General features: G+C 42.0%; 1 protein-coding gene across 11 annotated transcripts; it reads right to left on the bottom strand.

Annotated features, from left to right (window-relative positions):
- Positions 1-78,647: 78,647 nt before the first annotated feature.
- On the bottom strand, positions 78,648-269,993 carry PDLIM5 (PDZ and LIM domain 5). Of its 11 annotated transcripts, none has more exons than XM_019488079.2 (14): positions 269,886-269,993; positions 265,390-265,527; positions 210,638-210,789; positions 169,045-169,087; positions 166,728-167,173; positions 160,781-160,798; positions 160,308-160,480; positions 159,278-159,314; positions 116,475-116,656; positions 96,282-96,450; positions 89,843-90,023; positions 88,408-88,528; positions 82,827-82,942; positions 78,648-82,192 (listed from the first exon to the last, which is right to left on the bottom strand). In XM_019488079.2, exons 2-14 carry the CDS (start codon positions 265,483-265,485, stop codon positions 82,103-82,105), a joined length of 1,824 nt encoding a protein of 607 aa, XP_019343624.1. In that variant the 5' UTR covers positions 265,486-265,527; positions 269,886-269,993; the 3' UTR covers positions 78,648-82,102. The 11 variants fall into 11 exon arrangements, with proteins under 11 accessions (XP_019343624.1, XP_019343626.1, XP_014455814.1 ...); XM_019488081.2 differs by having other exon boundaries at positions 166,728-166,843; positions 269,886-269,992; XM_014600328.3 differs by lacking the exon at positions 166,728-167,173 and adding an exon at positions 163,345-163,361 and having other exon boundaries at positions 269,886-269,992.
- Positions 269,994-288,358: the final 18,365 nt, after the last annotated feature.

The raw sequence follows: 288,358 nt of genomic DNA, 5'->3' as shown, positions 1-288,358 counted from the left end.
AGCAGCAGATAGCAATTATCTAAATCTTCTATCACTGCTAGGGTAAACAGACAAAACCACAAACATGTTCTAGACTCATGGCAAAGTTCTCAGCATGCTCTCACCTCCATGACCTCAGAGTGTTGAGGTCCACACTGATCCTCCTTCAGTTCCTTCAGATACTGTGTATGTTAGTGTAGGAGTTTCCAGTAATCACCAGGGATCCTAGTTTTCCATGAGAAAAAAGCAAAAAAAACTGTTTAAACCCCCCCCACAAAAATCTGTGGTTTTTTGCAACCTACTAAAAATGCAGCGACATCCCACGGATTGTGCCACCATTCCTGCTTTCTTATTTTTGCTGCAGTATTTGCATCTTGCTCACTGTAGAATGCCTCCATGCTTTTCGGTAAGTTACAGAAAGAGGTGGATTCTGCATTTTTCTATGGTGAACAAAAAGCTAGGATCCTTAGTAATCACATATGAATAAACCTTCCATAGGGGACAAAAATATTGTGGAATCTCTTCCTTTTTAGCCCATGCTTACAAATGTCAACATAATAATCATTTTTGCAGAAGCTAATGATAGTATTTTTCCCATTCTTTCAACTGAAGAGGTAAATGTTTTGAGGTGCCTGGAAGATTTTAAAATAATGGCGTGATGGCATCTGAACCCCTATCAGGAGTTGAGCAAGGCAAGCACCATGCTGGCTTAGTGGATGGGCTCCCTGAAAACCGGTGTAGGGCTGTACCACCCAGCTAACAGGCTGATGGCTCCTGGTCTAAATTCACAAGGTGCAGGACCATGGAGTACTATGCCACATCGCAGTTAACAAGGCCCCACCATGCAGCCAGCTTTAGGTTGCAAAGCAGGGCTACCCTGCTACACTTTCAATTTAAGGTAGGATGGAAACATATTTTGTATAACATTTTTGTAGCGGGTTTCTTGTTTTGTCATGCTATTAATTCCCTGAACATGCTATTCATTCCCTGAAGGGTTACTATTTATGACTTGATTAACAGGTTCATCACATCCTAAGCATAACATCTGCCAAGGCCCTGAGACTTGCACATTTCATACAAATATGCTTGTTCTTCTGTAGCCTTACTTACTTCATAATAGGAAGTAAGGCTGTACAGCCAATTTATTCATTTATTCTCAGCTCCGAAATGGGGATGTTGCTTTTATCTTGCTTTGCTAGCAAAGTAGAATTTAATTCTGCTGTGAATTAAAAAAAAATCATCATAATACGCTCTGGTTTTTCTTTTGTAGGGCAGGACCATGCTCTATTACAATGTTACAAAACATGTTTCATGGCTGTCTTAATGATTCTAAAACATGGTTTCATCCCATCTTTAACAGTCAATACCAAGTTGTATTTGCTTCTTTTAACCATACTGAAATGAACACCAAAATGTGTTCTTTAGCCACCCTACCCTGCCTTCTATCTGCAAAACAGATTTGGAGTACTGCCATAGCAAAGTTATCTGAAACAGTGCATTTTGCTGTTTAGACCAGCTGTCAGTTCACAGTGAGCAGAAAATAAAGATGCATGGCACGAGCCAGTTAGTATAACTTCCCTGCTTGGAGAAATGACAGTTATGATGCACACTTTGTCAAATGTTCTTTGGTTTAGTAAAAATACTGATCACCTCCTTACTTAACATCTATTAAATCAGCTAATTAAAAAGTCTTACTAAAATATTTTAACATCAAAAGGGGCTATGAAATCAAAGTTCTTGCTTATAGACTATGTTTGGGACTGCAAGTTATTGCTCAGGACATAATTACTGAAGTATCTTCTGCACAATTCCACAGTTCCAAGATCAAACTTCCCATCTTGTAACTCTTGTTTCCATATTATGCCATATGTTGCACATCTGTATGCCTGCCTGAGTATATGTGTAACATGTTAATACTTTATTTAAAAAATATAAAACCCTGACACACTCTCATTAGGCGGGAGGGAAAAGGAGGGAGTAGATTGTATGCTTTGACCTTTGAATTAGCACAATGACTGTGAAATGGACAGATAAAACAATATGTGATACTATAGTAAACCAGAATTATTTAAGTCAAGGTTTCCCAAATTGAAGTCCAGAGACTCACTTCTCTTCTGGGTATAGCAGCTGGCTGGCTGCCCAAGCCACTTCTAGCAGCCAGAGAAGTCGGCAGGCAGCCATGACATCTTCTTCAGGCTTTAATGCACCAGGGTCCTCTCCTTGTAAATTTCTGGCACACTCAATTCCAGTTGATTTCAGTGAAAATTGAAAGCACTCAGAATTGGGCCATATAAATACTTCATCACATAAGAAAGTTTACTGTTCAGAAATCTTTAAATACAAGTCCAAAAATATAAATAAAAAATAAGTGACTGTCTCCATGACAATAATAGCAGCAACTGTAACATCCTTGGATAAAAAAGTAGCTTTTTCATTGTCTACAATAGTGATGTTCAACCTCTAGCCTGCAGGCTAAAAATCCATCCCATGGAGCATTTCATCTGGCCCTGTGGCTGCTGCCACCTCTCCCCTGCCAACAGATTTCCAGATCCATGGCAAACCCTTTAAGGTGGATGATTTAGCCCTGCATGCCATGGTCATTCTGTGGCCAGATCAGTTGCATGGAGTCAGGTCCTCTTGAGCCAACAGGTGGGTCACTTCATGGCTAGGTCTAGTTGCACAGGGCTTGGCCGACATACCCATGCATCCACCCTGCCTGTAGGATCTAGCCCACAGACTGGACCCACACCACTCATCCAGCCCATGGGACTAAAAGTTTGAGCACCACTGGTTTACAGCATTCTCAGTCTTTGGCTCCAGGCACCATGCCACACACATAGGACACCCTAGGCTTTTGCATATGATTAGCCCTACTGAAAAGAGCAGCACATTTGAGTACCCTGTGATTGCTCACATGAGTAATATTATGTTGCTTATACCATGAGTCAGATGATTGCTCACATGAGTAATAATATTAGTAAAAACCTGCCTAACTGTTCAATACAATTTGGCCCTTAGAAACTATTTTAACCTCAGAGCAACATTCAAGTCCTTTTGACCTCTGAGCTGCTCACTATTTGTAGAATGTGAACTAATCCCTTTTTCAGTTTAAGGGAACAGCTGAGGTATCAAACTTTAGCAATTTCATATTCTGATCTCCAATTAGCTTAATGTAATTTTATTTGTTCAGGAGTGCTGGTTCTTTAGTCAGGTTTCAATATAATCCAAAACATAATCCCCAATGTTTTTTTCCCGTTCAGAATTCATACTTCTCTGAAACATTTTAAATGTTTTGATCTAGTGTATAAACACTTACAATGCTATTTTCTTTGATCATTTATTTGTAATTCAACCCAACAGATGTGATTTTAATTAAAAATAAAGCTATCGTCATTACACCACTATATATAAATTGTTACTAAGCATAATTTGTGGTATGCAAAGTATTTTCTATCTCCCATCATTCTTTAATTTAGGATTGAAATAGAAAGTGCAATTGTTATTTCCCTATACAGTGGCCATAGAAATATAACACTTCCTTCCCAGCACCTGAACCCCTTTCATATTGAAATGTTATTTAATATAAATGGAACTGAGCTATAGCTCAAAAGATATAGCTCAAAAGATACAGCTTTTGAGCAGTGGTTCACTTTTGGAATTGAATCATTAATGCAATTAAAATAAATTCAGCTATATATTTACTATTGGTGAAATTCACTCCTTTGAGGGCCAGGAGTCCTAGTCCTACCTTAGCTATCAAAATGAAGTGTATAGAAGGGGAGTACTAGAGGGAGATGATGAGGGACAGCAAGGAAAGAGGAGCTCCAGAAACAGCTGTCTTTGGGACCCTGCTTGAGCTTCAGCGGTGCGCAGATCAGTGCACGGGGAGCTGGCCCTGGAAGCAGCTCTCAGCTGCTTGGGCCTCTCACCCCATGTGCAGGTCAGCTCATGGAGAAACCACCTTGGAAGCAGCTTGTGGTTGCTCCCGTTAGCCCCAGCCCTAGGCCAAGTGACCGGAGCCCCTCAGTACGGCTCCACCTCTAACTAAAAGAGCCCCAGTGCCCAGAGCAGGGCCTGGGCAAGGGGAGAACCCCTGGTGTGAGACCAGGGATTCAGAACCTGCAAGGGCTTGGCTCTCACAAGAGAGAGAGAGAGAGAGAGAGAGCAAGCCCTGGGTGCCCAGTGTGGGGCGCTGGGCCATTGAGGAGAGCCAAAGGTGCCGCTGGGGAGAGGCTCTTGCAGGATTGGCCATCGGGGGACAAGCCTTGACTTCTCCAGAGAGGAAGCACGAGTTACTGAGGAAGCGGGCCCTGCAGGGGAGGTGGGCACGGGTGAGGAGAGTCTGCCGCCTCCACCCTCCATTGCGGGAGGGGCGTGTCCACATCCCAGGGCCCTAAAGGGGAGGGGCTCCAGGGAAACCCCTTGGGGAGGTGCTGAGTGCACTCCCTTATTTGAGGTTGTCGTTGAGTTAAGGACCACCTAGCTAGGGGTATTCTTTAAAGGGGGTTTATATGGTTTGTGTGTTTTAATGCCTCCGTGTGTATATTGGTATTTTTATAGGGGAAAGTTTAAAGAAATATTGTTGTTAATTTACTTGGGTTATATAGGTCATTATCCCTATGTGTTAACTGTGTTGTATAGGTTGTAAGTTATTTGGTATTCTATGTGAATTGTGGAATATTATATATAGTATTAAAATATTTACAAGGCTTAACATATATGTTTTATATTAAGTATCTGTATTTATTCTTGTAATAAATTGTATATATTTAAGCATTTGGTTTCAGCCTAGCTCTCTATAGAGGGGAAGAAGCCACTCTAGTAGCTGACCCCTTCCTCGGCACCCTGCCTGACCACCACCACCATTACTGTCATCAGAGGACAGGCCACACACCCCCAGGTGTACCCAGGCTACATGTAGATAAGTTATTTTTAAATCTTTTAAATTTTCATTTCCCACTCTGAAACAACCCTGCATAGGTTTGCTATTGGACTCATTTTGAAGACCCATAATGAGAAAGAAAAGACTTAGTTTCTATTCCAGTGAACTTGCCAGAATGAAGAAGCCCCATTCTAGGAGGCAGAAATGTCAAATACGAAGTGGCCTATTTTATTTTGGCAGTTTTTCCTTATTTTGGGACATGCCCTAACTTGGGCCACTTGTACAATTTATTTTTCTTTTAACTAGAATGGAATAAGAAATATTTCTTATAAAAGGTTTGTTTACATTTCTTCAGTTCTGTATGTTGGAGCAAAGCATAGGGGGAGGGGGGAAGAAACAAGCTACAGGAAACAAAAGAAAGATGACACATAACACAGTATGTCAGACAGAAGACATACAACAGAAAGCCAGGGAACTGTCATCACAAAGCAGTGACATCAGCCCATACTGTTTCTAGCACTGTATCTCTCCATGCACATCACTGCTCCACAGATATCTGTCAATCATGCAACACTAAAAATAAAAATCTAAATGTCATTGTATTTATGGAGTTCTTCTCTTCCTTTATACACTCCTCTCTTAAGGGCTGCCATGTCACAATTCACTGGATGGTTGTGCACTAAATTTCTAGTGTTTTAGAATAAATTAGTTTGCTCCCATTTATGCTTCTAGGAGTCAGCCTTCTTGTGAATTAAGCAAAGAGCTTTGTGTCAGGTGATCCCCAGTGTAAACAATTAAGTCCCAAAAAAGTAAAAGGTTCTTAGCATAAGAGACACCCTGACATAAGTTATCAGGAGTCCTGCATAGACCTGCTACCTCCACTCTAGCTGCCAGAGTACGTGTATCATTCACTGCTGCCAGAACACTGGCAAGACCTGGCATTCTGGCAGTCATGGCAGCACTGTAGGAGTTCTAACCACAGCCATGGAGAGCACGTGACTGGCCACTGCCACTGCAAGTGGCTTGTGAGCAACTGGACTGAGCAAGCCTCTTAATAAGCCTGTCCCACTGAAAGTCAGACTCTTTTGGGGGTGGAAAGAGCTAAGAAGCAGCCCCCTATAACCTTCTGGACATGATTTTGTGGTGACTTTTGTCACACTCCAGCCAGGGTGGAGTTTTTAAGACATTTGCAAAAATACACATTTTCTTCATCAGTCTAGCAGAGTCAATCTTGAAGCAATTCTACTTCATATGGAACACTTAAAGCGAAGTGAATGAAAATGTCCTCATCCAAGAATACCTCATAGTCTGTTGACTCATACACTCTAAGAATACGGGTTTGAACTCCCTGATACAGAATAGGAAATTAAATGTGGGTCTCCCACATCCTGAAAGACATTAGTAATGCAGAGCTGGCTATTCTTTCCCCTCAGCTCTTGAAAATGGCTGCTAATTCCTTCTACCACCTCTCCGGTCAGCAGGTTTCTCTCTCAAAGCCTTTACTCCTCCATAGAGAAGGGAGGAGTCGAACTCAAAGTATAAGGAGAAGTATGTTTCCTTCCTTCCTTCCCTCACAAAAGGCCAGCTTCTCCCTAAACATTTTCTAAGAACATTGCAATAAACCAGGAAGGCTAAGAGTGTTAATTCACTATGTAGTCATAATGCAACACACTTGCATGTAACCTAGGGATGAACTTAAGAAACTGTATGCATGTTGGGGATCTTAGCAACAGAGAACTGTAAAAATATGAATGCAGAGCTACCTCTCCTTCCACTAATAAGCCAAGCAAAAAAGCTGCTTCAGTGATCCACCCAGAATGAACTGGATGACAGTTTCAGAACAGATGGGTCAAGAATAACATTTTGTACATACTGGCACAGATGAAAGATGGCAGAAGAATAGCAGAGATTGTGAAGCTAAGATATTCCATATGGCCACCAGCAGCACATCCCTATGGCACATCTCCAGCACTGTCAAGGACTATTCTCCCTATAAACCTCTGATCCTTTTGTTTTGGCTGTCTGACACCAAATTACCCATATGCTTTTCTCTCCTTGCTCAGCCCTCACAAGTAGAAGCAATCTTATGCCAGTCCATTGCATGAAGAGATCAAGATAGAAAGCGGCACAGGTTACCAACAAAGACAGGTTTAACAGAAAAATGCGAGCCAAATAGTTTTTATGTTATATTCATCTTTTGGAAACACCTAGAAATACATGTCTCTGATTTTCTGAATCACTGTTACTATGTCCCTGTGCCCAGGTCTTCATACTATATTGATTATGTAATTGGCTGTAAGTCAGCTGATTTTTCCCTCCTACATATTTAGCTGTAAAGCTGTTCATAATGGCTGATTATTGCTTCACAATAACAATAATTGTTTATGGTGAAGCTGAAAGGGCTCTTCTATCCCTGCCAAAAATATGTTAGGAATGACAGCTTTCCCAAGGATTCCCAATTTCTCTGAATCCTTTCAACTGAATTGGAGAAACACGTCTTTATGCATAGTGGCCCACAAAGATTTATGACATGCCCCAAGTTTCCCTCTCACTTTGGATCTAATCCTATTTTGCATGTTTTTACAGACAAGCTGGACATCTATAGCACATAGCCTATAGCAGAGGTGGCCCATTGCTACAATGCCCTAGGACCAAAGCAGAGAAGAAACAGTGGCTTCAAGACTCGCTTGTGTCTCAACTTTCTTCCGAAAAAGAGCGGTTTGCTTCTGACCCATGTCAGCAGTAAATCACTGCCTTCCCCATGTCAGCTTATCTCTAGCTATACACACCCTTTGCTCTCATTCATTCTGCCCACTTCCTCTCAAGACCTGGATTCTCCTGAGTTCCTACTGCTCATGATACCCTTGCGTAGCTCACAATGAAATCTAGCATCTTTCTCTTTACTATATTATGCAATACCAGAGAAACAACTCTCTCTCTTTCCTTGCATCTGTCACTGCTTCTATTATCATAATGGCAACTTCTGCCCTTGGTAGTTACTGACTTCGAGTAGATGGAAAGTTTAAGGTGACTTTATTACGATTCTGTGATATACATACATGAAATAATAGAGAACCTATTATCAGCAGAGATCCTGGTTTTCTCTGTTTAAAAATAAATAAAAAAAAAAAATCACAAATTCTCTGATTTAAAAAACCTACAAATTATCCAATTAAAACCTCCAAAATCCAATTAAAACCCTCAAATTCCATGATTAAAATAAAGCACTGCTCTCTATATGGGTAGCAGTTGAACACAATGTTTTATTGATATATTTACCATTTTAAAGCAATTTGGAAGCCTACTAGTGCTTCAGTCATGATAATAAAATAAATTCTAAATACCTATAGATTTTGACATTTGATTTTGAGTTTATCATAGAAAAAAATCAGAGCTCCCCCTGCCTCTTTGCTTACCAGGACACAGGTCCAGGTCCAGCTCTCCCCACCCCCCACTGCTTTGTGGCGCTGAGCAGCCCCGATATGCCGGTGCCCTGCCCATGCCATTGCCCCTCACTCCTGCCTCACAGCCCCCCAGCCCTACTGGAGCCCCTCACTCCCCACCCACAGTCCCCCTGGTCGTTCCAGTGCTCCTCACAACCCACCCACAGCCATGCTGCCACAGCTATGGGGTCAGGGACCTAGATCCACAGCCCTCTGCTCTCCCCCACCCTGCAGCAGTGCCTAAGTCCTGGCTGCTGCACGTGGGAGGTAGCTGCTGTGGTACAGCAGGACATGGAGCCCGGCTCCTCCTCCCCAGCAATCAGTACAGCCCAAGCAGAGCCCAAGGGGGAGAGGGCAGATGTGGGCTACCCACTGCAAGCTCAGGCTCCCCACCCTGCTGCCCTCCCTCCAGGGCCTCTACATCCCAAAGGGTGAGACCCGGTGTGGTAGGACAGAGCAAGGAAGCTCGATGCTGCCACTGTGAGCCCCGCACCACCATACAGAAGCACCCCCTGCCCATCTGGCAGCAGTGGGAGTGGCAGTGTGGAGTTGTGCCTCTCAGTGCTGCCAGGTGGTCAGGGGGTGCTTTGCCATGATGGTGCAGGGCTCTCAGCAGCAGCATCAAACTTCCCCACCCCTGTCTGTGCCTCCCATACTGCCCCCAGGAGTGCATGCAACAGCAGGGAGCCAGCACCCCTCTGCCCCCTGGACAAGCTACCTATGGCCCCATCCCACTCCCTGCCTGGGCTGTGGCCATGCTTTCTGGCCCTAGGCCCCAAGCACCGCTCGTGTTGGGCAGCACCCCCAGCCCTGCCCAACTCACTTCCTACCTCACTATGGGGGCCTCAATCCCCATCCTGGCCAGACTTACCTGCAGCGAACTGCTCTCCAGGCTGCCTGGCGACCATGTGCATGTGTATATATGCACATGCACATGATGACCCCTGTCTGACCTCCCTCCTCCCACTCCCGCCAGCCCCTTGCACACTGGAACTCTGCCAGCCTCCTCTGCAAGGGGAAACCCACTGTTTTTCTCCTTAAAATGAGAAAATCTAGGTTTTACCACATTTTTCTGTCATGGATGGAAAACCCGGATCTCTGATTATCATGTAGCTGACATTTTCCATGCAAAAGATTACGGTATGGAGATAAATTACTTGTCACTGAAACAATCACCTCTATAGCGGAATAGAGACAAGAGCTTTTATCTTTCTATCCTTTTTTTGGTTGTTGTTCCTTAGATTTTTCTGTTACTTTTGCTACAGTAACATAAACAACAGGACCTGAGAGGGCTCTCCATGTCATCCATCATAAAAGAAAAAAAGTAGAAAAGATTTGCTTATCTTACCTCCAGCTCTGAAACAAAATAGCTGTTTTATGAAAGAATAAATGACTTGCCAAATTTAGTTGGTGTTTTGCTGTATTACTAGCTATGTTTTCCTCACTACCAATCCAGCTAACAAACCCCATTTTCTCAGAATTTGTGTGGCTGAAATTCAGCCTGATGGAGACTAGCCAATACAAAGCCTAGGCACCATTTAAGTCCTACTGAAAACCCTGTTTGGAGGACTGCAGTAGGACTTAAATGGTGCAAAGGACATTGTGCACTATTTAAGTTATCTTAGAAAAGGTGAGTTTTGTTTCATGCGAGTTATCTTCAAAAGAGCAAATTTCACTTTGTTTGAACAGGATTGATCACAACTGGTAAAACTCAGCAAATAAAAAATGCTAAAACAAGCAAAATCTCTCTGCTGACCTAGCTGTGCCCTTCACTGAGACCCACAAGCTTCAATTTCACTGTTGAAAACTGATACACTTTTGGTGAAAACATAAATTTTGCGGGGAAAATATTTCTTCTCCTTCAAACCTCACACCAGTTGTCCTTTATGTAGAAAACGTTTTTTGCATAGCTCTTTTGGAAATAAATTTCCAATGTTCCACCCAGGTCTATGAATAAAACACTTAATGTCCTAGAGAATACAAGTACATTGGGACTGTAAATCCCGAAAGAACAAACTTTGTGCCAGATTTATTTCATTTTTAAAAAACTTGTCATCAATTGGCAAAATTATGTATGTGCCTTCCATTTTCATATTGAGATTTCTTTGAAGAGTGGCAACACATCACAGAGAATACAATCTTAAAACCTGGACTTATTTGTCCAAAAAAAAAAAAAAAGGGGGGGGGGGGAGCTCTTTTTGTTTTGGTTGGCTGTTTTGTTTTGTTTTTTGGCGGTGGTGGCAACTCACTTTTGTCTTGTCAGACTAATAAAAGACACAAATGCTTTCTGGTCTGTAGTACTTCCCAGAACAATTATAACACCTAGTAATAAGAGAAAAAAACCATCCTAACTTTAATATGCAAATATTCTAGCCATACACTAAAATAGAATAGCAATTATTGGTATAAGCTGTATCATCCGGATGCAGTCAGCTATGGATAAATACTCTATTTCTATAACCCTTTGATTGCAACCTCTTACATTCTTTTTGAATGAGGTGATGTGCTATTGGGATAGCTACTTTATTTTCCAATTGTTATTTTCCGAATAAGGGTATTCACTGAGCTTTTGACTGTAGATGTATTATTTAAAACGATGTTTATCTGACACCTGGAAAATCATTCTCTCTCTCTCGCTTCTTTAAATTTTGCAATGGAAAAGCAATTACCTTTTACACAGTGTTTAAGAGTCACTTCTCAAGAATCCTTTGGAAGCAAACCTGAGCTTTCCCTGCTGTTTAACAACCATCACCAAACCATAATTTTCTTTTTTTAAGGGTTTAAACAACATCTGATTATGAAAAAAATGTTTTGAACAATCTGCTTTGTGATGGAAACCCCAAAACAGATTAAGATGTGGTTAGTATCAGATTTATATTGTCAAGATTAATAATGCATGGTATAGACAAGTACGGAACCAGATGTTATGCCTTTCCATACTCAAATGCAAAAAAAGAGAAACATTCAGATAAAATGAACTTGAAATATTTAGATGGAAGGAACAAAAGTGAGGTTTTCAATTAAAACAAACAAAAAAAACCTGTCTGAAGCAGCTTCCACGCCCAACGCAGGGTTGCCAACCTACCACAAATTTACAGACAATCCATGAAAGTACTGGTTAAAAACCCTTGTCCATAAATTATATGGACATTGAAGTATTTTTATGGACACTTGCCAACCCTGATCCCCCCAGGACCTTTGGAAAGTGGAAATCCTTGGGTATTGCATGTGTGTCAGGCAGGATTCCTCCTCACTTGCTCTCAGGGGATCGGTGGCAAGCAAGGCCGGGTCTGGCTGGCAGACAGCATGTCTGAGCACAGGGGACGGGGCTTTCAGTGACCCCATCCTGTACTCAATTTCCCCCGCTTCCTGTTCACCTTGTGGCACACACATTCCCTATATATCCCCTGGAGTGACACCAGTAACATGAAGCTGACTGGATGGAGGTCTCCTTGGTTTATTTCATATCAGCCTCCTCAGGGACTCAGTGCAGTACATCCCCTCGAGGGAGACAGGGGGCAAACCCCTCCACAAAGTGCGGGCAGTGCACACTTACTGACTGGATTACATTATGTAAAAAAAAATCTCAGTAATTATTTTTTGTTATCTGTCAAAAGTTTTCAGATTGTCAGTTAAAAAAAAAAAAATATTCTGGGGTTGACAAACCCGGCCTGATGACAGAAGAACAGCTTTGACAGCTCGTAGTTCCCTTTCTTCTAACAGTAGACCTATTCCTCTATGCCTTCTACTCTCCAGCATATTTATTTTCCTTCTGCAATACAGTCCCATCCCAGGGGTGGTCATGGCACCCCTGCCCTCCCTTATCACCTTTACTTTCTTTAAGCTATCTCCCCTTCAACTTTCCTTCCACACCTTGATATAATTATGGTTTTAGGAAAATGGGAACCTGCCCCAGGTCTTCCCAAGTGAGATCTCATTCATAAACACAGGTTTCACTGGTCATCACCTTAAGGGCTAATTACTTGGCCTCCTCATCTCCCCTTAAAGCCATGCTCAAGCCTCCCAGGTGTTACTAATCATTGGACATTAAGCCCCATCATCCAATCCATTCAATCCTTCATCCATGGGCTTTCAGCCCCAATATCAACTCCAATCAATGCAGGCCCCTAAACCTGGAATGGTCTCTACCACTGTTGGGAACTCCAGCCCTGGTGTAGTTAAACCTCCCAGCCCTGTCTGGGCTTGGGCTTCTGTACCTTGAACAACCTCTGGCCCTCTCGGGCTTAGGCATGCATTTTCTACCCCTCCTGGCCTTAGGGTTCAGTCTCTTCCAACTTACTCTGCTGCTCCTGAGGTATGGGCTCCCTGGCCCTACTTGTTCTTGCCCCTCTCGAGTTATGGGTCCCTGACCCTGCTTCTTGCCCCTTGTGGGCTACAGGTCCCTGACCCCACCTGCTCTCCTTGCTTTGTGGCTGTGACCTTGTTCCTTGGCTTGGCCCCTATCCCTTGGTCCCTGGCCCCACTCCTGGGCCAGCTGAGACCTCCACTGTCCCTAGTCTCAAACCCTAAACCACCAGTGCTTCCCCAGCCCTAAAGTTGCCTTACCCCAAGCAGTTGGGATGCTTTACTAGAGGCTCCCTGCTATCATCAGCTCAGGAGCAATTCCCTCCATGGCCCCCAGGGCTAGACTGCCTGTCCACCACAAGCCCCGGGCTTATATCCTGCATGCTCAGTCCCTTTTCGGTCATTTGCCCTTGCCCACCATGCAGCCTGCTTCTTCTGCATCCTGAATTTCCTTAAAGTAGCAGGAGCACCAAACTCCCTGCAATACCCTTTAAAGAAAGAGAAAAACAAAATGAGGGAAAAGGAAAAGAAAATCCCCATCAAATGCTCCTCTCATCTAAATTTGATTTTCCATTTCACTTCTCTTTAAAAAAATGTCCTAAAATGCCAGAAACTGTATCAGCCTTTCAACATTTTCAGGGGAAAGAATCTCTGGACCATTTCTTTGTTGTTATAAAAACCAACACAACCACCACAGATTCTCCAGACTTGCAAATATGAGGGCAGAAGCACAGAGGATGTGCCAATACTTAGATTCACAACTGTGCACAGAATTGCTTGGCTAGGAAGCAGCCTCTTTGGGAATATGAATTGCTTTCAGATGCACTTCTCTGGTCCCTATTCTTTTCCCCTTATTGCATCCCATCAGCACAAAATAATTGTGTTGCATTACCATAACATAGGAAGATATGGATACAGCCATCAACATTTTTGTGAGAAAAGATTAATGTTAAAGAAAGAGTTAAGGTACTGGGCACTAAAACTGTATAAAATACAAATAACACAAAGTTAAGTAAATAAGTACCTCACTTCCCCCCTTATGGACACAATGTTATGGTTCATCTGGTGAAAGGTTAGATTATCTTAGACCAATAGCATAATTAGGGGTGGGTGACAGGGGCATTGATTCCAGGTGCCAGTTTTGAGTAGGCACAAGAATGGTGGCAACTAGGGCTATGAGAAATGGCACTATTCCGTTTCGATGGAACAGTGTTTCGTTTTGATTTGAAACCGCTGTTCCATTTCATCGAAACAGTTTTGCTGTTTCGACGCTGTTTCAACGTTTCACCCATAGGCTATAATGGGGAAGCTTGAAACAGCCTATAACTTTGTCATTTCTAGCCTGATTTGGATGAAACTTGTACGTATACTAGCCACTTCTGAGCACATGAAGCCTGCCAAGTTTCAAGGAGATGAGGTGCAGTTTCCCCAAAACCCCTGCACCTAAGCTGTGGATAAGCCAAACTCATGACATGGGTGAGACTGTGTGTGTGTTAAGGCACAGCAGGATGAAAGCTGCAGGCTTGCTAGCCCCTGCTGAGGCCACAATGCCTGCCAGCTTTCCAGGAGATAGGTGCAGGGGCTTCTGGGTTCTGGGGCCCTGCACCTCTAGCTGTTGATAGGCAAAAACTGGAACACACAGCTCAGTAACTGACACCAAGGCAGAAAGCAGGGCAGTTCAAACAATGCTGCCTCTTATGCAGTTTTTCCATCCTTCCCCCAGAGCACTGGGATTGGAAGGGACCTCAGGGAAGGATCACAGTCACTGGCCAGCTCCACAGTCAAGAATGAGAGCACTCCTTCCCGCCCTTCCCCCTCCTGCTCCTTACTTTAGTTCCTGTTTCCCTGCAGGCAAGCCCATCTTGAGCTTCAAAACATTTTGAAAATTTTGAAATGTTTCAACCTGCCTTGTTTCGTTTCAAGGCCATTTTGAAGCTCTTTGTTTCATTTCGATTTTGCTGTTTTGAGCTTGAAATGAGTCGAAACAGCGGCTAAATGAAACTGCCAGCAAAATTTCACACAGCCCTAGTGGCCACTGCCACTAATCTGGCCACTGCTGCTGACCAGGATACAGAAACTGCTTGTTACACCTGGGCCTATAGCACAGTCTTTAGATGCAGCTATTATATAATCAACTGTCTGCAAGGAGATACTTTCATTTTCTTCTTGTGAAAATGAAAGCAACACCTATCAAGAAACTGATCTTTGAAAATCTATGTCAGGCTGTCCAACCGGTGGCCTGCGGACTGAATATGGCTCCTAATGGGTTAGCATACTTCCCACGGGCTCCCACCCAGCTGCCACCTCACACCCTTCTCCCTCCCTCCCTCCCACCATTGCTTATATCTTCAGGCTCCCCTTCCCTCTTCCAGTTTCCACTTCCTGACCTTACTCCTGGGAGCAGGGCAGCACAGTGGGAGGGGGTACCCATGCTGTGTGCATGGTGGAGAAGAAGCTTGAGTTGCTCACAACAAGGGAAAAAACCAGGGTGCCCACACTGCAGGTGTGCAACACACATGACTGGAAGGGGAGGAGTAGTGCACTCTGGGCAGGAGGGAACTGGGCTCTGGGCTGCCCACACTGTATACACAGCGGGGGCCGGGGGCTGCCCATGCAACCTGTGGCTCAGGGTAGCTCAGAAATTGAACAGCCCTGATCTATGTCAAGGGGAAGCAAACCTTGGAATGGCTTTCTGAAAGCAAATGGACACATTGCACTGGAGCAGTAGAAAGAACGGAGTGTACTATGTGGACTGGTAAAAATACACTTGGGTATTTTACAAAAGACATAAGACAAATTCCAAATGGTAAGTTATAGCAGGTGCAGAATTCATAGCCAATTTCTGTGGTTTATCAAATCTCTTTTACAGGGATTAAAGAAATAAAACTAAAAGCTGTGATTTAATCAAGGTTAAATACTTTTGTAGTACATTTTAGAACTGTTTAGCATTCTAATTCAGAGTTACTTCATGAATAAACCACAAAATTACCTTCGGGATAAGCCAGTTAGCCAAAATAATTTTTACTCTGTGCCAGTGTCATTTAGCAAACCTAAGAGCATATATCCATTAGAGATTACTGTTAATAATAATAAAAAAGCTGAGGACTGTGTTAGTCTACTGGGATGCTCTTTTTGCAGACCTATGTGTTTTCTGTCAAAGTCCTATTGATCCCTAAGAGGAGTAGGAATTAAACAGATCAAAACATTTCTACAAAAATTACCAAAGATATTTGCAGTAATGGTCCAAAATTCTACAGTTTACAATAGTAATAACGTAAAAGTTTAAAGTCTCCAAGACGCCTGTTATCTCTTCCTATTGAGAACAGTTTTTTGGACAAGTTGCAGTGCCATCTATTATATGCTATCACACTGGCACCCTATGGGACCTTGATACATCTTCAGTGCTTGTAGGCTCTATGCAACGACGGAACAAAAACAAAGGGGACAGGCTCATTCAGTGGAATTCAAGATTTTGTAAGTTATAAAACCTGGCTGCAGGGTATTATATTGTTTCCAGCCATAGTTCTGCTTGTAAATGATGTTATTTTAAGTAAATGCATTTTTTGATCCAGCACAGTTCTATAGGAAAAGGGGCTTGGTATTTGTCAGTAAAGGTCATAAATGAGTCATGTGCACTTGAGATATTTATTAGTAATCCATTTGCTCAGAACTAACGCACTGAATACATCTGTGACTAAATCCTGCCTCACATATGTAAGGAACATTAATCTTTAGAAACACTAATAAATTAAATAAGCTATTTAGTAAGCAAACAGGATTCTTAGGTAGCAGAAACAGTGTTTGGGAAATAACGTACTGAATCTGATAAGGAGACTCTCATGTCTCAGAGTCCTAGATCAGAAGCAGGAAGGGTGAGGAGCAAAACCAAAAAGGGGACAATCAACCTAGACAGAAGCCCTATGAAGGGATCCAGCTTCAGAATATCTTGAGAACTTGCCATCAATTGAATCAGGGAAACAGCCTCTTTTAAAGGCTGAGATCCATGAGATCAGAGGATCTGCAAGGGAATTGCCATGATAGAGATCACCTAAAAGCATGCAGATGATAAACTTCCAGGAAAAGGCTGATGCCACACAGTATACATAACAGGGAAGAGAAGTAGCTAATGGTAGAGAAGCTCTCCAGACAAGAGTGCTCAGACACTTTGGTTATGGGCTCTCTAAAGAAACCAAAAAGTAAATTTACAGTTTACTTGGATCTATTTCACAGGTTGGAAAAGAGCTTTAGCCACATATTGGCACAACTGAAAAACAATGGACTAGTCAGGATATATGCAAAGGGGGCAAGTGAAAAAAGTCAAACTTGAAGCAGGTGAAACAGAAGAGAGAAGACAACAGAGAGATGCCTTACAGAGGGGCTCAGTGGGAATACAGAAAAGGTTCATAAGATTACAAGCCTAAGACACAACAGGAGATCTGGCCACACAATATTTATAAAAACAAAAACAAGACAGTTACAAACTTCCTTTTTTACTCCATAAAGGCGTTCAGCAAGCTGTTCTGAATCTGCAGTCACATTAGTCTGCCATAGCACTCCATGTACTGCCACCAGGCCGGCAAAAAAGTTGTCTGGCAATTTTAAGAGTCTGAGGCCTTCACTCAGTACGCTGAGGAATTCTACATCCATTCTCCAAGATCGATGCAACTATACCAGTTCCAGAATGAATGTAAGCACAAGTATGAATAGGCTCAACTCTGTGCCACAGTGTAAAGAGAACATGCTTAGAGTAGGGACAGATTTTCAACACTGGGAATGTGCAATTACAGTATTTGTGCTCTCTAATTTATACCTATAAATATCTAATGTGTATGTACAAAGCTCTTAGTAGTGGGTCATGCAGAGCTTGTAGCCAGAGGGGTAAAACTAATTATAACGTATCACAGGTTTAGATTAGTCTTTATTGTATTGCTAACAGTAGCCAAACTATTCTGATACTGAAAAGTGAATACAAAATCCTGTGGTATAGAAATAACCAAGAAGAGTTTCTTGGCCACATAAGTTATTAGGTTCACAAGGGCATTTTCTAGGCTTGAATACCATGAAAATGACACCTTTTATCATGGGTAGCAAGAGAGAGGAGCATCAGGAATACTACAGTCCTGCCAAGTTTCACTCATCTGGAAGGAGACTCCCTCACACTGGATTAAGTTTTAAGGCTATTTTGGAATGTTCTTGCTTTTATGAGGAAGGATATGGGTGTGTTTCAAGGTAACATTTTTTCAAATCTCCCTATAATTGTCACAGATTCAAAGCCCTGTGCATATCTGTGATAAAAAGAAGGATAAACTCAAAGACAGATTGCCTCATCCTCAGTACTATAGATCAGATCATTCATATAACATATTGCAACAAATGCACAGATACACAATCAACAATTCCAGCTGCCTAGACAAAACTCACACCTCTGCAAGTTAGGAAATATTCTTCTGTTGCCCCAACAATAACCCTCTCCCCCTACCAAAACCACCCTCCATCCCCCAAATGACATCAGTCTCTATCACATAAAATAAATAAGATCCTCTATTAATTGTCATAAATGAAAATTCTGTGCATTTCACCTATTCAGTAGATATTTTCACATGCATTAATACAACCCTGACCTTATTAGAAAATACACAGATGCTTGCCAATACATTAAAATAATGTCCTAAAACTCTACCAAGTTGTTTGAAATCCCTTTCTCAGACTTTGAAAAAAATCTCAGTGGCTTACTTTTGTCACCCTGTCTATCACTGGTCTTTCTAACATAACTGTAGTTTCAAACCTACTCTACTTCCTTCAGTGACTGTGCACCTGGGCCTACATTATTTTTAATCTACTCCCAATTCCTCCAAATAGAATCTCATTTACTCCCCTCTGTACCAGAAAGTTATCAACTACTTCATTGTATGGAATTGTACTATACTCTTAGTAATGATATTTCTAATTTTTGTAACAAAAAGCACCTGAGAAGCCATGAAAAACATGTAATATTAATTTCTCAAATATGTTTTTCAGTCTAATATTTTACTGTCCAGACAAAAACTGTGTTCATTAAAGTGCTTTGAAAGCAGCTGCTTGCCTGCATGTAAGCAGCTGGCCTCTTTCCTCTGTCCAGAAAGGACTTACTGACACACCCAGAGTTTTCCAGGGCACAATTTTATCCTTCAATCATAACAAAACAGTAAAATGTCAAACAGTTCTACTCACTCCAGACAACTACTCCCAAAGGCTCCTTCCTTTTGGTCATTCTGCCCCAGGAGATCATCTCCTCCCTGCCTCTTTCTATAACTTTTTCCTAGTCCTTGGTAGGGGCCACCAGGCAACAATCAGCTAGGCACAAGGACAGCTATCACCAGACCCACTTCACCTTTAAAAAGGACAGTCCACCATGTTATATGCTCTTTGGCAAGAACAACCTCATGAAAAAGTCTAAATTTAATATGAAAAAATATTTTCTTTAGACTTGACTATAATCAATTTTCATGCTTTGGGGCAACAGGGGTCAGGAAGGATTTTTCTCTGGTCTTTTTTTCCTCTTGTCTTCCTCTGATGGATCTATGCTTAGCCACTGCAGCACACTAAAGTCCACACCGTTTCTTGCTTCTAGGTGCTTTGCTGATTAATCTTGCTCAGTACCAAAGGATTAGATCTGAGGAAGGGAAGGGATTTTCACCCAGTCTTGTTTGCCATGCCTTCCTCTGCAGTATGGAGTTGATCCCCAGGCAGGCTTATTTGGGTATACCTTACCTAATCAAGTTCCTGCCATGTCAGGGACCTCAAGGATTCAAGGCATCCTTAGTCTACCCTGTTCTCTGCCCTGTACCACACAACAATTATATTTGTCAAGAACTAAAGTTCTTTACTTTTCCCCAAATTATTGGGTTCAGTATAGAGAATGAGATGAAATCTGAAGACCTCAAAAATATAGTAGGACTAACTAGTGGTCCCCTTCTCATTCTCAAATATATGAAACTATGACATTTTTTAACCATTCTATAGGATTTAATAGAGAACCTCTAACCTTCTTTAAGCTGGTAAATGCAACTAGAAAACATTCAACTTATTCTCAGTTAAATTCTACTTATTTTAAAGCACCCTTGTTAGAATGAAGAACACCTCTCTGTCCTCACATACCCTTCAGAGGGAGCTGACATGTATTTCCCCAAATTCAGCATTTTCTGACTGTCTAAGCATTACATCTAACCAAAATCAGATAACCCCTTTGGGGTAGGCACATAGCAAAATGGGTTAATATCACATTTGGGGCTGACACCTACTCAACGTCAAGTAGGATGGTACAATCACCTCCCTTGTTTTCCATACACACCTTCTCTTATTGCAGTCCAAATTGCATTTCCTTTCTTCACAACTGTCTCATACAGCTTGTATTGTAGCTGTGATCTACCAAAAGCTCATCAGCTTCCTAGGAATGCTACTGCCTTGCCCAAGGGTTGGCAACCTTTTGCCACTACAGGACACAGCTTGAGAACCAGGCCATTGGGTCTTCACTTCTAGAACACCCAAGCCGCCTGCACTTTGTTTTACCACTGATGCAAGCAGCCAATGGTCATGGAAGGGTTGCAATTTGGTGGTGCTGCAGGAATACATCAGGAACAGCTGGGCAATCAGGGAGGGAACAGGGAGGGAACAGACAGAAAGCAGCAATTGGTAGGACCTTAGGGATACCCACTCTGCCACCCTGGTTCCGAGCTGCTATGGGCTAGATCCAATCTGTTTGTGGGCTGAATCTGGCCCACACGTCCTAGAGTTGTCAACTCCTGGCCTAGCCAATTATCTCCCATTCTGTATTTGTGTATTTGATTTTTCTGCCATAGATGTAGCATTTTACATTTACCTTTGTTGAATTCCACTGTGTTGTCTATAGAGCCGTTCTTAAATTAATCAGTATCCTTTTGAATTCTACTCAGGTCCTCCAAACTGTTTACAGCCTCTCAGTTGTGTTTCAATAAGCTCTTTATTCTGCTATGAACATCATTAATAAAAAGGTTAAAACAGAAGTCAATTCAGAACATCTCCTGTAAGACACCATTGGAAACTTCTTACCATCTGACATCAATCCATTTATAGTTACTCTTTGCTTGTGGTTAACTCAACCAATTATGTATCCACCTAACAGTAATTCTATCCAGACCTCATTTCTCCAATTTACTTATGAGAATGCCATGTGGGATGTACCAAAAGTCTCACTAAATTCCAAGTATAGTATTTCCACTGCATTCCCTTCATCCACCAAGCTAGTCAACCTGTCTAAGAAGGATATCAAGTTGCTTGGTATGATTTGTTCTTAAATTCATTTCAATTGCCAGTGAGCACCCTTTCCTCTTCCAGATGTTTACAAATTGATTGTTTTACTGAAGCAAATTATAAAATTCTTCTGGGCCTTCTTTTTCCTCAGGCACTACATTCACTCATCTCCAGTCATCTGAAGTCTACCGTCATCTCCTATTTTACACGTATTACTATCAATGGCCAAGACGTTTCTTTATCCAGTTCCTTCAGCACTCTAGAATGGATTTAAATTCATTTCAATTTGCCAAAAGCTCTGGCCTGCTCTTTAGTCAACATCATACCTCAACCTTTTGCCTATTTTAATTTTTCAGGCTATTGATTGCAGTCTATATGTTTATTTTGTGGAGACTGAGGCAAAGTTGTCATTGAGCTGTTCTGTTTCCTTGGTATTTTCCATTACTAGTTCCCCCCTGGTTATTGAGAAATGGATCCACAGTTTCCTTGGTCTTCCTGTTTTGTCAAAACACATGTATATAACCTCTTCCTTTTGTTTTTAATAGCCTTTGCCAGTTTTTGCCTTACCTTCCCTGATTTTTTCCCTTCAAGTTCTTACTATTCCTTGATATACTTAGTGACTTTCCCTTTCTTCCACTAATGGTACATTTCTTTTGATTTTGGAGAAGCTTAGAAGCACCTTGTGAAGCCAAATCAGTCTCCCATTAGGTCTTTTATGAAATGCCAGCCCTCCTGGACCACTTTCTTCTCCACTCTATCGTTTGACCAGCACTGTGTGCTCCCAGCTTTCTGTTCCCAGCATAGCACAAAATGGGACAGATATAAATTATTATTTCCTACCCAGTGAAATCCCTCAATCCAGTAGTGTAGGGTGCAGTAAACTGGACACTAACTCCAGGTGCTGACCTGGAAGGGTTGCCAGTATGGCCTCCTCCCTACCAGGAGCCTTTTCTATGACAGAGGAAGGCACTGTGGTGTATCTGTAGGGAGTGAAAGGAGTGGAGAACAAGGAGTAGCCCCCATGGCATCCCCATTGGCTGGGCTGCTGCAACAGCATGCAGTGGGCTTGTTCCTCAGCTACAGCGGGAGTCATAGCAGCTGCTGCCTGAGCACAGAGAGCAGGGTCAGGTGAGATTCTGCTCCTCTCTCCCCTCACCCTGCTCTCCAGTGGTCAACATAGCATATTTACTCAAACAAAAGACAATGTTTTCCCCCCCAGTTAGCATAGGAAAAAAAAAAGCTGCTCACTTTATAATTGCATCCTAGAAAATCTCACTAAATACACTGCCCATCCCCCATTTCCAATGATTCCTGTGTCTTCACTAGCCTTAAATATCTGGCAAACATCACCAAATGGGGCCCCAAACAGTTCATCCGGAATCCCTCTGTCACCCCCTCTCTCAGTCTGGTGCATATGCTTAGTGTGACCCTGCCCTCCATGAGGTGAAGCTGGACCAGGTTGCCCTGTGCTTCATCTATATATAATTTTTTTGAGGATCTAAAGACTCATGACAAGAACACTCAGTTCCAGTCATGAGTGGGGGACTAATTAACATGTGGATCCTTTGGTGGGAGTGGGGGAGGGTCTGAGTACACACATATACAGAACATGGCTTGAAATGCTGTCATCTCTTCTGTAGCTCAGCCCAATGAACTCTATGGTAAATCATGAGCCTTTTGGTTTTGGACTAATATCATGCATAGTTGTATTACATATAAGTAGGTGCCAAAGTGCTGCACAAATTTGTGTTTATGGAGTACCTGTGATAAATCAAGTTGCAGCAGTTTTAAAATAAGGTGGTTTATCCAGAATTGATGTATGCCAAGCATATGCTACTATATGCAAATTGCTACAGCTGTGTTTCATTTTAAGGTTATTGTTTGCAAATTTGCTCTTCATTTCCATGTGCTCACAGAGCAGGGTCTGACAGTACAGAGAAGAGGACAGGGCTATCAGGGGGGAGGGGGAAGTTGGGGAGAAAGCAGAGAGCAAAGGGGCTACTTGACCCCCCGAAATTTATTTTCCCTGCTGTAGCAGTGAGAAGGGGACAAATTCATGGAAAACCTCCAATAGTTAAGATTCCATACCTGGAAAACTATAACACAATTATAAATTGTCCATGTATAGAAACTAATTATTGGGGAGTCGTCGTATAACGAGGGTCATCTTCTAGTCAAATAAATATGATAACCTCCCCACTGCTCCCCCAGCGTTGAAATATCTCATGCCTCTGGCTCAACCCCAACAGGATTCACTGTAATGGAGATCAAACACTTTCTACCAGTGACTTTCTGGAGGTGTACTACTACTACTGAAGTGCAGCTTCAGCTTTTGCTGTGGGCCCAATAGGAATTTGCCAGCAGAAAAATTTTGTTTCCTGGCCGACATCCCTTTCTTAGTCCCCATTCTATCCCAGAGACAGGAAGTAACAGCTAGTTTATGCCACTGAAGCTTCCTCCTGTGGCAGATTTTTCACAGCACAGAATTGCCCTGGATTGCATACTAGAAGATGCAATGGTAAAGGCAGAAGAGTCAGACTCAAAGGTTATGTATATATTATACTGAGTTTCTCACAAAGCTTTAACTGCTTCAACTTCTATCAAGCAGCAGCACTTTTACAGAATAAGAGGGAAACCTGTATTTGGTTGAAATATTCCCAATATTTCCAGCTGGCAAAACTAAGAGAAAAATGTTTATATTAAACCTGCTTATAGTTATGGGGTACAATGGTAGTATGCGTGACTCTTGAATTCAGCCTAGATAATGTGGGAAGACTCCTCAGGCTAGCCCTGCACTACTCCAGCAGGCCACAAGAAGCGTTGGTGCCATTTTCCATTTCATAGTTTGGCAGTGCTATGCATCTCCAAAGCAGTTGGAAAAGTATGTCCACAGAGAGACTTTTAATTTCCAGTCCACAAGGACATTTTTAGGGTTTAAGGAATGGTACTATATTTCACTTCATAAGAACTGAAGCATTCATGTAAAATTGTGCCATAAAACCTGCATGTGGACTTTCCCAGTTCAGTCAAAATACCAGGAGGCGGCAGGCTCTTACAGGCCTTATCAGGAAATGTAAATGCTGGAACAGCTGAGCTTTTGTTGGATATTTCATCTTGATAAATCCACAATGATATTTATGATGTAGACAATTCTTTTTCTAAATGGACAAACCATGAAAGATGTGCATGCCAAATTGGAAAATAATACCCTAGCCATTCCCATTTAAAAAGAGGCATCCATCCAAAGTGATAAAAGGGAGGCAATTCAACATGAGAATTTCGATGGGTCTAAGAAATAAGATGGCATGAAAAAAGGGCAGCGTCTTAGCACTTAAATAGTCTCTTCAGAATCCACCAAAGTGATGAAGGATGCCTGCACTTCCTGTGTCACACACCATTTCCACACCTAAACACTGGACTGTAGTAGTCTCAGGGGTCCAAACCCAGCATCTGATGCCCCCTGGCAGTTAGCTCTGCCTGTCACACTCTCTGGCCTCCCTAACCTCCTGTCGCTCATCTGTCATGCACTGATGTTAATTGGATTACCTTGGCAAGCTGCCTCTAGAGGCTTGTGTAGTTCCTTTGAGGCCTTCTCCACCCCCAAGCTCAGTTCTTGGGGAATCTTCCTAGCACTGCTTCTCTAGGCTGGACTTCCCCTTTAGTCCTCAAGGCTTTTCTACCTTACCAACACCAGTTGTGGCCCTACGCACCCTAACCGTGCATTAGGGGCTATAACCCCTAATTATAGGGCCTCTAACAACCCCCCTGCCTCATGCATATTGTTTTAATTTCTTTTATTGGCCCTCCCTGCCCCTGTATGCCATCTTATCTAGCCCATCGGCCCTTCTCCCTTGCAAGGCTGCTCCTCCACCATCTCTGTCCCTTGCAGAGCTCAAAGCACAGAATGCCTTCCCACCTTCTCCATGTGGCCTCCAATCAATCCCCATAAGAGGACTAACCCACTCTTCTCATCAGCAAAAACCCAAAAAGAAATCAATTCCATACCATAACTTTATTATCTCTGTGAAGGCTCTCAGTTGAGCTCCTTCCACTTTTGGGGATCTGGGATAGTTTGGGGCTCTCACCCCAGGCTCAGGTTTATGTAGCCCCTTTCTCCTCCTCAGGATCCTCCGACCTGGCTCTCTGTTAACAGTGCCCAGGTACCACCAACTCCCTATTCAAGAACCCAGCCCATTTCACCTTATTGCTCACATCTCCTGTCCCTTACAGCTAGGTTCCCTGGAAGCTGCACATGCTTTGCTGGCTTTATCCTGCTCTTCTCTCTTTCTTCTCAGTCTGGCATGATTCACTAGCATTGTTTTTTTTTTTTAAGTTAGCAAATATTACTCAGCCATTCATCTTTTACATAATATGCATGAACAAATACAAGATTAACTGCATAAGGTAAAAGTGAAATGTCAGCACTTCCTTCAGTTTGTCTCACCAAAAACCCAGCATTTTATGCAATTTTTCTTCCTTTTTTTTTTTGGTTATCTGTTTTAAAGATATAACAAATTATATAAAGGAGTTTTAGGTAGTTTAATAGACTTCTATAAAATGATGGCGTGTTGCACCAGTTATGTCACCTAGCTGTAGGACATGCTCAAAGTAATAATAATAATAATAATAAAAAATAAAAACCAAGATGTTTTTGTGGTAACATTTTTAGATACAGTCATCCAAAAGTTAAAAGCAGATGTCGCTACTGCCAACTTCTGGCTCATGTATATGTGCATATTATCTGAATGGAGATGTTTTTGTCCAGTAACAGAGTTCTGATGAGTTCATCGTTAAACAATGGGTAAGTCTAATTAAGATGCAGTTGAACAAAAGAACCTTAACCATATATTCTGCCTTTTCATGCCCAGTTCTGCTCATCATAGTGAATACTCATCCTCTGGGACAGTTTATTACTGTAAAAAATAAGATATGCCACCTGGCATAGCAATAAATTTAAATCAAACAGTGTAGCCATAAATGAAAAGTTTGGGACCACAGAAGTGTCATGTTCTCAGGTTGTTCTCTGAATTCTTAGGTATCAAATGGAGTCCCTCCCAAGAAAGCTGTGGTAATTTTACCCAGCTGCTTCTTTTTTAACTGGAGGTGCTGGGTTAGGGATGTCCCAGAGACCTGTACCTTGATATCAGTCCAGCATCAGTATAACTGATAAGGAAAGGAGCTCATAAAACCCCATGTCTTGATATCACTCCAGCAAGCTACTGAGGCACTGACTTTACAAACTGGAAAATTAATAACATATGACCAGGAGTGCTGAGACAAAGATCCAGCATGCCTGAGTTGCAAAACCACTGATCTCGCAGGAAATAAAATATGAGGGATGGGGAGAGACTAGAGGTTGGACATTAGGGCTGTGTGGAGCTTCAGTGGCTGATTCAATTTGGAGGAGATTTGGCCCTATTTGGCAGCCGAATCTCCAAATCCTAATTGAATCAGGAGACCCATTAAAAGGTCTGAATTGAATCCAAAGCCTCTGAATCTATTTGGAAAAGATTCGGAGAGATTTGGAGATTCAGGCTGGCCAGAGAGAGGCAGGCCAGGGGGCTGCAGGTTCACTCGCAGCTTCTCCAGCTGTGTCTGCCTCTCCCCGGGTAGGGGGAGCCACAGGAGAAGCCCCCATGGCTGCCTTGCCTAGCCCCATCCCCCACCCAGCCCCAGCATCCCAGCACTTAAAAACAAACAAACAAAAAAAGCCCTGCACTCCCCAGCTGTAGCAGCAGTGACCAGGGCCTCTGGGGGTTCATGGCAGAGGCCCCTGTGCAGCACAGGGCAATGTGGGGCAGTGGGAATCATCCCTCCCCCCCACATCTGGCTGTCTGGGAGCTGGGGCCACTGGGGCTGAGTGGTGCCAGGCTCTAGCTGACAAGTGAAGCTGCCCCAGCTCTCAGACAGCACGTGGCGCTCTGCCGAGCCGCATTACACCCGTGCGAAGTGATACCTGCTGCATGATTGCCAAGCAGGGGAAGTGATCCCTGCTGCCCCCCACTGCCTTGCGCTGCACAGGGGGGCTCTGCCATGAGCCCCCAGAGGCCCTGATCACCACTGCTACAGCCGCTGGGTGCGGGGCTTTTTTTTTTTTTTTTTAAAGCGCTGGGAGTCTGGGGCTGGGTGGGGGATGGGACTGGGCACAGCAACCATGAGGGCTTCTCCCGCAGCTCCCCCCACCCAGGGAGATGCGGGCACAGCTGGAGGAGCTGTGGAAGAATGTGCAGCCACCTAGTTGTGCCTGCCTCTTCCCAGCTGATCCGAATCTCTGAATCAGCATCAAAATAGCATCAAAACTCCGAAACAGATTCAACTGAATTGAAATGGAACAGTGATCCGATACACCAAAATGAATCACTTGCCCTCCGAAATGGCCGAATCCGAAATGGAAATGAAACAGCCATTTTGCACAGACCTATCACCACTAGGTAGCTGTATGTGTCTTTGGTAATTTCACATCCCTATACTATATGGCCAATTCCCTCCACAATGTGAGTGCTTTTTTAAGAGAGTAGCATAAGTGTAGTTGTAATGGAGAAGCCCTAGTAGCAGGGCTTCAATGTAGTCATATGGCAAAAAATGGGCAGAGTGGTTCCTCAGAGATGTAGGTATGGCAGGAAAACCTCAATTAATACATTCTGGAGAGATCTATTACATCCCCTCTTCATTCTTTATTTGTCTAGACTAAATCATCCCAATTTTCCAACATTTCTTCAAATGACATATTTCACCTCCCACAGTGGAAGAATACAGAAAGAGTCACAAGGAAAATTTTCATGTGTGGCTTGCCTCAGGTTGTTAACATAGAAATGTTAACCACCATGGGCTCAACAAATATTTTCAGTGGTTACAAGAGAAAACCCTTACCTGCATATAGACAACTAACAATAATGTACTTATTACTGGGAATGCAAACTTAATCTATGAACTGATTGCTTGTCCCAAAACATTATAGCCTATGGCAGGGACTTAGACACATTGCATGAAGAATGGCATACTTGCCTTTTCTTACATATGATAAGAAAATAATACTGTATGTTGTTTTTCTTTCTTAAATTTTGCAGGAATTGGTCCCTTACCTAGAAGATGAGTCTGAAATGATTAAAAAAATTATGGATAAACATGAAGCAATTCAAAGTTCTGGTGCTTTAAGAAGTAAATGATGTCCCAGGCAACTGCAAAAGCACAAATTTCTTAGTCTTTTGCATCTATGATGAGCTAGTTCTGTGTACTTTATATCTTGTGCAATATTAATTCCTTGATTGTTGTTAATAAACCCACACTTATTCAACTTGCTCATGGCACTCCTCATTATAGGCACTGTCTGAAGTACAGACTCAGATTGCCAGAGTGGTCATCAGAAGTTAGGAAAGCCATAAAATCCTGTTGCACTTAATAGATGCATGATAAATAAGCTACACATCTAGTTGCCATAACACTAGTTATTCATAGAAAAAAATCAGAGATTGTGACACATTGTAAAAGCACCAGTATTACAGTATTTAATTATTTTATCTAATAACCAGAAGAAACCCTGACTTCCCCAGCCACTTCCAAGTAGTCATCAGGTTGTTAACTTTTTCAGTTGCTTAAGAAATCAGAAAACACAAGTCTCTTATAATGTACCTCATTTCATACCTGTGGAATGTGAATAATTTCTGAAGGGAAAAATATTAAAAACAGATGTTCTTTCATTTATTATCCTTGAGACAATGAGTCAAAAATACTAATCAAGTTTTTAAAAACTTCTTAAAAACTGCTGACATACAACAAAAGCAAATACTGTGCATAGATTTGTTATAGCAGTGGTTTTCAAGCTTTCTGAAGTCATGGAACCCTATCATATCACTTCTTCTGCCCTATCCTAAAGACTGATGCAAAGCCAAGTGACCTGGCCCAACAACGGCATTGCACTGCCTCCTAGCCAACTCCACCATTACCCCCAAACTCCTTGTGGGACCCCTGACAAGCTATTTTGGAACCCCCGGGTTCCTCGGAGCACAGTTTGAAAAACACTGCGTTATAGAGCTACTAATCAATTTGACATCCATCTTTTGCAGAATAGTTACTTGGCAGGCACAAGTAGATCTAAAGGCTAACCTATGTCTGGTGGGAACAGGAAAAGAAGTTGCCCAGAGCCATATGGTTCAGAGAGGTTACACAAGAAGGTGTAATGTTTGGGCCCTGGGCAAGAAACGTGCCTGGGAGCTCCAAGTGCAAAACACAAATCACTATCCCTTGAACTGAAGTAAGGTCCAGGTCCAATAAAGCATTTAGGCCCAGCCACATGGCCCAGACTGAAATGCAGAATCCTGTGTCAAGCACCGCTGTTCCTATACTGTGAGTAGGTTAGGTACCTTAGCATGGGATCAAAAGGAGCCTTTATGCAACAGCTCTAGGATAGCCAATAAAGAAGGTCCAGGCTGCAGGGGGAGAGTTCAGTCCTGCATCTTACTCAGGCACCTTACTCAATGGTGTAGGGAAATGCCTCAATTTACTCTGAATACATAGGCTTGATTCTTCTCCTAAAGGGAGGTACATACTTCTCTTTCTTTCAAGGAACTGAGCAGGGCATGGTGGTCAGGTTGCTGCCCTTTTGGTTTACAGAGAAGTAGGTAGAGCTCTAACCTAGGAGAAGGCAGGGTAGATTTGCACCTTATGGATTACCAAAGAGCTTCATCTTCATTCAAGACTTGGGTGCTTCAGTTCATGAAAGCTTGTGCTGTATATATATTTACTTTGGTTAGCCTATAAGGTGAAAGTCTACCCTGCCTTCTACTGGATTTCAGACTAACATGGCTTACTATATCTTACTAGTCCAGGAAACAGGAGGCTTTCCTCCACTTTATCAATTGACTGTTTTGTGAAACCAGGAACAGTTCTGGCAACACGGAGTGGAATCCTCCCTCCCAGATGAGCACCCTACACTTCAGTGCCCCACACATATAGTCATGCTTTCTTTTGCGATAACTCTGGTCCTATTGACCCTTAATTATTTTTTGTACAGTAGCAGAGATTCAACCAGTAAAGCAGAGAATACTGCCATGGAGCCAAACATATAGCCTCCTTCTTAAAAAAGGACGCATATTGTGGAGGTGATGAGAACAATCTCCTAGGAGTTAAATTGTGGTGATTTTAAACCCCGTCAGGAGAAGAAGTATTTGAACCTGGGTATCCGACTTTCTGAGTGATCAATCTAACAATCATTCCATTGTACAAATGGGGCACCATCCCTCTTTGGCTGGAAAGGTAAAGGAAAGTAGCAGCAGCCAGTTGAGGAGCCAGCTTCTATGGATGTGTTTGGTGTGCTCTGAGAAAGTCTAATGAATTCAGCTCCTTAGAAGACTTTGATGGAGAAACAGAATGCCTACCTTCAGGATTGTAGTCAGACTTATGAATGTAGGCTGGGTGCCAAGTTGACTGAGTATTGCATTCTGAGTACGCATACTGCTGCAACTCCATGCACCTTGGGAATTTTAAAGTCCAACACTTAGGTGTCTCAGGATGTTAGGAACCTCAAGGTGTAGGTAGCAGCTGAGTGGGGTTTCAGAATCTCACTGTTGGACTTGGGTGCCCAAATCACACCTGTGTCACACTTTTGGCACATAAGTTCTTTTGGATCTGGTCCGAGATCAACATGCTCAGAGCAGTAGCAAACAGCTGTCCATTCTGAATTATCCCACAAAAAACATAAAACATGTTGCCAGTTTCCCTAGATCATTCCAATTTTTTGAATGCACTGCATTTTGTACCTCAGTATGTGTTAACACTTGTAAATTACTTTTAGTTGTGTCATCAATGGGAATAGAACCCAGGACTTCTTCAAAACTCATATTCTACTACTGGGACTAAAAGACCAAGTCCATTAGCTTGGGTTAGTAGCAGGTGGTTAGCCTTTGTGGATTAGCCAAAGAGGGGCATGGACATACTTTAGCAGTGTGTAAGATAGACATAATTAATCTTACAACTCTTCAATGTACAAATGGTAATATTGCTAATATTAACAATACAATACATATGGCTGGGTTCAGAGAGGAGACTGAATGAGGCTTCTGCTTGCTAAGATGGTTCACTGGGAAGAGTGCTTGCTACATCATTATTAAAACATGAGAATGCCAGTTTTGCATTATACTCCATTAGGGGTTCAGGGGGTATTATGTTTGAGGGGGGGTTTTGTTTAGTTGTGGGGTTTTTTGCTTGGTTGGGGTTTTTAAAAATTTTACATGTATAATTCCCTTGGCACTGTTTCTCTGAACTACATCAGTGATCACTACCAAGCTTTCTGCAATAAAGTTCAGACTGCTGCAAAGAAATCCATGTCTCTGGGGGTTTGTCTACATTCAATCCTGGATGGTCATCTGATGCTGCCAGACTATAGACTGGATTTAAGTCTGCCAAAAATGATCCAGGGTCTAAAAACAAAAATTGAGATCTTTTTTACATGCTAGATCAAACAAGACAAGAATGATGGAAACAAACTATTTCTAAACTGAACATCACACATTCCAGGCGGAGAACTTGGCAGACTACCAAGAGACTGAATGAAGACTCTAGTCTGGGAAAGAGGGAGTACCCAGTCACAGCAAGCTCCATAGCATCACAGCTGGCAGACTATGACAGAGCCCCTAATTGAGATAAAGCTTTCAGTTATGCAGTTATAGTGATGGTTTCTGAGAGGTGTCAGATACTAAACTTACACAAGAAGCTGATGGCTCCCTTTAACTCATCTATTGCTTGACCTGATTATATAGCAGCTGCAGCCTGAGAAGGTTCCTGGTCTAGGTAATATCAACAATGGGTTCATCTCTTGCCTTAGAGCAGTCATCAGAGGCTGGTTGCTTTGATTTCTGAATCTTTGTATTCACAACTGCCACATCTCAAGGAATTAACACAGAACAACAAATGCTTATTTTGCAGGCAGGAAAATCATGGACAGACCCAAACAGCTACTAACCTAGTACTCTGCTAGGTTAGAAGAATTAACTACAAGTTGACGGAGAAAGTAATACTTACATGAATTAATGAGGAAACTCATCTTCAGCTGCTTTGGATTTAGGATGAATTCAGCAGGGAACACTGCACCCAAGATCAGGTACCTTGCCCAATGATATGGACAGTATACATAGTCAGAGAATAAGGTTGGTGTAGTCCATACTGATCTGACAGCAGCCACTGATATAACACAGCATGTTGGATTGGCTTCTAAGATAATGTGCATTATTTCTTGCAGTGCTGTGGTGCAGTTTATCCCAGAAGTAGTATGCAACCAGTGCTTTATTTTACAAGTTCTTGGTGGTGGGGTGGGGCAGGGAGCAGTCTTGAGTGTCTATGCTAGGTGTGGGCAAAATAGGGCTACCCGCCTAGGGCTGCACTCAGGGTGGGCGGCAGTGGTGCTGGGAGGAGACTATGGGGGGGGGTGCAGCCACCCTAAATTTCTCCATAGCTCCCACCATAGCCCCCTCCCAGCACCGCCCACCCAAAAGCAGCGCAGCACAGTGCATCCCTCATCCCCAGCCCACAGCTGCAGCCCGCCCTGCCCTGCCCTGTCCCATGCAGATTTGGGGGCATTCGCCCCTCCGTGCCCTCCCAGACGAGAGGCAGAAGCAGTGCCGGGAGCCACCGGATGAGTTACCAGATGAGCGGCACACAGCAGTGAGAGCCACACCCCACAGACGAGCCATGCCTCCATCCCATGCCCGCTCCACCCAGGCAGTACCTACCCCAGCCTCAGTCCCACTCCCTTCTTTACCACAGGGCCCCCAAGCCCCTTCCCTCTCTCCTCCCCTTCCAGCACAACAGACTACCAGCTGCACACAGCTCTCCACACTGCTGGGCTGTGCTCCTTGCTGTCTGCATGCTGCGTTGCAGCTGCACACAGGCATGAGAATTTATCAGCCAAATTATCAGCCACTTCAGGCTGATTTCCAACATAGTCAATTTTCTTTATAGCTGTGCCAATCCAATATCAGACCAATGTATTGGTGCACCCCTAAGGTAAGTCAGGACAAAAACATTAATTTGATTTTAAAATATATATGTTGTATAGATGTTTGATTGTTTAAATATAATTTGGGGGTTTTTTTGGTTCCAAGATGGCAACCCCATTGCTGAAAGGAGTACTTCTGGGGGCAAGGGGAGGGACTTCTGGTGGCAAAGGTCAGGGGCTCAGGGGCAGGACTTCTGATCCCAAAATGGCAACCAGGGGGAGGGGCACTTGTCAAGGGGTGGGGCTACCCATGTGGCCCTTGACAGCTCATCAAAACTCGTTAAGAGGCCCTCCAGCCAAAATAATTCCTAAATAATTAGTTCTGTGTGTACATATACCTATAGCCTTCATGAAACATTGATCTAGAAACACATTGCTGATATATGCATTGTTGACCCTCAAAACAACTTTCACATTATCAAGGGGAATTTCATCCAGGACCTGCAATTTTGATTACATACTCCAGCTTTGGAGACTAATTCTTGGTACAACCAAAGCAAAACATATTTTACCTAACAATTTTCTTGCCAGTAAACCAATCTCAATTCACATCCAAGATTAGCTGCTCCCATTCCAACCAGTATCTTCCCTGGGAGTGAAACTCCAACCATGGTCAAACATACTGGCCTCACTTGGAACACCTGAAAAATAGAAGTCTGTCCTATTTATCCTTATTACAAAAAATCTTGGAAAACTCCAGGGGAGAAGATCCTTCATTTCCTTGCTCATCTTTGTTGGATCTGGTCTTTATACCTGCTGAATGCAGTTCTGTGGTCTGGTACCACAGCCATCACTGATATGTTGAATTTAGGCACTTAACTTATTAGTGGCTGCTTGAACTATATGCCAACCTTTAAGCTATGTCCTATCATACAGCTCCTGCAAAACTTTGACAAGATGCCATCACTCATAAATCTTCCCGGGCAAACTTAACAGATGAGATCAGCCTATTACCTCTTTGGTTGATCAGTGCTTCAGTTTCAGACACTACTCAACACGTAGTGCCAATTCAAAGGTTTTTTCATATTCAGGAAAGGAACCTTACTTCTGTGGGCTTGGATGCATCACAGCTGACCTTTTGCCATCCCTTTGCAAAAGGCAACTCAGGCATTACTGAACAGAAATATTACAGATCTTTTGTCATGCACAGATAACCAGCTCTGCCAATAAGCCCAAAATCAAATCAAATCATTGTCATGGAAGAGAAGTATTAGTGGAAAGGAGTCTCTTACACACTAACTCATTTCAGGGATTTGCATTGTCTCTGCCTCTTTGCCCATGTGACAAGATGTGGGTTAGGCACAACAGGTTGCTTTCTCATTCAATTAGAATTGCCTCAGGCATATGGAAACTTGCATGAAACAGTCCAGCTGGGCCATGTTTCTTTCCCTTATTGTGGCTGTGGAGCAGTGTCCCCGACTATCTCATATGATGGAAAGGTACCTGATTACACATTTGGAAGAAGATCTAAAATACCTGGACAATCTTCTGAGATATAAGAGTCATTCATTACACACAGAACTTAGGTAGAGCTTTGACTTCTGCATAAGTTCATTGCTGTGTGAACATGCTTCATCCTTGTAGGAAACAATGAAATACTAAATAATGATGTTGTTCAAAAGCCTATTGTTGACTAAAGATAGTTTAAGTAAAAAAATATGCAAGCCACATGGTACAAATAGGCATGCAATCTATCTGAATGCTTCATTAGATTAAATTTAGAGGACAAATTATAGTTTAATTTTTAAGTGACTGAAAATGTTTTCTAGCTATAGAATAGATTGTAGCATGTAAGCAAAAATATCTAATTATCAAAAATATCAAATTGGTTTGAGTAGCAATTGCAGTATATGTGGAGCAAGCACTTTTAATATTCTGTCAATTAACACATTTTTTGACAAGATACCAAAGGTAATTAAAGCTATAGAACTCATGAACATGAGGAATGTTGAGTTTGGGACTTACTCCTGCACTCCTTATTCAGCCAAAACTTCCACTACTAAACAGATGACTGCATTAGTAACAACAGAATAGAAAGGAGGTAGCAAGGCTCTAAAGCATCCTCTGCCTTGAGGACTTCATCAATTCCATGCTGGATGAAACCTCTAGGACCGTGGAGGAAAGACTGTCAGAAGCTGTTCTACAAAAGGAAGAGGGGATGGACTCCTAGGAAAGTGGAAGCTGGAAACTTGTGATGTCTGGCAGCAAAAGGAAGTCATCACCCTGACCTACAGTGGTTTGCTTGGAGAACAGATATGAAGTGCAAGCATCAAAGGAGGAAAAGCACATACCATTGGTGGAAGAGGCCAGACCAGGACTCCCCAGGGTGAGGAGGATCAAGACCACTGCCACAAAGAGGAAGTGATGAGTGCTGGTGGTTGGAGACTCCCTTCTGTCGGGGACAGAGGTATCCATCTAGCAGCCTGACCTGTTGTCCTGGGAAGTCTGTTGCTTGCCTGGAGCCTGGATCTGAGATGTCAAGGAAGGATTACTGAGACTTGTTCAGATCTCTGACTACTACCCCATGCTGCTCATCCATGTGGGTACCAAGGACATTACCAGAGGTAACCCTGAGAAGATCAAGAGTGAATACAGGGCTTTGGGTGCAAGGTTGAAGGGGAAGGAGGCATAGGTGGTATTTTCCTCTATTCTTCCAGTCAAAGGGAAGGGCTCTGGCAGGAGTATGCAGATCAATGCATGGCTGTGCAGGTGGTGTTGCCAGCAGGGATTTGGCTTCTTTGACCTTGGGGTATTGTTCTAAGAAGTTGGATTGCTAGGAAGAGATGGAATCTACCTAACAAGGAGAGGGAAGAGCATCTTTGCAGACAGGCTCACCAACCTAGTGAGGAGGGCTTTAAACTAGGTTCACTGGGGGATGGAGACCAAAGCCCAGAGGCAAGTGGGGAAGTGAGAGACCTGGAGGATGCACAAAGAGAAGAGGGCAATAGGGAAGGCCTTCTCATTTTTCCTGAAAAAGTAGGGCAATGGGATAGTTACCTCAGGTGTCTGTACACAAATGTAGGGAGCCTGGGAAACAAGCGGAAAGACTTGGCATTTCTCACAGTCAAGGAATTTGGACATGATTGGAATAACAGAGACTTGGTGGGATAGCTTGCATGACTGGAGCATGGTCATGGATGGGTATAAACTGTTCAGGAAGCACAGGCAGGGGAGAAGAGGAAGAGGAGATGTGCTGTGTGTAAAAGAGCTATATAATTTTTCAGAGCTCCAGTATGAAACTGGAGATAGGCTTGTTGAAAGTCTGTGGGTTAAGGTTAGAGGGGAGGGCAACAAGGGTGATGTCATGGTGGGTGTCTTCTATAGATCACCAGACCAGGAGGATGAGGTAGATGAACCTTTCTTCAGACAACTACCTGAAGTTTCCAGATCTCAGGTCCTTGGTTCTCATGGGGGACTGCAATCTACTGGGAGGGCAATACAGCAGTGCACAGGCAATCCAGGAAGTTTTTGGAATGTGTTGAAAGCAACTTCCTGATACAAGTGAACTAGGAGCCATGGTATTCTTGACCTGCTGCTCACAAGCAGGGAAGAATTGGTGGGAGATGTAGAAGTGGAGGGCAACTTGGGCAGCACTGACCACAAGATGATCAAATAATCGATCCTGATAACAGGAAGGAACAAGAGCAGCAGAGTATGGACTTCAGAAAAGCAGACTTTGCCTGCAGGAACTAATGGGCAGGATCCCCTGGGAGGCCAGTCTGAGGGGGAAAGGAGTTCAGGAGAGCTGGTTGTATTTTAAACAAACCTTACTGAAGGAGCAGGAAGAAGCCATCCCGATGTGTAGGAAGAATAGCAAATATGGCAGGTGACCATCTTGGCTTAGCAAAGAACTGTTTGGTGAATTTAAACACAAAAAGGAAGCTTACAAGAAGTGGAAGCTTGGACAGATAGCTAGGGAGGAGTATAAGAATATTGTTTGGGCATGTAGGGATAAAAGAAGCCTTAGAGCCAGAGCAGTCCTCACCTCCTTGTAACTTCCAACAAAAAGAAAGAATGCTGCAACCAAAGTCCTGGTCCCTCAAGGAAGCCTCAGACCTTCATGGGGTAGGCTGTGTCTTCTCCAGGCCCGAAGTCCCCCCTGCATCCATGCAATGGAAAAATCAGGAAGCAAAAGGAAAAAAAACAAACCACTGCTTCTTTTGCGGTTCTCTGACTCACCCCTTGCTCAGGCTGAATTGTTCCTCAGTCAGGCTGAGTCAGTTCAGGTTCTCTAAAACTCGATGAACCTCTACCAGCTGCCTGTTGAGCCTTCTGATCCTGCCATGAGTTGGCTTATTGCTGCTGAATGGTGGTTCTCTGATCACTTATGCTCTGCAGGCTCTTCTCCCCTGCCCTCTGGAGAACTGATACTTCCGGCATCCACAGAACCTGGGAGTGTTCCCTGGCTCTGTCTGCTGGCATCTTCCCCTAGCTTCCCCTCCCCAGGGCCTGTAGTAGCTGGTCCTGAGCTCTTCCCTCCAATCCAGAGCAAGTACTGGTTTTTAGCGGTATGCAAAACGGGCCATATTTGATTCGGGTTTGGATTCAGCCCGAGTCGGGGACAGTGATTTGATTTGTAGATTTGGATCACTGTCCCCAATTCGATTCAGCTGAATCCAAATCTGAAGATTCGATGCTGATTCAGAGAATCAGTGATTCGGCCATAGACACAGCTTTAAATTGTTTTTCTATGTACCTTGAGGTACCAGGTGCAGCTTATGAATGCTGCGATGGTGGGGCGAATTGAGCATTCCCACAGGAGTGCAGGGATTTGAAGATTCGGCCATTGAATCGGGCCGAATCTCCACCAAGTCAAATCAGCAACCGAAGCTTCACACAGCCCTGCTGGCTTTCAAACTGTTGCTGCTGCTGTGTGGCACAATTTGAGGAGATGATGGAGCTAGACTGTTCTCAGTGGTGACAGATGACGGAACAAGGAGCAACGGTCTCAAGTGGCAGTAAGGGAGGTTTAGGTTGGCCATTAGGAAAAACCTTCTCACTAGAAGCATGGTGAAGGACTGAAATAGATTACCTAGAGAGCTGGTGGAATCTATCCTTGGAGATTTTTGAGGCCCTCTGCAAAGCCCTGGCTGGAATGATCTAGTTAGGGATGGTCCTGCTTTGAGCAGGGGGTTGGGCTAGATGACCTCCTGAGGTCCCTTCAAACCTAATTTTCTATGATTCTATGGATAATTAGACCTTTAAATTGCTTAAATAAAATGTGTTTTTCCCAATTATACTTGCAAAAAGTGCATACAAATATTCATAGTCAGGTCACATGCCATTTAGAATTAGCCAAACTGATTTCTTTTAAATTTAATTAAAGCAAATATTAATCCACATTTAACTAGAGAATATGTATAAGGAGATTCAGTTGAGAATTAAGTTTCATGTGCAGGTCATAAACCTCTAAAATAGGGACATATTATGGAATTACTGACACATCTATAACTGTAGGGATATGACAGTGTCAAAGTATAATATCCAACGCTGAAAGTTACAACTTTAAATAAAAAATATATATAAAAAAAGAACAAATTGAGAAATTATGCAGAAACTGTTAAACAATTTAAAGCATAATAAAAATGCTTTTTGCCCATTAAATATACACTACTAACTGTAAGAGCCAGTGCTAAATAGTATGGAAGCTTTACAATAAAAACATATTTTTTGTAAAAAGTAAATAAAATAAAGAACTACATTGCATAGATTCCTGTTGAATAATTAACAAAATACTTTGGGCAAAGTTCAGGAAAAATTATCTGTATAGTTTCATCTCATACATAGCACATTATGGAAGTCCGGGTGATAATCTTGTGGTAATTTGGGAGGAAGAATTTATGGTTATTTATACCTCTTCTAGAATCTGCTCAATAATGTACTTTCCTGGGAATTGAAAACTTTCAAGTAAACACAACTCCTTAAAAACTCAATCTGCCTTATTCTTCCTTGAATTTCTATCCCTAAGTTACACCTATGGCACTTGGGCAATTACCAGACCTCAGACACTGAGAGTTTTACCAGAGATCACTGAATAGCCAGCATCTCACAGCTATATAAGGCTGCAAATGGAAACACTTAGGATCATAGGAAAGGTTGACATACAAGGTCATCTAGCCCAGCCTCCTGCTCAAGGCAGGATCATCTCTGACTAAACTATTTCAGCCATATGTCTGCCTAGCCTGCTCTTGAAACGTTCCAACAATGAAGACTCCACAACTTCCCTACTGCAACCAAGCCAGTCATCTCCCAGTCTATATTTGTTCACATTTTTCTAATTTATCCAGGTCATTCTGGATCCTAGCCCTGCCCTCAGAGCCTCCCCACCCTAGTCAGGAGGAGCAGGCCCAGCCCACCACACCTTCCTGGCCTCTAGCTGCTGTAAAAGCTTCCATACTATTTAGCACTGGCTTTTACAGTTAGTAGGGTATATTTAATGGGCAAAAAGCATTTTTTTTTATGCTTTAAATTGTGTAACAGTTTCTGCTTAATTTCTCAATTTGTTCTTTTTTTAGATACAAAGCTGAGCTGGGTACATGAGCGCAGGGTGGTGCCTGCTCCAGTCTGCCCATCTTGCTCCCACATAGCAGCAGCAGTGCCTGTCCACCTGCCTGCCTGACACACCATGCTGCTTTGCCTCCCCACCAGACTGGACCTTGTGCCCCTCCCTGCCTGCCTGCCTCTGCCTCTGCCTGCAGCAGTGCCACTGACTTTGGAGGGAAAGGGGGGCATTAAAATACAAGTTCACCCAGGGCACCATTTTCCCTAAGACCAGCTCTGGTCTGCATCCAACTTTGTATCATCTGTAAATTAGTTAACCATACGCTCAATCCTATTGTCCAAATCATTAATGAAGATATTGGACCCAGGACAGACCCTTGGGGAACCCTACATAATACCTCCTTTCAGCTAGACATTGAGCCATTGATGACTGCTCATTGAGCATGATGATCCAACCAGTTATGTATTTACATTACAGTACTTTCATCTAGTCAGCATTTTCTTAACTTATTAATGAGAATGTTTGGGGAGTCTGTGTCAGAAGCTTTGCTAAAGTCAAAGTACATCATTATCCACTGCTGTCCCAGCAATCCACAGAGCCTGTTACCTTCTCAGAGAAGGAAGTCAGGTTGGTCATATATGACTTACTCATGATGAATCCTTGCTACCTGTTCCTAAGTAAGGTGCTTGATCAATGAATCAAAATGCAGTATTGTTATTTCCTGAGTCACTCTATGGTCATATCATGTGGGGACTTACTACTGTATTTACTTGAATATAGGATGATCCTGATTATAAGGTGAGTACCAATAATTAGATTCTACATATGGAAAGCATATACATTTGTTATAATATTCTAGGTATAGAAGCTAATTATTTGAGTTTTGCCTTGATTTGTCCCCCTCCCACTGCAAGGAAAATAAATCTCCCCTGTCACAACACGGAAAATAAATCTAGGGGGTCAGATAGCTATCTTGCCCTCTGCCCCCACTCTCTACTGGCTCACCATGACTTGAAAGAGTCATCACCAAGGGGAACTGAGCACAATGGGCACTACCATATATCTCATTCAGATGGGTTATACTAACCTATCCTTGTGGTAGGTTCCCATCAGTATGTTTGTCTCATATAGGCCACGTGTTTTATAGTCATGCTCAGTGTTGGCTGTATTTAATAATTTTCATTGTTGGTTTCTATGACTGAGCACATGCTACTTTTGGCAGCAGTTTAATGATAGACAATGTATTTAGTGAGGTTTGCTTGAATGTAAGATGAGGGACTTCCCCCCCCCCCCCCAATGTTGATGGCGGGGGTGGACCTTGTCTTATTTTCAATTAAATACAGTATTAGTTTGTTTCTCTCTCTGAAGCTGAGGGGGAGGTAGTATCCTACTAAGAAAAGCCATGCTTAAAAACAAGAAAAAAAAGCAGTTGACTTGAGGTTTGTGTTCCATTGTTATTTTAAGTTATAGAAAAAAACTAGGCCTAGGAAATAAGTAAATTTGGCTCTTCTCCCAATATAATTCTCTTTATAGCAGTGGCCTATAACTTGTAGTGGCCCATATTGTAATCAGTAGCATAACAGAGGCGGAGGGTGACTGGCACCAGACCCAGGTGCCGATTCTGAGGAGTGGGGTGGGCGGAGGACAAAAATAGCAGGAGCTTCACTGCTGGCTGGGTTACTACTATACTGCCAGCAGCACAGCCACTGACACTGCTTCTTGCAAAGCTTCTGTCCAGGTTATTCAAGCACCCAGTTATGCCTCTGATTGTGATCTCAGAGTATGAATGATACTTCATAATGAACTCACAAAGGATCTATGAAAATCTCTTTTGAAAAATTAGCTGCTATCCAAATGGCTAAAAGTTTGGCTTCCTGTTTTGATGAAATCTTCTCCAGCTGGAAGAGATTTTACATGAAACTTATCACATTTCATTTTCTGAATTTAAATCAGAAACAGCTGAATTCTGAGGCAGTTGGGTCAAAAACACTGCCTGCTCAGTTTTCTTTTTTAACCTAACCACATGCTTCCCCACAGTATTAAGCATGCGCACCTTTTGATTGTTAAGAGATGTATTAGTTCTATCATGGAAGGACTTTAATAGAAAACCAGACAATGTTAGTATGCATTGCTGAGTTTAAGAGAAGCAAAATATGTACATGAAGGCAAGAATATAAAACTTTTCTACTTATGGTAACGAGCTTGGTTTAGATGAACACTATTTTGTGGAGGACTTTGAAATGTTATGAATGAAATAAATAAACTTAATATTATCTCTAGGATATTTTAATTAGTTATATTCTCAGAGCTTTGTATCAATAATAGTACCACATAAAGTCATTGATAGCAAACATCCCGCAGTGGGCTTTCAAACTATGTGGAATTAGTCTCCTAAGCTAAACCAAAGATAAAAGGAAAATAAGAAAAAAATGGGAATTTAGGAGGGAACATCTGGTAACAAGCTTAAGTCCTTGGCAGAATGAATTAAGTGTTCCTATGACCGGTCCACATCGAACTTATATCCCTTGCTATAATCCCAGAGTCCTTGATGATTATCCTACATAGAATTTTATCAATGATACACATACTCATAGTTTAACTAAAATTGTCCAAACTGATCTGTTACTACATTTGCCAAGCTACTCAGTCATTAAAGGTTCTTATGTCTTCATCATTTATTTAATTTCCATTTTGCATAATATTTTCATTCACACCTAAAGCCATAGATATTTATTAATAAAATTAAAAGTGGTTTAATATGCTATTTACAATATTTCCTGGAAAAGTGTGTATGTTATCTAGATGACACCACTGATGCTCTTGCTTTTCATAGAAAAAAAAATTACCCAGATTTGACTAAAAATATTTTACTATAATCTTATTTATACATGTGGAGGAAAAAATGAGACTTGATTATATGCAAAATAAATATATAAAAAATTTTTATCACACAAAAGAAAACTTAGAATTGAGAAGAAAAATAAAAGATAGCACATCTTTTAACTGTCCCTAGGTGTTACAATTTCTGCGTTATTCATCGGGCAAAACAAAGGATATATAGACCTACAATCTGTGGAAACAGAAGATGAAATTTGCCTGCCAGTCCAAATTCCTATTATATTCCCTCGAAGGTCAGGAAAATGCTGGAAACTAACATTTTTCATCTCAGAACTTTGGTCATTGCTTGAATTAGCACATAGTTAACTTGTGAAATTCATTGTCACAGGAGGCTGTAAGGACAGATGGTATAGCCAAGTTCAAAAAAGAGACAAATTCATGGATTATTTAATAACCATTAAAATGAACAGTTGGGGTGCTTCTTCTGGCACCTATAAACCACTGATGGTGGATGCCAGAGATTGTATGACAGGGATATATCTCTCTAGAGAGTGAGTGTTCACACACTCTTCCTCTAAAGGCATCCACTGCTGCTGCTATGGGAGCCAGGATACTAGATTAGATGGACTATTGGTCTGACCCAGTATTGCACTTCTTATGCTCAGCTACTGAACCTGAATTACAAAATTTTTATCTAACAGAAAAAAAACACTAATTGATTTTTAATCTGTTTGCCACTCCAGTATGTTCAAAACTAGCCAATATTGTTCCTTAGCAGATCTGAGCTCTAGGATTGAGTGGCAAAAGTTTATGGTTCTAAGAGACTCAGAGCATTTCTGGGTACCCGTGCTTCTGAGTGCTGACCAAGTACAAAGTACTCCAAGCACCAAGGTCCCTATTCATAGACACTATGGCTAAATACAGACATTCTAAAAGCCTATGGTGGAAGCACTCTATAGCACTTTACTTAATGTGCTATAACTTAGAGTGGGAATGAGCTGAACAGACGTTTGCTATAGGGTGGGGGGAGAGGTTAGAGCCTGCTTGCACCAGCTGAGGCCAGTAGGTAGGGGGTGCTCTCATGCACCTCCCAGGATGTCCTACAAGCTCCCTAGGCTGCTGAAGACTGCTGAGGACCAGAGCTGAACAGACGAGTCACCCCTGGTTGGCTGCTGGCCACAGGCACGCTGCCATATCACCACAGTCCCATACCCAGTCCTAGGTCTCAAGAAATGCCCTAAGGTAAATGCGAGCACCCGCCAATGTGACTTGCATATGCCTCTGTGTCCCGCCTTTCCCACATCCCACCATCGTCTCCCCCCACTCATGCACAAGCAGGGAGACCCAGGAGCTGTTCTGGGTTCTGCTGATTGCCCTGTGTGGCTCTTGCCAGAGGCTATGGGACATTATGTGTGCCTATTTGGACCTGATGCAGCAGTGGCTCATCATGGCACATGTCCTCATGCCCACAATCCACCCACCAGCCATTCCATACATGCCTGCAATGTATCTTGCACCTGCCAAGTGTCCTGGACTGGGCCACTGACTTTCATGTAGCCAATGAGGATGAGGCCATCCAGGATGCCATGGATGCTGAGGTGCTCTGGCACCACCATCACTGAGCACAAGTTATGTGTCTGCAACACCAGCACCAACTGCTGGGAGAAGATCAGCCTGGACACCTGAGATGATGAACAGTGGCTCCACACCTTCCACATGTGCTGGGAAACCTTCATGGACATTATCGCCCAGGTGACCACCACATTGCATGCCAGGACTTCAACATGCAGCCACCCCTCATTCTGGAGAAGCAGGTCACTATTGTCATCATGAAACTACCTGCCCCAGGCAGTTACTGCTATGTCACCAAACAGTTCAGCATGGGCAAGACCACAGTTGGAGAGGTTGTCTGGGAGGTGTGCCTGGGCACCCAGGAGGTGGTTGTCAGCTCCTGCAGTGTGGACTTCCCCAACTGTGTGGGGGCCATGGATAGCACCCACATCCCCATCCTCCACCCATCTTAGGTATTCATTAACTGCAAGGGATACTTCTCTGTTGTCTTGCAGGACATCATCAACCACCAGGGCCACTTCACATACATCTTTGCCAGTTGGGCGGGCAGCACCCATGATACCTGTGTCTTTGCAACTTCCCACTCCTTGGGCTAATGCGAAGTGGGCAATACACTCCCAGGATCCCTGATTTCATCAGAGGCAATGTTATCATCCCTCCACTCCTCATTGGGGACCCAGTAGAGCTGTGTGAAGCTTTGATAGTTGACTTGATTTGGAGGAGATCCAAATCCGAGTTGAATCAGGAGGCCAATTAAAAGGTCCGAATCCAATCAGAAGCCTCCAAATTGATTCAGAAAGATTCAGAGATTCGGAAGGCTTGCAGCAAACAGAAACTGAAAAGATGGAGGGGGATGGGGTGATCTGCCATATATAGAAAAGGCTGGGCCGGGGTGGGGGGGAAGACTGCTCTGATATTGACATCTGTAGATGGCCAGTGACTGATCTTTCTCTGAATTCCCTTCCAATCACTGCTCTGGGGGAAGGATGTAGAAACAACATATCAAGCAGTGTCTGAAGTGATCTGTGCCTTTTGTGAGCTCTCTCTTTGAGCAGCAGTGTCTGAAAGGCTCTGGCTTGCTAGCTAGTCTCTTGCTAGCTAGTTTCTCTTATTGTAACTTGTATCCAATCCTTTCCTACTTATCCTTGCCTACAATCCCTCTTGTTATCCCTATCTATTCCTTTCAACTTATTATTCTCCCAAAATCCTCTTATGTGTTCTTGTTAGTCTGTTGTGATTCTTTCCACCCACAAAAATAAATCTGTGTTTTCCCTGACAGTGTGTCATCACTTTGCAGGAAAGCACAACATATATCTCTCTCACACACACACACACACACACACTTTGCAGCACAGCAAACATTATGAAGTTTGCTGGAAAGGCAGGTGCCAGGTCTTCTGCCAGGAGAGGGGACAGAGGGAGAGCTGCAAGTTCCCCCCACCCCAAACATAGATGCACCCTCTTTCCTGGCAGCGATGAGTCTTCTGCTCCCAGAGGGAGCAAGGAGGTGGGAGCAGTGCCTGCACTTGCACCACCTCCATTAACACCACTAACCAGCAGCAGCATGACAGTCTCCACCCCAATTTCAGTTCCCAGCGTGAGCCTTCCAGTGCCAGAGGAGAACCTGGATCTGGAAGCAGAGGAGCTGAGGGCCATAGCAAAGGAAATTCTGGGGAAGGAGCGGGAATCTGAGTTTGTGCTCCACACCTCTCAAAGTTCCCCAAGAGGCAGGTCTCCTTCTCTGGAAGGCACTTCAGAGGAGGTTGTGGGGGCAGGTGACTCAGCTCCTCCTGTTGTTGTGCCTCTGCCTGGTGGGGAGGGGATAAGGCAGGATCCCCACCTTCAACCCAGAAACAGGTGGGTAGTGTAGTCTGGGATCATTCTGAGGTGGCAGATGATCCTAAGTATGCTACCTGCCAGCACTGCCAAAAGCAGATCAGCTAGAGCAAGGACGTGAAACACTTCGCCACCACGGAAATGCTGCTACATCTTAGGAGGTAGCACCCCCTTGCCCTTGTTCCTCCTTAGCCTGGCACCAATGGGAGCATGCCCAAAAATAAGTCCCCCTCTTGCTCCAAAGCCCCAGTCCCCAAGAAGCAGTCAGGCCACCCTGGATCAGTGGGGGAAAGGCGGAGACAAAGGGGGGACATGTTCCCAAGATGAGTGAGGCTACCCAGAGCATTGGAGAGATGTTTGCTCTGCATGGCCAATACTTCTCCTTCATTGAGCACCCAGGGTTCAGGCAGCTCATGGCGCTCGTGGACCCATCATACTGAGTGCCCACATGCACCATCTTTAGCAGGACAGTGGTGCCCTCCCTGTATGAAGCATGCAGGGAGTACTTGAGGTAGGAGCTGTGGAAGGCAGGGCTGCAGGTAGCCTTGCACTTCACCTCGGACATCTGGAGTATCTGGGGTGGAGATCATAACTACTTTTCTCTCACAGGGCACTGGTGTGATCAGTCAGGGCCTTAGGGGGCGATCCTTCAAGCAGAGGTGATGGATAATTGTCATATGGCAAGGGAGATCATGGTGGCCATGAACCACATGGTGCAGGGGTGGCTCATTGGGCAGGGTGAACTCACCCGCAGGTTCATGGTCACTGAAAACAGGGCTAATATGGTCAAAGTGGTGTGTGATGCCAACTTTGTTGGCATCTGCTGTATGGCACACAAGTTCCACCTCGTAGTGAGGGATGCGCTAGAGGGGGACAGGGATCCCGGTAACAGCACCATCACTACAACTATCAGCCAGCTCATTTTGAAATGTAGGAATGTGTTGGGCTTCTTCCACCAGAGCATCAAGGGGGGCAAGATGCTGCAAGACAAACAGGCAGAGCTGAGCATCCTGCAGCACAAAATCATGCAGGATGTGGACACCCAGTGGAATGCCACAGACCTGATGCTTGAAAGGCTGGTTGAGCAACAGAAGGCCATGCAAGGCCTTGGTCAGGGAGATTGGGATCAGCTGCCCCCTTAACCAAATGGAGTGGGATACCTTCTCCCAGATCTTTGTGGTCCTCAAGCTGTTCCTGAAGGCCACAGAGAGCCTCAGCACTGGCAGTGCTCTACTTAGCTAGGTGATCCCCATAGTGGAGATGGAGTGGGTGCTACTCTCCTTACTCTATACTGTAGAAGAAGGGAAAAATGGAGTTGAATCTCCATTATGTATAAAAGTGCAAAACATATATTCAGCTTAGGCTATGAAACAGTCAAAAGGACATGACCCAAAACTGCCAGACTAACACAGACAGACCATCCTGTCCTAGTCTAGTAAAAAACAAAAACTTAGCACAAAAGTAACCACAAATCAGCCTGCTGAGTCAGCCCAAAAAGGGAAGTGACCCCTGAGGTTACAAGTCAGAAGACCCTTAAAATCTGCTAACAAAGATAAATTAATGCTAACAAAAATAAATTGAAGACATGCGCATTACTAACAAAGTCATGGCAAATGCTGATTGGTATATGTCGTTGCTATACTTATGGTGTCATATTTTCTATATGAACTCACCTCATCTGTTGTACGGGGTCAAACCTCTTCACAATTCTCCAATTGTGTATGAGTCTGTCCAGAATGCATTCTCTAATAAACCAAGCTTCTGCTGACCTGACCTAAAGTTTGCTGCGTGTGTTTACCAAGACAATACCTATTAGCTTTTTTTATTTGCTTTCAGAAACTTGAGGTGCACTTTCACAGAAACCCCTGCACCACTCTACCTGAAACCTGGCAGGCCTCATGCCCACATGAGGGTCTACTGTTCCTGCTGTTTTCATCCCTCTCTGCTTTAATACACACAAGTGATATGAGTTTTGCTATCAACAGTTTGAGGTGCACTCTCAGAGAAACTGCTGCACCTATCTCCTTGAAACCTGGAAAGCTTCATGCCCTCAGAAGTAGCTACTATCCCTGCTGTTTTCATCCAAATCTGCAAAAGAATGACAAAGACATAGGTATTTTACTGATTCCCCATTGTAGTCTATGGCCAAATCTCCAAATCAGTGCTGAATCTCCAAATCTGAACTGGCCAAATCAAATTGGGACAGTGATTAGAATCACCAAATTGAATTGCTGTCCCTCTGAATTGGCCAAATCCGAAGCAAATATCTGTTGCTTCGCACAGGCCTAGGACCCAGCCTACCTCCACCTGCTCTCACTGATGAAGCCCTATGGGGGGCAGTTAGATTACTGGGAGGAGCACTTCAACTACTGCCTGAGCAGGTGCAGAATGACAATGGAGTGTGCCTTTGGCCATTTCAAGGTGCACTGGTGGGCTCTCAGTGCATACCATCAAGATGGATGAGGAGAACCTGATGCAAATCATTGTTGCTGCATGTGTCTGCTATAACTTCTGCAAGATGGGGGTGGGAGGGAAGTGGGGAGGTCTTCTGTGAAACTTGGGCCAAGGAGAGACAGTGCATGGACCATACAGTATCAGGCTGTCTAAATTCATGAAGCCCTGGATGACTACCTCTTCACCCATGTGGACTGGGAGCCCTCCCTGTATGAGTAGGGCTGGGGGTCTTTGAGTGCCCTTGCACTTGCACCAAGCCATGGGTCTCCTACCCCAGGTTCCTCTGGCCCTTCATTCTGGGCAGTGCTTCCCACAACCCAGGCTACCTGGGCACTGTTTCCCTTCCAGTCCTCCTCTCCAAACGCTCACAGGGGTGTACACTGAGGTGTAAGGGAATGCGGAATGAGGAAGAGAAGTACCTTGGCTTATTAAAATGTTGCAGCTGCCATAGTTTTCATGCATTTGATAAAGAAAATATGTCAGCTGTTGTCTGTGGCAGAACATGATCCTTTTCCCAATTAACACAAACCAGCAAACCTTTGGAGGGAGTGGGGGAGGGGTTGAGAAATGGGCGAAAGCACCTGGATGGAAGGGGTGGTTAGGATGGGGAGGGTGGGAGAAAGAGGTTGGGCCCAGGGGAATGCCACAGGGCCTGAACTTAGTAAGCATGACATCTTGGAGGGAAGGCATGGGGTAGGGGGCTTTTGACCTGGCATCCTGTCTTCAGGGGTTGGGAATGAAGAGCAGGGACTTTTCTATGTAGAAGCTAGACAGGTGTATGATCTGGACCCACTGTTCATTTGAGAGAGCTGTGGGGTGGGGAGTGGCTGTTGGGCTGGCAGAGGAAGAAGCTGCAAGCCAGGAGGCATTGCCACAGAGTGCAGTGTGGATTCCTGGCTCTCCCAGAAGGGACCCTTGGCCCCTCAGCTCATGCCTCTGGGACCCAGTCTCACCCTTCAAGGACCCCAGACCTGTGGCCCTTGCCCATGCCTGGGGCTTGTGTCATGCAAATGGGCCAAGCCTGGGGGCAGCCTGTCCCCACCGAGGCTGTGCCCCTTCCCTGCAGCAGGATCCAGGCCAGGAGGAGGGCCATGGGGAGCTAAAGAGCTCTTTCCCCAGGCCCTATAGCTGATGGATGGATGAGCTGGGGCTGGTGGATTCTGGTTCCAGATGTACCAGCAACAGCCTGGCCCAGGGGACTGGTGGGGTATGCTTTTCTCCCCATTCTGAGCACTCCTGCACTGCTTGGGGGCTGGCTTGGAACCACTTTGGGGGCCTGCACATACAAGGCAACCACCATACAGGTCAGGGGTAGTGAGATGGGCCTGGAAGGAGGCAGTGCCCTTGACAACCCTATGCCATGGGACCCCCTTTCCTGTCTCACCAGGAAGAGTCCCTGGAGTAGGGCTCACCATGCTGTGGGGGCCTGTCCCACCACTTCTGCCTAGGAGGGCTACAGGCAGTCTGTAAGAGGCAACACTGATGGCAGTCAGAGTTAGATGGACCCCAAACAGATGGACCGCGACCAATCCAGTATCCTGCAGAGCTCAATAAACACTTTTAGTGCCTTTTGGGGGGAGGGAGAGATGACTGCTTGGGGCAGCCATGGTTAGGCTGACTTCTCCCAGGAGCTCAGCATGGTCCTGAGAGATAGGGCAGCAAGGTGTCAATTAAACAGATTTATGGTCCTATGGAATAAGACATGGGCTGCTAAGCACCTGAGGCCAGTGGGGGAAGGGAACTTAGCACTTTAGCTGTGCCGAAGGATAGGAGGGCGGGATGGAGGGAAAGCCACAGCTTCCCCCCATTTCCTTTGGCTCCCTGTCATGGCTGCATGGAGCAGGAGTGAACTGTACCTGAGTCATCAGGAGAAGTGGAAAGAGGGCTGGCCATGGATCATGTGGGTCACGCTTGTGCAGCAGCTGGTACATGCTCTATGCTTTGGCAAGGAGGGCAGCAAGGTGTTGGAGGAGTGGGTCTGGAAGAGCTGTGGCCCCTGCATGGGGACCAGTGTCTAAGGTCCCGCAAGCTTGGTTGTGGTCTGCAGGGTTGAGGTCTGGGGTGGGGGTCTCCTGAGAGGTAGAGGGCATGTGCTCTCCAGGTCCTGGATCTGAATCTCTGTAGCTTTGAAGCTCTCCTCCTTATCCTGCATGCCATGTTCTGTGCTCTCAGTCATGGGTGAGAAGAGGTCCTGGGAGCATACTTCCAGCTGTAGGTGCACCTTGGCTCCCACATCCTGTGATGATGCAGAGACCAGCAGCAATGCACCAGACTCATCAGGTGATAGCTCCAGCAGTAGTGCTCTTGTCCTGCTGCTCCTGGTGACTTGCTCCAAGGCCATCTGGTTGTCCCACCATCTCGGGGCCTCCCTGCACATCCTCCTTCTCTAGAAGGTCCCTGCTGGTGACTCCTCTCAGCCCCCTGTGGTGCCATAGGTATGGGAGGTGTCAATGGCCCTGTCCCTGGTGAGGAAGTGGGACAGCTTCTTGTAAAAGGGCATGGTCTGCCTCCTGCCCCCAGACCTCTTATTGGCATCAAATACATAGTGGTGCTGACTTCTCATCATCTTGGTCTTGGCAGGACACTGCAACCACTCCCTATTATGGCCTCACACCTGCATCTGCTGTGCAATGTACTTGAAGACATCCCCGCTGCAGTGCTCTTGCCAGAGCTGGTGCTGGATTTCTTCCTTGCCCCAGATGTTAATGAGATCCTGCAGCTTCCTATACTCCCAGTTGTGTGCCTAGGTTTGGCTGGTAGATGAGGATGGGGTGGTGCCTGTGGGGTCTTGGCATCCATGGGTGGGTGAGGGTCCGGCTGCGATGGGGTGGGTGGAAGGCTGGGAGGGTGGATGGCTGAAAGTGGAGGATGCATGATGGTGCAGGTCCAGCATGTGCCTCTCCCACTCACTGCATCTGGGTGTAGCTTGGAGCCCCACTGGTCAGTCCACTCCTGCAACCTCAACTTTCTTACAGCACACCACATGATTCTGTCAATGCCCTTCACCCCAGGCTGGAAGTTTCCACTGTCCTCTACCTGCTACACAGAGGGAGCTGGCCAAGCCAGACATGGTTCTGAAGTTTCTAGGGGCATCTGCCTGCTTGTCCCAGCTTGGACACTCAATACCCTCCCCCCACCTCCATCCTATTACTCCAGGACCCTGTAGCTGCAGGCCAAAAAAGCCTTGTAGCACATTAGGTGCCAATGGGTTGGGCAGCCAGCATTGCAGAGGCCACAAGGTTGTATCTGTGCAGGTCCAGTTCTGATATTTTGCCCCCTGTCACCTTGACCCAGCAGAGGCAAGCTGCTCCCATTGACTCCTGCTGGGGGTGGGGGGGGGTGGGGGGGGGGGAGAAGGGACCATCCTGGGGTCTGGGTGGCAGGCCTTGGGACTACTTGGCAGGATGTGCGGGTCCCAGGGCTGGGCTCCTATGGGGCTGTGCCTGCCTGTGGGGCCCTGGGGCTGCCTGGGAGGGTGTGCAGGTGCCAGGGCTGGGCTCCCACAGGGCTGTACCCACGTGTGGGAGGCTCACCTTGGTTCTGTGTCAGGCCTGTGGCATGATTTGTGATGGGATTTGGGGGGGCAAGGCCCAGTGCTGGGGTTGGTGCAGGGACACAGACACCTTCCCCCACCAGCAGCCTGGCTGTGGCTTACAGTTGACTGTAGGGAAGACATGGGGCTGGGGACAGAGGCTTCTCTGACTCTTGCCAGTGCCAGCCAAGAGAAAGGGTTGGCCCGGCCCTTGGGCAGACCAGATGAGCTGTACTGTTCTCTGCACCTCAGGAAATGAGTTTCATTTTCTCTTAATCACTTGGGTGACAGCTCTTTTGCAATACCAGAAGTATTTTTACCTCATCATTAGAGAGGAATCCAAGTGGCACATGGAAATCTAGGCATGACATTTTCATACATTTTAAATACTCAGGCTTTTGATTCAGACCTATCACTAGTTGTTTGCAATATACACAATGACAGTTGTCCCATGTATGGCTTATGAGCACTGAATGTATGCCTGAATAAGATCAGATTATAATGTAAGTGCATGAATGATACCTGTCTCTCTCTCCTTGTGTGTGCAGACATGTGAATGCACTTATATCCATTTAATGTTCCAGTCAAGCAGCGAGTCTCTATTGTCGGTTGAGAGCAATAGTGTACCTCAATATTTTTTTTTCATTCTAATAGAATGACTTTTGGCCAAAGTTGGTATCTACATTTTTTCAGTCATTCTTAAATGTTTAGTATTGCATGTTACTCCCTGCTCCACAAAATGGTTTAGGGTCAGGCCCCAGACAAGGGATGTGCAACTGCTCTAGGTGTACTGCTGTAATTCTTATCTAAGAAAGGTTCTGAGAGTTGATGTTTTTTGGCATTATTAGTGACCTGGAAAAGTGCCTGACAAATGAAGCCTGCCGCTACTGACTCCAGAAATTGTTATGTATTAGCCTGAAAGCTGCTTCCCTTGCTCTTTAAAACAATGGAGTTTATCAAACTTCTTTCTTAAACATTCTGATAGCTCTAAAACAATCAAGTCCACAGAAGTTGCCAAGCTCTCCTAAACTGCAACAAAACATGACAACTTTCACATGAAGGAAACAATTTTTATAGAAAGTAATTTAAAACTTTATAGAATGTAGATATTTATATTTAGAATTAAAAGTGTGATTTTCCTCTTAACCAAGTGTAAGTGTGCTTGAGAGCAAAATCAATGACATTTAGGGAACATTTTTTCATTAATTTATCTAGTTACATAGAAACTCCAATTAAATCCAATTTAATTTCCATCCTCTGTGGAAAAAATTCATCTCTATGCTCAGATCAGTGCAAGAATGTTTCTAGGCATCCAGCTGGTGCCTCTTCTTGCTCATGTCTGATCGCTTCAAGGGCACATTTGTTGGCAGAACTCTTTCATGTTGCATGCAAATGCAATCATTTCAAGTCAGCTAATGAACATCTCTGGGGACAAGCAGCAAGTGTTGAAATGTGTATGTGACAGAACTCATTGTTATGTCCAGTCACTGCCTCTTTATTCTATATAGCCCAACAGCATTAACTTCCTTTGTCTGTGTGGACAAAATACTGTGACTATAGACCAAGCAAATGGAGTTGTATAAAGATGTGGCTACAGCCAGAAACAGCAATGAAGAGCTGGTAACCTGCTATATCAGTGGAAGGTAAAAACAGTATTTCTCCCTCTCTCTTTTTATGAAAAACCATTCTGTATTCCAAGGAAATCACAAAGAGAATGTGATTTAGAATAGGTGTGGTAAACTAAAAGCGTCCCAAAATATGAGCAACAAATGAAATGATCTTTTCTGCCTTTGGGACAACTTTGGTGTTACCTGTAGATAGAGGAAGTCCTCATTTAGCAGATATAGGGCTAGGCAGGAGGCCAGGAGAATAAAGACAGGCTAATATGGGGTCAAGAACACTCTGCAGTCATTGCATGGATGTGGGGGAGAGGAGACAGGGAAAGGGTTCTGCTTATTAGGAATTTGAGTGTGGGTCTGAGAAACAGCTGAAAATAAAAGAATGGTGTTGTAATATCCATTACTTGTAAACAGCAGTTTTAACAATTTTAATGGTGCTAATAATATGGTTATTGCATTTTCGTAGTTTGTAGTCTTTAAATAGTTTGGGGGATAAAAGTGCCCAGGAAGACTGGGAGATTTTAAAGGGCACAATATTGGAATCCCAACAAAAAACTCTTCCAACATGATGGAGACAAAACAAAAATGACAGCAGACCAATGTGGCTGCACAAAGAGCTTGTAGGATGCCTCAAGTACAAAAGCCCCCCTACTCTGGGCAGGAAAGACTGCTGGGGTCAAATAACTGCAGCAAGGTGTGCGTCCAACCTCCTTTTTAACATCTCCAGGGTAGGTGCCTGCGCCACCCCTGCTGGGAGTCTATTCCAGAGTCTGGTCACATGAACCATGAAGAAGTTTTTCCTTATATCCAGCCTGAAATCTTCTAGGAGTTTATGACCGTTGCTGCTGGTTTTCCCCTGGGTTGATTTGGTGAATAGTTGATCACCTAGCCCCTGATGCTCACCCCTGATATATTTGTAAGCTGCCACCAAATTCCCACAAAATCTTCTCTTTTCCAGGCTGAACAGTCTCATATCTGTCAGCCTTTCCTTGTCTGGTTTGCTCTTCAGGTCTCTAGTCATATGAGTGGCTTTTCTCTGGACTCTCTCAAGCTTCTCCACATCCTTCTTGAAGTGCAGCACCCAGAACTGGACACAGTACTCCAGCTGTGACCTCACCAATGCTGAGTAGAGCGGGAGAATAAAGACAGCAAGGCAAGGTTCTGGAAGTATGCTGTCCAGAAAACAAAGACTAAGGAAGCTATAGGTCCACTGTTAACTAGCTAGGGGGAACACTTAAGAGAAGATGCAAAAAAGGCAGAGCTACTTAATAGCTACTTTGCCTCACTCTTCACAAAAAAAAAATAAACTGCAATCAGCATCTAATAAAGATTATTTGAATAAGGAGGAGGGCAAGCTGAGGGATGAAGTAACAAAAGAGACAGTCAGATAACTTTTGATGGGTCTGAATGAATTCAGCAGGACCTGATGGACTTCGATCCCATGGTACCAAATTAACTGGCAGATATTTTGGAGTCCTTGGCAATGAGATTCATTAAGTTTTGGGAGATCGGTGAGGTGCCAAAGGACTGGAAAAGGGCCAACATAGTGTCCCTCTTTTAAAAAGGCAAAAAGGAGGACCTGGAGAACTACAGACTAGTTAGCCGTACCTCTATAGCCAGGAAGTTACTGGAACACATTCAATGAAGTACATTTGTAAGCATCTGGAGGAGGAAAGGCTGTTCACAGGCAGCCAGCATGGATTTACTAAAAACAAATGGTGTCAAACAGACGTGATCTCCTTCTCTGACAAAATAACTAAGGCATATGAAAGGAATGCTGTGGATACAGTGCATCTGGACTTCAGTAAAGCTTTTGACAAGGTTTCACATGATCTCATAAACAAATTGGAGAAAAGTGGGCTGGACAAAACTACTATAAGGTGGATAGATAACTGGCTCATTATCTGCAAGCAAAGGGTAATAAATGGATCCATGTCAGAATGGAAGGAGGTTTTGAGTGGAGTCCCACAATACTATTCAAAATATTTATTAATGATTTGGATGCTGGCATGGATAGATTCTTGAGCAGGCTGGCAGATGACCTGAAACTGGGAAGGACTGTGACATTGGAGGATGGGAACACAACTAAGAAGAATCTTAACAGATTGGAAAGTTGGATGAAGATTGGAAAGCTAACAGGATGGAGTTCAATGTAGACAAATGCAAGGTACTATACCTCAGGAAGAATAATCATAAATACAAATACAAAATGGGTGACACCTGGCTGGGTGGTAGTACTATGGAGAGGGATCTGTGACTCTCGGTAGATCATGGACTAATTGAAGGTCTGCAGTGCGATTCAGCTGCACAGGAGCCAAATGCAGTTTTGGGATGCATCAATAGAAGCATTAGGTGCAAGACATGGGAGGTGATTGTGCCTCTACTTGGCACTGTTTGGGCCCCCTCTAGAGTACTGTATGTTTGGCTTGTGGAAAAGGTGCTTAAGAGGGAACATGATAGCAGTCTTCAAATATCTTAAGGGCTGCCATAAAGAAGGAGGAAAAGCACCTTTACTGCAGAGAGTAGGATGCAGACCAAAGGCTTGAAGTTGCAGCAAAGTAGGTTTATATTGGATATCAGGAAAAACATCTTCAGTGAGAACAGTGAGGCAGTGGAATAGACCGCCTAGGAAAATTGTGGACTCTCCATCATTGGAGGTGTTTAAGAAAAGGTTAGACAGCTACTGGTCAGGGATAAACTAGGCATAGCTATGTCTATGTTTTACTATAAGTATTTCCCTTGCTTCTAGGCTTTGCTGGTTGCTGCATGGGGCTGGTTTGACAGGGTTGTGCCAATACTACTCTGGGACTGATATCCTGAGGTTCCTGGTTAGCCATATTTGGGGTCAGGAAGGAATTTTACAACATGTCAGATTGGTATGGACTGTGAGAGTTTTTGCCTTTCCCTGTAGTGGGGGGCCTGGCCCTCTGCCTGGGATCGCATATGCATATATTAACAACTTTTACAGTAGCAGGAATTTGACTGCTGTGGTCTCCTGCTTTACTGCAGCAGGTTAGGGCATTATGTCAGGGTTGATTGTGTAGTTTTGCTAAGAGCTTAGACAATGGATTTGTATAGGCTGGTTTGGATAGGGATGATCCTGCCTCAGGCTGGGGGTTGGAGTAGATGAACTCTGGAGGTCCCTTCCAGCCCTACTTCTCTGTGATTCTATGGTCTACTGGAAACATAATACATGGGATTCTATCTAGCTTGATCCCACTCTCTGAAGTGGGTTTTACATTCAGTATTTGAAGGACTGAACACAAACATACCTTCACCACAGATTATTCTGGTCAATCAAGACAAGGACAAACAGAGTCGAATGATGGTCACGTTCCATGTCGATAAGCAGGAAATACAGTGTCCCAGAGGAGATGGTTTGGGGGTGACTGGCTGTGGTCAAATGTAAATAGATGAAGGTGGGTATGTCTACATGAGTAGTTTACTGCACAGTACATTAACTAGCTGCACAATAAATGTCGCATGTCTACACATGTGCTCCTATTAGGCTAGAGTAAACTAATTTACTCCACAGCAGATAGTAATTGTAAATACAAGGACTACCTTGCTCTGGCAGAGTTTTTTTGTGCATAGCAGTGCAAGTGTAGAGGATGCCCCAACTGGCTGGGGCATGAGGGTTCTTCAGTGCAGGGGCTGCCTGCCAGCTAGCCTTGCACTGAAGCACCCTTGCACCCTAGCCAGCCCCTGTACAACACATTGAGCCAGAAGTGAGCATCCCTGGGCTGGTAGCACTGATCCATCTGACTGCTTGGCACCTGGAACTGCTCCAACCTGGCTCAATGGCTAGCAGGGGTTATTGCAGGGCCCTTGGCACGGCTTTACGAGCACTCGTGGTGCTCAGGCCAGGTGCCAGATGATTGGAAGATAGCCAATGTGGTTCCCATCTTTAAAAACGGGAGGAGGGAGGACCCGGGCAACTATAGACCCGTCAGTCTTACCTCAATCCTGGGGAAACTCTTTGAGAAGATCATCAAGGAGCACATCTGTGATGGGCCGGCATCGGGGATGATGCTCAGGGGCAACCAGCACGGTTTCATTAGGGGCAGGTCATGGCAGACCAACCTGATTGCCTTCTATGATCAGGTCACAAAAGCATTGGACGCAGGTGTTGCCGTATTGGAGGTCATCTAAAGTTCAGGGTTGACTTGGTTTCAAGTAAATATGGTACATCCCAGCAAACAATATAGTTATTTTTCTAAGCATTTTCTGTACTAGTTTAACGAGATAAGCACTGCAATATATAAATTAGGTTTTGAAGTTGGGTGCCACTCAGATCACAAAAGTTATGAAGGGGTGCCTCGAGTCCAATGAAGAGCGCCTTGAGTCCAGAAGGGTTGAGAACCACTGCTCGAACTTCAGTGGTCTCTCTGGCTGTGTGGTGGCTCCATCCCACTGGGTCCCGAACTGTTGCAGGGCTTCTCCTAGTTTTTGAATCCTTGGTCCTGGGCTCATCCTTTGCTCCCTTAGACCATTGACCCCTGACCTTTGCAGGCTCTACCTGGACCTCTCTCAGCTTCAGCCAACTCAGCCTGCTGGACCCCCCATCCTTTCACAGAACTCTGTCTTGGCTTCAGTCCACAGAACACACCAAGTCCTTGCAAGTCTCTATCTTGGCTTCAGTCCTTTATGGTGTGGGGAATCCCCATTTGTGGCCTCCAAAACTGTTCCTTTCAGTTGCTCTGAAGCCACCAATCAGCACATACACTTTAAAGGTAAACAACTATAATACAAGACCACATATCTCTCTGAGGTTTTCAGCAGAGCTTCCCCTCTCTTGCAGGATCAAGTCCAGCCTGAACCTCTAACAATATCCTCAGGCTTCTAACCATATCCTCCCACTTCTGGTCACCTGACTGGACTGTCAGGTAGTATGGGCGAAGTGCTGCTAACTCCCGAACCAGCAGCTCAGGTTCTGCTGCCTGCAGTCTACAGGCTGGGTTCTGTAGCCTACTTAATGGTGATATTTGTACCTGCTGTCTCTTGCAGCTAGACTCCTTGCAAGCTACACTTGCTCTACCTCAAAACTAGGGTTTCTTTATTCCTTTGTTAGCAGCCTATCTTTGGCTATACTGCTCTTACTTCATTCTAGCAGCAGGAGTACAAAGGTGGGGGTACTTTGTGGGATCCCTCTTTGCCCTCATGCTCTCTTCCAAAGCAGGTTTGCAGATCTCATCCTCTGCAACCATGGAGTGATTGGTTCCTATGCACTTTCTCATTTGCTAAGGTGGCATAATTCCACCTCCCACAATTCTCTTCCAATTCTCCCTACTCAATAATGCACAGCCCACAGTCCATATCCATCATTCCTGAGGGTGTTAAACGTAACTGGCTCCCACTGATAGGAAGCCAATGTCTTCCAATGGCCCCCTAGCTGACAGTGCCATCATGGCATGTTAGTGGCCACTGATTGGGTGTTCCTAGGCATTGCCAACTTGATACCTCTTTTTACCCACATGAGTCTATCATACTGTACCTGTTTGCTTGGCACAGACATTGCCTGACTGGCTTCAATAGGTCTTTTATATATGATTGTTCCTATGCCTCTCCTCTGGCCATCTGGGTTTACTGAGATGTTGGCTCACTTCACAGCTCCAGCCATCTCAAACCTCTCTTTTACATTCTAGTCAACCTTGAAGTTTGGATTACTAACAAAGACAGCGGATGGTCATTTGTCAGACTTCTGGTTCCCACTACTTCAAGGAGAGCTATTTGGACCATTTCCCACAGAAGGCCATAATCCCCTTTAAGCAAGAGCCCCCAAGTCTCGCACATAAAATAAAGTTCCACTATAAATGACAGATGTGAGAATTGTTAAGCATGCAAGTGTTGTAAACATCTGAAAAGAAATAGGCCATCCATACTGAAATTTAAAATGAAGACATTTTTAAATACTAAAACTATAAATATAAGTCTTGTTACAGTTCTTTTTCTATAAAAATTAAGTTGGGGGTATGATTATTAAGGTCCCAAGTCAGCAAAGCACCTACCTTTAGCCCATGGTATAAGTTTATTTGCAGTGGGATTACCCACAAGTTTTAAGTTCTTGGCTGGTTCTAGGTTTTCTTGGTGTATTATGACCAACCCCATCAGCCATCTTTCATCACTCATTTATTTCTTTAGTCTCTCTCCATTATTTTGCTTACCATAGTCTAATTGCTATAGATTACTAAGAATATAGGATGTAGAAACTAATTATTTTTCACTAGCTTTTCTCAGAGGTTTTGGGGTTTTCTGTTCTTTGAAAAATTCTGCATAAAATATCCAAACAACAGTCATAATAAAAACAAGAAATTTAAAGCAGAGAAAGGAATTAAAATTAAATAAATGGTTTGCTTAGCATCTCTACATTTATTATTCTCATAAGAGAAATTAGGTAAAACCCCTCAGCTTAGTGACAGTGGAAAAAAAATAAATTGCTTGCATCACTTGAAATCAAACCTTCACCCTGCTCTGCTTTTGATCAAACGATCAACATTGTTCATTATATGGGGATCATCAACTCTTTTCCCTGTCCCCAGGTGCATATCAAGATCCTAAATTTCATAGATTTCATAGACATTAGGGCTGGAAGGGACCTCGGAAGATCATCGAGTCCAGCCCCCCGCCCAAAGGGCAGGACGTCAGCTGGGGTCATAGGATCCCAGCAAGATAAGCATCCAGTTTCATCTTGAAGGTGTTCAATGAAGGCGCTTGAACAACCTCCAGTGGCAGGCTGTTCCAGACCTTGGGGGCTCGGACAGTAAAGAAATTCTTCCTTATGTCCAGCCTGAAACGGTCTTGTAGTAGTTTGTGACCATTCGTCCTCGTCATCCCTTGGGGCGCTCTGGTGAACAAACGTTCCCGTAGATACTGGTGGTCACCCCTGATAAACTTGTAGGTGGCCATCAGATCACCCCTGAGCCTGCGCTTTTCCAGGCTAAAGAGCCCCAGGGCTCTCAGCCTGTCATCGTAGGGTCTGCTTCCCTGACCTCTGATCATGCGCGTGGCTCTTCTCTGGACTCTCTCAAGCTTCTCCACATCCTTTTTGAATTGTGGAGCCCAAAACTGGACGCAGTACTCCAGCTGCGGCCTCACTAAGGCCGAGTACAGGGGGAGAATGACGTCCTGGGATTTGCTCGAGAAGCATCTATGGATGCAAGCCAGCGTTTTGGTCGCTTTACTAGCCGCAGCATCGCATTGCAGGCTCATGTTCTTGTGGTCAATGATGACCCCCAAGTCTCTTTCTTCCATAGTGCTAGCCAACATAACACTGCCGAGCCTATAAGGATGCTGCGGGTTTTTTTTCCCAAGGTGGAGAACCTTGCATTTATCGGCGTTGAACACCATCAGATTCTCATCCGCCCACTTGCTGAGCCTGTCCAGGTCAGCCTGGATCATCCGCCTGTCTTCTGGTGTGGATGCTTTGCCCCAAAGTTTGGTGTCATCGGCGAACTTGGCCAGTCCGCTTCTGACTCCAGTGTCCACATCATTAATGAAGATGTTGAACAGTATGGGTCCAAGGACAGAGCCCTGGGGGACCCCACTGGTCACAGGACACCACGATGAGTGACTTCCATCAATTACTACCCTCTGGGTCCGACCCCAGAGCCAATTTTCCAGCCAGTGGATCGTAGGGGACCCAAGGCGACAATTGGCCAGTTTCTCCAAGAGACGATCATGGGACACCAGATCGAAGGCTTTTTTGAAGTCAAGATATATGACATCAATCTAATCTCCCTTGTCCAGGTGATAGGTCACCTGGTCGTAGAAGGAAATGAGATTGGTCAAGCAAGACCAAAAATTAAGTTGGTTGCCATGTTCAGACATTCCTATTCTTCTAGAATTGTAGAAAATTAGGGTGTGAAGGGACCTCAGGAGGTCATCTAGTCCAACCCCCTGCTCAAAGCACGACCAACCCCAGTTAGATCATCCCAGCTAAAGCTTTGTCTAGCCAGGTCATAAAAACCTCCAAGGTTGGAGGTTCCACAACTTCTCTGGGTAGCCTGTTCCAGTGCTTTACTACCCTCCTAGTGAGAATTTTCTTTCCTAATATCTTAACTTAAACTTCCCTTGCTGGAACTTGAGACCATTGCTCCATGCTCTGTCATCAGCTATCACTGAGAACAGTCTAGGTCCATCCCCTTTGTAACCACCCTTCAGGTATTTGAAGGCTGCTGCTAAGTCTCCCCTCAGTCTTCCATTCTCCAGACTGAATATGCCCAGTTCTTCTCCCTGTCTTTCATTTATTAGATTCCATTAACATATTGAGGTCAAGTTCCATTAAAATTAATCTAAAACTTTGATTCAGAGTTCCCCTGAGGAACTCTTTGTAAGTTTTATCCCGTCTTCCTCGTCTCCAAGGTCGGTATACCACAAATTCCTGTGATTGCCATATCTTTAGCTTACATATAGTGCTTACCTTTTGATTTGATAGGAGTTTGTTTTGAGCTCCCTGTAGAATTCAACCCAATACCATCTCTGTTCAACAAACTTTATTTGTGTGTGATCTTGTAAAAAATCTTTTTTACTCTCTTACCAGAAAACAAATTGTTGACAAGTCCTATTTCCTTTGGTCCCAGGCAGATGTGTATAAGTAATCTGTCAACATTCATGGAAAAAGGAGCCTTGGATACTGATTTAAGCAAAGAAATCTAGTGGATCCAATGGGATACCTTCTCTGTAGCTACACAGAAACCATATATTTGATTTTGATGTTCCTGTTACATTTAAAATATAGTCCCAGCTGCTTCACTTGGATGCTATCCTCCAATTAATCTCTCCTGGGAGTTATTCTTGCCTCCAAAACTTTGAGCAGCACCAGGACTACTGTATAGATACCATACCAGCCTTTGCCACTTATATGTCATGAAAAGATTAATGGCATTAAGACACTGTTTTTCAACCAGTTTGCCATGACACTCTGGGGCATCTTGAGATCCTTTCTAGGGCACCATAGGCTACCATGCATGTTAGCACTGTTAGGTGTGCAAAGATGTTTCACAAGATAAACCCAGAGATTCCAAATAGGAATCCATAGTGTTAAAAATATTCTGACCTGCTATGGTCTTTCTGAGTTTTTGTAAGAGGAAAATTACTCTGTCATTTCTCTGTAATCAAAAAAGGAGTGAAAACTAAGAGCTGGCATTTTCTGTGGGGTGCCTTGAATTTAACAAGGTTGAGAACCACTGCATTAAAAGAACATTGATAATCTTGTAAAGTCAAGGGCCGAAACTCAGGAAGTGGGAAGTCTTAATTACACCCCCATTATGCAGATGGAATTATGATTACATGAGCACATACTATTGTTTCTACAGGAAATCAGTCTCATTCAGTGCAATGAATAGACAGTGCTAACTAAAAGAGAATCTTGTCCCTTGAACCTTGCTTCATTGGTTGAAAAAATTGGCAGGTATGCAGTAAATGTGGTAGGAGGATGCAGGAAGAAGAGATTTGTGGTGAAAAGACTAGAGTGGGACCTAGGAGAAACATTATCCTGAAGAGTTGCAAGTAAATTTTTTTCAAAATTATTGTTTAGATACATGACCAAAGAATTGAAAATAGGGTCTTATATTATTTAAGTGTAACCCTACCAGCTCCACTTACAACAAATGTTTGTTTCTTTTAGCAAGTAGTCCTCACCTCAGTAAGCTCTCTAATTCATATTCTTTTCATCTGAATATGGAGGATTTGTTTTAAAGTATTGTATTAAGAAATGTGCATTGTACATTTGAATCAACAGGCTACTTGTAGCAGAGAGCAATCATGGCAATGTGTTATTCAGCGAGTGTATAATAACCAATAAAGAATTCCCAGATTAATTCCCCATCTGTAGTATATTTCCCACAAATAAAGGGACAGCATTATCTATTAGAATTGGTTTGTTCAGTTATAAGGACTATGTATTGAAATACTGTGAGATACGACTAAAAATATACATTATCCTCCCCTAAAGATTTGTGAAAATAAAGGGCATATTCCCACAAGGGACAAGCAGGACCCTCTGGCACAATATATTCCAAGATGTCAAGTATGAGATTTATTAACACCAAACAAGCTCTCATACCACAAAGAGAAAGTGATCTTGAAACGAAGGCACAGAGGAGAAAAGCTTCAGGATTATGATGATGGATGATTTATCACAGCAGGCACTAATACAGAGAGCACTTCAATTGCCTCTACTTGCTTTCTCCTTCTGTCTGTGAATGAATGAATGAATGCATCACTCCTATTTAAACTATGCCTTTCATCCACAAGGACCTCAAAGAGCTTTACAAATTAGATATGTTGTACATTAATCATTTATTCTCTGCAAAGAAATGATCTCCTTGCTTAGTATCATCATAGTTGTGAAGAGGGGAATGTTCTTTTGGGCCAACAAGAGAAAGACAATCCCCAGTGTTGTGAGAAGAGAAGAGACAAGGACTGGAAAGGGGATGAGGAGGCTGGCTTGATCACTTCAGTCTCCCCGCTATCTTCTGCTCAGAACATCTGGAGATTATGTGTGCGTGGATAAGTATTAAGGACCAAAAAAGAGAATTCTCCATTTCTCCCTGATGTTCTTGGATAGGATGTGGGCATAAAACAGCAGCCTAGTTATCTCTTTCATCCTACCATGCTTGATCTTTTTGGAGAAGAGTACCAAACTTTGGGCACCTCTCAACCAAGGCTAAAGTGCTATATCAGTCAGTCCTGGGCATACCATAGATTCATAGATTGTGAGGTCTGGAAGGGACCTTGCAAGATCATCAGGTCCAGCCCCCCTGCACTAGGCAGGAAAGACAACTGGGGTCAGGTGACCCCAGCAAGGTAACCGTCCAGTCTCCTCTTGAAGATTTCTGGGATAGGTGATTGCACCATTGAGGGAAAGACCCTGAAAGTAGTTAAGCACTTTCCCTGCCTCAGTAGCTGCCTCACTCAGAAAGTGAACATTGATGAGGAGATCAAGCACAGGAAACAGTGTGCAATTGTCTCCTTTGGGAAATTGCTTTGGCATATCTTTATTCATCATTACTTCCAGAAGGACACCAAGATCCAGGTCTACAATGCAGTCATCACCCTACTCTTCTTTACGGATGTGAAATGTGGGCAACTTACCATTGTCATGCCAAGAGCCTGGAGAGGTACCACCGATGGTGCCTCTGGAAAATCCTCCACATCAAATAGGTAGATTGCGATCCCAGAAAATATTACTTTACACCCAATAGTCTGAATACTAAGTCTGGTTCTAATGATAATACAAGGATTATGATTGTGCTAAGTGTGATCGTACTAAGTGAAATGTGCTGTTATCTACATCACCAACACCAAAACGCTAAAATGTGAAACCAGATGGAAAAGGGATTGACTTTAGCTACAAATAAGGTTATAGTAACCAATGAGACTCACTTTAATAGTAATACTCAGTCATTACAGTCATTAACAAATGTTACTGTATTATGCATTATGCTATTGTGAAGTATAACAAGGCATTTTAATATTGTCTCCTGTTCTGGTGAAATATTTAATGTGGATCTGGAGTGAATATGGAGTTCATCTGGAAAGAATATGAACTGGGGAAAATCAATGCAGAAACTAACAGTGACTGGAATGCCACCTGGGATGTGTAAAGATACAGCTTAGGCAACAACACCTCTAAGAACTTTGGGTTTCTTGGGAATCTGTCTTTGGGGCTCTATGTATGTATGCGACCCCACTGGTCACAGGGCACCAAGATGATTGGCTCCCATCAACCACCACCCTCTGGGTCCTACCGCGGAATTGCAATTCCCCAGCCAGCAGATCGTGGTGTGGTCGAGGCCGCAGTTAGCCAGTTTAACCAAGAGGTGATTGTGGGATACCAGATGGAAGGCTTTTTTAAAGTCAAGATATACAACATCGATCTCTTCCCCCTGTCCAGGTGGTAAATCACCTGGTCATAAAAGGAAATGAGATTGGTCAGGCAAGACCTACCTGCAACAAACCCATGCTGGGTATCCCTCAGGATATTGCCTTCAGCTAGTCTGTTAAGGATGGCCTCTTTGATAATCTTTTCCAAGACCTTCCCCAGGATAGAGGTCAGGCTGATGGGCCTGTAGTTTGCCGGATCTACTTTTCTCCCTTTCTTGAAGATAGGTATGATATTGGCCCTCTTCCAGTCATTGGGCACTTCACCAGAGCGCCAAGAGTTCTCGAAGATCTGTGCCAGGGGCTGAGCTATGATGCTTGCCGGCTCCCTGAGTACCCTTGGGTGTAACCCATCAGCGCTGGCTGACTTGAAGGTATCCAGCCAGTCAAGGTGTTCCTTCACGAGGTCAGCTTTGATGGAGGGCAAGGAATCTCTTTCACCCGGGCCTCCCTGACCCACAGTGGGCAGGGCTGTCCTGTGGGACTGGTGAAAAACTGATGCAAAGTACCCATTTAGCAAGTTTGCTTTTTCCTGGGCATCAGTTGTCAGTTGCCCCATCTGGTTTAGCAGGGGTCCAATGTTGCCCTTGCTTTTCCTCCGGCTCCCCACATATCTAAAAAGGGGCTTTCCTGATTTGCTTGGCTTTCCTGATTTGCTCTCTGCAGGTCCGGGCCGGAGCAGAGTATTCCTTCTTGGTGGTGGTTCCAGACCTCCATCCTTTGTAGGTCTTCCTTTTAAGACGTAGGAGGTCTGCCAGTTCCCTGGAGAGCCAAGGGGGCTGCTGTGCCCTTTTGCTCCCTTTCCTCTGAGACGGGATGGACTTTGCTTGCACATCCAGGATTGCTCCCTTGAGGAGCAACCACTCATCCTGAAATTCCCTCTCCATTGGGTTGTGGCCTTTTAGGGCCTCTCTGACTAGCCTCCTTAGCTTGTCAAAGTCCTCTTTCCTGAAGTCGAGGACTTCTGTATTACTGACTGACTTGCCAGTTTTGGGGCAGATGTTGAAGGTGATCAACTCATGGTCATGGTCACCCAGCTTCCCTTCGATCGTTAGGTTGCTGATTAGGTTATCCCTGGTTGCCAGTATGACGACAAGCAGTGCTTTACCTCGTCAGCCTGTAGACTTCCTGCATCAGATAGAGGTCATCCACACAAGAGAAAGCTTTGCGACTGTGCTCGGATTTGGCTGAGCGCTCCTCCCATGAGATGTCTGGGTAGTTAAAATCTCCCATGACGATCATACACTGGGATTGTGCGGCCTCAGCCAATTCCCTGGTGAACTCCTCGTCAAGGTTTTTACTCTGGGTAGGGGGCCTGTAGTAGACCCCCACCGTAGTAACTCCTGTGCTGCGTTCCCCATGGATTTTAACCCAGAAGGTCTCAAGTCATCCATCATGGGTGCCAATATCAGCTTGCAGGGACATGTAGCTTTCCTTGACATAGAGAGCTATGCCCCTGCCCCTTTTGTTCACTCAATCCCTCCTGTACAGGGTATAGCCGTCTAATACCTGTGGTCCAGTCATGGGTGGAGTCCCACCAGGTCTCCATTATCCCAATGACATCATAGTTATTTGCATTTAGCAGGAGAACAAGTTCCTCCTGTTTATTCCCCAAGCTCCTGGCATTTGTGTATAGGCACGCAAGTGTCCCCTTGGGGGCCCTTGCCCTGCCTACATTTTGTTCCAGGTCTGGGGCTGGGGTTGGATCCCTTATGTGCCTTGGCCTGCTGGCTTTGCAAGGGCTTCTTAGTCGGTCAGCAGTGGCAGTAGTCCCCCCATCCCCTGGTGGGATTAGTTTAAAGCCGGTGGAGCAGGTCAGCCAGCCTGGCTGAGAAGAGCCTCCTCCCCAGTGGAGAGAAGTGGAAGCCATCCCTTCCCAGCAGCTCGTTGCCTCTTTCTCCGAAGACAGGACTGTGGTTGTGGAAGCCAAAGCCTTCCCGATGACACCAGCGCCGCAGTCTTTGGTTGACTACCTGGATCCTCCTCTCCCTCAGCCCATAGCCCGAGACTGGGAGGATCAAAGAAAACACCACCTATGCCCCCAGACCCTTTAGCCCTGCACCCAAATCCCTGTAGCGCCTCATGACCCAGTTGGGAGCACTTCAAGCCATATCATTGGTGCCCACATGGATGAGGAGCATGGGATAGTGGCAGTATTGCTGCATTGTCTTCCAATGGAGGAATTTTTAGCTTCCTTCCCGAGGTGCTGTGGTGATCCGACTGATCATTGGTTTTGTGGCTGAAGGACCTGATGTTCTTTAAGTAAACTGACAACATGTCTGATAGGATTTTTCACTGTAACTTATAGCCAATGAGCAGTGCAGATGGGTTACTGAAGGCCAGCTCTTCAGAGATAAATATAAGGTTAAGGACATAATCAGCAGGCCTATTTGTCTGGAGAAAGAAAAGGTGACCTTAAGTATTTGGATACTGAGTGCATTTCACAAGTACTCTCATATTCCTTTCTGGGCTAGAGAATTCAGAGTTGGGCTGAATCCTAGCTATTAGGCTGGACAAGGCTAATCATGTATATGTGCATACAATTTTTTGGTATGAGAATCATTTAACACTGTACAGGACTCCAAATGAATTCCTAATAAATTACTATAGTTGAGGGGGAGAGCCCACCAGCAACACGCAACAATTCAAAACAACAACTTAAGAGAGACCAATACTGAAAATACAAGGGATACACTTGTAGACAGAATGCTGTTATCCAAGTGCTCCATGCCACTTCCAAATGTAAAAATTGCTGTAGTTAGTAGCACCTAATGGGAAAGAATGGAGAACTATTCCAGATGGACAAGAATTCCAGAACAATTCAGCACTATAACCAAATGACAAGGCAGTGTATCAAACTGGAGATTAGCTCTGTTGATCTTGAAGCTATGATTCATCTCTGAACATCAGGAAGGAGGATATGAAATCTATACAATGGGCAGTACTGGATGAACTACATAATCCCCATACCAGAACACGCAGTGGATTTGTTTAATACTGAGTCATGGCAACAAGCTTTCAGACGCTCATCAAATCTCAGAGCAGCTGTATCACACATACTAGGGCATGCTGTGAGCTCAAGTTTAGGACTCTGTGGTGCTGTATTTTAAATATTAGCATTTCCTTTCTTTTTTACAGAGAATAAAAATAAAAGTAGCCCAAACCCTTGCATATGACAATAGATAAAACTCTTTACTTAAAAAGTATGGGTGAGATTTTCAACCCATTCCAGCCCCAGCGTGGTACTGTACAGCTGTATGGAGGCCAGACTCCAACTCTCCAAACTGCATCCCAAAATGAGAAGTGCTTTTCAATCCATCCAGAAAGTTTGTTTGTGTTTTTTTGTAGGAGCTCAGCATCTTCCATTGTGATTATTGAGGACTATCCCATGTTTTTTTCTGAACTTAACAAATGTAATCTTCCCTTATTTATAGCTCTGTAGAATGTGCCACAAAGATACTTCATGATCACCACTTCAAGCATGCATCCCTTGACCAGCTCCCCACTTTCTATCCCAGGACTGACCAACTGGCAGCCTGTAGGCTACATACAGGCCATGGGCCCCTGCAGTTGTCTCTCCTACTGCTTCTTGATGCAGGAGGGATCAGAGAGAGCTGTATGCTATTGGCACAGTAAGGTGGCAGAGGGCCATGTACTGCACTCATAGCCAGTGCAGTGGTCTGTGCATGTGTCCTGGGGGCCCACACCCATGGCATGTGGCCCATGCGGTATGTGGCCCCTAGCTGCACTGAAGTTGGATAGCCATGTTCTACCACATCAAACAATATCCGTGTTTCTTTTCTTTCAAAGTTCCTCATGGCTATCTTATTCACAAAAGCATCAAATGCCTACCTCTGATTAAACACTGTTGCCATTCTTTATTCCCCCCCCCGGTTAAATTTCTACCATACAGCCCCTTTGTTTTCTCCCCTGCTCTCCTGAATGTTTAGAAGGAATTCCCTGTAAATATCTGCAAAATTACCTCGTTAACCTCCTTCAAATTGATATAATTTGGGCTGCTCAGAAAACAAAACTTCTATACTTGATAATTTATTCAAAATTCCAAAGTTAATTTTCATATCAATACAGAACAAAAATAAGATATTCTGAAATTTTTAATGGGAGCAAGGGAAGACAAAATCAGGAGAGGCAATCTGGGTTAGCTGATAGCTCAGTGATTAGAACAATTGCATGGGATGTAGGAGATGCAGGTGCATGTCCCTGCTCTGCCCCATTCTGTCCAGGAACACTCAAGTCTAGGTGTCCCATATTTCAAGCAAGTGCCTCAACAGCTATTGACTATCTTGGGTCGTGGTCTTTCTTTTTCATATGCGCTAGGTACCAACATTTTGTGGATACAAGTACATCTTTATTTAAAACATGGGTCTTGAAGAATCAAGATTTTCTGACAAACAGTTTCTCAAAAATATTCCTGACTACTTCCATGTTGCACAGCCAGTCATTCTGCACAGTATTGGTTTGTTGTAATCACTCGTCTTCATTCTTCTGTTGTTTCTTGTTACAACTGCCAGCTCTGTGGGGCAGGGACAGTCTTTTCAGTAGGTATTTATACAGGACAGAGTAACACAGTTCTAGCCCTGGGCATGAAGTTCCAATTGTTTTTGCCACTGAAGTGTTGACCAACTTTAGTTATAGGTTGTACTACCATTCTACCTTACAGAACCAGGTCCCACATGGGTCAAGTTATAAATGAAAGTATTGTTTTCAATAAAGTTCAACAGCTATTTGTCTCTAACACAAAACAACACACAATTTGTCACAATTAGGCTAGCCCAACACTTTTTCTGAGACTGTGGAGAGAAGTAGAAAGAACATCATCATGGTAATGTTCAAGGGTTGTATGAAAAATCCCGTGCAGCACCTGCACTTAGAGTCTATACTCCCTTACAGGAGTAATTCAGACTGATAGAACAGGGAACCTGTTAACATATTTTTTACCCTATCAACTCACATATTGGTAGACGAGATCCACACATACTTGGCACAAAGTGCTGCCTAAGTGTTAAACTTAAATTTCAAAATCTCAACTTCATGAAATTATTTTTGTGCACTTTTCAGAGGCAGACGAGGACAGGCTGAATGAGCCAAAGTGACCATAGCTTTACAGAGAGAGGAGGTGGGTCTGAAATGCAATGAGCCAGAGGCAGAAGCATCTAGTAGCTGCAATATGTTTATTCGCTGGGATGGATTACGCTGTCTGAGTTGCCTCATTTGGAAGGCAGATCTTGAGTACACAGTTGCCTTAAAAAAAGGTTACTGCTTTTATTCAATAGTTTGCATCACTTATTGTGTACAAAAATTATTGCCATTAAAACATCAACATTTACCCCCAGTCACTAGGTACTGAAGCTATTTCCTGTTCTAATTACAGTGAAATCTGATTAAATACTTCTTAATGGTCTGCATTGTGTTTGATTTACAAATGGATCATTTGGACATTTGTGAAGAGGCTTCCCAAGTGTTTGAAAACAAAATAAAAAAATCAAATAATTCAGACCCAAATCCCTTCAAAATCCTTTACTTTATTGCTTTACTTTTTAAACAAAGTAAATGGAATTGAGTCTATTAAGTTGAAGCGATGTATCCTGTCCCAGTATATTAACCTATTACACACATCATACTACTAAGTGTCACAACCCAATGATTTTGGTGCCTCGGCACGATGGAATTTTCCCGCCACATGAAAGCCTCTTGCACAGCAAAGGTTTTTCTGCTGCAACAGAAAACCCCGGTGCAAGAGAGTTCCCGCCATTTGAATGCAAATTTGTCCCCCGCTATTGGCCAGTTCTAAATTATTCCTACGTGGCGGCTAGTAATTGGCTTGCTAGCCGTTTAAAATTCCGTGCGACTTCTGCCCAAGTCAGAGAACTTTGAGCACGCTGCAGAGTGCCTCTAAAGAGATCAGACTTGCGGCTAAGCTGATCGATAGACTGATCACCTATCGATTCTTCTCCCTGTCGCCGAGCGCAATCCTTTGACATACCCTTTCCCTGCCGGCTTAATTTGTGGACGGATTCGCTAGCCTGAGCCTTGCCAGCTGGAGCAACTCTTGGAGTTGTTTAAGCAACCGAACCACCTGCGTCGCGGCTACAAGCGGTGTAAGCAAAGCTCTTTGCAACCAATAGGCGTTGTCTGCCTCTCCATTCACCAGCCCGCCCAGCGACCGAGTAATTTCTAAATCACCTCGAGTCAGCTCCGGCCGTCCAAGACACTAAGTACATAAAATGTGTGTGTGTGTGCATATATAATGATGTGCTGCTCAATTTTTATCATGTCATTCCCACCCCTTCCAAATGATGCCCTGTAGTAATGCCTCTCTAGCATATATAGCACTACCATATTGTCTGATCAGGTATCTAGTGTCTTTACTGTACACTATAATTTACCAACATAAACATCATTACACATAATAATAGTGATATTAACGAGTGAATATCACGGTGAGCCAAATAGCAATGCACAGTAAGGAGAGAGTATCCTTTCACCAATCTTCCTCTTTCTGGGATTCCCTTTTGTAGGACAGCCTCTTGAGCCCTGCCTGCAGTGTTCCAGGATCCCTTAGCTACAATCCAGGCTGTTGTAAGCTGAAAAATAATCACCGGTTATCCTTAGCCACCTGGTGATTTCCCCTCCGTAGAGTTGCTGTCTCTTCAGGGATGCCTTCTCATGTTATTACTCACATCGGTACAATCCCGCCTCCGCCAGTGACTGAATGATGTCTTTGCCTGTGGGCTACTGCTGCTTGCCAGTTACAGTCTTCCCCAGCCAGGGTTCTCAGCACATCAGTCATGTCTCACCCTGTGCCCAGAGCTTAGCTTTTTACTTACGGTTTCTCCCCAAAACCACCACTTCCAGTTTCCTTCTCTCTCTTCTCACAGGTCTGGAGATTCTTGTGCCATCAGTGACTTGGGAAGCCTCTGCAAGCTGTCCTTGTCTGGTGTCTCCTGCTGAGCCTGCTGCTCCAGCTTTGACCCACCAATGCCTCCGCACCCACACCGGTAAATGTCGCCACCCTATCCGGACCCCTGCGCTAGGATCCATCCTCTGCTCCCCACGGTTGTGAGTCTTCCTCCCTTCCCCAGAGTCTCAGTGTCCCTTTTAATTGTTGTGTGCCCCCAATGTCACTCTCTTGCATCTGGTTAAAAGGGGCCATGCTTGTGTTTATTTTAGCCTTGCTGCTCACTTTCCAGCATCGGCTTGTCTGACAGGTGAGTGTAGCAGGAGTGGATTCCAACTCCCTGCTAGATAAGCTATTATTATGAGTCTCCTATCAAAGGCTCTTTAGGCTTGCAATGTCAACTAAGTTTAAAGCAGAAGAGTGCAATATTGCTATGTGTTTTTATACACATCACTGGACTATTATCAAGCAACACGACATCATCTAAACTATAGCACCATCAAGAGCCATTCAGAAATATTCCATTTAGAAAACAAAACCTCAATAATTTGCCCAAATGTCATCTGATGAGTGTCAAACTAGTGGGTTGGGGACTGCTTGCTCAGTCTTTTCTTATAGTCTTTGTTTCCCTGGGGCAAACTCCCTCCTAGCAGGAATCAACATAAACAAACACAGAATTAGGCCAAGGTCTTTTTCCAGACCCAGAGAGCGTGTCCAGGCTTAGTGTTGCAGTCACTAGCCCACACTCTTCCCCCTCTCTCCCTCTAGACCCTCCTGCAAACTCATGGTAGCTCAGCTTCCCTCAGTCTTTCTGTAAATCCTGGGAGAGACAACTCCGGCATGGTGCTGGGGGGCTGTCCAGGGACCTATCTGCATGCTCTCAATCTGCTATGTGTATTCTCAGCTTCACACTTCTCTCTAACCCAGGGAGAGCACTCCAGCTTGGGCTTCTGCCTCCAGCCCCACAGCCTTCCTGTCTTCCTCCCCTGGTCTCTCTCTGGGAGCTTTCTAACTCCTATGGGACCAGCCAATTATCACCATCAGCTGGCCCAGTTCTTCAAGGTAGGCTTCCAGCTGGACTGCAGCCCTTGAGGCATGCAGCCTGCTACATAAACATACAAAATGCTTATTCATTCTAGGGAATGACCTGCTGGGTGGCACGGAGGTGGAAAGGGATCTTGGAGTCCTAGTGGACTCCAAGTTGAACATGAGCCGGCAGTGTGACGAAGCCATCAGAAAAGCCAATGGCACTTTATCGTGCATCAGCAGATGCATGACGAATAGGTCCAGGGAGGTGATACTTCCCCTCTATAGGGTGTTGGTCAGACCGCAGTTGGAGTACTGCGTGCAATTCTGGGCGCCACACTTCAAGAAGGATACGGATAACCTGGAGAGGGTACAGCGAAGGGCAACTCGTATGGTCAAGGGCCTGCAGACCAAGCCCTACGAGGAGAGACTAGTGAAACTGGACCTTTTCAGCCTCCGCAAGAGAAGGTTGAGAGGCGACCTAGTGGCTGCCTATAAGTTCATCACGGGGGCACAGAAGGGAATTGGTGAGGATTTATTCACCAAGGCGCCCCCGGGGGTTACAAGAAACAATGGCCACAAGCTAGCAGAGAGCAGATTTAGACTGGACATTAGGAAGAACTTCTTCACAGTTCGAGTGGCCAAGGTCTGGAACGGGCTCCCAAGGGAGGTGGTGCTCTCCCCTACCCTGGGGGTCTTCAAGAGGAGGTTAGACGAGTATCTAGCTGGGGTCATTTAGACCCAACACTCTTTCCTGCTTATGCAGGGGGTCGGACTTGATGATCTATTGAGGTCCCTTCCGACTCTAACATCTATGAATCTATGAATCTATGAATCTATGAAAAAGGCTTCTAGTAAAATCGTAGATGAACTATAAAATCTGAAAAGCATCAGGAAAGCATGGAATTCAGGCTGTAATCCCCATCTGATAGCCACAATCACTTTTATTACCATTGATTTTAATTACGTTACTTTACTTCTAATTTGGAAGACTGCCTGTGGATTCTGGAGAAATATATCTGCCTATTCTCTACCCCATATACAAACAGGCAAAGCCACCCAAGAGTTGTTACCGAATCAGAGAGGATCCTTGCAGGAGAAAATATTGTAGTTATTCAAATACAAGGGTTCCCCTTCCCTCCCCTCAACTGACATGGGGGAAAAAAGCCCTTTGTCTTATAATCGTATACAAGGAAATCTCACTAAATACACTGTCTATCATTAAACTGCTGCCAAAAGCAGCATGTGCTCAGCAATGGAAACCAACTATAAGTCAATTAAATGCAGCTAATGCTGACCATGACTACAAAACATGACACATATTAGGTAAACATACTGATGGAAATCTATCACATTAGGTTAGTGCAGCCCATCTGAATAAGGTATATGATAGTGCCCATTAAGAACAGACTCCTTCAGTGCTGAATCTTTTGCAAGTCTGGGTGAACCACTACACAGTGTATCCATTTTGACAACTTCTTCACTCCCACAAGTTGAACTGTTCCTTTCCTTCTCATTTTTAATGATTGCTATTTCTTTACCAGCCTTAAATGCCTGGAAAACATAATGAAATGGGGCTCCAAGTCCCTGTCACCCCCTCTCTCAGCCTGGTGCATGTAATTAGTGTGGCCCCCTACTCCATGAAGTGAAGCCAGATCAGGTTCCTCTGTGCCTCATCTGCACATACATTTTTGAAGCAACCCAGGGCTCTCAACAAGAACAACTGGTTCCAGTCATGAGTGGGGGCTAATTAGCACATAATCCTTTGCATGGGATTTCTGGAGTACACACACATACTGAATATTGTTGAGCTCTGAGGTCTCCCCAGCTTGGTCCTTTGGCCCTTGGGATAAGGGCAAGCAAGACTCAGGGGCATCTGAGCCCCAAGACCTCTGGGCTTGGACCTGCATATAGGATTGCCTGCAAATGGACTTGGGAGTATCTGAATCCCCAGGCCGAAGAGTTTGGCATGGAGGATACTTGCCAGTAGTAGCATCACATGAACTTGAATGACTGAATTCTGCTCAGATGATAGGATTTGGAACTGATTTGGGCTAATTCGACCTGGAACATGAAATTAAAATTAAAAAAAAAAATCTACCTATAGAAACGTATTTTTGAAAAGGAAAAAAAAAAGGCTTGTACTACATATTAGTAGCTGCCAAAGTACTGTTCAAATGTATGCAACATGCATCGATTCTGGATGAACTAAATGTATGGGTATCATATGGACTCCCTGTCCTCCCCAGATTTATTTTCCTTGCTGTAGCACTGGGAGGGGGACAAATTCAAGGCAAACCTCCAATAATTAGATTCTACACCTGGAAATTTATAATAAATTTATACATTTTTCATATTTTGAACTTAATTATGGGGGGGGGTCATTTTATAATCAGGGTTGTTTTCTTTTCCAGTAAATTTGGTATATAGCACTTTTGATTGTTCACAGTTCTTTCCAAACATCAATCAATTTGCACAATTAATTAATGTCCAAAAATGGACACTGCTGATGCAAGCAGAAAAGCAGCATATACTGAATGCTGTCCAGTGGTATCTGATGCTGTCCAATGATAAGAATACCCCCTACCGACAATAGGATATAATCAACATCTTGTTAATATGGCGACTGGGAGACTACATTAAATTTTAATAAGTTGTTAATATTATCTCCATTATGCAGATGACAAATTGGAGAAGGAAAATACCTTTTCCAAGGTCACACGGAGTAAGCTGATAGAATTTGGGATGTGATAAACTGCTAAATCTGTGCACTTCCTTGCAGACCATCTGGGAGAGTTAAAGTACTCTGCACTTTTGATTAAGGAACACTTGATCATTTCTGATTCTTAGGGTATGCTATATCAACTCTATGATATGTTAAAAAATCTGTTATCTTATTGTGAGAGTAATACTTAAGTTAACTATAAAACTGAATCAGCTTATCTCAAACAGTTGCAATAGTCACTTTAATACGTTTTGTAATCATGTACTTATGTATTAGAACTAACCTAACATGCCTGTTCTTTTACGTTCTTTTCTGACTTGTCTAATCAGCTATTAATTCAGAAAACACATTTCATTAAACGTGCTTATTAAGTGGATTTATATCTGAGTCGATCACTCTAAAAACCAATTCTACAGCAAGTATAAATTTGCTTTATCTCTACCTTAAATTGGACTTACTTCCAGCTGAGGATCCAGACAAAGTATAATTCTGATCTGAGTTTACCCATACATAAAACCAGCATGACTTCAGTACAATTACTTGTGATTTACAGATGTGTAAATCAAAATTGATGAGGTTTCATCTTATGCGTAAATTTGACCCTTCACATTTATGTGCTTTTTTGTTGCATGATGTACTTCAATAGGACCCTAAACTTGTAGGAGGCCATGTCTATTGCCATCAGATGTCTGAGGGGCTGACACACCTGTGGAAACTTCTGGGTGGAAAGGCACTCTGAAATGATTCATCAATGCTCAGTTCATATTTATATTTACCATATGAACCTTTGACATTTCACTGTTACATTGAGAAGAAAAATAGACACACCTGATGGGATTTTTTTTTCCTGAAGTACTTTAAAACAAATAAAAAACAACAGTCAATGCTTTTTATTAGAAGGAAAAGTAAAGCAAAGGTGTGAATGTTTAAATAAGATTGTGTTTCACTGGAATCTGTGAAGGTAGCTCAGAACACAATGCTGCAGACCTTGCTATCCTAATACAATAGAAGCCTTTTAAAACATGTGGTATAAAGGGTTGGAGTTTTGAAGTGCCTAAATATTTAGAAGACAAGTTCAAATGACTTTCAGTCAAAACTTGTGCCCCTTAATTCCAAGTCACTCTCAAAATCTTACTGAAATATTTTACTACATCTGTCTCCTCATTTATTAATTATTTTTTATTCTTTAGTTTTTCAGGAGCTAGGCAATGGTTTGGTGGCACTCCATTGCATTATAATATACCATTCAGATGTCAATACAATATATTCCCTAAATATTATTCCCACTAAACCACAATGAATACCAATAACTATCCCCAAACTAAGTATATGCTATGTACCTGGGTGTGTAAGAGATCTAGAAACTGCATCTTTCTCATCAGCCATTGATAGCTATTTGCCACCTACTCTGAACTTTAACTTTTCAACCAAATAAATACAAAGGGAACTTTTAAAATGTGAATAAAATAAAATAATAGATTATTTCTAAAGCCCCGTTAATAAATTTACAAGCTGTAATGTATGATATACACAGGAAAAATAGAAAATTAAACTTGAGAACACCACATGAGATTTTTCTGTCTGTGAAAGAGGACAACCAATTCTCTCATAAGCCTAGGAACTGTGCTAAATCCTTCCGTTTATAAATGTAAGAAAGAGCCATGCCATTTTTTAGACTTCTGCTGGGCAGCAATTTTTCCTCCTCCCTCTTTTCCTGTTTTAAATTTTAAATACTGCATAGGAACCATTTGCTCTGTGAGGTTCCCATAGTTAGGACCAAACCCTTCTCAGAGGAATTTTGGCACCTTATTAATTAGTTAGTTATGAGTAGAAGCTGCACTCTTTCAGTGACTCCTATTCTGCCATCAGTAAAGTGTGATCCCATAATAAATTTCCATCAAGCAAACTATTTCTGGTAATTCCCCCTAATTAACACCAGACTGTTAATAATAAATTAGCTCCTATGTGTTTCTGATATAACCAAGATCTTGCCTGAGCAAAAGATATTAACCCATGTCCTGAGAAAGTAAAGCGCAAACCTAAATTAAGCTTTTGCTGGTAAAAGGATTTATATGCAATTTTGTGAGAGAACCTTTGAAGATCTTATACAGAGCATTATGACCAGCAAACATTTTGACTGACAGAGATTTGTTCTGGCTTGAGCAGTGAAAGGGGATTTATTGTGAAAACACACTGTTGAGTTTTAAGCCTATAAATCTTACACTGGATTACAGTGTCTTAATGAATGAATGACAGATCTCTTATTTTTTGTCGGACCATTTTAACACTAAATAACCGCTGTGATTGATAGAAACCAAAGCTTTGCCATTAAAATGTCAAAGGTAGACTTGATGCCTTTAAAAGTTTGGCTTCTGGAGTTTAATATACTGTTTGCAAATAGACTTGCATTTGTCTTATTTATAGCCTAAACACTGAAGGAGAGGCAAATTTTCTGTAAAATTGCCTCTAAATTTTATAGAGCCATGTGCAATTTTCTCCTCTGCTTGTGCAAATAACAGTAAAAAAAGCAACAGGGCCTTTGCCTAGTTAGGAGATACCCAGCTTGTGAAAACTGGGAGTAACTGCCCACATTACAGTAGATAGTTAAGTATTCCCAGGTGAAAGCAGAGAAAGCTTTATGCTGTGGCTAAATACAGTATCAGATAATGCTCCTCTTAAGAGATAGGATTGCTATGAACAGCGTCAGTCCAACAAAAATATCAACTGCATTCAAATAAACACTACAGAATAGTCTGGTTTTGGCTAATGTTGTGGAACAAAGAATGCTACATCAATAGAAATGGGCTTGTGTTATTGTTGTGTGCTACCTTGTGGAAATGTGGACAACAAACAAGCAAACAAACATTAAAATAAATACAATTCCAGAGCTATTTATTAATATGCATACATCAGGATATTGCTTCGTTGTTTGTGCTTTTTATAGACATTTTTTCAAAAACAAAACTAAGACCTTGAACAAAGATTTGTTTTATGAACTTTGCAAAGGTGAACAAACAAAATTAGAAGCCAAAGAATAACAAATACAAGTGAACAAATCAGAAAAATTCTTTAGCTGTTGATTGAAGTAAAGCAAGATGAAAAAAAACTATAATCTGTGAATTGAAATATTTTCCCTTTACTGCTCTTAACCAAGCCATTTCTATTATCAGAAAATGCTAGCAGCTCAGCAAATGCAGCCAATAATGACTGCTCAATATATAAGCGCATACTGTACCACTAACCATCTTTTGCCTTTATATTTGCAGCAGTGTTAAATTAAAATGTAATTGTTATTTACTACTAATTCTATATCATAAATTAGTTAGAACATGCAAAATCTGCCATCTTGGTTCAGTTATACATCTTTAAATCCCTTTTACCTCAGACACAGAGTTTAGTCCTGTCCTCCAACCAGCCTAGTTTGAGAAATCAGTGACTGTATATGCATGCAGTGGTTGATTTTCCAAAAAACTGGCACATCTACAGGCACACCTGATATTTACTGGAAGGCAGGTTTAAGCCCCTAAATTCTAACGTTTGTTCAAAGGCTGGACCCTCAATGAAGCCAATTCTGGTGAAAAATAGTTGTGAAAATTGTGAAAACCCTAGCTTTCAGCACAGCTAGTTGAGCAGTGCTGATCCGCTACATCAAGTCTGTCATCAGAAAAAAAATTGTGTGTGTATGTATGTGTACACACACACACACACACACACACACACACACACCCCTAATGATTTTGGAGGAAAATAAGCAATGCTTCCTTAAAAATAAAATCAAAGATATTAATATGAAATACTCCTACCCACAATAATAAATATTCAGTGAGATACACAGCATTATAATAAAGTGCCCTACTAGAATCTCACCTCTTAAAAACATTTATATATTGACATACTGATCCTTTGGGTTTGTGCTGTAATTATAAAATGTATTACCTCCCTTTAATATTAAAATAGATATCAGTGATTTTAAGTTATTAAAAAGAAAAGAAAACAAGTCCAGAAATAGAGCACAAATTAAAAAGTGAACCAGCTGGTTAAAGAAATGCTATTAAGCCTCTCCAGGCTATGTTCTTAGCAACTGGGATAATTCTAAATCCTGGTTCACAAGGATTAAGAAAGATGATTCCAATAAATGTTTCAAGTGAAATAATTTTAGTACAACTCCAAGCAGAAAAAATGTGTTACCTCTTGAAACCTATTGCATCCCTCCACTTTTCATATATTTTTTTAATTGCAGAAAGTGCAGTGCACTTCCAGCCTAGCCATTCTAATCTCCTTCCCAAATATGTGCTATGAATTTCTGTTGGAAGTATTTATTTGAGCCCCAGCTTTGAACATCCTAGTTGTTTCAAAGGCAATCTCAGTCTTCCTGCTCAAAATTATTCTTGATTCCTATACATTACCTGGCCTGCCTTCCTGTTTAAAAACCTACTCATCTCTTGATTGTTCCATTTTGTTTATTGGAGGTTTTTTTGGCCTATCCACATCAACCACGTCTAGAAGACTGTAAACATTTTAAGTTGCTTTACAATATTTCTCCCATATCACTGGAAGTTAAAGTGTAGAAGTGTTGAGAAAAAAATACCCTCACAGAATACAAATTAAATACTACCTATTGCACAGCCCTGTCTCAGTGAATTCTTCTGAATACTACGGATCCTTTTAGAGTTCAATACAATAGGTTTGTCTTTGTATATATTCTACACAAATATTTTCTTTACTGAACCATGGCAAACAAGAGTACATGTCAATTCTTTTCATTTTATTTTCCTCATACCATTACTAATAAACTTTTCCTTAGTACCAATTCTAAAATGTAAATGTGTACTTAACAGAAAGGCAACAAAGACTATCTATCTAACTTCCCTATTTAATCAGGCAGTATATAAACCTGGCTTCAAGCAGGATTCTCATTTGGGACAGAGAGGACCCCTTCTCTGTTCTCCAACTCTTCTGGAGTGAAATTCACTCTCTGGAGAGAGTCAGTACCTTTCTTATACATCTACAATACTACTTCACTGGTGTCTAGGCTTTGTTCTGGCTCTGCACAGGGGTGATTTTCACATTAATCCAGAGAAGATGTTGGCAAAGTCTGTTGGTTTGCAATACGTGCATAATGACAGCATTATCTCTGTTCCTTTTCAAGAACTGAGAGACACTGAACTGCCTAACTCAATATTATATTACCCAACAATCCATTCTTTATGACTAGAGGAAGACTGAAAGAGAGAATGAGCTAAACAAATCCTAGCACGTAAGCAAGAAAATAGCTTGCACTAAACAAACAAACTTCATATATAAATATATATATATTCATGAGCTACATCACAGAGGCCGTGTTGGGAGAAAAAGTCCTGAGTTGCACTTCAGAACTTTCCCTCATAACAGAAGGAAGAAGCCTCATCTTCTGGATACAAAACGTTGTTACATACAGACTTAACATAGTTTCTTTCCCTTTCTTCCTCCCCCAAGCACTTCTAACTGCTGAACTGTGAGCATAAAAGTACAGAAAATATTAAGTTTAAGATCTGATTAGACAGTTCCTGTCTGATGCAATTTCATACTCTGACATTTTTGGCTAGCATTTTGGTAATATGCCACATCTGAAAGAACAGTGTTCCATGTGTCATCTCCGAGGCTTGAGGGGCACTTCTTAAATCATTACTTTCCATTTGAATAGCTATCCCATAATTTGGAGGTCACATGTAAATCTCACACTGTTCTTTGTGGGTCTATTAAAAATTTGATTACCAGGGGCTTCATACAGTCCTGTGAGAGTGGACGACAAGCATGGACCATGTGAGAGTGTTATCCAAAGTGAAGATTTCATGCATTAAAACATGTTCCAGATATCTTAATCCTTACCTTTAAGATTCTTTTTTCAGTGCTAATACTGGATTTTAGTTTTAACATCTTTAGATATGTTTTCAGAAAAACATTCATACCTCTAATATGATTTGGATATCTAAGCCAATAACCCCTTTCTTTCTGAATAGCAGCAAAACCAGGTTTTATGATAGCAGGTCTGAATTTGTAACTGCTTCATTACTGATATTTAAACAAATATAAATTTACCCATATAAATAATGAGACCAATACAGGAACATGCTGGGTGTGAAAATACAATCATCCTAGCAATTAACTCTTAGCATTTAGGCTACCCGCCCTCTTTTTACTGAAAGAAAACTGTTCTTTGAGAAACACTCTCACATCTCGCTTCTATTTCTAAAAAGATGTATATAGGTAACAAACAATTCATGGAAAATGGACAGCCAATGAATTCCAATCTTCCTCTCAACTCCTTAAGTTTAAGATGTGGCCTAAGAATCAGAAGTTCACAGAGTGAGCATGTTTCTTGCATAGTGGCTTATCCTTCTTGGAGAAGAAAGTCTGACCCTCCAGGCTGTCACAACACACCTGAAAGGAGATTGAGACAAAAAAAAAAGTGCCCAATACATTATTTAGAATGCCAAATCAGGGTCAACACACATGGAACAAGGATTGTTATTCATTATTCAGGAATATGCATTGCAGGTGGAATATTAAGCAGTAGTGGTCAGTGTCAGCTTAACCGTCCCCCTAATGAAGTCGCTAGAATTTTTTCAGCCCAATGGAAGCACAGTGAAATCAATATTGAAAATTTAAAAATCCCATTGTCAGGTATTGTTTTTCCTCCTCATGCACTATAAATTGAAGTATAACAGCCCAAAGTTTTAAATTAATCTACAAGATGTTCATGTAACTTGATGTGAATACAAATGACACTTTTGACATTCTAGATGCACACATTTCTTTATAGACTTTTAATGCTACCTTCAAGCAGTAAACATCAAAGGTTAAACGCTAGTACATGTGGCCATGGACCAAACCAAATGATCTGTACAGGTTCCAAAATGTCACAATAGCAATGCACCTTCCAAATAACTGTGAAAGTGTTTTTTATTTACGTTACGAGGATAAAAGACATTTCAGCTGTTACTCCTGTATTGACCAGGTTAGCATAAGCACTGCTGCCACTGATATGTTTAAAATGCAGAAGAGTTTTACTTACCGAGCACACAAAACAGGTGTCATGCCAGGTGTGGCCCAGGGCTTCAAGAAATTTGTCACCAGCTTCAATGGGAAATTCACAGCCATGGCACATGGTACCAAAGAGGGAATAGTAATCTGTACCATACAAACATAGTTTTATAGTATGAAACATGAGTGGGAAAGCAAGACTTGCAAGTCATTTTGTTTTTCAATAGGTGGCAATGTGTTTTGCCTTTGACCTGCCAAGTTTCATAATCTCAGGAACAAACCTTCAGGGGATGGGCACACTAAATTGGGAGTTCCTAGGCTGACAGATGTGGAAAGTCTCTCTACTCACAGCCTGATTCTTTTTGCAGGTTCCTTTTCCTTCCACAAAGGGCCAGCACAAGATCTATGGACTAATTGGGACCCATGCAAGTGTTATTTTGAGACCCGACATTGTCCATGCTCACCCTCCACAGGGAGTAAGTTTTCCTTTGAAGGGAATATTTTTAATCTACACTCAGGTACAATGGTAGTTGCCGTGTTTAGCTTGGTTACTGCTTAGTATCATATAGTTTTCTGGTTTTCCTTTTGAGGCATCAGCAGTAAGAAAGACAATTTAAAGCAGGTGTTGGCAACCCCCTGCACACATGCCAGAGTAGCATGCAAAGGCATTTTGCTTGGCACATGTGTCTTGGGGTGGATGGTGGGAGAGCTGCGAGGGACCCCATCTTTGTTGTGGCAGCGCAAACCCGGCTCCTTCCCCACTGTCCGCTGTGAGGCATGTGTGCACCCACTGCCACCAATGAGCTGGACTGCAGCTCCCTGGACCCTGGTGCAACTGTTTGTAGCCTTCCTACCACTTGCTGAAAGCAGCCTGGGCTCTGTGGCAGGCAGCAGGGGCCTGCCTAGAGCCAGGCCAGCTGTGATTGACAGCCAGGAAGCTGCAAGCAGTTGCATCAGAGTCCATGGAACCCTGACCTGGGTTGTTGCTGGTGGCAGATGCATGTGCACCTTGGCGCAGATGGCTGCCACAACAAGGATCAGGATCCTCACAGCTCCCTTACCATCTGCCTCTGGCATGCCAACATCTTACAAGTGGAAGTTGCAGGTGCTTTTGGCACCCTGCCCAAAAATGTTTCTAACCCCTGATTTAAAGGCTTCAGCTCTTTTTCTCCTTCATGCCTTGGATACTGTGACATAACATATTTTTTCTCCGTTTTGTGCTTCACGTAGGACTATCGCAATGTGCTCTTCTGTTCAACCTCTTAATGCTGAGAGACCAGTTAGAACACAGGATGCTTGGACATCCAGCATTTTAGGTGACTGTGAAGCTATTTAATCTAGGTGTCTACACTTGAAAGCTGGACACTCTGTAGGCTAAAAGTACAACTTTTACATTTTCTAATAAAACCCTTACAAATTAAAAAACTGGGAAGAAAGAAAGATGGGTAGGGCATGTACTCTGTGCCTCTCTGAAGTGTGCCATAGGTTCTTTTACCACATTAATAGAGAGAACCATTAATATAGAATTAATGGTTGCATGTGAAGGGGAGTTGCCCACTTTCCAGTGGATGAAGTTCCCTCAAATTGACATCTTATTAGAAAGCTGGCACCTGTACAAGAGATGACTGCCACCAGTGCCATGCATTATGAACATATGCATGGCATATGTTAGCAAGTTAATATGCTAAGTTAACTTGTACAAGCAACCTTCTGACCCAGAAACAAGCATACTACAAAGATACTATATATGGAAAATGTATAATTTGTCATAATTTTCCATGTACAGAATCTAATTATTGAATTAGGGTGATCTTAAATCCTTTGTTCAAGCCCCTGTTCAAAGCCCCCTGATTGTCACTGCCTACTCATCCTCAGCCAAGTGTCTGTTCAACATGCTCATGAAAATTTCCAACATTGGTGATTTCACAACTTCTCTAGGTCGCCTGTTCCAATGCTTGGCTATCCTCATAGTCAGAATGTTCTTCCTAATCTCCAAGCTAAATTTCCTCTGCTGCAGATTGAGAGGCCATTGCTTCTACTCCTGGCCTTACGGCCACAGAGAAAAACCCATCTCTATCCTGTCTGTAACTCACCTTCAAGTATTGGAAGACTGTTATCAAATCCCCTCTCGGTGTTCTGTTTTCTAGACCAAATAATCCGAGATCTTTCAGCCTTTCCTCATAGTCTTGCTCTGTCCTGGACTCTTTCCAATCTACCCCTATCTTTTTTGAAGTGTAGGGCCCAAAACTGGACACTCCTGGTTAGGCCTCACCAGTGCCAAATAAAGGGGAAGAATCACTTCCCTTGAATTGCAAATGACACTTCTTTTGATGCAACCCAGGATACTGTTGTTTTTTTGGCAACAAGAATACTGTGGGCTCATATTCAGCTTACGATCTACTGTAACCCCCAGGTCCTTCTCTGTCGTACTGCAGTCTACCCAACCATTTTCCAGTTTTTATTTGTACATGAAATTATTTTGTCTCAAGTGCAGGTCTTTGCACTTGTCCTTGCTGAATCCCATCTGATTGATTGTGGACCATTTTTCCAGTCTATGCAGGTCATTCTGGATCCTAGCCCTGCTATCCAGTGTGTACACAGTAGTACCCAACTTGGTGTCATAAGAAAATTTGCTAAGTATGCTTTCAATTCTATCATCCAAATCATTAATAATGGTGTTGAACAATACCAGACCTAGGACAAATCCCTGGGGAACCCCACTTGATAACTCGTCTGAACTACAAATTGAGCCACTGATAAATACTCCCTGAGCACAATGATCCAATCAGTTCTCAAAAAGAATAGCTAATGGCTCTGCAATTACCTCAGCCAATTATTCCAGTATGCTAGGGTGCATCCTATCTGACTTGAAAGCATCTAGCATTCCTAAGTAATCCCTAAACTATTTTTCTACTACTCTAAACTGTTTGTCTCCCTATCTCTATCCTTATCCCTGTTTGCAAATACACTGGTCATTTGGTAGCTGCCTCTATATATGAAGGATGACATAAAAAAGGCATTAAATACTTCAGCTTTCTCTGCATCATTTATAACTAGGTTATCTTCTGCATTCCATAAGGAAACTATAGTTTCTTTGCTCTTCCTTTTACTTTTCACATACTTGTAGGATCCCTTTTTATTATCTCTTATGTCCCTTGAAAGTTGCATCTCAAATCATAAGTTGGCCTTTCTAATCGTCTTCCTACATGCCTGTGCACTTCCACAATACTACGGCCAAGTTTCTACTTCTTATAGGATTCCTTTCTTGAGTTTCAACTGGTTAAAGAGATTGCTGAGTAATCAGTCTGGCATACTGTTGTGACACAAAAATGGGAAGGGCGTCAGGGTAACTTGTTCCCGTGTCCTTAAAAAGGCCTCCTTAATATCTAGCTTCCTTAAAGTATAGGTCAGAGGCATAGTGAACTCATTCAGCACCCAGGTCAGTTGGTGGGAGTATGCCAAGCCTTGTAGATGGAGGAGTACAGGGAAGGGACTCTTACATGCCTAGGCTGTTACTGCTGCCACTGTTTCTGCAGTAGCAGTTTGGGCTCTAGCAGCAGCAGAACCATGGCATGGGCACCCTGGGAGCTGCGTCTGGAAGTTTAGCAGCAGAGAGTGGCAATTAATAGGGCTGTGCGAAGCTTTGGTCACTGATCCGAATTGGAAAGACTCAATGATTCAGACATAGACACAACTTTAAATGTTTTTTCTATACAACACAAGGAACCAGGCGGCTCATGAATGCTGAGATGCTGGGGCAGATGGAGCGTCTCACAGGAGTGCAGGGGGGTCCCCAGCACACTTGGCACTGGACCCAGAAGTGGTACCTGGGGTCCCCCCGTGGCCAACTGCTGATTTGCCGATTGCCGGGGGGTATAGGGGGGATCCCCCGCATGCTCATCAGCAGACCCAGAAGTGGCCCAGAAGTACTTCCAGGTTTGCAGCCGAGCAGGCAGCCCGCCCCCCCCCCCCCCCAATGTTCCTGTGGGACACTCCATCTGCCCCACCATCTCAGCGTTCACAAGCCATGTCTGGTACCTTGAAGTATGTAGAAAAAACATTTAAAGCTGTGTCTGTGGCCAAATTGCTGATTCTCTGAATCAGGACTGAATCTTCAGAATCTCCAGATTCAGATTTTTCATAGATTCATAGATGTTAGGGTCGGAAGGGACCTCAATAGATCATCAAGTCCGACCCCCTGCATAAGCAGGAAAGAGTGCTGGGTCTAGATGACCCCAGCTAGATACTCGTCTAACCTCCTCTTGAAGACCCCCAGGGTAGGGGAGAGCACCACCTCCCTTGGGAGCCCGTTCCAGACCTTGGCCACTCGAACTGTGAAGAAGTTCTTCCTAATGTCCAGTCTAAATCTGCTCTCTGCTAGCTTGTGGCCATTGTTTCTTGTAACCCCCGGGGGCGCCTTGGTGAATAAATCCTCACCAATTCCCTTCTGTGCCCCCGTGATGAACTTATAGGCAGCCACAAGGTCGCCTCTCAACCTTCTCTTGCGGAGGCTGAAAAGGTCCAGTTTCTCTAGTCTCTCCTCGTAGGGCTTGGTCTGCAGGCCCTTGACCATACGAGTTGCCCTTCTCTGGACCCTCTCCAGGTTATCCGTATCCTTCTTGAAGTGTGGCGCCCAGAATTGCACGCAGTACTCCAACTGCGGTCTGACCAACACCCTATAGAGGGGAAGTATCACCTCCCTGGACCTATTCGTCATGCATCTGCTGATGCACGATAAAGTGCCATTGGCTTTTCTGATGGCTTCGTCACACTGCCGGCTCATGTTCATCTTGGAGTCCACTAGGACTCCAAGATCCCTTTCCACCTCTGTGCCACCCAGCAGGTCATTCCCTAGGCTGTAGGTGTGCTGGACATTTTTCCTCCCTAGGTGCAGCACTTTGCATTTCTCCTTGTTGAACTGCATCCTGTTGTTTTCTGCCCACTTGTGCAACCTATCCAGGTCTGCCTGTAGCTGTTCCCTGCCCTCCGGCGTGTCCACTACTCCCCATAGCTTTGAGTCATCTGCAAACTTGGACAGAGTACATTTCACTCCCTCGTCCAAGTCGCTAATGAAGACATTAAAGAGTATCGGTCCAAGGACCGAACCCTGTGGGACCCCACTGCCCACACCCTTCCAGGTCGAGACCGACCCATCTACCACGACTCTTTGGGTGCGACCCTCTAGCCAATTCTCCACCCACCGGACTGTGCAGTCATCCACATCACAGCCTCTTAACTTGTTCACCAGTATGGGGTATTTGGCCAAATCTAATTGTGACAGTGATCTGAATGAAATCACTGTCCCCAATTTGGGCCAAATCTGAATCCGAATAAAATACTGCACACCCCTAACAATTAATGCTGCCACCACTCCCCTGCCACCAGATTTCTGGACCTTGGGGAACCCCATGGGATGTATGACAGTTCCTTGGGCCAGGGGTTAAGCACCTCTGGGCTACACTGAAATGAATAGTTAACAAGGGCTAGTGGGAAAATATCTGTCAAAGTGAAGGAGAGAAAAACAAATACCTGGATATATATTTTTTAAAAACCCTAGCAGCAATCTTAGCTATGAATTTCCAGGAATTAATGGTTGTTTTTTAAAAGCTCACCTGTTTCACAGTATGGATCCCCATCTTCCAAATGAAAGACATTATTGCGGATGGGATTATGACAGGCCACACACACAAAACAGGAAACATGCCAAGTTTGTTTCAAAGCATTGATGACTTCCTGTTGGGGATTAAAAAATAAACATTAATAAGGTAACCTTGCTGCAATGAGTGAATTGGGATAATCATGTTCTGAAATTGGTGTTTTGCTTATCAAAATACTTTGGTTTTGTACTTTACACATCTTGGTTGATATTATGCATTATAATCTACTCTATTTTTGTTATGTGCGTCCCTATCTGTGAGAAAGGACTGGCTGAAAATTCTTCGGATGACACGTGAGGAGCTGAAATTTAACAGTATCAGTTCTCTTTGCAATAGGTTTCCATCTGCAGCAGTAAGCAGATGCTGGGGAAGTTTGTCACTTATTCATATTGAGCAATACACATCTCTGAAAGAGACCCCACTGATTTCAGACAGACAGTATGTCTCAACTTTCATGAAGTCTGGGAATAATTAATCAGAACATGTTAAAGAATTATGATTACGTTGTTCTGTTTTGAAAGACGATATAATACTGAATGTGACTTGAGGCCTGCAGTGCCAAGGCCACAAGTTTGCACTTTGAGATGAAAAGGAATTTTTCTTCCCAACTTGGTTGGGAATATTTCACTGCACCTCAAGGCCAGCCAAAAAACACATCCCACAGTGTCCAGCAAAATGTGATTATTTCTCCTTGTTTTACATTTTTCTCTTTAAATTCTGTAAGAATCTGCCAATTAAATCTCTTTTCCTAAGAATAGCTAAGAACTGAAGCAGCCACTAGGAGAAAAGGCTGAACTCTGGAAAGAGAAAACTACAGATTCTCTTCTTCAATAATGCCAGCGATCAAAAAGGGCAGACTGATACTGGCATGGATAGATCTGTATATCCTATAGTCTTATTTACATAATATCAGCTTTAATGGGGCTAAAGCAGTTATAAAGGAGGAGAAACTAGCTACAAAAAGGGCATCTAAATTCTGACAGGACCATGGTAAACATCCTGCAATATACATATATGTCTCATCTAAATACCTTCTCTCTCTCTCTCCACACACCTATACACACACACACACACACACACATACACACACACACACACATTTAGATGAGATATATATGTATATTACAGGATGTTTAACCATGGTACTACCAGAACTTAGATGCCGTGTATGCGTGTGTGTGTGCGCGCGCGCGCTTCCCTACTTGTGCATCTTAACCCAATGTATTGTAAATGGAAAAGAACTTCATTGGACTTGCTACTGAAAAAGAACAAAATGTAATGATCTGTAATAAAGTTTTTCAAGCAGGCAAATATTTTCCATTACACATAGAGAAGTGTTGTCATTAATATTCACCATTTATGTAAGTCATGCATGGCACTGATTACTTACTCCAAGTATCTTCCTCTGGCATCGAGAACACTCAGGAGCAAAGAACTTTTCATAACAGACCTCACAGTAGAGGGCCCCTTTCTCTTCCACAAACCCAATATAAGCCATGGAGGTTTTGCAGTGGGCACAATTAAACTCCTCTGGATGCCATGATTTTCCCAAAGCCACCAAAAAAGGTCCTCTGGTTAAAACAGAACAGACTAGTTTAGACAACGTTATGCCACTGTAGTGACAGCAATGGGAAGTGTAAATAACTGATTTATGTAAATCATTGCTAATGGCTCTGTGATATGAATTACAAACCTTTATCAACCAATATCTTTTGCACTGTTGAATAATTCTGTGCCCATTTTAACACATTTCAAATTATGCCTAAAATGATCTTTGGTCATAATGTGTGCTAGTGGCTTTTTGTTGCACTGCATTTCAGAGGTTTATTTTTGAACGCTATAAAATACAGTGCTAGAGTGCTGGTCATTGTTTGGGGAAAAAAAAAAAAAAGTCTCTTTGCATTCCAAACTATTTCCATCTATTGCAAAAAAAGAAAGATACTTAATTTAATTATACTTTCCTTCAGCGTACGTTTGTATCAAGGTTACTAATGTTAAAATAGATTTGGCTCCATTAAGACCTAATAAGATCAGTTCCCCTGGAGAAGAAGAAAAATTCAATAGAGGTTTTCATGCAGCAAGTTTATTACAGGCATTAACTATGCCAGGTAAGACATGGCAGTTTTCTACCATCATCAAAAGTTAGTCAGGAATATTCCATGCTCAGAATAAAAGAAAAAAAGTCAAGCTATCATCATTTATTTAATATATGCAAAATGCTGAAGCTTCTAAAACACTAATTTTGGTACATCAACTATGTTAATCTGGGATCACAGAATCATAGAAATTAAGGACTGAAAGGGACCTTGAAAGATCAGAGTCCAATCCCCCTGCTCTGGGCAGGAATACCACTGAGATCAAATGATCCCAGCAAGCCTGGTTTTCTCCGTCATCCTGGTTTTCTCTGTTTAAAAATCCAATTTTTTTTTTATTAAAACCCCCTAAAATCCACATTTTTCTGTGGTTAAAATGAAACACCACTACATATATAGGTATCAGTTAGACACAATTTTTTATTGATATATTTACAATTTTAAAGCAGACTGCTGGTGCCCCTCACTCCTGACAGTCCCCCAGTGTGTGGGATAAGGAGGGGTAGGTGAAGCTAGGCAGAGATGTGTGGGGCAGCAGGGGTGCCCCCCCGCCCAGATTTGTACACCCACAGCAGGGCTTAGGGCTACAGCCTGGCTGAACCAGCATGGGCAGGAGCCACCTCCATGGCCCAGCTGGGGGAACCTGGTGCAGGAGAGCAGGGTGGGGCAGCGAGTCTTGTTGCCACTGTCACCAGGACCCCTACACCAGCCATGCCGCCAGCAGCACATGGAATAACTGACTGAGGGGGTGAGACTGCACTGCCCTCACCTCTTCCCACTGCCAGTTGCTCACATGCTGGGCTGCAGCTCTATCCTGCTACCATTGCCTGGCCACTGCCACTGCTGCCACTCCCCTTAGGCCACCTGCACTGCTCCCCACCCCAGCCCACCTCCCCTCCAGGGTAGAGGCACAGCTGAGTGAGTGAGCAGCTGGCAATGGGAGGAGGTGAGGGCAGTGCCTTTCCCCGGTCTGTTACTTAGTGCATTGTTGTTGGCACAGCTTGTGCAGGGTCCCAGTGGTGGTGGCAGCAGCAACAAGTCTCACCACCCTGATCCACCCTCCCCTACTGGGCGATAGAGGTGGCTCCTACCTGTACTTGTCCAGCTGGGCTGCAGTCCTGTGCCCACTGTGGGAGCAGAAATTTGCAGGGCACTTGCCCCCCAATAGACTTACCTGTGGGGAGCTGTGGGAGCTGCTCTCCACCATGCTGCCTGGCTGCTGCAAGCACGTGTGCATGCGTACATGAATGTGGTGTCCCCTACCTGTGGTCACATTTCTCCTGCTCCCCCCAGCCCCAAGCAACCCCCTGCAGGCTGGAAGAGTTCCAGCCTGCAAGGGGAAACCCATGGTTTCCCCATGTTTTTCTCCTTTAAAGGAGAATATCCATGTTTTTCCATGGTAAATGGAAAACCCAGATCCATGGTTATCAGGCAATATGAATCAATCTAGTGCATTAGTATCCACCATATTACCAAATGAAAAAAGAAATAACATAAGGACTCAGAACATTTCTGGAGTAAGACAGCAATTTTTGCTTACTACTAAAACAACTGGAGAAGGGAGAGAGAAGGAGATGTATTTTTGCAATTAATTTCAAGGGAAGAGTGGAGTGAGGAGACTGGAGGTAACTACAGGATTTGAAAGTAGGTGGGCAGAAGAGAGTGGGGAATTTTACTGAAGGAAGGTGTGGATAATTCTTCTTCTTTCCCACACCCATTTGTTAATTTGATGGAATACCTGCCTTAAAAAACCATGAGGGGACAGCAAAACAATACAGGATAAAAACAAACTTAAAATGGCTTGCGTTTCATCTTGTAAGAAGAACAGAATTTATTTACAAAATAGTATCTGATCACATTTGAGCACTGGCAAAAGTAGTTAAACAGTTTTCAGAAAATTGTTCTTGTACCTTGGAGAAATCAGTCCAGAATTACTGTAGCCAAACTCCAGGCTTCCTTGTGGATGCCTGAACAGTGCAAACACTGACCTAACTTGATACCCTTCAGCCTCTGTACAAGCACCTTTTTACATCAATGCCCTTTCAGTTATGTACAGATCAAACAATACAAGTCCTTATGTACAACAAAATGTGCTCTTCTCACAGTGTCAGCACAGGCTAATTTAACGGATTCATTAGCACAGGACTGACACTGAGGCAGTTCTCCTAGCTACAGTAGGATCATGTTTCTAGTCATCTGTACCAAAATGACAGGCTTGAATAGCTGCAAAGTGGAAGGAAAGTACTCTAGTAAAGGGAAGGGAAGGACTTTTTACAACATCTTTTACATTTAGCTCCCCACAACTTACAGTTTTGACATTTTGAGGCTAGTTTTTCAAGACAGCATGTTGGACTACCGGTGGACAGGAAATGGTACAACACTGTATCTAAGCACTTTTACTTTCCAACACTCCCAAGTCAAATGTGGTAGCAATATCTCCTAGGATCAAAGTTGCATGCATACACTCACATGCTCACAAACGTGCAACTGCTTAAATTGTGCAAATGCTTAAACATGTAAGCCTGAGTCAAAAAACTTAATCACATCCACAATTTCAAGAAGCAATCACATTCAGCTAAGTTGCCACGTGGACTGTATCATGATATCAAACCAAGAATGCAACTTAGTGGTAGGGAAATTGGAAATATCTATATCTTCTCACCAGGTAAAAAACACTTCATATTTAACTACATGGAGCACTTAAAAAAAAAAAAAAAAGCAGGTTAGGACAATTTTCTCCTTTTGCAGTCACAGGCAAACTCTATGACATGCAATTTTTATATATGAAAAACTGCATTTCTAATATTTACCTGCTGCACCATTAAAATAATTCAACTCCATGAAGATATCTTAAAAATAAATCATCTATCATACACACGCATACACAGAACTACATTCCTAATAGAGACCCTGGGAACACAAATTTGGGTTTCAAAGTGCCAGCCAGTTCCATATTTCAGCATTCAGAGACTTAATGAGTTTCACAAACCTTTAGGAACTATCAGTTACCAGTCTCTCAGATCCTCATTACAGATATTTCATAGAACACAGTTTGACTTTGGTTTCAGTGCTGCCACCAAAAGAAAGAAAAATGAAGTAAAGCGAAACTCTAGGAAAACCTTGAAGCCTTTAGATTATTAGCATATGAATAATTAAAGCTATATTAAAAAGTTGCAAGATATGTTTAAGAAATTTTTCTTTGGCTCAACAGGCCTGGGTTATTCTATGCCTTAGTGTAAAGTAACCAACTCTACTGTGCATTTTGGCTGCAAAACAGGTGTACAATGGAATGTCACTTGATCCTGCTCCTACCTTTTCATAGGTAATACTACCATTAAGGGCATGAACTGTAATTATGCTAAAACTTGAACTCCAGAACCTAGTCTTGTCTTCCAAACCACTGCTGTATATAAGTAGCAAGCCGATTTAGTACATTGATTAATGTACTGTCAGTTGATCATAAAATGAAATCATCCTTGTTTTTAATAACTGCGCTTGCATTTACAAGATATAAAAATGTAACCTATGGAAAGAACTGGGATAATTTGAAACAATATAAAAATAGACTACTGAAAGGCAGATAAATCATCATCTGAGACACTATTCTCTTTACATGTATAACAAGTAGACTTCTTTTAGAAAAGAAGCAACAGTAATCTTAAAATTGAATATGATATGCAAATTTTACTGCAGCTGTCATTTTTATTTGTGTTCAAAAGGTTGTTCAATCCAATATTATAGGCATAAATTCTCCTATAAGAGTTTATAAGATTTATGTAGGAAATACTTAGAATTAATGGGAAAATGAATCAGCATGCAGGTCCTCTAGCATTTCTAAGTGTTCATTAAAGATATGCCAGCAATAATAGAACAAATGACAGAATTGTAGGTACTGTTAGTCAGGACATCACACTTTTTTAACATATGGAACACATACTCCTCCCCTGCTCACAATTAGGCAGCTCCCCTCCCACTTCATGAGTGATAAAAAGCATCTATGTAGTAACAATAATTGCTGATTTTACGGAAGTGTGTGTGCATGTGTGCGCGCGTGCATGTGATTTAGAGCCTAGGCCTCCTGATCATACATCAGAGCCTCACTCAGTTAAATGCTGCAAACACAAAGAAAGACAGTGCCTCCACCAAAAAGCTCACAATCTAGAGTAATAAAGGGAGCAAATATTTAGTATGTTTAGATCCATTTAAAGTTTACATTGGAATGACTGCATGGCTACATTTGGAATTTAGATCACACCATCAATACCTTGATATTTAATTGAAATAACAGAAAATTTAAATTAAATCTTTCCAATATATCTTCTCACAGATCACTTACCAATTAGAAGTCTAAAGTTAACTTAATGTTAATTGACCTGATAGGGAACTATCATAATGAAAATCTAATGAAGGCAAAAAAAGCTAAGTTCAATTCAGCTGTGTATATCATGCGGCTACAGAGTTGGCTCAGCTTGTATGACTTGAATTGCAAACCATGGCTGCTATGCTGTAATAAGTTTGATTGCTTACTATGTTTGGAGACGTTAATGCATGTAATATGTGTATGGACATTTTTACAAAAAGTGAATCTTAAGAAAAGTTTCCAATTCTGATCAAGGTGGCTTGTTTTCTCAACGGCAGGGAAAAATTATGGTGCATTTCCAATTTCATTCTCTTTTATAGTTGAAAAAGGTTAATAAACATTACAGAACACAAAAGGAAATGTTACCATAATTCATTTTGTTATGAGTTTATGAACCTGAACAATCCAGGCATGCCATGTCTGCTTTTCTCTATTTTTATACTTTAAACAATTTGACCATGAGAACAAAAGATGATTCAAGAATATATTTCCAAACTACAACAAAGCTGTGAGGAGATGCATCTCTTCCCAAATGACAGGGAACTAAGCATCTGGAATGATCACCCAGACATAAAATGCACTCACAATCCCTTTGATGTGCAGTCCAAGAACTACTTGTCAGAAGTCACTGGCTATGCTGTATACCCAGGACACCCTTTCTTTTGGAATTTCTGATGAAACAAGGAGAGCACTGTTGCACAATGGGATGTATTTAGCCCAATCTCAGTCACAGAATATTTATCTAATTTAACTTCAGTCAACTTTTAAACTTTTTTAGGTAAGTCAAAGTCATGAGACACTAACACCCGAAGCATGAAGACCAACCTTGAATGATGATGGGATGGATACTGAGATCAGGCATGTCAGGATAAAAAGTTGTAATACAGTGTTAGCTATGATTAAAACTGTTCTTTTTTTTTTTTAATGTATGATCGGGACTAGAAGATTTCCTCCTTTATTTTCACTTACCCACTCATGCTTAAACTATACTTTGTTATTGCTTATATGATTTCCGTATTATCTATTTGCCTTTCTGTCTATTAACTCCTGAGTGACTGGACTGGAAATTGTGATTTAGTCAAAGCTGGCTTAGTTATTTTAGGTTTTATTTTTGTTGCCTCCTGGCCAACACTTCCATTCATTAAAACAGGTTCTAAAATTGCTCATGACTACTGAGAGTGAATAGTAGCCTCCTACATTTGCTACCTGTATTACCAGTTTCAGACTCAATCTGTTAGGTGAATCATACATGAAAATGGTGTGCTGTTTTAATGAAATGGAGCCTTAATGCATATTACTAAGTAATAATAAACAATGGAACAAAGCTATTCTTTCAAAATGATTTTAGCATAAGATGTTCATTGATGGATACAAACCTAATGACTTGATCACACTGGGCACACATTGGGGTACGCTTTCCTGCTGGAATATGCTCTGCTCTTTGAATTAAAGTGTCCTGCTCTGTTAGCTGAGGTTGCATTAAAGACTTGGTACTTGCTGCAGCTGCTCCAGATGGTGCAATACTGTTTGATGTCCATCCTTGTGCTGGAAAATAATGTACAAAAATATACCTCATTAGCCTCAATGGAAGTACAAAGTCGTAAGTATGTTCAGTGCTTGGTTAATGTACATGTAGGCTGTTTACAGACGTAAAAAAGAAAACAGCACTTTACCTTAAACTCTGTGTGCTCCTGCACCAAGCCTAGCATATGACCAGAAGAGGTACTGTGTTAGTTAGACCCGGCTCACCCAATGTCTGTGTACACCAAGTACTTTAGTGAGGCTTTTTTGGTGCTTTTAGCTAATAGGCAGTCGAATCAACTTTAGATCAGAGCCAAAAAGTGCTGCTGATGTGCCTGATCTATGTAGACACTGCAGAACCAGGTCGAACTAATGTGGTGTTTCCTCCAGTAAAAAGCGTTTTTTTTTTTAACATCTGTAAGCAACCATAAATTATATGTAGTATATATATTATTCAGGAAGAAGAGCAATATGGTACAATGATTTGAGATTTACATTTCCACCCAACATGGCTGATAACTGTCCACTGAAAGCATGCCAAAAGCCCCCTACATATCTTCTGCAATTTCTGCAAAAAGGCAATAAATGGTTTTCAGTCAACTGGGAGAAAGGACTATACAGAAATGGATATAAAAAAGAACAAAGATGACAGACCATGCAGCACAATGATTTCATCATGCTTTGGATGGGTTAGGCTAAAATGAACACTGCAAATACATCAACAGTAACAAAACAGTTTGAAAGATCCTGGAAGTGTGTTACTGAATATAACGAGCTTCTGCATTATCAAGTTGGAGTAAGAAAGTATGTACTGAAAATATGTAAAGACTTTAAAAGTATTATATTATAAAAAAATAACATTTCCAAAGGAAATCATCTTGGATAATTGGAGAATTACCAAACTGTCACATGCCTCCCTCCCCCACCCCCAAAGTCCCAACCCTTTCACTTAAATGTGGAAATATTTTGCATGATTTAAAGTTAAATAATGTGCATGGGTTTCTTTTCATTTGTCTTCTAGTTTCTGAGGTTTTAAGAACATCTAGGACAAATTTTAAGACTTCTTACGAAAGCAGAAGGGTTAAGAACCACATGCACACACAATATTTAATACAAAATATTGGACTTAAAGAGAATAGTGAGAGTTGACAATACTTAATTCATTCTCTCCTGTCCCGCACATCACTTTCTGAATAAGATAGCAGAAAGTTGCCACCACTTCGCCAATGTAATTTTCTGTCTCCTTTGCACAACACAGAAGGCAATCTGCACACCTAATGACTGGGAATGTGCTAGATGCTTAGAGAGAGATGGAATATAGCATTATCTGTAGGCTCAAGCCTACCTTCAGATTCAGAAAAATAGTCCTGAGGAGTTCTCTGGAACTAGGCCCCTGGCTGATGTTACACTTAATATATGATTACTCTGTTAATCAAAACTTAACTAGTAACATTCAGGCAATTAACAGCACCACAAAAAGGGAAATATGTAATATTTTTGGAGCTATTTCCATGGTGCCTTAAATTGAACATGTGGCAGGGTTAAGCCCAGCCAGGGTTACCCACCATCTCAGTGTGGTTCCCATCAGCCAACAATTAGCTGAACATCGGTTGGATTGGGACTATACCACGGCTGATGGAGCACCAGTGGCAGACTGTCCATAATGCTTGCAACTTGCTGATGCAGGGGGAGCTGGGATTATGATCCCAGGTTCCCCCCTGCACTGGCAAGTAGCATGCAACTGGGATCTGATCCTTGATCCAAAAGAGCATGTCCTACCAGCACATGTGGCATGCCAGGAAGTGCCACCACTGGTAGCAGGGATCAGATCCCATTGGGCACCTATACGCAGCAGCAAGGCGGCTCTGACGCACTGCAATTGAAATGCATCGGGGCAGACTCAATTAATCAAGTCTGCTGGAACGTGGTAATTACCGTACTCCAGCAACCTCCAGCATCTCTTGCATCAGCATCCCCATGTTTAAAAATGGCAGCGTGGGCACTTTATCTAAACCTCATTCACTGAGCTTTAGATAAAGTGCCCCTGCCGCCATTTTTAAGTGCGGGGACACTAATACACGAGATGCTCCAGGCACTTTAGTTAGAGCAGCTCTTTGAGTCACTCTAATTAAAGCACCCGCTCCCCTCCCCCTGGGAACACGTGTATAAACGCCCATTGTGCCTTTAAATGAATGGCTGTCAGTGGCCTTAATTATTTTCAAGTCTTTAGTACTTTCTTCAGGCAACATCGATCAGTGTGATCTGGGACTTGTTCCATCAGGTGGCTAGATAGTGAATCTGAAGTTTGGTTTAATTATTTGAAATATGTTGAATTATTTGGTAAGGAACTCTACAGACTAGGTCTCCCAAGAGACTTGATAATCTCAATCAAATGAAATAACCAGTTCTTTAGGGTTTGTCTATATTAGTAAATAGGCTACAGCAGATGTTCTTAAAATGAAAAAGGATTGCCCACACAGAGGCAGTGCAGAGGAGCTACTGTGCATAAATCCACACACTTATTTTGCAATAGATTCCCATATAGACAAACCTTTAATCTCATTTTTCTCATCAATGGAATGAAAAAACAACTTTACGCATTCCTGAATAACTAGTCACTGAAATAGAAAATAAGTTTTCAAAATGGTCTAAAAATGCATGTTTTATTACTTTAAAGAAATTAAAAGGCTGCATTAATTAAATCAAGTAAGAAGAAACATGAAAAGTACATTATAAAGCCATATCCACTAGTCACCCAATATGATTTGCTAAACTGTTTTCTGTTGTAAGAATACTTAGAAGCAAAGAGAATCAATTCCTAGAATTTGAAGTAAAAGTGAGAGGAGGGAGGAACCAATTACCGGTAGGGGAACATTTCTCACAGGAGGGCCACTCTCTGTCCAATCTCTCAGTCCTGATCCTCAAGGGAAACTTACACAACACTTCCCAGAGACAAGCCTATGAGCTCCATTTCATCAACCTCCTGGATACTAGAGATCATGGACTAAACACAGACATTGGATTTTTGATACATTATAATCTGCCTGGCAACTGACTCCCCAGCCCAGCCCAGCCCCTGGCTTCTTTACTTTTCATTCTATCCAGAAAGAGCACACACCAACTGCTGACACTTCCTTAGCCTGACGAAGGGTTTTTGAACTTGAAAGCTTGCTTAATAACTATTCTCCAACTATTTGGGTTAGTCTAATAAAAGATATCAAATTCACCCAAGGAACCTTGTCTGCCTATGTCCTTAGACCAACATGGCTACAACCTAGACCCCTGCAGGAGGGAGGAACGACACTTTAGAGTCGGAGAACTGCATCATCCAGCAATGACATGAACCTGGCCTACTTCGGCATTGCTTAACCAGTCTCAGGAATTTACACCAGAATTCAGTTGATAAATTATCAGAAGGAATCCTGTACATTTATCTAAGCAATCACTTTTGAGAGCTCTAGAAGTTATATTGCCCATGTATGTCTATGTATTAAAAACTTCAAATTTAGATACTTCATTGCTTTTGATCTCAATAATATGAAAACACACATTCAGAGGTGTGAGATGATCACTTTGAAGTTGTTAACAAATCACTCAAACACTACACAACCATGACTCAGGCTCATATACCAAAGGACATTCACAGCTATACACCTTGAGCAAGAGTGCAGTAGGCCAAAAAAGTCAACTTCCTTCCCCCTACCCCTTGCATAGATGTAGCCTAAAATACCAAATACCAGTGCCATATAAAATAGATGTGCTTCATACAGAAGAGGAAATCATGATTAATAGGTCTTAATAAAGACGTAGGATTTTTTTTTTTTGTCAGTCACTTTAATTTCACTACCACTGAGAAGCACCAGTATATGGAGAAGCTTTTGATCACTCTGTATTAAGCTTTCTCAAGTGCTTCCCTCTTGGTTTTCTTAGCTATGGATTCTTTAGCCCTTTTATATCCTAGAGTAGCCTAACAAATCAGTATGACATTGGAAACAGAATTTTTCTTGCCAACCTGTTAGAGAGAGAAGGAGAGGGAGAGAGTGAGCGAGCGAGCTTTTTCTTTCTTTTTCCAGGCAGTAGTGGGCTTCATATTTGTCCCAAAATAGTAGATGGGGATTGAAGTGAAAATTTGAACAGGACTACAGAAAAAACAAGTATTGGCATATTAGATATACAGATATCAGTCATTTCTTACTTATTTAATCAGTTAGATAGCTATGTCCAACCTACTATATTTAAAAAAGGAAAGGAGACCTAAATAAAGGCTTTCAACTATACTTCCATAATGATCTGTGCTACAGGCTGTCATCCAAGACTCTCCAAGGGCATCCTACAATTTCCCAAAAGTTTTACATTTAAGTGTTTCCTAACTTTTAATCCCTTGCTGAGGACTTTTACCTGGAAACATTGTGGGAAGCCAAGTCTAGGTTTAAAGCAACAAAGCACGCTTATTTCGTTGGTTCTGATGAAGCCTAGATATAGAATCCCGCAATGATTTAGTCAAAGAGAAAAGGAGACAAAGAGCTGGATTTAAAACTAACAATTTACTGAGAAGAAAAATCAAAGCAAGAAAACTGGAATATGAAACACAAAGAAGATACTGTTGCTAAAGGAAGGAGCAAACAAACAACTTTCTGTTTCACTCCCTTTCTGACTATTATTAGATGCACCTTGGTAACACACAAGCTGTGGCAAGGTATGTTTTTGGAAGTAGTTACTCTCCAATTTTAGGAATCTGTGTATGAGAGAGAACGCTATGAACTGACAAAAAGTAGTACAAGATCAGACATGGGGAAAAAATAAATCATTACTGGCTTTGGGTTCTAGCTTTAGTGAAGCAGTACTCAGCCCTATTAGCTGGAGAGCCACTAAAGCATGAGTTAAGTGAAAGAATGACACCCTGAGATCTGTATTGTATGCATGTATGTATCTATTGTACTTATTTATATTTGCATTGTGAAGATAAAGTGCCCTGACACAAGGTCATTGCATGTGGATGTAGTTTTGTCAAGACATTTTAATGTGACTCATTTCTGCAGTCCTTGGATCTCTCTGATAATCTCCTCTCATATTCTACAACAACTTCGAGACAGAAGGGAGGGTTTTTCCTTTCTCTGACCTGGTAGACAGGCATGCTAAGCAAACCTCTAGACTGCAAGAACTGCATGTAGTTTTAGAGTCAAAAGGTGGTGACCACTATTTGTGTCTTTAGGTGGCAAATGGCTCTCACTTACGTGAAAACACACTGTGATACCACAGTGATATTACAAGAAAGCTGAACAGAAGTAGTACTAACTCTAAAAGGGAGGTAACACGATCTGCTCCACTGAACAAAAAACTATGCACACATTCGAGAGATAAAGGAATACACCCAAATTAGAAATCTTTTTTCGGTACTGGTGCTCTTGTACCACAACTTTTTCTTGTTATTAATCAATAATGTGGCTTCATCCCCATCTGAAGAACAATGCAATGAAATGTCACACGCATTTTCTAATCAACTGTAAAGCTGGACAAACCAAGAAGAGCCAGGGCACTTGGAGATAAGGCTGACATCATTTTGGATCCTTTCTAGCCTCTTGAGGCAGTAACAGTGTACCCATTAGTCAGCTTTTTTAACATGAGGCGATTATTGTTTTTTGAGTAGAATGCAATTAGAGCAAGAGCAGGACAGATGACAGTTGGTGATTTTTTTTTTAACAATGCGGTATCTTTAACAAAAATTACTTCTTACTCCTTGATCAGTTGAACCTTCAGTACTGTTGGGCATTGGCTATCTTGAGAAAGCTAACCCCAAGGCACTTAGTTCGACCAAGTCACTTTTTCTATTATGTTCATCTCAGATTATTAATGCCAGTGGAGACTGTAAATGAGGGCAGAGAAAAGACAGGTGTGTGAGTTGGGGGGGTGGGGGAGACGGGGATAAAGGAGGGAGGCGAATGAGGGGGAGAAGGGGGATGGAGACTTACTGGAAATATGAAAGAAAAATATTTTGATTAATGACACTTTCCATTTCTCTCCTCATATCTTGCCTTCTAATTTTCAGGTACCAGCTAGAGAGAAGACGCACGCACACTAAAATCTAATCTCTTTGAACACTGTTTCTTTCACAAATCAAATTCCAGCACAGCTTCTGATATACCGCTAATGGATGTTTGAGTTACCTGTTGAATACCAATGCCAATTCAAACTCTATTTTCCTTGTGTATTTAAGAGAAGCCATTTGATTTGATACGTTAAACTTCATGCACTAGCACAAACATCTCTTGACTTTATCTTACTGCCCTGAATAGTCATTATGGAGTCTTTTAAGGGGTATGAAGTAAACTTTAAAATTTATAAAGGATCAGAAGCAGGATTTTTACATATAAAAGGAAATCAATAAAAAATATGGTAGGTCATAGCCAAGTTATTTAAATCTTTGAAGGAGAGAAATATTTTTATTTCTAAAGAGTACCATCAATTCTGGCAGCAGTTACTGTTTGAAAATAATCTTATGTTAACCAGAATCTTTAATATACAAACAAAAAGTTCACTTAAAGTAAAATATAATACAAAGTAGAACACTTCAGTGTTCAAGCCATAATCCAAACAAAAGAAATGGAGGCATACAATGCAAAAGCAGCTGCTCTGTTCTTTATTTTTCAGCAAGGTGAGAGGAAGAGAAAGAACAGCAGCCTGGTTCCATTGAAAGTAATAGCAAAATATCCTTTGGGCATCAATAAGAGTAGGATTTGGCTTCTAGCTATAATACAAGTTGAAAAACTAATATTTTATCTTGAATCCAGCAATGCCAAATCCTAGTCTTCCCCCAAAGGAATCTGCAGGGATGCAGAGTCCCTGCCAGCAGGTCCTATCGCAGGATCAAGACCTAAGTATAATGTTTTAAGGGAATTTCAAATTATAGTTCAGAAATTCCCATCACTCTTTCAGTGTCTAGTACTTTTTGTCTCTCCCTGTGGAATGGATATCTAATGATAGGAGAAGTTCTACCTGAGGATGCAAACTAAGACAGAAAAAAAAATTGCTTTCCCACTCAAAATCACTGGAAAGTCAAATCTAATAATACTGTACCTTGGTAAATATTCCAATATGTGAAAGTGTTATGTTTTACTTTCCTTTATCTAACAGAAAGAAAATTTAAAGTGTTCAATTTGTATTACAAAGAACCTTATTTGGAGCCAGGTCCAAAAACTTGGTACAGACCCTTTGAACTCACTCATCTCAAGAATTTCACAAAAATTATGCAAAATGTGTGAGTCAGCCTAATAATTTTTCAAAGATTTCAAACTCTCTTTTTGGCCCTAGAGATCACCTTTCAATACACTATCATACACTTTTATAAAATCTCTTAAGACAAGGTAAGTATTCTGATTGTTCCCATCTTTTCTCAATTGACACACTGAAAATGTGATGCACAACAGACCAGTTTTCCCAAAATGCACACTGATATTCCCCCTACTAGCTCCACTGTAAAAAGAGCTGTGTATAAAAGCATAGGAATTATAGGCTATAATAAAGAAAGGGATGCCATAACAAACCTTGCATTCATATGATCTCCCCCTTTGCTAAATTGGGCATCTGGCTACCTTCTTCCGCTTTTCTGGAATGTTTTCAAACAGAATTGGTCTATGAAGCCTTTAACATTCTCATTAATAGTTTCTATATTGAAAACCAATTACATTTCTAGAGAGCTTACTTAAATACCTAGAACCTGGGCACTTGATTCTCAAATTAAATGTAGGGCCCTGTCGGTAGTATATAATGTATCTATGTATTGTACCCTCTGTTCCTGTCCTCTCAAAATGTCCCTATCACAGTTTATACGCTCACTTCCCCCATCAGAACAGTCAGGCGATGAATTCTTTAAGACAGTGACTGCACTCCTAAGCATACATAAAAAGTTAAAAGAAAGTTTCAAGAAAGAAAAGAGATAGACTAGAATAATGGAGGTTAAACAGAGAGATGAATGTATTTTGCCTACTCCAAAGTTCCCTGAAAGTTGCCAAAAGGAGTGAGACAGGGTAGTCGAGTACTCGGTTGAGGGTCTGGCTAGGTGCACGTCTTTGCTCACAGACCTATTAAAAGATCCGAGTGCAAAGGAGAAAAGAAGCATCTCAGCCAAGCCATGGCTGCCTTCCAAGGTACTTGACTACCTTAACACAGCGATTTTAACGGCTTCACCTAATTTCTTTCAAATGGATGAGACTGCAGTAACTTTCATCTGTAATATGGAAGGATCATAAATCCCTCTGTATAATACTCAATGCCCTGGATGCAGCGGATGCAGGGATCCAGCTACCCTCATGACTTGGAGAAGATCTGTTGGACTGTATTTCATATTTCTAAAGGTTTTTCTTTCCCTTCACTGGTATTTTTACTAAACCATAATTGGAGTTCTTTATTCTCATTGTGGGGGATAGCCTTTCTAAAATGAAAAACACTGCATACTAGGTTATGTTTGGCCCTCACTATTTACTTTCATTACTTTCACAAAACTCCTTGGCATGACTAGTTTAATATTTAACTGGGTTTGAAGCAAGGTAAAGAACTGACTTTTTCTTTCTTAAAATCCCAATGGGACTTCGCCCTTGTTATTCTAACAATAGCATGTTCCAATGCTAAACACATGGATGACTACAAACACTAGTGAAAGATTTCTAAGACAAAGGGGAAAAGGCGGATATGTAGCGTTGCCAAAGTCACTTTGACAGAGGTTCTCTGGTGCATAGCAACAATACAACAGTCTGAACTGTTTAACGCTCACTTAAACGTAACATTAGACTTCATGTAATATCTATAAATAACAATGCTACTTTAACTGGTGGGAGTGCCAGGATTACATTTTAAAGTGTTGTAATCCAATGATTTATTTCCTACTAACAAACTACCAAATGATAAATGGAGAATATAAAAGTTCATATGTACAATTATCCAAGTCCTGTTAACATATGGTACAGTAAGAACTCTTTCAGTTCCTTTCCCTCCAACCCAAACAGATGGCCAGATAAAGCAAAGTGTCTGTTGCTTACTTGTTATGGTAAATGTAGACAACACCCTACCCTTACGAGCCCTGCATGAAATTGCACAGGCTAAAAGGACGGAACTTCAAGATATTCAAGAGGAAAAAAAGGCTCTCTTTGGTTCATGCAAAATTTGTAGGCTGTAATCAAAGCTAAACCCCGCCCCCACTGATGAAAGGCAGAACAGGATGGATTAAACCATTATCATTTCTTCAAATGACTAAGAATGCTGGTATGCGCACCATGAAAAATCAGAACAGGTGCAACTGAGGCCCAATTTCAAGAACCTCTGCAACTTCAGGGGGTTAGTTTCCTGCGTTAGCGACTAGTCTTTCAACTCTAAGAAGTCAGATTAAATTGGCTGTAAAGTATCTTAATTAAAATGAGCCTGGTGGTTTTGGCTGGGTTTAGCTCGTCTCCCTGTGATTTCTTACATCATATACCATCACAAATTTGGCACAACTGGTATCGGTTTTACTGAAAATGGGCCCTGGAATGAAAGACAGCACAGAGACTGCCATACTCCCCTGCACAATGGAGACCAGTTCTATTTTTCTAGAGCGCTAAAACCCACTTTGCTCTTTCATGCAGAGAAGTTTTGTTTTCTAGTGTGCTCAGCTTATATTTTTGATCTTGAGAGCTAAATGACTATGCCAGTGTGACAACATTAATATAGTGTTATTTAGAACATTATTATGTCTAAGCAATTACAATGCATGCAACATCTCTTTTTTATTATGCTGATTAATGAAGTTGAATAGTGATAAGGGTAATATTTTACAAATGTATTTCTTTTAATATAAACACTGGTTATAATACTCTAATGCATAGCACCTTGTGCATGCATACACCTTAAACAAGTGTAATACAAATACCATTTTGACATGTTGTAAATGACTGCATACGGTATAAGGGGAGAATTAGGCCTATTAATTAGTAATTCTCACCAGCTCTGTGACATTATTCAAATTTTAAATAAACCACAGGAAGTGAATTTGATTTTCAAAATCACACATGGAAAAGTGGGTAGGCATTTAGGCAACTCATGTTCCAACTCATACAATTTCAACACAAAGTGCAAATAAGGTATTTGTGTTTGAGTTGCAATAGAGATGCATTGCTTCCATTTGAATGTGCATGCAAGATAAGCTCAACCATGGATAATTTCACCCTTTCTCTCCACCAATACCATGTCATAAGTAACTTGTCAAAGGTCACAGCAGATTAGTAGCGTTTCTGTTCAGGTGTTTTAATGAAGCACACTAGACTATGCTGTCTCTGGTAAGCGCTTTGTACATTTTTGTGATGCATTCCACAATATTCAAGCTTTCTAAATACATATTGCTTCTTGTCATGTTGGAGAGTTATAATTTCATACTGCAAGTAAATAGCTTGATTTTGAATGGCTGACACTTGCAAATTATATGACTCTGCCTGCACCATGGATTTTGCTTGGCCAAGTCCAGGTTTGTATTAAGTTAACTTTTAAAGGAATACATTCTTGCGGTTTTCTGGCACATGATAGTATAAACATTTAGATTAAGAGGGTGGAGAAAAAGTCCACAAACCAGGAAGCATTGGTGCTTTGGCCTGTCAGTCATCCCACTCTATGCATAACTGGTTGGACAAGGCTTTATATGTATTTTAACTAAAGACTAATGTTACACAATGGCCAGTTTCAATTAACTTATTTTCATGCATGTAAAGAGCAGGAACTGTTGGATACAAAGACTCACTTAGCAGAGTTATCCCCAGGCCCTTTTCCCAATTCATTGTGCAGTTCTCACTGTGCACAGGAGATTAATCCCTTTTAATTAAGTGCACCATTAACCATAACTTCCTGTTCCACAAGGGGGAGTGAAGAGAGATGAAGTGAACTGATTTGTCACACTTATAAGTACAGAACCGTATAAACACAGCAGGGGCTAATGGTGTGGTAGATTATATTTTCCAGCCTAAAACATTTCTAAAAACTGTAAGCCATTTGGTTAGCTACAGGTCTAGAAAGGCTGTAGCATTAATAGACATGACAACGGAGAAAAATACAAGAGGAAAGAAGACAAGTCACCATGGTTGATTGCTGTATGGCTCCTAAGCAAAAATAACCTTGCTCCAAGGATCAATAGTTGCATCATGATATCCCTTGGGCTCTCATCAGTAAGGACTGAACCCAGGTTCTCTAGATCTGTCCCTGTATTGTAGGAGTTAATAGCAAAACTCCCATGGACCTCAAAGACAGGATTTTTCCTCGGGATTCTTAGCCAAAAGGCTATCATTCATTTAAACCTCTACATGTGGTACAGTTGTTAAAAGGGGGAAGAGAGTCACTGTGTTAACATGGGTTATGGCGTCACTCATAGAACAGAAGGTCACATCATGGCTATAGGCTAGTTAAAATTTTCTCCTGCACTAGAAATTCTGCCTAAAGATGCCAAGGGAACAAGCAAGAAGCAGCAAAAAATCACAGAACATCTATGGTAAGAACAATTCCATATGCAGAAAGTTTATGCTTAAAAATGTGCAAAGACAACTGTAAGAAATAAAATAATTTTTCAGACAAAGGCCTCTGGGGATCAGTTCTTCTACACTTAAAGCTAACTTCCAAAGTACTCTCTTTGCTGAACAGAGCATGTGCTTAACACATGTTGCTGGCTCAGGATTAGGCAACTGACAGTTGTGGCTATTGAAGAATATGCTGACATTCCAATCTTGCTTCTATTGAAAAGGGATTGTATAACTTAGTAGCAAGCTGAAAAATAAGATGGGAATAAGATATGGTACAAATGGGGAAAACTAAATGAACACACTCTGGTAGCTGTTCATTTAGCATTATAAACTTGGGAACTGTCTTTTGAACATTACATCATAAACTTTCTGTATACCATTCTATTACACAACCACAAAGTCTAGGAAGCCAGAGGGCTGTTGACTAAAATGAAATGGTCTTTCCCCAAAGGAAAAATTGATTTTTATAGCCTGCAGCTGTACCACCTCACTTCAGGCTCTGATCTTGTCTGAGCCCTCAAACGAAGCAGAATTGTGCCTGCTTGGATGAGAGGCCACAGGAAGGCCACTTCAATTCAAGGGGTGGCCTGCTTCCTTTTGAGTCAGCACCAGCAGTGAACTCTACTAAGTTCTGTGCATGTCGTGTGTGAGAGAGAACTTCTGTAAGAAATGAAGTTGAAAGTCCTGACCATTTATGATGACTGAGCATCCCACTACACCTTCCGATGGATTAGTTTGTGCCCTGGCCAAAATCCAATTAGAGTAACTAAGAGTACTGGATAATTCTACCTTCTTACACTGTTCCAGCAGTTCCAATTTGATACAGTACTAGTCTCATTTCCTTTCAGGATGCTATGGAGTGTAACTGTGTGTTGTGAAACAGCTGCTACATGTCACCAAACAAGTAGCTGCATGTCAGTGGTGCACAAAAGCAATTTCTGTGCATGCAGAATATGGAATTGTAATGCACTTTGGGATTCTTCAGAAATGAATGGTGTTACATAAATGCAAGCGAACATTTAGCTACTGAATGGGACAAAAAAACCCAATACACAGCAATGTAGTAAGGATTTTGATGAGCAATTGCTTTACAGCTTGACTCTTGTCTAAAAGTGTCTCCCTTTGGTGGGCATGGGAAAAATTTAAAGCTCATCAGTTAGAACTTATATCAGTGCTTATTCAACCTAACAGTAGCTACCATTTTATTTACTGCCTCAGCAAAAATAGTTGCAAGTAAATAGAACAAAAGAACAGTTATTTACCTTACCTTAGTATAGCATTGTATATGCAACAATAAACTCTGCTGAGCCACCTTATTGGCACTTCACTAAGGTGGCTACACTCCTTTTAGTTTGGATGTGGACAAAGCATGTATGCTTTAAGTGGATGTGACATGACTCAGTATAACCCTACCTCATGCTATAACTGAGTGATGTAGAGATACTGTCCTGTCTTGTAAATAGACTCCACAGAATTCCCATACAGATTTTAGGAATCAACATGATCTTCAAAGAGGCAGCAGATGCTGCCTGAACTTTTTTGGGATGAGCTTCATTGTGGTTAATGCACTGCTCTTACACAGCTGGTGGCCCACAAAGAAAACCTCCGAGAAGATATAGCCTGACTTTTAACCTACTCCCTGCAAAGGCCAGACAGTCTAAACAAGTAAAGTTTAGCTTCTTCCAAGGCAGAGATAGACTTGGGAAGAAAAATGGGGAAATGAGTAAGTTTATCAACATTCAAGTCCAGAAAAACCTTCCTGAGATTTTCAGGATGGGGAGGGGCTTTCAAGGGAGCTCAGAAGTCTTACCTATAACTTGAATGGGAGTACTTGTTGAAGCTACAGTAGGATTGGTGAGCGTGCCGAAGTAGAGGATGATGGTGAGAGTTCAACTTTATTTATAGTCACTATGAGACTGTTCTGCACAGAGACATTGTGAGGTTCAGTGCTCTAAATATCTGCATTACAGAAGCTGACATCAGAGTAATAGGTACTGAGGTTTGCAGCACTGTGGAGTCAGAAACCAAGGAAGTATGTATGTACCGTGGTTTCAGACAGTACATAGTGCATACCTGGTGACCAGCTGGTGCTGAGGCACCAGCTGGATCTGACCTGGGCCGTAAACTATTCATTATCTGATGTAAAGGCCTCTTTCCTCATCATATAAATTGCATTCCTTCACAACCTTTTTTTCATGAGTGGGCAGAGATCTTGATTGCTGTCAGACCTGACAGTAAAAGGGTTTAATCTGATTAAGAATAAACACAGGAGGTGAATGTAAAACTGCAACTGACACACATGACAGGCAAAGATCAATATTCAGGTTTGACTGGAGTTTTGTTCTCAGGACCTGAAGCGGCTTTTGTTGAATTTTCTAAAAGAAAACCTTGAGGTGGACTTCCATCCCTTTGTATCCTCTGAGGAAGCTATACCATATCAAACATCTAACAGATATATATCCTTTGCTAGTGAAAAAGAGGCACTTACAGATGGTGACAGAATTTTTTGATGAATGGTAGAGACATGGCCAGGGCAGAGTTTTGGCAACTAGATAGCAGGGGAGGAAGAGGAATTAGTACCCACTTCATTCTCTCTCCTTTCTCTGATAAACAGCATTCACATCTGATCTGACACTTTAGTGGGGAAGAGGGATATGGAAAAGACTTCAGGATTCATACCCAAAACACATTTTTTGTATTAGACTGGTTAAGTTGTTCAGAGGGCTAAACAGGAGGTTACTGTAAAAGGACTGTCAAGGATACGGGGTTATTTTTGTAAAGCTAACAAGATTATTGTTAAAACTCTTAATGGAGATTGATGGGTTTTCTAACCAATAGTCTTTAGTCAGTACACACAATATGGTCTCTGCATTTCTATTAATGACAGGGAAAAGAAAAAAAAAAATCAGGGAAAGGAAAAAAGAAGCCACGTTCTAGTCAAATTTTGCCTCTGAATAGAAAACAGAACTGTTGGTTTACAAGATGAATGCTGATGAATATCAATTTTTAGATGACCATGCTATACTTCACAAATTCAAACAAAACCTGGGCTTCACCTTATCTGAGGCCTTCTCATCTAAAACTCATGATCATTACAGCACCTGGATCACAAGCAAAAGAATACATACAGGGAAAAGTTCCTGAGATTTTGGTAACATCTCTCCCATATAGAATGCGTGATAGTGTAGTATAGATATATATTTTTTTGACTGGGATGAGCAGAATAGTCCCATTTTGGCTTCACCTCAGATGCTGAATTCTGCTATTCCAAATTTAGGGTGCTTTCATATTAAGGTAGACATGACAAATATGAACACAGCCCACAACTTCACCCTTGTAAGTACTTGTGAGTTTTGTCAATACAATTTGGTATCAAATAGATATGGCACATTATTTGATATAGAATACAAACTGGACACAGTTTTCACCATAGTTTTTGAGACCCGTTTACCATGTGTAAGGAAGCAAAAATAGAACTCTTCACATAACAGGACATCTTTCATTCCATACAATTTATTGTACTAGTTTTCTGAGTAAACTACCAATGAAATGGAGATCATACCAAACTCACTGCTCAGTCAAAAACTTAGTGCTGCCAATTTGAGAGCATCTGTGAAAGGGTTAGCAACACTGGACTTGATCCTTCTGGCATGCTGTCCCAGGTGGTGCGGGAAGAGGGAGGGAACCCCAAAGAACCTGATAGTTGCCTTGCAGTACTGCCGGCCCATGAAAAAGCCAACTTTAGGTCATGACTCTGGGAAAAATCTCTCTCTGCATTCTGCCTTTCAAAAACAAGGTGTGCGCTTTATTTTGGGGGAGTGTGGTATGCAATAAAATATGGTATGTGCATGAACATTTTAATATCTGTAGGTACTTCTGCCATTATGTTTAAGGAAAGCAAACTGTATTAATTATTAACAGAGAAGCAAGAAAAGGTGGACTATTCAAGAAATAGAGATTCTGCCTAACTGCAGCCAGGCTAAAAGATGTTATCCTATCTAAAGGATGCATCTGTGTAGCCTGAAGTTATATTAATTAAACTGCCAGTAATATTCATGCTATGCATGTGGGGTATGTGCCTAGTCATAATTGTTTGCAGCTTCTCTAAATGGCATGCAAAAATCTTACTACTTTTTTGCTTCATTATGGATACAATATGATATAATCTACACTATAAATATTTATTGTATATTGTCCAAAATGTTAGTACCACAAGTTGGGGTTGAAATAATGTCTAATGCAATGATTCTGCTATTTATTTCTGCCTTTTCATTATTTCCTAAAATACTTTCATTTTTCTGAACAGCAAAGGTACTGTTTAAAAGTATGAAGTGTAATGTATTAGCTTTAACTGCTATTTGGTCAAAAAAACTGAAAAAAGTATACATGGGTTTCCACTTAGAGACATATTCTCTTAATTTATTAAGTGACAAATAATTCAGAACAATATTTTCAAACTTGGGTGCCTATAGTGAGGTTCCTAAATCTATGTCTAGTGCTTTGGTAGACCACATAAAAGTGGTCCAAAGCATAGATTTAATCTGGGGATTCAGGTTTGAAAATTTTGGCCTGAAATTTTGTCACCAATTGAAGTAGCAAAATGTCCTTATAAGAAAGCTAGTTCTTATACTTTTATTTGATACATGTGGCAGCATTTGTTGTATTATAACTTGTTTTATAATACTAAGTATTCTTTGAAATTCAGAAAGACTGTTCAAGTCCACCTAAGCGTGCCTCATTTTAAGCACCCGAGTTCATAAATATGCATGTCAACTGTAAAACCAAATTGGTCATCTATGTGGTTTTGAAAAACACCAGCAGGTACTTATCTGTCTTCTTCGACAACAAAATACGTTAAAAATCCGGCTAAAATATTTTTGGTCTGGGAATTATCAGGGATTTTCACTTATCAAAAACACAGGCAAAGGTTACTCTACTGTAGTAAGACAGTAGAAATAGTAACTGAATACAAAAGATGCCTTGAAGCCTTACAGTTCTTTGTCCAGTTTCTCAAGCTCTTGATTACATTAAAAAAACCCCTAAAAACAGTTAACCAATGATCAGCTGTGCTTGTCAGAGAAAAACTGCTGGTTTTAACTCCATGGAGCAGTAGTATAACTGGAGTGGGGTGGGGACCAGTAGTCCCATGGGGCAACATGGCCTCCTTCTCTCCCCAGGAGTGTTTTTCATGGCAGGCACAGCCCTGCATGGCCTGGCAATACAACCTGTGCAGGTGCAACCCCATGCCTAGTAGTGCGTATCTGGAGGAAGGGGGTGGAATGATGTTTCCCCCCACCCCAGGAGTAGACCGGGGTGGGGGGTTGGTGAACATGCCACCAGGATAGCCCCTAGGTAACCCATGCTGCTACCTGTCCCACAGTGACAGCAGCCCAAGCCCATGTTGCTGCAGCAAGCAAACCCGTACCCACCCTTCCCCCGGGGCACTGAAAGACCTTGTTACACCTCTATCAGTGTGTTTAGATGAAGGGAAACCTTAAAGGTTTCTATTTTGTAAAATATATGCCTGAGAAAAAGAAGAAGATCCAATCTCTGCTCTAGTGCTGTTGTAACCATGCCTAGATCCCTTTCATCTGTTGGTTTTGCATTACTACTTTCTGGGGACTGCATGCTATATAAAACCACAGGTGAGCTTACGTCATGTTTAAAGGGCAGATCTGCAATGAAACCTGTAATATAAACTCTGGTCAAGCCTGAAATATCTTGGCAGCTGTTACAATTCCAATCAAAATGTAAGATGCCGTCTCATAGCCAGGTACATAAGATACTTTGTAACCCAAATTCTTCATTTTTTTCCCCCTCAGCCCAGTGACAGGCAAACCTACAATGCTATGGCCATCTCCAGACATGCAAGTTCAGCTAGTTTAAAAAAAAATTGCATTTAGAAGTTACAGAAGCACTAGTTTTTCTGAGTGCTTGAAAACCAGACCACAGTCAATGGCTGGCACTCTAGAGGACACCAGACTAAGTTAAACAACATGACAATACACGTAAAGCTAGAATAACTTTCCTCTTATGTTATCTTTACCCATAATCTTCATGACATTTTTATTGAAAGAAAGATAATGACTCAAGTTGTTACTCTCAAGGAAACTGGGTGAATTCAGGGCAACCAGTTTTCAATTCTCGTATCTCGTAACGTAACTACTTCAGGATTCTACAAAAAGGCAATAGATTGAACATGATCATTGTCAGTGCCTGCAGATAAACTACTCTATCTTAACAGCATGTGTCATATTGAACTAGGATAAGGAAGCTTTCTTTGTTTTTTCAGTCTTTTGTCCAAAGGGCTTAGAGGCTGGTTATTTAGCACAACGTTTTACTGTATTGGCTTCTCTTTTATGCCTGCTGGCATGCAGAATGAAGTTTCTTTCACTCAAATGAAGTCTTTAATTCAAACAGTCTTGCCTAGTTCAAACTAATAGTTTTTTTGATCTGGCAGACTTGCACTGTTAGTGCAACTCTTCAGAGTATTAAATGTTAACATGGACACTCAAGGTTGACTGATATAAGACTATAACACTTATACACAGATTCCCTCTACATATATACAAACTTGCAAATGCAGCCTCAAACATGAAAAACTACTGATAGTAATGAGTAGTTGGCTTAAATTCAGCCTGAATTTCAAACTTTATAAGTAATTTATTTTTCTTAGGTAAAGAAAAATCCTAATACAAAGCCTACCCAAATCAAACCAAACCAACCAACCAAGATCGCATTTTCTTGATCTATTTGCTTTGTACCAAATAGGTGATATTAACTTTGTCAGTACACGAAGGTCTGTATATTTATAGAGATGTTTGGTAAGAAACGTGATTTAATCCTTATATATCTTTCTAGCTCACTGCTTCCATGGCAGTCAGTTGTGAAAAAAAATCTCTTAAGCACTAGATTTATATTTACACGGAGGTTATTTATGTGATTTCTCTATGTAACACCCATTCACATACTGTAAATGGGTGGTGTTCTGCTGAAACCTCAAGTTTTTAAAACGGTCTTTGCTAGTGAAATAAATCAACTAGGTTGTGGAAAAAGCACTAACAAAACTATAAAAGATTCAGAAAACAGACGAATATTTTTATACGACATGTCCCTATGTTATAGATTTTCATTTCAGATTCAGACAAGGGGAAAAAGGCACTAAAAATATACTTGTTTAAATTTACATAACTCTTAATTCTATCAGTCAAATTGCTGCTGCTGCCTTACCATGCTTTTACAAGACAGTTTTAACAAGTATAGAAGTGTCAGTTTATTGCCATCTTGAGGATGTTTGATAGTATTGCATGTCCAGTACAAAATACATTTTGTTTTTATTCAATAGATACAATTGTAATTTGACCATTTGGTCCAAAGAAGCCTTTATAAAACATAGTGCATTAACGCCATATGTTCACTTTCATTTCTACACTGAACTGACTGGGTACTGATTTATTTCTGGCCTTTAAGGAGTTTTTTTTAAGAGGGAAATCCCTTAATAATAGGATAAAAAAAATGCTACTTCAGAGCTCAGGCACGGTCAGAAGTAGAACTGAGGAAATCCATCATATTCTCATAAGAAACCTGATGGTTAAGATAGTAAAAATAATTAAGAGAAAATCCCCTGGGTACCTAGAAATGAATGTTCAAGTTCACCACAGGGCCAAAGACTAGAGTTCAGTTTAGGAACCAAGTAATTTAAAAAGGGTTATAACAACTCAACTTACTATTACATCATTAACACAGGTATGGTGCATTTCTTAGAGTAACTATGAATTAAAAAGCAGCACCTTCTCTCAGGCTAAACCACTATTTGCTTTTATCATACTTAAGCAAATCAAAGTACATTTTCCACAAGAAAGAAATGCAAGGATACATAAGGATAAGAATGATAAAAGCATTATAAAACCATATTCAAAGTGAATATTCTTTCAAATTATCCTTACAGGAGATAGCTTTTAACGTTTGCACTACACAAATTAAACATTGCATAGTTAGAATTTAATACTAAAGTGAAAGCCAGAAATACCAAAGACAAACTTTTCTCTACATGCTGCTGAATGATACTTCAACACTTAAAATCCCACTTGAACAAAAGTAAGGAACCAACATGTTAAATGTATTCTTCTCCTGATATTTTTCTCTATCAGCTTATAAACATTTAAGAAATATCTGTTTAGAGCATTTTAGTATCAGCTAATCTGATATTATCTGACTTTTATTAATTATGTTAATAAATAGTTGAAGATCACAAGCTTCAAAATTTTACTCATGAGAAAAATCAACTAAATTATAGGGATTACTCATAAAATGGCTAAGGGATAAGTTCTACTAGTTGACTCGCAATAAAATAGAGGAAGTAACAACAATAACTATTTTTAAAACAAATGTGGATGAGACAAACCATGTCAATATTAATTTCTAGCATCATTTTAATAATAACATTTTAGTAGATTTGAATATTTTAATAAAGATTCAAAGGCCCCTAAATGAACAAGAAAAAGACTTCTTTCAAGTTACCTGCTTGGTTTGAAGGTTGCCAGCCTGAGTATTTGACAGCACTCTGAAGTTCGGTTGGTTTAACGGCTGTAGCAGATGTGATGTTGGCTGCAGATGATTTGGTGTCAGGACTGTCTGGACTCATAGGCATGTTCTTTACTGAGGCAGCATAAGCAACAGGCTGTGTGGCCTCCAGGGAATCACTGTTCAAAAAAAGAGAGAATGTATTTTTTGCCTGAATAATAACACACTGAAATAGCACACAGTGAAATACTGGTGGGTAAACTCTTTTCCATTCATACCAAAGTGCTAGTTGCATAAGCTGTTCTATCACCATTGCCTTGTTAGCCTTGAAATAACTTTACCCAACCCAAAAAGTATACACAAATATTGAAAAGCAGCTAGAAAGGTAATAGAGACTGCACTTGGATTGTTTAAAAAAAGAAGAAAGAAAATAAAAAAGCTTCAGTGTATATGCACTCTCATTCAGTTTTTTTAATATACTGCATATTTATAAGATAAAGTACAACTAATACAAAATATTTATACTGTACTGTTCTATACTATATATAGTTGTTCCCTTACGATTTTGAGGAAAAGGAACTTCTGCAAAATAAAAAAGAACTATGATGCTCAACATTTCTAGCTGGAGGGGCCAGATGGATGGTGCGGGGCCAGTCAATGGGCTGGATCCAACATGTAGGATGGGTGTGGCTACCCACATATGCCAGTTGGGACCCTCTGGGGTCCACTCCTAGAGCCACAGTAATTAATGTTGCCACTGCTTCCCCCTCCACCAAATTTCTGGACCCAAGGGGAACTCAATAAGTGGACTGACTCAAGATGAGTGGGTTAGATCCTTTTACTGGATTCTTATTTTTAAAAGTTATTATTAATAATAGGTTCTTGGTTAGTAGGTAAGTACTCATATATTCAGATTCTATTCATAATTCTCCATTAACATGTCAGCACAGAAATGACTCTGATGCATTACATATGATTTGCTGTTACAGGCAAACTACATTCACACACCTGATAGATTTCACATTTGAAATGAGATATAGTTGTTTCATTCCACAACTTATATAATATTGTAGAGTTTAAAGATGTCTTCTTTTCTGAAGAACTAGTACAGATCTCTTCTTTTTAAAAATGTATTATCCATTGACAATTGCAGTTAGTTAGAAATTGTACGCAGTATAAGTGCCAACTACTTAAGTTGCTGGAAGGAGATTCTTCATTTCTTATATCCACAGGCTTGAAAGGGGAGACTTCTCATTAAAAAAAGAACTTGTGCCACATTACTTTTTTTTTCTCTTCTTATTAACACTAGTATTTGTCTTTGGGAGATGGAAAACAAGTATTGTTTCACAAAATTATTTCAATGTGCAGTATGTGCTAACAAGTATAATTTGTAAATCAAAATACAAGTTGGTGTTTTGTCCTTTAAAAACACATCAACTGATGAACTTGCTTAAAGACCTATAATTCTTTACTATAGAAAATATGTAAATTTAATACTGTTTATACATTGATTGCCACATACTGCTGCATAGTCTTTCATGGCATTAACATAAAAGTTTTCATAGTAACAATTTAAGTGATTTTTATTGGAAAATAGTTATTATGTATATACTGACATGGCTTTTCTACCTAAAATTAGGGCATTTTTATACATCAAGGCTTAAGTTCATATTTTGAGCTAAAAAAATTTTTTTGTAAGCCATGCTAAAAAGTATAAATATTTAATGTATCTACAAACCGCAACAAATTCACAAAGAACCTCGGTCTTAAAACTGAATCCTCAGGTTGTTCCATTTGATTTTCAATAGAATGCAGTTATTCCAATCATAAGCCTTTACCCACAGAAATAATTGTGATTAAATACTATTATGATTTATTTGATAAGCTGGCTGATGGCAAAATCCTGAGGGATAACCAGCACGGGTTTGTCGCGGGTAGATCTTGCCTGACCGATCTCATCTCATTCTATGACCACGCAACATATCAGCTGGACAAGGGAGAAGAGATTGACATATACCTGGACTTTAAAAAAGCCTTTGATGTGGTGTCCCACGATCTCCTCATGGAAAAATTGGCCAACTGTGGCCTTGGCTACACCACAGTCCAATGACTGGGAAATTGGCTCTGAGGTCAGACCCAGAAAGTAGTAGTCAATGGAAGCGAATCACTATGGCGCTCCATGACCAGTGGTGTCCCCCAAGGCTCTGTCCTTGGACCAGTTCTGTTTAACATCTTTAGCAACGATGTGGACATTGGTATCAGAAGCCCAATGGCCAAGTTCACCAATGACACTAAACTTTGGGGCACAGCATCCACACATGAGGACAGGTTAGTGATCCAGGCTGACTTGGATAAGCTTATAAGTGGGCAGATATAAACCTGATGACGTTCAATACTGAAAAATGCAAGGTACTCCACCTGTTGGAAAAAAAAACCCCGCAGCACGCTTATATGCTCGGCAGTGCTACGCTTGCTAGCACCATGGCTGAAAGAGATTTGGGGGTCATGACTGACCACAAGATGAACATGAGCCACCAATACGATGTCGCAGCTGGTAAAGTAAGCAAAACTCTGGTTTGCATCCATAGATGCTTCTCAAGTAAATCTTAGCATGTCATCCTCCTGTTGTACTCGGCCTTTGTGAGGCCACAGCTGGAGTACTACATCCAGTTCTGGGCTCCACAATTCAAGAAGGATGTTGAGAAGCTTGAGAGAGTCCAGAGGAGAGCCATGTGCATGATCAGAGGGCAGGAAAATAGGCCTTATGATGACAGGCTGAGAGTCATGGGACTCTTCAGCCTGGAAAAGGTCAGGCTCAGGGGGGACCTGGTGGCTGCCTCTAAGTACATAAGGGGTGTGCATCAGGATCTGGGGAAACATCTGTTCACCAGAGCGCCCCAAGGGATAAGAAGGACCAATAGACAAACTCCTCCATGACCATTTCAGGCTGGACATAAGGAAAAACTTCTTTACTGTCTGAGCTCCCAAGGCCTGGAATAGATTCAGTCCAGAAGTGGTGCAGGCACCTACTCTGGATTCATTCAAGGAACGTTTGGATGCTTATCTTGCTGGGATCCTTTGACTCTAGCTGACTTCCTGTCCCTGGGGTGGGGGGCTGGACCCGATGATCTCTTGAGGTCCCTTCTAGCCCTAGTGTCTATGAAAGGCTATGGAACCCATGAAATTTACTATAGTGAATGTGTGAGTGAGTTTGTGCACGTGCGTACAGTAACAACAGAGAAGCACAAAGCAAGTTCTTGTTTATTTCATGAATGTGGAGGCATTAATTCACAGATTACTGACTCAAAAGGCTTAGAATATGACCTTTAAAACAAACAAACAAACAAACAAACAAACAAACAAATGAATGACCAAAGTTGTGGTATATCAAATATAATTTTCAATCAAATTTGTTATGTAGGGTACCTCATTGGATACAGTAAGTAGAAGACCATCTAATCATATAGGCTAGGTACAGACATTTGGAGACATTGGTTAGGGGGAGCTTAGATCATATTAAAAAATGGTCACTTGATCTAAACCCAGGTTGATCTCAGTAAAAATTATACAGAAGTTCAGGAAGGTTAGATCAGTCTAAAAGTGGCTGACCTGATCCGACTTAAGTGTACCTCTGAGGTAACTGAATTTAGATTGGGTCTGGTACGACTGATCTATTTGAACTTCTGATAGAACATCACAGCCCTGAGGCTGGGAGAGCCCAGCTACTGCCACCAGGCTATTTTTAGCCCCCTGGCTCTTCCCCCTTTCCCTAGATGGACAACCACCACAGCAGATCACCCGTTCTCCCCTGACCTTGCCCCCAAGCCCACCAAACCCCCATGCCTCAAGCTGCTCCCGGGGCCAGTTTTACTGGTGTTCACTGGTGCCAGGAGCCGAGGAAGTAAGTCAGGGTGGGGGGAGGGGGGAGCAGAATCTGGCAACTGGTTCACTGTGGGAAGGATTTCAGGGGGCTAAAAATAGCCCCCAGGCCTGGGAGGGGGAGGCAGCCCCCCCCATCCTGCCAGCACCTCCGCAGATCCCGCTTGCTTCCCTGTTCTGCCCAAGTCCTGCCCCCTCTGGCTTACCTTAGATCGGGTGGCTGTTTTTAACTCAATCTAACCACCCTGAATATCTGTACGTATCCTATGACTGTCTTCACTGTGATAAAAGTCAGGATCTTTTTTGCAGTTAGTTAAGAGGAGGTCAAATCCTATTGAAGAAATCGAAATTTATAGTCTTTGCATTAACCAAATGATCAAGTTAAACACTAGGTTCTTAAAACAACCTTAAATAAAGCTGAGGGGGAAATGGTTTTGTTGTCCAGCAAGAACTTTCACAATTTTGTCTCTGGGGAGGATTTTATGAAAATACTGTCCTGGCACAAAGTTCTGATGGATCAGCATTTCCTGACAAAAGCACATCTCAACCACCTCTCTCTAGTCCTTAAACCCAACCTACAATACATATGAAAAGCTGTAATAACCATATTTTCCATAGACTTTTACCTTAGCTTAGCAAGAATGTGAGAACATGCCTTTTTTGATCATGAAGGCAAGACCTGAGGACTAGATTTGTATCCTTTTGTCCTTGCTACTTAGTTCTACATAAATAGACTATATATCTACCAAAAGCCCATGTGCTGCCCATGGAGGATTCTGGGTGTAGCACTAGAAAGACAGATGAACATATCTCAGGGACTCCCACACAAGTCCTGGCATAGGGCAATCTCATGGATGGGGCTGTGGGGACTGGAATGCAACAAGGGACAGTCTGAGAAGGTGGCTATAATTTAGACACTCAGGCAATAGCGGATGTAAGAACAGGTTAAGAGAAGCAGGGGTATCTCCCACTTTGGCTGCCCAATCAGCATAGGCTCCTGCCAGAGCTCTGTGCTCACCAGCTGATCAGGGACGGGTCAGCCAGAGCCCCTATTTTTGGTGGCTCTGGATCTTAGATAGTGAATGCTCCTGTTGTTTGCTGTTCCCTCTTCTCCTCCCTCCCCTTTCCTACCGAATTTAGAAGTAGGAGAAAAGGGAGATGAGTGGTGGTGGCAGCACTCAATCCATGGGCTCTGGAGCTGTGTGAAAGCAGGGGCTCTGGCCACACCCCATGCTGACAGCTAACATGGGTGGCACAGCCAGCCACATGACTGCACAACCCCAGCCCCTTGAATCCACCTTAATTGTGCCAGGGTCTGTGCAAATCCCTAAAACATACCAGGATTTGTAGGGTACAAAAGGGCTTAAAACTACCTTGGCTTTCCTTTATTCTGGAGGGGCAACACAGATTCCACCCCAAGAACAGATCACAGAAGTGATTTACATCAGATCCCTGATCAGGGGCTCACTCATTCAAAGCTTCCATTGAGCATTTAAAACTTTTAATCTTAGAATGGACTAAAGCAACTCTCATTTTACTGCCCGTTTAAGTTCTGACCAATGAGTTCTCATGTCTATGACAAGCTATCTATGCCTAGAAAGGCTCTCAGAAACTGAGAAGGCATTTTTAGTGCTGGGAAAACCCTATTTCCATGTTGTTGAAAACCTAGAAAAATCACAGTATTTTCTAGTCTGACAATTTTCAGGGGTCAGAGGGGAAAAAAAGTTTTAACACCTGCCATCTGCTACAGAAAAAGGAAGAAGACATTTCCAAGAGTGAGAAAAAGTTGCAGGTATAATTCAAACAAACCTCCAGGGATGCAAAAAGAAAAACTGAGGTGTGATTAACGCTCCTAAAAAATCTGGTATCAACATAGGAGTTTTAGGGTTAGCCTAAAATCTCCTGAAATCAGTAGGAGCTTTTCTATTTGCTGGGTGCATCTACATGTGTGCTTTACTGTAGAGTAGACTAATTAGCTGCACAGTAAAGCATCACTATCTGCACATATTAGGCTGCAGAAAACTAATCAACTCCATGTAAAATAGTACTGTTGGAGAAAGTACTATCTTATGACGGAGTAGTTTACTGCGATTAAAAGCATGTGAATTGTGCCCAGGCAGCCGGGAGCCAGATTCCTGCTTACTGCCTAGCCATACGGCTCCATACTTTCAGCACCCCTGTGCCCCAGCCAGCCCCTCTGCCTCGAGGCTCAATCGATTCAGACTTTGCAGGTTAGCCTTAATTTCAGAGACTAAACTGAGAAACAACTGGACACACATTTACTTTTGATTCAGCAAATGCAGCCACATGCCTGCAGTGGCTCAGGCCAGAAACTGAGGGGTGCTAAAACACACCTCTCTATACATAGCCAGCATGGGCTGTGTGTTTCCGTCCTCTTCCTGCTGCCCCTGAGGTCTCTGGGATTCGTAGCCCAAAATCACAGGAGCAGGATTCTGCAGGGTTGCTCATGGCTTCCTTTTCTTGCTTCTAGGTACCTCTGGGATTTGCACTCCACAGTTGGAGTCAGCAGTAAGTTTCAGTAAGTTTAGCAGCAGGGCAGTTCTGTACTTGGGGGAAGATGGGTTTAACCCCACTCCCTGTTCCCTGGCTGGGGTCTGCTGGGGGGGGGGGGGAGGGGGCAGTCCTGGGTCTCCCATCCCCCACAACCATTCTCTGCTGGAGCAGACAGCACAGCCCAACATAAAGCTGGAAAGCATGCTGGGGGACTGTAATTTAACCAGGAAGGGGCCTGGGACAGAAGTTTCATAAATTAGTTTGACTCAAATCAGTTAGGTCTGATACTTCTTTCAACCAGGTTTATCTTAAACCAGTTTCAGCCATTTTGAAACTGGTTTATGTGCACTGAGCTTCTGTTCTGTTACAGGTTTAAACCAGTTTCTGATTACTTAAACTGGCTTATGTGTAACCTCTGTCACTATCCCTGGAGCCCAGAGCCCCCTGCCAGCCCAGACCTGCTCTGTCCTGGCTCAAATTGCTGTTGTCCCACACGGACATGTAGACACTGTGCCCAAAAGTAGTTTACTCAGGCTCAAACTGCTCTGGAGCTTATTACTTTGCATCAATTGCACGTGTAGACTCTTCAGAAATCAGTAAACTATTACTCTTATGAAGTCTTTATAAAATGAGAGTTACTCCAGCAAAAAAATGTGGGAGTTTTTCCCAGCATTTTATTTCTCTCCCACTTCCTCCCAAGATTTCTTCATGAGTAGTTTTTCATAATGCCCAACTTTTCCTAGGAACTCAGTCAGTATGAAAACTGTAGTCTTACCAGTGCTATTTTCCCCAGAAACTCCTTTTCTGATCTGAGTGATGTTTAAGTCAAAGACTAATTAATTGGTTGTGTAGTTTCAGAAACTTCTGGAAAGCTGATTTAGACTGGACATAAGGAAAAGAATTCTTTACAGTACAGGTGTCCAGGGTCTGGGACAGACTCCCCCAGAGGTGGTGCAAGCACCTGCTCTGGATTCATTCAAATGGCATTTGAATGCACATCTTGCTGGGATCATTTGACCCCAGCAGACTTCCTGCCTACGACAGCGGGGCTGGACTCTATGATCTTGCGAGGTCCCTTCCAGTCCCCAATGTCCATGAAATCTATGAATATAGTGAAAGAAGAAATTTCACATTAATACCTGCAACCTCCCTGGTGAGAGTACTTTAATGTACACCTCCTAGACTGTTAAGTTCATTTGACATATTTCTCCATCAAAGCTTTGAACATAACTGATTATATTTTGAAGATTTCCTCAAGAGGTTGCCTGTCTTCCTCCTTTAAAAAGAGCAGCTTATTCTACTTCCACCTTCAGGACCAGACACCTGACGAACTGCCATTAACGTGTATCCTTCCTATGTGCCCAGGTACAAGAGTAAGAATAAGAGAATTCTTCTGGGTTATCAGCTCTTCTTATACAAAGCAAGCTTTATTAACTACAACATTAGCAAAGTGGGACCAGTTTTTCACATAGTGCCAATAAGTACAACTGATTTCAGCCTATTAGACCCCAACTTGCTACAGCTTAGAATCTGGCTCAGAAATGTTAAAATAAATCTTTTCAAAGTAAAAAATCAACAGGAGACAAAAACAATGCAACTTTCTTTATTATAATACAGGGGTGTTCAACTGGGGCCATGTGCTGCTGGTGGAGTGGTGAGAAAAGGGGGTACATGCCAGTTTAACTAGCAGGGGCAGGATCCTGGGGACTGCACCCCAGTGCGTGCCTCAAGTAGTATGTGAGGTGCCACGTTTAGGCCCTGGCTTCGCCTGCAGCCCCCAGCCACACTGAAGTTGGACAGTCCTGTTACAATATCCTGTCTTGAGGATGTATCAGATAGAAAAGATCCATTGGAAAAACTTCAAAGCCGCCTTTTAGCTGCTGCTTTCTTTGTTTGTTTGTTGTGGTTGAAAGTAGCTTGCAGTACAATACTGAATTTGCAGCCTGTCTAGAAACATACTAGAACAGAAATGAAAATGTATATCCCATGACTACAATCCTCTGAAGATCTATACGGTGACAAATAAGCTCCAGGGTAGTGACACTCTCAGTGTTACAACTGTGATTTTTAAACACATATCTTGTGATGACTGGTGTTTTTGCCAAAGTTTTAATTCCTAAAATTACATGAGATTTACTACTTCCATTTAAAACGTTTCTAGTTCTCATGGTTCCAGGAAAAAGCCTGTAAAGGGGAATCCTAAAGCTAAAAAAAACCTGGCATTTAAAAAAAAATCTCCTGATACTTAAGCCAGTTCTATGAATGCCTGAGTTAGGAATATTGCACCTGGGATGAATATTTTGTGTGCACACACACAAAGCATGTGCGTGCACAATGGTAAATATTTGCCAAGAGGAAAGTTTTAAGTAATTGAATCCAGCAGAGGGAGCCTTATAGCCAATCTTCAAGACAGAACTGAGTATATATAGAGAGAGTTTAGTTTTTGTCTGAGAGAACATGAAATAATTACCACATATATTTTTAATTTGGTATAATTTGTGTGTCCAAAACCTTAGGCACCCCTTCTTGTCTATTCCTATCAAATCGGAATTAAATATGCTCCTGTGTGTTCTAAAAACTGCCAAAAACCTTGCTTTTCAACTGTTTATTTGACATGCTACTGCTGTTTGCTGATTCTCTCCATCTACCTCCACTTAGGGTAGGGACAAGCATTCAAAAAGCCTGAGCCTGAATTGGTTCAATCTTTGCAAGGTATTCTTTAATCTTTCTGGGCAACAAGCAGGAGAAGCTGGCTCTACTCCTAAACAGCAATAATATTATCTCATAGGGATAATGGAGACCTGGTGGGACTCCACCTATGACTGGACCACAGGTACAGATGGCTACACCCTGTACAGGAGAGATTGTGTTGCTAGAAAAGGCAGGGTGTAGCTCTCTATGTGAAAGAATGTGAATGCCATCAAAACCTGATGGCATTCAATGCTGAGAAATGCAAGGTGCTCCACCTTGGGAGAAAGAACCCACACCCACTTTATAGGATCAGCAGTGCTACACTAGCTAGCACTGCATCTGAAAGAGACTTGGGGGTTATGATTGACCACAAGATGAACATGAGCCACCAACGTGATGCTGCAGCTGGCTAAGCAAACAAAACTTGCTTCCTCTAATGCATGTCAAACAAAACCCGGGAAGTCATCCTTCCACTTTACTTGGCCTTGATGAGACCACAGCTGGAATACTGTGTCCAGTTCTAGGCTCCACAATTCAGAAAGGATGTGGAGAAGCTTGAGAGAGTCCAGAGGAGAGCCACGTGAATGATGAGAGGACAAGAGAGCAGGCGTTACGAGGAGAGGCTGAGAGACATGGGACTTTTCAGCCTGGAAATGCGTAGGCTCGGGGTGACTTGGTGGCAGCCTATAAGTATATAAGGGGTGGAGACCAGGAACTAGCTGAACATCTGTTCACCAGGACACCCCATGGGAAGACTAGGTCCAATGGTCACAAACTCTTGGACCAACTTCCACTTTTCATACAACCCCTTTTCTTCCTATCATGTAACTCTAATTATTTGGATCTTTAATTATTGACTCATACCTTGCAGGATACCATGGATTTCTTTAAGAATACAGCCAAAATCAGCAAACATTAATACTCGGATAACTTATTAAAATATTGTATGGTGGTGTGTATATTAAACTTATTTTTCTACATATTACTTCATTTTCTATTGCCTATTTCCATCCCTTTGTTTAAAAAAATAAAAAATAAAAATATAAATTAAATAAAAATCTGCTGCCCAAATACTAGTACCAAAATGATTTTAAGGCATCCTTAGAGAACTATACTTCTGAAACTATAGTGGGATGAAGCTGTAAAGAGGTTTCATCCTTCCTTTATTTACTGTAGAGCCGAATATCAACACTGTTCACAACTTTACTGCTACAGCTAATTTTAAGTTTACATGGAGAATTTATTTATTTTTTTTAGTGATACATGAGTTAGAAATCTTATTTCACATATTTAAAAATGAGATCAATTTACTATTTGTTAAAATGCCAGAGCTGGGCATGCGCGCACACACACACAATTATAAAAAATACTAAATGGAGTTCAAAGGAAAGGAGTAACTAGTGACACTAGCAAGGAAAGTACCACACTAATTATCAGTATCCTAATTATAGATATTGTACTGAGTATAGGAATGATGAACCTTTCACTTTTTCCTGTTACAAGATCTAAAACTAGGACTGCCAACAACATTGAGGATGATTTACTATATAATCCTACACAAAAATATTTGAATCATCAGTTTTAATCCCTTTTTTCATATAAATAACTTATTTTTATCCCTTAGGAAAATAATTCTCCCTTTTTCAGTGCTTTCAGTAATTTCTATTATACCTAATGGAGTTTTCCATGGTCTACAGTTGATACGGTTATTGAATTTACCATGTACCAGGCCTGGAAAAAAATTCCTTTTCAAAATAGAAAGAGAGACATTTCTAGAAGTAAAAAAGAATCACATCCCTTCAGAGAAAGATGCCATTGCATCTAAAACCCGATTGATTTGCTTTAATCAGGGTATTTTCAAAACTTAATACAAGAGCATGTAGTCTTACTGCTTTTCTGTGAGGCTGGTGTATCTAAAACCAATTAGTTGAAAAACTAAATAAATTGAAGGTTGTTAAGAAACAGATAGTTACTATGAAATTAAGTTCAAGGCCTCTGTCATTATCTTTAAGGTGCTCAGTGACCTGGGTCAACCTACAAAAAGGTAACCCTATAAGCCCTTTACGTGTGCAAAAGAGCAATGGATGGGATCCAATGCATGAGCCACAGAATCGCTCCTCCTGACATGACACACATGGCAGGAGGTGTGACTACTGGATCACACATTAGACCCCATCATGCCATATTGCCAGTACAGAGGGAAGCCCAATCCTGGGCTTCTCCTGCACTGGCAAGAAGCAAGCTCCTGCAGCTGGGAGCTCTCTCAGTTGGGTCCCTCCACAAGGCTGGGGACAGCAGCTGCAATCCCCCAGTTTCATGCACCCCCGAGACATCTGCACCCCACAGCTACTGGGACTCAGCTGGGTCCCAGCATGGTGCACCCCTGCAGCTGGGAGCCCTGTCAGATGACAGGGCTCCTAGTTGCAGAGGAGACCCTGCTACATGTGTAAATTAAAGCTCAATAGCAACTAGCTATAAAGTCAATATACATTTTCAAGTTTTAACTGTATATCTGGTTGGGGCTATTAATGGCGTGATAGCTACTTTCCTGGTCTCAAGGTAATTGAGCAATAAACCAATTAACTGCATGATACCCATAATGTGTATAGGGGGCCAAAAGCTCAGATGAAGACTGTGAGCAATTACCCCAACAGAATGTTTTACTATAAGGGTGAAGTTAGTCGTTGCAGGAGACAAAACAAGCTATCAAAAAACTCAACCACTACAAACCAAATAGTACACCGTGCACACAATTCTTTTAGGGGTAAGGGCAGAGAGAAACCACACTGACAGTTATTAGTTGCACTGTATAAACCACTAGAAAGTGATATTATGCTAGTAAACAATGCATATGAAATTAACAGAAGAGAAAAGAACAGTTTAACAGAACTGATTAAGGGCAAAACAAGCAGAAGCTTCTTCAAGAAATGCTTTTGGATCTCTGCCATGAAAGATTAGACAATTGAAGACAAAGCTGAGAAAGGGCCAAAAGCCACTTAACCAGGACTTAAAACCACTTAACATTGAGGAATTTTTATAAACTTGAACTATAATAGATGGACTGAGAAGTTTAGCTGAAAACTATAAAAACAAATAAGCACCCAGGCATTAAGGATGTAGACTGCTTTCATATGTCTTCCTCAGTGGAAGTGATTCTCTCTACCTGCACAGGGGTTGGCAACCTAAAGTCTATGGGACAGATCAGGCCTGCAGAGCCAATGGATACAGCCTGCGGAGAAGGCTTTGCCCATGCCACAGGGAGGAGGTTGGGGATTTGGCAGCAGGGTGCTGTAGGAGTGTCAGTCAGGTCTTAGCATGGGCCTGCCTCAAACCCAGACTGGGTTATTCTGGTCTAATGCTGGAAAACATTGCTGACCACTCCCAGTATGCAGGCAGCAATTGCTCCCTGTACGAGAGAGAAACATTTTGAAAAGGATACTCAAATCCAATCTATTTTTAAAAAAATTAAAAGCATGTACAATGGTTCTAGAAAAAAAAAGTGAAATGTGGAATGTGTTTGTACAACTCCTAAATGATAAGGAAGTGCATAAACCTAAATTAGAACTGCACATGCTTCTCTGCACAAACCACTGTGGCTTGATTCAACTTGCACAACATATTTGTTACAAGCCTCAGGGAAGAACACACCATAAAAGGCACTTGGTACAAGGCTCCTTTCACTGAAAGTCCTACCATTGGGGTTAGCTGTTTTGGTAATCTATTGCTGCAAAAATAAGATATTTATTTATGTGCAAACACAGTAGTAACTAAAAGTGCCTATGACTTCATTTTTCCCCCAGTTATGCATGTAACTGTATTACCAACCAATTTTCCAAAGGGGACAGCTAATTTAAAAAAGGTCTAAGAATTTCATAGAATGAAAACAAAACTGACTTCAGATATCATATGTCATTTAAGTTTTCTCTAGTATTTTCAGTCACAAAGCAGAGGTTTCCAACACTGCAGTAGCTACTTTATAATGCAGAGGGCTGTTACAAAATCTGAAAAAGTTGTCTCCTTTACCACCAGCAGTTTACTTTTTAATAATTAACCCTCTCTCCCCCTGCCCTCCCCAAACCTACCATTTTACCTTACTCCTGGAGAAACGGTTTCTTCATGAGTAGCATTTTCAAGGGCACGAATAGTCTTTTAAAATATGAACATTTCAGATATATGCCTGTTCCTCTACTACAACTTCTCTTCCACTTTTCTACATCCTTATCCCTTCCTGCACTGAGCTTGGTTAGACTTTCTTGATCTTTGTTTCTTACATTCAGTTGGAGCAGGGCTCAACCTCTGGTCGGTGAGCCAAAACCATCCTGTGGGGCTCCCTATGGGTTTAGAAATTTAGTGACAGGGGAGCAGTGGCAGCATTAATTGCCACAGCTTCCCAATACAGTGCACAAAGCGAGGCTGGAACCCAGTGAATGGGGTTGCCCTGTGGCTGGATCTGGTGTGGCAGACTGTACCCATGAACCAATCCTGGGTGCTGGCTGCATACTAGATCTGGCCTGCAGACCTGCTCTGCATCACCTATCCAACCCACAGGGCTGGAAGGATGAACACTAGGGCTGTGTGAAACACCATCATTTCATTTTGATGTCTGTTTCGCTGTTTCGAAGGGACAGTGTTTTGTTTCGTTGTTTCATTTTGAAGCACTGTCCTGTTTCATTTTGTCAAAACTGTTTTGTTGTTTCAATGCTTTTTGATGGTTCGCCCATAGATTATAATGAGGAATCATGAAAATGCCTAAATAGTTGTAATTTCCTGCCTGATTTGGATGAAAATTTTAGGGATGGTAGCCCCTTCTGAGGGCACAAAGACTGTCAAGTTTCAAGGAGATAGGTGCAGAGGTTTCTTGGAAATCACACCTCAAATTGGAAAAGGCCAAACTTGTGACACTTGCCTACAGTGGCATCTGGAGTTCAGATCCAGGGGCCCGCACCCCCGGGAGGGCTGTGGGGGTGTGCGGGACCTTTCCTGGGGTATGAGCCACTGGATCTGTGTGCCAGATGATATGAGGTTGCTGCTGCCACTTGGAACTGGCGCTGCACCCAGCACTGAGGAAGACTGATGCTGCCACTGGCTTCAGGCAGCAGCGGCAGCCTCCTGTCATCTGGCAGGGGAGAGCAGGGCTGTGCTCCGAGTGGCTCTGCAGCCCCATGGAACTCAGCCTGGCTGCCATGGGGCTGCAGAGGCGCTCAGAGCACAGTCCTGGCCCTCCCCTGCCTCCTGCCACTGGGCTGCTTGAAAACTCGAAACTTTCGAAACCTTTCAAGTGCCTTCATGTCATTTCAAAGCTGTTTCAAAGTTATTTATTTCACTTTGATTTTGCTGTTTTGAGCTCAAAACACCACAAAACAGCTTCGAAACAAAACACTCGGCGAAATGTTGCATAGTCCTAGTGAACACCACGAAGTTCAAATGGCAATTCCCAACTAGGGTGGTGTGGCATGCTAGGGCACCACAAGAACCCCTCAGGGATGCCACAAGTTCTGTTTCTAGATATTATGCAAGGTCAGACTGGCAAGGGCTGCAGAGAATCTAGGGCTGAAGAAATTATTCTGAATCAAACTAATTTCTTTAGCAGTGCTCAGCAGAGGACCATATAACAAGCAGCATGGGAAAGAAAACTCACTTGAATTTTAAATGAGATGCAGTTCACATACTTATAGTAACAGATAAAAGTTTTTTGTATAGTACGTTGCATTATACTCCTAGATTGACACATCTGACTGACCACAATGTTCTAGGCTTGGATAGCAGCTGCCTTCATTAAAAAGACAATGCATGTACAAAGGTTATTAGCACAGTCTTCATACTGTAGCTGAACTCTTCAAATGACTGTAGCATATTTTGCTTGCTGTTCTTTGTTAGCATTTGCTGAAAAAAATCTCCACATAGCTTAAACCTATTGTGCAGATTAGACAACTGCCTGCAATATTGAGCAAGGTTGCATAAAGAAGGGGTTATGGATTATTTTAAGGATCTGTCTGCAATCTCCTCTTTCATGTAACCAGGCTATTTGTGGTTATTTTCCCTTTACAGCACTAAATCCCTTCTGCCAAAAGTGGGGACAGTTATGAAAACAAGGGAAAAAGCCGGTGGTAACTCGCCATTCCTAGAGCTACTCAAATGGAATTCAGCAGCAGTGTAGTTTAGACACTTCTAAATCAGAATACCATATTTATTCAATTCTAAAACAAGGGTTTTTCCCCACATTTACCATGGGGAAAAAAGCCCCTCTTTGTAAAACTGAGTATGAGTTTGGTGTGAGAGGGCAGGCAGCTACTGTGGCTCAGGCTCCAGCCCCTGGATCTGGGCAGCTGCTGCCTGCTCTCCCTACCTCACCTCCTCTGTACCCCACCATCTCTCCCCTGCAGCCAATTCCTCCCACCTCCTCACCACCCCAACAGCCTCTATTCTCCACACCCCCACAACTTTATCCTTGATCAGCATCAGCAGGCTCTGTACATGCTGCAACCTAGGGCACTGAGCATGGCCCCAGCCTGGCCCTGCAGTAGTGGTGCACAGCCTGCATGACTGTTATGGAGCTGGGCTGCCAGCCTGCCTGCCAGTGGAGCAAGGGTAAGGAGGGGAGACGGGGGAGCAGTAGCAGGTGGGGAGGGGCAAAGGGGGAGCTGAGGTGGAGGGGGAAGGGCAGCTGGGCTGTGCGAAGCTTCAGTATTTGATTCGATTCAGAGGAGATTCAGCCCAATTCAGCGGCTGAATCTCCGAATCCGAATCAAATCGGGAGACCCATTAAAAGAGTCCAAATCAAATCTGAAGCATCCAAATAGATTAGGAAGGCAGACTTGCAGGAAACAAATTGAGACGAGGGAAGGGGAAGAAGGTGAGCAAGACTGTTCTGATATTGACATCTGTAGCTGGCAAGTGACTATGATCTTTCCCTGAGTCCCCTTCCAATCATAGTGCTCTGGGGGAGGGACATAGAAACAACATATAAGGCTGTGTCTGAAGTGATCTGTTTCTGTGCCTTTTGCAAGCTGTGTCCGTCTTGCAGCAGCAGCACCTGAAAGATGCTGGCTTGGTAGCACTAGCTAGTCTCTTGCTAGCAAGTTTTATCCAATCCTTTCCTACTTACCCTCATCTACCATCCCTATTGTTATCCCTTTCAACTTATTCTTCCCCCAAAATCCTCTTATTTGTTCTTGTTAGTCTGTTCCCCCCACAAAAAGAAATCTGTTTTCCCTGACAGTGTGTCATCACTACGCAGGAAAGCACGCAACACACACACACATTTTGCAGCACACCAAACATGAAGTGTGCTGGAAAGGCAGGTGCCAGGTCTTTTGGCAGGGGAGGGAGAGGGGGCAGAGGGAGAGCTGCAAGTCCCACTCCCCATCCCAAGGCCCCAAGCATAGATGCACCTTCTTTCCTGGCAGCCATGAGTCTTCTGCTGCTAGTGGGTGCAAGGAGGTGGGAGCAGTGTCTGCATCTGCACCACCTCCATTAACACCAGTAATAACCACCAGCACCAGCATGACAGTCTCCACCCCAATTTCAATTCTTAATGTAAGCCTTCCAGTGCCAAAGGAGGAGCTGGATCTGGAAGCATAAGAGCTGAGTACCATATCTAAAGAAATTCTCGGGAAGGAGGGAGAACCTGAGTTTGTGCTCCACACCCCTCAAAGTTCCCTTAGAGGCAGGTCTCCTCTGGAAGGCACTTCAGAGAAGGTTGTGTAGGCAGGTGGCTCAGCTCCTCCTGTTGTTGTGCCTCTGCCTGCTGGGGAGAGGGATAAGGCAGGATCCTGACCCTCAACCCAGAAGTAGGTGGGTAGTGGGCATGGGAAGGGGGATGTAGCAGGGCATTTGGTGCACCTATGCACTTTCCATCAGGGCATTTGGTTCACTGGATGAGATAATATAATGTTTCTGGAAGTACAGCTGTAAGATCCAGGAATGGTGATGGTTCTGATGTGGGGTGCAGTAATTGCGCGGGTACTGGAGATATGTCGTCAGGTTTTGCATTTCTTGTCATGGCATGGTCTGGATCCATTCATAGTGTTTTGGGCTGTAGGAAGTTTGCTGCTGGTGATAAGCTTACCAAGGTTCAGTGCCTGTTTGAATTTACAAAACACTTCTCACAAAAGAGCTGTCACGGCAGAGTCCTACAGGAGGGCCATGATCTCCTTAAGGCCCCCTCTCCGTGCCTATTTGGCCCAAGGGCACCCTCTATTCTCGCCCGCCACGTCTTTGATCTCAGGTTAAGTTGGGAGGCTGCCTTACGTCTCCTAGGCACAGTTAGCTGGGACCTCCATCCCTGTGTTCTCCCAGACCCACCAGGGGTCTCCCTGTACACTGGGTGCGTTCCAGGCACCCTAGCCTTATGGGCTACGCGTGGCTCCTACCAACCCCTAATACCACGCCCCAAACCTCGCAGATGGGATAGACGTTGGTGTGTCTCTCTGTCTATACTCCTGTCTGTCTCTCGGGGCCTTCTCTGTTGTGCTGACCCCTCCTGGGCCCTCCGAGCCCACTCGGGGCCTTCCCTGCAATGTCGCCCCCTTTCCTGGGGCCTTCCCTGCAATGTCGCCCCCTTTCCTGGGGCCTTCCCTGCAATGTCGCCCCCTTTCCTGGAGACTTCTGCGCCCCCCTGGGACTTCTCGTCGAGCCACCCGTCTCTCAGGCCCAACCGCACTGCTACCCCCGCTCTCCAGGGCTCACCGCACCACTACCCCCTCTCGCTGGGGTTCACCGCAATACACCGCCCTTCTCTGGGGTTTAGTGCAGCACTAGGCCTTCCTCAGGGCTCGCTGCGCCCACCCTGGGGCTTCCTAATAATACTGCCCCTCTCTGGGGCTGCTGTGCCCACGCTGGGCTTCCTAATAATACTGCCCCTTTCTCTGGGGCTCGCTGTGCCCACGCTGGGCACCGGGGTCCTCACACTCCACTGTGAGGCCCCTTTAAGGATACTGCGCCCTTACTGGCGCCAGGGTCCCCATACCACTGGGGGATCCCCCTGAGTATGCTGCGCCTGCTCTGGTGCTGGGGTCCTCACCCTTCGTTGTGAGTCCCCAATGAGTACGCTGAGCCCTCCTCAGGCACTGGGGCCCCCACCCCTCTGGGGGTCCCTATGAGGCCTCCTCCAACCCCTTATAGCCTCACCCTAGCCACCGGTGTGATAAACAACAACAACAAAACCACAAGCCCCTAGGCTATAACATAACTATAAGCCACCTGGCTAAACCATGGTGATCAAACCTCTTCAAGCTGCCCTCCTTCACTCAGCTAGAGCGGTTCCTGCAATGCTCGCATCCTAGCTCCAGGAGCTCCTGCCTCCCTGGCCACTGGCAGGGAACTGCTAGCCTGGCCTTAGCTCTGGGCTTTATAAGGGCCAGGCCTTGCACCTTACAGCCAGCTAACCGCTGTCAGGTGTAGGTCATTCGCTGCCTCCAGTTGCCCTGGCAACCTGCAGCTGTGCTCATTATGTCCTGCCAGGGCTCTCTCCCTGGCAGTTTCCACTCTCTAGGAGCAGGGCACCCCAGTGCTCTGCGACACAAGCCCATAAACTTCACTTCATGAAACTCCTAGGTACAAAAACTCATGGACTCAATATAGACATTGGATTTATGACACACTATCACCTGCCTGACATCTGACACGCCAGGTACCTCTCCACTTTTACCGGCTACATCCCTCTTTCCCCCCACGCCCCAGCCTGTCTCCCACCCCGACACCGCAATTTACATTTTCACTGACTAGCTTTCTTGCATGTATACCAGCCTCTGGATTTTTTACTATTCATTCCATCCAGGAAGAGCACACATACAAACTGTAGATGCTTCCTCAGCCTGATGAAGGGGTTTTTAAACCTCAAACCTTGCTAAGATTTATTAGACCAACTGAATAGATTGACCCTCATAACCTTGCTTGCTATGTCCTTAGAACAACACGGCTACAACCTACACCCCTTAATACACACAGGTGATACGAGTTTTCCTTTTAACAGTTTGAGGACTGCACAGAAAACCCTGCACCTATCTTCTTGAAACTTAACAGGCTTCATGCCCTCAGAATGGGCTACTATCCCTGCTGTTTTCATCCAAATCTGCAAAAAAAATGACAAAGTTATAGATATTTTGGTGATTCCCCATTATAGTCTACGGACAATCACTGAATCCGTGCTGAATCTTCGAATGCAATTCTGCCAAATCAAATTGGGACAGTGACTTGAATAACCGAATTGAATCACTGTCCCTCCGAATCAGCCAAATCCGAATCCAAATTGAATGCTTGCTGCTTTGCACAGGCCTAAAGGGCAGGCCCAAGGCTGTGGGGGAGGGCAGGCACAAGCAGGGGATGAGCTGTTTGATCTCCCCACACCACTTGCCTCCACAGTGCCTGTCCCCCTGCAGTGGCGGGGAGGGGGGGGTGTTGCTAGTGAAATAAGATGACCCTTCAGTGATTAGATTCCATACATGGAAAAGTATAACAAATTTATAAATTTTCCATTTAGAATGTGTAGAATCTAATTATTGAGGGGGTCATCTTAGATTCAAGTTAATACTGTAATTTAATAAAGAAGTAGATCTTCCATTGTAACATGCCTTTACTGCTTAATATTTAATTATGAATCTAAAATACAATGCAGACAATGTTATAAGCAGATGTAAGAAACACATCATAAAATATTACTAGTGCTTTATAGTTAGAGGGATGCTTACATTAATATAGAGATGGAAAGAAAGATGTCCAATAATGGGATGTTATCAAAGCACTTGCATTAAATATTCTTTGCAATGTCAGTTTCAAATAAGTATTATTTTACAACTGAGTAATCTGAAATACAGATATCTACAATGACTCATCTGAAACCACACAGCAAAATTTGGCTGTTGAGAACAGCCCCAGGACCCTGACTCTCCAACATTTGTTCCAATTACTAGATCAAAGCAGGTAAGAAACAGTATTATAGGAGACATTATTATTATTATTTTTTTTACCAGCAGGGATATATACACAAACTAAACACATAAAGAACAGGATGAAAGGAAAAAGGCAGGATGCTGAACAGGGTGACCATACATTTCAGTTAGGCCAGGGAAGTCCCAGATTTTGTTGGCTGTCCCGGTGTCCTAGCCAATTGGTGATAATGGAGAATGAATTCCTGGATTGGCACCACCCTGCCCTCACTGCTCAGCTTGGCTTGGTTCTACCTGAGCAGTAGATGGGAGGCAGGGCCAGAAGGAAGGTGCAGCATTTGAGATTTCCTTAAAAAAAAATACAGTCACCTTACCTATGAACCATAGTAAAATGAGATGGGGGAGAGGCATTGCCTAATATAGGCAGGCAAAATGTGTGTTTATAATTCACTTGAAAGACAATTAGCTGCATATTGTGTGGTTTCAAGAACTTGGGACAAAATATGGGAGAAACAACTGAGACAGGTTTTGTCCCCCTTCTTGCCTCCCCACCATAACTCCATTTAATTTCTTAGGAAAGTGTTCACATTTCAGATTGAAAACTTAAGTGTTACTGTGTTGCTAAAGGTAACAACATTCCAATGAATTTTAAGGGAAAAGAACCTGGAGGATTAAAAAATAGCGTGGGTGCAGCAATATTATTCATTCTCTGCTTTTCACATCAAATTCCATTAACAGCACACATAATCCCTATGTAAGCTGTAGTATAAATAATGTCAAAGCTATTTTTCCCCACAATAAAAGTAAACATATCCCCCCCAATAAAGCACTGCTTTTTATCCTAAAATGGAAAGTTACATTCCTTTTAAGTGATATACATAGCATAATACACAAAGGGCACCTACATTGCTGTGACATCAGATTTTTGTAGTGTTCTCTTTGAAATGTTGACATTTAACAAGAGACCCTGCGTACAAGTTAATTTTAGGAAAAACTTTATTACTGGGGGTTAAATGCACATCACATTTATGTTGCACATACCTGGTACATTAAGGAAAAATATATTTTGGCACTGCCTCATGTGCCAATGGAATTCCAGCACTCTAAAGGGAAGCTACTTAAATATTGATATAAAACTTTATGTGGCGGTGCTACAGCAACAGAGCACTTCACCTCTGGGGAAACAAGAGGAATAGTTGGGAAGAAAGCACTGGGATATTAAGGAATGACCTACGGCTGGCTGAGAATTGGATGCTTATCTTGCTGGGTCTGGATGCTTATCTTGCTGGGGTGATCTGACCCCAGCTGACTTCCTGCCCCTTGGGCAGGGGGGCTGGACCTGATGATCTCGTGAGGTGCCTTCCATCCCTAATGTCTATGAATCTATGAAAAGTAATATTAACACTGGATGAAAGAAAGCTGGATCCTCCTACCTTGCTATAGATATACCATATAGTAAAGTTTAACAGTGTGATCCTTTTGGGGAGTAAAACTGGAATTACAGGGATAAAATAGAGATCCCAAAGCAACCCTATTTTAAAAGAAAACAACAACAACGTAAGACAAAACTCTGATTTTGCTACAATCACAACCAGGTTGATTCGCTCTCAGGTAACTCCAATTATAGGGCTGCAATTACCAAAACAGAGAAAATGTACTTCTTCCATGCAGTAAATGAATTTAAGATGGATCCAAGAAACACAAAACAAAGCTCTGGAAGCTAATCAGCATAATACTAAATTGCAACTATTCCTTTCCTTTCTTCTTGGTTAAAGATGCATTGTTTCTATTATGGCTGAATGTTGCACAATAATCATCCATATATGATTACAATATATATGGTCTTGACAGTGTTGCTTATGTTTTCAAAAGTTAATTACTCAGATCTGCTGATTTATTTCCTTAAAAATTTAATGACATGGTCAAATCCTCTATCACAAATCACTGCTTCTACAGTAGTTTGGCCTAAATAAGGAAATGTCTTTAATGACAGTAATTTGATCTGAATAATTGTTCCTTCTTCTCCATTATTCCTGCTCCTCCGAAATGTTTTGTGAACTGTAGGACTGTCTTATGTGACCTTTTCCTTTCCAAAAAGTGATAACGTTTTGTTTCCATCTACTGCTTCATTATCCATGTTGGCCCAACTTTTTTAGGAATGCGGAAAAAATTCAGGGCAAGACATAAGTGCTCAAAAAGTTCTGTATTCTCATTAGGCTAACAATCAATTTTTCTTTTCATTATACTGAACTAGCCCTCAAGGTTATAGATTTTGTACCGTGTTCAGAGATATGATACTGTTAACTTACATTTTGAAAATATTTTGGTTTGTGTATAATCTGGGACATTTGTAAGAAACTTTTCTTAAGCAAATTATACAGTAAAATAATATCTAAATACCATACTACTGTCAGTCAGCACACACCAAAATCTGTTTGCATACGTCAGAACTGCCAGTCTTAAAACGATATTATTAATTACAGCTTACTTCAAATTAAAAAATAAACAAACACAAAGAATTGTCTAACCCCTCTTTAAAAAATTGAAATTTTTCTTTAAGTTGTTTTAATCAGGATTCCCTGCTCCCTTGACTTAATTTGAATCTTTTTTGGGGGACAGGCCACTAGTCTTGGGGACAAAAGTAGTGACATGCCTCTCCATAACCTTTGCCTCCCTCGCTGAATGGCCTCCTAGGTTGCATCTCTTAAGGTTTTGGGGTTACTCAGCAACACAACATTCAAACATGCTTTCAACCTCAGTACCTACTCTAAAGAATTCAATACTTAAGCATTACAGTATCTCTGTATAGCTACTAGAGTAATGGGGGAGAAGAAGCTAACCTAAGACTTGACTGGAGGCAGGGGAACAAAGCTTTCTTTGAAAGAGAGAATGCCAGGGTATTCACCCAAGATGACAGACCACGGTCAAGTTCAGATGTCTAACAGGAACATGGAATATGTCTCCGTGAGAAAAGTTACGACAGACTTTTAAAAGGAGAGAGTCTCCCATGTTCATTAATAAGAAAAAAATCCTAACAAACTTTCAGTGTCTGCAACTTGAGTTATCCTGAGTTTACATTCCTCTTCATATCTGTTTAAAGCTTACAATAACCAAAACTCACTTGCTGACATGGGAGAGTAGACAGCCTCATAGGCTACCCTTAAAGGGGAGATTTCTTTCTACAATTAGGGATTCTTTCTCCACTTAGCCTGCCTCTTACCTTTGATGAAAAAAACCACTGTGCCCCATTGCCCCTATACCACCCCCAACAGATAATTCCATCAGACTTGCCAACCAGAATAGAAGGGGGGAAAAAAAGGATGGGGGGGAACAAGGCAAGTGTTGTGATTTTACTGAAGTCAGTGAATTATCTATGAACAACTTAACTTCTGTTTTCATAATTTATCTTGGTAAAACATCCTGCAAGCAGGAAATACAGACATAGGAAGAAATCCAGGCTGTGCAAACACCAGTGAAGACACTCCCATTGACTTCAATAAGGTCACAGCTCAACCCTTAGGACAAAGATCTGACAAGAATACTAGGGAACTTTCAGCATTTCTGAAAGGCTCTCTCTTTTGGTATACATAAAGAGCACTTTTCCAGGGAGTCAGTCAAAAGGAAAAATGGTTATTGATCCTTAATATTAGTCGAGTTACCTTAAGTTTGTCATAACACAGAAAAAGCACAATGAAAACTTAAAATAAGCAGTTTCAGGATCTTTTCCCTCCCTCACAGGCCCACAATTTTTAGAACCTCCCAAAAGCTAAGTATGCTTTAATCATTGCTCAGGTCTGAATGGACTTTACCCCTCTTCACAACATTTTTGTAGAGACTCTTAAAGAGATCTCTTGAAGAGCTTCATTTCACCTAAAATTTGTCTCTTATGTGCACTCTATCCAAGAACAACACCACAAGTAAGTGTAAACTGTTTGCAACTCAACTGGAGGCTCCCCTCTAAGATGGTGGCTGAAAAGAACTAACAAATCATTGCCACTTAAAGCACCCAAACAGATTTCTGGCTTTGAGAATGAAGTCAGTTACAGACAGAGCTTTTCTCATATGCAAGGAACTACATAGCTGTGGTCAGGAAATGAGAACAAAAAGTCCTGGCACACCTAACAGTTGAACAAAGGGTCTAGACAGAAAAAAAAAATTAAAAATATTTGTTGCACCTATGCCCATTATTAGGTTTTACATACTGAAAGTGAATGTTTACAAAAAACAAGCTCTTTGTTCCAACAGCATTTGTAGCATAACATACAGCTTTCTTACTCATAGGAACACTGTTGTCAATACCTTATTCACACTAAAGATTTCAAGTCTGAGAATATTGTTTCTTCTACAATAAATTAAAGTAGTGTTCCTTTCTCCATAAGGTTCACTGTGCTTTACAAACAGGACTACATATCTTAAAGGCAATCATGACATCACTTAAGAAACTTTTGCTTAATCGGTGAGACTTAACAACTGTTTCAGCAAGACCAAAATGCAGATTAGTTCTACAAAGTGGATTTAGTGGTAAACCATAATGATAATGCTATACAAAAAAACAAACATACCTCTGTTAAGAGGTAGCCAACAGAAAAGTTATTTATATAAAAACTGGTGTTTTATTAGCCAAACATCAGTGTCACACATGTCAAACAATACCTCTTATTACTTTTTAACTCCAAAGCACTTGTTGATTTCCTGGAGGGCTTGATAGTTTGCAGAGGAGGAGGTTTACTGACAGGGGTGATGAGCAGGGCATCCAAGAGTGAGCGGTAGACATTAGGATTGGAGAGTCTATCAAGCATTTAGAAAGACCTTGTAAATAGCCAAACAACACTTAAAATTGAAAGGAACTATTAAAAACAAGAAGCCTAAGCTTTACAATGGTTTCCATAATAGTATGGCAAGAGCCAAAACTAAAAAGCGATATAACAACTTGAATGACCTAGTTTGAAATTATAGTATTTGTAAAATCATGTATTAAAAAAAGTATTATTACAAAAACAATTTAACAATATGTCCTAATATAGCCCTCAGCATCTAAGGCTCTAAGAACTGTTTACAAATGTCAGGTAATCCCCCCTTCCTATGTAAGGTCAATATTGGCTTTGTTTTGTTTTTTAGTTTCCTTAGAAGTAAAATGGAGTATTACTGGTCTCAGAACAGTGAAAAAGTTATTTGTCCAAGAGTCATGCAGCAAATCACTAGCAGAACTAGGAACAGAGCACAGCAATCTTAGCTAAACTTTGTACACTCCTTGGGCACTTGTATACATGTTTGTGCTGCCAAAGGTGTTTTAATTCAAAAGCACGCTACCATTTTCTGTGCTCTGATGCGCATTTCGCTGCTTATACAACTGCATGTGATGCATCACAGTGTGCATCAGCTTGTGTGTGGAGCAGACCTGATTGAGTTTGCTCTGACCTGCCAGATCTCCAGAGTGTCACAGGATGAAGAGGTATGTGTTTAAATGCCTCTTCATTCTGCTACTGTGAAAGCTATCCATTGCCTATTTTGCATCTCAGTCAAACACATTTTTAAGCATGAGTTTTATTAACCTAATTTATAAAAATTTAAAAAGTCATCATTTTACAGCTGATTTCTACCTGGCCCGTACAGCAACAGCAGCAGATACAGCAGCAGCAGCACTGCTCTTAATTTTTGAGCTCTGGGTGGAAGAAGGAAAAGGAGCAGGACTGGGAGCAAATTTTGGTAGACTCTCCAGTGGATTTTCCGGAAGCACTTTTCTAGTGTGAAAGCTTAATCCCCCAAGGGAGACAACAGAAAGAAAAAAAAAAAAGGAGAGATCTCAACAAAGCAATAGCACAAGAAAAACACTGAACTAACCATTTGAAAATTTTACCATAAATAATGTCCCATATCAATACAAACTAAAATTGATGGGAAGATTTCTGTTGCCATCAGTGGGCAATGCATCAAGCTCTCAATGTTACCATAGACAAAATTATTTTTCTTAAACAAAAAAATTATCAGATTTCAGTAAAAGCTCTGAACTTCTTATAGCTCACAAGTTTAAATCCCCATCATGCAATCAGCTTAACAGGGGTGAAGGACTGATTTGAACAGAGCTCACTGAAGGAACGGCAGACAGGACATAGATTGGTTTTCCACAACAGCATCAACGTGTATTAAAAGTTATTCTGTGGCCCACTTCAGGATCAGAATCATATACTATTAAATAAAAACACCTTAAAAGACATAGTAAGATAGTGAGTTGGTCACCATCATATGGATTCCCTCCCCCAGTATTTTCCAATTTACATTTTTTGTACTCCTCACTCTTAATGTTCTTTTCCTCCTAATCACTATATCACATGGGAGATGCATGAGGGGAAAAAAGGAAGAGAAAAAAGGCCTCTTGCCCCCATACTAAGATTTTTAAATGAGAGCCAATAATGTTAATGGTACAACAGAATCCTGCAAAAATATTTGAAAAAAGAATGTGACCTGTCAAGATTTTCTACGTGACTTTTTCTATTTTTAACCTTTTCCCAGAAATAACCAAAGAAAGCATTTCAAGGTGCACAATAATACCCTTTTACTGAACAGCTTGGATTTAGATATGGAACAATAGTTTGAAGTCATGCTTACACTCAACAGTCTGGTATACGCATACCATAAACTTTACCTTGTTTGACTGACAGATAATTTAGACTGAAAGCTTGAGACATTAATAAAGGAACTTGTTTCAGAAGTTGGCACTATTGTACCATACCTGCCCAAAAAGCAGTAAGAGAACAAAGTCAGTATAAGAAAAAAGTCACTATATAAACATGTAGCATGTTTTGGGCAACAATAGTTTAGACTAGAAGTTGTTCAACCAAATGAGCCTGCCAAGTTTCAAGGAGGTAGGCGCAGCGGTTTCTGGGAAACTGCACCTCAAACTGCAAAAAGCAAAACTTGCCAGCAGCAGCAGTCTCTTTTTATCCCACATGCAGATCTGGGGGCCTGCACCCCCAGGAGGGTTGTGGGGTTGTGCCAGACTCCTCCCAGGGGTGCAGACCCCTGGATCTGAGCTTGGGACGACAGGAAGCTGCTGCTGCTGCCTGAGACCAGCACTGGGCGCAGCCTGCACCCAGTGACAGGAAGACTGGTGTTGCCACTGGTCCCAGGCAGCAGCAGCAGCCTCCTGTCATCCTGCGCACAGATATGGAGGCTCGCGCCACCAGGAGAGTCCAGCAGTGCTGGGATGGCTGGTTGAGCGCCATAGGGCTGGTGGAGCCACTCGAAGTGCAGCCCTGGCCAGTGGCCCTCTCCCACCTTCCACTGTGAAGCGAAGCTCCGTGGGGCTGGTGGAGCCGCTTGGAGTGCAGTCCAGTGGTGGGAGGTGGAGGAGAGCCAGGGCTGCACCCCAACTGGCTCTGCCAGCCCCACGGAGCTCAGCCTGGTAGCAGGACATGGAGAGAAAGCCAGCGGCGGAACCACTCAGAGCGCAGCCCTGGCCAGTGGCTCTCCCTCACCTCCCACCACCAGGCTCAACTCTGTGGGGCTGGTGGAAGCCAGTCAGAGAGCAGCCCTGGCTCCCACCTGCCTCCCACCACCAGTCTGTGCTCTGAGTGGCTCCGCCACTGGCTCTTCCACCACTGGGCTGAGCTCCATGGGACTGGCGGAGACACTCGGAGTGCAGCCCTGGCGAGCACAGCCCAGCGCCTGGAGGCTTTGCAGCCCCATGGAGCTGAGCCTGGCGGTGGGAGGCGGCAGAGAGCCACTGGCCAGGGCTGCGCTAGGAGCCAGGGCTGGACTTGGAGCGGCTCTGCCACGGGCTCTCCACTGCCTCTCACCCCCCCAAATTCATTTTTCCTGCTACAGCAGTAGGAAAGGGACAAATTCAAGCCTCCAATAATTAGATTTGATACCTGGACAGTTATAAGCAATTTATAGATTTGCCATATACAGAATCTAATTGGGGGGGTCATCTTCTAGTAACCCGAGTCAGGGTTATCTTATATTGAGTAAATACAGTGCATGTTACATCAGAAGGACCTAGCCATGATTCAAGTGTAGAATCCTGTTTCATTCAGAGATAAAGCTGCAGCCATTTTGCTACACTTATCACAATAGGAGCATGCAGATCTAACAGACTGTAAAAGCTGATGTGTAATCTTGAGCAGTAACTCTCCCTTCACTTTCAAAAACAGTAAAGTTAGGTTTGTGCATAGCCTTGGACTATTTTTTTTTAATGATTTGTGTACCTGTCAGGAAGAGGAGGCACCAAAGGTCTGGGTTCCACAGATTGGATGGGAAAAGGTTGCTCCACTGGCACGACTGCAGGTAACAATGGCTCAGAGGTCTGTGTAGCTACTGTGCACTTATCAGGCACATAACTCTCCTTTTCAGATTCTTCTACCAACAAGTTTGCTACATATGGAGCACTTGATTCTGCAGAATCAGTTATTTCCCTAATTGATGTTAATTTGACAAGAAGTTACTACTAAAAGCCTAAATATGCAGAATTACATGAGATTTGTAGTATTACAATAGGAATTCTTTATTAAATAAAAAGAACACCAAAACCAATAGCTGATATCTGTTTCTACCTCTATTTTGTGTTACTGGAAAGGGCAACCAGTGGGGAATCCCTACACTAACAAAAGATTCACCCAGACTAAAAATGGTTGTGTGAGAAAGTTGTTCCAATGGTTCAACATAGATTAAAACTAGCCTTATTTAACAATAATGGCAAAGTATGGGGATAAGTAAAAAAAAAAAAAGATCAGCATTCCTCCAGCTTATGATATACATGAAATACCATACAAACCGTATATTAGAAATAATACCTAGCATAAAATGATGCCATTTTAGACACTGTAGCTACTTCACTACTGACATTGAAAATCTGAACAAAAGCAGGTGGATGAGGTGCACCCTTAGGTAAGGCTTCCAAAGGATTGTCAAACAAAAGTTTTCTGAAGTAAAAGAAAGCAGAAGCATAAGTATATACAAGGTATAGGCACAAGGTATAGCTTCCAACTTCATCTGAATACAAAATAATTACCTTAAGTTTCTTAAGTATCCAAAGTCAGTCAGAAATCACACACAGAATTATCTGTTAAAGATTTAAATTTCATCTGGTCCTTGGTAATCAAGAACCTGCCACTACCCTCCCATCCCATATACATACATTACATTATATTATGATTATATGATAATATATTATGATCATATCATATTGTATTGTATTAGTATACACAATTTATATATATTTATATTCTTTTCCCAAATTAAATGGGTCACCCCTCCCTAGCAAGTTTCCTGAGCATGACAACTACAGCTACCCAATACATTAATTACATATTTTTGTGGTTTAGACAGTCTGAAGTTACCAGGGTAACTATTGTATGTGTGCATGAGGGGTGACCTCTGTGATTTATTTAATAAAGCAAAATTTAAACTAATTTCTAAATTAGCTATAAATAGTTTAGCATTAGGAAACTTACATTTATATTTTTCATATATAAAATAAAGTAAAAGACCAAAAAAGATGCAGCAATTTGGTTTGCTGCAATACAACTAATTTAAGGTTTTATTAAACAAGTGAAACTACCACTAAAAAACGTTATGCTTAATCCTACATTTTAGGCAGCAAGTCTGAATTGGTTAATTCAGTAATCGATTCCAGATTCTGTATAAGCTGTTTAAAAATTTTAAAAAAGCAATCACAGAAGGCTCTCTTCCATTTTGAGTTTGGAAGTGAGACATGCCACTAGTTTCAGCCAAAAAAAAAATCAAGTCCAGTTAAAAAAAAAAAAAAAAAAAAAAAAGAATCTATGCCAATCTTTGACAACAAATGCAGGATGCAAATGGCAAAGGCGAGCCTACTGACCCTTGGATGGCTTCTTTCTGTATAGTGAAGTATATGACAGGACATATATCACTTACTCATTGACTTGAGATAGTCATGTTGTCTGAAAGACTTTTTGGAAATCAAGATGTATTTTCCTTAAGTGGTGTTTGAGGGAACACCGTTATAATGAATACCTTAACAAAACCTGTGAGCTCGCTTCAATATGGAACCTGGGTGCCTGTCTCAGCTTGGCCTATGGATTCCAGTAGTACAGACAGTCAAAATGCCTGAGGCTGAATCAATTCAAACTAGGCAGCTTTCTCAAAGCTGTGCAGGCTGAAGTGATAACCAACTGAACAGACATTCAGTTTTCAATTGGGAAAGACAGGGAGAGGCCTGCACTGAACCAGGCCAGTAGGCAGGGGCACTAGAGCATGTTTCCCAGCCTACTGGCCATTGCTAGCCTAGCTAAGTGTCCTCATCCCCTTGCTGTCCACCCACAGCGGGTTGAGGAGCCCCCTGTCCATGTCCTAGCCCACCTTGGGGGAACCTCCCCATCCCTGCCACAGAAGGGAGGGAGAAGGAGTTCTCCGGGCTGGGTACCTGCCCATGCAGCCCAGCATGGGGCACTGGGGAGCCCCCACCTTGGAGGCCTTCCCCCGCCCCCCCCAACCCAGCCCAGGGTCCCCCAGCCCAAGGAGGCCCCAGGGAGCCAAGGGGAATTTTCCCCCTTCCGAACCCCAGAGCTGCATGCCTTAGATCCCCATGTCCCTGGTCCCTCATGCTGGGCTGCATGGGCAAGCACCCAGCCCAGAGGACTCCTTCTTCCTCCCTCCTGTAGCAGTGGCTGAAGCAATCAGCAGGTGGGAACAGGGTTTTGGGGGGGGGGGGGGGGGAGAGGAGAAGGCTGCTGAGGGTCAAAAAGCCTCCATAGGGGCTTCCCCTCCGCCAGACTGTGTAGACCCAGGCTAGGGAGGTCTGGGGGTCTGTTCCCTTTACCCCCACTGTCCCTATGGGCTGACAGAGACAGGCAGGAAGCAGGCTAACAAGCAAAGGGGCAAGGCAGTCCCTACTCCACTGAAGCAGGCAGCATAGCCCAGGGCTGCAAAACATCCTGGGATGCTGGGGGACTGAAAGTTAAATTGAACCGGGAAGGGATCTGGGACAGAAGTTCCATGAACTAGTTTGACCTAAATCAGTTAAAGTCTGAAACTACATCCAAACAGGTTTGTCTTAAACCGGTTTTGGCTATTTTGGAAGTGGTTTATGTGCACTGAGCTTCTGTTCTGTTACAAGTTTAAATTAGTTTCCAATCGCTTAAACCAGCTGTGTGTAACTTCTGTCCCTAGCCTAGGTGGCAAAGTGTCCAGAAATTAACAGTCAGTAAGGTGAAGCTGAACCTTTCTTCTTAATCTAGCCCTAAGTGCCAAAATCACTTTTGAAAATGGGACTTAGCCATCTAAATTCTTCAACCAAAGAATTCAAGAACCCGATGAGAGGGAAGGACACTTACACACACATATATATGATAAAATAAGAAATCATAGCTCTAACACAGAATTTTTAATTTTGGGATCTCAAGGTGCTTTAAAAAGGAGTTTAAGGATTTTCTATCTTGCAGTTGGGGAAACTGAGTCAGAGGGAAAAATGGCTTGCCCAAGGTTACTCAAGCAGGTCAGCAGCATTGCCAAGAATTGAACCCAGGATTCTGCAGGGTCTCGTCCAATTCCTAGACAACACTTCCTTGCTAAGACAAGGCTCTACCATTATGCATCAAACACAAAAGCAACCCCAAACTCGCACTGAAAATTTTTTCAGTGCTTTCCCCTGAAAGACTTGGACAGATGCATCCATTTGAAAAGGCAGTCATGCTAGGATTTTTAAAATTTGTATGCATCTGAATGTACAAGGGAAAGAAAGGGGAAGGTAGGAGAAGTAAATACCAAAGATTAACAACCAAAGATTATTTCGCATTATAAATAAATACTGGAAAGGACACTCAGCAATTTGCTCTGAGGTGGAACAGTTTATTAAAAGGTTTTATGAAAGGCTTGTGTGCCATAGCAGGGTTCTGGATTCTATGACCAAAATTCAATTTCACCTCTTATGTGCCTAAACAGAATCTTATTCTACTATGCTTGAGTCTCTGGAAAAAAGTTAATGCAAAAGGTGGGTAAAGTCTTCCTCATGGTTTTTTGTGACAATCATAAAGCTGAGAGGAAGGTGAGTTATAGAATCTGATATGTTAATCTTTTTTTCCAGGGACTTAAGCAGGTTAGACTAGGATTGCACTTAAGCATCTTGTAGGTGAAATAGGATTTGAGCCCATGAATCTGGAAGTACCTTTCAGTCCATTTTCCTCCAGATCACAGGGTGGGCAACATGGCGGATCCGACTGGCAGCCTGACTCCATTTTCCAGAAGCCCCTGCCTGCATGGCTGGGGCCAGTTTCCATGGAGACCCCAGCAGCAGTTACACTGTGATAGTGTGGGACCAGGGTTTCCATGGAGACCAGCCCCAGCAGTGCAGTCAGGGCTCATGGTAGGGCACTGAGCTGCTCTGCAGCCAGGCTACGATCTTGTGGCAGTGACAGTGTGATCTGGAGCTGGGGCAGAACTGTGACCCCAACATTCCATGTAGCCCCCCTGTAGCCACCCCTTACAGCACCACCATTGCCTTCCCAGCTCCCAACCACAGCACTGCCCCCCTTAGCCCCGCCCACAGGAAGAGGCTGGCACTGCTGCTACCTGCCAGCGCTGCTGGGGCCAGTCTTCACAGAAACCCTAGTCCCCCGCTATTAAAGAACAGCTGCTGTTGCTCCATGGAAATCAACCCCAGGCACACAGGCAGGGGCTGCTGGGAACTGGAGTCCACTGCTGGCTGGATTCAGCCTGCAGGCTGGACTTTGCCTGCCCCCAACTCCACATGCTCATGATCAGGAATCTGGGTTTTTCATTTGATACAGAAATCATGGATTTTTCTCCTTTAAAGGAGAAAAATTACAGGTTTTCCCCTTTAAAAGAGAAAAATGCAGGAAACCATAGGTTAGCTCTTGAAGGCTGGCAGAGTTCCAAGGTGATCGGAGGCAGGAGGGGTGCCATGTGCACGTGCACATGGCCCGCAATACAGCCCCAGGCAGTATGGTGGAAAACATCTCCTGCAGCTGCCTGCAGGTAAGTCTATGTCTTGGGGCAGGCATAGGTGATGCATAAGGGGCAAACTTGTGGGGAGCTTGAGGTGGTGGCTTGTGCTGAGCATGCATGGTGAGAGAAGGAGTAGGGCAGGGTTCGCAGCTGGGGCTAGGGGCACTACCCAGCTGGGAAGGTGTCCAGGGCCTGGGAGGGAATGTACAGCTATGCTGACCAGCTGGGGAGTGGGATGGAGCCATGAGTGGCTGGCTTGGGGGGGGGGGAGAGGGCCGGTTCCCCACAGCTGTGTGAACTCCTGTGGAAGGGTCAGGTGCCAGAGATTACACATTGGTGGGCCATGTGCTCCCCCCAGATTTTTGCACTCACAGAGGGCATGGAACTGCAGCTTGGCTGGACTGGCACCAGGCATGAGCCTCCTCCATGGCCCAGCAGGTAGAATGCAGCATGGGAAGGCAAGGTGAGGTGGTAAGACTCACTACTGCTGCTGATGCCACAAGCCTCACACCAGCCACACTATCTTGATGGCCAAGGTGAGGTGTCCCCTGCCTGCTGCTGTAGTGGGTATGGCTTGTGCCCACAGTGCAGTGGCAGGCAAGGGGGGGTGCCTCACCACGGTGGCGCAGCTAGTGTGGGGCTTGCGGTGGCAGGGGCGAGTCTCGCTGCCCCACTCTGCCTTCATGTGCCAGGTCCCATCCACTGGGCTGTGGAGGTGGCTCCTGCTTGGTGCCAATCTTGCCAGGCTGCAATTCTGTGCCCTATGGTGGGCACAGAAATCGAAGTGGGGGGGCCAGGGGAGCATGTGCCCCTCCATACCTCTCTGATGTATTGCCTCTGGTGTCTCCTATGGCTGGATACTCCTCTCCCTCAACCACTGGGGAACTGGTGACTGGGGGCAGCTGAGGGGGAGGGGGACATGGGTCGGCAATGAGGGGCACCCCAGACTCAGTGCCTCCTCTGCCCCCACTTCAATTGAGATAGGGCCCTGCCCTGGGGTGCCATGATGCCCTCCCCCCAACCTCAGTGCCCTGGGCAGTTGCCCTCACTGCCCACCCTTAGGGCTGGCTCTGCCTGCAGGTCATGCTGGCAGGGCTGGTGGTGGCAGGGCAGGGGGATACGGGTCATGTTGGCAGGGCTGGGGAGGGCTGTGTCTTGGGGGTGAGAAGCACCAGTATATCAGGGCTGCTCAGTGCCACAAAGCAGTGGTGGGGGACACAGCCATAGCTGGTCCCATGTCCTGGGAAGCATAGAGGGCAAGGGGAGTTCTGATTTTCCATGATAAAAAAACCAAAATCACACACAAAAATATATAGGTATTTAGAATTTAATTAGTTATAATTAGGGGTGCCCCAATGGAGATTTTTTGTGCTGATACTGATGGCCAATTTTTAACAAGCCATATTGGCCAATACCAATCCAATTCTGATATGCAGCCCCACAGTGTGGAGAGAAGGTTGGGTTGGTAAATCTGTTGTGGGGGAAGGGGTGGGGGGGGACAGATCGAGGCCTCTGTAGTGAAGGAGGGAGCAGGGCTGGCTCTGGGACCGGGGCAGGGCAGTGGCAGGTCCTGCCCAGTTGCGGCAGGATGGGGCATAGGAAGGAGCTGTGGCTTGTCCAGGGAACGCAGGGGGGTGGCGGCTCTCAACTTCCAGTTGAGAATTAGGTTGCTTTCAAATTAATTGAAATCTAATGGAATTAATCTAGGATAGATAAATCTATATATAGGTAGAATTTATAAAAGATCATTTGGTTTAGTGTTTGTTTACTTTTCCAGGTAACTGGTATTGGTTGCAAAGCCACATATTTGTTCACACTCCTGGTTTACACATCACTACATTATTTACCTTTTTAAAGAAAGAACAAGGTAAATTATAAAGAAAAACTTTAAACATCTGTTAATTTTAAAGCCATATTTGACCTCCAAAAGGAGTCTATAGTTTGCTAAGAAAACATGACCTAGATCATACCAGTGAAGATATCCAAGGTCAGTGACAGGAAATTTGCCCCCTAATGTCCTACTTTAATCATATTTCATCACTTCACAGTATTGGGTCCCTTTATGGACATACTGTGAATTTCCAATGTATTAATGCAGTTCTGTCTAAGTGGAAAAAAATATCAGAATTAAGTCTTGCATGGAAACACTTAATTATTCTCAATTACATGAGGTCATGGGAATGGTCACCCATTGACAACGTTGACCTTTCTAAAGTGTTTCACTGCAGACTATATGTTAGAAGAAGAAATAATATACCCATGACATGCTCATCAATCTGATTGGCATATTTTTGTTCCTCCTTTTCCTCCTCTATCAGAAAGACAGGTGGTTGATACGTTGGTGACACCCAATTTAAGTGGGTGATGGACAAAACCAATAAGAGAAACAAACTAGTACATATCTCCCCATGATCACTAGGCTGAGGATCACAAGCAAATCATTTACCTCTCAGGAGATAAAGTCACGAGAACATGTTCAGACAGTTTAGGAGAGAGAATGCTGATAGGTGAAGGCTCTGCTAAGGGAGAAGTGACTGAAGCAGATTCTGGTCTTGTTGAATTCCATTCAATGATAACAAAATCAAATTAAACACAAAAAAGATCATTATCAATATTTTAGTGGTATTCTGAAATTGTTTAAAAATGAAAGCAAAAATATTCCAGACCTTTGGGATAGTGGAATAGTGTATATATAAGACTATTCATACTTTGGGTGAAGGTTGGGAAGTAGACTGCTGCTTACAAACTCTATAGCAGGCTATTTACTGCAATGCATTAGAAAAGATGAGGCTGATTGAAAATGAAGTCTCAGCTGTATGTGAGCTTCATCTCAATGTTTTATATACTTTCCATTGTGATACCTTTATTCAAAAAATTAGCGTGGCAAATTTTTTCTCTGTATGCCATATATTTTGGATGCTACAGAATTGTATTTGTTAGGTCTTGACACTTTTTCTTGATATCATACCACTTCCTCAATTATGACTGGAATAATTCTGCACAATATTACAATAAACAGGACAACAGTCTTCTGATATGCAGCTATCTCCAAACAAATTTCTAAGCGCAATGTGATAGTAAGAAGGACTTACAAGGTAAGCATATTCATGTATAGTGAGAAGCTGTCTTCCATGAGATTCCATCAAGTTTAGTTACCTATGCAGAAGTGTATACCTTATATTTTTTTAGTATCATGCAGATATAAATCTTTTATTTTAAGTTTCCAGTCTGAAGTGATGTCAGTGTACTTAACTGATTTAAAAGACTAACAGAAAAGCAGACCTCATAGCTGGTAATGGTGTTGATGGAACAGCTGACCCAGGTGGCATCTGAAAGGTCTGAGTAGCGACTGTATGTTTACTGGCATTTAAGGAGGTATTCTGAGTTCCTATTCCATTAGGCAGATCTGTAGACATGCTTTACAGATATTTATGATAAAGAAAAATACACAGGGATTATGCCAGAATACATGCATGAGAATTTAGAATCAACTTAAGGTGGGATGCACCATTTCACAGTGGCCATGAATATGTTAACAACTAAGATTAGAAAGTCTCTGCACTAACCTACTCAAGACTACTTAGTTGGTCTAATAAAAGATATCACATCTACCCAAAGAACCTTGCCAACCCACTCAAGACTAACTACAAGTTGAAAAGCAAACAACTCAAAATGATTTGAGCCTGTGTATGATTTAAAAGATCTATAATCATATATATACATATATACATACATATACACACACACACATTTGTGTATGCATGCACACACGCAGGATAAAGTACAAATAAGGCACACACATGTACCATATTTACCTGAATTCAAGATGACCCTGAATTCAAGATGGCCCTAATAATTAAATTACATACATGGAAAACATATAATTTGTTATGATTTTCCATGTATAGAATCTATTAGAGGGTAATTTTAAACTAGTCCCCACTATTGTAGTGGGGAAAGAAGTGACAGAGGGGCAGGCAATGGGGGAGTCAAGCTGCCTGATCTCTGCCCCATGCCCTCTAATCTCCCTACCAACAGCTCTCCCCACGCCTGCAACCCCTGACACCTGTCCCCTATCCCAGATCTGCGCTGCTACCTCTCTGCCCTTCCCCCTGCTACCCTTACTGTTGCTCTGTAAGGCTTCTGGTCCTAACCCAGCCTGAGGCACAGAGCACATATTTACTTCAGCCCCAGCTCAGCCTGGGCTGGGCTGGGGCCAGAGCAAACACGTGCTCCATGACCTAGGATGGAGTGGAGCTAGAGCCCTGCTGGAGTGAGGCTGAAGCCCTGCTGGGGGCAAGGGTCAGAAGCAAGGAGAGGGGGTGACAGCTGCAGGGCAGGCACGGGGAAGAGGCAGGATGAGCAGGGGGGGAGGTTAGGCAGTAGCTTCAGCTCTAACCTCAACCCTGGGTTGGGGCTGGAGCTGGAGCCAGAGCTGGAGCCAGTGCACTCACCACCTTGTACTTGAATCCAAAATGAGGGATATGTTAAATGGGGGGAAAAAAAAAACTTGTCTTAGATTTGAATAAATACAGTACAAGTGTTGGGAGCAGCAGTTCATGGACAACAATGAACTCTAAAATATGCCTGGAAATAACAATTGATTTCTATGTAGGTATTGTGTATTCACTCTGCTTTGCTTATGGTTTTCACTATGGCCATTTCGTTTAAAATGTTGAAAAAGAAATACACATTTATCCATACTAAACTTTCCAGAAAGAGCTTTAGATGCTGTTGGTTGAAACTCAAAATACTGAGTTTGTTTCTGAGACAGTTTGAACAGCTTGGACATTTATTGGCAGAACACCCATAACAGCTGAGATTTCTTCTTCCTTCTCTGAATACATCTAATCCTTTCCCTAGTAGGCCCTTAAATATTTGTCCTACTGCCACCTATGATTACATCTAATGTGGCAAGTCTGAAAGTTATATGCTAGAACATTTAGGGAACAAAGGTAAAGTAGTTAAAAAAAAAGAAAGAAAAAATACAATTATTTTTATTAAAATAACTAATATAGTAACCACCACCAGAGGGCCATAACACATGGTTCTAATATCCAGTTTGTTTTCTAGGAATCCCCTTAGTCTAACTGTATAGCAACTATACAGTTGGTCTAATAAAAGATACCACCTTAAGAAATCCTTGCCTCTTATATAATTTTTGGATGATCACAGCAACAACATCACTCTTATACTACTTTAGTCCTGAATTTATTTTTACTAGAATATTTATTGTTTTAATAATCTGTCACTCACATATTGTGACAGACCACAAAATACTCCCAGGAGACAAGCAAAGCCTCAAATATTCCTGTGCTTTAGAAAGCTCTAGTTGAATTTAGACATGCCTTCAATTTTAAATCTCCTAGTTGTTGTATATTTATTTTCACTAACAGCAAATGTTTTATATTTTTGAACAGGATTTCAATTCTATTCCTCACTGAAACAATTCATTTTTTGAAATGCCAAGTATTGCAACATGGTTCATCTTTCTTGCTGAGATAAATAACAAAAGGGAAAAAAAATCATTATCCAGTAATACTTCCAGAAACGCATACATATTTTAAGATTAAACAATAATTTTAATGATAAAGAATGGACTATAGTGAATACAAGTAGCAATCATAATGTATTGTGTCAAAAAAGTAAAAAAATATTCCTTTCCTCCATATGTAAAAATTATTTAAACCTTGCAAAGCAAATTTAATGTACTTTGTAATATTCAACACAGAGTTCCCACTTGAAAAGCAAGTTACAATATGCTATATGTGCACTGAATAACGTACTTAGTTTTAGTAAATGTGGCACAAGCATTTGAGTTATTTGATACAGAAAATAAATTCTAAATTTACGGAAACAAGCTGAAAAGAGCAAGTCAAATTAAAGACTGTGTCTGAGGTGAAATTGTTAGCAAATATTTCCCCCTAATTATCGTTTTGTACTTTAATGTAAAAGGTACCAAACTGCAACCGTACATTTTTAGCTACTGTATTTCATGAGCATTCTTATGCTGTTTTAATTGTACTTTATATTGTGTACTCTTCAGTTTACACACAAAGTGGCTGTTAGTATTAGACAACTTGGCTGTTACCTGAGGTCCCCATTTTCTGTTTGACTTTCCCTAAAGATAGGATGACAAAGACAGTGAGCTATAGTACTACAGAACTTTTATTTTTGGAATTTAAAGCCCCTGAGGAGGAAATGCAAATGTTTATAGGTATCTTTAGTTTTTAAGATATTAAAAACAAGCAAACAATCCGCTCCTCAAACAAAGTGTTCTTCACTAGTTTTCCCCCAAAGGAATGATCAAGTTCTGCTAAAGAAAATCCCCAAGTGCTACACAAGTTCAAGTGAAATGCAAGATTTCTTAAGAAAACCTTACAAATTAAGTCTAAATTTGCTCTATATGTATCCCTTTATAAAGTCTAATACATAATAGAAACAGACACAGTGCATTTTGCTAAATGAAATGTTCTGAGCTTGTGTGTAGCATACTTCAGGTTGTGTCATCAAAAAAAAAAAAAAAAAAAAGATTAGCAATTCCATAGCTTGCTGTAAAGCTTGCATAAAACCAAACAAAGCAAAAAAAAATACAAAAAAACACATGTTGAATTATTAGAGGGGACTCAGGAAAAACTCTATTGCATATATTGTATGCGGGTGTTCAAGTTGTTCCTATTATGCACTAGGATGACAATTGTTTTCTCCTTTGCTTCATGAGACTGAAATACATATACAGTAGTCTGTATGAGAAGCTAAAGTAAAAAAGCCTCAAATAAAAACCAGACCAAACTAAGTTAAAAGCAAGTTTTATTAAAATACTCTTCAAACTTCAAAAAGCATAAATTAATGAATGTGTCTACTATAATACATTATATTACAGGACAATATGCACCATCATATCTTTGGGCATTGAAGCTTCTATAAACACAAAACCCTAACAGTTTCACCCTATAATAAATATCACTGCCTTTGACTACCTTATCTCAGTTGAGATCATATGCTGCAGGTCTCACATATAAACAGGATCATTAAGCTCATTCTTTTTCTATAGTCTTTCCTTGGTGCTGACATAATATGTATTTAAGCAGAATCATACTTGCAACAAGATCTGCAATACTGGCAAAATTCCTTTGGGTGGAGTAGTGGTTTGTATTTTCCCTCTATTTTTAAAAACATTTACAACCCACTCTAAAGTATGCCTGCTGAACTGTACTTAATTTGAAGAAAAACTCTCTCAGAAAATACAAATCTATTGAAATAACTGTTTACAGTCTCTTCCCCATCCCACAAAATAAAGAAATATGCTATTTTGTATGCTATTCTCGTGCTCATCTTCCTCTATATTCTATCAGTCTACAACAACTCAAACTCAGCAATATAAATTAGTCTGTCATGGAAAAAGAACCCTGATAGCTCTTCTCTACCCACTTAGGAAGATTCAGTAACCCAAGTTGCTCTGTGTTAAATAAGTATTTCTGTGAACTACTGATTAGCACAAAAGCATGTTCATCTTATTCTTTACACATCAGTAGGAAATTGTTAGAAAAGTATAGAAAAAGCTAGAGTTCCTTTTGTAATAAGGCTAATAAAATACTTTTTTTTTTTGCAAAGCAGTTGAAAAAAGAAAGAAAGAAAAGGTTTGCATTTTATTTTTTTTCAACTTGGGTAAAATCACTGGACATTAAGGACACGTGCTGAGACATCATGGTGCCAGTCACGTAATTTTGTATATTTGGGGGTAAAGATGTGGATGGGAATCTTTTCCCTGTGGAAAGAAGTAACAGAAGAAAGGTAAGAAAGGAAGGAAGCTTATTATTCAATTTATTGCACAGAAACTGAAACATGCAGTCTCCAAGTACTACTCACAGCCCTGCTTCATATATATATATTTATACGCACACACACCCCTATAATGTGTGTTTATACATATACATACATGCACACAAACACATGACAGGTAGACAGCCAGCCAGACAGGAAGATATGGACAGACAAAGATATGGATAGACAAAGATGCAGATATTTACTATCAGTACAGACAGTCAAAAAGCCTGAGGCTGAATCGATTCAATCTAGGCAGCTTCCTCCAAGCTGCATAGGTTGAAGTGATGACCAACTGAACTGACATTTAGTTTTAATTTGGGAGGGGGGTGAGGGGCAGGGGGACCCTGCACTGACACAGGCCAGGTGGCAGGGAGTGCTAGAGCACATCTCTCAGCCTGCTGGCCATTGCCAGCCCAGCCAAGTGTCTCCAGCCCCTGCTGTCCCCCCACTGGGGGTTAAGGAGCCCCCTGTCCAGATGCTAGCCCACCTCGGGAGAGCCTGCCCATCAGGGGGATTCCCCCAGCCCAGGCAGCCCTGGGGAGCTGAGAGGAATTCCCCCCTTCCCCTTCCCCAGGTGCTGATTTCTTCAGTGGCTGCCACAGGAGGGAGGGAGAAGCAGTCCTCCAGGCCGGGTGTCTGCCCGAGTAGCTCAGCACGGGGGGGCACTGTGGAGCCCCCACCTTGGAGGCCTTCCCCCCCACCCCAGCCCAGGGTCCCCCCACCCCGGGCAGCCCCAGGGAGCTGGGGGGAAATCTTCCTCTCCCAAGCCCTTGTCTTAGCTGCAGTGAGTCTCAGGGATAGCCCAGGGAGCAGAGGGACATTCCTTTGTTCCCCTGCATTAGTTTTGCCTTAGACTCACAGCAGCTAAGGCAAAACAAGCTCTGGAGGAACAGGAACATTTCCCTCTGGTCTCTGACGCTGCCAGACTCACAGGAGTCAAAGCAAGCAGCTCTGTCGTTCAGGAAGGGAAGATTCCCTCAGCTCCCTAGGCTGGGGTGGGAGGAAGCCCCTCAAGGTGGGGGCTCCCAGATGCCCCCATGCTGGGCTGCATGGGCAGGCACCTGGCCCAAAGGACTCCTCCTCTCTCCCTCCTGTGGCAGTGGCTGAAGCAAACAGCAGCTGGGAAGGGGGAAAGAGAGAAGGCTGCCAGGGTCTGAAAAGCCCTTACCACAGGGGCTCTCTCTTCCCCCATGTGCTGTGCAGACCCTAGCTAGGGTAGTCTGGGGGTCTGTTCCTCTGCCCTGCATCCTTATGGGCTGATGGACACAGGCAGGAAGCAGGCTAAGAAGCAGAGTGGCAAAGCAGTCCCTGCTCCACTGGAGCAGGCAGGATAGCCCAGGACTGCAAAGCATCCTGGGATGCTGGGGGACAGAGTTAACTTGAACCAGGAAGGGAGCTGGGACAGAAGTTCCATAAACTGGTTTGACCTAAAATCAGCTAAAGTCTGAAACTATATCCCACCAGATTTATCTTAAACCAGTTTTGGTGATTTTGAAAGCGGTTTATGTGCACTGAACTTCTGTTCTGTTATGGGTTTAAACTAGTTTCTGATCATGTAAACTGGTTTATGCAACTTTTGTCCCTAGTCTTAAGGTTTGATCCAATGCCAGGTTAAGTCAGTAGAAAGACTCCCATTGACTTCAGCAGGTATTAAGTTGGACACTTAGTCACTACTTTGATTAGTAACATTTTTTCCAGAACAAATATTCAACCAAGTTCCAGAAAGCTGATCCTCTATTACAAGACAGAAATGCCAGGTTATATGTGAAGGAAAAAATATCAGTAGTGACAGAATGCATGACCAAAAAAGCTTAAACTCCTGCACAAACCTGTATGTAGTAGACTCTACAAAACAAAGTTCTTCAAAGGTAAACTCAGCAGACAAAGCTCTTGATTTTTACGTGCTGATTAATACATAATCCATATGAAACAGAAACAAAACTTAAAAACTTCTAGAGCTTAACAGGCACAAACTATAACGTATTGCCAATTAAAATAAAAGCCATGCAAAAAATTAAAGTCACTCCAAATCTAGATATCAGTAAAGAAAACATAACTTACTTTGTCTTCTTTGTAGAGTCAGGTTCTGGTTCTTTCACTGCAATGAAATTTTAAAATTTCTAAGACCTTATTCCTTTGAAATACATCAAATAGATATTTTAAATATCAAAGAAAAACTATTTTAGATTTTAAAAATTGCCACTCTGAAAACACCTACAAACTGATGTAAAAAAAAATGAAGTACCTAACAAGATTTTCAGAAGTATGGAACTTCCATTTGATTTCAGCAGGAGTTTAGTCCCTCAGCACTTTTTAAAAACACTCTGGACACTTAAAGGCACTTGAAAACTTTTAAAATTCTGGCCTAGGCTGCCTTAATTAAAAAAAATCCATCCAAAAAATGAAAAGGTATTAATTCAGAAGGAAAAAAAAAATGAAGAAAAAGAAAAAAGGGAACAAAAACAGTTGCTATTTTATAATTACCTAGATCACTAGTTTCCACAGTGGATCTTAAAATCAGGATATGATTGTGCATATCTCTTGTTATGCCAATACAAAAGTAAGTTCTTTTAACTGCTGGAAAACAGGAAACCTCAAATTTTCAACCCTCGGAAATTCTCACACCTAGTCCTGGTGGAGCCTAAGGTATCAGATATCAAAACCCATTTTTGTCCCATCCCCTGGGGCTCAGAATAAGGAAATCTTTAAATAGAAGTGTCCCTTTCTGTGTAGAGACTGTGAAGGAAGAAAACATTTTTTCTGGCATTCAGATAGGGGATGGAAAATGCAAGTTAACATGTCTACTTAGAATCTTGCTAGTTCAAAATAAATTAAAAAGTTGTTTCCGGTATTACATTGGCCCTGAGTCTCCCCATCCATTCCTGAGGTTTACATAAAATATATATGCATATATAGTCATCTTTTCCTTCATGCAAAACATGCACAAAACACAGTAGAAACTGACTACTGGATTTACATTTTACTTGGGGAATAACATTTTATTCTTCTAGTATCTGCTGTCACAGAATATAGACATTCAATATAATTAACTTATCCACATTTAATTCTACAGCTCCGAAAAGATGCTCACTATGATCAGTGCCAGTGATTTGGGCCAGGATACGAAAAGAACGAGATTGAGTAGTCCCTGTTCTAGGGTGCCAGTCCTCAGTATCTTCAATCAGTCGTTTCTTGCTGGCATCTCTGTGAGTGGGCATGTGATAAAACTCCGTGTAGGTATCCACAATGTGTTTTCTTGGTGGACTGTTTCAACAAAGAATAGTGAAAGCAAAGACATGAGATTTCATCTGTAAATCATGACAAAATTGATTATCGCTATTACATTTGAAGTTGAACCAAATTACAAAAGCAGCTTCTGATTGAATTCAGATATTCAGAAGTGAACTTAAACATACACAGTAATATGCATTCACATATCACATATTCACATAAACTTGCCTCGCTTGCAAAGTAATGCCATGAAGTAATACACTGTAACAATCTTGAAATAGTTAAAACAGCAAATAGTCAACATTATCAGGTTATATATATTAAAATATTTACCGTTTAGGTGGGTTTTTCCTTGTATTGACAGAATAAGAAAACAGAAGAAATTGGAAACAGGAAAGAAAGAGAAGAAAAAGAAAAAAGTTAGAAAATATAAGCAAAAGATAAGCAGTTCTTAAAAAATGTGAAAAGGTACACAGAAACCCACCTATGATATTCATATCTTGCCATAAAAAATATCTATTTCTAGAATGACCATGATTATTTTCCATATACTTAGTAAAAACTACTAAAAATGGCATATTTAGTGTGGGTAAAAGAACATTTGAGTGACAGTCTAGAGAATTAAGTCTTTCCGAAGTAATGCAAATTTTCCAATGCTATCTATCAGCATAACTCTGTTCTGCTCTGGAACCTCTTGTGCTTCAGTCGTAAGGATGAAAGCGTAAATTAAAATCTAGGTTCCCAACAGAATCTATTGGCAATCATATCCATTGTAGTGGCAGGTCCTGAGATGTGGACAACTGTTCCTTAGAAAGTAGACTAAGGCTACAAATTCATTTTACGTATGTCACCCAACAGCTACCACTTATGAAGTCAAGATCAATCAGAACTGGAAAGGAACTGGATATCCTAAAAACTGTAGGTGGAGATCTTTAAAAAGGGCTATTACAAGAAGCCTGACTTGCACTGAAAGATAACAGAATATAGTGACTATTTGTGACTTCGAAAATCTTGTCTAGAATATTTCACATACAGTCACTAATCTCCATGCTATCGGTCTCCCAAGGAAATTTGCATTTTGAAGGTAGGCTTAGGTACTGGGACAAACACAGCAATATTTCCTAGTTTGGAAAAGGAAAGAAGAGAGTAAGTACTATACACCTTATCCCTAACCTCTGCACTCATGCTCTCAAAGCATCTGCTTTTGGGAGTCTGTCTGTGTTCATTTATTTTTGTTTTACATGTTATCTAGAAGGGTGGGCAATGTATAGTCCATGGGCTAGATCCAGCCACTGGTGATTATCAGCAGTGTGGGGGTAGGGGGTGGAGAAACTGGTTGCACATGGTGACTAGAGGGCCAGAATAGAGGCCTCTGGAATCTGCACCACTCTACTGCACCTGCCGTTTTTCTCACCACCACTGTCTTGTGGCACGAACGACTGGAGTAGTGGCTGGAAAGGCGGGAAGGGATTGTGAGATTGCTCACTGGGTAGTGAGCAATTGCCCAGGGTGACATTCAGTGGCATACAACAGCAAGGGAAGCAGGGCCATAAGTGGCACCCTGCCTTAGGGCCAAACCCTGTTATTTCAGCCCACTCTTTGTACATAGTACCCAGCCAACTCTTTATCTAGAAGAGGTATTCTGCTAAACTCACTCTTTAGATAGAGATTTCCCCCCTGCCCAGTATTCCTATGTAAACACATTTATTTTTTCTCACCAAATATAACTCCTAATTTGTTTCATAGAAATAAAGCAGCAAGATAGCGTGTAAGAACAGTTGTTACTAACCTGCCAACAAGTTACAGGCTATTAAACAAAGCTCAATGAAGTTAAGTTATAGTAGCAAAAAAAGGTATGGGAAAGACATAATACAAAACTATATATAAAGGTAGTATTCAAAGAAAGTGACAAATATTATTAGTGAAGTACTTACACATCCTCAAGATTACTGAAGGAGGGAGGGGCACAGGAAAGAAAACAAAAAAGAATGGCGTTTCCAGGAGGATGGAATACAGGTAAGATACACAGACAAAATGAGGTGAAGCAACAAGAGAGAGAGTTAATAGAAATTATTAAACTGGAAAAAGAAGACTGTATCAATGTGTAAATTTAGCTACAGGAATTAATATGCAGCAACATATTAAAATACATGCTAATGCAATGAATTATAGTAATGAGTGCAAGCAAGTAAATAGTTACTAACATTAATTAAAAGCTACATCACAAACCAAGTATTTTACTGGGTAGTTTCTCTTCACTTTGTACCAGATTATGTTTTTAAAGTCTGAGGCTCTTAGTGGTAATTACTCAGGGAGGCAGCAAGATGGTGCCAGAGTCAAGGGAGAAAAAAGAAAACCCGTATACTGAGATAGTAATTTCTTCAAACAATTAACACAGAATAACATTTACATTTAGTTGGAGACGAAGTGCAGGAAATGAGGTGAGGTAGACAGAAAGAACAGAGGGGAGTACTGGTTGCAAAGATGGGGAATGAAAAAAAAACTATTAAGATTTATTGCATCTAATATTTAAGAACTGAAATATATTTTTAAGTTATGCTGATTTAGCAACAGGATGCCCGTTGGTTCCAAAATCACATCATTTACCCTCCCTAAACATTAAGTTGGCATTAAATATATAGGGATAACAATAACTTATCAGTACACACACAAGTATTTTGTAAATAAATACATAAATGCTCAGTACTTAATACTGTGAAAAGCCAAATCACACCATGTCCAAGGCAGAAACAAAAACAACTTATTATATTAAAATGTGGTTATTTATAAAGCTGAAGCTGTTTTACAAAATACAGATTTTGCAAAACAGTCGTACATGCTGGTTATTCCAACAACACGAACCACCATAATTCAGCACCAGTGCTGTTGATACTAACTTTGTCACTGTTGTTACCTGCAAAGGAAAAGAAGTTTTAATGCATTATTGCTATGATTTCCATTCTCAGTATTTCCTATGATCTAGTCTTTCAAATCCAGTTCTGGCAAAAGGCCAGATTTCTTTTAGTGCTGAGTTGAGTTCATCAGGAACCTATAAATGAAAGTTTCAGCCCTATCTTTTGGGAACAAGTGAGAATCTGTAGCAGTCTTACCTGTTTTAAGCAGCAAGCATGTTCCCATGCAGAAGTAATTTGGCAAGAAGGTTTTGGTAAAAGCACAATTAAACTCAGCCAGGTGAATTAAATTAGCTCTTTCCTTAAGCCATCTCCTAAGGAATGGAAACTAAACCTCTTCCCCACCCTAGAGGAACAGCAAATCTTTCATCTCTTGGAGAAAGAAGGTTTTTGTAGGACCGCAGTCTTCACGTCTAATAAGGTTTCAGCATGATGAAATGTCATATTTTGGATTAACTAGGCCACTTTAACATTCTCAGCATGAGAAGTTCATTATATGTGGCATGACACTTTATTACATGAGAGCTCCAAACAGCTACATGATAAATCAATTAGTGTGAGCATCATTCAGAAACCATCCAGAGCTTAATAGAGATGTGTTGTTAGCTTTGTTCAGTGAACTAGAGCTGACACGTTTTGAAATAAATTTTGTAATAGTGGCAGTGATTTACACATGCTCAAAATGATAGCAGCAGTCAGGACCTTTCCTTTCTAGCTGTCAATTCATCACAGGTCCCAACTGCCAGGGTGCTAAGACTCACTCTCACGACTTATTTCCCCTCAGACAGCTCCCCTCCTACTCTTAATCTTATATATTTTATTAAAGATATGCATATATAGTTATATTAATTAAGATTTTCATCTTCTGTAGAATGTTCAGATAGCTGTCTTTTAATTAAAGACAAGAAAACATATTTTTAAACTCTGGAACAATTTTACCCTAGTTTAAAGAGCACTAAACTAGATTCAGCTTGTTCATACCTGCATAAAATTCTGAGGCTGCTCCATTGACTTGAGTGGAATGAAATACAACTTACAGGTTGAGCAGAATGGTCTGTAAAAGTATTCTGTTCTTCAGCTATAAAAGCTAAAAAGTATTGCTTATTCACAGATATTCCCAAAGTACACTAGACGTAAGAGTGTGATGTACTACTGCTTAGGAAGGTCTTCTGTAAACAGATTGAATTACACTAGTCTAAATATATTTATAAAAAGGGCAGTGTAACTTGTCCTAGCATTTAATCAGCTCTGCATCTCCTCCATGGGTAAGCAAATTCCTGTTATACTAATAAGGGTTTGATCAACATTTGAAACCAAAATATTTTGAGTACTGCAAAATCTAGAGACTTCTATTTGCTCAACAATACTGTCTTAAACTAGGAGGTACCTCACCTTTTTTTTCCTCAGAAAACAAAATAGCTTAATATGCACATAAGAAGGGAACTTTTTTTCAGACTGTCCAGTTCTTTCAAAAATAATCCGCCAATCTTGTGCTAAATCAGGAAACACTTCGTTTATTAATTACCACTATGACTGTGCAGACTGCAATCTGTTTTATGTAGACAGATGTGCATCTATGTGGCTTCATCATTTTTTATTTTAAATCTAAGACAAAAGATTTTACAGGGGTGCTCAATCAAGTTGTAGGCCAAGCATGCTATTTTGTCACCCAAGTTATAAAGTGTAATTGAACAACCCCAAACCTTTTCCAAATTCTCAGACCAGAACTATCTTTTAAGACTGGCAGGAAGACAGGAATTTCTTAATCCATCATCCAGCATTCTCTTCATACAGTATTATTCTTTCACTAAACATCTTATTATGCATATATAGTGTTTAACCAGCCATTTTTCCTTTCTTCCTGAAGTGCCAGTTTTCTGCCTTGAGCAGTCCCAGCAGGAGACCCAGTTCTAGTACTGGCTTTCTACCCCCCACCCCCAATACCCAGTGCTAATTACTGTAGCTAAAAGCCAGGTCCCCATTTGCAAAAGCAGCTTTCCTGGAAGGATATGCATGATTTGCCAAAGCATATTTAAGTCTCCCAGTACTGAGCAAGTCTTCAGGACCTCCTGTCTTCAGGACCTCCTGCTTTCTCTCTTTTGCAGCAGTGTGGAATCTTGCCATCATCTGTTTGAGAGAGTCTTAAAAGTTACCATGACAACAGTGATATAAAATGCATAAGTACTGCATTATATGAATGAACATGAGGAAGAGATTTGTTCCAATCTATAACAGGAATGTTTCAGACAAAGTTGGTTTTTGGTTTTTTTTAATGTTAAGTGGTCTAACTGAAACCACAAGTTTATTTTATATTTTTTAGTTCAGATAAAGACGTTTATCTCTTTGCAGGTTTCGACTCATGCTCAGCATCAAAACCAACATATATCAGAAGAGACATATGTAGCAGGGCTAAATTTTTCTGGTTTTTCAGTTGACCTTTAAACAGAAGTGGAAGAATATTGATAATAGCTCACTTTTTAAATCCCTGTTAATGAAAATGTAGTTTTTGGGCTTCAGAAATCTACAGTTAAAAGAAAGCCACAAGATGGACAATAAAAGCAAACAATTATACTTTAAAACATGCTTCTACAGGATTTAATGCTCAGCGAATCTTTAAATTTACAGTGCTAAAACTCAAGCCCTTTTTTATCTCAAGATGAGCTATTAGCATTTCAAATGATAACATATCTAGAATTTTCTCTTTGACATACCTGGACTGCTAAGATATTTTAAGATATTTCTGCACTTTTGTGCTGACTTTAGACATTTCAATGTACCTGAATTTCACTAAGATTTTCATTTATATTACTGAAAAATTAGAATCAATTCAAATTTGATACACTTCCTATACATATATCAGGACTTCCAAATTCCCTGCCCAAAATTTAATGTTCTGTCTTCCCCACGATTATGTACATCATACTCAACATAAGGATATTCAAGATAAAGGTTATTCTGTTTCTTATTCCTGGCTTTCAAAATTCTGTATGATGCTTCTTGACAAATAACTTCCCATTTGTGGGTGCCTGCTGCTTTCTTAACCATGTTAAGACTTGAAAAAAAAAATATTGAGTTTGTTGTAAAGTTCAAAACGCATCAAATGAATGATTACAACTGATATTTTTTAAAGTGGAATTAGATAGTAGAGATTACATGGCAAAAAGAAGAAGTGGGACAAACTCATCTAATAAGCTGGTCCCTATATACTTAAAACTGTCCTCTAATAGATATCACTTATCTTTTTTAGAGAGCCGACACCTGAAAACCACATAACTTATTCACGATGCGTTTTATCCCTTTAAACAAAGCTCACAAACCATCCTGGAAAAGAAGTCCCTTACAGCAAACAGTGCCCTGAAGCCACCTACCCATTTTGCTGTTTACTGTCACCCTGGTTCTCTTTGAATCCTCTTCTTTGCCCTTCTGTCACATCCTGGACATTCCCGGTGGAAAGCACATTCAGGGCTGTATTGTATGTGGTGGGCTGCCGTGGGATATTAACTGCAGTTTTAACAGCGCTCAGTGCAGGTGAACGCTGATCAGTACTAGATTTTGCATTAGCATGCAGTCCAGATGCAGCAAATGGGGGAGGGGTGACAGTGGCGAGTGGAGGAGGGGAAGCATGTGATGATGGAACAGTCACATGGGCTGGGGTGAAGGCAGACAACGGTGATGGAATGGATGTGACTTTTGAGGATGTGATAGCTCTGAATGGCCTCGGTGTCTTATTGTAGGCAACATTCACTGTGGAAGTTACTTTGGGTGCAACAGCAGATGCAATGGGCACAGGTTTAACTACTTCTTTAAGTTCTCCCTATGCAAAAAAAAAAAAGAAACACACAAAAACACCAACCACATGCAAAATCCTGAATAGACATTTTCATTGGAAGCAGAGAAGGTAATCCCACTGGCTTGAAATAAAAGATTGCAGCTGTAACACCAGTTTCCAACTTCACTGCCATTATTGCTTTAAAAAGGATCGGACATGCATTCAAGGGAAGCAAAGATACAACCCACATGCAAGCAACTCAAACTCAAGTCACTGATTTCTCTTTTCTAATTCAAGATTCACTTGCCTCAAATCACTTAATAGTTAAGGAACAGACCCACTCAGATGCGAAACCCAGCAGATGACTCATTCCAATAATATTTGGTTACTGTATTCCCCAGGTTTTCTTCTTTAATTTTTAAATTCAAATTCCACTTGCCAAAAACAATCAAAAATATATTTGGACACATGCACCCAAATAATACAATTTTCTTAATGTTGCAATCTGCCACTTGGATGCTAACTGGGAAAATTAATCAAGGACCTTGACTTCCAAAGGCCTCTAGCATAAAAGACTGAAGGTAGAGACAGATATAACAACTCTATCATGATCAAAAACTACCAATTAAAGCGATGATGATGCAAGTGTCGTGCCTGTACAATTCTATAGGGATGCCAGTGTAAAAAAAATCATTCCAACTTGAAGCTTGCTTCAGAGAAGATCAAGGGTGGAACAATTTAGCTAATCTGTATTCTTACGGGATGTGTTATGTATTCTTACATAACAGCCAATCCATGCTCCTGAGAGGTAGCTCCCCCCTTCCCTTTTTATTCAGATAAGTGCATTTGTCCATACCCTAAGTGTATCACTGGAAGCATTAGCAAGTAATATTTCACTGATGTAATCCAAATGCTAGACAAGAAGAAAGGTATACTTGACTATTAATCACATCCATCTTGTTTGGGGAAGCAGCTGAAATCCCTATGCATTACAGTAGTAAAGATCTGGTGAAAAGATGAGCCAACACCAGATACAGAACCCAGGAATTTACAATCTGGGGGGAAAAGGGGGAGAGAGAAAGGCTGTGATCTGGAAGAATTTCAACTAGGACCTCGGAGCACAAGAAAACCAACAACCTGGTTACATAGTTTAGCCACCACAAGGACCAGAACTTTAGACCTATGTGTATTTCAACATTTTGTTGAGTGTGTGTGGGGAGGCGGGGGGTGTCTTTTTACCTTTCCCCTGCCATCCCATGACCAGTGGGAGTGGGAAAATGTTTCTTCTTTCCATATATATTTCCACATAACACCAAGCTGATCATTTTCTTATTTATATCTACTGAGGAAACCAATCTTCATGTCCACCCTCCCCAAAAATATTTTAACCAAATACTTGCGTTTTAAAAAGGGAGCCTAATACATGTAATATTTGCCTATATACTCTACTCTACCCTACCATGACATACTTGGGGATATAGCAATGCTCAAAACACTGCCCAAAACTAGATAAATGCTGAAGGGAAATGCTTTCTCTACAACTTCTTTCACATACAAAGAAAGGTCATGGTCTCTGCTTGGGAAAAAACTACAGTACTTTCTTTCTTTGGGGATGGATGGAGGCTACCTTAGAGCCTGTCACTAAGCTAAGAAAAGATGGTCAGGTAATAGAAAGCATGGTGACCAAAAGCTAAAAGTCAATGTATTTATTTACACCTTTTAAAAAATATGTCATGTTTTCTGTAAATACACCAATATCACCCTAACAAGAGCAATGTGATTTTTTGTTCTTTGTACATCTAGGAAAACCCTATAGCAGGTACTAAGGGTACTATCTGAATGAGTCATATCAAGATTAGGGGTTGATGGAAGTTAGTGGTATATAGTACTTATTTCAGTTACAATGAGGAACATACCTTTTGCACAGGAACAGGTTCAGGTTTTGTTGTAGAAGCCACTCTACAACAGAAATAAAAAAAAACACGAATTAAAAAATATATGTACTTCATTTGTTGGCAACTTCATTACTCACAAGATATTTTTCTTTTTAAGTTTCCCCCACTCACACATATGAATTGTTTTATTTACATTATGCTTAGAGCAGTGAGTCTCAATCAGGGTGATATGGTGCCCCAGGCTGCTATGAGATCCTTGCAAGGGTGCCACTCAATGTTAGCACAGTTAGGTGTGCAAACTTGATTATATATCCAGTAAGTGATGTAAAGTTTAAGTCATTTTAAGTACAGTTCAAGTTTTAGATTAACTATAATTTTTTAATGGCAATGAGCCATTAGCTCAACAGTTTGCTTATTGTTAACTACTTATGAAGAAAAAAGAAATTTCATTTAACTTAGTGCTAACAGACAGACAGTGTTTTAACAGAACACTACCCTGTGCACAGACTTTCTCTTCTGTGCTAAAACAGCAGCTCTGCTTTTGAAGGAATTCAGCCAAATGAAATGACTAAAGGTGCTTTTATATATAGTCTCATCTTTAGGGACCTACCAAATTCATGATTTCATGGATTCCATGAAATCTGCTGAATCCATGAAATCCATGGGAAAAAACCAAAACAAAAACTTATGGAACACTGCATTAGTTCACTGGGGCAGGAAAAAGGGAAAGGAATGGGGGGACTGCTCCTTCAAAGGGCTGCCAGCAAAATGGCTGCTGCCCCCACCCTTCGCCACTGGTTGGCTGTAAAGGCTGCCTGTTATGTGGCCCAGTCCCTCTCCACCAATCAGCAGCAAGGAGCAGGGTCACCAGGCCCCCTTAGTCAATCAGAGGGGTGGGGGGTGTGCTGCACTCCACTCACAAAATGACTGACTGGGCCCATATTCTGCCTATGAAATTGGGGGGCAACCCCATTAACTATGCAGTTCCCTAGTCATGTTGTATGGGCATTTCATAGGGTCTCAGGTCCTCAAAGGCAAGTTTAACATAATTTGCAAATCCTTGGTAGATAATAACAAGCAACAGCAGTATCTTTGGGCGATGGGGAAAAGTTTGGGGAGGATAGGAAAAGGAAGTCATAATGGTAGCAATGAAGTAGACAAAAGTCTCGCAAACTTTTCAACACCATGGCTATGCTAGCAATATATCATGGGTACAATGGCCTTAACTAAATTGCATGCATTTAAAATGTAAAGTTTATATCTATATAGATATCTCTACACACACACACACACGTTTGCATTTACATACAGAACAGTTTTGTTTATAAAAAAAACTGTCTGAGTTCACAGACATTGCTGCTGATCAGTTTTAGCCTCTTCTTGAAGTACCGGGGAAAGGACAGCTATGTGCCACATTTTTCAGGAGTCACTGGCTACATTAGGTACTTGCTCTGAAATCTAGTATCCCAGGAATTAAGTCAGGAAGAAGCAATTATATGCTATTTTAAACTATACAGGTCCGATTTTCCAGAAGTACTTTGGCTTGCATGTTTTAATAGGTTAATAAGTGAGGTGCAAATACTGCAAAATACTGAATCCTTTCATTTAATTGGTTACCAGCTAAATGAGGTTACAATTTATATAAGTAGGTGTGTTAGGCTGCCCAGATTAGTACTATGATCACTCGCACAAAAGCATGAAAGTGAGAATTGGTTTCTAATGCTATTCAAACATTCTTAACTTTAATACGTCCAAAATGTTTACCCTTCCAATAAAGGCCACTTAGTTTCAGAACAGACCAGATTCTACTAATAAAACTACTGTGTGCAAGGAAAGTCTAATGCAACAAGTGTAGATGTTAATTACTAATTCACAAAAGTGAATGTGTATATAATGCATATAATATGATGGCTAAACAAATATGCAACGAGCATAAAGATCATTTACACTTTGTCTTGGATATTTTGTTCATCATGATTGACATATTATGCACACATCAACAATAATCCTGAAAAGAGAGAGGTTTTTTGTTCCTTGTAAGGAACAGATCTGTTCTCCAGTTTCCCACAGAATTTCTAGCCTATGAGACTACTGACCTCAAGACCCATGAAGCACAGGGGTACATCATTAATCACTTCTAATTACAGAGTTGTCAATTTACAGGAGTAAAAGCAACAAGGGAAAAAAGCAACAAAAAAAGATTCCTTTTATGACTATAGTTATCAGAAAACATGCCATTCCAAAGTTAAATATATTTATAAAAATGGCATTGTTCGAAGTCTGTTGGCTCAACAGTTAGAAGTTTTCATTTTTAACTCATACTATTGCCTATAAAAGATTCATCAAGAAATTTACATTTTGCTATTTGCTATTACTGGACCTGGAAGTACTACTTACTTAACAAGGAAGGAGACAACCAAATCACCAAGCTGTTAAGTTTCCTAAAATCTCTGTAATGTGGGTGGATAGACTAAAAAGAATATTTGGGAAGAGAAGAGAGTGAGGTGTGTGGAGATGCAGAAAATAGTTATGTTTGTGTCATCGTTTTCTAAACAGTGCTGTTGTGATATTGTCAGGTGATTAGAATTTGATGTTTGGCATGATAGCCAAAGTTTCTTTAACAGTAAAACTACAAGATTTGAGACTAAAAAGCATTTATTTATTTGTATTTTGCCAATATTCACAAACTAGCATTTCTTTAAAATTTGCAAACCTACTTTGTGGTTTAAATTAAATGTTTTAAAATACTGTTCCTAAAAAGAAATGAAGTTGATTTAGCTTCTGAAAAAAAACCCAACAAAAAACAAACTAGAATGTTCATAATGTTCTTTTCACTTTTGGAGTCAGATTGCATGCTATTATCTTATTTTCCCCCCAAATATACTTGAGACTTGGAAATAAATGTGTGCGCCCAGACATTTTTTAAAGTTTTTCTTGGCTTTGTTGACTTCAAACTATAATATACAATTTATGCAAGATTGCATAAAAAATGCTCACCCAGAAACCTAAGCCACCAAGACACGTGAAAAAACATTATAGTGGTTATGCAAAACAGTACAAAAAGAAATTCACAGTTCAGGCTGAAATGCAAAATGCATCCAGACCTCTATAGAATGCTTCCTCAAACACAGATAGGACAAAGTCTCTTTAGGACTAGGACGGATATTAATACAGTTTTAAAAGAAAACCTCTGCCCTCAGTATCCCAAGTGTCTTTGTAGGCACTGGCGATCTGCCTCCTACCCTGGTATGTCAAAACTTAACATTGATTTGAGGATGCCAATTTAGCAATGGGATAAGTGGACTGACTGAAAGAATCAATGGTCCTGGTTAGAGGAACCCTCCCTGTTTTTGTATGCATACTCACAGACATTTTCTCGCTGTTACTTTCTCCTCTGCTCCCTCCCCTCCCCCAAGTTAAGAGTCATGGGCCATGTGTAGACAAAATGAGAGGTATGTGCATACGACACTTTAAAGCGGGCTAAATGCTTTTGCACTGCTTTAATGGTGTTGGTGTTTGCATGCCTTGGCAGCATATCACACATTACTTCCAGCCGCTGTAGGAAATTTGGTGGCGTAATGCACCTTAAATGACTTGGGGTGCAGCAAACTGCCCCTACAGCTGCAGAGTGAAGCACCGGGCTCCATGCAGCTCCATGGCTCTGTAGGAAGCCCTGCAGGCAGCCTGGCAGCTGCCCAGAAAAGCAGGCTCCGACCATGAAAAGCAGTGAGCCTGATCTTTTTTCCCCCCAGCCTAGAGCCTGCCTGCCTGCCTGAGTTGCGCAGTGGGCCTGGTGCTTCCCTCCACAGCTGCGGTGCCCTCCGGGACTGCCCGATCCCGATGCCTGTGGGTGGGTGCCGCCTGGGGGGGGGGGGGGGAGAGGGGGTACTGCTGCCAAGGAGGGAAGCACCAGCCATCCCCCTCCCTGCAGCCCAGGGACTGTTCCACCTGCAGGCAGCTTGCCCTCCTATCTCCTCCCCTCCCCACTGGAGAGGCACGTAAGTCCATGAGATGTGTGCATGACACAGGGATTTAATCAGCCTTAAATTGAAACGGTGTTTTTTAAAACCCACCACTTCAATTTAGGGCCCCGTTTCATCTGCTCACGCCCATAGTTCCAAGTTGCCAACTAACTGAAAGATGCACCAGACCCACAGCAGCAACACACAAAATATTGACTCTTTAGTGGAATCTAACAAAGGATCATCAAACCTATGCTAAATAATAGTTTTATTGTTAGAATAGCAACACATTTAATTCCCCCCCCCCCCAAGAGTTTTGTTTATGGAACTTCCTGTTCTTCAACTGACAGAAAATGTCTTTTACATACTTGGAAAAGTATACCAAGCAATTGTCTAATTTATGCGCATCAAAAATAAATCTCAAAAAACACACCTTAGTAAGTATTTACATCTACCATGGCAGATTTCAAATTTATGATAAATCAAGTTACGCATAAAAAATTTCTGTACTGTAAAACTACTGTTACTAGACTGACAAAAGGTCTTCCCTCAGATTTCCCTTGATAGATATTATTTAATTAATCCTTAGTCTTGGTATTTAATCTAAAAAATCAGGTTTACCTTCCTTAACTCTTTTAGTATGCTACTGTTTCATGAAACAAATCACAATTAGACTTCAGTCTACATTACTATAAACACATGCAAGCCAGTTTTAACATTTATACATACGTTTGGATACAACAGACACTGACAGATCTATTTCCATTTGCTGTTTAGGAAATTAAAACTGCAACTAAAAAGTTCAGAAAAACACTATACAAAAAATTACAAGCCTAAATCAAGAATTTACAGACTAAGTAAACATACCTTATGCTTCCAGAATTACAATGAAGCAACACCTGTTAACCAGATACATGTCCAATATTTATTTTATCAACAGTATATTCATACTTGAGAGGGGGAAAGTCTGGTGCTAATGAATACTCTCACCCTGCATTCTTCTTTCAGGCATCTTCATTTTGGCCATGTACAGGCACTACATTTGTGTTGGGAGAAAAGCTTTTCTCCTGGCTCAGAGCGAGAACATACTGCAATTCAAAGAATTTCTTAAGTAAGAGAACCAGCTCTTCTGCAAGAAAGTTAGATTGATTCCTACAGGGAAAACTGCTCTCCTTCCCATCTAATTTGAACAGCCATCTGTTTCTCTCAGGTATAGAGGCCACCCAATATCCTATAGACCTCTGCTTTCCCATCCTCCCTCCAAAAGAAAGGGATGGAGAGCAGTGGCTCCCTGATAGCCCACCTAGGGAGTAAGTTGTCAGGGAGTTCTGTGGGAACCCCACAAGGAAAACCTTCCCCACCTCCCACCAACCAGCTGAACAGGAGGGGGGCATTCTCCTACAGTGGGAACTTTCCCTAAACAAGTTCCCACTATGGGAGAATGGCCTTCCTGTCCTGTCAATCAGCTGATTGGTGAGGGGGAATGTGCAGGAATTTTCCCTGTCGAGTGATTTCATACCCAGTCCGGCTGGAATTTAGGGCTGAGGAGTCTCTCTCTACCCAGGTTCCCAGTCCCATGGGCTTTTAAATGTTGTGTGGACTGCCAGCTGGGATATTTAAAAGCTGGCAGGGCAGGGGACAGGGTCCAAGGAGACTCTCAAGAAGCCATTTCCCTTGCACCTTTGGCTTTAAATCACACTGCATTCAGCCCATCTGCGTTGCACATGTGGCGATTTAAAAACCAGGGGCTGTCTATTGACTGCCTGCCCTCTTCCCAGGCAGGGGAGAGGATGAGCTGTCAATTAATCGGCTTCTTCCCTAAGGGTGAAGTAGCTCAGGGAGCAGCCCTCTGCTGTCCCATGGCTGGAGAGCTGCCCTGTATAGCTTCCCAACTAGGGGACTGGAATGCATGCACACTCCAACTCCCAGGATAATTTTTCTAGTTGTAAGAATTTCAGAGAAATTTCAGGGCATTCTTATCCCTAGAAATGAATGCCTATCTGCATCCTTAATATAATCCTGTAGTCTCTATGACTAGATAGACAAAAACTGTAGTCCTAGGATGAAAAAAAAAAAGTGGTTCATACATGCAAAACAAACAAGCTACCATCCCCATCCAGTTATACTACCTAAGCCATATATGGCCAGCTCCCTTCTGGCAATCCAGAAATTGCCCAACAGGCTGAGTGAACAGTTTAATCATTCCAGTCCATCATTATCTCTGCCAGTGCCATGCTTTTATTATAAGCAGCCCTGAAAGCAATTAAGCCCCGCCATTTTTAGGGCTGCTAGTCAATGCAAGGTGGCGAAGAACAACTTGGTGATGTGTGAACATTAGACTATTCCCACAAAAAATTCCTACCCTTAATATTGAAATTAATAGGATTTTGCAAATGGGTACTGCTGTTTACATGTTTTAAATGGCCAGCGGTTTTACCCATGGATAGCTTTAGTGGTTTATAGCATATTTCCATACCAGAGCACATAGCAGAATTGCTTGATTCAGAAAAAAAACACATATAAATTGAATAAATAAACAAATACTTTTAGGAAGATGTTGACATTTGGTACATCCAACTTTACCAGAATTCTCTGGAGATTTTATATGTAAGAGCTTTTTGCAAACCCAGTCTAAGGTCTATGTGGAAATGAGCGCCAAAACATTAACATAGTCCATTTTTCCCAAGTCCCTGAAAAGCCCAAAGTGTGAGAAATGGTCAGGTCCTCCTCCTTACTGTTTAATCACTGCCTTACTTGAAGATGAGAGCATGTTACTACAGTAGAGGCAATAATATTTTTTCAGAAACTCAAATAGGGTGAGACATAGACAGGATTAGGGGAGAAAAGGCCTGGGGCACAGACAGTATAGACACATAGGCTCATTGCAGACATTGAAAAAAACAAACCAATAAAATGGCGCTTTGCTTTAAATTCTGCATGTCCCTCTGCTGAGTCCGGCACATGCCCAGAAGAGGCAGCGCATTAGTTGGACCCAGGCTTGTCCAGTGTCTGTATAGTTCAGTTTAGTGGGGCTGTTTTGGAGCTTTTACCTAATAGCTGGTTGAATGAGCTTTAGCTAAAAACAACAAAAAACTCCACTGAAGCACCCAATCTATACGGACGCTGCAGAGCCGGGTCAAAGTAATGCATTGCTTCTTCTGGTAAAACATGTATTTTTTTTGTTTTTTTAATGTCTGCAAGCAGCCATGATGCCCTCTTCCCAGGGAGATAAACATCTGAAAAAATATGTATGGGGGCCGGATGGGGGCAGGATCCACAGATGAATCTGTTCATTACTAACAACTCTTACATTGAATTGAGGTATCATGTTATATAAAGATTTTCTTCAAGCTCAGTAAGAGACAATTGAAATTCCATCATTCCTTTAATAAAAGAGAAAAGATATTTAAAAAAAATAAATTGTAAGTAAATGTTTGTTTAAAGAGGGAAAATATGAAAAGCTAAAAATCCCAAAGCTGACTATATGTTCTAAATTTGCAGGGGAACTTGGTGGCTCTTCAGGACAAAATGGAGAAAGAACATTCAATTTAATGGTAGTTTCATGTCACTTAAAAGCCAATAGTTTGCATTTGCTTGCAAACCAACATGCAAAAGCAATGATGGCAAAGTGTTTTTATGTCAAATTTATCCAGTTTTAAGCTTCCTAAAAGTATTTGCAATACTGTCTATGCAAGTCGTCATGTCATCATCATTTACAGACAGCAGAAATGCCACAAGTGAGAATACACAGGAACTTGAAACCCATCTGTTCTTTTTTAGATTAAACTATATTTAACCTGCATAAATAATCCACCCATTTAGTCCAAACAAACACAATCAGCTATGATCTGTACACATACGGTTCCTGTGTGATGAATTTTTGTGATGTTTAATGCAATTCAAGACATTCCAACTTCCAGCATAGCCTTATGAGGGAAATGAATTAGTCTGTCCCTTACTGTAGACAATATATCCAGCAAACATCATTCTTTGGATTCTAATTTTAATCTATTTTCACTCTTAAAAATATATTAAAATAATATTAAGGTCTGACTATAGTCAGAAAATACTTAATGAAGGTTGAAACTATATTATCACATGCTATTTTCACTGCAGACAGGATAAAATTCTATATGAGGCTACCAAAGAATAGGCTTTATTAATTATTCATTTATAAATTTCAACAATTAGGTACAAATAATTGAGTTAAGGATTAAATTTAACCTAAAACACTGTTTATCGTCTTTGAACAATATAAATCTGCCTTTAACCCATCGAGTACATTTATTGTTCAATACGTTTATCCTACTTGCTACAGAGTGTTCAAAGTACATGACTGGCTGGACTTAAGAGAATCAAACGTCCTGAAGACAGAACATCAAAATGCAGAAAAGCAAGCCCTCAGCTAATAGATTTGCAAAGGTCAATTAAATCAGAGACTCGAACATAGGGAAACTTGACAGCTAGTTAGGTTTACCTGGGATTTTTAGCTGTTTCCATATTTTCCAAAATTAGGTATAAAGTATAAAACTGAAGTGCAATATGAAATGACAATACAATCATTTTTAAACCGATTAAAAAATGAAGTATGTGCTTCCAGTCAGAATCTGCCATATTTAAGCCCACTGAGAGAATTTTATTGTGAAATTCTTAATTGTTGAAAAAAATAGGGATGGAAATACTAGGCTAACTTGCTGGTGGCCTTATTCCAATAATGGCCTCTTCTACCACTACCTGAAAAACAGATCAGGCTGGAAAGCTTTCCCTCAAATTCTAGGTATTTTGTTTCAAATGTTTCTTTTTTATGGCAAGTAATTGGAGCGCTCTCAAATTTACTCCTCTTTTGACTGACTAAATAAAAAGTTACACTTTGCATCCTTCAGGTTAGCTCATCCCTTTTTGACTACTCATCTATGAAGGACAACAGCCTTAGTATTACAGATTATACTACATGTTTAATCAGCCATGGAACAGATCCTCACACAACTGAGAAAAACAAAATATTTTAATGGCTTTCCATTTTGGCCTATGGTATTTTCTTTCCCTCCATTTTTTTTTTTCAGGACAGCAGTCAGTCTGCTGATGAAATAAAAAAAGCCAAACGTGTTCACATTTCACAACTGGCCAACTTACAGTACTGTAGCTTAAAGAAAAACAAACAAAAAAACTGAGATAGGCAGACATTTTTTAATGCGCACATGCCAAACTATGGTTTGTTAGGGGCTATCTGAACAAAAACAAAATCAGACAATTTAAAGCAAAGAAAAATGAGAATTATTACAAATATTTCTCTCTCTCCTTCTTAACTAACTCCATTGACATTATACATATACTTTCTTTTTATCTATCATTATAACAGATGTAATTACTGACCACATAAAAATAAAGGGCAAAGAAAATATTTATGTTATGTTTGCTTTCTATAACCTGCACTGTATTTGAAATAGTGGTTTGCGGTCACAAGCTGATGGTTTGAGTTGTCTACCATGTAGCTGTGAAATATATCAACCTTTTTATAGGCACACACAACACCCCAAAAGCAATACAATGCACTGCTCCAGTAATCTCAAGAAGATTAGCTCTAATGGATTAAAACTGGAAACTCTGTATATGTTATATGATACAAGGCCAAAGGGCTGGTGGCTAAACCATTTGCATATACTGCTGTCATACTACGGTGAACATTTCAGAGTCCTTTCCAACATTTATTAAGTAAAGATCTATTTTTTTAAACACTGCTTACACACTTTACAGAAAACTTCAGCTGACCAATGCAGTTTTATTTCCTATACCCCCTGTCCTTATGCCAATAATTTTTAAACCAATAGGTTAAATGACATTAAAATAAATATTTATTCCTATCTGCAATAAACTTCAGAAAAACAGATTGCTACTGAGGTACATTTACTTTTGAAAATAATACAGGTTTGAAGTTATGATGTTTATGAGGTATAGTGTATGCAAATGTATATCTTACACTGAACATTTTATCATTTTGAAAACAGCTAATTTCGAGGTGTAAAACAGTAATTTCTGAAAGTGTAATATAGCTTTTATTGTGTTTAAGCTGTCAACACAAACAGAAGGGGAAAAAAGATAAACAGTAGAAAGTTAAAAGTGAAATCAACACTACACAAGACGGTGCACCAATGTACAAACACCTACATCTTAACCAAAATGTTCTCTTAACTTTCTCAGTTTTTTAAAAACAGAAAATATTTCTTTCAGAAAGAAGTATGATTTTCATATAACTTTGGCTTTAAAAGTTTAAGGAATAAAGAACTCCTGTTGAGACTCCTGTTCTAATCCTAGAAAGAGTCCTCTCTCAACAATGCGAGTATATAAATCTGCATGCTGGATAATACATTTGCATATTTCAGAAAAGAATACAGTGCCCAAAACATTTGGTGTCTCTATACAACATATTTCTTTGTTGTATTTAGCACAGCAATGCACCACTCTCGTAATTTTAAATATTCACTATCTGTAATTTTCATGATGGCAATTATTATAATTTATTGACCTAATAGCTGACATTCTGTAAATGTTATAGGGGTATGTCTACACGAGGTGCATTAATAAGCATTAGCCTAAGTTAATGCACATTATGGATGTGCAGCTACATGTGCCCACCCTTAATGCGCATTAAGTTAGGCTAGTCATGCCTAAATTTGATCCCTGCTAATTATGCCTAAATGTGATCCCTGCACAATTAAAGCACATTAATGCAAATGTAGACATGACCTGGCACTAACTTTAATCTGCCCAGCCACTAGGGGGCGAGCCTGAGCCCAGCCCCAGGGCTCCTGGCTGGCCACCTCTCCTGGCTTCAGTTTGGGACTAGTTAGTTCCAAGTGCTGGCAGCTGGCTCTGGCTTCAGTTTGGGACTAAAGTTAGTCACAAGTGCTGGCAGCCATGTGACTGGAGGCTGGAGCTCCCCACAGTGGTCACAGGGGCACATGGCAGGGCTGGAGAAACTTGGGACTAACTTTAGGCCCAAGTCCCTGCATGTGTAGACACCTACCAAAAATCGCTTAATACACATTAACTTAACAAACATTAAATGTAGTTGCACTTATCTGCACATGCAGATGCCCTATGACATCTCCATATTCTCACATAATATGCTTTCTTAAATAATGCACTAGGTCAGGTAAGCAAGCAAGCAAGCAAGCAAGCAAGCAAACAGAAGCAGCCCTTTTAGGCTCCTGGTATGATTTTTGGCCAAACCAAATCTTACTCTCTTTTTATACTTAAATAAAGTCTGTGCCTTAAGTGACGTGCTTTAAAACAAACAACACTGACATTTTAAAAGGAGGAAGAACCAGAAGCTTTTTTTGTATTCCCACATGCAAAAGGACTGGTTGTTTTCAAGACCTCCCAAAGGTAGCCACTGCTCATAGTTCCAGTCCCGTGGTCTACAGCAATCTCACTGGACACATTTGTAAAGAAAAAAAAGTGCAGTTAAATAAGATTTTATCTTATTAAAACTCTTAAAAATCAATTTAAAAATACAGAGTACTGAGGATAAATACAATCTTTCTACTCTGGGGAAGGATTTTTTAAAATTTTGTATCTGTTTGGGCTGATAATTCGGAAATCAAGAGCTTCTATACAAATAATTTAACAGCCTAATGATGCCCTATTCACCTGAACGTGATTACGAGCAGCAGTGCAACTAGGAATGGGCAAGACGGGCACCTACCCCAGATGCCAAGTTAGGATGGGTGCTGGAATTACCCCTTGTCCCTACAGAGTCTGTGCCCCAGTGTAGGGCTTTGACTAACAGCAGGGCAGCCAGCAGGTGCTGGCGAGCCCTGAGGAGGTGATCACATAACCCAGTGAGGGTCATGCGATTGGAGAAGAGCTGAGCAGACTCCATTTTAGCTCAGGCACTCAGGGCTGAACCAACTACTGGTAACTAGCAGAATAACGTCTGGCTGAGTGGCTGCTCAGGAACACCTTGGAAGTAAGGCCAGGAGCTATGGGGATGGCAGGAGGCTCCTGGTCCTGGGTATAACTTGAAACTAGATCCTGCTGGGGAAGGATGGCCTGATGGGGCTGCCTGTGGTGGGGCAGCTGCCCAGAAATGCCAGGCTTGTTGCCTCCCCAGTGAAAGGCAGGTAGGAGCCCCTTATAACCCTAGCTAGAACAGACAGTGGGGCCAGGCACGCTGAGGGAAAGGCACCTGAGTCCCGGGGGATGTAAGACCTCAAGCCCCAGGAAAGGAGCACAGATTTGGTCCAAATGAGGGGGTAGAGAATGTCCCCTGGAAGGGGGGCAGGAAGAGCCTAGTGTCTAGTGAGGGGCTAGAGGCTAGAGTTGGCCTAGTGTTAGGCACAAGGACCATCGCCTGTAGAGTAGGCTGCAGGAGACACCTGAAGGGCTGCAGGGGGATTGCCCAGAGTGGAAGTAGGCAAGCCTGATGGCCTGAAGGGTCTGCTCAAGAAGAGCAGGGTAGGTTGGTAGTGGCTGTGTGAGAGGGGGAGGAGTGTATGTGTAATGTGTGAGAGGCCCAGAAAGGGGAAGAGTTTGGCTTGGTTTCTGGCTGGAGCAACTAATAATTTTGGATGACATCTGTGAGGCATGGGACACGGTAAGAAGAGGTCAGAGCTGTGTGCAGTCTGCATGGCATTGGGGCATTAAATGGGCAGCCTCCTGCTTATTTATTCTTGTATTAATAAATAGCACATCATGACAGGCAAGACAGGGTGGACTGCCCTAGACAGAGGGGTGGGCTGACACTGTGAAAGGCCATGTGATCCTTCCCCATCACACCCAGCAACAAAGGTAGCCTTATAGCTTACCCATGCCAGGAACTCCAGAACAGTCCCTGACTCCAGAATACATCTCTATGCAGTATAGTACTCTCAGGTATGTGTCAACAGTTAGTTAAGGAGAAGTAAACACCGAGCATCCCTTACCATTTAACACACAGTTCAGAGTGTCTCACTGGCTAGGGACAGAAATTACATGTAAATTGGTATAAATGATCAGAAATGGGTTCAAATCTGTAGCAGAACAGAAATTCAGTGCACATAAACTGCTTTTAAAATGGCTGAAACTGGTTTAAGATAAACTTAACAGTTGGATGGAAGTAATATCAGACTTAACAGATCTAGGTTATATTGGTTTACTGAACTTCTGTCCCAGATCCCCTCCAGATTCAAGTCAACTCACCAGTTCCCTAGCATCCCAGGATGCTTTGTATTTCCCCAGCAAACCCCCACCCCACCTTGCAGGGTGGGTGGGCTAGACTTGGCCCAAGCTGTTTGCTTCAGGCTGGCAGGGAGGTGTGCTCTAGCACACCCCAGCTTCTAGCCTGGGCCACTGTAGCCATGTGGCTGCATTTCTGAAATCAAAAGTGAGTATCTGTTCATTTGCTGATGGGTTCAATCTATGCAGCCAAGACTAACCTGCAAATATCTAATTGATTCAGCCTTGGGCTTTTTGACTATTATGCCTTAATGCCTCAGTCCTCCAAATTAACATAACTATGATACTTTGGGCTCACTTGCTCACACGATGAGGAACTGGCAATCCCATCACTTTATAAGCCCTACTTATTAATTATCTTCAACAATGGGAGTTGTATCTGACCAATTTATGTCCATTTCTTTTCTTTACTGTAAATCCTCACTGTTACTACAACAGCTTTTGCCAAACAGCAGTATCTGCATAACTATAAAGAGCACATAGCCAAAAGATTCTGGCAACAAAAAATACCTTTTCCTGAAATCTATAGATATAGAATCTCTATGGCTAATTTTTACCCCAAAGGCCTTCCACCAGAGCAGGCTACTTTTTGAACCAAAGAAACCTAATAAAAGGCATAGGACAAAACAATTCCTGGACCAAGGAATGCTTCAACAGCCCTCAAAAATCCTAGACATAGTGCTGATGTAAGTCTGCCATCAATCCTAGGTTATAATTTGGAGGATTAGATGTCACAAGATAAACTGTTTTTTCAGTGCTTTACACAGTATGGGTGAATAATATTAAAGTTACCTCATCTGTCTAAAACAGAGTCCAAATAAATCCACCAGAAAAATCAAACTGACAAATATTTTAACTTGAAATTATCACGACAAGCTGAAAATGAGTTCCTCCTTCTCTTGATCATCATATCCTTACTTGGAAATACATGGGCAGGAATGCATACTTTAAATTAGGTTTTATACAAGGCTCTTTTTAAAAAAAATGGAGTAGTGTGCAATTTCTAGTCATTACATTATGTCCAGTTATCTTGAGGCCAAAATAAATAAATCTCCGTAAAAAGCAGCTCACCCACTCATGCTAATCCTTTTATAGAGAAAGCTGTGAACTAAGTGTTCTACCATCAATGGTTACTCTGATTAAACTAATTCTCAACTTCTAAGATGGCTGTTTCTATTGTAAGATGCCTGACAAGTTCCTAATTTCTACAGTTATTTCTGGTAATAGTGGTAGAAACAAACTGTTATATTTTGATACCAACTAAGATGCTTTGTGACCATTACGGTCCTTTAAAAAATGTGGGAACCTGTCTGTCAACCTTGTCAATTTTGGCTGACATTAAGTAGCTGTCCCTATGAAAACTGTTTGATCTTAAAAGCCCCTCCTTTTATCTAAATACAGAATTTGTCATGGGCTGGAATAGCTGTGTTCCTGCTTTGGCAAAATGAGAGAAAATAGCTACTGCATATTTAGGGTGCTGCACTTTGAGACTATAGCCTACCTGAGGATGGGAAACAAAGTTCCTAGAAACAGAACAAAAATGGCAATATTAGTCTTCTAACAGAGCTTCCAGAGAGAATGTTGGGAGACACACAAAGGAAGTCTGAGCAGGAGAGGATGAAGGAACAGACTGGCCAAAACCAGAATAGGTGAGCTAGGGGGAAAGGTCAATGTTTCAGGATACGAACTAGGCATGCAAGATTCCAGACATCTTCACAAGACCCTAACTTCAGCCCAAAGAATGTTCTGCATTGCTGGGGAACAAATGATTCTCAACCAGAATGCTGCAGCACCCAGGGGTGCTGTGACATTCTTTTAAGGGTGCCACAGGATACTGCCCAATATTAGCACTGCTAAGTGTGCAAATATGTACCTACGCATGATTCTTAAGATAAATTCAGAGATTTCAAATAGGAGTCTATAGTGTCTAAACATTCTGACCTGTTGTGGACTTTCTGAGTTCTTTGCAACAAGATAATTTCTCTATTCTACTTCTACAGTCAAGAAATGAGTGAAAGTTAAGAGCTAGCAATTTTTGAAGAGTGCCTTGAGTTAAATGACATGGAGAACCATTACTGTGGAAACTGAAGTATAGAAATTTATATTCCATACCAGGGGTTTTCTGTATTTCTGCAAAGATATACTTCTCCTTGTACTATTAAAATGGGAACACAGCTGAAAAAGAGTTCTATGAAATGGTTTGCATGTGAGTGTTAGCTTACACTTACTTTATGGCTCACAAGGGAAGCAACAATAAACCAACAAGTTCACACCTTTGTGTAGAGAGAGTATGTAGAAGCCATGGAGGGAGTCCAAGCCGGAAGATGACAAAAAAGGTGACTACACCTTAACAGTGTGTTTAAAGATGCTTCTGGTCAGACATAAGACTTTTAAATGCATCCAGCTATTCTGTGGCTAGACTTAGATGATGGCAGTATGTTACATTAAAAACCAATCCAGATCAATGTAATAAATTAAGGCAATACGTGATTTTTATTCCAATTGCATTTTTATTCCAATGAATTAATGAACAAATGAATGATCCTTCTAGTCTGAAATGGAAGGAAGCATAGAAGGAAGCTTAAATCAAGCATTCTGTCACTCTGCCAAAGGAAACAAGCAGGTAATAAACATGAATATATCATGCTAAAACTCAAGGAACTAGTAAAGAAGCCTTTTCCACTATAACACTGTTTCCACTGATAGACTCAGTAAATAACTGTATAAAAGAAATGGAAAACTATAATAATGGTGCCTTTGCCACAAAAATGGCTTGTAGTGGTAAATAAGGCTCAGCAAGTTAGAGAATTATTGCTATATCCTTTCTACTGAGAATAAACATAATAAGAATTGAATTTATAGTTAAGTGATTCTCTGAGATTCAAATCTTTTGTCAATTCAATGATGTATAATTCTGACCATGTATAATTCTGACCATGATTGGCTGAAAAAAACAAAACAAAACTCACCCATCAACAAATAGCGTTCTTCCCTTCTCATCCCAACCAACCTTGCTAGGTAAAACAGAAGAGCCTCAACGTATGTCCTCAAGGGCAACAAACTCTATAGCCGGTTCACCAACTGAAGACAAGATTTATCTTGCGTAGGGCCTTACATCCTACTTTCCAGCCAGGTTCATTACTAAGAACCGTTAGCTCGAGTTTTTACCTGACCTTGACTCTGCAGCAGTTTCATCATATCCTCTCATCTAGCTGGAGCCCAAACCAGGGCTCTAGCCCCTTTATGTTTCATTTTTGTTTTCTCTACATGGCAAACAAAACAAGCAAGAATAGAGGAAGAAAGCTCCACGAACTACATTATATCTATTTCAGGTATTATATAAATAAATACCACGCATACACACACTGTTAGCTTTAATACCACGTTTCACTATTTTTTGGGATTCATTTCAATTTTTTATATATAAAGTCATCAGATCAGAAGTACTATATACAGTAGAAATACTGCAGAGCAAGACAAGTTATTATATCCTAGTGTACAGGTTTATTAATACTCTATTTATCTGGAAGAGTCTTGTAGGAAGAAAAAATTTCTACCGTAATTATTGTAAACACCTTCTCTTAAGTACCGCTGACAGATCCAGCCACACCTTTAAGTGCAATTGAAAAGAAATTCACAATGCTTGCCAGAAACCAGTCAGAAATTCTGCTTACTGCCAAAACTAGGCAATAAAAGAATGCAAAGAAATCTCCACCCTAAACTACAATGAAGCCAAAACTGACCCCTGCCTTTCCAACAAATGGATTTCTGTAGCTAATAAACCAGTTGGGGAATGATTTATAATAGACATTTGGGATAAATTAAATTATAAATTGCAATTAGTCTAAGTCAGTAATTAACAACTTTGTTAGAATTGAGGCACCCCTCATAAAATGCTGGCTTTTAGTTTTTATTAATTTTACCTATGTGAAAAACTCAGAAAGACTACAGCAGGTCAGAATATTTTTGATACCACAGATTCCAATTTTCAAGCTCTGGATTTATGCTTTGAATGACATTTAGGTGTTTCCACTTCTAACAGTGACAAGACTGAGTGGCAAACCTGAAAGGATCGCACACCACCCAGGTTGATAATCATCAGTTAAGTATGGAGGTGTTCAGGTCCCCTTGTGGGGCAGAGTGTCAATGGGTAATAGTCTGCCTGGCTGGGAGGCTGGGGGCCACCTAGTAGTGATGATCAGGTAATGAGGGTAGAACCACAAAGAGGGTTAAGAACTATAGGAGGCAGTGCTGGTAGGGAAGACGGCAGATAGCTGGCCTGGGGATAAACCAGAGATTAAGTTTCCTCTCTACTAATGTTTGGAAAGGACGTAAGGCTTTGTATTTGTATTGAATTCTAGATAGTATTGGCAAAGAATAAACTGGCCTGAGAAACTGAAAACAGGGCTGGCTCACCTGTTTAAGATAGTAGGGTAAGCAACCCACTTATGAGGTAAAACAGACCAAAAAAAAGTTAAACCTATCCAACTTAAAGTAGCCCAGTTTACAAAGCAAACTTGAGACACTGAAAACCACAAGACTTATTCCGTTTTTTCCCCCAACACCACTATGAACATTATTCCTGTAGCAAGACAAAAAACAAACAAACAAAAAAAATAAGAACAGTCCTGCAGCTTTGAGTAGGAAAAATAAAGGTTTATACCATGACCTTGCCTTTATGGCATGAAGTAAAAAAAAAAAAAAAAAAGTACTGAGTGACTTGCTTACACTGAGAAGGATTAGAAGGAAGATGATGAAGTGAACATTTAAAAGAGCATCCTCCCGCTCTTTTAAATGTTAGTGGGGTTGAGACTGGTATCAACATCTCAAACAAAGTATATAAAAAAAGATTGCCTACTGAACTTGAGTCTTTTATTCAAACATTCATTTCCAAATGCACTCTCTCATTAAATTTGCCTCCCTTTGGAACTCACAATACAACGCAACAAACTAAGTAGTTACACCATCATTACTAAGACCTCATGTTGGTTGAATGGTGAAGGATGGTTCTGCACAGATAAGATCACTTTGAAACTGGGCAGGCAATCTGGGTTTATTGACTTTTTCTGTATTTCCAAATGAGTACACCTGGTCCTTAGCACAAGCTTGTCTAACACATTCATAGTTGTATTTCATATTCTTTCCCTTTTTTGTTCTTCATGTCTCTAACCTACAGTTTCAGAAATTATTATATGAGAGTCAACATAAGGATTTTAAAGTTACCTGCAGAGACTCCTGTAATTTAGGAATAAGTTACCTTAATGGCTATTAGGGCTGTGTGAAATTTAGACAGCTGTTTCATTTTGGAGGTGTTTTGGCCCATTTCAGTGCCCGAAACACCAAATCCGAAATGAAATAGAAGGCTCCGAAATGTAACGAAACTATACAAAACATTTCGGAAATGTTTTGGAGGCACCCCCTGAGACTAGTATGGCACAGCCCCACAGCCCTTCTTTTAAAGTGCCAGGAGGCTGAGGCTGGGGCTGGGCAGGGTAGCCATGGGGGCTTGTCCTGTAGATCCCTCTGCCAGGGCAGAAGCAGGCACAGCCAGAGGAGCCATGGGAGAACCTGCAGCCCTCTGGCTGTGCCTCTCCCCAGACGATCCTAATCAGTGCCAAAACAGCATCAAAACTTCGAAACAGGTTTGGCTGAATCAAAATGTAACAGTGATCTGAAACACCAAAATGAATCACTGTCCTCCAAAAACGGCCAAATCTGAAACCAAAAAGAAACACAGCTGTTTCGCACAGCCCTAATGGCTGTTCCTTCTAGTTAAAATGAACTTATTTTCAACATATGAATGAAAGAGCCCATTCTCAAAATACCCTTCAGTCTGACACAACTGTTTATTTTCTTTTTGATAGCATGACACGTACTCTATTATGTTTAAAGAATGCCTGCAAGTTAGCAGCAAAGAAACATGGCATATATGAAAGATGCGTTTCAAAGGAAACTAACAGGTTCACAGCAAGCATGGGCAATAATTTTCAATTTAAAAATAGAAAAGAGAAATAACATCACTTAAGATACTTGCATAGTGAGATGATGAATGCTTATAAAAGAAAAGCATTACAAATTATATAGCAGGCTGATGAACTATACGATTTCGTGTAAGTCTGCCAGGTAAACTAAAGTCATATAGGCTTTGAATCCTGGCCTATGAGATGAAACAGGCAGTGCAGGGTAGATGCAAAATGATGAATATTCCCCTGGCCCTTATACTTAACATTAGGATTTAAAGGCATAAGATAAATCACTTTTGAACATAAAACACTGGAGCTACTAATTTATACAAAAATAATATGAAATCTGGTTAAACGCAGAATCTAAAGCAGGTGTCAAACATAGCCTGAAGAGCCTTTTTTGTCCAGCACAACAGGCTACTCAAAGTTGGGGGTGTGGGTAGGAGGGGATGACAAGAGGGTGAGCAAGGGCTGTGCAGATACAGTCTCACTTGCTCTACAGCTGATTGCCTTACCACTGCTACTGCCACAGACTCCTCCAGTCCTGCAACAACTGCTGTTGTCATTACAGCTGCCCTCTGCCCTGGGCCAGATCCAGCCCAAGAGGGGCCTGCATGGTCTGGATCTGCCCTGGGGCACAAGGTGAGTTTGACATCCCTTCAGTGAAGATACCCAATTCCTGGAAAAAAGGATCAAACTTTCAACTCTTATTTATCTACAGGTCGTTTTGAGCTGTCTGAAAGTTTAAGAATTTCCAATTAATTAGACTTGGACAAAAACACAGGAGGCACCACAATTAAGGAGTGCCTGCTATATACTTGCCAAATCCCAAAACTGCCCACGGGCATTTTTACACATGCAAGTGCCGCAGCGCCAGGCACTTTGAAAAGTGTCTGGTGCAGCGACGCTTGCCATTATATAAGTGACTAAACGCATGTCAACGCTGAGAAAATGGCAGCAGAGCGCTTTTGAATTAAAACATGTCAGAGGTGCTTTAGTTCAAAAGTGCACTGCTGCCATTTTCCACACACCAACATACATTTTACTACTTATACAAATGCACGTGGCACAGCGCAGTTCGCTTCAGCTTGTGTGTAGAGCAGACTCGATTAATTGAGTTTCCTCGAAAGCGGCAGATCTCCAGTGTGTCATGGGACATAAAAGTATGTGTATAAATGACCTAAGTTTCTGAGAAGTAAACCCATGTTGCCTTAAAAGGTCCTTGATCAGAAACCTTCTGGATTTAGATTGAACTTGGTTATTATTCATGTTCACTATCTTGCTGGCAGACTAGTAAGTTAGTAGACACATGACAACCATTAATATAAAGAAATCAAAATAGTCAATAGGCATAATTTGCCTAATGATTGCCAAGAGTCATTTTTTCAACTGCCTGATGCTTTCCCAGTGTACCACTTTTACCTAGTGAATAAAGCTGTGGTGCTTAATATATATTAGGGTTTTAAAAAACAGACCAGTTGCATAGCTGTACTAATATGAACTGACTGAGAATCTGAGGTAGAAGACTACTTGAGTGACAGTGATGATCAGGGATCTGGGTTTTCTGTTTCCCCTGTTTCCTGGCAGGGCTGACGGGGGTGGAGGGTGTGGGTGAGAAGCGAAAGGCACTGGCAGAGGTGAAAGAGCTCTGGGTAGCAGGTGAGGGACACCAGCAAGGCTGGGGGGGGCTGCTGTTGGGGAGTAAGGGGCACCAGCAGGTCTGGGGGGCTGTGACTTGAGTGAGGGGCCTGTACTTGCATCCTGGTAAGTGAAGGGGGCAGGGGAAGCTCTGATTTTCTATGATAAAAGACCCAAAATCAAATACCAAAACTTATACGCATGTAGAATTAATTTTATTATAGAGATTGACGCACTGGTAAGCTTTCAAATTGCTTTAAAATATAAAATATATCAATAAAACATTGTGTTCAATTGATATCTATATCTATATAGTGGCATTTCATTTTAATTGTGGATTTTAGGTTTTTATCAGAGAATTTGTGATTTTTTAAAACAGAGAAAACCAGGATCCTGGTGATGATGAAACAATGAAGCTGAAGATCCTAAGGAAAGGAAGAAAGGAGAATAGTAGAACAAGAACATTGGACTGCAGAAAAATGGTCCTTAACCAACTGAACCGGTAGGAAAAATACAATGGGAGTCAAGTCTCAGGAAGGGAGGAAGAGGCAAAAAGGTGTAGTTTCATAGTTGGTAGGGTCAGAAGGGACCTGAGCAGATCATCAAGTATGACCCCCTGCCATGGGCAGGAAAGAAGGCTGGGGTCAAATGACCCCAGCTAGGTGATTGTCTAGCCTCCTTTTGAAGACCTCCAGGGTAGAAGCGAGCAGCACTTCCCTTGGAAGTTGGTTCCAGATCCTAGCCACCCTGACTGTGAAGTAGTGCTTCCTGATGTCCACCCTGAACCTACTCTCAGTCAACTTATGGCCATTATTCCTAGACTTATGGCCATTATTCCTAGTTGTTCATTAAAGAGACAATATTATAGGCACAAAAATCTGGAAGTGAAGGAAGGTCAGGAAAAATAGCAAGAGACCGTGTTAACCTTAAAATGTATCTTTCAAAAAAAAGAAAAAAAGAAAATTTGACTTACTACTAAGGATAAGTATATGATGAACATACAGAAACAAAACCAGGAAGGCCAGGACACATTACTAGCAAGGAACATGTAGGCAATAAACGCAGCACTATTTAAATATGCTAGAAGCAGGAGGGAGAACTAAGAAAGCACAGGAGAACTAGGCAGGGGAAAAGTGAATAACGATAAATGAAGAAGAGGTTGTAAAAGGGCATATAAAGTATAATTCTTATCTGTTAAAAAGGGGCGTGAGAGAGTAGGAGGGAGGAGGACCTAGGAGTTAGAAACAAGTCAGTCAAATTTTCCTACCCTTGACAAATACTGTAGCGTAGCATATCATCAAATAATTGATTTATATGCACCTACAGGATAATGAGGTGATTAAAAATAGCTAACATGGATTTGTAAAGAGCAAAGCATGCCTAAACAATCTAACTGCCTTCTGTCTCAAGGTGATGGGCCACAACAGGATTTCAAAATGTGAGTAAGATTCACCGCCACTGATCCCCCTCTGGGCCTGTCACTGCTTCCACCACCACAGCCACCCCCTTTTAAGCTATTTTGAAGAGAATCAGTTTGCCTCTGCCTGTTCCAAGAGAAGCATAAACATTCAGCCACATTCCAAACCTGGTCCTAGTTCAGTTTTAAAGCTAAAATGACTACAAAGTTACTTAAGAGATAACAGGCATCATCTTTAAAAAAAATTATGACTACGCCAATTCAGGCTAAAATTACAGAGACAGTATAAGCTCTTTCTGGTAGTAACACTTATATTTCAGATTTATCTAAAAGGCATTAATTCATCATGTTGCTAACCCTCTTGATGACAACAGGACTTGACTGAGTGTGTCTAAAGACTTTATCAGAAGCTGGAATTACACTGTGCTAGGTAGCATACAAACAAGTAGTAAAAAGAAAAAGCACAGACTGAATCATAGCCTTAAAACACCCAGAGCTGTGGGTTGTTTCCATCCACCCCCTTGCAGTTGTATTATAGTTACATTTTTATTATTTTTACCTCTAAGTGTCCATATACATTTTCAACTACCTTCATTTAATATAATCCAGAACTTTATTTTCTGTAGTAATCAACTCCCACATGACTTTGGGCATCCAAAGCATAAAGATATTCCAGAGAGTAATTTTTGGCTTAGACAATGAAATAAAAACTAATCACGTCCTTGGATGTAGAACACTTTACAACAGCTGCATTGTCCTAGTGTGACAGCTCACAATTAGTGGTGTGATTTATGAGATACAGTACTTTGATTAGAGTTATTGTTTCAGTTACTTATATACATTTTATTAGTATTTTGCTTTTCATTTTCAAACAACTTAGACATTTCTTGAGAAAATGAAAAGCTTGGGAACTGAAGTCTAATCTGTGGTGTCCCAGCTGACTATATTCAAGCATGCCAGCAGAGTTAAAATGTCACTAAAGATCATGCCACTCCATGAGGCATCTGTGTTATTTTAAGAAGTGAAGATAAACTCTAGCCAACTTCACATTGTTTCCTTGTATCCTTCATTCCATGGCCACTGACACAGCCCAAAATAAACGTACAAGAACAATGGCTCCACGTTTTAAATGCCTGCTAACTAGTCTCTTAAATTCCAAATCTTTCATGACCTATGTGATCCCTGGGTCATATAGAGAAAGGGTTCGCCAGAGATGAGTGGTAAATCATATTAGGGGGGTGGAAAAATCCGTAAAATACTTTTTAAAATAAGGGAACATAAAGTGCTTATGTGGGGATAGGGGTGGGTAACATCAATTTCTTTAAGTTCTTTTTCTTCCTTTCTGTAATCTAGTAACATACTTGAGAGTATTACTGACCTCTGGGTGCAGAAACTGTACCTATTCTTTAAATCAACCATTTAAGTACATAATACATCTCAGATTTAGTTGGATACCTGCACATTATGTTCAAATAACTATGGAATTCTCATCACTGTTTGCCAGTGTAACAAACTGTAAGACTAGACTTATTTTTCTTCTAAGCAGCCTAAAATTTGTCATGGTAAATGATCATGTTTTAAGAAGTAATTCACAACAAAAAGTTTGTATAACAAACATTTCACATGATTCAAAAACTTGATGCTTCACCCAAAAAGGACTGATTACATTATACTGAAAACAACCATAAGTCATCTGGGGTTATCAGGCAGTTTAAAATATGATTTTGTTGGCTGGAATTTCATGGAGGCTCATATAAAGGACACAGATCACTGAGCCTCCAATGTCATAGATTATTCTTTGTGGGTGTACTGCTGGGGCAAGCATGGCGATACTAATGTCTCTGACATTTTTCCTGGAGAACAGTAGCACATGACCATTAACCTAGCATCAGTGTATATTTCTCTGGTTGTACCTTTGAAGGAGCTCATCTACTCTCCAAAAGGAGTAGCATAAAGCTGTCCCAATAGAAAAAAGGACATACTACTACCATGTAAGGCTGGGTTCCTGTAGGCTGACACAAAGGAGAGACAATGAACCCCTAGAGTTCCTAAAGATGACAAAACTTTCATCTTTAGTGCAGTTAACAAAAAAGGCTGTGTTTGGGAACCAACAGTTTAAATAAAGCCAACCTTCTTCCTTACAGTGACCCTGCCCAATTGGCATTCCCAGTATTGCCAACCCCACTGTGCCAAAAATCATGAGCTGAATTCTTAAAAAAACCAAACCAAACAAACAAACCCCAAGAGATTGGCAGGTAAATCACAAGATGTTATTTTTGAAGCGTGCGTGCTGGAGCTCAGGGAGGGAGGATCCCCACACACCCCGGCAGACTGCGGGGTACTGTGGGTCAGGAGTGAGAGGCAGCAGCTGGGCGGGGGGGAAGAAGACGATTATGGACTGGGAATGAGGAGCAGACACAGACAGCACCCAGCTGGTAAGTGAAGGGGAAGAGGTGGGAGGAGACAGAAAGGGCAGGGAGGAGTGAGATTGAGGGCCCCCATGGTGAGGGAGGGAGTGGGGCAGGAGCAGAAGCTGGGGTGAATGGGGCCCTGAAGCCAGGGCAGGTCATCCAGAGGTGCGGAGCGCTGCAGCTGTGCACATCCCCAGGGGAGGCATAGGGGCACATGCCCCCTGAGGGGCAGAAGCAGGCTGCCTGCTGCAGGCTCAGGCTCTGCACCCTGCTGTATTTGCCTTGGTAGTTGAGCCTGTGTCTGGGCAGACAGGGGACACACCAGACAGCCAGCATGCCCTGGGTCCCCTGCCTGACCAGTGGGCGGCAATGTCATCATGTGGCTCTCAGGACAAAGGCAGCAAGGCACAGAGCCCCTGTCTGTCTCTTCTTCACAGAGGGCACGTACCCAACATATCTCCCCCAAGGGTGTGCACAGCCAGGGGGCTGCGCTCCCCCCTGTGCCTCTGGACAACCCATCCTGGCCCCAGGGCCCCATTCACCCCAGCACCTGCTCCTACCCCACTTCCTCCCTCACCATGGGGACTTTGATCTCCCCTCCCTGCGCCCCCTTCTCCTGCACAAACTTACCAGCTGGGAAAATCCATAGATCTGAGGGTTTAATTGGGAGAGCGCAAATCCAACTGATTTTGTCTTGAGGAATAGCAAGAGAATGCAGTAATGCCAACTGTCATGAAATCATCACGAGACTCAGGATTTCTAACTCAGTAGTCCAAAGTCTCAGACCTGGGGGAACCTTTTGCTCCAACTCCATTTCAGAATGCTTTCTTTTTCACTGTACTTGGATCCTTGTCATTTAAGGTATCACCCGCAAATTAGACAAGCCTCAGGGGTACAGAGTGTGCGGGCCGGGAGTGATCCGGGGCCCTTTTTTCGCACTGTGGGCTGTGGCCAACAGCCCGGACATGCTGGGTCGGAGAAAGCAGGCGACACGCTAGAATTAGGCACGGACACGCGTAATGGTTGATTCAAGATTGTTTACTTACACCGTAGATGGTCACGGTGTAGGCTGGAAAGTTTCCCAGGCAAAGCTCCGCTTAAATCCCCAGTTTGAGGACTCAGACAAAAACTCACACTCACACGGAGTTGTCGAAGCTCCGTGGATCCTTTTTGTGCGCAGGGAAGAGGGATACGTCGAGGATTGCGCTCGGCGACGGGGAGAGGCTAGAGGCTGATCAGACCCCTGTTGCCTTCTTGATATTCTCGCTGGGTCCAATAGGCTCCGCAGCACTTAGAGATCTTCACGAGACATGAAGTCTCCTCCTCCTGATGTTCGTGGAGTCCTCCAACTTGGGCAGAAACCACTCAAGCCTCTTATACGGCTAGCAAGCCAATCGCTAGCTGCCACGTAGGAATAATTTAGAACTGACCAATAGTGGGGCACGAATTTAAATACAAATGGCGGGAACTCCTTGCAACGTGCATTTCTATGTTGTAAAGAAGAAATGCACCCTGCAAAGAAAGCTTTAAATGGCGGGAAAATAATTCAGTGGTGCCAAAGCGCACACAAAACAAAAATCACACCTTTGGATTGTGACACAGAGGATTGGAAAAGACTGTGACCACAGGAGCTGTTTAACCCCAATTCTTGAGAGCCTCAACTGTGGCACAGAACCCTCATAATCCTTTTGAACACAGGGGTAACTGCTGAATCGCAGCCAGCACTATGCAAGTACCTACTCTCAGAAGCACTACCCTCTTCCTCTGCTGCAGAACATTACAAAAAAAAATAAAAAAATAAAAAATATGGCAGCCCAGGAGGATTGATTGCAAAGGCTGAAAAGGAGACACTTCAGAATAGAGGAGGGCACTGATGAGACATTCTGGCCTTTTATTTCCACATGCTGCTGCTATGCAGAGGGCTGCTCTGAGTAGCAATGGAAGCCTGAAAGACCAGCTGAAGGCAAAACCAAAGTACAGTTAAGCATAGATTTCTCGCATAATTTTAAGACATAAATACTTTCAAATGTACCAAAAGAAAGACAAAAGATAACTTAAGTGTATACCAAGTCATTATGAAAAAGAAAATCAGAATATAAAAATTTGAGGGGATTAGTTTGTCCTAAGGGCAATCAGAAAAATTCTTCACATTTGTTAAATAAAATCACTTGGACGAAACATTCAATGAATAAGATTAGCAAAGGGTGAACGTCTGATGTCCGTGGCTGTGCTGACTTACACTTACACTTCCTTTTGGTTCAACGTATGCTGTGCAGCTATTGTTCTCTCCTTCTCATTTTAACAAATGAAATTATCTAGCATAAGTGTTTATAAAATAATAATAATAATAAAAATCAGCCGACACTTCAGATAATGCTTCAGAGAAACCCAGGATCAAAATCAGATGCGATACAAAGCCTGTGAAAAATGCACCTTCATGTAAAAGACCATTGCAAGCTTCTGTTTTCTCAGTTCCTCTTAAAAAACAAGTTGTTTCTTTAGGTTAGTTATTTAGTCCTTAAGCAAGTATTAGATGCATCTACTGAACACTGGCTAACAAAAGGAGGAATTAGGTCCAACCTATAGGATGTAGAGCTTTCCCAGAGAGGTATTGAATACCCTTAATTCTCATCAACTACATTAGTAGTTGGAGCTCAGCAGCAACTCTGAAAGAGAAAGTCTGCACCTTATAAGAGTTTCACATCCTGTAGACACCACAGACCAGACTAAGGATCACTGTGGTCTGTAGGCAGCAACTCACCAGCAGAGCCAAAAAGCAATTTTTAGCATCGTCTCATCTGGGACCCACACAATGCTACTGTAATCTTAAAGATTCATTCATAATGCCCAACTAGAGAATTACTAGGGCTATGTGTAGCAGAAGTAGCATTTTTCATAATGTGCTTTTTTGTCAGACCCAGAATCCTTGGTAACTAGAAATAAAACTGGCTTTTCAAAAGTGCATTTTAATTTGTACTTAATGCCAGAAAAATTAGAGATAGAGAAGTTTATCCTGCCTACTGTGGTAGAAGTCCAGTAGTTTAATACTGCCTTACAGGAGCAGGTAAGAACTTTCATTTAAAATGCACCAAAGAGAAATCTTCATCTATGTACTTCAGTAGTAAGTTTGTTTAAACTAATTTTTGTAACACAGACGCTGTAAGTGGTACATACTCTGCAAATGGTGTTTCTCATAGCTGTTGCAGACTTAACCAACACTAAGCTGTAACTGTCATTGAGATACTGGCATGCCATCCTTAATTGCTTCAGTGAGTATTACACAATACACCAATGGACAAGATACATTTTTACTTCACTATATTTCTATACCTTGCTAGTATGACACTTTAACAGCTAATGTGCAGAATGTACTTACCTGTCCCTTCCTATGAAAGTTCCTGGTAACAAAATAAAGATTTCTTTACTCGCAGGTTAAAAAAAGTCGCAGTGATGGAGTAACGTTTAACTAGTCAACAACAAACCACCTGTTCACTAAACTGCAGGGTAATTTAGTTCATGCATGGTGCCTATGAAGTATTTTCACTTAACCTAAATTGCTTTAAATCTCAATATTTTCTTTATTCTCAACATTACCTTCCCCAAACTTGACAGCAGGTTTTTATGTTTGCAGGCACCGATGGAATGAGCCAAAAACAAAGTCTTAAAAATGAAGCAATATACTAACAACTCAGTTGTAAAGTACATCCACGTAACTGTCTGGACCAAATGCAAAAGGAGCTACACGTATGTAGCTGAGGGCAAGCTAGATTCCCAAATACAAAATGAGTATCAGTCAGGATAGGCACAAGCATATTCCCCCTGGATTTTCTCTCATAGCACCATGGTTAGAGTTATGCAGCACAAAGACATCTATAGGCATCACAGGATTATGGGAAAGTAAGGACAAAAATCCCAGTCACAATTTAACTCAAAATTAGTTGGGGAGAGGTGGCAGGGAGAACACATACTAAGCTTAGAGCAAAGTTACTGTGTACAAAACATATAACCTAATACACACTTATACACACTCTAATTGCACTGTCCAATTAACAGTTTGGTCTCTTAAGGTTTAAGAGCTTGTGGAAAATGATTGACTTAAAATGCTGTTACCTTGTAACCAAGAATTGGAAAAAAAAAACCAAGTAACTGGTAACTTCTCCCAGCCATAAGAAACAGAGACATTCATAAATGTGCCTATGGTTGATAGTTGGAAGTGCTTAAGACATTTGGCAGAAAATATTACTACATTTATGACTACAGACAAAGTTATATATTGCATATTTTACAGGCAAGTACAGTTTGCTAAAATTTGCAAACCTATTTCACAAGCAAAAAAAAAATCAACTGCAATTCAGATTTGTACAAGGGGAAAAATCTGCTATTAACTGACAACATAACTCATGATTTCACTTATACTCACTTAAGGCTGTTTCAGCTTTCTGAAAGCCATCAGCGCATCTCTAACAATGGTATATACCTGTCTATGTAAGCTTAATAATTGCTTTAAAAGGCCCAAATAAAATGTGTCTGTTTTTGTATGAATGTTCAACTTTTTTCAAGGTTGATGTCTTGGCCATATGAAGATCAATTTCTCTTGGGACAGTCACTGCTCCCAGAGTAAAACTAGAGGCTCAAGTAGAAAAATAATGTGGTAACAACTAGGATTACATTACTTCTGGAAGTGTGAATATCTGTACACCTTTTTTTCTTAGAGAAGCCGCACCACAATCCCATCACCCTTCCTTGGGAGACAGTGTGTCACTCAGTGGAGTCTACTGCTCTAGCAGGTGAGGGAGCAGAACATGTCTCCCTCCTGATTCCAACGTGCTGTTGGGGAGACAGGCTGATTTAGTGCATTAGTGTCATCTGTCTCCAGAGAGACTGAGGAAGCATATAGAGCATGATGAGATGCATGTACAGGGGACCCCCTTTGGCTGTGCAGTGTCAACACTGAAATATTACCTGCTTTTCAGGAACTCAGCATTTAAATATCTGTTCAGGCATTTCTAGGCAAGTTTTTCCATCAGGAGAACAAGCCCAGAAGAATTCTTCAGGATTATTTGAACATGCCTATCCAGTGCTAAAGTACGTCTCCCTTTAGCACAGCAGGACCAAATTTTCCATTCAAGTCTACGAAAGTACCATTATTCATGACATAGCACATTATATTGTTGAAACATATTGTGTTCCAAGGTATAGGTCAACCATCAGAGTTCAAATACAGAAAACCAGAAAAAACATGACTGCCTTGGGTAAAGGTGTTTAATTATTCAAATCACAAACATCAAACGTGCTTAGAGACCACCACCACTGCTGACAAAATGTCTAGTAAATCTGTGGGCATGCATGTCACACATGCACTGAGAACTATATTCCTTTACATTGTCCTCTGGTTTCAATTTTGGAAGACTCAATTCTGGATGCAGACATCCCCAAAACCAAATGATGCTTGATTCTGCCACAAAATGTGAAAGGTTATTTAGCATCTATGATGAAAACTGTTCATTACTTCCTATTTGTCTTATTGTATAACAGATAAAAAGGAGCTGTAGTACTTGATGAAATTAGAGGCAAATAAGATTAGGATCAACCCAATTAAATGTTGTTTTTTTCCCCCTAAACACAGGATCTCAACCCATATAATTAGCCACAGATTTGTGTGAGATAATAAATGGTGCTGATTAATATTTTATATCCAAGTCTTGTGGGTGTTTATTTAATTATTGTTTAAGTCCGTCTATGGTAATATTTTTATTTTCCTCTGAATCATCCAAACACTGGCCATAATCACCCTGGATACAAAATTAACTGGCTGATTAATCTGATATCTTCTTCCATAAGAAAACCTAATATAGCCTTTATAGATTCTAACATTTCCTTTCAGACTATATTATGCCATCATGTAATTTCCTATAAACATCCAATATCATTTTTTTTCCATCAGGGAACAATATCATTAGCTGTTCCAGCAAAGAAGATATAATTTTAGTTTTGATAACTGAATAGCAGGAATCTTCTTGAATCAAAGGTGAAATTGCCAAGAATATCTCAGATGACAATAGAATGTTCTGAGTCACTGTGCACTTTCAGGACAGTACTTTATTCTAGTCCTCATGACAAACTGTACTTGGAAAAAGGAGGCCTGGGTAGCTTCTAAAAAGCCAATATTATTTAAATGGCACACTAAAAATAATCTAAATACTCTGGTAAATGATTACTTAAAAGGCAGTAATTATTATGACAATCATCAACACAAACTGAGAAACCTTGTCAGTTACAAACTAACCTCATTATTTGGCTTAAGATTTCATCCCAGAAACCAAACCAACCAACAAACAAACAAACAAAAAAATCCCACCAAAAAATTTAGCAAAGCTATAAAAAGGACAACTACTAGCAATATGCTTTCCTAGTTAACTGGCTATATAAATTAGGCATTTTCAGACCTGAATCACCACTTATAAATGAGAAACTAAGGCCTCTGGCAGATGTTAAAATGTACGCAATGAGATCTGATCCCTTATCTGAAAAACCATGCATCCTACTATTCCATACATGCATGGGAGTATGTACTATTTTGGGGATCAGGGACCTGAACATTACAGTTATGTTCCTCTTTGCTTGCTCTCCTACTAACCCCATGAATTTTGCACTCCATTCCATATAGTGGCTCAGCTATAGCAGGAGGGGTGCCAAATGGTATGCACAAACTAGGGTGTACTCTGGTGATTTAAGGCAGAGCTGGAGATGGGAAACATGGGTTTGAATCTCAAAAGGTGGAGGAGGGAACTAAACCCGTATCTCCCATTTCCTGAATACTTTAACCAGTAGGCCACTACAATGTTGGTACCACTGTAACATCATTCTCCATTCTGCAGGTGCTTTGTAAATGAGAAGACTGGTCCCTATTCATTTATTTGAAAATATGCTTGTAGGTATTTACTCTCAGAAGCAAATTCCAGGCTCTGGATCCCAAGTGGACCAACGGGCCTTCCTTCCAGCCACTGTAAATACTATCTTACGAAAGAGTCATTAAGTGTGATCAAGTGCACATGTAGATGGTGACTGCCAGGTGCAAACTGTGCCCAGTCAGTCCAGCCAGCGGGGTCCAGAGCTGCTGCCAGTCCTGCTGCTGCTGCCACCTGGAGCCCAGGGTTGACCCCCCATTCCTCCTGCCACTCCAGCGCTGCTTTGCCCTGGCTCAAATTGCTGTGGTCCTGGGCGCATTTGTAGATACTGCACCCAGGAGCAGTTGACTCTGGCTCGAACTGTTCCAGAGTTTATTGTGTGCATTAATAGCACTTCTAGATGCACAATGTGTAGCTTACATGGCTAACTATAAATTTCATACTCTGTATCAGGGATCAGGCACCTGAAAGTTAAGGACTGCAGTACCCATGGCATGGACAAACAGCTTTTGTAGCTGCTTAAAAGTGAAGGGGGAGATGATGCTACTGCTGCTTGATAGCATGCATCAGCTGTTAGGCTCTAACACCTTGTGGTGCATGACTCTGCAGTGATGCAAGTAAACAAGTTGGAGGCATTTTACACTTGTATGGCAAAACGATCCAACTGCTATATCTGCATAATAACAACTTATATCAGTCCCCATTGATATCTATACAACTGTTAAGACCCTCTACACTCTAACATGCATGTGCTTCAGTTCTTTTTGGATCTAGCCCTGCATCTACTAGAATACACAGGTGGTGACAGTACAATAAATCCAGTGGCTATGTACAGAAAGTGTGCAGCTACAGAATGGGTAATCTGCTATTCCACAGCTACTAGACAGGAAATATTTTGCCCTTAGAATTAGGAAGTAGCCAATTCTAGGTATAAAAGAGGTTCCATAGGATTGCTGCATAGCTGCCATGCATCAACATAATGATGGTTTTTACATTTAACAGTCTGGGAAAAAACTCTACACAGTCAGTTACCCGTCTCATTAAAGAGCACTTAGAAAGAAACAAACAGGCACTAGGAACCTCATAATATTGGTATCATGTGCGTATTTATTATATGCTTTCCTTTGTATCCAAAAAGCAGCAATGAAAGAGCATTCCAAACAATAAGAATGTAAAGCATCCTCAAAAACAAATAAACAGGCTGCAGTGCTGTGCAAGCTGGAGAACATTATGGAGCAGTGGTCACAAAACTAGTAACACTAACTAGACATTTTTTGTATTAAATTTCAACTTGCTAATATGCTGGTTCTTTCTGTAAGTAGTAAAACGTAAATATAACCATGTGGAATACATTAAATGATTCCCTGCCGCCAACTGTGAAATTTCCCCAACTCAGCTTCTTTAGAATTCTAAAATACAGTAGAAAGTCACTGGAATTGCAAAAAGTCATTTCAAACTGCAAACAGAAGTTTATTATTCATATGGCTTCATTCAACTCCCATGCAGCACCTGGAAGCCAGGGAGTGCTCTTCCTCAGATGCAGCAAGTCAACATAGCTCTACAGAAGCTAACCGAGGTATGCCAACTAGGATTAAGTAAGTCCCTGCTCCACTTTCTTTATCAACTGTATTAAGACTGTTCTTTATGCAAACTGTCTTATTTTCAAAGCCACAATGCCAGCAGTTCTTCAAACAGATGTAGCTGTTTCCTTCCAAGTACAATAAAAACAATTATTTACATTCAACTACAAGTCAGAAGATATGTTTTTAAAACTTCTCTAAGCATTATTTTCCACAGCTAATGGCATTCAGGCTAGAAACACATATTGCATTTGTCCCTGGACAAGTTGTACCTGCATCTGTCCTGGAACAGAAATATCCAGGGATTAGTGCATACACACATCACACTTCTAAGCAGGATTTAGTGAGCGATTGAACACACTGCCTGCCACTTTTCTGCCATTGAGTCAATGATGCAATTCATTCAGATGTACTTTGTGATTCCATGGGATAAACTGTTAATACTTCTTATCCTATCAACTTTTTTTAGGATTTATCCTGGGACAATAGACATTGATGTGTAAACAACTGTACTTTTTTCCAGGGATAGAATAGTTAAGCCCAGAACAAATTCAACATCTATTCATAGCCACACAGTATACCAGACAGCGTTGTATTTCTCTCTCTCAGGCAAAATATCCTCCTCATTACCCTGTACTCCATGTCCTGTGCTCTGTTTTCTGTCCTCTGGGTCCTTTGCAGCTCTGGAAGTTAAGGCATTCAATAATACGATACGCCTTTGAAAGGCCTGTTTATCACTTTCCTCGCTACCATGCCCGTTCAGTTTTTTTGGCAGATATGCAGAAATACCCCATTGAACAGCTGACCTTTCATTTTTACCCCTTCTTCTCCATATCCAGCCTTTCGCTTTTATCCTATCAAGCCTCTTTCTGAACCAGACAGGTGGCATTTACATTGTCAGGTTCACTTCATTGCAGCGTATCTTGTGGCTTTTCAAATTCCTTGCAGATATGCAACAAAATGCTGTTTGCCACAAAAAGAAGCATTTTGAATCCCATCTGGAAGCAAGAACTGTGCCCTTCTATTCATTTCACTTGCTGAACAGTTTCTGAATGCACAGTGTTCTTACTAAAACTTGCTCACTTACTGAATCAAGTGCACTAGCTTTACCTAACTCAAGAAAAGACTAGGAGTGCACTGATAAAGATTTTTTTGGCCAACGCAGATAGCTGATTATTAACCAGCCATATCAGCCAATACCTATCTCATAGAGATATTGCAGCCCAGCATCTTGGTGAGCAGCATCTGGCTGGTAAGTCTGGGGGGGTGGGGGGAGGAAAGAGGTATGGGGGGGGGCAGATAGAGGCTCCCATGGTGAGGGAGGGAGGCAGGGAGTGGTGCTGGGGCAGGCACTACCCAGCTAAGATGGAGTTGGGCAGGGTGCACAGGCAGCTTGTCTGGCATGGGGGGCATGTGCCCCCTGGATTTGTGTGAGGCGAGGGCAGGCTACCCGCTGAAGGCTTGGGGCCAGGGGCTAATTCGGGGTGGGTAGGGCGGGTGGCAGCAGTGCTGGGGGGGGAGGGGAGGGACTACAGGTGGGCTAAGGCAAATTTTGGGGTGGCTGTAGCCCCCCCCCCCAGTGCTGCTGCCCCCTATGCAGGCGCCCACCCCAAGTGCAGCCCCGGCCCAGCCCTACACTGGGAAGAGGCCAGTGCAGCCCCTAGCGGGCAGCCCATCCTCACCTCACACACAAATCTGGGGGGGCCACATGCCTCCCCATGCCTCCCCTGGGGATATGCACAGCTGCTGGAAGCTGCCTTCCCTCCTTGGCCCCATGTCCCCCAGACAAGCTGCCTGCAGCTCCATCATGCATCTCACCCTGGCTTGGCAGCACCTGTCCATGCCCCTGCCCCAGCCCCACTCCTGCCCTCACTGTGGGACCCTTGATCTGCCCCTACTCCCGCGCCCCATCCCCCCAACAGACTTACCAGCTGGACTCTGCTCTCCATGCTGCTGGGCTGCATTCCTGGTCATGTGCATGCTGCAGCTGTGCACATGCATGCAGCAGTTATCAGTGACATTACTGGCTACACCAGCCAAAAAAAGCTGATTGCCAATAATGTCAATTTTCCTTTTATTGATACTCTCTTTTACTCTCCCCTTACTATTCTTCTCTCTCTTGATACCGATTGTATACCACCCCCACACCCCAGCCAAATCCCTGAAGCTGTCTTATACTCCTACTGCCCTATGCCCTTTAATAAACAAGTCCGGTAACCTCCTCTTCATGGCTATGAAAAAAATCAAGTACACAAAGGAGAGTCTGTCTGTTCTCTTTTCCAATGCATGGTACTCTAGCATCTCTGAGAAGCAACTACAAAAAAGGAATGGTCAGCCTTTTCCTTTGATCAAGTGACCCTGACAATCTCTAGAGAACTATGTTGTCAAATAAATCTCTACTGAACAGGTGCATGTTGCGATTTTCAGTGGTTTATTGCTTAGCTAACTTTGTGTGGATTCTCATAAAGAAAGCAAAAGGTATTTGTCAAATGTTGAAACAGTGAGTTTTGCAGTGAACAGGCTATAACAAATTTAATACTGGCAACGTGGAATAAGTTCAGGGTAACGTAAGAAATGGATTAACTGTTTTTTTTTCCTGAAGCACTTCAGAACATCTGAGAGAAACCTACCATAGAAAAGTAGGTAGCAGAAACACAATGACAAAGCTATATTTTAAATAACATTTTGCAAGTGTCACTTATTTTTAGATGACAAATTAATGCAGAACAAAGTCCTAAGCAGAAAAGAATAATACTTCCCTCTCTGGCTGATCAAAATACTACAGCCCAATCCAATAACCACAATTCTCCCAGGAATTTCAAACTGAATTGGGTACCCAGTTCTCATGACAGCAAACAAGGACTTCTAGATTATCTCTCTGAGTCTACTAACAACTGTTTGAGTTTTAGTGAAGTCCAATAATTTTTCAATGAATCAACCCCTTTTTTCACTAGAAGTAGATAGCACTATTTATAAAAAAAACAAATAAAATGTTTTAAATAAAGGTTGAAAAATATGAGCATCATAATTCCATCAGCATCTGAAACTCATAAACATAAAACATTCTCCTATGTATGCAAGAGATAAAAATGCCTATGTATGGAAGTGAAGATACCAATTAATCAAGGTCAGACAAAAACAGCACTAATGCATTCTTTTGACTTGCTTAAAAGCTGGTCCTTATTTAAAAAAATGTAAATTGAGGTAGTCAATGGGTGAGAGATGGGGGGGGGGGGAATGAAGATAGCTGTGAAGTAGTAGACAGGTTAGTTTTCTAAAATAACTTCAGCATGATATCACAATTTTATAGACTTCTCTGGTCAGCAGCATCAGTAAATAATAGCTGCTTTATAACAATAAACATTACTAGACCATGGAGTATTGTAAAGTCTCTTTTCCAATGCTTGCATGTTTGTATTAATAGATTTTTTTTCAAATGCTTGATGGGTATGACCTCATGTAACAATAAATATTCACGATTTTTATCTTTCTGGCTTTTAAGAACTGAAAGCCCATGGAGACAAGATCCTGGAGAAATATTCCCCAAAACATTAAAAACAGAGTTTCTCCCTAGCTATACACTTCAGTAACTTACAATATTATTTATTGAAGTGTATGCTAAATTACCAAAGGTGAACAGGTATCTAAAAAAAGTCAGCATCTGGTTTCCATCTGTCCTTATGGAACCAAGAAAAATACTTTTAAGTGAAAAATAAAATATTGGGATGTAAAAGAATAAGATCTTGGGGAGGAATGGACACATACCATAAAGGACATTTTCATAATGATGAAATTAATTTCCTAAAAAAAGAAGATGAGCAACTGCACTGAAAGTTGCACAAAAGCCAGTTAAGTCTGTGCACAAAAATAAAAAGGTAAATATGAGAAAAATCAGCAAAAGACAACTAAAGGACATTATAAACTTTGAAAAAGAATTTTGAACTAATGCTGTCCTTGGAAAATGATGAAACTCCTTTGAAGAACTAATAGTAGATACCTGAGAAAACTTTTAAACATATGTAGATGTTAGACTCACTATGGTGCACATCTGGAAAACATTAATATATACAGATGTTCTAAAGAAGTTTCCAAGGAAGGTGCCCCTTTTAAAAATGTGGTTGTTGTAAGCTTGTTTCCCTCCAAAAAAGAATTAACAATTACATATTTAAACACTATATTGCACTGTTTAATTTAGGGAAAAGTCCCCCCTCAAATATATCAGCTTCTAATTTTTTTTGAAAAGTTGAAGAAACTTCATATGCAGTCAGTTTTCATAGTCAGACAGCTTTCATTTATTTAATTTAGATTAATTTTATTTGAAGACTTAACAGCATGTCAATAAGCTTTTTCATTATGGACTGTATGCAGCACGCACATTCTCTTAGGTCCAATATCACTGTCAGTCTTACAGATCTCATAAGCCTTGATAACGTGTCAGAATCCTGTACTGAGATCAAACAAATCATGTTCTTTAGGGACATCAGCAGTCTTTCTATGGGCAAAGGCTTTGTGTAGTGCATTGTGAGTGCTACTGAATACAACTAACGAATTAAACTGCATTAATAATTTCACATATATTATCCTGATTATAACTCAGATATCTAATCGAATAAGAAATGATGGCCTCTTTCCTCATCTTTAACTGCATCATAAAACTACACCAACATATGTCAACTACACCACAACTCAAAGTACCTTTGTAATTACAAAAAGAAAAGCAGAAGCACTGTTTTCAGTACCATATTAATCCCCCCACCCATATCTTCTATTTCCTTAAGTTCCACCCTTTCCTGATTTATTATGGTCTCTCCACCACCATACATCCTTTTCTGTACAGTGCAAGGATACCTTGACAGATATTAAAAAAACAAAACAAAACAGGGAACTGCTATCTGTGAAATGCCCTCTTCTGTGCAAGCCACATCCCCTCTTATTCAGTTGTATGGATGGGTAAGTCCAGCAGTGTATTTGAAAGTCAAACATTTTGGCAGTGTTAATACATAACAAAAAGCAAAAATAAAAACAAGTAGAAAAACAACACAGAAGAAAGTTGCTTATAATAAATCTCAGCTTTTCCTACCTATTTTAAACATCACATTGTTTTAAAACATTCTTTAACCTGAGCTAACATCATACCTTAGCATCTCCCCCATTACTTCAGCCTTTTGGGGAAAATAATCCCTAAAAAAATCCCATAAAAAAAACAACAGTCTTTTTATAAAGCAGCTCATTTTACTGCCTTAATTACTCCTGAGGAATGCCTCCTACAAGCAGCTAGTATCTGTAGTTATTATGAATCAAACCAATCTTTAAAACAAAAAAGCACACATACAGATGCACTCCACCCTTCCAACTTTATTTTTAAAAAAATCAAAACAATTCTGTTACTGAACAACCAAAGCTGTGATGTATTCATAGCCAAGGGACAGAGGAGAGAGTTGCCTAATACTTCTTTCTTATGGGATCTAGAAAGGATTGGAAAGAGCTGAAAAATACGGGACTATGAACTGGCATGACCTCAAGGCAGGATATCAGTCCCCCTCACGTAGTGAAAAGATACTGGGACTGGAATGAGAGGATTGTTTCTTTGATCTGCAGCAGTCTAATCCTGAGATAAATGACACATCCTTCAGTTGTCATGTAGCAGACTCCAATGAGTCAGATCCTGTATTGGGCTAAAAGGACTAACTCATTTAATATTAGCTCACTTGAAAGAATAATCCCAAATCTTTTAAGTAATCATATTCATATCTAAAAAGCATCAAGCCTAGACAGGCCTGTTGTCTGAATGAGACCTGACTATCACTCACACCATCTTTCCTTTAGTCTCGCCAGCTATTTGTGAGGAAGCAGAGGACATCAAACCATTTCTCTCCAGAACTGCCTGTAGGAAATTCAGTCAAGAGGACTTCAAAAAATAATTCATTGGGCTTCCTGACTGTGTTCTTGAGTGGCAAGAGATGAAGTGCTATAAGTGCTATAACTATAATTGAAAGGAAAAATGGCAGGTGGACTAATTGTAAAGACAATGGAAATCTGGGCTTCTTGTGACTGGCTGACATGGAATCATAGAATCATAAAATCATAGAAAATTAGCATGGAAGGGACCTCAGGATGTCATCTAGTCCAACCCTCTGCTCAAAGCAGGACCATCCCCACCAAGGCTTTGTTTAGCCGGGTCTTAAAAACCTCCAAGGATGGAGACTCCACCACCCCTCTGGGTAACTTCTTCCAGCGATTTACTATCCTCTGAGCGAGATAGTTTTTCTTTACATCTAACCTAAACTTTCCATGCTGCAACTTGAGACCATTGCTCCTTGTTGTCAGATAACTGAAGGCTGCTATTAAATCCCACCTCAGTCTTCTCTTTCCAGGCTAAATAAGCCCAGTTCCTTCAACCTCTCCTCTTAAGTCATGTGCCAGATTCCCCTAACCATTTTCAGTCCCTCCACTGGACTCTCTCCAACTTGTCTACATCCTTTCTGTAGTAAGGGGCCCAAAATGGTACTCCAGATGTGGCCTTACCACTGCTGAATACAATGGAAAATTCACTTCCCTCAATCTGCTGGCAGGACTCCTGTTAATGCAGCCCAGTATGCCTTTAGCCTTCTTTGCAACAAGGGCACCTTGTTGGTTCATATTCAGCTTATTGTCCACTGTAATCCACAGGTCCTTTTCTGCAGAGATGCTGTTGAGCCAGTCAGTCCCCAAACTGCACATAATGACCTTATTTCCTACACATGCTTTTAACATCTCGTTTGAGGGTTTCCTCAGATAAGATGCATATACACTATAGGTGAGGACTGTGATTTCCATTTGATTTCCAGGCTGCCCTTCTTTCCAGGAATAGAAGCAGAAGGTTCTCCTTGTCATAGGTACCTGAGGGCCAGTGCAAACCCAAGGCTATCTCCTGCCGTCTTCCTGGTACAGTAAATTAATGAGATCATCTGGGTAACAGAATTTACCTAAAGCTCAAGGAGAACAGAGAGAACTAAGAGAAATGACAGTCTGGACAGCTGTAAAATGTATAATGCCTGTAAAAGAGTTCCTTCTGTTTTTACAGACTGTCCTTTCAATAGGAAAAGGATAATCATTTTGATAATTTTACATAATTCTTGGAAAATGGTGCATATTCTGTTAAGGTCTCAAGCTTGCTTTCCAGGGAAACAAAATGTTTTCTCCTTCAATTTAAAATAAATCTATAATCCAAATACTCAAAATCAGTGGCTCCCAACCTTGGGTTGCAACCCAAATCAGGGTCATGGGGGGTATGCCCTTCCCGCCTGGTGGCTCTTACCGCCCCTGTCTCCCTGTAATCCTGGCCTGGTCTGTGCTCTGCTGGCACAGCTGGGCATGACTGAGTCATGGGGGCAGGGGTCACGACCTGGATTTAGGGTCGCAGCAAAAAAGGGTTGGGAGCCACCGTTCAAAATGGTATGCATTAGCTAGGACAAATAAATATATAGTTTTATAGCCTCTGATGGCATTGACTTTAACCAGTTTCTTACCATCTGCCTTAAATATTAACTTCTAAATCACACATGGCTCAAATCCCATATCAACAACAATGTTTTATCTCCTGTCATTTCTTCATAACCTACCTTAAATACTCATTTAAAAGACAAAAATGTAAAAAAGGGTGACACATTGTAATAGAGCATGGGGTTAACAGCCTTCTCAGTGTAGTTCTTCCTCACTGAAGAAAGCTTTACTTACATATCTGTTGGTATAATGAACACAGCTATTGTAAGCCACCCATAACAGGTTGGCAGTGTTTGCCTGAAGCAGCATATCCAGACACTGGTCAAGCTGAGATAGTCATCTCTTTAAAATTCTGTTTGTGTTAGCAATCATGAATCCACTAATATAGGCTGGCCACTCAAGTTTTGTATATCCTATCTAATTCTATTTGGATATTCTATCTAACTCTAATCACAAGAAGTCTAGCAGACATGATGGTTATGAAGCTAGTAAACATCAGTGCTTTCTCAGTATAGCTCTTTAATTGTTACTCTTCCCATTATCAGCAGCCAAAGGAAAGGGGGAAGCTGGGGACTTAATGATCACTGAATCATTGAAACAAGCAACTTGTTTCATTTAGACAAAGAGGTGGAAAAGTTTTTGAAGAAGAAGCCATAGAGTATGAGCTGAGTAGTCTGAGGGGTGGAACCCTAGAAACATCCAAGCCTGGGAAGGGGGAAGGCAAGAAGTTCAGTTTAAATCTCCTCAGCATTACTCTTTAGTATTAACAAAACAGACCATGAAAAGCAGAAACCAGAGTTAAAAGTCTATCCTACACAGGATGGACTAACAGTGGGTTGCAAAAAGCCTTTCTCTGTTCATAGTAGAGTTGTCTGGGGAGTAGTACACACATACATTTAAGGCTACCAAGACATTATCTTACAGTTATGGCCATTAACTGCACATAGGCAACCACATTTACAGGTTATCAGCCAGAAAGCAATGAGATTAAAAATTATTAATTTTGTTGTTTTTTTTAAAAAGAAAATAACTTTTACCTTTGCAGAGTCATAGTCAAATTTCCTGTGCAGGCCTTAATCTTGTTTTGTGCTTCCAGATGAGTCATCCCATCTGCACTTATGCCATCAATGGTGAGAACCACATCACCTATTCCCACGTTTGCTCGAGCTGCCTTGCCACCATCACTTAACTGCAACAAAATAAAAGCAATGAGTTAGTAACATTTTTCTTTGGGTTACTTTAGTGCTCTTTGAATACAGCAACACAGATTATTGGCACAATTTTGTGCTTATCTGTGTACTCAGTATAGAGTATACATGCACATATCTCTTACATGGATTATTCTGTCCCTCTGTGATATGTTACTGTATAATTATAGTCTGTCTTTCTGGTCAAAGAGTTAATAATAAAAGACCTTGTAATTATATTTGTCATGGCCTTTACTTCATCTCTAGATACCTACGTTACAAAGAAAATTAATGAGGGTTTAAAATGTGCTCATTCTTAAAAACAGAATCCAACTTCTGTTTCAGAATCTAAAAGACCTGCTCATCTACCATTAAAGAAGTGGGAATATAAGCACAAGAGAGAGGTGGATCACTTCCTTTTGAATTGCAGCTTCTCATCTCTTAAGGTCCAATTCTCCCTCTTTTCTCAGGAGCAGATGAAAAGTTGTATGAAACAACCTTTCTAGTTTAGTTTTAAAATATAAACCATCTTTTTAACCAATATAATTTTATAATAATTGTGCAGGAATGTCCAGGGCTTGAATATGAATATAGAGTATTTCATCAATAGAGGAACTTTCCCATCCCACTGCCTACTACCATAGTCCAAAATTCAACCTGATAGAATTCCTTTATGTCTGAAATGCATCTCCCCTACCTCACCCCCTCCTTTAAAAAAAAAAAAAGTTTGTTTCTAGTAACCACAGCACATATTCTAGCCAGGATAAGAGAGACTTCTTTAAAAGCTTGCCTCTGATCAAACCCACTATGAAAGTTCAACTTAGTTCCCCTTCAGCTCATTTGGATGCAAGAGCTAAGCAAGAGTCTGTGTTAGACTAGGTTTTATTAACCCCTTACAGAACAATAATTTCATCTTTTCATTTCATGCCACTAAATTACAATCGCCTTCATCCTCTCAAACTGAACTAAAATTAAACAAGCACATTGCAAGATTTACAAATTAATTTACATCAGTGGCTCACAATATGTGGATCATTTTATACCTGCCTACAGTCTCCTGAACAGACATGGTACAAATTGCATTCTTTACTTCCAGATGATAAAATATTACAACAAATAAACAAACAAACAGCCAAAGATCCCCCCCCACCCCAAAAGCCAAAATAACTACCACAACCAGCTACACACATTCTTCTGGCATATTGACATAGACAGTTTTCTTAGTACATAAACAAGATTCAATCTTCAAAAAAGAAATGGCATTGCTGTCAGTTCTGTGATTTAGTTTCTTTTTCAGGGAGCTGTTGCTAACTGTACAGAATTTATCCAGTGGGAAATCATTGGGCAAAGCCCTAAAGTCTGCACCTTCTTGGATAGAAGGGCAAACGTATTAAATATTTTCCTTATAAGTACATTTATATGTCATAGAAATACAGAGAAAAGATCTGATTATAAATGGGAGGAATGTGAGCTACATATTAGTAAGTGGGAAGGCAAGGCAGCTGAGCACTAGTAAGAAATAGTCGGTGATTAATTAAACTCTGTACACTTCCCACTTATTGACCAGGGATAATTATTATACATCATGAAAGACACTGGGGGGAGGGTGTTTCAATCTCTGGTGACAAGTATTTTTTTTCTGCTAAGCAATGCATGCTTGGCCCTAGGGGCAGGGCCACACACAGTGTTGTACTTTCACCTTTTTTGTTTTAATTATTTTTATAATAAAGGAATTTTTTTTTTTTGGTCTCTTTCCCCACCACACCCCCCCTTCCCCCAAACTGCCCTCAGCTGCAGCCACTCTTTGCAATCAACCTATTTAGCATGCTGGACTTCTTCAAGATTGAACATTTTCTCTATTCTTCATTGAGTGAGTGAAGGGAGCATAAGCCACCTGGAAAATTTCCTACTGAGGATGGCAACCTTGAAAAGCCATGGAAATCAGTTTGCAAGCACTGGCTCCAACAGTGCCCCCCAACCTTCTGCTTATTGGTGTATGTGTCTTGTTTGAGTTTGAAGACTTCACCTTGGAACAAAATATGAAACAATGTGTGTTGCTCTGGGACATCAAGGGAAAGCTCTGCAGGGTGGAAGACAGTCACTAGTTGTAAATGTATAACTCCATGAACTATGTTGGAGTTTCAAATGAGAGGAGTTTCAATCTCTGGTAATATGCTTATTTTATTACTAACAAATGCTTTATGTGCAGCTCCTGGGAGCGGAGCCACAAACACTTCTGCACTTTCATTTTTCTATTTTTAAATTTTTATAATAAAGGCTTTAAAAAGTCTCTCTCTCTTACACACACAATTACACAACATTTCAGAGATGTAAAACATTAGAACAAGGAAAATAGAAGCAGTTAACTCTGGAAGTGAGTCAAGACTGACCATTTTCAGGATATTTAGAACTAGAACTATTACAATATTTAACAGCATTATAAAATGGGCAATGAAAAGCAGCTATTTAAAAAAACCATACATAAAGGACTTTTTCCAAGTACATTTTGGAATTATTAAATGCAGATGAATTGGTATTTGTGTAGCACAACATTTTTCATAAGCTATCAGAAAAAGAGCCACAATTCATCGAGCAGTTCCTTCACAGATCTAACCTATGCTCAGACTCTTGCATAACATGCACACTATAATATGAAAAGTCAAGATACTGTAAAACATTGACTAAAGGTATGACTAATAAGGTTGTTGTATATGAATGGATCCTCAAACCTTAAAAAAGATGTAAAATGGTCTTGTCTGTTGCACACTAACATTTTTCAGTGAATTAATGACATATAAAAATAAAGATTAAAAAGACTGATTCTTTTTGCAATGCAGTTGTTCTGATAAATTAAATCCAGTGTCCATAGAACATATACAAGTGGAAATTAAGCTAAAAAAGGCAAAGAAAAAAAGTGTACACAACAAGACAGTGAAAGAATGAAAACAGTTAACAGTTCCACTAGCCAAAAGACGTGTATATGGGAAATATGTTTTTGCTTTGTTTTAAAATAAATGAACCAGAACTTTTTCACCATTAGAAACTCACTCAGCCTTGAAGAATTCACTCTCTGTTCTACCAAAGGCAGAAAAAGATTGCAGAGCTGCAAGAATAGCTTCAGAGAGCTTTGTCCAAAATTGTTAAGGACATGGTTCATAAAGAATAAAGACTGGTCTCACAAGTTTAGACACTTTCAAAAACCCTTTAATGCATCCAACTAGCTAATATTGTCTATGTAGTTTTCATGTCCAATTTGAGGACCAAAAGGAGCTAATTTTTGGAGACTGGAGACCTGGCATTTTCTGGAAATCAGATATTTTAAGTCAGGTGTTGGCTATTTTTGAAAATCCTGGCCTTCTGTAATAGGCATCTGCTCATCGTGTGCAATAAAAGTACTTAAACTGAAAAAGAAGAGAGACACTACATAAAGATGCTGATGGAAGCGGAATGGTTTCATCGGCTAATGTACAAAAATAAATTATAATAAATAATTAATGCTGATGTAACAGTAGGACTAATAACTTCAAAAAGTGAGATGGCAAGTTTCCATCTTATGTATACTGACTCCCTCTGTACAGGTATGGAAGAAAACATAAGGAATTGAAATGACAAGTCAGACTAGCCACAAACCTAACTTCCAAAACACAACAATCTCTGAACCCTTAAGATTAGTCTCAGTACAACATTTACAAAGCAAACTATTTTTCTACCAATTTGACTTTACAGTTATAAAACCTAGATTTCTTTTCCTTTTGTACGTCACGCTTCATAAAAAAACATATACCATCCATAAACTGCAGAAAGAATCCAATAAAAAGTTTTCCACTACATAGATTTAGAGTTCCGTGTGAACTCTGGAAAGCTCTTTTCATCTAGCAGACCTGCAGAGAGATTTCATAATCTATCACCTGCTGAGGCCAATCACTGCTGATGTTAGTCCTCATCAACCAGCCTTTCTTTGGCCCTGCAATAGCAAATGACTTCATAGCTTACAGTCTCAATTTAGTCTTTGCCATTCAGAAGTACTCAGACTACTTCTCAATACACACTAAATCATCCAAATATCTGACTGTATTACAGACTGAATTATTAAAGTTAAAAGTTTTGGAAAGTCTTTAAATATCCTTACACAAAACCCAAACGTGTGTGCTTTATTCAGCTTTATGTAGTTTACACAGCATCTACTTTTTGAAAATGAAATAGAGAAGAAAATAGAAATAGAAAATAAAGTAGAAATAGAAATTTCTACAGAAATATAATCTTTTCCTGTACGTTTTAATTAGAAGCTTTAAAAGGATGTCTGCCTAGGTCCTAAGACCAACACGGCTACAACCCACACCCCTTTCCTAGAAGACTCTTTCCAGAGAAAATATCTATCTATCTATGGGGCAAATGGATTATTTTCCTATACTTTTCTGGTAATAATTGATTTCATATTTGCATCAACCTGATCAAAAAACAGGCCAATGTTTGTTCTTTCAAGCCGATGGTCAGGTAGCACGCATACAATAAGCATTTCAATCTTTAATACATTTACTATCAGGCAGTTACTGAAAAAACAAGAAATAGCATTAGATAATAGAGATGGAAAATACCTGTTATCTTTTCCCTGCTGACTGCTAATGTGGAATTGTTCCCAGTGCTATATATTTGAATGCTTTATCCAGTCTGTTTTCAAATGACTTGCAATGAAGCACCCACCGCCTTCCCTAGGGAAGCATTATACCACCTAAATTAAGCATACTGGGTGCATCTACATGTGAAATTAATGTGATACAATAAATCCCAGAACAGTTTGAGCTGGAGTCAGCTGCTCCCAGGCATCGCATCTATACATGTGCACCTAGGACAGCAGCAATTTGAACCAGAGCAGAACAGCCCCAGGCTGGAAGCAGGCTTGGAGGGTTAGCCCCGGGCTCCAGAATCCAAGATAAACATATGCGAAAAGGTGAATGGTGGTTGGTGAAAAGGCCTCCAGAAGCTTCCAGGTTTTGGTCGAAGTTTGTCCAGTGACTGAAGAAGTGGAGTCAAGGTCTTAGACATGCACTCATAGCAAAAAGACATGTAAGTAAGTGAAATGCATAGGCAATTCCATGCTAATGAAACAAAAAGTAAGCAGAGGCGGAGCTTGAGATAGGAGGGAATAAGGGTGGAACAAAGAAGGGACAAAGGTGGAATAAATGCTAATGAACCTGAACCAAGGTGTATAAAAGTGGAAGGAACTAATGTTTGGGGCAGCTCTCCGAACATTATTGTTAGAGCTGGCCCGAAGTTGTCTCCATTTTGAATAAAGCTGTTGTGAGCGATGTGTGCTGGTGCTTGCTCTCTGAGCAATAGCATCATCACTTCCCTAGTGGTTGGGTGCTGCATGGAGTTGGGGTCTAACAAGCTCTTCAAAGTTAATCAGCTCTAACTAAATGTAAAAAAGAGTTAGTGGATCCTATACAACCTGGAGACAGAAAGTATAATTCATGGATGATACCTTCTTATGCCATTTTAAAAATTGCTTTCCTGGTACCCTTTTCTCTTAGCATCTCACAACATATACACCAAGACAGTGGTTTTCAAACTGCCCAGTTACAGAACCCTTTCATACAATTTATTCAGCCATAGAACCCCTACCCCTGGCTCCACAGGTCATGTGAACTAATGTAGAGCCAAGCCACCTGGCCCAGTAATGGCGGCACACTGTCTCCTGGCCTACCCCTTCATAACTCCCCAATCTCTCTGCAGAACTCCTGATGAGCAGGACACTGTTTGAAAGCTGCTGTGCTAAGAATTCTTTACTAGTGGGTGACTTATAAAATCACCCCTGAATTTATCGTAGTGACTGGTAAATACAAAAGTTCTCTGGTTCGTATCATTTAATTAAAATGTCACGATTTAGAATGCACCCACCGAATCACCAAATACCATTTGCAAGGTTACGTAGGCTTACTATATAACCTTGGAAATTCTTATTCAAACGCTTATATGGATTTTACTTCATTTATGAACTCTAATGAAGCAGCCTAAATTAACATGGCTGCAGGAAAATTAACAGTACCATACATTAAAATGACAGTAAATATGTGTTGCCAAGGATCCTGGCACATTCATTAAGGCCACCACGGGTGTGATCTTGGGATCAAGGATCAGGTCCCAATTGTGCCCTTTCTACTTGTCAGTGCAGGCAGAGCCTGAGATCAGCTAATTGTCAGCTTCAGCCGTGGGAAGTTTAAATCCCATAAGCAGCAGCTCTGTTAGGGCTGCTGGGTGCAGGGGGTGGGGGAGGAGGGAAGGATTAAAATAAGAGGCTTCTGGCAGGGAGACCTAAACGGCTTTCCTTGCCAGGGACTGTTAAGCCATGGGTATGCGATTTAAAGTTACTAGTGGGGGAAGTCCTTCAGATCCCCTTGTGCCATGAATTTAATCAAGGATGATGTTGCCTGACATGGGGAAGTTTGGATGCATGAGTTTAAACTCCTTAGAGTGGGAAACCATTCGTTAAAGTGGAGAACTGGGGCTGCCCTAGAAGCCAGTGCTAAAATTCAATTGATTGTTGGGCATCTGCTCCCAACAGTCACGGTGTGTAGACATGTCACACATTCAATTTAAGGTTCTATACAAACCAGTCCAATAAATGTTTTATGTGGAACATTTTTATGGTTGTTTTGCCACTTTATGGAGTCTTAAAATCAGGTGCAAATTTAATCATGACAAAGATAACGCGTGTCAAGGGTCTGTGGAAAATACTTGTACTCTTTGGTGACTGGAAAGTGGGGCTAGACTAATAGAACATTTAACATCCAATGTCCCAATTTAAATTTCAAAGGACACAACAAACTCTCTCCAACATGCCAAAGAAACTCTAACCAACATCTGCTGCCACCACAAAGTCTACTTTGCACATTTATTTTGGATGCAGCACATTTTAGGGATATGAACCAATATTAATTTTTACAGCTGCACCACAACAGAAGACTCCATTAATATGACCTCTTACAAACAAATAACTTACTGCTGAAAACTAGCTTTATAGGGAAGATCACCCTTGCAAAGTTTTTTTTTTTATGATAATGTAAAACTCTCTTATGCAGGCAAGCAACTGGGAAACACATGAATGTGATTTTCCAAAATCCCTTACTGGAGGCTGACATACCATAGCATGGCATGTATCTAATGACATTTACAGTACCCACAGGTGTCACGTTTATTTTCTCTTTGGACTGCAAGCAACAGGATTCATGCAAACTCTTTATAAATAGATCTTACACTACTATATTGCTCTCATGCAAAATGTAAAATCTTAATGCCAAAAATAACAAATTTTGAATAAGAAAGTGCCTCACTTCCAGATAAATTTAGATGTGCTTTACCAAATTCACTGACCATATACACATCATACCACTCCTATGCACCAGTGAAATAAGCAACATCTGCTCTGAAACAAACATTAACAAAACAGCAGTGGTCAGGAAGTAAAGGACTGCACAAGACTGAAACTAAGGAAGGAAATATTAGGTAACAACCACCTTTTGCCTAAATTGTGATTTAGACATGGCACTAAGGACACTAAGTGTTTCATTCCTACAGGGTGACATAGGAGGTTTGGTGACCAGACATTGCACTGAAAAGCAACAGCATTTTTTGTAAAATGATCTAGTTCATTGTTTCTGAAAATTGAAAAGGGGACCTGATTCTGCTCCTTATTAAATCCAGGTTATAGGCTGTAAACAGATGTTGCAGTTTCACCAAAATAAAGTCTTTTGTCCCTGGATCCTACAGATGTCCACTCATTGTCACGTTTCAAGTACCTATAAAGCATGCCAGATGAAATGTGCTAATGCTCTTTTCCAGGGTATCACTCTGTGCATTTGTAAGAGTACTGTGCGCACTTTTGCTCATCTAACTTAACTGCAGTACACTCAAGGGTCAAGCCTGTCATGCTGTGTGCACTCCCATGTCAGTTGCTGGCAGAAGAGCAGCAATGCCATCAGCAATCCCACAATTTGAGGATGATCTCTACTGTGGCTCATCCATGGGTCTTGAGATGACTTAAGAGTCCAATCCTTGAGTCACGCATGCTTCCGCAAAAGTTGCAGGTCTTTCCACAGGGAGAAAAGGTCAAAGGATTTTCCAACTTTTTCTTCCTCCATTCTCTCTTCTCTGCTTTGAGAGCAAGATGTTTTACTTCAAAACATGCTGCTGCTTGGTTGAGGTTGTGGCACCATTAGTCAGTTGGCAGCTAACTCTTCCTAGCTCTTGATGTCAGCATCTGTTTTCCTGAGGTATGCCTTCAGTACATCCTTGTAGTATTTCCTCTGGCCACTACAAAATATTAGGCCATTACTAAGGTAGGAGCAGATTACTTGTTTTGGGAATCTAAAGTCGGGCAGCTACACACAATGTCCAGTCCAAAGAAGCTGGTGCTTGAGGATGACCAATTCCATGCCGGTAACACTTGCTTCAGCAAAGATGCTGGTGTTTGTGCAGCAATCTTCCCATTTGATGTGGAGGATTTTCTGAACGCATCTTTGGTGATACCTCCCGAGGCTCTTGAGAGGACAGCAGTAGGTCATTCACATTTCACATCCAGAGAGGAGAGTGGGGAGTAGGACTGTATTGAACCTGGATCTTTGTTTCTTTCTGGAGATCATGAAGAATAAAGACATGCTGAAACAATTTCCCAAAGGATGCACTTGCATACCAGATCCTGTGCTGCATCTCTTCAATGTTCACTCTTTGAAAAGTGGCTACCAAGGAAGGGTAAGTGCTCAACTCACTCCAGGGTCTTTCCCTTGATGGTAATTTGGGGAAGGAAATCATGGTCCAGAGCAGGCTGATAGAACACTTTAGTCTTCTTGATGTTGACAGAGGGGCCCAAAGTTTGGCAGGGTACTTTGAGAAGATCCAGCACAATCTGGAGGTTTTCCTCAATGTGCACAAGGATGTAGTATACTGAAGGTCAAGGATGTTTGTTTTGAGTACTTTGGTCTTCAACCCAAAGTGTCCCAGGTTGAAGAGCCCTCCAATGCACTCGGCATTCTATATCAATTTCAGAAGGAAGGCGGTCCTTAATGCGGACCAAGACTGTAAAAAAATGCAGACCAGAGTTGAGGCAATGACACATACTTGCTTGACGCTGGTTCAGATGATAGAAGGATCTGCCACATAGAACAGTCACAGTCATCTGGTTGTGGAGAAGTCTCAGGACCTCGATATACTGTTCAGAACATTCGCATCTGGCCAGTACTTTCCACAAGGCTACATGACTGATGGAATCAAAGGCCTTAGTGAAGTCAATGAAGGTCATATACAGGTCATGATGTTGTTCCCCAAATTTTTCTTGGCCCTCTTGGGCAGTAAAGTTTGTCAGTTGACCCATGGGATGGTCTGAAATCACATGGAGATTCTGTCAGGACTTCCTTGGCAAGAAGTTCAGAAGGATGCAGGCAAGGATTTTCCCTGCTGTCAAAGGGAGGGTGATAACTCGATAGCTCCTATGCACAGACTTAAATTCTTTCTTGAAGGCAATCATGATGTTTGGCATTCCTCAAATCCCCAAGGATCTCTTTCTTGTTCCAAATTTGTAGAATTCATGGACTCACTACCAGTTTCTCTCCACTAGTCTTGTAAATTTCAGCAAGTCTGTCATCCAGTCCAGTGGCTTTGTTGTTCTTGGTTTCCTTGATGGCATGCCAGGCTTCCTCTACGATAGCAAGGTCAGCAGGGATCCCCCTTTGCGGGATGGACTTGATGGTATCTGCTAAAGATGACTCAGTTCAGAAGTGCCTCAAAGTGCTCTTTCCATCTAGCTTGGATACATTAATTGTCTTTGAGGAGCATCAAGCCATCCTGCAATCACAGGAAAGTAGGACCATGGGAACTTGGGCTGTAAATAGCTTTTCTGGCCTGATCTTCCTTTAATTTTTGGCTTTAAGAAACTGATGTGTCTCCTCCTTCTGCTGAGATGAGGCATCATCTTGCCAATCAGAATGAGCCCTTCTCCTCCAGGCGACAAGGATGTGGATCTTGTCATTGCTCTCATCAAATCAGTCTTGGTGTTGATAGGTGATATAGCCAATGGATTCAGTACAGGCCATATGAATGCTGTTTAATCCCCTTCCAGAGTTCCTCAATGCTACCTTTATTTGTGGACAGGGCAGACAGCTTTTCATGGAGACACTGCTGGAGATCCTTACAGACCTTTGAGTTTTGACAATATTTGGTCCTTCATATTGCTTTTGGCTGTTTTTGGTGTTTTGGAGCAAGCCAGATGTTCATAAACTATCAGACAAGACATGATCTGTTCAGCAGTCATCAGTTCCTTGCATAGCCTGCATAACATGGACATTCATTTGATCATAGGCTCTAACAATAACATAGTTGTGGAGGTGCCAGTGCTTACAGCAAGGGTGCCTCCATGTGTTCTTTTATTTGTCTATCTGCCTGAAGATGGCGTTTATGATGACAAGACCATGCTCTGAACATTTTTTCAGAAGAAGGATGAAGGTGTCACTCTTGTGCCGCCATAAAAATGTTTAAGGAGGCACAAGTTGAAATCAAACAGATATCCTTGCCCCTTGTTGTGCTTCAAGTGCCAAAAATATCTGTGCAACAATATCTAGTCAGTTTGTTGTACCTTATTCCTCAAGGATGTCGGTTTGCTTATTATGTAATCCCCATAGCTTGGGGCTGCTTGTGCTCTTCAGCCACACTGGGTAGACAATTCCGGGGCACATATTTCATGTTGCAAACCAAGGAAACCCATAGTTCCTCTGCAGGAGAATTACTGGGGCACACATTTGCAAGCGCTGCATATAGCATCCCACTGTGTTCTTTTGCTGTGCAGCATGAAACTCATGCCTCAGGAATTCCCCCACAGGGGAGTCTGGGACCCCAGGTTGGAGTCAGGCACTTGGGGTTGTTGTCCCACAGGATCAAGCCCTGAAGTCCTGGCAGTGGCAGGAGCCGGATCCTGTGGGTCAGCTACTCAGGGAGAAGTCTGTACCTGCCAGTCAATCCCTCTGGTCATACCTGTTGGTACTGCAACAAAAACAATACTTGCTTGTAGTCCACAGGAATAGGAAGAAACCCCAAAACCCTAATTGTGCAAGCTCTCACATCTATACTTAAATTTATTTTATTAAAATTAATGGGGCTGCTATCAGCTCACAAGTATCTAAAAACTCCTTGATAGAATCAGGGTCAAAGATAGGTTTCACAAATGGAATGAAAACAGCCACTTGGTATACCATACTACTCTTGAATTTACTGTTTTTCAGACTTGTAACAAAATATTTAAAGACAATACTTATAAATGGTGATCAGTTTAGCAGAACAGGGGCAATCTCAAAGTACACTGGTCTTTTTAGTGTGTTGCCTCTTAGCTTTCCTGGCAACTGCCTCACTCAAATTAAACCTTAATGAAGAGGTTCAAATCTGAAGAAGAATGAGAAGCAGCAGCCGTGCTGGCTTGCCCTACGGTGAGTTATGGGACAATAGGCTTTTGCTCAGTATGTTGGTCCTGGGAGTTCTTCTGGACCAGTCCCATCCCCTGCTAGGAAGGCCCAATAGATGGACTGGATGCATGTTCAGGCAGCCTTGCTTTTGTTATTATTTCACTACTGGTTGCATTTGCTCTGTCCTGCGCTACTTACAGATGAGCGTCACACAAGTCAGCCAGCACCACTCATTTGCCCATCAATCCTGCGTGAGACATAGGGAAGCAGAAAAGCTTACAGTTTTTCACAATGTGTTGATCTAAGAGCCTGTTAACTGTTGAAACAAGGCCAAAGCACTTTGATCACTGGCAACTTCAGCATAATATGTTTAGAAACTCAGACCAATCTCTTCTTTTTTTACTTCAACTTTGTTGCATAATTTTATAATCTAAAAAACAAGGCAGAGTATAAAATTACCTCAGGAACTGTGAATTCTGGCGTCGTTGATATGCTCTACAGACAGTTAAACTTCCATAATGAAATGGAGTTTGATAAGGTTTATAACTGGGGTGAGGAGAGTAATTAGCTCAAAACATACTTCTCTTATTACACTTGTATTCCCTCAGATATTCACAGCTCTACCTACTGCAAGTCAAACATTTATATACGGTGAAGTGGAGCAACTATTGTTATACCCAACCAAAATATACATGTTGTACATAGTATAAATAGAATATAATAGAGAGACAAAAATGACTGTCACAGAAGATGAAGTCTGGAATTTGTGGCCAGCACAATAACAGGGATGCCTTTTATCCATGTTTAGAAGCCACAGAGGAAACAGGTACCCACAGTTCTGGGGATCCGAATACTTGACTATTAATTGTATACCAATTCTGATTTTCAAATAAAGTAATTTAGGTACACAGAAATATGTACAAAACAGAAGAATACAAAACAAAATGTTAAAATGGTTATGATGTATCAGTTGCTATACATAAGCATTCACATACCCATTCTTAGCCCTTATTATGTAAAATCAGAACTAAAGCTTGCCACTCAATGAAATGGGAGTAATGTACACTTGCCAAAGGGGAGGTGTGGACACATGGACAGTTCCTGCACAGCAGCTACTCTGTAATAAGTCCTTGTCTTCTTTTTTTTTTTTTTTTTTACTTGTAATTTGTCCATTTCATTATACCACAGACTGCCCAAATAACTGACTTTTGAAAATGGGATTTGGATACTTGTGAAAAATGTTGCCCTTCTCAGCATCAGCGATTAAATTGCTTTCTCAAATGCTAAAATTGTTTGCAGATACTAACTTGGGTTTTTTAATAACTTACATGAAGCCTCCTTTCAGGAAGTTCCCTTGTGTTCACATACCATAGGCATGTCTCAGAGCCCCATTTATTTTAACTGGAAGCCTTCTCTCAAGGTTATTTGTTTGGAAAGTCTTCAGTAGTAATCCAGGCTTGTCCCTGGGAGACTGTACATTAGTGGTCAAAACGTGACTGCCTCATTCATTTCTTAGAGAGGCAACAAAGAAGAAACAGGATGAAAACCAAGCTGAAATTGAAATGGGCCTAATCTTTCTAGAAATGCTTTACCTTCCGAGGTGCACGTAAATGGGTACAATTTCTCTCCCTGTTCCTTTTGCAAACCAACACAAATTATTTGAACCTCAAATGCATGCAAATACTTGGAATTGCAGAAGAATCCACTCCTTACCAACCAATTGGCATAAAAAATATATTTTTAAAAAACATATCATTTTTCCAGCAAAGTGAACAAAAACTAAAGTTGACACACTAGCGTGCACTTGGCAGACCATATCTATTCAGCTCTAACTATCAACAGGATTAAGAGAGCACATCATTTGCAAGATCAATATTTTTCTTAGGAGACTTGAAACTTTCAACCTAATAGTTTGTGAAGCTCTGAATGCAAGTTGTATTATCAGAATTTTTTCCTCACTATCTATCTTCCATCAGCTGGCATGTGACAGCCAGAGTAAAATAAGAACATAAAACAGATGTAGACTTTAAATTTGACAAATACCAAAGAAAAAGCGCGATATAATTACTTCTCTCCGCTCCCCCCAGCGTAGCTTTATTAAACTAGAAGACTGGGGGAAAGGGAGCATAGGTTGGCTTTCTCCAAGGTCAACAAGATTCACTTTCGGTTCTAAAGAAGCAAAATTAAAACTGCGTATGCAGTAAAACTATATTTTCTGCTTTTCTCCAAAGAATTGTTTTGCCTTTACAATGGTAACAAATCTAGTTCAACTAAATAAATACTGACGCAGATTGTTTCAACTCAGTAGCCTAATGTGTGCCATCTAAGGCAGGGGTGGGCAAAATACAACCCACGAAGAGGCTCTGTCCAGCCCCTGGTGGGTCCCTTGGTCCTACCCAGTCCAGGTGACACACGGCTGCAACACATCCTGCTGCCCCCTGGGCACTCACTGGGGCTGGGGTGGCTCCATGGCTGGACTGCCTTTCTAGGCAGTGGCAGTTCCTTCTGGCTGCACCACCACTGGCCCTAGCCTGCAATACTAGCAGGTACCTATGCACGCAGCCCAGATCCAGTGCACCCCAGCTCTGGACTTATCCAGGCCCAGCAGTAGCAGTAGCTGCTGACTAGAAACTGTTGCTTGGCATGGGGAAAAAGAAGCATCTCCCCCTCACCATTGTTAGGCAATTCTTGGTGCAGCTGCCCAGAGCCCACACTGTGCCACGCCAGGGTACCCTGCATCACCACTGCCTGGGCTGCTCTATACTGTCACTGCTGCTGCGCTGGGGAGCCCAAAGGTGGTGGTGATCATGGCAGAGCTGCAGGGCAGCCTGGTGTAGCATGGGCTCTGGGTGCCTACAACCAAGAACTACCTGGCAACAGTGATGGGAAAGGGCCACTTTTCCCCCATGCCAAGCAATAGTTTCTGCCCAGTGCCACCGCCACTGCTGAACCTGGGTGGGTGAGTCTGGAGCAGGTGTGGAGCGTGCTGGGCTGGGACTGCGCATGCAGGTCCCCACCAGTACCACAGGGCTGGAGCCAGAGACAGCCAGAAGGAGCTGTCTCAGCCGTGCTGCATGCCCAGGAGGCAGCAGAACCCATCACAGCCAGGTGGTAGGAAGCAGGTGCAGGGTGGGCTGGGGCTGCATGCTGGTGGTGGGGAGGCACTGCTGGGCACATGGGCTCCAGGCTGTTGTGGGGCAGGTGCTGGCCAACTCAGCTGGACACACATGGGGACTCCCATGCACACCCCACCATGGCCTCAAACCCTCAAAAACAACTACACCCTCCCCCACACACAATCACACATTCCGCAAACACTGTACTCACCCATATCCTTCCTACCACCGTCCCACAACCCCCACCACACACACACCCCCAGCCACTATGGGGAGCCCTGCTCGTGACTACACATACACACACACACACACACACACACACACACACACAAACAAAACCACCCTCCCCCTCCACACACCTCACTGCCCCCCACAAATCCCATACCCACTCACACACTCCCATAAACCCTTCATATCCATCCACCCACATCCACACATGCCCCCATGCCCTCCCCCACACCCCCCACACACACCCAAAGCTTCCCACAAACCCTATGTCCCCCCACCTCCTGCAATATACAAGTGTAAAACTTCATTTTGGACAATCACCTCTATACACAATGCAAACACACATAAATCAGAACAAAAGTATTTTTAAAAATAAAATTAAAATATGTTATTGTGGATATTTGATTTTTAATATATAATGTGTTCGGATTTTTTCCCTCAGTTCCAAGATAGAAAACCCCCTTCCGGAAAGGAGTACTTCTGGGGACAAGGGGAGGGACTTCTGGTGGCAAATGTCAGGGGTTAGGGCATGGGACTTCCAGTCCCAAGACGGCAACCAGGGGCAGGGTCCTTGTCAAGGGGCAGGGCTACCCTTGTGGCCCTTGACAGCTCACCAAAATTCATTAAGCAGCCCCTGATCTAAGGGCTTAAGTGTATTAAAGGGTATGGGGTGATGTATTATAGGCTATAGCAGTGGTCTCCAACCTTTTTATGGTGAAGATCACTTTTTGTAAGTAAAAGGCACCTCAGGTTTTACTGCCTCCGCCCTGCCACACCCCACCCCGGCCCCCACCCCACTGGACAAGCTGCCCGGGCTCTGACTCCACTCACCTAGCCCAGCCTGGGTGGCAGGGGGTGTGGCTCAGCATCCTGCCGTTCCCAATCATGGAGCCTCTGACAGACTGAGGTGACCACTGGGCTATAGGAATGGTTTGTGGTGTGGGCAGGGCCAAAACGGGGTCTATCTAGTTGGTCAAGTTGGAATAGTAAGCTATAAAGACACTTTTGGAAAGCCTTCGAGGACAAGCCTAAAGGAAAAAAGTAGAGCCTGAGTGACAGCTTTTGTAGTCTAGTCAGAAAGTGATGATTAGATCTTGCAGGTGTTATAAGGAAAAAGTAAATCATGAATACAGCTTGAAAATGAAGGCCTATAAATAGAATAGAGTAAAAAAAATGCATGGGTAACAGACCAAAACAGGATGGACCAGTGGTTGGTCACATTTTGCAATAGTGAGCCAAAATGGCCGGGTTCAAGTTATAGACAGATATGGTGCTAGGACATGGCAGCTATTGCTGCCACCACTTCTTGCTGCTGCTTCTCATCACCAACTTAGGATGATGCAGCAGCACAGAAAAGCTCCCTGCCACATGTCTACCCAGCTACAAGATATCCTCCATCTGGCTGTTCTTCATGGCTGAATGCTGCCAAGACCTGAGTTTGGCAGGCTGGACCCAATGGCTCTACAGGGCAGATCAGGTCCATGGGTCACATGTTGCTGACCCCTGAATTGGACAACAATGATAAAAGTGTTCCAAAATACAGAAAACTAGAAAGGAATTATTATCTCTACTTTGCTTTAACTGGCAAGCATGGCATGAAAAGGATTGTGTCAGAGACTAACAAAAAAAAAATCCCACAAAGACTCAGTCCAGAGACTTCCTCCTATTAAACTGCAGTACATCCAACCAGGGGCTTAAATTACGACTTATATTACAACCCCGCCCCCCCAGTAACTAGAAAATTCCTTCATTAAGTTGAAAAAAGGTTATTAGAGCTTCCTAACTTTTAAGTGGCGGAGGGCTGTACCTAGCAGCAAGCTGATGCAGCAAGGGCCAAAAGCCACTCAGGACCCACCAAAATGAGCCACAGGACCATGTAGGCATCCCCTCCACTGAGCACTGCAGCTGCCTAGCCCCCCACCCTCCGATCCCCAGTCATGCCTCCCCCCTCTTTACACTGTACTGTGCTGCAAAGTCACCCCTGGCCATGAGCTAGCAACACGGGCTGCACCATGCTGCCCTGCCCCATGGGCAGAGGAAGGAAGCAGAAGCCAAAGGAGGGTGGGGGCTGGAGCAGCTGGAGCTATCGTGGAGAGGGGGGCAGAGAGGATGGCAGCCAGGGGGAGCCTAGTGACCATGAATTAACCCCTCATAGGCCTCATGAAGCCTCCAAGCCACCAGTTAGACAGCCTTGGTAGAAGTGAAGCAAGATGAAATACTTCAGATAAAAACAGATAAAGAAGTGCTTCAAAGCACATGGAACATAGCAATTAAATTATATGTATTAAACATACATCTGCCCCATTCTGTATTTATTAATTTCATCAACAAGAACCGATATGTATATAGTTTTCATTTAAATCAACAGACTAAGAATTCTTCACTATTAGGTAAACGCAATTTTCAGTTGAAGTACAGTCTTCTACATTTTCAGAAAGCAGCACTAAGAGAAATCAAAGTCACAAGGTAAATTATGATGACTTGTTACCTACCAAATTATTTCTACTTGTTTTATGTTTCTGCTCAACATATCGTTTGAGTGTAGTTATCACTAGGTGAACTGCAGCAACAATGCTTGATCAAAGTTATTTGCACATGCTTATTTAAGGATTCAGCTTCTTTTACCAAGACAGTAGAAGAAAATATCATTCCTCCCATAGTTTCATCTCATATTGCTTAGTCTATCCTCTGTTAGCCAGGTCTTTCCATTCTGCACTGAAGTGACAACCTGGCATATAAAGGGAATGTTTACACCACAGGGCTCCTTTTCATTTAGTTTCCATAGGTCCCTAGACTGACCACTGAAAGCTAAAGCAACCAGTTTTCTAGGATTTTCAGGGCAGTCCCAAAAGCAGTCATTGTCCTGAATTTAAAAAATGTGTACTGGACAAATGCCAGGAAGCTTTCACAAACTGCTCAGGATTCCCAAACTTGTTCCCAATGGTTTCAGGGCTGCTACTAAGGATCTATGAGACATTCCTGGCCACATCTAAGATTTTACTTAACACTTGTTGCTCTATTTAAATAAGAATGCAGTTAGCTCACTCACTGGCTGGTGGAGATCAAGTAGTATTCACAAACATGGGTAAGATGGCATGTAACAGCAAATGAGGTCATTTCTGAAAACAAGGCTCAGAATAAGATACAGAGAAACAGTTCATGTGAGAAAGGAAGCATCAGACGCGATGGAGCATATGCACCCAAAATACCATGCTTTGTGGGTGTGGCAGGGAAAATATGGGGGAAAATAGCTAATAAAAAGTAGAATTGAAGAAATGACTGAGAAAGCCTGTTGGCTTATGTTTTCTCTGTACTCAGAAGTTTATCCAAAATAGTTATTCCAAATTCTGGGGCAGTTTAAATGCTCAGTACTGCCAAGCAAAAGACCTAACTATAATTTCTAGAACAAGGAAACAAGTGCTTGGGGCTAGCATGAAATGGAAGAGATTGAAAAGAAAATGCTTAAAAACTTCTCCTTCATAAAAACAATTGTTCAATTTACTGTGGTTTCACAGCAATTGGGAAATTGCCTATGCACAAAAGCCCTGATTCAGCAAAATATTTAAGCAGTCTACAGCATTTGAAGTGGATTAATATGTCCTATGTGCTAAAATAGATCTAATGTAAGGAGAAAATGTAAAAAAAAAGCTATTTTTATTAACTTTAAGTCCATAAAGTAATCCAACACACTAGCTATTTTAAAATTAGAATGGAAAGAAAGGTCTATGCAGAAATTGTATTTTAAAATGTTTATCTATATAGGGAACATATCAGTAATATTAATCAGGTAGAATGCAGAAGAATACAAAAGATTCCCTAAATAACTTTATTTTTCACAACATTTCTAAATTCTGAAGGAGGAATGCTGGGGAAATGTCATCCTCTACTTTGACAACACAACATCTTCCTTTTAATCAAATACTTGTTGCATTTAATCATAGTATAAAAAATTACACCAGCTGTTTGAAGAGTCTGGAAAAAAGTCTGAAATGTACACCTTTAACATATATTAATTTTGTAAAAGGCACTTAAAAATCTGCACTATGAAAAGGGAACCCTTCAAGTTCTTTAGTTTTTGAGGATGTGAATGTTTTTCTCCTCATATATCATTAAAAGGCAAAAACATCACAGAAAAACCATGAAGAGCACATATTAAAAAAACCCCAAAGACCTTATTTCAGAATCCTTTCATCCCCTCCATCTCTGCAGCCATCATTATCTCAATCCACATCCAAGTATGAGAGGCAACCTGATCTCTGCTGAAACGCTGGGTGCTAGAAAAATTAAGTTTCAAGTTTGTTCTTGAAACTTATATTGGATCATAGCAAACGATCCCTCAAGTTTATCATCATCAGTATGTGTTAAATATCTTCCCTCATCCCTGTTTTTTATGGAATTATACAGGGGGCACGCTTGGGGCCGGGTCTTATGCCAGCCCACCCACCTGTCTCTATTGGGCAGTGCACCTAGTCTCATCTGCCACAACTTTGCTGTTCCCATAAACTGGTGGTATAATGCGGGAGGCTGCCCATTCCCAGCCCCAATGCCAGGGGGTGCTATCTGCGGCTTCAAACTTCCTTACACCGCAGCCCATGCCTTGCAGATGGCATCCAGATTAGGATTACTTCCCAGTCTGAGGCCAGACCAAACCCAATCCGAAGCTGGGGTCCATTCATACTCACATTCACTCTGCCCCCCTCACAGGTGCCTCTGGTATACTGCCCATTACTGGGCCACACTCCACTGCCCTTGCTCCTCTTGAGCAGCCCCTCTTGGGCCATCAGGCTTCGCTACTTGCATGGTGGCCTCACCATGCAGTCCTCTGATTCCTGCAAGTTCCCCTACTCTATGTTGCCCAGCCTTATGGCAAACCCTGGGCTGATTCTGCACCAAGCCTCCTGCTCTTACCTTCCAGATGTTCCTGCTGCAGCTCGCCTGGTGATGTTTCTGCCTGGGCTGGCAGCAGCAAACTACAGCCTTTATATACCTGGTTCTGAAAATGGCTGCTGCCATCAGACACCTGCTAGCTGCCTGACTCTGCCCTTAAAGTGGCATGCATCTGAAGGTGCGCTGCCACATGGAGGAAGATGAGATGAAAAGGAGACCAACTACAAGGCATGTATTTAAGAGATACAGTATCCCTCATTGTTTAGAAGTGTTCTGTTGAAAGTAAGGGATGATCCCTAGAAATAGCCATTGTCTAGGTCTGCTTCTTCCTCTGGCCTTTACAACATTCTACATTGGATACCACATGTACACATGGTGACTGAAAAAGGGCAGGGATTGCCATTCCTTGTTTATAATTCATTGACACCAAGATACACCTTTTGTCTACCTGCAACACATTTAGCAAAAACGTCCTTGAAAAGCTCCTTCTTTCTCCTCAACATGTCCTAGGAACTGACAAATGGACTGAAATGTCCAATTAACAGTGGGTAAATGTTATGTGGCTTGAGGGGGAGCAGGGGGGCAAATGCTTGCCTTCCTTGAAATTAAGGTATTTTCTTTTTCATGTATGTCACATTCCTCCTAAAAGGCACCAGATAGGTTAGAGAGACTTAAGCCATCAGGAGCAATTAGATGTTGGGTCTTCCATGAGGAGGTGGTACTTCAATGTTTAGGGAGAATGAACTGGTTTGCCAGGGTGTCCATACTGCGATGCGTTCCAATTATAGCACTTTAGCATCATCGCAGCATCATGTGTGTAAGCCTCCACGGGCTTAAAAAAAGCTTGTTGAATGAGTTTTAGTTAAAGTGCTCCACAGCCATTTTTAAATGAATGGGGGCTTAATACATGCAACACTGTGGTGTTTAGTTATGATGGCTCTCCAGAAAACACTCTAATTAAAATGCCCCACCCCCAAGCACACGTATAGGCACCCCAAGAGTTCAGCATCTCTTCAGTCTCAAAGTGGTGTCAGTATGACCTCTACCTCTCTAAACGTACTCCAAGATATGTATAAGTTTTCCACATTTTCTACAACAGTTGAATGCCTATCCATGACAAAAGGCAGCATATTAAAATAAGTATCTGAGATGCACTTCAGGGTTGGAAAAGTAAGAGCTTTTACAAGCTAATAATACCAAAACCACCGTATGGCAGCTAGGGAAGGAATGCCAAAGTGCTGACTGCTCAGAAAATAGTGTTTACAGTGAGTCCCCATTCTCTTCTTGATTCTATTATAGGAATTAATTCAACATGTTCATGTTTTACATTTACCATTTTTCATTTTATTTTTATGAAGGAACAACCACAGCCAAACTAGGGTTCAAAACCTGGTTTTGCTGGAGTCAGAAGGAATTTTGCACTTGATTTTTATTAGAACTGGATCTGATTGTGGCGGACATAGTCTTTCTGGACTTTAGGAAGGTCTTCGACATGGTCTCTCACCCCATTCTCATTAAAAAATTAGGCAACTGTGGTGTCGATGCCTACGCAGTCACATGGGTCGCAAATTGGCTGGAGGACCGTACCCAGAGAGTGGTGGTGGATGGGTCATTTTCGACCTGGAGGGATGTGGGCAGTGGGGTTCCACAGGGCTCAGTCCTCAGGCCTGCACTGTTTAACATCTTCATCAGCGACTTGGACAAGCGGGTGAAAAGCACCTTGTTCAAATTCATGGATGACATTAAGATGTGGGAAGAAGTGGGCACACTAGAGGAGAGGGACAGGCTAAAACTAGATCTGGACAGGTTACAGGGGTGGGCAGATAAGAACAGGATGGGTTTCAACACTGACAAGTGCAAGGTACTGCACCTGGGGAGGAGGAACCAGCAGCATATCAACAGGCTGGGGAACTCTCTTCTCATCAGCACAGAGGCAGAAAAGGATCTTGGAGTCATTATTGATGCCAAAATGAACATGGGCCGCCAATGTGAGGACATGGTCAGGAAAGCTAACTGCACCTTGTCATGCATCCACAGATGCATCACAAGCAGGTCCAAGGAGGTGATCCTCCCCCTCTATGCGACACTGGTCAGGCTACAGTTGGAGTACTGTGTCCAGTTCTGGGCGCTGCACTTCAGGAGGGATGTGGCCAGCATCGAGAGGGTTCAGGGGAGGGCCACTCGCATGATCCGGGGGCAGCGAGGCAGGCCCTACGAGGGAAGGCTACAGGACCTGAACCTGTTCAGCCTCCACAAGAAAAGGCTGAAAGGGGATCTGGTGGCCATCTATAAACTGGCCAAGGGGGACCAGCAGGCAATGGGAGAGTCCCTGTTCCCCCAAGCACTACTGGGAGTAACGAGGAATAATGGCCATAAGTTGACCGAGAGTAGGTTCAGGCTAGACATCAGGAAACACTACTTCACAGTCAGGGTGTCTAGGATCTGGAACCAACTTCCAAGAGAAGTGGTGCTTGCTTCTACCCTGGGGGTCTTCAAAAGGAGGCTAGATAATCACCTAGCCGTGGTCATTTGACCCCAGCATTCTTTGCTGCCCATGGCAGGGTGTCAGACTTGATGATCTGCTAAGGTCCCTTCTGACCCTACCAACTATGAAAATTCACAGAACAAACTGAGACCAGTATTGTATCAAGGGTTATTGTACTGCTTAGGAGACTTCCTCACAGTGCTAGGCAATTCTGTATAAAAGACCATTACTGCAAACACCATTACTTCCAGTAAAACACAGGACAATATCCTTTCTTCAAGGTACCCATACTGGGAAAAGTATATTGATGTAGTCACATCACAGGAACAAAGAGTATCCAAACTGAACTCTACAGTGCTTGCATGTACTTTAAAATAAATGCATTAAACCTGCACATGGGCATTAAATTCTGCATTAAAACTGCAAAAACATAGTATAAGAGCACTTTAATTAAAACTATGCAAGAGCTGCTCTAATTAAAATTATGCAGGGTCAAGCATATTCAGTGTCCCACATTTTAAAATGGCCATGGGGGCATTTTAACTAAAGCTAATTTAATGCGTTTTAGTTAAAGTGTCTCCACTGCCATTTTGAAACACAGGACGATGAACACATGTAACATTGCAGTGGGAGCATTCTAATTAGAACGCTAAATTCTAACAGAAGTCTTAATTAGAAAGCTTCAGCCGACTTGATTAATCAAGTCTGCTCTGATGTGTTCCAACTAGAATTCATCAGAAGACATGTATAAGCACCCCATGTTTTCCATCCAAGGACAGCTGCTTAAAGCTGACCTTTGATCAAAGGGACAAAATTAATTTGTGATCCATGTTGGCTTGGTTGCTTATCTGAAGTTAGTTCAAAGTCTCAATCCAGATGCTAACAGTCCACATCAAAAGAGTATTCTTCGCCAGATTTGTCATATCCATTATGCATACTTCATGAAAATAACTGAAGAGGCATGAGTTATTCTCTGAGTTATTCGCTATGCTGGCCACAACCCATGGACTGAGGGCTTCAGTCTTCATTAGCAACACTGACACTTTTCCCAACATTAGGTTTACATAACTATCTAGTTACTTATTATTATTTCACTGTAACTTTGTTTTGCATGTTTATCAATAGCAACAATTAGTTTTAAACAATAACACAAGCTTAAGTTTTAAAAGAGAACTATGCACTAAGTCCAAGACTAAGAAACCTTCACTTTGGTCCTTTAGACTTTCTAGGGAAGTTGAGATGTAGTCTTCTGGCACACTGAGGTTACTGGAGTCATGAAGCTTCTACCCTCAGTCTAAAACATAAAAATCACAGTGGGGTACTGCTTAACGGTATGTTGGGGCAGACTGTTTGTGGCACATTCCTCTTCAATTTGGGAAAAAAACTGTCTTCTTCGAGGGAAACAGAAGCAAAAAGATCATGTTCATCCTGAATTCTTCTTCAAAACTAGTCAACTCTGTAAGTGCAAGCATTCAAAACAAAATTATTGCAAACTGGACACAAAAAAATAATACTGTGGCTGAACACTTTACATATGAATGTCAATATTCAATGTGACTTATCTGTCCTGAGGCTGCATCAGGCATGAGCATTTCTTTGTAGCATTATGAGCAAGTACTATATATAAATGACTGAGCTCACTGAATCTACAAACTTATCGCTTCTCCCACAAATGACTTCAAAAAGAAGCACAGATGCTTCTTTTCAGTTCTGAAGATAACATTTCAGCATCAATTGAATAGTTTCAGAGACAGACTGAAACCACATCTAAGTATAATTTGTTCAGACACTAAAAAAGTTTGCCACAGTAAACACTTTGCAAATGCTGACCTGGAAGGGTGATAGATGGCGGATGGAGGGGAAGGGGATAATTTTCTATACACTGTAGACTGCAGTAGCATTATTTGTATGGGGCAGTGGGTCTCAAGCGCAGGGCTCTCAGCATGCACAGGGCTCAGCACAGGAACACAAGAAACAAAACGCGCCCACCAGTAAAAACGAAAGTTGGGACTTATGTTCTTAGAGTCATGGCAGCCCTCCAACACTTTTGTTAACTGAGCAGCACTTCATTTGAAGAAAAACCAAAAAATACTATTTATTACAGTGCTTGCCTTCCCTGCAGAAGGACTGAGGGAGGGGCCCAGGCAGGGATGAGCTTGAGTCTGCACTTATCTCCTCATGCCTTGGTTATTTTTTCACACCTTGTAGTACCCTTCAAAGGATCTCATAGCACCCTGGGGTGCCACAACATGGTGGTAAAAAAAAAACAAAACACTGATGCAGGCAGGGCAAAAGGAAAAATAAAGAACTCCTCAGAAGAAGCCATCATTATAAACAAATCTAGTCCCTTCACAGCATCTGATAAAGTTTATGAAAACTGTTGCTTATGAGAACTAATGCATCTCTGATTTACTTAGTCTATAACATGCAACTCTGCCCTGCTTTCTAACTGACTTCAGGTTGGCATGGCTAACTTCTTGTCTAATCAAATCTGCCACTAACCAAATAGTTTAATATGTGAGCAGAGTGATATGGCAAATAAGTTATATGCTGAAAAAGCTTGCATTTCCAAACTAAAATCCAGAGAAGCAGCAAGTCAAAGCTGTTTTACTGGGACAGTTGTTTGATGCCCTGTTAAGTATATTGGCAGCCTCTATCCAGTTCTGTGTGGTGCCTCTCACCACAGAATGATGAAATGTATGCAGGAATAATTTCTAGTCCCTAGAAATTGACTACTTTTTAATGAAATGCAAAATAAATAATGCAACTAAATATATATCACAGCTAAGATAGGCAAATTTTATTAAATATCCCATTCTTATGGAGAAAGTTATTATTAAACTGAAAAACTGATTGCTGATAAGGTACATCTAATTATGATTTAATTTAATTGCTATGTATAAATAAAATAGTCATAAAAACATTTATAGTTGGAATTAAAATACTAACTCCCTCAAATGTGTATAGACAGCGTTCTAGAAGAAGTGGGATAAACAAAGTGATGAAATATTTCCTATTTCACCAATATGTAGGAACTATTAAAGTATAATAATATCTGCAAAACTAGGTAACTTATACCCAAGATCATTAAAAAAAATGACTCAGAAGTTCTTTGCCCCATTGTTGTTGGCTGACAAATCTTGGAACACTGGTGAACTCTTAAGGGATTTGGGGGGTAGGGAAAAAGTAACAGTAAACCTAACTGCTGGCCAACAGTTGGACTCTGTGCATGTTGTTGGAATTAATCTTTTGTGTGTGTTTGTAATTCACAAAGTCCTACGTACCCTACCTGCTTTGAGCCTAACTAAGACATCAGGAGACACTACTTTAAAGTTAGGGCTGCCAGGCTCTGGAATGGACTCCCAAGGGAGGTGGTGCTCTCTCCTACCTTTGGGGGTGTTCAAGAGGAGGCTAGACAGATATCTGGCTTGGGTGTTATGATCCTGACACACTTTCCTGCCCGGGAGAGGGGGGACCCGATGATCTCTTTAGGTCCCTTCCAACCCTAAGAACTATGAAACTAACTGATCGTAAGCAAAATGCTGACTAATTTGCAACAGTAGCATTTAAATTACAAGGTGGCAACCTAATGCCAATATCAAATCAGCACTGTCTTATGAAAACTGTCTTGCAAAACAAGCTATATACGTTTTCTTTCCACAAAATATTAGATGTCTGGTCGATAAGAGTAACTGGGCTGACATAATGCACTTTGATTTCTATTAGGCATCTGAGTTCGTTATTCATGACATGCTGATAAAAGTACTGTGTAAAAATCATTTTGCCCCATGTTAAATGGATTAATACCTGGTTAACTGATAGATTATAAAAAAACAACTAAAATGGGAAATAGTTAACCATGTTTGCTGGATCTCACTGGGATCTGTTCTTAGCTCACTCCTACTCAATCAAAAGCCTGCAAAATCACTGCTAGTCTAACTGGCAAATGATACCAACATTAGTGGAGTGACAAGTGATGTGGGCAGGTCAACCAGTATAAATGCAGAAAAGTTTCTGCTTGTATCCCATGCTGTAACTGTTTCATAAGCAAAGGAGATTCTCTCCATGTTATTAATTTACTTTCAAGAGCAAAGTTATATTTGAAAATAAAACAAGCAGCAAAAAATTGGAAAAGCAAGTTAGAATGAATGCAAAAGGAGACCCTTCACAGCTGATATACACATACTTAGAAAATGAGTTCTAAACTTCTGTACCATCTGTCAAAAGAAAGACTTAACTTTTTATATACTCTGGGAAGGGTGAACATAGTTTATTTAGAACGTTGGCACACTAAGCTCATAGTTTCATAGTTGTTTGGGGCTGCAAGGGACCTTACAGATCATCGGGTCCAACCCCCCTGCACTTGGGCAGAAAAGAGTGCTGGGATCAAATGACCCCAGCAAGATGGGCATCAGCGTCACTAACACACTGTCCGGTATTAAATTACGGCTCTTCTTTATAAGATTCATTTCTAAGTCTCTAATGAAATAGATTAGAGTACCACTTTTTTTCGAAGAGCCAAGTGATATATTTAAAGCTTCTGCCAAACCCGTGTGTTTTAAAAATAAATTTGTAAAGTGAAAAATGCTGTACCTGCTTGGCACAAGGTCTCATACTAAATGTATTTTACACAGGAAAATGACCTCCATCTACAACAGATAGTACTAAAATATTTGTGGGAAAAACCTGAATGTTTCATTTTTACATACTTAATTCTGCAAGCAAAATTATTTTGTTTTTTAAGTAGACAATTCCTGACTTCAATTTTAGTTTTAATCTTTTATAATTGTAAGAAGGAATCCATTTTCAAATAAGAAAATAGTGCTACCCAGATTTTATCTGAACTATATTTGGCAACAAATATATTTAGGAACCAACTTCTTTGCTTTACTAAACAGGGAAGAGAAAGATAACCACTAACATTAAAAAAAATGCAGAGGTCTCATTGCACAGGGACTGCAACCATGTAGACTTTGGAACCTAGATACCAGCATGGTATAGATCACATTCTGTACACATTCCCAGATCAGACACAGATGGATCCCAGAACGGGGAACAGAATGTTTCATACTGATGATATGACCACTGTGCAAACTTCACAAAGGGCAAAGTCCCAAAACCTAAAAAAACCCCAAAACAACACCCCCCACCTCCACAAAAAACCCCCACAAAACCAATCCTCATACCCCTCAGATTTGCAGTTACAGAAATATCAGTTTATCAGGGCAAAATAGGAGAGAGCTGCAGTTGGAATCATACCCAATACCATAGCAAGGAAGCTTAGTGTCCAGGGCAAGCCCGCAGCAGCAACCCATCCTTGCCCCATGCATAGATCCCAGGTGCACATGCTCTCCCCCCATGCTTGCACAGGAGTGCACATAGCAGCAGGAGCCACCCTCCCCCAATTCCTGTGACCCCACTCTGCACCCCACCTCACCTGGGCAGTGCCTATTGGCACCCCTTCACTTTGGCACCTGGGGGGGTCACCCCGCTCGCCTTCCCCTTGCTACAGTACTGATGATTACACTCTGTAAGAAATTACTATTCATGCCGTCTACTTACCTAGAAGTGGTCATCTGAAAGTAGGGGGAGAAACAAAAACCCAACACGTGGAATGCAACGTACAAAGAAGTGATTTATATTTTTGCTGTACCATAAAGAACCATGGGAAAAAAGACAAAATAAAAGCACAAATGTATTTAACTACAGGAGCAGGTAAAGAAGAGAAGGGGCTTTCTTTAATCCAGTTATAACGTGACAAAAAATTCCCTCCTCTGGGTCTCTTCAAACCTCAGCCTAGATGATAATTCAAAGGCCATGAAATACTTTGCTTAGCAAATGAAAATATATTCACTTTCATGTTCATTTCCGATTGCCCTAATTTTTGTGACATTGCCTGCCAAAGGAGGTGCTACAGCAGAGGGTGCTGGACAGTGCTTTTTCACAAGTCCTTCAAGTTCTCTCACTGTATGTGCATGCTTTTAATTTTAGATTGAATACTTTGTTACTTGTTTGCTAAGGCAAATTCTTTGGAGAAGTATGATGAGATAGCAAAAGAGTCTGCTGCAAAGACTGATACTATTTAGAGTAATGAGAAAGCAAGAGTTAGTCATCCAAAATTCATGTTTGGCTAAGAGTCTGAATAAGGTGATTGCCTATGCGTTATTTGAAACCACTTCTGTTCCAAGACTGGTGTATATAAAGTAAAAAACCCAACTTATACTAATAGGCCTTTACTCTGCTTCATTCATCTTAGTGACTCCTTAGATGTTAGTTTCCCAATATCTACTATTCAGTAGTAGATAGTAAAATGAGAAACTGAACTGAAAACTTATTATGACACCTCTCTTCAAAAGGCATAAAAATCACTGACAACCTTCAGAGTAGTCTTAGAAAAAAAGGGTTTTGTTGCTTGTTTTGCAAGCCCAAGCTGATATTTTGAAGAACTGAAATCTGAATTATCCACATAAGTATATTATTCAAAGAAAGAGCACATTGTGGCACACAGTGTTCAAAAGTAAATTAATAGCCTGAAATATTTTTTAAGGACTGAAATGCCCAGTATCTTAACTGCTTGCAAGCAGGGGTTGTGTTGGAACATATATTGTTCCATCTTCCAAACAGGGTGTGGCTGTTTGTATTTTGGTACTTGTATTTGTTTTTCTTTCCCCAAATTTGGCTCTAAGGTAACACTGTTTCCATAAAACATCTGAGGTCTGAGAAGCATCCCGAGGCTTGACAGGCTGAGAAGCAATTTATATTTACCATTTCCAGTTGCAGAATCATATAAAACAACTTTATTATTTCAGCTTTGTTCAAAAACAGACAAAAGCAATTTTCAAGGGAGGAGGATGCGAGACTCAAAGGAAGAGAGAAAGTTAAGAAAGACACTTCAAGACTTTCTTTAAAAAAAAGTAAATACTGGGTTCATCTACATGAGATACTTTACTGCAGAGCTGACTAATTAGCTCCACAGCAAAGCATCATCATCTACATGTGCAGTACTATCCACTGTAGAATAGTACTGCTCAACACAAGTACTACCCTATAGCAGAGTAGTTACATGTGATGAAAAATACATGTAGACCAGGGGTGGGCAAAATGTGGCCTGCCAGGCCATTCTATGAGGCCCACGGGGCCCCTAAAAAATGTAGAAAATTAACATTTATCTGTCCCTGACTCCCTGTCATGCAGCCCTCGACAGCTTGCCAAAACTCAGTAAGTGGCCCTCTCCCCAAAATAATTGCCTGCTCCTGGTGTAGACAGTGATGGGGCTGGCTGAGGCATGAAGGTGCTGCGATGTGGCGGCTGCCTGCTGGCTAGCCCAACACTGGAGCACCCTTGGGTCCCAGCCAGCCCCTTGGGAGCACACTGAGCCAGGGTGGAGCAGCCCCAGGTTGGCAAACTGACCCCTAGGACCTCCTGTCAGCCAGGACTGCTTTGCCCTGGCTCAATGTGCTACAGTCTGGGCCACACATGAAAACACTGTGCCTGGGAGCAATAAACTCCAGCATGAACAACACTGGAGTTTACTGGTACATGCTAGTTGCACGTGTAGATGTACCCACTGAGATTATCTTCTTGAATAAACTCTTTAAGTAGACTAGCTAAATAACTGGTTCACTCACTGTTATCAGAAAAGATGTCTATACGTTCTACTTATATTTTCAAGCTACGCTAGATATTTCTAGATACAAATATTATACAGGAAAAATGAATTAAATACACAACAGTCTTTTCACACACAGAAACAATGTTGCCAGTGTCACAACCCAAAGTTGTGATTTTTTGTTTGTGTGCGCTTCGGCACTGCAAAATTATGTTCCAGCTAAATTGCAGCTTCCTTGCACGATGGAGTTTTCTGCTGCAGAAGAGAACCCCGGTGCAACGGAGAATTTCCCGCCGATTTGAAGCTTTCTTTGCATGGTGCATTTCTTTTGCATCCAAGAAATGCACGATGCAAAGGAGTTCCTGTCATTTGTATGAAGATTCGCGCCACATTATTGGCCGATTCTAATACATGCACACATGGCGGCTAGTGATTGGCTTGCTAGCCGTATAAAGAGCTTGGGTGGTTTCCGCCCAAGTTGGAGGAATTAGAGAACTCACCAGGAGGAGGAGACTTCGCGCTGTGTGAAGATCTCTAAGTGCTGCAGATCCTTACGGACCCAACGCATTTCTTAAGAAGGCAACAGAGGTCTAAACAGCCTCTGGCCTCTCCCCGTCACCAAGCGCAATCCTAGACGTATCCCTTTCCTGTATACTAAAGATTCGAACCCACGGAGCTTTAACAACTCCGGGGCCAGAGAACCGAACCGAACCCACGGAGCTTCGACAACTCCGTGGGAAAGAAATTACCGAACCCGCGGAGCCTTAACAACTCCAGGGCCAGAGAACCGAATTTGTCGTAGTCCTTCAACAAGGATTTAAGCAGAGCTGCACCTGGAAACTGTCCAGCCTACACCACGACCATCTTGGGTGTAAGTAAATAATCTTTAAAACAACCATTACGCCTCCGTGACTAATTCTAGCTCGCCCGCGGTCTCCTCCGGCCCCGCGTGCCCGGGCCTCTGGCCACAGCCCGCGTGCACAAAGATGGGCCCGGCTCGCCCCCCCGCCCCCACAGCCAGAATTAATCTGATAAGAATACTTGCACCTGAGGAAAAGATTATTCATTTAACTTCAGGTGACCACAAAATATTTACTGAGGAGCCAAGCCAATGGTATTTTATACCTTTCATGCATGAAACAAAAACATACACCATTATAAAAATTCAATTCAAAATTCTGAAAAAAATGTGGATGAACAAGAAAATTATATCTATACAATATAAATAATATTTCTAAGGCAGAAAATTATACACATGTATCTTTATACTAGCAAATTGCCTGTCAAGCATGTTGTGGGGGGGCAGGGACAGAGGCCTACATTGCTCCCCTCACCTCCCACCGCCTCGGGTCGGGATCTGGCTTCCCACCCCACCACCTTGGGTCCGGACCTGCTTCCTCCTTTCCCCGCCCACCGCTTCAGGCTCAGGCTCATTCCCATTCTCCTCCCTCTCTCCCCCACCTGTCATTTCAGGTCTGGGTCCCCCCCACAGTACTTCGGGTGCAGGCCTGTGTGCCCCCCACCCCCTGCCTCCCAGGACCAGGGGGTGGGGAGGGGAGAGGAGTTTGCAAACGGCATGCAGCTGCGAGCAGCCACTGGTAACACCCCTTTCCCTCCCTCCCCCCTCCCCTGCTGCCTGCCCCTCCCTGCCAGCTGTTTGGGGGCAAGGGCAGCACTGCTGGCCTTGACCTTCCACTCTGGCCCCTCAGTTCCCTGTCATGGAGGCACTGTGCTGTGTGTGGGGGGGGTGAGGTTAGCGCTGCACTGCCAGCACCCCACATCACCGCCACCTCCAAGGAGAAGGGCTGGGGGGGGTGGGGTTGAGACTGCCCTGCTCCTTCCCTTCCATCATGGTGGTGCTCTGGTCCCCACTGTCCCCCTCTGCCTCCAAGAAGCAGGGCCGGGAGGGGCAAGGCCAGTGCTGCTGGCCCTGCCCCCCACTCTGGCCCCTCTGGCCCTGCTGTCATGGCAGCACTCCGCCACATGTCTCTGTCTGTGCAAAGCACTCTGGTGGCTGCTGAGACACCCAGAGTGCGAATAAAGCGTTACGGACAGACAGACTAATGCTTTTAATAATGTTAGAATATTGCAAGTACGTAGTTTTTCATGTGGAAAATACAGTGGTTAGTCTTCAGCACAGTCGTGAACCTCACTTAGCCAGCTCAGTCTCCATAAGATACGGAGCAACTAATGTATTAAAAAGAGGAAAAATTAGGAAAAAAGGGGAAAAAAGGACATTACAGCCTGAAATTAGTTTAATTAGTAATTTAGTTTGACTGAGAAGCTATTCAATAGTAAAGGTGCTTTTCTTGAAGGTTAATCTGTGGATATATATACAAAAGGTAGCTGTACAAGTTCTCAGAAATAAGTCTGGCCTTTTCCTATATATTTAATTTACTTATTGGACCTGTAAGAATATAAGGTATTCACACTCAAAGTGTTAAATTCTTTCATTCTAGTTGAAAATCTAATAAATATGCTGCATATTTGGGATATTTTTCAGTAAAATCTCTTTATATTGTGTAATTTAACATGAAAATCCCCTTAATGATTAATGCATCTGATGCAGCAGTGAAGAAAAGTCTGCCCTTAGTCAAAATAAAGCTAGTTTGTAAAGTCCAACTCGAATGAGAAATACCTCACAAGGGTTACAGTCAACACAGCACCTGAACAGAACAAACAAATGTAGAGCCTAAGTCTGACACAGGAACAAAGTACAGGAAATGCTACAATAAGTTGCAGTCCAGTGGAAGCACAAGTGCTAAAATTTTTCTAACTGATGAAAAACAGACCATGAAAGGCATGAGAAACAGACATGTCACTTCACAGCTTTCTATGCACTTGCAGCTGCCAGAAAGCTAAACTGTGCAATTCAGAAAAAAGGAGCCAGGCATCATGCCAGCTGTCATATTTTCATTTACAGAAAGCCAACCAATTTAAGCTGAGGAAGGTAAGTTATTAAGTTCTGGACTTCAGTTTATAGGAACTGTATGAGTTTCATTCTTTTTTTCACAATCAGTTATTTTAGAAGACAGTCCAAGTGTACAGCATAAAAGGTAGTTTAATATACATTTCTGTTTGAATAAAAATTGTTTGCTTCATATATAGTCAAACAAGATTCTAGCACAGTAGCCAACTAGAATATCATATATATTTACAGTACTGTTTTACGCCTTACTCTGACTTGTTCATTTTTTAAAAGTTGGGAGTATGACACCTACCACATACAGTACTCTAGGGTTTTGTTTTTTTTTATCTGAGGCAGACAAAAAACAGCTAGTTTATCCATTCCCTAATCCCATAAATCTTACCATAGCAATTTACTGAAATCATTTTTTGTCAGGTTTGTCCCCGAGCATATACTGTATTAGTATTTCTCTATATCTACTTGCTTAATCTTTCCTGCTTTTAAAATATGAATTCCTATTTTCAGTAGCTATTTTATAACTGCTTTTGTAGCCTGACCCTATCAGTATCAGTTCTTTATTTAAAGCCATTTCAATATATAGCCAGGGTTTCCCTTTCAAGCTCATTTCCTAATTCCACAGATTCCCCACACATGATGCACACTCTCAGACAAATGAAAAGCCCTAAGTGAGATGCTCACCTGCTGTAAATCAGCCTAGCTCTAATCAAGTCAAGGAAGCCATGCTGATCGGTATTAGCCAATAATCTGTCCACCTACAAAACATTACACTGTTAGAATATTAGAATCATGTGAATCCACAGAACATTACATTATTAGAATAAACTAAATTAACCCAAGATTTCCTGAGCTCACAAGGTAACTCCTATGATGGTTCTACCTTCCCCTTGTTATTTAAAAGGGAATTAAATCTAGCTAAGTGTATTTTAGTTTTTAAAATAAGGATTCATTTCAGTTCCCATATTAAATGAGTTCTAGAAATATAGAATGGGCTGGGGGAAGGTGGGAGGGAGGAAGGGCATGTCAGGAAGAGGGGCAAATCAGATGTTTTGTTATGAAATGCAGCTATTTTGATATGTAACATCTTCAGAAGTGCTCGCTTTACTCTTTTATTCTTGCTTAGAAGAGAATGCTACGGAACACTGTCTAATGAGAAGAAGATTTCTGAAGGAGAGTAAAGAAAAAGAGTTATATGCTCATCTTGAAACACAATTAAGGAATTCCTCTGCATTTAGGGGGAAAAAAGTCCCCTATGTACTGCATTAAAACTTCATTTCAAGTCAAAGATCTCTTCTGAAGTGTACTTTGTTTAAAGAGGATGAATTCAGTATTTGACTGAATTAGTATCAAGGCACTGTAGTTCTATGCGTCTGACAGGAAGGAACATCCCACTTGAACTGTTGTTTGTTTATTCAAATCTATGCCACTTCATTTATTGTGGACACAAGGAGATAAAGACAGTGATCAGATCTGTTGCCCTACTTCGTTTCCCCATCAGAGACAAATTCTAACAAACACTACATACTAAGTACTTCTATATCTTTAAAAGTCTATGACAAAAAAGTATTTTACTTTAATTTATAGTAAACAGTACAATAACAAATGTGTCACTTTAAACTAAGTTTTGACTATTAAATAAGAATGTCAGTGAGTGAGTGGTTTCAGTGTCCAGTGGATTAAGATACCGTTAAACTTGGAGACTTTTTCAGAGATTTAGCAGTTCATCTGTATAATTACACATTTAAATTGAGATTAAAAATGCTGCCAATAATTTTCAGACCTATTTACCTATCAGTTCCCAATCAAGGTTGAAGTCCCCCAGTGGGTCTAGAAAAATGCCTACAGCTTTGAAACCACACCACAGCACCAGGACAGGACTTCAGGCAGATCTGGGGGCTGAGCACTAGTCCAGGTGCCCAGCAGAAACATGTCACTTCTGGCTCAGTTGAGATGGACTAAGGGGTGCTTGTAGGCCTGCTGACACTTAATCAGAGACTAGATGCCGCCCTCTCAGTTCACGAAAAACTGTTATGTCTTTGGCATATGCTGTCACCTTAACTGAAGGAACAGCAGCTGGGTCTGCAGACAGTGGAAGGATCAGGCATTGCCACAGCACATGGAGCAGCAGCTCAGTGGTTAGGACACAGAAAGAGGGCAGCCCTGACGGATGGGAAATGGGGCACATACCTTTCCATTCACCTTCAGGAGCTAAAGATCTCCCAATACAGGAGCCAGGAAAGAAAGAAAGCTCAATATGATGATCTGCATTTTTTTTTTTTGCTTAATTTTACAGCTACCTAAGCGGGTTTGGGATTGACAGCATAAAGGTTGACAGCGCAAAGGTTGCAAGTTTGAGGCTGTGACAGAAGCACTTATGGCATGGCCTGTCAGATTTTTATCACAAGGACATAAAAAAGGAAAGGAATCTGCCTAAAGAAAGCAAAAACAAGAGAGCCAGACATTCTCCTGGTATAAATGAATGGAGCTACATTGTTTTACACTCTGGGAGGGTCTGATTCTGAACATATGAACTTTCTGTAGGGACTGGAACTGAAAAGGGAGATTTAGGAAGTGTCCAAGGACTGTTACCAAGAATAGAGTATTTTATTTCCTTCCTTATTAGGAGAAGAGACTGAGGTAGACTGATGAGTGCTTTTAAACAAATCAACACTATAAATAAAGATATACTCATGGCATCTGGCATGCAGAATTTAAGTTTTCATTGGTTGCCCCCTGGAGCTTTTTACTATATATTGTACAAGTATCTCATTTTGTTAGGATATTGTGTAAGAGTCCTGACATACACTTTTGCTGTTCTTCCACTCTTTGTAGAGTAAGAGAATCATGACTTTGAATGGAATCTCTCTCAGGAGAGAGTTAACAGTGAAAACACCTGGTGGATTTCATTTCAACAGCAAGACATTTTAGCCAGAGGGCTACATTAAGGCAGTACCAATTGCGGCCCTTTATGATTGTACTTCTTTCCCTACTGTATTAGAAACAAATCACAAAGAGGAAAGCAATGAGTCATTTGTCAGAAAACTCAAAAGCTCCCAATGGAAATTTATACTGAAATCAGTTTTGGAAAAGACTGTATTCAATTATTCATTTTGATTTGTTTAGCATTTAAAATTGTCCATCTAAAGTTAAAAAAAAGTTTTAAGATTTGTATTATATCACTCAGATTTGATGGTCACTTCTCTCGCCAACATTAGTTGTAATTTCTTTTTTGGAGTCTGATAGTAATATTTCCTCTCTCAAGCCCTACTCTAAATTCACTAATAAGTAGTGTGCTGTGTATTCAAATAAAGTTGATCTTCTGCTTCAATTTGATAAGGAATTAATACCTCACAATTCTGGATAATACTTTTGTTTTGAAAGACTGTGTCCTTAATACCTGTTCTCCAATCTTCCCCCTTCTTGTTTGATTTAAGTTAGGGGTGTCAAGCTCATTTGGCACTGATGTATGGCACTGAGCTAGTCCACAGGCCAGACTGGGCCCATGGGTCACTCCTCATAGTGACTGCCCTTGCCATGCTGCATATGACAGGTCCCAGACCAGCTGGAGGGAGGTGGAGGGGGGCAAGAGGCTGTTATTTATAAAATTGATTATTATTACTTATTTGTATTACAGTAGCAGTGAGAGTCAAATCAGAACAGAACCACATTTTCTTTAGGCACTGTAGAAATGCATAGTAACAGGTGAGACGTGCTCCCCACTTTAAAACAATGTACAACTGGGAGTTATGAAAAAAATGGAAGCAAGGTTCATATGGCTGTTACACTACATAAACAGTTTTGCAAGGCTCTTTAACACAGAAGCGTATGAAAACAAAATCAATAAAATCAGAAAACTTGATGAGGAGCCAATCAGTATTGCTAAAACTCTATGCCATGCTATTCTGAGTACAGCTCAAAACTTGAAAGTGCTACAGATGAAGCAGTGGCAGATTTTAGATATGACTTGTCTGTGTAACAGATTATATTCCCATTATATGTCTGAGTGATCAAGAGGAGGGTGATCTATCAACAGCGATAGAAAAATGTTAGAAAGGAAAAGGGAAGAAAAGATGAAGAGTTCAGTTATGAACATGCTAAGCTGATGAAAAGACATCCACCAAGAGATGCTGGAACCACAAGCAGAGTTGTGGAATTGGACCAAAGGAGGTATAACAGGAATAGAGTTAAATACCCAAGTTATAAATATAAAAAAGGGTAGCTGAAGCCAAACTATTATAGAGTTAAGTGAATATATAGAATATTAAGATTTATAATAAAACAAATTCAGAGTTTAGTACAGAGCAAGTGTGTTAGGGTGACAACAGGAAGCCCATAAAAATACTGAAGGCACTGGATGAAGGAGGAGGATGACAAAGACGTGGTGACATCACCTGTTAAGTAGTCCAAGTAAGTACGCTCTTTATGCCCTGCTACATCCACCACTGAGCTGCAAATGGGAATTAGTTGTTACATGTACGAGTTAGGTCTAACACGTCAAGTGCTCCTATCCAAAAGAGGAAGCTTTCAAAGCAACAAGTCAAGACAGGACACTTTCCCTTAAGCCTTCATTATAGTAGAGCATTGCAATTAGTGCTTTCTGTGATTTTTTGCAAGTGGTAGTTATTTAATTCCAGTCCATCCAGCACAATTATGGAAGTACCCTAGGCATTTCCTGAACACTAACAGCAACCTTTTTTTGTTAGGTCAAATATCAAAACAAACTCCTGACACACAGACTTGAAATCAGCCACGAGACTAAGTTTTGTAGTTCAAACGTACACAAATTGATGAAGAAACATTATCCCAGACAGGTCTAGATGTTTCCACAGGCATGAGGGAGGAGGGGGAAGACAGACAGGGAAGATTATATTTTATCTGACATGAAGAGATAATGAGTCATTTGAAACCTTAAACCTATAACAAATTTTACAATCATTTAAGAATCTGAAGTGCGCTGTTCACAGAAATGGGCGTTACAAATTTTACAGATTAAAAAAGGCCATTTTTATTTCCAGACCACAGATATCACTTCCGAAGTGCAGAAATTCCCTCTCCTGTTCACAAAAACATGTACTGCTTTAGCCAAAAATGTCAGTATCACAGTTTCAGACAGAGTCAGCTATTTTGCCCATGGCTTCAGAGGGGAGAGGCCATAAAATGCCATAAAAGGAAATGTCTTGCTGAATACCATTTCTGCCACTTAAGAGAATTTAGGATTACAAACCGCGTAAAAATAATTTAGGTATACCAGAGTACGTCCACCACATGTGCAGAACAGGCACTTGTTTAGATAATAAAAACTAGTGTTTGGTACCTTAAGTAAACAGTAGCGCCTGTCTCATCCAGGATGTTCCCTGAGCCACGTCTTCCTGCTACACTGTCAGTAGTAGTGGTATGATAACTAGAAATGTAATGATATTTAGTCACTACATACATAAATTGAGAGGTCAGCTGAAGACAGTGGTTTGTCTACTCTATAGAAGGTAGCATAGTTTACATACAGTCCCAAGATAATTCTTAATTTCTGTGGTATCAGAAACAGACTAGCTATGACAGCACAGAGCTCATCTTAGATTAATTACACCAGGGCTTACAAGAGGTTAATGTGTAGAACCCAGGCTCCAGCTGCTCCCATTGCTCCAGCTGCTGTGCTGACAATGGTAAAGCTCTCTGTAGCAGGGCAAAATTGCGGGAGGCACGTGATTGGAGAGACCAACGCTATAGCACTCAGCACCTTACAAGCCTAAATCCAATGCATGTGCTAGTAAAATAACTGAACCTACCAGTCCAGTGTCCTCTCAAGAGGGCTTTAAATAAGCCACTGCTGCATGGAGGTTTGGCTCATATTTGAGACCAGCTGCCAAGAAGGGTAATAGGTGGAAAACAGGGAAGAAGTAACCCCTCTTCCACTGCTGACAAAGAACAAAACTTGTATAAATCACCCATGGATATGTTTAAAAAGTATTTAGTTTAGAACATTAACATATAGGTTTGTTGAGCTTAAATCACTTCCATATGGTTCTAAGATGTAAAGTTTGAAACGGTTCCTGTGGAAGCAGTTCCCAACTTTGGGGTCACAATGACAAAAAATTGGGTTGCAAAGACACTTGACATTGTTGACTGATTACACAGGGATTTGGGTTTTTTGTTCACTGCTGAAAAATGTATATCTTTTCCTTTAAAAGGAGAAAAAGTCCGAAACAGTGGGTTCCTTTTGCAGGCTGGCAGAGTTGTAGCCTGCAAGGGGCTGCTTATGGCTGGGAGGAACAGCAGTAGGGCTATCAGGCAGGGGACGCCATGTGCATGTACATGCACACACATGCACATGGCAACCAGGCAGCAAGGAGAGCAGCTCCCACAGCTCCCTCCAGTCTGGAGGGGCATAGATTGAGACTCTCTCCACAGGGAGAAAGAGAGTGAGTAGGGTAGGCGGCACTGCCCAGCTGGGGGAACAGGACAGAGCCACAGGCGGCTTGTTCGGGGGGGGGGCAGGTGGCTGGTTCCCCACCACTCCCAGAGATGGAGGCATGGGGGACCACATGCCCCACAGATTTCTGTGCAGGACAGGGGCAGATGAGGCTTGGAGCTCCCTGCCCTGCTGCTCTCCCGTATGGCAGAGTGGGGCAGAGAGGCTTGGTGCCATAACTGGGAGCCCCACATCAGCCATGCTGCCATAGCAAGGCACCCCCTGCCCATCTGGAAGCAGTGGGGGAAACAACTCTGTGCTGCCACTGCTGTTGGGTGTGCCCTGCCATGGTGGTGTACAGGGGCGATGCATAGGGGGTGCACATGAAGCATGGTCATCCCCCTCCCCCGAGCGTGGCGGTGCACCCCCTACAAAAAGGCGCCACCAACACTGTCAGCGGCACCTGCGGGTGGTCGCCACTCGCCACCCCACTGCCGACACCGCTGGCAGTGTCTGCGGGCGGTCCGTGACTCCCACTGGCTGCTGCTGCTGCCGGTGGCAGCTGTGGGTGGTCGCCGACCCTTGGTAGGTGCTTGCCACCCCACCAGCCCTGCCACTAACAGCACTGATGGTGTCTGCGGGAGCTCCCCCACTTACCGCTGCCATGCTCCCACTGCTGCCGTGCCCCCTCAGCCACTGGGGACACGAGCCATTCATGGTGGTGTAGCCAGCATGGGGCTCCTGGCAGTGGCACTGAACCTCCCCAACTTTCCGTGCTGGGTCCCACCTGCTAGGTTACAAAGGCTCCCAGGGGGAGGGCATCAGGGCGGGGAGCCCCAAGCCTTCAGCCGGCAGCCTGCATTTGCCCTTCCTGCCCCTCCCTCCTGCCCATGGCCTTCACTCTGGCCATGCTGCCCACAAACAGAGGGGTGGGGGGCAGCTGGGGTGCAGGTCATGAGTGAGAGGCACCAGCAGGGCTGGGAGTGAGGGGCACCTGGGTGGGAGAGGGACTGCAGGTTTGGAGTAAGGGGCAATGTTAAGAAAATGGGGTCATACGGAGTAAGTGGGGTCATAAATGGGGTTATGCTGAGGAAAAGGTTAGGAAGCACTGCCCTATGGTCAGACACAAGTAATATGAAAACGTAAGATGAAACAAAAGAAAGAAAAGCAAAAAAATCCAGGAACTAAGCTACCGGGCCTCATTAGAACAGCAACCCCCCACCCACCCCCACAAAAGAAAAAAAATTAAAGGTGCCAGTTTAGGGAACCGTTAAATATTCTGACACATCTATTGTTTTCTTAGCTAACCAGTTTCGTGCTATTTAATAATTACTTAGTACTGTACTATGATAAGCATCAATATTCTATTCAAATAACATGTAAAGCAAGAAAACCCCTCCACTACATACTATTACCATCATCTGAGGGATAGATATACTCAGTCCTAAATTTGAATGCAGTTCCATAAAGCAGCTTTGACTAGATGGAGATCAGCTCATTTCTGAATAATTGCTAGTCAACAACCTTAGGCACTGTCAAAAGAAAAATCCTATATGGCATGGCTATACAACTTTGGGGAAGGAAACAATTTTATTTACTTTACAAAATAAAAGGGTTTGATGCATCACAGGTTTACCAGCCTAGACTTTGCCAGCTAGTTTAAATAGGAATGAATTCCACTTCTTCCACAGGTCTTCTCATCTTTTTTCTACAGATAGCAGAGACCTGAAATAATAAAGATCACTTTGATAAAGTAGAGTCCTTTCAAGCCATTTTGTCATAATTTTTTAAAGTAAAAATGGACCCAGAATATCCATTCTCTAAAGGAAAGTACTACAAATATAACTCTATAAGAAAATTGAAACTTATCATGCCATAGTAAGCATTTCAAAGATGACTTTGTACTTAAGGTAGTAACTGTCTTTCAAAAGCCCGATTTTTCAGACCACGACCGAAAAAGAAAGAAGTCCTAAGAGAAAAGGGGGAAAAAAAGCAAAAAGCCCTTTTAATTTATAGTTTTACCAACCTCTCTGAATCTATTTTTATTTTTCATTCATATAATAAGTAAATAAATAACTATGTCATTGTGTTGGGGAACACTTCCTCTCTAACCTACACTCAAGTTCTAGCAACTTCACTGTTGAACTCAACTACCATGGTGCTCAGGACCCTCACATACATAATGAACAGGACTGATCGACAGACAAAGTATCTCAACTCTCACCGTCAAAAACAGAGGTCAATATGTGGCCCCTCAGCTCCTAGTCCAAGCCCTGCTGCCCGCTCTGCTCTGCCACTGATGCTGGAGTCTGTAGGGGCATTTTTACATGTGTAAGTGCTGCAGTGCTGGGCGCTTTGAAAAGCGCCCAGTGCTGCGACGCTTACACTTGTATAAGCGGCCAAAGCTGTAAACTGCAACGCTTACAGTTGTATAAGCGGCCAAAAGCGGTCAAAATGACAGTGGTGCGCTTTTGAACTAAAACACGTTGGAGGTGTTTTAGTTAAAAAATGCACCACCACCATTTTCTTCACACTGATGCACATTTCGCAACTTATACAATGCATGCGGCGCAGTGCAGCATGCATCAGCTCGCATGCAGAGCAGACCTGATTAATCAAATCTGCTCAGAAGCAGCGGCTCTCCAGCATGTTGCCAAATGAAAAGGTATGTGTATAAATGCCGTAAGCTCCCCGCTCTTTCTCTAGCTTCCATTGCCTACCTCTGCTCCTAGACACAGGGCAGCGTGGCTTACAGGGCTGAAGAAGCAGGTGGCCAAGGAGCTGAAAGACTAGGGGACCCCATGGAATACAGTGGCACTGGTGTGATACAGTACCAGATTTACAGTCCAGACTCAGAGCAGCAGGACTCTTCAGGATTGCTCAATTTTGCCAAGAAGAGTTAATATCATAAATGGTCAACAACTTAAAAGCACTCACACCTGCAACTGGTTAATGTTAGCATGGTAAACCTTTGCATTTTCCTGCTCTTTTCTCTTGCATTTTCTCGCTCTTTTCCCCTTCTGAGTTATGGTGAGCCTGGACACTGAAAGACTTGGTCTTGCAGCTGATACATTGATTACCTATGCCCAAGTTAGAGATTTGACTGGGCATAAGACTTAAGATGCTAAAGTCAGCAGAAGTGTAATGTTTATTCTAACTAACATCAGCAAAATGACATGTTTGTTTACTTAGTAGAATGTAGGGCTTTAAATAGTTAATCATTTGTCTAATCATTTAACTGTTTCTTTAGTTGTGGAACTCAAACCAGACAGGGGAGGAAACCAGTGGTATATCAAAAGGGAAAATGCAAAAGTAGGCCTTTAAGATGATTAATCGCAGGTGACCGAAGGTAGTAGGAGTGATGACCTCATGCAGGCATAGAATGGAAATTTTCATGGTAATGGACTAAAGCATAGCCAATTCCATGTAAATGCAGGGGCGGAGCCATGGGTGTAATGGGAGGAGACTGGGCATGGTTTAATCTAATGAGTGTAAACTGGAAAGTATAAATGTATGAATGCAATGATGTTCTGGGCCACTCCTCAGTTTGGTGGGGACCAGCCCGAAGTTGCCTCCACTTCAATGAAGCTGTTAAATGCAGTGCGTGCTTGTGTTTGCCCCATGAGTGGTTGTGTTCGTGATTCCATGGGCAATTGGTCTGTTGCTCCCTAGTTGTTCGGCCTCACGTGAAGTTGAGATTTAACATTTAGCACCACAGAAACCAGATGCAGAATGCCACATGCTTTCTTTCTAAACTGCACCCTAATTTCAAATTTTGAATAATTCTTTTATGTCTCTATCCCCTTCCCCATTTTTGTGTTAAACCTCTGTCTTTGGACATAGGTATCTTTCTCAGTGTCATTCTAAAATAACTGGTTTACAAATCAGACTGCACTATATCACGCTACAAAAAGACTATCAACAAAACATCACAGACAGTACTGGAAGCTAATACCACAAGATCTCCCCCCTCATGTACCCAAACTTCACAAGAAAAACATCCCTGGTTACAAAGCCCTGACTCAGTTGCAAACATGCACAAAGAACTTCATCTTAAAACTAATGCAGAATCCACACGCCACCCACTTATTTTCTTTTATAATTATGCTGCAGGGTACAGAGCAGACTCCTGCTGACAACATGAGGGTGCATTTGTTGGCAGACCTTTTTTTTTTTTTTTTTGGAACCATGGAAAATATAGTATTTTCTTTATTCACATTTGACACAAGATAAAGGAGCTTGATGTGAGATAATTTTATTCTACCACTCAGTTTGGGGCTTTGGTGAACACTGCACTAGAGGGTTTTTGTTTGTTTTTTTTAATTAAAAACCCAACCAAACAAAAATACAACAAAGTTTTATCTCTTATTTTCTTGATCCCAAAGGCTTAAATCCTTTACACATACCCACAGACTAAATATAGTTAATAACAACAGTATAATCCTACCCAGTGTCCCACGGTCCTTTTCTCAGGACCAACCACAGTGAGAAGGGTTTTTTTTTCAATTTTTACATCCAATCCACCCTTAACCTCTCCTGTGAAACTGGCTACAAAGGGTCATATATCATATATAACATGGTGGTGATTTTTGTGGCATGCATATCTTCTTACAGAGGTGCAAACTGAAAGCAAGCTTCCTAGCTTCAGAACTTGAATTTAAAACAAATGTTAAACTATATTAAAACACTTTGCTTCCAACGACAGAGGGAATGTCACCATTTCAATATTCCCACCATTTCAGACAAACGAGACAGTTTTCTGTCACTCTTTCCCGTAATTGGATATTATAATATGAGAGTTATTCTTAAAAACCTCAACAAAAACAATGTTATCTCCTGGCTCCACACCAAAAACTAACAAACAAACCTTTCAACCCTATGTCTCTTCTCACAATGCCCTTTGATAACAATCAGAAAATGAATAATGAGAAAGGCAGTTCCACTAAAAATAGTTTCTTGAAATGGTGGGGAAGTTGACAGAAGTCGTCAGGCCTCCAGGGTCTAGTATGGAGCAAGAAAACAAGTTGAATTCTTTGCTCCTAATATTCAAAGGCAGATCCTCTTTTATGTTCTTGGAGTGTGGGGGGAGGAATCTACTTCTGCACCTCTCATAAATGTCTAATGGTTTGCTATTTTTTCCCTTTTCACGATTTCTTCACTTTGAAATGAGGACAATACAAATAAATATTTTTCAAAATGGCTTTGGGGAGATTGTGCAAACTTCCAAGTGAGTATAGCTTTAGGTGAGCACTGCAGTGCCTGGACTGAGATGTTCTTTATAGGTATGCAAGAAATGCTCAGCACCTGACCTGCAGGCTACCCTCAGCTTACAGAGCAATGTCATCCAGCCTACAGGACTCCCCACAGACCCTAAAATTTGGTAGTGGGCAGTAGTGACAGTGTTAGTTGCTGCTCCTCTGGTGGGGACCAGACCCATGGGAAGCCCCATGGGCTGGATAGATTGGCCCTGCATGGAAGATTGGGTGCTCAGGCCAGCAGGAAGGCAGTGCAGGGCCTGACCTGGCAACGCTGGCCGGCCCTGTGCCTCTCATCTGGCCTGTAGGACCAAAAGGTTGAGCACTACTGGTCTAGAGCAAATGGGCCCCAGCTCACTTGGTATCTAGGTACTATTGCCTGTAAGGCTAAGGACAGACAGTCAAAAAGCTTGAGGTTGAATTGATTCAGTCTTTGCAGGTTAATCTAAGATGCAAAGATTGAGTCAATAAGCAAATAAACAGACATTAACTTTGGATTCAGGAAATACAGCAACATGCCTGCAGTGGCTCAAGCTGGAGGCCACCGGGCGCTAGAGCATGGCTCTCTGGCATATAGCCAGCGTGGGATGTGGGTTCATTTCCTCTTCCAGCTGCTGCCAAGGTCTCTGGAATTTACAGTCCAGACTCAGAGCAACAGCACTCTGCAGGACTGCTCATCACTTCCTCTTTCTGCTTCCAGGTGCCTCTCGGATTTGTAGTCTGCAGTCACAGCCAGCACTTAAGTAAGCAGGGCAGGGCAACTTCATACTCGGGGGAAGGGAAGTTTAATCTCCCCTCCCCAGCCCCAGCCCCCAGAAGGGGTTTGCCTAGGGGAGCCAGTGAGCCAGCCCTCACCACTCCAGCTAGGGAACAGAGGGGCAGAGCCAGCCCTGCTCTCTGGAGCAGATAGCACAGCACAGCCCGGGGCTGCAAAATGCTAGGATCCTGGGGGTCTGTGATTTAACTTGAACCAGGAAGGGGTCTGGGACAGAAGTTTCATAAGCCAGTATGACCTAAATCAGTTTAGTCTGATACTACATTCAACCAGGTTTATCTTAAATCTGTTTCAGCCATTTTGAACCTGGTGCACTGAACTTCAGTTCTGTTACTGGTTTAAACCAATTTCTTATTACTTAAACCAGTTTATGTGCAACTTCTGTCCCTAGCCTAAGTGCTGAATCAACAAGACCAGCTGTTACTGGTTCTGAATATTAGTTGCACTGTTTTAAATGTATAGTCACCAAGAAAATCACATGAATACTTAGTTTGTAATCACTGTAGCCCACTACAAGTGGGCTGTCACTCTGAGCAAAAGAAAGTTAGCATTATCACTCTCTTTCCTGACTAGAAAGAACATATTCATATCCCATAAATTTGTGTGTATTTTAGATGAAAGATTTATTGTCACTTTATTTTTGTTTGCTCTGCTCTAATCAGCAGCATTCTTACCTGGAATGAGCAATCAGACACTATTATCAGTGCAGACACTATTATCAAATCTGAGAGAGTTGTTGAATAAGTAGGCCCCTTAATAGTAAAAGCAAATTGTCTGGGAAATGCATCCCCCTCACAAAATGGTTAAAAAGAAGAAAGCTCTGAAATATAAGTAGTCAGCCAGTCAACTGTGGCAGTACAAGAGAACTGCCCTCTCTCTCTCTCTCTCCTTCTGTACCCTTCCCCTTAATCTTCAAGTTAAACTAAACAGCTCTGTAAGACAGAATATTAATTGCTTCCATCCAACTATGTAAACTTTGAAGTGCTGCCCAATGCTCTTAGGACTTTGGAAAGCAACGCACTCAACTCCATTTATATTACTCCAACAGAAACGAAAGTTTAAGCCATTCAGCTTTACGATCACTCACTCACATTAAACTGGCTGTCTAGCTAGAAGCTTTATTACTACCCATATTTCAGGCAGAACCCAATGAAAAATATATTCCTTTAGTACTTTCTTCAGAGAGGATATATGGGCTTGTAGTATAAACAACAGAAGAATCTGGCCACAGCCAGTTCACTTCCCACTGAAATTTTTCTAGTGTAAATAAACTATGTCTTGTAAACAGAATTAAACCTAATGAGAGAAAACACTGTACTTATAATAGGTGCTGGAGTGACAGCTCTATAAACGTGCATCTTCTTTTTAGGCACAGACCAGATAGAGCAAAAGCAGCAGCCAGTGCAAGGGTCTCATATTATGTCTGGATGGATCAGTGATAAGGGACACATGTTGAACAAAGATGTATGTTATTCCTTTGCGAAGTGCTCCCATACTAGTGACCCATGAGTCAGGGAGAATGAGATTTTAGACAGGCCATTTCCTGCGATATTGCTCATGTTATTTTTGCATGTTAAAACAAAAAAAGTGTTATAAACTGAATTGAAAGTCATTCCCTGCTCTGATAACCCCTTTTTTGTCTGTGTAAAGGTGACCTGGAAAATAAACAATGAAAAGACACAATACAACAATATTTCTAGTCTTCACAGAATTTAAGAAGTGTGGGGGGGGGGGCACATTGAGGCCTCAGCAGCGAGGGAAGGAGTGGGGCTGGGGTCGGGGCTACATAGCTGGGGCAAGGTGTGCAATGGAGCCACGAGAAGCTCATCTGAGGGATCCGGGGGGGGGGGGGGGGTGGCTCTGCCATTGCACACACTCTGGGAGGGCATGTGACCCTGGATCTGCGCACAGGGCAAGGGTAGGATGCTGCTCGGAGCACCGCTGGGCTCTTCTCAGAGGGGAGCTGGGCTGGGGATGTACTTGAGGTGGGCAGTGGCGGTGCTGGGAGGGGGGCTATGGCAAACTTTGGGGTGGCTGCAGCCCCCCCCCCCCCATAGTTCCCCTCCCAGCATTGCCATCTCCCATCCTGAGCACAGCCTGGCCAAGCCCCTGATGGAAAGAACTCAGTGCCACCCCAGTATCAGCCTGCAGTGGCAGCCCACCCTCACCTCGCACGCAGATCTGGGGGCACATGCCTCCCATGCCCTCCCAGAGTGTGCGTAGCAGTGGGAACTGCCCGTCCCCTAGACAAGCTGCTCGTAGCTCTGTCCCACACTCTGCCCCAGCAGTGCAGCACCTGCCCCAGTCCCTCCTTCACCACGGGGCCTCGATCTGCACCCCCCCTTGCCCCTTCCACCCACAACAGACTTACGAGCCGGATGCTGCTCTCCAAGCTGCCCGGCTGCATATCAGCAATTGGATCAGTATTGACTGACATGGCTCGTTAAAAATCAGCCATCAGTATTGGCTCAAAAATTCTCTATCAGTGTGCCCCTAGTAAAAAGTTTGAAAGCATGAACCCCAAAGGCTAAAAAACCCAAACCCCAGAAGGGGGAAATAAAGATGGGGGAAGAGAAGCAAACCCCCCAAATGTTTAGGTTTTTGTTATTATTGTTACTACTATTAAGAACAAAAACAAACTTCTTGTTTTTTTAACTTTTCAAGCAGGTAATAGGTCATTTAGTTTTGTAATTTTTTCAACTTTAACAACTTTTCTATTAGTCTGAACATATTCTTATTGTTAGGGAACATGAAAGTATATCTTATCAAGGCTCAAAAGGTCTGAGATTCAAATGAGCTTTTTTAGCTCAGATGTTTATCTTCCAAAACTGCTAAGACTTCCCCAACCTCCCAACTTGAAACAATGCTCCCTGTATCTCCTATCCCTAGTTTCAGATATCTTACAGATTCAAAGAGAAGTCAAGTGGTCTGCTACTCCCTTGTCTTGGCAAGCTTTCAAGGGAGGACAACTTGTCCAATTCTTTGTCTTTAGTAACTTCACAATAGCTCTACAAAAGCAAAAATGTAGAGAGCTTCCAAGATAGTTCCCCATGTAAGTTTTATACAGGTGTAAAAAAACACTCAAAAGCAAGCTACTGTATAGTCAAAATATATTTTAAGAGTAGCATTTTGTAGGCATCAGTCAATTCACGGGCCAAAATTGAGGCAGTAAAGCAATGCCAGGAGCTGCCACTTGGGACTTTATCAATTACTCTCAGTATCTTGCAGGAAGCATATAGTTTGCTGCACTATTATCAATGGATTTGCAAGGCCACACCACCAGTTGTTTTCTCTCGTTTCACATGCGTGTAAGAAAGCCTATTTAAAATTTCCTTTGATTTGCCCATGCCCAACACCAGCCAAGCCTGGTATTATTTTAATGGGAAGACCTTGCAGCTTGACAAAAATAAATAATCCAGACAAAAAGAAAAACCAGCAGAATGAGGCTCAGGCAAGTGGAAACTGACATTCTCCAGATCCATTTAAGCATCATATTGCTTTCTTCATAATGCTTCAGCATTATTTTCACAGATGTTGTATGATTTCAAACATGGCTTATTTCAAATATTAAAAAAGAAAAATGCCAATGCCAAAACCTTAAATACAAATGGGACAATATCAGCAGATCTCTGGTCATAATCATATTTCCAATGAAATGGTGCAAATGATTTGGTGCAAAACAAACAAACAAAAATTATTTTATTGACCCCGGCAGTCTTTCCTGCCCAGCACAGGGGGGCTGGACCCGATGATCACATGAGGTCCCTTCCAGTCCTAAACTTCTGGGAATCTGTGAATCAACTTTAAGAGCTCAAGGAAATAAATGTTCTACTTCTGATGCATATCTATGAGTGTTATTAATAAAACCATTTTATTATGATGGGAATAGTAAGCTTTAAACAATGCAAGGGAACTGAACCCATATCTTCCAAGTTCCCAGTCTAAACCACAGATCACATAAAAGTTCTGTCTTTTGTAGTCTGTAGTAATAATCATCATCTGGGTTTATACCATGCTACCCAATTACTTCAATGGTATCCTTAGTCTGATTTAGCCATGTTTGTTACATTTTGTCATGAGTAGGGACCAGGGTGTGATCATGCAGTTGCACCCTGCTTCACCACCAGGCGCTCTAGTCTTGGCCAACAGACACATGCACAGTGAGCTTGCCACACCCAGGAAAGACTACAATGAAAATGTTCCGAATTCCTCAGATTCATTTGCACCTCCTGGCAGCTTTTTCTTGGGGCAGGGAGATAATGGCGTGCAAAGGAGAAGAGAGGGCAGGAAGAAACTTTAAGTAGTGAGGAGACTATTTATTAAATGGTTATTTCCAGACTCAGGTCAAGCAAGCAGTACAAGAAGCTGCAGTGCTGCAGGTGGAAAACCTTACTTAAGACTGACAGATCCTGTATATAACAGGTATAGAGTGCTCTTCACAAAATATTACAGCAGAGAATAGTAAAACCACACAAAAAAGTGTCTTTTGCAGGAACTCCATTGAACAATATTTGTAAAAACCAAAACGTTGAACTTTAAATATTTTACCCATAAAGAGACTTCTGTGTCATGTAACTTATGATTCAATTTAAAATCAGAAAAAATGGTTTCCTCAATTTCTCATATTAAGTGTAGCTAATGGAATAAGCAATACCCAAAAAGCAAAAATACCATTAAGCAATACCCAAAAAACCCCCTGTCACCTTCAAACACTTACAATCCCTATTCTGGCATGCTACAAACATTACAAACTTACATTTAGGATAAGATCCAAACAGTTACAGCTTTCAGGTCATCATAACATAACGAATACATCACTGACACCAAGTAGTCATCATTTCATCATGCAGAGGACAGCAGTTTTGACAACTCTAATGTTACACTTGTACTTATTGAGTTTATCCTAGTTACTTTAGACAAGTGTAGAAGATAAACCAACTGCCAGAATTGAATACTATATCTCAAGAAGTGGGACCATACAGAAGTTTCTTTCCCACTTAGAGAAATGTGCGTAGGGGACAGTATGGGGGAGCTTTCCCAAGAGTCCACAATAAAAAAGGATTCAGCAGAAAAAAGCCAAACTATGGTGATCAATGCCAGTACCAAATAGTGCACAACAGCATCAGTCAGATTACGCAAGGCCAATGGGATTGCAGAGACATCAATAATTGCACAATTGCTCATGTACAGTAGATCCTTTACAAATAGGGATGGGTTTTGTTTTTAATTAAAAAGAACTTGATTTGAGTACCACAGTGCAGACCTAGTATGAAAGGATTAGCACTTAGCAATACATTTCTGAACTTAAAGCCTGGGGCAGAAGCTGAAGCTGAGCCACTGCCTGCCCTGAGCTGGTACTCAAACTTAAGACGAAACTTCCCCCTTCCCCTACGTTGTTTGGGGAGAAAGAAAAACAAAACAAAACACAAAACTCATCTTGGATTCAAGTAAATACAATAAATAATCTCTACTTTCCTTGACTGCAGACTAACTTTTGCCTCTGATTGGAAGTACTACTACAGCATTATCTAGTTATGATAATTTATTGGATTTATGTTCCTAGCTATTGACTCAGTGCTGCTACTATTGGAGGTGACCACAAGTGGGATCAGGCCCCTATATCAGTCTTAATTAAGGAAGACGGCCACAACGAAAAATATGGACACGAGATCAGACAGTCTTTATCTGATTTTTCAACCCCATTGTTGGTTCCTGCACCCTAATCGTACAAACACTCCCATGTGGTTAGTCACATACATATAGTTGCATATGTACTTAAACACCTTCCTGGATGAGAGCCAAAACAATAAACACCTTGCAGCCTATGGCCCATAATTCAGACTTCTCACTTGCAAAATATCTCTGAGGCCCAGCCAATATCTCTGCCATCTTTTCCCACAAACTACTCCCACTTCCTACACTCCTCCCAACCATCTCCCTGACTACTCCCTTTGCATCCTTTCATGCCTAGATTTATTCTTGTTTTGTAGTACTCTGTAGGTTCAGAGCAGACTGTTTAATGCATGCTAGTCAAATTTCTCCCTCTCAAGGGGGGAAAAAAAAAGTCTATTGGCCCACTAAAGCCCAGATATATCACTAGAAGCACTATAAAACTGCTTAGAGAAAAAAACCCTATGGTCCTAAAGACATAAACATGTATAATAATGTTTATATTCTATATATTACAAAATTCAGTATGCAATCAGGGAGCTACATGTTATAAAAATTAACACATTTCTAAGTAGTAAAATTTCTGCATTATCTGATAAGATGTCATTTATTTCAACCACTGCTCCTGGTTTACAGGATTAGATGTACAAACATATAAGTAGTGTCAAATATTTTACACATACTTTTGCACGTCTTTTAACCTGCAGTATCTTAATTCATGAAACTTTGCAAAGATCCCCACGGAAGAACTCACAATGGTCCATCTTGTGACAGCATCAATGAATAATTTCACTGAAACCAAATTAACTTTCAAGGAAAGCATCTGGGATTGCTTCAGAGTTAATATGTACAAATAAACACTTTTTACAATGCAACTTTACAGGTTATTTAAACTTTTATGAATAGCGTTATTGTACTAAGTATTGTTTAAACTTAACTGCAAGGTGTCAGAACTAAATACCAGATGGATATTAACTTTGGACACGATGACCAAGATTTACTCTCGCCACCCAGAAAGCATTGTATGCATGAATGTACAAAAGCCAAAGAGGTCTTAAGCATCAGCAAGACATCAAAAACTACTTTGCTGTTTTGTTACCGTATTATTTTAAAACAGCCTGTCCAAATCCCTTCAAATCAGCAGTCTACCTATACATGAAAAGCATTCAGATTTCATCAGGAAGAAAAGGAAAGTGCACAGTACACACTGTTCTAGTGTATCAGGAACAACACACCAAACTGTTCAAGTTACCAGAAGAAGAAAAAAAAAAAAAGGGGGGGGGAAATCAGCATATCAGAGCTAAGTATATTTCATCTCCAGACCAAAAGAAAAAAAAAACCTAGGAAGAGTAAAATGCATTTTCTTGGTGGTTAAGGATCACAGAACTGAGACCTGGAGACATGATTGTCTAAACTGGGGCTATCCACCTTCTGAAAAGCCAGGAACCACATCCTACGTGGATCACAAGCCCCTGGCCACCACCTGGCCACACATTGCTTGAGCTCCCTAGGATCCCTGCCATTAACCCCAGATACACTGTACCAGCAGTATGAAATCCCTCTGCCCATTACCCCTGGGTGAGCAGCAGGCTGCCTCCAGATGTGCCCCTGTCCCAGAAACTCCTAGCCACAGCAACTGCAGGAGCAGTGCAGCGAGTGGCAGCCAGGCAGAAATTGGCAGGGTGCATATTAACTCCTTCTGCACATGAACAGCCCTAGCTTAAGCCAATTCTTTTCCCTTGAACCAATACAAAAAACACATTTACCATGCCTAATCTATGTGGTACATTAATCAAGGATAAGTCTATTATACAGCCTTAATATTATAATACAGAGTCTTCATGTTCTCTCTTTCCCTACAATACTCTCGGCACATAGCTACCCACATACATACCGTGGCTGCACTCTAGCTCTTGCATATGCTAGAAACCATTACAAACAGTATGTCTGTTTTCCAGCATTTAAAGTATATGTGGTTAAGTACATAGTGATGCATAGCAAGTAAGAGGTCCCAAACAAGAATGTCTATGCCACATGTCTTGACAACCTCTAATTTTGCACCCTGTTTGTCATGAGAACAGCCAGCCATATTTTACTATAGACAATTTCTTGCAGATGTAAAAGTACAACCATTAAATTATAACCTGGATTAAGGGCTGATTTTAAAAAATTTCAACCCTTTAAGAGTCTGAACACACAGGAGGATATATTAAAGATCAAGCTGACAATTCCTGAAGAATTTAGGAAACATTTGAATACAAATCTTAAATCTAAGAAATACAATTCTTTTTTGAAGAGTAGCTCCAAAGAAAATGTTCTAATATGACAAGCCTGAACCTTAATTTATATCCTCATACCTCCCAACACCCTTCAAAGGATGTGGCAAGGGTTACTCTAGTTGCGAATCACTATTCTAACCCTTAGCAAGCAGAGTTGAGTTGAAAAAATAAAAAACAAACTTTTTCACTTTCTGATTCAGATATATATTACAATAAAGTTAATTTGTATACAAGCATTCCCACAACACTCCATTTTGGATTACAGATCCTGCCCTCCCCCCCGCGCCGCCCACCAACGCACATGTACAATAAATCTCTGCAAGGCCAAAATTCTATCCTGATCTCACCAGTATAACAGTGAGGTGAGTAACATGAGCCACATCTAAATGAACTATCAAAATTTGAACTGCAATTCAAATTAGCTAAGAATATTTTAAATGATGTATAAATACAAATAGAATTCAATACCCTCTCCCAGAACTGATACTTCCCTAACAGGTGTAAGAATAAATTATTCTTGTCACTAACCTATAAGAACATGTTGGGGGCTGGTAATCTTTTATTGCAGAACTGCAATTTAAAAACTGCTTTATGTAGAAGGAGCAAATAGCTCAGAGGACTAAGATGACTTCACCCATTAGCTAGAAGACTTCTAATGCTGCAAAGTCTGTACAAATGTAATTCATGCCAAATACAAAGTCTTCAGACATTCTAGTAAAGTTTGAAACTCAGCCCAGGTTGAAAGAAAAATATTCACTGAGAATGCTATTTGAGGGCAGTTAACTCTAGCCATAGCAACTTCATTGCTATTGACAAGTTTTGACAGACAAAGATTGCATTTGTTGCAACTAGCTCCTCAAATCATTTGAACAGCAGTTAAGAGCACCTATACTGTACAATACCCGTGAGAAACTGGCAAGTTCATTCAAGCATGCTAATGGCACACTGTTTATGGCTACTGTAATTAAACTGCCCTTTTTTATTGTGAAAAAGAACAGATACTTGAAAGGCTTAAGATCTGCCCACATAGCAGCATGGGCTGCTTTTTGTTTAAAAATCCATGATATCTGCAGCTTCAATGGCATGCAGCTACATCTCTGTCCCCAACCTTTAACAGAAAATTGCATTATATTGCCTATAAACTAACAACCTTCCTTCTGTTTCTCTGACATCTACAGAAACATAGATTGCAAGAAAATGTTTCTCAAGAAAAGAAAGAAAAACTTCAAAGAATAAATGTATGGTCTCCACGGCAACTCTACTTAAGGATTCAACTATTATACAAAGTTAACTTGGCTTATTTTTTAAAAGCATTTTGCCTCTTTTCCCCCCCAAGAAATAAGTGAACACTCATAGAACAAGTGACCAGTGAGCCTTGGAATCCAGAACCCAAAGAACCTTGTCGGTCAGTGAACCTCATTTCATTTAGTCAGTAAATCACATTACAGTGATACTCATCTTGGCAAGTACCATGTGATGTAGTGGACATCTGTATAAAGGCTTTAAGAGCAAACCTACTCACCCTAGAGATAGTCAGAGGCATATTGAAGTCTTTGCCACCTTGAAGCCTGAAACCCCAGGGAGCTGGGCCAACCAAAGACACGGTGTAGTTACTCATGATGGTTGATGATTATCTTGAACTGGACCTTGATCAACGTCTCTGGAAAATAATTTGATTTTCTTAAAAACATGTAAAACAAATTACAAACATCTTAAATCAAAAAGGCATGGTCAATTATATTCTACATACAGTTTTCTTTATCTGTGCTACAAGACTTTACATAATGAGAAATCACAAGATTTTTCAAAGTCAAACATCATTATTTGTATGCTGGGGATTGGAGGCTATCAGTTTAAAAAACATGAAAAAAATGGAAACAGGCTTTTTTTTTTTGCTATTAGATTTACATTCCAAATCCTGGTATTGCAATGCTTGGTTTTCAAACACTGCATGGGGACAATTAACAGTTATTTTCTTTGGAATTAAATAAGAAATATTTCCGTACTTTTTAAGGTTTTTGAAATTGGTTCTTATAACATTTAAATGTTGAAGCCAATTCAAATTGACAATGTTCTATAAAAAATGTTTTAAAAGACTAAGGTATCACAGAGCGGCTTATTCCTTTCTCACTAAATGCATGCAACATGCTCCTATACATTTAGTTTCAGCTACGAATCAACATTACCTCAAAACTCAGTTCTAAAAGTATGCATATTTTGGAAACAATGCCAAAACAAGGTTTAAGTGTAAAGTTATTTGGAGGAAAACAAGTTCTCACTCCCATTCGCCTTGTAGTGTTTACCTACAATTTAATGTGCATCACACACCTACTTTCAATATTATATTTAATATATTAAATATATTATATTTATATTATAGAATTATAAGTATTAGAAGAAGGTGAAGAAAAATTCTGCTAGCAGAGAAAGTTTTATATCAAGTACAAACACAAAGGTAATGTTTAAGGAAAAATACTCCCTTTAACCTCCCCCCCCACACCCAGGTGGTGGATTACCTTTAAAAGGCAAATCCTGCACTTAATTTTTATTCAGCATCAAAGGTAACAGCTTCACATTTCATCTCAGATACGAAACATTACAATGACATCTTAGGTAGTAGCTGCCTTCTATTTTTATATATTGGAGAGAGATGGAGCACACTAGAGGGTGGATTACTGTAAAACTACACCAAAGTATGGGAAGATTCCATAGTTAATATAACAGATTTAAGGTGGAACTTCAGTCAAGTAAAAGACTGTGCATTTCAAATATTACCAAGCCTTGAAAGGGTTGTTTTTCACCACACTTTCACCACCACTGGTGTTTTTATTTTGGCAGCAATAGATTTATAGGTTCTCTACTTATCAAGCAATTGCATTCCTATGAAAAGAACATGGTAGTATCTGGGAAGTAATAAAAACTCTCAGAAGTCTTAGCAATGCATTAGAGTCACCTGTTAAGAGTCCTAGGCTTCATTAAATGAATTTCCCAACACACCACACTGAAAGAATGGTTGTTCAGCCTTATTCCTTCATTAAGGGCTTGTCTACACAACATAGCCTGACACTGTAACACTGTAGCAGCACTAGCATAGCTATCAGAAAAGCCCTCTAGCAAAGATGGCACTTATGCCAGCAGAAGGAGAGTCTCTGTTGGCACAGTTACACCACCTCCTGCAACAACATAAGCCAAGGCAACAAAAGCTGTTTACTACTGACAGCTACACCCATGTTAGGTGTTTTGTTGGCATAGCTGTGTCACCTAGAGGGTGTGATCTTACATATTCCATAGCCAACATAGCCACACTAGTAAAACTTTGTAAAGCAAACCAGGCACAAGGGTCAAAACATCCACTTTTTTCATACCAGTAGTACATTTAAAATGAGACTACCATAGTAAATGAGACTAGTAAAATAATATTTTTAAATTAGGACACAGCTGTTCAACACCTAAGCAGTCAGGGACCACACCAGCGGGGGCAACAGGCCTGGGCTGCATACCCCCACCTGCTCACACCACCACATGCTTGCTCTCCCCCCTGTTGCAATGACCCCACATGGGTGCCCCCCCCCACCACTGCAGTGTGTACCTATGTGGGTGACCCCCACCCCACCAGTGCACTGCACACCCATGCCCTCACCCTGAGCATCCCACATAAGCCCCGCCACATTGCACTGCTCCCTGGGGCAGACACAGAACGCACAAGCCAGAGGGCAGAGGTAGATAGCAGCAGGATACTCTGGTTGCTTTATAACCAGTGACAGGAGCAGTGAATGCCAGGCAGGGGCCTGGGAGCCACAGTTTAACTCTCTCAGGGCTCATGCATCCCACAGGCCAATAGCCCTAAATTAGAATTTTAAGCTAACAATACTTAGCTGATACTTATTATTACTTATACTTGTTTCAGTACTAAGGCATCCTGAATTGCTGGCACATATACACCAGATGCCACAAAAAGGGCCAATCTTGAACTCTACGAAGACAGAACTTGGCTTAGTTACTCCTCCCTCTTCAAAGTCTGATCAAGCATAAATCCAGAAGTACAAAATGTGCCTAGTTCTAAAGTTTCTTTCTCCACCCTCTCATACATACAGCAGGGAAAGCATCTACAAAAGTGGAGATATGATCCTTATGGGACTTGCTTATTACTAATAGTGAGAACCAGCAACTAACTGAATCGCCCTCTCCAGTAACCAACAAGTCCCATATACATACAAGATTTTAACCTATCATGGATTTCACCCCCACAAGGAAGAGAAGAAGCCTTTCTGTTCCCTCTAAATTAAGCTCGCTGAAATTATAGGCTATCACAAACTTAATGACAGTAGGAAAAGTGAACCTCATCTCATGCTTCAGGACACATGCTAAACACCAACATGCAAGCTTAAGAGAAACTTTTGCTCCTCCTAAAACAAAATTTAAATGAGTGTTGGTTCCTCCTTCTACCCCTTCCCCCTCACATGAGGAAAAAAAGGCAGTTAAAATAAATAAAAAATCCATGAAAAGATACAGTTACGAAACAAGTACAGTAACTGCAAATAAGGGAAAGTCATTTGGTATGCTAAAATACAGAGAACCACACACAGCTCCTTACCCACCCCCTGCTTCGATTCTGCAGTAAAACGTCTGCATCTCATAACCTAGAGCCTTTTTTTAAGATGGAAGGAGACCAAAGAAAGTCCCTATAAAAAACAGATTTGCTGAGCTGCTTAGGCCATCTAGAATACTTAAAGAATTTCTCATGAATGAAGAGGAGGTACAACCCAGTGCCCCAGTACTGTCTCAAGTAGGAGTGCAGTGCAATGAAATGGCTCAGGGCTTAATTATGAAACCTTAATTCATGCTGGGAAGTACTCAGTAGCCTTAACTGCAGAAACTCTCTCCACCTTCAGCAAGGGTTTCACAACCTAGTCCTAAACGCAATTTGTGCAAGTCAGCCTCCAGTTGGATGGAACCAGCACAGCTCAAGTGCATGTTATAGGCCTGCCGTGCTAATAAGACAACCAAAGGTTTATTCCAGCTCAAGGAACTGGTGCCTGTGCTCCAGGGGAACAGGCTCCTTCCTGCCACTACAAACATGCCAATGCTCATGTGCTAAATAGCTGGTTCCCCCCTTTGCAGTGGCTGTACTTGGTTGTAACTAGAAAGAATCACAGAACCAGAAAGTTACAGTTGGATGAGATGACCTCCTGATGTCCCTTCCAACTCCCTGCTCAAAGCAGGACCGTCCCCAAGTATATCACCCCAGCCAAAGCTTTGCCTTGCTGGGTCTTCGAAACCTCCAAGGATGGAGATGCCACCACCTCTCCAGGTGACTTGTTCCAGAGCTTCACCACCCCCCTAGCAAAAAAGTTCTTCCTAATAGCCAACCGGAGCTATGCAGGGGAGACTTCCCCTTTACAGACCCACTAAATCAGAGATGTGTAGCATCCGCTTTCAGGATCTGTGGGCCCTACGGGGTATTTACTCGAGATGCGACACCTCCGCAAGCGCACGAGGAGTCAGCGGGTTTGGCTTCCACACCCCAGCCCGGCAGGCGCCAAAGCTGTGGGAACACAAAGCCATATGGCATCAACCCCATCCTGCAGCGGGAGCGAGTTGAAGCTTCCCTGCTCCTGCAGCCACCTGCTCACCTCTAAGCCTGACAAGGAGGGAGGCAAACAGCCGGCAGCCTCCCAGGCCTGTCATACCTGCCCTGTGGCGAACGCCGGGGTTTGAATTACAGGGGAGCCCTGCCATAAGAGCCCCCCTGTAAGATTTTAAAGTCATAAACTGAGGGGGGGTCTTCGATTTTATTAGGCCATCGCGATGGGCAGCTCAGTCTTTTTTTTGCAGACCCCCAAGAGTCCAAGTGTAACCCGAGCCCTGCATGCAGCGATTCCCTGAGAGGGGTGCAACCCTGCGAAGATGAAGCGAGCGGGTGATTTCTCTTCCAACCCCCCCCCAAGTGCAGGCTCGGGGCGCTGCACAGGGCAGCCGCCGGCCGGCCCCCCTCGCCCTCCGCCCCGCGGGACTCACCGGGGAGGCGCGGAGCCGGGTGCGAGGCGGCGGCGGGTGTGTGCCGGCTCCCGCGCGCACTTCCTCCCCGCTCCTCGCGCTCCTCCCCCGCCGGGCGGGCCGCGGCGGGGCGGGCGGAGGCGGGGTGCCGCCCTCGGAGGCGGCTGGAGTGGGGCCCCGGATGCGCCTCTGCCTGGTGCGGCTCGCTGGGCAAAGGCTGGCTGTGAACCAGCTGCCGGGAATAAGGAACCAACTTCAGCGTCACCCCCCTCGGGGCTTTCACCGCCACACTCCGCAGCCTTGAAAACAAGTACACTGCAAAGAAAGATGTTTTTTTTTCTGGTTGCAAAAATCTAGCTGGTCTAAACAAAAGCTATGACCTCCACCACGAGCTCCGAGTGAAGACATGCAAACTTCCCGCCCTGCTGTAGGCTTCCTGAAGGCTCTGCAAGGGAAGCATGGCCCTCCTCTTTTTCCACAGGCAAAAAACCAAGGGGAAAGGAAGAGCAGGGTCCGTAGCACCAGGGCTGGGGCCCTGGCACCCGGGCATTTTCTGAGGGTTGCTGCCAGTCTGAGCACTGCCCTAGGGGACCCCTGGCTACCGAACTGTCCTGGGAACTTGCCCTCCACCCCACCAAAAAAAACAAAGACTAAAGCAAATGAAAGCACCCCAACTGGTCAAAATTGCACCGATTCCTATCAGCGTGTGGCCATCCACAAGCATCTCTCCATTTAAAGCACGCTAAAAACCACCCCAGCAGGAGAAAACAAATCACTGGCAGCTCATGAAAAATACACCACAATGGGGATAGAGGGACAGTAACATTTTGGGGCACAATCCTCAGCTATGTGACTTGCAGCAGGAGTAGGGGCAAAAAGTATTTTGTGCCAGGGTTTTGCCCTGTAATGGGGTCAGCTGTGGGGACACCGTTTGGCCTGGGGAGGATTTTGAGCTGCCAAGGTTCCCCAGTGCTGGCTCCAGCTCTGTGCTTCCCTTTCCCAATCAGACTGCAGGCATATGACCCCACAGGGCCAACAGCACAGCTCCAGGTGAGCACACCTTATATAGCAATAGAGACCCTGCTAATACCTACTTCAGCACTTTTTGTCTTGGAAGCACTGTGTACACATTACTTATTTGACACGATTCTCCTCTCAGGCAGTATTTTCCTCCCTACTTCGTAGTCAGAGACTAGCTCAAAGAAGTGACTCATTCCAGGGTACAAAAGAAGTTATTGTCAAAGCCATGCCTAGAACTGGAAAGTTACTTGCTGCCAGGCCAATGTTCAGGGCACTGTACCACACCTCTCATATGTGTGTGTATGTGGACAGAATTCACTATATGAATTGTTAAGAATTCTGCATTTGATTCTGATAACTGAGAAGTGAGTTTTAGAAAGATGTTCTCAAACTAGAACAGGTATAGAGAACGACTGGTAGGAATAACTAGCACATAACCAAATAGAGTATAAGAGCATTGCTCAGACATGCAGGGATGAAATCAGGAAGGCCAAAGTGCAATTGGAGTTGCAGCTACCAAGGGATATAAAGGGTAACAAGAAGGGTTTCTACATGTATGTACTGAGGATGCAAGAGGAGGATTGGGGGAAGGATCAATGAATGGGGGAGGCAACATTGTGACAGAGGATGCAGAAAAGGCTGAAGTGCTCAATGCCTCTTTCACCTTAGTCTTCACAGGCAAGGTTAGCTCCCAGACTACTGCACCAGGTAGCACAGTTTGGGGAGGAGGCAAGCAGCCAAGAGTGGCAAAAGAACAGGTTAGGGACTATTTAGAAAAGCTGGACACATGAGTCCATGGGGCTGGATGGGTTGCACCTATGTGTGCTGAGGAAGTTGGCTGATGAGATTGCAAAGCCCCTGCCCATCATATTTGGAAAGCCATGGCAATCAGGAGAGGTTCTGGAGGACTGGAAAAGGGCAAACAGTGCCCATATTTAAAAAAGGGATAAAGGAGGATCAAGGGAACTACAGACCAGTCAGCCTCACCTCAGTCCCTGGAAAAATCATGGAGCAGATCCTCAAGAAATCCATTGCTAAGCAATTGGAGAAGAAGGTGATTAGGAACAGCCAACATGGATTCACCAAGGGTGAGTCGTGCCTGACCAACCTGATTGCCTTCTATGACAAGGTGACTGGCTCTGCGGATGCGGGGAGAGCATTGGATGTGGTGTACCTTGATTTTACTAGGACTTTTGATATGGTTTCCCACAACATTCTCACGGGCAAGCTAAGGAAGTATGGGATGGATGAATGGACTGGAAGGTGGATAGAAAGCTGGCTGGAGCATCAGGCTTAGAGGGTAATAATCAATGGCTCAATGTTTAGTTGGCAGCCAGTATCAAGTGGGGTACCCCAGGTGTCAGTCCTGGAGCTGGTTTTGTTCAACGTCTTTATCAGTGTCCTGGAAGATGGCATAGAGTGCATCCTCAGAAAGTCTGCAGATGACACTAAGCTGCAGGGAGTAGTAGATACACTGGAGCGTAGGGCTAGGATTCAGAGTGGCCTAGACAAATTGGAGGATTGGGCCAAAAGAAATCTCATGAAGTTCAACAAGGACAAGTGCAAAGTCCTACACTTAGGACAGAACAATCCCATGCACCAGTACAGGCTGGGGGCTGACTGGCTGGGTAGCAGCTCTGCAGAAAAGGACCTGGGGGTTACAGCGGGCAATATGCTGAAAGGAGCCAGCAGCGTGCCCTTGTTGCCAAGAAGGCTAGTGGCATACTGGGGTACATTGATAGCTGTGTTGCCAGCAGTTCAAGAAAGTGATTATTTCCCTATATTCTGCACTGGTGAGGCCACATCTGGAATGCTGTGTCCAGTTTTGGGCCCACCACTACAGAAAGGATGTGGACAAATCGGAGAAAGCCCAGTGAAGGGCAACAAAAATGGTTAGGGAGCTGGGGGGACATGACTTTATGAGAAGAGGCTGATGGAATTGGGCTTATTTAATCTAGAGAAGGGAAGACTGAGAGGGGATTTAATAACAGTCTTCAACTACCTGAAGCAGGATTTAAAAGAGGATGGAGCTGGGCTGTTCTCAGTCATGGCAGATGACAGAACAAGGAGCAATGGTCTCAAGTTGCAGCAAGGGAAGTTTAGGTTAGATAATAGGAAGAATTTTCTCACTAGGAGGGTAGTAAAACACTGGAACAGATTACCCAGAGAGGTGGTGGAAGTTCCATCCTTGGAGGCTTTTAATGTGGCTAGACAAAGCTTTGCCTGAGATGGTCTAGTTGGGGCTGGTCTTGCTCTGAGCTGAGGGTTGGACTAGATGACCTCCTGAGGTCCCTTCCAAGCCTAATTTTCTATGATTCTATGAATGGTCTACACTTCAGAAGTTTCATCTTGCAAGAGAAGTCCATAAAGCTTGGTTTGTTTAATCTACTAAAGAGACAGAGACATCTGATGGGGGATAAAATATCCAGCTTTAAATACATGACAGAGATAATATCAGTGGGTTACCTATAATAACAGGGACCTGGACTCAATGATCAAGGGGGTGCTTACAGTCCTGTGTTCCCATGTGGTCAGTGAAGGCATTATAACCACAGTCCTGTCACTGTGGAAAGAAAAGGAACTGTAAGTCAGGTATTTACTTTCCCCGAGGGCTTTCAGTAGTACAATTAATACCTCTTTTGATTTGAAATTTGACAAATCTGCTGATTTAGAATGTACAGTGCATGGCCCAGACATTTACCGAGTCTGTAAACATTTAACTAGACATCTCTCTAGTTATTTCCTAATTTGGGAAAAAGAAGAGGTGTTGGCTTGCTACAGTGGTTCGTCTTGTGAGATGTTTTTATTTGCTGAAGACTGGAAGCGGATATCATTTTCATTTATGAAACATTTAAAAAATCACAGTGCAAATGATTTCAAGCAGCAAGGCTTCTGTGATCAAATGATCCCATTAAATAATACACCATGATCTCATCTACACAAGTAATTAATGGAAAACAATAAACTCCAGAGTTTATTGCTCTAGAGTTTATTGTTCCTGGGTATGCCATTTGAATGTGCACCTGGAAGCAATAAACTCTGGAGCAATAAACACGAGTATATTGCCATTTGAACATGTGCCTGGGGCTGTAGCACATTGAGCTGAGTCAGAGCAGCTCTGGCTGGCACAGGACATGGGGGTCAAACTGCCAGCCCTGGGGCTGGTCCCCTGGCTCAATGTGCAGCAGAGGGGTTTGCTGGGACATAAGAATGCTTCAGTGCAGAGTTAGCTGGCAGGCCAGCAGCCAGCCAGCCAGGGTAGTGTCTACACATGCGTTGCTGTGCAGTTTTCTTTTTACATCGCAGCAGGATAGTACTTATAGATACTATTACTATACTAAAAAGCAGTTTACTCCAACCAAATAGGGGCACACATGTAGATGCTGAGATATTTAATGTGCAGCTAATTAGTCTACTGGGCATAAATCATCTGCCCCTCACCCAGCACTTTTTCCTGCCATAGGCAGGGGGTCGGATTCGATGATACATTGAAGTCCCTTCCGACCCTAACATCTATGCAATGTCTTGTGTAGACGTGCCCCATTAGAGCTAATTTGTACTCTCCATCCTGCAAAAGGACCTACATTCAAATAGAGCCTTTTTATCTTAAGTGGGACTCCGTGTGGACACAGAGCAAGCCAACCCACATGGAACAGCTCATAGAATCAAAACCTTGACCACTTGTAACTAGAGGTGCACCAATACATGGGCCCCATATTGGATTGGCACTGATAAGGAAATTTGACAGTTTGAGCAATCGGCTTTTTTTGGCTCTTGTGGCCAATAATGTCGCCAGTAAATGCCCATGCATGTGTGCAGCTGCAGTGCAGCATGCAGGCGGCCAGGAACGCAGCCCAGCAGCATAGAGAATGGCATCTGGCTGGTAAGTCTGTTTTGGGGGAGGGGAAGAAAGGGGTCTGGGGGGATAGATTAAGGACCCCACAGTGAGGGAGGGAGTGGGGCTGGGGCTGGGGTAGGGCAGGGCAGTGGACAGAGCCATGAGCATCTTGTCTGGGGGTGCAGCTACTGCTGCTATGAGTATCCTGGTACAGCATGGGGGCATATGAACCAGATCTATGCATGGGGCAAGGGCAGGCTGCCCCTGTGGGTTGGGGCTGGGGCTGCTCTGAGCTCTTCCTGGTGAGGGGGTTGGGTCGAGCTGTGCTCGGCACAGGCGGCAGTGGTGCTGGGAGGGGGGCCTACAAAGAATTTTGGGGTGGCTGCAATTCCCCCCCACCCCCTCCCATAGCCCTGCTCCCAGTACTGTCACTGCTGGGAAGAGCTCAGTGCAGTTCTGGCCCCAGCCTGCAGCAGCAGCCCGCCCTTGCCCTGCACACAAATCCAGGGTGCACACGCCCCACCCCCATGTGTTCCCAGGGTGTGCACAGTGGCGGGAGCTGCTCCCCCCACTCCCTATGCCCCCCCAGAAAAGCCACATCTCTGCCCATGCTTTGCCCCGGCTGGGCAGTGTCTACCCCTGCCCCAACTCCAACCCCAGACCTACTCCCTCCTTCACCATAGGGGCCTTGATCTGCCCCCTATATTCCAAGCAAAGCATCCTTCAGCAGAGAAGAAAGAAAAAAAATAATTAAATCCACTAGAGACATAGCCATACAGATACCTAGGAAAGGACCTAGACATGTAACTCCTAGTTAGGCACCTAAATACCTTTGAGAACCTGGGTGTTAGAAAGGTTAAGGGTGCTATACAACACCCTAACATTAGTGTATACTATAACACACAATATTACCTGATGTTTTCAAATAATAAAATGGCACATCAATTAGAAACAGATTAGTGATGCACAATAAAATAATTATAGCAAAATCTTTCCCAATTAAACAGTAGTTAAGTTGACTTTAAATTAAGCCAGTACACTACAGACTGTATCTGTATTAAATCAGTACATTTACTTTTAGCTTTTATTCCTGAAGATAAGCTCAATGCAACAATTTACAGTCACAGGATACAATTGGCTTTCAGCCTGGAAAGAACCTGTCTTTAAAGAGTCCAAGACTTAAATTAAAAAAATTATAACTCATGTCCCAACAAACTGGGTGACTGTTTTAAAAAATTAATAGTAAAAAGAAAAGAAATCAGTCTATTTGCCTTTTGACTCGTGAGTCTATATAGTCACATTTGTTCACAACTATGAAAGCTAGCAACTTACATCATTTAAATTAAACCTGAGATGCTCATAATCACATTATTCTGAAACATGGGCTTTAAGAAAAAACAACATCTATCCTAAGACTAACAATAATTATGCATCAACAACACTGTAACAGAACCCCAGTTGTTTTCTTTTTTAATCTATGTCCCCATATATTAGAGGAAAGAATACTGAAACAATATAGTTTAACCAAATAAATGTTACTAAGTATTGGTAAGACCTGTCAAATACAGTTTCTGCTTCAGGTGCAGCTAATAGGTTGCTAATAGGTTGTTGGAGACTTTTCTGACCCTGTATTAGACAAATTGGACAAATGTGAAATAGTTGTGAGAATCTGAGGCCAAATTAATTTCAAAGCACTTGCATAGTGCAAATTCTAACACTTTTGGCCTGCCAGAGGCAAAACTGTTTGGTTTTGGCTTTTCACATTTTTACATATATTGAGTCACGTTTACAATTTCTTTCCCTTTTTGAATCATGACCTACTGCAATGCAGGTATTCGTCATAGCTTTAAGCCCTCTATGTATTCTCCCTCAAGAGAGGAGCCCTTGCACAGAGGATGAAGTGATTGGGCAAAAAACAATCTAAGGGGGGAGCTGGAGGTCAGATCTGATCCATTATGTAGTTAGGCCTTCATAATCCACTCACAAACCACAGAAAAGTAGGACTGGAAAAGACCTCAGAAGGTCATCTAGTCCAAATCCCTGCTCCAGGAAGGATCATCCCTGACTAAACTATCCCATAGTGAGAAATTCAGGAAAGAGTTAGAAAAGAGTCCAACAAAAATGATTAGAGGCCTGGGAAACATGAGTGATGAGGAAAGGCTATAAAAAATGCAGCCTCCTTTTAATACAGCCCAGTATATTGTTGGCCTTTTTCTGTTTAAGCAACAAGAGCACATGGTTGGCTTATATTCAACTTATGGTCCATTGTTGCCCCTAAGTCCTTTCCTGCAGTACTTCAGTCATCTAGTCATTCCCTAGTCTGTATTTGTGCCTGTGATGGTCCTGTCCTAAGTGCAGCACTTTGTATTTATCTTTATTACATTTTCTTTGATTGATTTTGAATGATTTCTCAAGTTTATCAAGGTCATTCTGAATCCTGTGCAAGTAGAAGTAAATAGATGTTATAATTTTCATTTCCTAGTCTACTTGCCTTTGTACGCCTCTCACTTTCACCCATTCACCTTTTCTTCATGCTCTTTCTAATTCCAGGACATCGTTCCCATGTTTTAGAAATCTTCTCTGTTTACTTGCCACAAAACCTACTTTTTTCATCACTGGCACAGCTTCACAAAGCCTTGGACCTATGCGTCATACAATAAATTCCCCTTTGGTATTGCTTGTTTGAGTAGGAACATGATGGCACAGTTAGATTTAAAATTATTATAGTTTCTCTCTCTGCACACCAATTAGTAACTATTAACCAATTTGTTCTATAAATAGATTTTAATCATATTTGTTTTCTGTTGATCACTGGATTGTTTTGTTTCATTGTATCCACTCTTTTATTTTAAGTTGTTATATTTTTATCATCTATTAGTGCCTATTTGTTCTCATTTTCTTCCACTCTTTATTTTTTTCCATTTCTGATTTAATATTTTTCTTATCATAATTCTTAGACTCTCTCATCTCCATTAAGTCATCACTAGTGCCAAATGAGCAGACCAAAAATGAATGAAGAGGGAGGTGTTCAGAAATAAAGAATAGAACTAATAATCCTTTCTAGTTGCCTTGATCCTTTGACACGGAAGGACCAAATCTCACCCATAGCATATGTATGCTCACTCACCTAATATTCTAAACTTTTCTGTAGCTGCTTCATTCCCTCCAACAGTCATAGGGAACATATTGCTGCAATATCTTGGTAAAATTCTATGTAATTAATGAGTTCATGGGAGTGTAATCATTGACTTTAGTGGCTTTGGGATTTCACATGAAGCATGCACCTTTGTAACTCATGCACAAACTTCAGGCAAAAGGATATTCAATGTTTTCAGCCCAAAATCAATAAAATAATAATTGGAACTTGCAGTTTGATGGAAATTAAAAAAAAAAACAAACAAAAAACAGGCTGAAAGAAACTGTTCCAAGAAAGATTTCTGATTGTCAAATTTTACATCATTTATCTGTCCTAAGCATCCAATTACTGAATATCTGAACACCTCAGAGGGCACATCTACAAGACATTTACTGCACAATCAACTAATTAGCTGAGCAGTAAATGTCACACATCTTTATGTTCTCCCTTATTAGGCTGGAGTAAACTAATTTATTCTGCAGCAGGATAGTACTTGCAAATACAAGTACTATCCTGCTGCAGAGTTTTTTACTTTACAACAGTGCACATGTAGATGCTGCCCCAGCTGGCTGCAGCATGAAGTTGCTTTGGTGTGGGGGCTGCCTGCTGGCTAGCTCTATGCTGAAGCACGCCTGTGCCCCAGCCAGCCCCTCCACAGCATGTTGAACCACGTGGAGCAGCCCTGGGCTGGCAGGTTGACCCCTTTGGGCTCCCTGCCAGCCAGAGTTGCTCTGACCCAGCCCAATATGCTGTGGTCCTGGGTGTATGTGCTAACAACATGCCTAGAGCAATAAACTCCACAACATTAAGCTCTGGAGTTTATTGCTTCCCATTACCATGTACATGTAGATGCACCCAGAATATCCTCCCATTCTCTCCCAACCCCTTCCCTCCTGAATAAGGTAGTATCCCATTTTTGCAGCTAAGGAATTTAAGCAGTTAGCAATTAAATCAAAATCACACGGGGAGTCTGTGGCAAGACAAGACATTTAAATTAAGTCTCACAAATTCCAGATTAGTACCCTAACCACTGGCGTATACTGTTTTTAATTGATACACACATCCTATTCAGCTGTATTCTATTCTATTCAGGTTCTTACAACACACTGAAGCAACAAACACAATTTCAAAGTTCACCAGGAAAAAATGATTTGTCATGTGTCATTCTTGACAGGGCTATAAAAGTAACAAGAGGGAGAACTTCAGTCATCTATTCTGCTTCTAATCCAAAAGTCAGTACTTGTCTAAATTTTCTTTCCTTTGGCAATAAGGAGTGGTTTATGCACAACTCCAATGTGCTTTATTTTAATTACACCAATTATAGAGAAAAGGCTTGTTACAAGTGGTACCTTATGACATTAAATCTGACATATATTAAGGACATTGATTATGAAGTGTCTCATAAGTGATTATCAAGATCCCCAGAATGGTCCTTTGTATTATTTTTTGAGTTGTTTCTACAGAAGCAGAGGTAAATCCTTATTTAATTTTTTACATAAGATACCACCCTGACAAGGAACAGGACACGAACAAGTTGTGTCTTGAAAAGCATGTTGCTTTGTAAGTAAGGAACAGTACTTTACTCTGATGTATACTAAGGTAGCTAAAAGCTGGAACGAATGCCTCAGCCAGAAGACAAGTCTGATGTATGGCAACATTTTTCAAATTATTAGTCATAACAATCATTTACGAGTTGTTGAACACCAGCAAATTAAATGCTCTGTATAAGACAAAGATAGTCTTGCTGAGAGACAGAAACATAAGAACCTGAGTGCAGATTAATTTTCAGTTCAGTAAAAATTGCAGCAATTCCAGTATGGCCTTAGTAATATTGATTCAGCTTGTCATCATACTGATATAAACACTTTAAAATCAATACAAGCCATCTGAAATAGAGGGTTGTACTGATTTAAATTGTTTTTTGTGCTAATTTACTTAACATCTGTGCAAAAACTGTAAACATGCCACATTATTGCATGCCTAAGATCCCCTTCTATAAAAAAGGGTCAATATTTTCTTCTATTTTTATTTGGTCTGTTTGACTGCAAAAGCTTTATGTTTGCCCAGTATCTGCTACAGTGGGACCTTAAGCCTTGGTAGGAATCTCTAAGCTCTACCCAAATAAAAGTAGGAGCAAATGTTAACAAATAATAATAATGGGTATTGTCTTAGGCCTGGAATGATTACCATATAAAATAATGTTATAGAAACAGAAGACTCACTGATTCAAAGGAATGAACCACTCTGTATTTTTTAAATCAATCAATTTCATGTCTTCCCTACATGTGAGAGTTTCATGGAAGGAATGGCCCATGGAAAGGATTAGAATTAGAACAGAACACTGATGATGCCTTGTGATCTAACCAGCTTTCCATACACAGTTACTGAACTGGAAAGAATGACTAGTGCACCTGACTTCCTACTTCTGAACAAGCTCCCTAAAAAGCTGACAACAAGTTGCAGTGAAACCCAACTGGATCAATATCTTGGATCCTTCCCAACGGAAGTTCTGGCAGGGACACAGAACAGACTTGTTTTTAGTTGCTCTGTGGGATATTCTGTTCTTGTCATGTGACAAGCTCATAGCTCCACACTTATCCCATTGGATCTCTCTACTGCTTCCTAAATGTAATGCTTTCCCAGCTTAGAGACATAATAGGTGTTAGTGTGAACTGGTCTTTCCATTGACAAGAACGTTTGTAGTAAAACTAGATGGTCCCAACTCCTCTACTCAGGAGATCTTACTCAGTAATTGCCACATATTTCTATTCTCTCTCCCAGCCTATTCTTCAGTTATCTGAAGCTACTAATGGCAATGTATATAAGCAACTAAGACTCAGATTCTAGAAATATAAAAACATTGCTTACCTCTACATCTTTACAATGCCTAACATTCTGTCTCTCAGCAGTTTCAATACTAGGGGAGCATAGCACTTGGAAGAAATCAGACAGGCATAGCTGACACTAGTGGGAAAAGGGAAGCACTTCAGAAACTACAAAGTTCTAGAACATCATTCTCTGTTGAGACTGGCATAGCTGTCTGAGGACACATGGTGATGTTCTTCAGGATCCTTTACCACCATGGGATATTTAGCTAACCATAGCTATGAAAAGCCATCCTATTCCAAGATAGTAAGGTAGGAAACTGCTCTCCACCCTACTAGACTATGCCTTGGCTATGGTGATCTGTTCGTTTGACTACTACAAAACACTTTCCCCATGAATGGAAACAGAAATCTCAAGAAAGCTCCTTTTAATTTGGAAAGCTATTACTGACCTGAGTAACACCGGTTACCCCTGTGTACTTGGTTCCCCTCAAATAACATGTTAAAATCAAGTTCCCTCTCCAAAGCATAAAATAATTCCAGGCACGCCATGGTGATTGCCTTTCTCTTTCTCTCAAATTTGGAATGAAGGGCTAGATACTAATATTAAATCTAAGGTGCATTTATTTAGGCCAGGGATAGGAAAAATATGACCTGTGGCCTACCAAGGGACTTATCTGGCCTGTGGTGGGTTCCTTGGCCCTGTGGGGCCCAGGCATGGGGGTCAGCGCAGGCTGTGGTGCATGTGGCTGATCCTGCCACCCCTGGGCGTGCAGCGGGACTGGAGTGGTGTCGTGGCTGGACTCCGTTTCCCAGCAGCGCTGGCAGCAGTGGCTCCTTCCAGCTTCTGCTGCCAGTGTCACCACCACCGCTGGACCTAGCTCTGCTGCCCAGGCACTCTGGTCCATCTATTCCACCACCAGACAGAGCAGGTGGGTGGGTGGTGTCTCCACAGAGACTGGTCCAGGGCTGCCAATGGCAGGGCACACTTGGCCAGGCATGTGGGATTGGGCCATGGGCAGGCGGGGAGTGGGACATGCGGGCTGGGGCTAGGATTGCATGGTGGTGACAGTGCAGGACCATGTGAGGAATGGATTGTGGCTGTGCCCTGGCCCCATGTTGACGCTGTCTTGTGATCCTGGCCTCAGTCCTCCCTGCTCATCGCACTCCTGGATGCTGCTACCCACCTGCTTGCAGCCCCATGCCATTCACCCAACAAACTATGCTCTGCCTGGGGCTCCTGGGCTGGTCTCTGTGGAGACCCCACCCACTTGCTCTATCCTGCAGCCCCAGACCACTTAGGTGAGCTGTTGTGGTGTTGTGGGCCAGAGGGTGTGGGGGGAGGAGGGTGTTGACCCAGCCCAGTGCAGTAGGGGAGGATGCTGGCCCACAACAGTTCACCAAACCTCCCTAAGTGACCCTGCAACCTAAATAATTGCTCACCTCTGTTTTAGGCATTGCCCATTTAAGCAACTTGCCCCAGGAAAGAGATCCTAATCAATGATGTTAGGTGCCTTGGCTTTCTATACAGGGAACAGGGAAACCTGGCTGCCTCTCAGGGCTGATCCAGACTGTCAAGTTGCTCAGCTAAGAGACACCTATAACTTTGTCATATGAACACTAGGAACAGGAGTGCAGCTGAGCTCCCACTCCTCCATGGAGCTTAGGTATCTGACTCAGGGCTGCAAGACAGGTGCTCCGTCATGTCAGGAATTCAGATTGCTCAGCATGGTGGTGGCTACCTGAATCAGAACGACTAATGGAGGAAGATGGTTGAGGGGGAAGAGTGGGAAGAAAATGAGAGCCTACCCACCTTTTCCCGCAATAGTTTAGTTGTTACATTACTTGCCAAAGTAGGAGACCAGGCTACAGGGAGACCAGTCAGACAGGGAGTACAAACCCACATCTTTCACTTCACAGTAAATCACTTTAAGCACCAGACTATGGACTGTATCAGCCCTCCTACTGAAGCTTGGACAGCCATATTGCACAGTTAATGGGAAAAGAAGAAAGAATAAGCAGGAAAGGACCTGACTAGTCTGATGAAGTGAGCTCTTGCCCGTGAAAGCCTATGCTATATATTCATTTTAGTCAGTCTCTAAAGATGCAAATCTACCCTATCAAGTAAATTGAGCATTTTCCTGTTGGGATGGGGAATTGTGGGTTTTGGCCCAGTTATTTAACCTAATCTATCTCTTTGAAAGGAGCTGGGGACTTTGGTAGAATTTAGTCACTTCCCAGCACTGACTTGGATCTCAAGAGGCTTAAGCAGGAATTCAGTACCCGAGTGTCTGATCTGGTCAGTTTGAGTACATGCAGTAGTCCAAGTCATTTCAGGTCAAAATAGAAGAACCAAATTAATTCAGGTGTCTACGCAGTTTTGCAGCTACCAAGTGGAGTTGATCAGCATTGCTCTTTGTAGCCTAAATTCCATCTAAGTCCCCTTTAGGCACATAAAACATTAATCTGGATTGGCCCTTATTTATGTTTCTCTGGAAAAAAAATGGAACCATCAGCCAGAAGAGTGAGACCTGGGAGTACTTTAGGGTTATTTTACTTTTAGCAACTGCCCACAAGAGAAGTTAGAACAACCAATAATTGCATTCCCACAATAAATAAAATAAAGATAAACCCTACTGACAGAGGGGAACAGAGAGAGAAATAGAGAAGCTGATATTTATACTTTTTAGAATCTATGCAATGTTTATCTGCACCCAAGATGAACATGGCATAAATGCTTAGATTAGATTAGACTAGACAAGACTGATTTATATCAACTAGGCTAATTGTCAAAACACTGATTACCTAGTTAGATTTACAAGGTTAGCTTATCAAATAGGTCTGTATATCACTGCCAGAAAAATGAGAAACATTATTGTGTCCATATTTCTGAGTAGTATACAAAAATTATGGACAGCAGAGACTGAAATAGAACCCCATCACACCCAAGAACATTCAGCTAGCTCTCCTCCAGTACTGCAACAAAAAGCCCTTGTGCATTTCCTACTAGATGGAAAGGAAATTCTAATTCTAATTAAAACTGGGCCAATTAAGTAGTCAAAGTTCCTTGAGGATCTGACTCTAGTGAGGTATAGTTTGGATCAGATCATGTCAAATACCACAGAGAATTGGGATTGATATTTGGAGAAGGTAATTTTAAAAGCTTCACCCAAACAGCTTAAATGGAAAGGTTTTCTTATCAGAGGGAATATTCTCCCCTAAAACTCAGGCTAGTCAAAGAACAATTTTATTATGAGACAAAGATTTTAGAAGCTGCACTAAGCTTATTAAACAAGGAAGTGTATCATGCAGATGCAAGTCCATCTTCAGTGGGCTAACCAAAGGAATTTGGGTTTTTGCTATTGGCCAGATGAATTCATTTTCAGCCTGAGCTTTCAGGCCAAGTACAGGCATTCAAGAAGCCCATGGCACAAGCGCTCTAACTTTCTAGCTTTACTCTAAGCACCCCTAATTAGGTCAGGTGGAAGCAGAATACACGTTAGTCCTTGTGGGGGATGGGGACTTGGAGCCTGCCTGCATGGCCCGAGCACAGCAGGTGGGGGAGGCTCTCACACACCTCCCAGCATGCCCCACAGACTACCCAGGGTGCTGACAACGCCCGACTGGGGCTGAATGACTCAGCCACCCCTGACTGGCTGGTGGGGACATTATGGCTGCCCAACTGGACTGGATGTGGTAGCAGCTCGTCATGACCACAAGACATCAGCTGGCTGTCCTGCACATCCTCACCCAGTACACTCCGAGTCCATCAAGTATGTGCGTGTGTATGTCAGATGCCTGAGTTCTGTGTGTATGCACATGTGTGTGTGTTATGGATGTCTGGGTTCCATGTGTACATGTGTGTGTATGCGTGTCCCAGATACCTGCATTCCCCACCCTCCCACCTGATATTGATGATCCCAGCCCGCTCACAGGGCGGGGCACTGGTGCTTCCGCCTGCCCCCCAGCTAAACAGGGAGTGTGGCCTAACAGGGGTTGCACCGGCGCTCTCAGGGGGTGCATGTGCATGTCCTATGCATTGCCCCTGGCTGGGGGCAGGGGGAGACTGGTGAGGGAAGGAGGAAGAGGGACAGTGCCCAGGTAGCCTGGGTTGTAAGCAGTGGTGCCCAGGATGCAGAGCCAGAGCAGTGCGGGGCTGGAGACCCATGGCCCAGTGCTAGGGTGGGGGCACTCGAAGCCCTCCAGCCCTACTCGTCTGGGAAGGGCTCCCAGCCCACATGGGTGAGTAGCTTCATGGATCCAGACAGCCTGCTGCTGTGTGGCCGGCTGAGGAGCAGGGCTACAAGCAAAAGCAGAAGTAGCCACGGGAATTCCAAAAGTGGAGTGGCTGGTTTTACGGTGAGTGAGATCAGCCGCTGGGGGACCCCCCCCGCCAGGTCACTGACTGGTGTTGGGGGGGCAAGGCCCCCCTCCCGCCCCTGACTCGAGGCACCAACACCCATGCCTCCAGCACACACACTGGGGTATGGGGGAAAGCAGTGTGAGGCAGAGACATGCCTTGTTTAACCAAATATGTTGAAGCTGCCAAACTTTTAGTGTGTTTATTAAATAAAAACTGTGCAATGTTGATGCTCCAAAACTTGGAACCTTCTTCTCAGTTAACATTGAGAGAGATGGGAAAGACCTTGGCTGCCCCAGGCAGTTATGAGTATGAGGTTGTGTGTTCAGGAAGTCGCGGGGGGGGGGGGGGGGGAAGGGCAGCTACAGGGACTCAGTTTAACAAACACAAGACCTTGGGGCAACAGGGGAAATGCTGTGCACAAAAACTGCCGCCCCTAGGTTTAATTAAGTGTGGTGCTGCCAAACTGTTTGTATGAGTAATAAAGAAAAACTGTGGAACATTGCCCGCTCCAGAACTCAGACCAGAGTAGTGGGGCAGGCTGCCTATCCTCACAAAAGCTGTGCCACTCCTGCACAGTGGGATCCATGCAGTGGCCTGGCTATGTGGGATGGTAGACTGCCCTTCCCTTCTCTTTGTGATCCTGCTCCCTATACCTGTGACTGCCAGTGACTGGAGGCAGCAAGTTGGCCTTGAAAGATAGAGTGAATCAATAGCAGTGCTGGCATTGGGTCAGAGGCAGCCTGATCCCCCTGCCCCTTCTGCGTTTCTTCTCTTTGGATCAGGCCCCTCCAGACACCTTTCCAGCTCCTTAGACCATGGGTCAACAGCTCCCATATACTATCCCCGGGTCCCCTCTGTCTACCAGCATCTCCCAATCAATGCACAGTGTAGAGCATTCTCCCTTGGCCACCATCCAGCCCCCCCACGGGACACTCAGGCATGTCGTCCGATGGAGGAGTCTCTGGAGTAGGGCTCTCTATGCCAGAGTGGGTGGGTGGCAGCCTGCCCCACTGCTCTGGCCCAGGAGGGCAACACTGTCCCTGTGGGAGGTGGTGTTGCTGATGCCACTCAGGGATGTCATAGCTGTATCCCAAGTGATTTTTGGCTCGGTGGATAAATTCTTTATCTTGGTGCTGGGACTCTCTCATCTTATCTCCATACCATTCAGCTGCCTCAGAGAGCAGCTGACCATCTATACACCTCATTCTTGGACTGTGTTCCTGAGCCTAGGAAAGTGACTTGATTGGTTCAGACTATACACTAGCTAGTTCATTACAATATTATATAGAGAGGGACTTGAGGTACAGAATTTGGACCTGGATGTTCAGTTTAAAGTCTGAGAGAATGGTTAGTTCAATGCTAAAAAAAATGGGTTCCATCTGAAAAATGTGGCTTTAAATCTCATGCTGGATCTGTAACAATGCCCAAAATTAGGTGGTTTGGATATGAATTGTGTGTGTCAGCTACGTCTCATGCTATAGCATATTAATGTCTATACAAGGGGTCAGCAACCCCTGACACGCATACCAGAGTGTGGCATGCAAAGGCATTTTGCTTTGCATGTGCACCTGGGGGCAGATGGCAGGGGAGGCACAAGAAACCTGATCCTTGTTGTGTCAGCACAGTCCCAGTCCCTTTCCTGCCGTCTGTCCCAAGGTGCATGAGCATCCGCCACTAGCAGTGAGACAGGCTGGGGCTCCATGGACCCTGATGAAGCTGATTGCAGCTTCCTGGCTGCCTGCCACAGCTGGTTCAGGCTCCGAGCAGGCCGCTACTACCTGCCATGGAGTCTAGGCTGCTTGCAGCAGGTGGCAGGGGGCTGAAAGCAGTTGTACCAGGGGTCTATGGAGCCCTGGCAGACAGCATTGAAGGGGCCAGGGCTGCACTGCCACAACAAGGATCAGGCCCTTTGTGGCTCCCCCACCATCTGCCCCTGGCAAACCAACATCTTACATGTCAAGGTTGCAGGTGTTTTTGGCACTCTACCCCAAAAAGTTGCCACCCCCTGATCTATACTGACTCCCTGGTTAAACCAAAGTAAACACTCCTTGGTAATTTGTGGGGAACAATAAATTACACTTACAAATTTATCTTGATCTGTCAAACAAGCAGACCTTCAGAATTAGACAAGGTGGCATGGTAATAACTATCATTGAAACTATAGAGTTACATCAATCTATACTATCTAATAGCATAAGACATTTCAGGAGTGAGGGGAAAGAACAGATCTGATTGAAAACAGAACTTGTTTCCAGGAAAGGGAAGAGTAATTTTACGTGGAACTTCTATGCATTAAATGGTTGCAGGAGAGATATAATGTCTAGCTCTTTCCTGCTTCAAACAAATTTTACAAATATATTGAAATCTCTTTTTTGGAATAAATATACAGCATTGTAAGCAGGTACACCATGGAACTTTGTTCCAGTGCTGAGCATATGACTTCTTGGACTTCTTCAGTGCACTGTGAAATTTACAGTGGAAGCCAAATAGAAACCATTAGAATTTTGAGACTTGGGAACCAACTCATATATATTTTCCATGATTCCTTGCTATATGCCATAATTCTTGTCTCTGGCAGCCAGCATAAAGGAAACAGTGCTTCATGACACAACGTTGATGATCACTAATGTAGAGAAGCTGGTGAACATACGTATAAGAACCCAGTAACAGATGGCTTTGCTTTGGAAGCCACTTGCCATTATGCCAGGTGCCTTTGGCAGATGAAATATGAAGAAGAGGAGGAGGGAGAATATGAGCAGGTCCTTGCGGACAACCTCTTCAGGGAGTGAATCTGTTTCTAGAAACAGGAAACAAGTGTTGAGTTGTGGAAAAACTGTATTGCAGACCTGGGATTACCAGTTGTGGCTGCAGAATTTTATTATGATGTCCATTTTCCTAGAGACCAGCACAGATTATACCCCAATGCTGCTGCAGCTGCATGCTATCATGAAGGCCCCCTCATTTCAGAAAGATGTGGCCAGCACAAGCTGGATGCTCAGTACTTCCAACTGCTGTTAATCATTAAATAACCAATTTGGTGTGAACAGATCGACTATTGAGGTAGTTGGAAGTCGTGGAACAAGATCTAATCTACAAATTGGACTGTATTCAGTATGGTTTAAACAGAGACTATGGAATCTTATCTCATTGCCTGGATTATCTTTTGTGATGCCTCTTACAGCACACTCTGTCAAACTCCACCCCCCCCCCCCCTCCTGCTTTCCTACCTATTGTATTCTAATCATTCACTCCACTTTTTACTTTGCCCAATACTGTCCTTTGGCAGCATCTGATGAAGTGAACCTGGGTTTA

This window comes from Alligator mississippiensis, chromosome 2 (genome assembly GCF_030867095.1).
Source record: "Alligator mississippiensis isolate rAllMis1 chromosome 2, rAllMis1, whole genome shotgun sequence".
Lineage (NCBI taxonomy): Eukaryota > Metazoa > Chordata > Crocodylia > Alligatoridae > Alligator > Alligator mississippiensis.
The sequence above is the reverse complement of the archived record's forward strand: the minus strand, read 5'-3'. Positions and strand labels throughout refer to the sequence as shown.

Excerpts from the sequence above, each read along its gene's own strand:
- PDLIM5 (XM_019488079.2), bottom strand. The coding sequence starts at position 265,485 with ATGAGTAACTACACCGTGTCTTTGGTTGGCCCAGCTCCCTGGGGTTTC. Across the intron at positions 159,315-160,307 it reads AATCACTGGCACTGATCATA|TGAAAGAACCAGAACCTGAC; the intron begins GTGAGCATCTTT and ends ATTTCATTGCAG. Across the intron at positions 82,943-88,407 it reads GGATCCATACTGTGAAACAG|ATTACTATTCCCTCTTTGGT; the intron begins GTGAGCTTTTAA and ends TGTATGGTACAG.